The 217298-nt window shown below is 46.9% G+C and overlaps 6 protein-coding genes and 3 long non-coding RNA genes across 11 annotated transcripts; 4 read left to right on the top strand and 5 right to left on the bottom strand.

The window, feature by feature from the left end:
• Positions 1-1667: 1667 nt before the first annotated feature.
• On the top strand, positions 1668-26039 carry LOC125640472 (uncharacterized). Its single transcript, XR_007357786.1, has 3 exons — positions 1668-1778; positions 5784-5945; positions 25984-26039. It is a non-coding gene; the product is annotated as an uncharacterized LOC125640472 (long non-coding RNA).
• LOC125640473 (uncharacterized) lies at positions 25948-35367 on the bottom strand. The gene is made up of 2 exons (XR_007357787.2): positions 35064-35367; positions 25948-26343 (listed from the first exon to the last, which is right to left on the bottom strand). It is a non-coding gene; the product is annotated as an uncharacterized LOC125640473 (long non-coding RNA).
• A 23023-nt stretch (positions 35368-58390) lies between these two features.
• Positions 58391-71824, bottom strand: RPN1 (ribophorin I). The gene is made up of 10 exons (XM_048858026.2): positions 71519-71824; positions 69058-69122; positions 66944-67250; positions 65315-65524; positions 62713-62905; positions 62270-62369; positions 61834-61972; positions 61266-61385; positions 60491-60736; positions 58391-59180 (listed from the first exon to the last, which is right to left on the bottom strand). The coding sequence occupies exons 1-10, from the start codon at positions 71744-71746 to the stop codon at positions 58998-59000; spliced, it is 1791 nt and encodes a 596-aa protein (XP_048713983.1). The 5' UTR covers positions 71747-71824; the 3' UTR covers positions 58391-58997.
• Positions 71825-84654: 12830 nt separating this feature from the next.
• Positions 84655-95541, top strand: LOC142072868 (uncharacterized). Its single transcript, XR_012669472.1, has 4 exons — positions 84655-84767; positions 87374-87494; positions 89595-89700; positions 95260-95541. It is a non-coding gene; the product is annotated as an uncharacterized LOC142072868 (long non-coding RNA).
• Positions 95542-96959: 1418 nt separating this feature from the next.
• RAB7A (RAB7A, member RAS oncogene family) lies at positions 96960-128673 on the top strand. Of its 2 annotated transcripts, XM_048858206.2 has the most exons (7): positions 96967-97115; positions 108325-108404; positions 120489-120549; positions 122622-122748; positions 125669-125887; positions 127238-127366; positions 127735-128673. In XM_048858206.2, the coding sequence occupies exons 3-7, from the start codon at positions 120497-120499 to the stop codon at positions 127828-127830; spliced, it is 624 nt and encodes a 207-aa protein (XP_048714163.1). In that variant the 5' UTR covers positions 96967-97115; positions 108325-108404; positions 120489-120496; the 3' UTR covers positions 127831-128673. The 2 variants fall into 2 exon arrangements, with proteins under 2 accessions (XP_048714162.1, XP_048714163.1); XM_048858205.1 differs by lacking the exon at positions 108325-108404 and having other exon boundaries at positions 96960-97115.
• A 14372-nt stretch (positions 128674-143045) lies between these two features.
• Positions 143046-144775, top strand: H1-10 (H1.10 linker histone). Its single transcript, XM_048858452.2, has one exon. It carries the CDS (start codon positions 143267-143269, stop codon positions 143918-143920), a length of 654 nt encoding a protein of 217 aa, XP_048714409.1. The 5' UTR covers positions 143046-143266; the 3' UTR covers positions 143921-144775.
• Positions 144776-153220: 8445 nt separating this feature from the next.
• Positions 153221-156430, bottom strand: LOC125639657 (histone H2A type 2-B). Its single transcript, XM_048857217.2, has 2 exons — positions 156299-156430; positions 153221-156022 (listed from the first exon to the last, which is right to left on the bottom strand). Exon 2 carries the CDS (start codon positions 155934-155936, stop codon positions 155556-155558), a length of 381 nt encoding a protein of 126 aa, XP_048713174.1. The 5' UTR covers positions 155937-156022; positions 156299-156430; the 3' UTR covers positions 153221-155555.
• A 3338-nt stretch (positions 156431-159768) lies between these two features.
• On the bottom strand, positions 159769-170328 carry HMCES (5-hydroxymethylcytosine binding, ES cell specific). Its single transcript, XM_048856735.2, has 7 exons — positions 170220-170328; positions 168454-168650; positions 166322-166465; positions 165030-165149; positions 163935-164095; positions 163098-163290; positions 159769-161638 (listed from the first exon to the last, which is right to left on the bottom strand). The coding sequence occupies exons 2-7, from the start codon at positions 168634-168636 to the stop codon at positions 161435-161437; spliced, it is 1005 nt and encodes a 334-aa protein (XP_048712692.2). The 5' UTR covers positions 168637-168650; positions 170220-170328; the 3' UTR covers positions 159769-161434.
• A 1255-nt stretch (positions 170329-171583) lies between these two features.
• Positions 171584-205346, bottom strand: COPG1 (coat protein complex I subunit gamma 1). 2 transcript variants are annotated; one of them, XM_048856734.2, is made up of 24 exons: positions 205304-205346; positions 197466-197518; positions 196499-196579; positions 195117-195188; positions 193570-193649; positions 192490-192565; positions 192189-192281; positions 191112-191198; positions 190802-190959; positions 189981-190114; positions 188975-189042; positions 187867-188055; positions 187286-187381; positions 185440-185683; positions 183913-183988; positions 183363-183466; positions 182664-182789; positions 182114-182182; positions 181041-181183; positions 178974-179145; positions 177423-177520; positions 175317-175455; positions 173573-173671; positions 171584-172805 (listed from the first exon to the last, which is right to left on the bottom strand). In XM_048856734.2, exons 1-24 carry the CDS (start codon positions 205329-205331, stop codon positions 172675-172677), a joined length of 2616 nt encoding a protein of 871 aa, XP_048712691.1. In that variant the 5' UTR covers positions 205332-205346; the 3' UTR covers positions 171584-172674. The 2 variants fall into 2 exon arrangements, with proteins under 2 accessions (XP_048712691.1, XP_048712690.1); XM_048856733.2 differs by lacking the exon at positions 205304-205346 and adding an exon at positions 201612-201766.
• Positions 205347-217298: the final 11952 nt, after the last annotated feature.

Below are 217298 nucleotides of genomic sequence, written 5' to 3' on the forward strand. Positions count from 1 at the left end.
GGCTGGGGCTTTAAGAAAAACACCAAATATCAGAAGACTTGAGATAAAGTTGTAAGATTTGGCGACACTGACTGAGGTGCTTGTTTTGTCTGAATGACTGGAGCGGGGAGCATGAAAGGATAATTCCATGCTGGAGAAAGGTGCTGCACTGACAGCCTTGGAGAGTGAAATGCTCTCCCAACAGGACACACGCAACATGGGCAGTAGCAGTGCAAACATCTCCCTCCCTTCCCACCAGTCTGTCTCACCCAGCCCTACAGGCTCCCCAGCTCTGGCATCGGAGAGGACTTCAGTCTGTATGACCCATTCAATCCTGGGCCCCTCTGCTGAGCTGATCAGCAGGGGGGCCAATTGTGGGGAGACTTGGACACCTGCCCACTTGGAATTGGACTTGAGACCCACCCAACTCATTTCACAGACGCCAGTACCATTGTACAGCCATCAGATGGGAATGGCTGTGAATCGCTACCACTTGGGCTGGATTTGAACGGGTGATTAACCAGTCTATGTCCATACCAAAATATCCACTGTACAATGTATCCTCCCCCTGATGCTGTCTGTGCTAGGGAGTGGGTCTTAAGTATAGTGCAGCCCCAATGAAAGGATCATGTCTCTAGTAGCAAAGCAATGCAACGCAACCTCCAAGACAATATAGTACCTTATTCTGGAGTGGACTGCTCTGTGCTTGTTTCCACGCTAAGTAGCTTTTTTCCTGTACTGCATACTTGAACCTGGCCTACACTGCCTACCTATCCCTACTAGAGTATGCATCTTCTTCTCAAGGAGCTCAATCTAGGAGGACCTCCATGGGGAACAAATATTTGATAAGGCTCTTCACTCTAGCAGAGAAAGGTATAACGTGGTCTGATGGCTGGAAGCTGAAGCTAGACAAATTCAGACTGGAAATCAAGTGTAAATGTTTAGCTGTGTTGCAAACCTTTGTAACAATTTGCCAAGGGGTGTGGTGGATTCTCCAGCACTGGCAATTTTAAAATCAAGATTGGCTGTTTTTCTACAAGATCTGCTCTACTAATTGTTTTGGGGAAGTTCCCCGGCCTGTGCTATACAGAAGGTCTGACGAGATGATCACAGTGGTCCCTTCTGGCCATGGAATCTGAGTCTATGAATTTGCAGCATGACCAGGACTCTAATAGCCGGCAGGACTTTAAATCAGAGCCGGAGCGCACTGGCAGAGCTATGATGGGAGTCTAGCACTGAAACAGGGAGGGATGTTTGGGGTCAGGATTGAGGGGCATTGACAAGAGCTGCTGTGGGGAGATCAGGACTAAAATAGCAGGGGGTGCTGCAGGTCAAGTCTAATGTGCATTAGCAGAGCTGTGTGGGGAGAGGCCAGGACTAGAAGAGCAGGGGGTGATGCAGGTCATGCATAAGGTGCATTGGCAGAGCTATGTGTGGAAACCTCACATAGAACCTGTGTGTACTTCGCTCATCTCTAGCCAGGACTGTCAGCCCCTCACTTTCACATGCACTCTAAATATCCTTTTTGTTGACACATAGCTGCTGCCTGTGACAAGATATTAAGTGTGTTTCATGGGCAGTGGAAAGCTTTCTTCACATGCTGGGCCTGCCCTGTTTGTTGTTTTTCAAAGGCAGGCCTTGGAAAAAGAGACTGAACTTTCTGGATTCCCTCTCAGGCCCTCAGGAGAGGAACATTGCTGAAATTCAGACTTTCCATGAGCAGCATTTGGGTGTGTGCAGCTGTCCACTCATGAGGCTAGCAATGGAATATCCAGCTAAATATGCCACCAGGAAACAAGGTGAGTGGAGAAGCCCATGCAATCACCACAGGAGGGCATTCCCACTGCATGTTAGGGTTCAGGTTACTGTGTTGGGGGGTTTCAGGACCCCCGCACAGTTGTTCCACCCACTTCATTCTCCTCCCACTAATGCCCCGTGCTAATCCTCCCTTGGACTAAAGACAGCACCTTTCAGGGCCACTCCAAGTACCAAGCAGTGCAGTGAGGTGCTCCCTCCCTTCTAGCTCTCTGCCCAGCCCTCCTGAGTTTCTCTTGTTCCCTGGGGCCAGATCCCTCATGCACTGGCATGTTGTTGTTCCACTAGAGTAGCAGTGTGGTGCTGTAGCACAGCAGTTCTCAACCAGGGATCTGCCAAAATAAACCAGACTTCAGCCCCAGGTGACAGGGTGGGGGCTTGGGGTCGGGCTTGGGCTTCAGCCCTGGGCGGTGGGGCTTGTGAAGGGAGTGCCACCTCCACTCCCTGACTCACCTCAGCCAGCCAACCAGCCCGTGGGTCAGCACCAGCAACAATATTCACACGTGAGTAAGTAAAACAAAAATAATATGCATTTTAAAATTTTTTTACCATATTTGCCTTTTCTGTTATATGTGTGTGGGTGTTTAATGGTATAACTATCGCTTTAATACCACCTTTAATCTACGGGAGATGCTGAAAAGGAGTAGTTGTGCCATGGAGTTTTTAATAGCCGGGGGGGCTCAGAAGGAAGAAGGTTGAGAAGCCCTGCTGTAGCAGATGCTGAGAGGGAAATAATTACCAGAATGAGCAGCGGAGGAGGAGGAATGCTTGGCTCACTTAGCTTGTTCGTATGGGGACCTGGAGGAGCTAACCCAGGGCAGTGAGGGGCACCTTCCACTCGGATACGTTCATACTTAGCACTTTACCTTTTCAACTCTCTCATCTCTCAACCCCTCACTGAGGTGGGTAAGCATCCCCCCCTTCATGTGACAGTGGGGGAAACTGAACCAAGGCCCAGATAAAGCTGTGGTGTCAGAAACCTCAGCTTCCACTGCCCAGGGGTGACTGTGGCCTGCAGGAAGTTTAAGTGACTCTCTGGAGCCCACACAGGGAGTCAGCACCAGAGTTGGGGGTTAATGCTCAGGATTTCCTTACTCCCAGTGCTTTGAGCATGAGGTCAGGCTGCCTCTCTCCTGGGAAAGTCAATGAGCTGTTTCCCAGGATCCCTGATCAAACATGGAGTTGTAAACATCAGAGCAAGATGTTTCTCGGCCTCTGCCCAGCCACTCTGAGGAGAGATTATTACCCACCAGACAGTTGGTGTGAAGTGACCTTGAGGCACTTAGTTGTTGCCTGGCTCCAGAACAATGGGAAGGAGCTGGGCAAAAGGAAACTCTCTAAGTACCAGACGGTAATCGCCTGGTCAGAGGGAGGAGACAGGAAACCCCTACATGCCCAGAGGTCAGAAGTAGAATCATGACAGATCTTCATCATTAACACAAATTGGGGGTGGGAAGGAATCCCTCACCTTCATTTTATCCCTCTGGGGATTAGCTCTGGCAAAATGATCGGTGAGAGCATTTAGCTGGTGAAATCTTTGGCTGAACCCTGCCATGGTCTCATTGTGGAAGAGATGCTGTGCGAGATGGTTTGGGAGCATTCAGGATGGAACCCCTGGCCATTCGCCTGCAGTGATTCCCGGTGTTTTATCCCCCATGTTGGAATCCAGTTGTCAGAACCACAGATTCCTCTGCCAGCAGAAGAGTTTCCAGGACTTGCACTTGAATTTCTGAAGCTATTTGTTTCAGAGTGGTAGCCGTGTTAGTCTGTATGAGCAAAAACAATGAGTCCTTGTGTTACCTTAGAGACTAACAAATTTATTTGGGCATAAGTTTTTGTGGGCTAAAACCCACTTCATCAGATACATGGAGTGAAAAATACAGTAAGCAGACTATATATTATAGCACATGAAAAGATGGGAGTTGCCTTACCAAGTGGGGGGTCAGTGCTAACAAGCCGATTCAGTTAAGGTGGAAGTGGCCTATTCTCAACAGTTGACAAGAAGGGGTGAATACCAAGGAAGGAAAAATTACTTTTGTAGTGCTAGTGAGGCCAGTGCAATCAAGGTGGCCCATTTCCAACAGTTGACAAGAAGGTGTGAGTATCAGCAGAGGGAAAATTACTTTTCTTAGTGACCCATCCACTCCCAGTCTTTATTTAGGCCTAATTTGATAGTGTCCAGTTTGCAAATTAATTCCAGTTCTGCAGTTTCTCATTGGAGTCTGTTTTTGAAGTTTTTTTGTTGAAGAACTGCCACTTTTAAGTCTGTTATTGAGTGTCCAGGGAGATTGAAGTGTTCTCCTACTGGTTTTTGAATGTTACAATTCTTGATGTCTGATTTGTGTCCATTTATTCTTTTGTGAAGAGGCTGTCCGGTTTGGCCAATGTACATGGTAGAGGGGCATTGCTGGCACATGATGGCATATATCACATTGGTAGATGTGCAGGTGAACGATCCCCTGATGGTGTGGCTGATGTGGTTAGGTCCTATGACGCTGTCCCTTGAATAGATATGCAGACAGAGTTGGCAACGGGGTTTATTGCAGTGATTGGTTCCTGGGTTAGTGTTTTTGTTGTGTGGTGTGTAGTTGCTGGTGGTGCTATTTGATCAATTGCAAGGGCTGACCAGAGTGTAGCCCTGAAAATCCACCCGGCAGCTGATCAAAGAGGCATCTCAGTCTGATGAAATGGTAACTCTGGGTGATTTCATCTACCCACATATAAACCAGCCAAATATGACAGTCAGGTGAGGGTTAGAGAAGCAATGTCTTGACACGTTAAGTGACTGCTTTTTGGGGATAAAGTGGCAAAACAGATGAGTCTATGATACAGTTGGGAGATCTGGTAATAGAGAAATAGCCTTGAAAAGACCCTATTTATTTTTAAATGAATGTTGATGAATAATTATGAATTTTTATGTTTTTTCCCTGGTTTTTATCTACTTTATTTCCTGCATTTCCAGGATAATAAACAACAAGCTCATCTGTTAATTTTGATTTGGAATGCAATGACTGCAGCAGTTGATCTTTATAACAAATTCAGTATAAAGTGACAATGTTTTACCATGTTAATTTCTTGTGTGTTGATAGACAGAAATGATGGCAAAAGAAAGAGCCCCAGCTGGCTGAATGCAGCATCACCCCTGCATGTAGTTTCCCTTGGCTGTAAATTCCGATGATTAATAAACGGGTTTGGTTTGGTTTGGGTTTTGGGTGGAGGAAGAAATAGAGTCCTTCAAAGCCGATGGATAATGGTGCCCAAGTAAGCACCAAAAGCTGGTTAGCCCTGGCTACACGTGTCCATGGGACAAACCATGAAAACTGCCAAAAATGCTGACTCCCTGCAGGAGCACTGGGTTATTCTATAGACAAGGCCGACCCACTGTAGATCTGTATCACAGCCAGAAGGAAGTTCTCACCAGCAAAGTGTTGCAGGGCTCACCCTCATTCTCAAACACCCTCAGGTTCTCCCATGCCCATGCTCGGTTATGAACTAGCAATGGATGAATCTCAAAAAGGTTCCTAGTTTTCTCTCCTTTGTGCTAGGGTGCTGGTGGCTCAGGTACTCAGGAATGTTACTTGGTGCTTAAAGTAAGTTTGTTTCTTCATGTACCGAACACACAGTCCCGTGGGCACTTTCTGAGGGTGGAGAATCATTAGAGATGGTTCAACCTGTCCCTTCGTGTTAAGCTAAGAAAGAAGGGAGCATGGTATGGCGGTTAGAGCATGGAACCAGGTCATATAGGTTCTCGTCCTGTCTCTGACTAGCTAGTCTCTTCAGAGCTCTGTGCCTCCCTTCACCCATGCGTGAAGCTTAATTCACTGCTTGTGACACACACTGGTAGCCTCCTCTGATGGAAGCTATAGAAGTGTAAAGTGTTATTAAGAAACCCCACAAATCTCCATCCAGAACTCAAACTAGGCCTCTTTTGAAGTTTGGCAACTGTCTGTTAATGTTTTGATTTAATTCTTTTTCACTTTTGGTTCCAGTTTGAGGTGGAAGGGCTGACGCATTGTAAAGAAAGTCAGTTCTTGTGGTAGTTCTAGCCTGACAAAGAGCAAGAAGCATGCATCATAAATCTCCTGAGAAGACTGCCAGGGAGAGATTTCCACTCCACTTCTGGAGAAGCAAGACGTTTGGCTCAAGTTCAGGTAAGCATTATTATTATTTAATATTTATACTGCAGTAGTGCCCAGAGGGCCAGATCAGGTTTGGGAAGCCCATTGTGCTGGGTGCTCTAGAGACACAATTAAAAATAGTCCCTGCCCCAAATAGTTTACACTACAGTCTAAGACAACAAGGACATAAGAAGTATGAGGGGAGAGGGATACAATAGAATGTGTGCAATGTTCATAGGCATGCATATATATATATATATATATATATATATATATATATATATATACGTGTGCATTTTTCTGATATTATAAATAGATGAAGAAAGTCTCAGGTATCCCCATCTGCCTCTCTGCTTAGCCGGCTAGCCATTATGAATTGGCCAAGAATAGTCTTTGTGGCGGGATTTTAAGGAGAGGGCAATGGTCATAGACATTACAATTTTAAAGTGTAGAGAAGGTAGATCAGGAGCTTGTGTTCTCCATGTCTCCTAACACAAGAACAAGGGGATATTCAGTGAAATGGAAAAGTGGCACATTCAAAACTGATCAAAGGAAATAGGTTTTCACACAGCACATAATGCGACTGTGGAATGCATTGCCACTGCATGTCTTTGAGGTTAAGAATTTACCAAGATTATCAAGGAATTGGAAAACTATGTGAATAACAAGAATATTAGGAATTAATAGTCCACACTAAAAAAAATATTTGGATATAAAACCTAAAGTTTCAGGATTTAAGCCAATCTCTAGCCATTAGAGATAAGGATGTGGCCTTTCCTAGGGGGCAGACTATCTCATACCTGCTTCCTCTGGTGTTTCTTGCATCTTCCCTGGAAGCATTTGGTTCTGGCCACTGTTACAGAGAGGGTACTGGACTACATGCACCATGGATCTGGTCTGGTCTGGCAGTCCCATTATAAAGTGCCCCTCCATATCTTGTGAGAGTGGTATCACCAATTACCGGGTGCATCAACTCTGGTCACCCAAGGGTTGCTGGATGCTAACTAAAGCATCTTACTGAGAGGAGGGGTTGGATTCTGTGTTGTGTGAGGCTTTGCCTGCGTGCAGCTCTGAGGCCAGGAAACCATTGTTCAGAAGGGGGCCTGCCTGGGCAATTCCAGGTGCTCAGCACTTCATAGGACTGGACCATTCTGCTCTGCTAGGGTATTTGGTCCAGATATTTAGAGGACTGATGAATGATTTAGGGCAGCAGCAGTTTTGCACTCCACACAGCTTCCTCATGAGAAAGGGAGGGGCCTGGCACATAGTGGAAAGTAACACCGGAGATTGGAGCCATTAAACTGAGCAGAACACCAGGTCTCTAACCGCCCACTCCACCCTCTCGCTGTCCCTCCCCTAACCTCCCTCGGAGCTTTTTCTGATCTGTGGAAAAAAACAGCTCCCCAGGTAGAGAAGGAAGTTGGCAGCGACAATGCACTGAGGATGTCATAGTGAAATCAGCAAGGCTATTTATAGGCAGTTAATTGATTAGAGCGGCCACAGCAAAAGGAAATGACTTTCAGGATGGACAGAAAACTGAGAGGCCAGCCAGCTTTGGAGAGACCTTTAGGATACAACAAAACACCCTGAACAATCAAAACCCGTCTCATTGCTTTGAAGAGCAGAGAGCTATGGAAAGAGAAATGGTGTGAGCAAAGGGCTGCCAATGAATATTAATGATGGTAGGGAGCACGTTGGGGCCTGACTTCAGAACACAAGAGGATGTTTGAAAGCATGTACATGTGGGTGAGTAGGGACTGCAGCAGGGGGCACTAGTGAGGTATTTATGATAGCAACATCTGTTTCCGGGTTTAAGGCAATCCCTAGCTACTAGGGACTGGGATGAGAGCTAACGTGGGGGGCAAATTAACCCACATCTAGCCACAGTAGGGTTCTTACACATTCCTCTGAAGCACTTGGTACTGGCCACTGTAGGAGTCAAGACATTGGACTAGAAGGGCAATTGGATCTGATTCAGTGGGGCAAGTCCTGTGTTCCTATCCACAGGTTAAGGGTGTCACTCGCCTCTTGAGTGATCAAATGCCCAAGTTGTGTGCTCAACGATTGTAAAAGCACGTACACATTAGGCAGGCTGAGGCATGCCCATCCTTGTGATGATGAAGCCCTTTGCTGTGCCTTATCAAGGGGAACGACTCAGATACTGACAAGGGAGTGGCCAGTTGTTTTGCTTAAGACTCACAAGATTTTTTTTTTTTTTTTTACTTTTTGTGTGACTTTAGCACTGGGGGAAGGTACTAGCTGACAGTGCTAGCCACAGAACAGGAACAGCATGAGCTGTGCAAACTTCCCTGCCTTGAAAGATGAGAGGGGAGCTCAGGCTCTGGTGTCCCTTCCTTTAGCAGCTCTGCATTTTCCCTCTGTGACATTGTTGACCCCACCCAGACCAGTAAAGGGTCCTGTCACCGCCTGCTCTGTAACTCTGGGAGATCTTTTTGCTGTGCAGCTATGGTTCAATTCCCTGACACCAGTAGCATACCCATGAGCACAAGGGCTCCCCCTGGCTCCCAACAGCCCAGTTACTCTTTGCAGAAGCCCCTCCAGTCTCGAGCCTCCCCAACTCCATCCTTCCCGAGTTCCAAAGTACCAGCCACTTGACCGTTCCTGTCTGGTTTGCCACACCTGAAGGCCTGGAACCAGCGCCCCAGATAACAGCTGACTTTGGTGCACACACTCCACACAGTTTGCACACCAGAGGCTGGCTGGGGAGAAAAACAAACAAAAAGTTTATTGCCTTGAAAAAAACACAGATTCAAAGATGAAATAGTGAGAGCAAACATATACCAGCTACACAGAAACCTCAGGTTTTACACGTCCATATTAGATAAAATCCCTTTTCTCATACAAATTACCCATTGCCTTCAAACAGTTTGCCAGAACACACCCTAGGATAGGGGGAACCAGCTTTCACATACAGCCTCTTGTCTTGAGTCCATCCCTCAAGTTCTGGATAAAAATGTCTTAGTCCCAAGCCTGTTTCTAAAAGGCTTTTTCCTTTTTTTTTTCTGCCCTCCTCTTTGTCCGCAGTTACTCATGGTTTATTCAGAGTGGGAAAATTCCCTCTTGACTTGATAGCTGGGATGTTGTAGTGTCTTCCCGTGAACTTTAATGATCTAGCATTGTCTTTTCCTGGGTTGGATAATGGATGGTTCATCACCACAGTCTGTATACATATCGCATCATGACCATCAAGTTCAGAACATTATAAGCTTTCATATAAAAGCCCTTACTCAATACATACTGTATTATTGTACTAAAAAAATGTAATCAGTTGGTTCAACTGCTCTTTGGGGGGTTTTAAACCTTCTGTTCTCCCCTTCGGGTGTCAGGACCCAGATTATCACATCCTCCTCTTAAAATGGGCACGGCTTCTGTCTTCAAGGAGCTCAGAGGGAGAAGATGAAAACCAGAGGACCAATATATAGACACTGAACTTTCCTTTGACAGGGGCTAGATTAAATATTATTGAAAATGGAAACTGGACTGGAATGCAGCTGGAAGGAGGCTCCAGGCTTCTCTTGTGCACATTGTATCTGAATAGCTGGCAAACTCACCTGCCATGATTGGGACCAGAACAGATCTCCTGTTGACCAGGGAAGCTGAACGTTTGGCTGGAAGTTTTGGAGGCAGTGATCTCCTCTGGGAGCACAAGACTGAGAGCCAAGATCCCTGAGTTATTTTCCTGGCTCTGTGAATGACTTGCTGTGTAACACGTGTCTTTCTCTCTCTGTGCTCCAGTTTGTCCTTCTGTGAAAAGAGGATAATGGTACTTACCCACTGCATAGAAGGGGCAGTGAGAATTGATTAATTAAAGCTTGCAAGATGCTTTGAGATTCTGGGATGGAAGGTGCTAAAATAGCCATATAAATGCTAAATTGTATTAAATAGAAATAACCTGAAGCTTGGAAACATCTGGGCAGAGAAGAACCATGAATCAGTCATCTGAACCACAAAGCCTCATGTCCCATCAGGGATATTACTCCTCAACTATTGCAGTTAACTAGATCCATATCCATCCTAGATTTAAATTCACTGATGTTAATGACCTCCATAAGCCAATGGATCCTTTGAGTCATTGTGGCCTTTCTGCTTGATCATCAAGACTTAACATGATGGGTTCTGTTCTCATCTGAAGAGTAAAAATGATCAATGAACATGTCACAGGCAAGGGAAATCCCCTTTTCCTGAAGAACCTCAAAAACGGGGGTAAATAAATCCCAGAGCAGTGTTGGCTGCAAGAAAGACAGGTCCTGCTTATGCCCTCGCCTGACCAGGCAAGAAGGTTTGAGTTGGTGCGGGCAGCAGTAATCCACTGTCTCAGAGTTTGGTCGTTTGGAAACGGTGCTCTTTTCAACGGTTCTGTTATCAGATGGAGCATTTCCTTCATCAGTGTTAATATCCATGTAGTGAAACAATGAAAGGGCTTCCTATCAGTTCCAAATAGGACATGAAAAGCTCTCAGCGTTAAGAGTAGAGGATGCTGGAATAGGGCAATGGGAAACGCCTGAGTCACTGAAATGCCTCTTTGATTCCAGTAGCCTGATACATTCAAAAGAAAAAAAAAAAAAGAGCGAGAGAGTGCAGCTAGTTAATGATCTGAGGGACACAGGAGAGGAAAGGCCGATGCCTGCAAAACAGACTCTGCAAAGAGAGAAAGGAAGAAAGGGATCTGCAGGCTGGAGCCTTGAAAAGCAAAGAGAATAACTGGGAATCAACAAAAACAAATTGCAACATAATGCATCTCGTTTTTATAGGGTTAAGTGGTGCTACCTGGGGGGGAAACATTCCAGGGAAAGGCCACATTACACCAACACTGGACCAAATTCAACCCTGTTGGAGAAAGATGCAAGCTCCACTGAAGTCAATTGGAACTGAGCCTGCCTACATCAGGGCTGAATTTAACCCATTGACTTCTGTGGAGTTGCAATGGGGCAGCAGAAAATGAAGTTTAGTTAGCAACCGGGATGTCAATTGTTTGCTGACAGAAATCTGTTACCCAGATTAACTAATTCATCTGCACAGTTCCCCTGTGAGGCAGTTACAATAGTCCAATGTTAAGGCAGCTATTAGTGACAGGCTGGCCAGTAGTGGAGTGTGGTACAGTGCCTTACAGTCCAGCACAAAGCAATACAATAGAGTACAATGTACTGCCATACAATAAAGTGCAATACAATCCTGCAATGCGATGTAATTCAATGCAGTACAATGCAATATCAGATAATGCCGTGCAATGCTGGGAATTGAGTACAATACAATCCAGTACCATGATTCGATACTGTAAAATGCAGTAGTTCCATACTATATCACACAATTAGCCAAATCCTGCTTCCATTTAAGTCTGGGAGCTTTGCCATTGATGTCCACATTAGCAGAATTGGACTTAATATTGCATCAGGATTATTTATAGAGGGGCTAACACTGCTGGTCACTTTACAGAGCATAGAAAAGGCATGAGCCCTGCCCAAAAGCTCTTGTTTTACCGTAAAGAAGCCCCAGTGCCTTTTACGGAGACCTACATCGTTGACAACTACATAGTGAACAGGGATGTCAATAAGTGAAGTGTCCCCAGGATCCCTACTTTAATCATTGTCTGTGGCACAAAGACTGCCATACGGTTGGGACAGTCCTATATGGAACCATCAAGGTGAATGGGCCACAGTCATTCCTGGGTAGTTCCCCCAAGTCAGTTGAGTTACCCGGAGGATGAATCTGACCCAGTTGCTTCAGGTCTCCAAATATGGGCCTGTCACTTCTCAACATTTTCCTTTGCTTACATTTTGTTGCACCACGTGTGACCCAACTTGGTGGAGACATTGGCCATAGATGCTGCCACATCAGAGGAGAACACTGGTCCCTCTATTTTGGCACCGCTCATCCAGCCCAGCCCCTGCAGGTTCAGAAGAGAAACTTCCCATAATGCACTTTTGGAGTGCCAGGCATAAGCAGAGCATGATGGTCTCTCTAGGTCAGTCTAGTGGCACTTTGGCAGGGGGACAGTCTGTGTGGCGAAGCTTGCCTGGCTGTTGGGCCTGCTTCTAGATAAATAGGGGCCTTCAGAGCTGTCGGTCCAGCCCCTTCTATCAGTGTTGTTTGTTTTAAAATAAACCTTTGTAATAATAATGATTTAAAAGCCCAGAGAGCTCAGCAAACCTCCCTCTCTGAGAGGCACAGATACAACTATGCTAGGGAAAAAAATGTTCTTTATAAAGCATCCAAGGTCACAAGACCACAGAGTGGAGGACTGACCCTTTTTATTGTCTATTGTCTTGGCTGGTGGCAGGAAGCACTTTCTGGGCACTGAATCCAATAGCTCTGGAGTATTACTTAATGCCAGGAGAGAGCGAATCACCACCGTTAGCCGGCACCTGCTGTCCTCACACACAATGAACTGGAGTCTCAAAGCCGTGAGAAATCCCCTTCTTGGATCAGGGTTGAGGGACTAGCAGTGTCTCAGCTGCTGGCTGCCCCTACAATGCTCTGAAGAGACTCCTGCCACAGGATTTATAGGTCTCCGTCTTGACTCCTGGAACTTGTGTACTAGCTGCAGTTCCCGAGGCTGATGTACAAATCCTCCAGCCATTGTCCATGTTCCCGGACACGGGCTGGGAAGGGATTTTTTACCCAAGTTGTAAATTGGCTGGAAGAAAAATACAGCAAAACTCTTCACAAATATATTGCACGTAGCTCCTTTTATCTCCTATACACACATGCATCATTGTGCCCCTTCCCTCCCTCGACTGAAATCAGACACCAGTACTCCCCTCCCTTAGTCGGAATAGTAATGGGCTCATTCACTTTTCCTCCTGGTGAATCCACTTGGTGATTAGGGGGTTCTCATTTCACTTAGCAGAGACTAAAAAAAGCATGTAGAGGAGAATCCAGAATTCTCCATTTGCACTGATGAGAGCATGACACCCGCTTTGCAGAGTTGTAAATGACCTCATAAGGAGTAAGGTAATGGAGAATCTGAGCTTCAGTGAGAAGTGATTTGCCCTGAGTCCCATAGCAAGTGAATGTCAGAGCTAGGATTGAACCCAATGAGTACCCTGAACTTAGACCTGTTCTCAGACCACCATAGCATGCCTGCTCCTGAGGGAGTGTGACACTGGCTTTCTCTTTGTGCTGGCAGGGGAGCATACCTCTTAACTTTTAGACAGCAGAGGGGTCAGTGGCTAAGGCATTGGTTCAGGATATGTAGGTTCCATTCCCGGCTCTGCTACTGACCTGCAAGTCAGCAGTACAGCCAGTTGCTTTTTTGTTTCCCCTCCCATGCTGTGTCTGTCTTTGAAACTCTTTATGGCAGGGACTGTATCCTACTATGTGTCTGTACAGCGCTAGCACCAGTTTTTCTATGATACATGTAATGAGCAATGATAATATCAACCGGAACAACTTCATAGGAGAGAATCACCTACAGATGAGACGGTTGTGATGGGCACTTTAATTGTACAGGGAGGATACCGTTCTATCACGTGTTAACAGTGTATTTGTGCTCCCTTTCCTCTGTGTTCTCTCTTCTTTCTTTCCTTCTTTCTCTTCTTCTTGCTCTTCCTCTTCCTTTTTTCCCTTCATTGTATAATTTAGCCTGGCTTATATTTTTGCTGGCTACACTGACTCTTGGGCACTGTTTGGACATCAGGCTGGTTTGTGGTTTTATTTTGTGGCATCCCATGTGCAATTTCCAAGAACAAAACAAAACTAACAACCCCCCACACTTGTAAAGATAATTGCTATTATCCTTGAATTCATTTTTAAAAAATGACGTTAATCAATCTGCTCTTGAGGTTACTAAACAATCCTTGTTAAATCAGCCTCTGGAAGGACTGGGAGCATGTTAAAGTATGATTTCTCTTCATCTGGCTTTCTTGCAACTATAGACATTAGGCCTTGTCAGGTTCCTATTTAGACTGTCCCTTGAACCAACATAGGAACATTCCCTCTGGTATATTCTCCAGTGGGATTTCCTGTCCTCCATCCCACACCTGTTTCTGTAATTGCCAGGAATGGCTGAATACTTTGGGACTCATGGCCAACAAGCTTTACTTGAACCTTTCCAGCAGAGATGATCCCAGCTTAGCTCTTGACCTAGCTGAGAGCTTTCTTTAGGCTCCCCAAGTGGATCTGCTCTCAGAAGCTCCTGTGAGACCCCTCGTTTGAGTATGAGCCATGGTAATATTCACACACAGTCTGTTTGTGCCATGTGCTGTGGTGGCATGCAGCCCAAAATGTCTGATTCGCTCCCATTCTAGTGAAGTCCTCTCTATTGCCTGGCCACTGGTGTCTGTCTGGCCTAACTATGTGGCGTTTATAAGGTGCCTATCACTGCACTATGACCAGTCTGGTACCAGTCCCCTGCCTAGCAGAATGATTCCTGTGCTCTCAGGAGGAGGCACAGATATAGGGGCATCTTAGGGCATATGAGCCTGTTTCTCCACTCTGTTACATTGGCTTTACCCTGCCTCAGTTCCATGGACCCGAGCACATGCTGCCTGGGTTGTGGAGTGGAGAGCCGGGGCCTGAGGCCATTCTCACCAGGTGTGCAAGGGAGACCCTCACGTCCCACACGTTCTCATTGGCCTTCACGTGATGCAGTTGCTGCTGGAGGGAGGGGAGTGTGACAGCAGGGGAGGGAAAGGGGAAAACAGCAGCGCCAGGACTGGTTTTGATTTTGTTTGACAGCCCTGGAGACTGGCATCCTGGCTGTTCCCGAAGGACAAGGACGGTTACCACGTGGCCCTCATTCTGCAGACTTCCCAGCTGACCCAGTGCTGGCTTGGGGGCAACCCCGGCAGGGCTGAGGGAGAATTGAACTTTGCTGGTCCAACCACTCCTAAGTTTCACTGCTGAGGCTGCCAATGAGGCGGCGGGAGGGGGGAGGATTAGTGCCAATTGCAAGGGGAGCTGCTGTGATGAGATTCACCTGCCAGGGCCACTGAACAGCCAGCAGAAGGGAGGTGATGAGTCACTACCATCCAGGCCGGATTTGAATTGCTGCTCTAGAAGTGAAGGGCACGGTCGCCTGTCCTCCTGGTTCTTTGTGCTGAACCACGGCCCTTCTCATTTGTGCTCCTGGCCCCTCATGCTGCTGCAGGGCCTGGGAGAATGGGAGAGCAACCTTCAACCTAGCCCGGCTGTTCTCCTGCAGCTGCCTCCCAGTGTTAATGCCCCACAAGCAGGTTTGTGCAAAGCAAGAGTTTTCTCTGAGGGTGGAGAGTTGGTGCGAAGTTAAAGCAGAGCGTGCCAGGCTCCTGCTGGTGCTATCAGCAGGATCCCCCTGGCTGCGGCCAGCTTGGCTGTGTTATCCGCCGAGCCCTAGATCCAGGTATGTCTCTAATTCCCATGAGTGACAGGGATGCCCTTTGTGGAAGGCGAGATTAGAGCAGGCGTGCGGCTGCACCGCCTCAGCCCAGGTGACAGGAGAAGCGAGCCCTGTGCTCTGTTGAAAAACAAGATGGAGCAGAGAGAGAAAAAAGTGACAGCACTGGAGGGAGTCCAGAGGGGGGAGGAAAGAGCTTCTACACAAAGGGCCAGCCTGTCTTCACACCTGCTCGGACATACGGGGAGCATGGAGGCCCGGGGGAGGGGGCAAGGGGGGGCCACTGACAGATAGAAGCAGGGGGAAATAATTCTCACTGAAAGAAGCATGTCAGGGGAAGATAGCTCAGTGAGACACTTCAAATAAAGGGAAGCAGCCGTGGTGACAGGATACATTCTTTGCCTCAAACACACTGTAGGCCACGAGTGCCAGAGGCATCGGGCAGGAAGAAAGGCTACTTGAGTCGCATCAAAGACAACCACCACCGAAGCACAATTGAAGCCTGCAATTGTAGCCGGCCTGAAAGCAGGTTTTGCACAGGCTGCTTTGTTCTCTGATCGTCCCCGTCGCTTTGGTATCTCCCACCATCGGCCAGGCACGGCACAGCTTCTCGTCTCTGAGGGAACCAAGTTGCAGGTGACATGGGTTTGGGGGGGGGTTCTCTGCTCAGCCCCTCCTCAGCCCGTGACACACAGGTGTAGCCATCAGTTCGGCATTTGTCCACACACATGTATTGGCCAAGCCATTGCTCTTAACCTGCAGCATCACCACCATTCCCCAAGGGTGAGCTGCCATTTCACACACAACAGGCCCAGCTCACCTCTGATGTAGATGGGAGTCACTCAGATGAGGTCAGCGGAGATGCCCTCACATACCCCAGCATCTTCATTAGAACAGTCAGCTGTCAGTTTGATACAAAGATCTAGGAGGGGCTTGATGTAAGGATCAGGAAAGAACAGCCTCTTCCCTCCTACCCAAGAACTAGTAACCTCTGCCATGTGCCAGGGCTCTCAAGGATATAGAGTAACCGTGAGTCTGAGGCCCACCATGTCTCACTATGATACCCCTGGCTATTTTTGCTACTTATCCAAGACAGTTGTGTTTGAACAAGGCTCCTATGCTGTCCTAAAACCCTCAGGTGCTCTCTCTCCATCCCTTCTCCCTGGCCTGCCAATGTTCCTGTTTTAAACCCAGCATCACAGACGGTCCATGTCCATCTGTCCTGCTCTGATGGGGCTTTGAAGCTAGGGAGTTGGAGTTCTCAGGTGGAACATGCATGGGCGCCATTATCTTTTCTCCTCCAGCCAGCTGTACAGCCATGCTGAGGGGATTAGTGGTGCCTCTCAGATATCGGGCAGGATTCGTGCCTGATCTGGGGGTCTTGTGGGGTTTCTCGTGCTTGGTGTGTGAGAAAAGGAGAAGGGTCTTCGTATTGAATTTTGTAGCTTTCTTTTAGCCCTCAGCTTGACTCCCTCAAAATGTTTTAAAGAGCATCCATACCTAAAGCCAGAAGAGCCACGTGTCAAGGGAACGAAGACTGCTCCAGGTTGCATTGGATGTGGGAAACCAGCAGCGTCTATATGGAGAATTAGGGAACATCTGCCCGACATGGGATCCCTAGGGAGCCTTTCCAGCATCTCCTGGGTGATCCTACAGTCTTCCCCCACCTTGTTCATGGTCGATGTTGCTTTTGGGACCTCATTTGCAGGCAACATTGTGCTGTGGCCCAGGTTATCCTTCATGTGAGCACCACTCCTGTTCTCAATGTTCAGCTTGTCTTGCATTGAGTGTTGTGTTATTTCATTGGTAAGGTCATAGGGGAGAGCAGACAGCATATGAGCCTCACTGTCTCATTAGCAACAGGCTCCCACTTGAACCTCACATCTGCGGAGCTGGCTGCCCATCTGAATTTTATGGCTTGGCCTCTCATCCAGCGTGACACCATTTCTCCTGAATGATGACTTTTGGTGATTAGTTGCAAGGAGAGTTTAGTCTGGGAAGCCAACAGGAGCTGCTCAGTCTTCAGTGCTTTTGAAAAATCAGGCCACTTATGTAGGCACCTTAAGATGGACTTGGTAACCTAAACTTAAATGCCCATTTTGGAACATCTTGGCCATGCTATCTTTTTTTTTTTTCCCCAGAGAATAAGCAGCCTCTGAGCTAGGAGGTGATGTCACGTGTGATAGAGCCTGCCTTACCATGGGGGAAAGTGATAAACCTTATAGGAAATATATAAAACATACATGGCAAAACCAAGTTTACTATTTAAATTGCCCTCTTAAAATGGGGCAACCCCTGCACAGACACACACAAGTAAAAATGCCCCGCTGCCAATATAAATATGTCGGGAACCTTTTCTGACCAGGCAAACACCCAGCTTGTTCTTGGTTCTAACACTGGTTACTTTATATGGCTATTGAGTGATTGGTCATTCTGTGTTTGTACAGCACCTAGCACAATTGGGGTCTATTGAGTGGGGTCCATGACTGAGGTACTAGAATAATACAAATAATAAATAATAATAGTGCACCTTCTGCGTGGGGCTAATGGCCAGCCAGGTATTTGCTGCCTTCCCTCTGTGCAGACAGAGCAAACGCTGTCTGCATATGAGTTTAGTGAACAACGTGAAAGAATAACAGCTGTAATAGAAAGAAAAGGAGTACTTATGGCACCTTAGAGACTAACAAATTTATGCAGCTGATGAAGTGAGCTCACGAAAGCTTATGTTCAATAAATTTGTTAGTCTCTAAGGTGCCACAAGTCCTCCTTTTCTTTCTGAGAATACAGACTAACACGGCTGCTACTCTGAAAGCTGTCATAAATTAGCCAATTGTGCCTCCTTGTGGTACAGAGTGGTGCATGTGCTAGTGAGCTGAACAACTCTGTCCTTCAAAGACCCACTTCCGACAGTGCATCATCTATTCATTTGTATATAAACACTTGATTGTTGTTCCCTTTCCCCTAATCTCTATCTATTTGTCTGTCTTTAGACTGTGAGGTTCTTGGGGCAGGGACTGCCCCTTCTTCAGTGTGAGCAAAGCCTCTACTACATTCATCTTGGATGCTGCTATAAATGTTTAATAATAATTAAAAATAATTAATAAAATAATTAATTAATAACTACTAATGCTCTGGCATCTCTCCCAAAGAATCCTCGTCCTTGGATCCAATGCTACAGCGACCCTGCTGTGTGTCTGCAGACAGGCATTTGGATGTTGGCTTTAATGTATGCCCCACCAAACAGAAAGGCCTGGTGAGATCCTGCTCTTTGCTGCCACGTGGGGTGGGTTATGCATCCCTAAAGCCAATGCAAGTGTTCAAAAATCACAAGTCAAGTAGCATGAGATTGCCTTAAAAATCATGAGATTTTTTTTTCAAAATAATATTGACTTCTTTATATTTGTCTTGTTTTTTTAACCTTCAGGAGGTCACATTTTCAGGCTTTTCTCAGCACTATGAGGGCTAGAAACTTGTGATTTTTTTTTACATGAAAGCTGAGATTTTCATGTATTCACATGACTCCAGGAACTGGAGCTTTAAGAGACACACCAAATATCATGAGACTAGCAATACAATTGTGAGAGTTGGCAACATGTCTCTCACTGCTCTCCACATGTTCCTGAATCTACAGCAGTGGCTATACCGTGACCACTGGTGCTTGGTTACTCAGGCCCAGTGAGAGAGAGACAGCAATCTGCTATATTTTTTTGAGGGGAGGGTATCTCTCTCACCTCAGTCAGTCCTAAGGATCCCTCCTTTTCCCTATCTTCCTACCCCCAAAAGTCCCATATCACAACCACTTGATTGGATGGCAGTCTTTTTCCAGACCGTTATGCTGCTCCTTAATTGACCAGAGGATTGTCTGTGGAGCAACAAAAAAGTACTTCCCTGGGGCTGTGCATGCTGTTTCTGCAACATTGCCAGCCTTCATTAGCTTGCGAAGGAAGAGGATGATTAAGCATAGGCCCCGTAGGCCTTTGTCTAGGGCCCCAGCTCCTGGAGTCAAGGGATTACAGCAGAATCTCAGGGGGTTGTTTGCTTGTTTTTGTTAAAGTTTGTAGCCCTCATAGTTGCAAAGAAATGTGTGGAAATGTGAATGAAGTGTAACCAGTGCTGGGGCATACCTCTGCCTGTGTCTGCAGAGAGCCTTAAACAATAACTGAGAGGGGTGAACTACCCTGTTCATATCGACAGAATGTTACTCTGAGACCTACTGCTCTGGGGGCCTTGCAACTCCCAGTATAATGGGGGGACACTGGGTGTGGCAGGAGGAGAGAAGGGCAGTGAGCCTGGCCCACCCACATGGATACACTCCCTCTGCTGGGGTAAGTATTGTTCCCCCTGATGCTACTTGGGGGGAGAGACAAGGGCCTCTGTGTGTGGGGGGGGGCAGGCAATCTCCATTTCGAGAGGGGAATGGAGCCACAGGACAGACAGGACCACAAAGTGGCAGTGGACCCACAAGGGCTCTGTGTTGTAGTGTGCACATGGCCTCAGATTGCCTTAATCTGACTTTCTTTCCCCACTCCACTGCCCCCACAGCACTTTCATTTCTGCTAGCCTATCAAGCTCCTTCCCCAGGGAGGTGGCTTTCTCTCTGCATAGCCCTCCCAGGCCCAGAAACCCAGGGGGAGTGCTGGCCACTAGGCCACAGAGGTAGGGTTACCAACTTTCTAGTCTCACAAAACCGAACACCCTTGCCCCGCCCCTTCCCCAAGGCCCTGCCCCTTTCCCAAGGCCCCGCCCCCACTCACTGCATTCCCCCTTCCTCAGTGGCTTGTTCTCCCCTACCCTCACTCACTTTCACTGGGCTGGGGCAGGGGGTTGGGGTGCGGAACAGGGTGAGTGCTTTAACTGGGGGTGCAGGCTCCAGAGTGGGGCCAGAAACGAGGGGTTCAGAGTGCGGGAGGCAGCTCCGGGCTGGGGCAGGGAGTTGGGGGGAGTGGGGAGGGCTCCACCTGAGGGTGCGGGCTCTGGGGCGGGGCTGGGGATGAGGAGTGCAGGAGGGGGCTGTGGGTTGAGGGAGGGGGTTGGGGGTGTGGAAGGGAATGAGGGCTCTGGGCTGGGGGTGCTGGCTCTGGAGTGGGGCCAGAGATGAAGGGTTTGGGGTGCAGGAGGGGGCTCCAGGCTGGGGGATGGGGCTGAGGGATTCAGAGCGAGGAAGGGGGCTGTGGGTTGAGGCAGGGGGTTGGGGTGCAGGAGGGGGTGAGGGCTCTGGGGTGGGGCCAGGGATGAGGGGTTTAGGGTGCGGGAGGGGGCTCTGGGCTGGGGAAGGGGTGGGGTGCAGGAGCGGGCTCCGGGTTTAGGGGCAGGCTCAGGGCTGGGGCAGGGGTTGGGGCTCAGGGTTGGGGTGTGGGCTTACCTCAGGCAGCTCCCAGTCAGCGGGGTGGGGGTGGGGGCTAAGGCAGGCTGCCTGCCTGTACTGGCACCACACTGCACAGGCCCCGGAAGCAGCCAGCAGGTCCGGGTCCTAGGTGGGGGGGAGGGGCAGGAGGCTCCACGTGCCGCTCTCGCCTGCAGGCATTGCCCCCCCAGCTCCCATTGGCCAGGAACCGGAGCTCCCAGTGGCCCCGCCTAGGATCCAGACATGCTGGCCGCTTCCGGGGCGCAGAGCAGTGCCAGCCAGGACAGGTAGGGACCAGCCTGCCTTAGCTCCACAGCACTGCCAACCAGACCTTTAACGGCCCAGTTGGTGGTGCTGACTGGAGCCACCAGGGTCCCTTGTCAACCGGGTGTTCCTGTCGAAAACTGGACACCGGGTCACCCTACACAGAGGAAAGGAGTACTTGTGGCACCTTAGAGACTAACCAATTTATTTGAGCATGAGCTTTCGTGAGCTACAGCTCACTTCATCGGATGTAGCTCACGAAAGCTCATGCTCAAATAAATTAGTTAGTCTCTAAGGTGCCACAAGTACTCCTTTTCTTTTTGCGAATACAGACTAACACGGCTGTTACTCTGAAACCTACACAGAGGGTATGTCTATACAGCATTAAAAACCCGCCGCTGGCCCATGCCAGCTAACTCTGGCTTGAGGGGCTCAGGCTAAGGGGCTGTTTAATTGTGGTGCAGATGCTCGGGTTCAGGCTCAAGCCTGGGCTCCAGGACCCTGCGAGGTGGGATGGGGTATAATATGGGACTTCGCAGAGGGGCCAGGAAAACAAAGGGATTTTATCACCTTTGTGCAGCCATCCAGGTGTTTGCAATAGGGTAGATCAAGGCCTGGGAGCTCAGTGATGCTCCGTGCCCATAACCGGACCCCCTATGTCCCTGTGCAGGCTGCCAGCATGTCCTCACTGAGGACCTTTTTGAAACAAAGCTTGTCTCTTTCCTCTCCCCGCTGGGAAGGGCTGGGTCCTGGTCGAGTTTCCTGTTTGTGTTACAGCCTACAGACTATCCAGCAGGCTTTTTCTTTTGGGGTGGGGGAAGGGGGAGAGCAGTAGTCTACCTGGAGCTGAAGGGTCAATAACTCCTTCCCCTAGCTCAGGGTAGCATTATTGAAGCCCCCAGTCCTCACTCCCTCTCTGCATCTGTCACACCTGCATGTTAAGACCTGGGGGCATTTGCTGCTGTGTGATGCTCTCTGCACTGGAGGTGCCAGGTGGAGTCAAACTCCGATCTCTCTGATCCACCTGCTTCTCTCTTCTGGACCCTGAGTTCCGCTCCCCTCTCTGCTCCAGGGCGGCCTGCTCTTGGATCCACCGAGGCTTTGGCTTGGATGAAGCAGTAGAAAAGAGAAGGGAAGAAAAATTAATGGGGAACAGGTGTCGTCCTGTATGGTGCCCTCTTGGGGGGCAGCATCCTCCTGCTGCGATGGCACTGAGGTACACAAGCAGATGTCACGCCAGGACAATGTCTCCCTTCCACTTACATGCAAGGACATCCCTTCACGCAATGTTTCACATGGAGTCAAGTGGCTGCCAGCAATGTGGAAAGTATTTCCAGTCTTGGTGCTGAAGAAGAGACACTCTAGTTATATGGGCCCGGACAGCACTGGGAAGAGCTGAAAATCTCACTACAAAGCCCAATCTTGGCAGATTTTCAGCCCAAATAGATCAGGAGAAGAGTCTAAACATTTGGATCCAAGCTGCCAAGCTTCAGATTCCTATGGGTCTGTGTTGCTCTTGGGAGCCACTAGCACCTCTTTAACAATGAGCTGTGTCTGCTTCTTATGTGGTGGATTGGCTGTTTTGCCCATTGGATTGCTAATGGAATAAGGTACTTGTCACCTCCAACCCAGGGATCTGATGCTGCAGGCAAAAGCAGGCCCAGCTGATAGTGACCAAAAGTCATTCCCAACTGATGGCCATTTGGTGGCATCATCATCTCTGGGCATAACAGCAACAATTCAAAGAAACATCCCATCGCTAAATAACAGCCTGGCACAGGTCAGCAAAAGATCTCTCCACCTCCCCCTGTGGGAGAGGAAGTCTGGTCCAGTAGCTAAGGCATGCCCCCAGGACTTGGGAGACTTGGGATGGATTCCCAGGTCCACTGTGGATTTCCTGGGTGATCTTGGGCGTCATTTAGTCGCTCTGTGGTTCAGGTCTCCACCTATACATTGGAATGATGGGTGATGTGAGGATAAATACATTCAAGGTGTGAGGCAGTCACAGAATATGGTTGTGGGGACTGGATAAGTATAAGGGGAGTAGATGGTCACAGCAGCAGTTTGCCCACCCTCAAACAGAAGTATGTGAGCCTTACACCATGGTCTGAAATTCATGGAACTTGGGTTGTGTCAGACCAGTGGGGGAAGTGAATCCAGAGCCAAGGGCCTCTACCCACTGAGGATGCCCTGCAGGTCCCCAGTCCCAAGGCTACTTGTGCAGGTGCCCTAGCTGTCCTCCCCTTGTGAGAGTGCCTATCCCTGTGGCTGCCAAGACTTTCAGATCAAGCCCAGCACTGATGACACAAGCTGACAGGCCTCAACCATTCACCAGCTCTTTGTGGCGAATCAGGTATCACCCCAGCCAGCATTAATGCTCCCTCAGTGGGAGCCTGAGCAGAGGCGCCAAGGGCTGCATGAGCCATGGAGACTGAACTCCCCTCTCACCCCAGGGAAGGGCTGAGGCATGCTGCCATGGAGTAAGTCTGCCCCGCCCCGTGCATGCTGTACCTGCTGTGGGTGTGCATGGTGCAGCCCCACAAGGGTCCCAGATGGCACAAGTGCTGCTTTCGTGTTGGGAGCGTCGTCCCCTGGCCTCCCAACTCTGAAGAGGTGCTGGAGGAGGGAGGCTCTCTGACAACTCTGAAAGAGGGGTTCAAGCAAGGCACCAGGTTCGCATGGTGCTCCAGCCGCCGCTGCTCTGCTGCCTCATGGCTGGGCTCGAGTCCAGCTGGCGTGATTTCTGCCTGCAGGCGGGGCTGTACATTAGGCTGCTGGGCTGGGTGCTGCCTTCACTCGTGAGGACAATAGAGGAAGCACTGAGGTCTTTCCACTCAAGATATAAATCTCCTATTCGAGAGCGGAAAGGGAGACCCAGATTAGAGACTATATGCAGGCGGGCGTCTGATTGCACTGGAAAGAGATGCAGACAGTGAGAGCAAACCAGAGACGGTTGGGAGAGACAGGGGTTCATTCACCCCTGTGTGGGCAGTAGGGCCGGCACAGGGATGGAAGAGAGATGCTTGTGCCTCCCTGATTCCGGGATTGCTGGGTCAGTTGGGCTCTTGGTTCCTCTTGCAGCCACGGAATAGCCAGGGTGCAGGGTCATGCTCTTCCCATCCCTGGCTTCTGTACAGGGAAGGCAAATGCTGGATACAGGGTATTGCCTGGCTTGGGGTTGCTTCTGGACCCTCTATGTTGGCGCAGCCTGTACAAAGGGACTGCAATGCAGGGTAAATTCCTCTGAGAGAGAGAAGACATGCCAAATTCTGTGGCCGGGTGATTTTCTATAGTGCTTAGTGCTAAAATAATGGCAATCAGACCTCAGGCATGCACTTATCACAGCAGGTGGCTGGTAGGAAATCTCTTCTCATGTAGGGGATTGCATTTGGGACTCAGTGAATCCCCCACCGCAGAAGTGCACCCGGAACCTGGCAGCGCTGCCTAGGGAGTGACATGCTCCATCTCCAAACTGCAGGGAAGTACACAGTGCCGGGGTTACAATAGTGCCAGTGACTCCATGGAGCTGGGCCCATGCTCAGAAGGGGCCCAGGCCTGCTCTGCTTGCAGTGTGCCCTGAGACCCCGCTGGCTCCCCCTGACTACCACTTGCTCCTCTCGGCCTGCCCGCCAGCCAGCCAAGGGCTCCTCTCCTCCCCTCCCCCTTGACTCACCCCCCTGCTCCTCTCTCCCCCCGGCTAGACCCCAGTGCACCTCTGGCTCCGGACAGTCTCTGCTTCCCAACACCTGTGGGGCTTTGTCTGTCTCCCCGGAGCCGAGCCGCTTGGGACTGGTACAGAAGCCTGGCCAGTCGCAGCCAGTTGAGGGTGGGGAGACAGTGTGGGGGGCTTGGCTGGGCCACTCCAGTAAAGTGGGTCCTGAGGGAGCCCGCTTGGTGATCGTGCCACTCCCGAGGGGCCAGAGCGATTCCCGGCTCCGGGACCAGCCCTGGCTACTCTGCCAGCTCAGCCCGGCAGACACAGTCATCTCCCAGCAGTGCTGATGAGTGCGGCCAGGAGGCAGGGAGTGGGTCTCTGGGAGGCCTGGTGTGTGCTGGGCTGTGAGGGGATGGGGAAGATGTGTGTGTTGGGGCAATAGGGAGTGGGGGTTTTGTGGAGGGTGCTGGGCAGTTGTGGTGGGGCTGTGGGCAGGGGTGGTGGTATGCAGGGCGCTATGCATTTGTGAGAGGTCTGGGGGGGCTCTGGCCATAGGAGTCGGGGGGGGTGTTGGGCGGGGAGGGATGTGTGGCGTGGCATGGGCCAGCCCCCGACAGGAAGGGGCATGCTGGCAGCACAGGGCTGGGCATGCCACAGTGCGTCTGACAACTGCCGGTTTGTAAACAGTGCTCTCGCACTGGGCTGGGCGGAGTGGGGCCACCCCTGCCATACTATGCCCCTGGCCGGCCCCTCGCTCTGGGGACTGACCTTCCTGCTCCATTGTCCCCGTGGGGGCCCACAAAAGGTTAATCTAGCCCTGGAAGTAAAGCTCTGTAATGTCCTGGGGATGTCCCCTCCATGTTCCTGACCTGAATGCTGGAACTACAACCCAGAAAATCAGCCCAGGTTTTACACCCAGCCCCGGTGGGCTGAGCTGGGACTTTGGAGGTTTATTCAGTGCCCACAGATTCCTGTGCCATCCAGACGTAATCAGTGGAGCTCAGCTATAAACCCATCAGAGTCTGGATCTAAGGAGTTCCCAGTAACTGGGTGGCACAGCAGGATCTGGACTCTGACATTCGGGTATCTCTTTCTGCTGGGCTCCGGCCTTCGTGTGGGCCTTTCCTCTCACACTCAGTTTGTTGCTGCTGCAGAGGTGGAGGCCAGACACTAGCCCAGGCACTGGTGGACTCGTCTAGGGAGCAGGGTGGAAAGGGAGTCCGCTGGTGTGCGGCGGCGGGGTCCAGAAGGCTATGCATCACCGTGGACCTGGAGGAGTCCTTTGTATGCACAGGGAGGGTGGTGACAGACCACTCCAGATGCTCGCTGAGGTTGTCAGGACCTGACAGTGAGGATGACGGCTCCCTCCCTTCCCCCATGGATGAGCTGAGACAGGGATGATATCAAAGCAGGGGCCACTCCTCCCAAACCAGGGGGATTAGGTGATTAAGGGCTTTTATTGTTGTTTTTCCAGGTTCCAGGGAAGGACGATACTTGGCAGGATTAGGCTGATGAAGACCTCACTCCCCCAATCACAGAGAGATAACAGTACCTCAAAGAGAAGAAGCTGCCCAGACGACAGACAGAACGTGTCCCAGGAGCAGAACCATCTCTCAGCGACCTCTGCTGTCTCCTCCACCTCCTGATACTGCTGCGCACGCTGGGACCTCTGGATCCCTCTCAGCAGGTATTATTGCTTGGCAACGCAGCCTGCAGCCCATCAATCGCTGCCACGGCCACAAGGGAAGTCCAAGTCTGTGCATCGTTTTATAAGCTGGTCTGTCCGGGCAACTCCGTGTCAGGGCCTGGGTGCAGCCAGTAGCCGTGTCTGCTGCTAAAGGAAGAGCAAATATGTAAACATGTCCTTTTCTTACTCAACACGTGGTGTTGGCCTTGTGCGTTGCACTGAGGAAGGGAGGAAGGATGGGCTTGTGGTTAAGGCGGAGAGCTGGGTTCAATTCCTGGCTCTGCCATAGGTTTCCTGCGTGTCCTTGGGCCAGTCTCATATTCCATAGGTGCCTCTGATCCCCATGGTTAAAGTAGATATAATATTCCCTTCCTCCCACCCCTTGTCTATTTGGACCATAACCAGGAGAACCTCTTACTATGTGTGTGAGCCGTGCCCCGGGCAATGGAGCCTTATCCTCACTGGGGTCTCTGGGCACTGCCATAAGACATGTAATAATCGGCTGACTTTACTGCTTGCTGCAAACAAGCTCCTATGCCCGTTAGCCCTGCTGGACCAGCTGCAGCTGCAGGAAAGTGAGCTGGGGCCCATTCAGCTTCCCTGAGCAAATGGCCTGCTTGGTTCCAGCTGCAGAATCTTTCTTAGCAGCCCTGGTGGCGGAGGCAGAAAGGACTCAGCAGGAGTTGTGGATCCTGAGGGAGGTTGGAGGGTTGTTTGCAGCATCAACAGAAAAACTGTCTTTTGGCCAGTAAACTGAGCCCATTAGGTCTGGTAAGATCATATGAGCAGATACTGCACTTATTTATCCACCCCGCCACCACTACCTCATTGCCTCTGCTGGGATGAGGGGGCTGGCCCAGTGGAAGAGAGTGGCAGGGAGTTCACACTCCCCTTTTCACAGAAGTGCCTTACAGAGCGTAACTGTGCTGTAACAGAATGGAAATCCCTGCCTGGTGGGCGCACGGGGGATATGCAGGAACAACCGTAGGGTGTGAGCAGCTAGATGAGAGGCACCCAAGACCCTCTGCCATGATTTCACAGTAGTGTCCTTCCATGATTCAAATTCAGCAGCTTGGTTCCCCCCCCCCCCCTCCCTCCCTCCCTCTGCTGTACTAGGACAGACCAAGGAGCCAGTGCTGCTATGCTCTTGAAACACTCAGCTCTTCAGTGTTGCCCTGGCTGTGCCTGGTGCTCAGAGACAATTTCCAGCAGCTTTGGCCATCCATGGGACAGTGGTACTGCATGCGTTATTTCAGCGCTCTCTCATGGCAAGGATGCATAGGGCAGCAGACCCCCTCTGGGACCATGCCCGGGCCATGTGGCAGTGTGTTCTACCTTACTGTGCTGTGGTGTTTTCTCTGCAGACATTTCCTCTCGCACGTCGCATCTTATGAATCTGCTGCTGGCCCTACAGCATTGCAGTCACTGTGCAGGAATCATCTGGCTTATCATATTCTGGATTGCAAGTGATCACCAGATCTCCAAAAGGATTCAGTGGGATACATATTGGTAACCAGCCACTGGATGGCACTCTCATCCCACACAAAATGCCACCCAAATGCCATTTATCTGGCCTGTAGATGAAGCAGTGCCCCTAAATACAAAGGGTAGGTTGTTCCAGCATGGTGATACAGCCAGTTGTAACAGGGCTACAGTACCCAGTGTGGAGAAACTATACCAAACACAGTGAAAGAGCCAACAATTCTATGGCTACTGTACCAGGTATGGCGAGGATATGAACACGCAGTCAGTCAGGGCACCAGAGGGGGAACCATTTCACAAGCTGGATAAATTCACTTCCCTGTTTACAAAGCCACCTGTTAGAAAGCAGTACACAGCTAATAGCACGTGCCCCCTAACTGGCAGGCTGCAGCCGAGGGCTTATCTACATGCACAAGTTGGACTGGTTTAACTTCAATCAGTGTAGTGAAACTTGTGCAGCTTTTGTTCATGGACTCTCTCATATCCGTTTAAAACTAATTATATTGGTTTAGTTTGCACCAGCACATTTACTGAACCACCAAACTGCTATAAGCCAGGTTTAAACCACTAGAAGAATGTCCACAAACAAAGCTGCACCAGTCTCATTAAACTGGTGCAAAATAACACCTGTAGTTAGATGAGCACAGATTTGGACTGACTTTTACCAGGTTACATATAGCCCATCATCAAACTGAGATCCAAAGTGCTGCAACCCACCCTGAGAACTGGGGAAATTCAGTACAGCACACACTTTCTGGCAGTTCGGCCCCAGGTACTGCTGGCCTGGAAAGGCCTGGCTAGGATTGTGTCAGCATAGTCCCTGTGCTGGCCCAGTTTGACAAGGCGGGGGACATGTTTGTTTGAATCCACTCTGGTAGTTACTGCCTCTTAGCATCCGTTAAGTGCCAGTGCCCAGACCCCAGCCCTCCCCACACTGTAGTGATGCGTTTGTGAAACACACGGTGCTTGCGGTTGACCAGAGCTCTGAAATAAGTGAGGCCGGAATTCATGCACTGTTCTGTATCCTGATGTGGTAAGGAGCTCAGGCCTGCCTGAGGGAGGGCGGGGGGGATAACGGAGGCTGCTGGTGCCAGCAGAGGCTGTGAGGCCACTGCCAAGAGCCTGTGCAGGGGACCTGCAATGTCACTGCCAAGAGCCTGTGCAGGGGACCTGCGAGGCTCCAGCCGGCTCAACCTGGCACTAACGGAACTGTGATAAAAATGAACTTGTCCAGGACACCAGACTGAGGGAGATTAATGTCTGAATTGTCAACAAGCGAGTGAACAAATGTCACGGGAGGAAACGAAGGGCTGACGAGAATCAAACAGATCTTAGGGGTGAGATGCTGCTTCCCCCACCGCGTGCTGAGCTGTATGGTCCTGCTGCTCCTTTGCCCCTGCAGCATTGCTTAGCCATCAGAGGAGTGGGAGGGGAGCCCGCGCTCTGCCCCGGGGTAGCCTTGTTGTACACATTTCAACCTGCCTCCTGATGTTTAGCTGGCAGATCGTAAAGGCACCTCCAGGATCCCCAGGATTGGGGAGTGGCCTGGCTTGTCCATAACTCTGTCCAAGTGCTAATGTTAGAAACATTGATTACCTGGCTTGGTGGTGTGATCACCCTGTGCGGGAATCCCTGCTGACACTTCACAAATACAAAGTAGCCAGGTGTTCCCCTGGTCAGTCACCCAGCTGCATCCCACTCCAGAGATGGCTGCATTTCAGTGGTGGGTGGAATGTTTTCCTCTTGAAAGCAGTGGGAGTTCCAGCCATGTATCCGAGGGTCCTGGTGTGTAATAAAGCACTTCACACTTTCAGGATGTGAAAGGTGCTATAGAAATGGGAAGTTATTACTATCAGTCCCTCCTGCATCTTCCCTACCAGCAGACACCTGGATCAATGTGTCATCTTCCTGTTCTCCCTTTATCTCGTTGTCCAGTCGGCTTCCAGAAATGCTATTTTAAAAGCATCCACTAAAATTTTCCCTGTTTCTTTGTCCGTTGCCTCTAGGGTTCTGGAATGGACCCCATAGCAACTGCTCATTCTTCAGTTCTCATTTCTTGACTGCATAAAGAAAAGGAGTACTTGTAGCACCTTAGAGACTAACCAATTTATTTGAGCATGAGCTTTCGTGAGCTACAGCTCACTTCATCAGATGCATACCGTGGAAACTGCAGCAGACTTTATATAAACACAGAGAATATGAAACAATACCTCCTCCCACCCCACTGTCCTGCTGGTAATAGCTTATCTAAAGTGATCATCAGGTGGGCCATTTCCAGCACAAATCCAGGTTTTCTCACCCTCCACCCCCCCACACAAATTCACTCTCCTGCTGGTGCTAGCCCATCCAAAGTGACAACTCTTTACATAATCAAGTCGGGCTATTTCCTGCATAAATCCAGGTTTTCTCACATCCCTCCCACCCCCATACACACACAAACTCACTCTCCTGCTGGTAATAGCTCATCTAAACTGACCACTCTCCAAGTTTAAATCCAAGTTAAACCAGAACATCTGGGGGGGGGGGGTAGGAAAAAACAAGAGGAAACAGGCTACCTTGCATAATGACTTAGCCACTCCCAGTCTCTATTTAAGCCTAAATTAATAGTATCCAATTTGCAAATGAATTCCAATTCACCAGTTTCTCGCTGGAGTCTGGATTTGAAGTTTTTTTGTTTTAAGATAGCGACCTTTTTTCCTCCAGAGTTTTCCCCTTCCTTCCTTTTCAGTGAACTTCAGTCCAGTTGCAGGAGCAGCTCTCTCTCTCTCTCTCTCCCCTTCCCTCCTTATCCTTGTCTACATTTGGGAGTAGGCCTGATTCAGTTGTTAGTGGCCAGCAAGTGGAGCAGCTGACCATTTTCCTGATGCTGACCCCTATGTGTAGACAAAAGCAAGCAGGGGTTTTCACTACCAGAGCTAGTTGGGATTTAGGGTTGAACCTTGATTAACTCAATCACTGCAAGCCCCAGCTTGCCCCTGTCTACTGAGTCTCAGAGCCCAGATCAATTGACTTGGGCTGCAAAGCTAAAGATAACAGTGTAGACATTTGGGTTTGCACTGGAACCTGGGTTCTCAAACCCTCAGAGGGTCTCAGACCCCACGCTTCAGTCCAAGCCTGAACATCTATGCTGCTATTTTTAGCCCCACTGCCTGAACCTGCGAGTCTGAGTCAATCGACCCAGGCACTGAGACTCAGTGCCATGGGTTTTCTTTGCAGTGTAGACATACTTTTAGGGGTTAGCACTGAAGCTAACCAGCCAGCAGCTATATCGATTGCTGTATCGGGGGGGCTATTCCCAAGCAGAGACAAGGCCTTTATAAACAATGAGGCAAGCAGTTTAGTTAGGTTACTCTGGGGCCGGTGTGCAGTCCTTGCAGTTCATAAATTCTCCCTTGCCATCTGTGTGACTCCAGTGTATGTATGCGCAAAAAGAAAAGGAGTACTTGTGGCACCTTAGAGACTAACCAATTTATTTGAGCATGAGCTTTCGTGAGCTACAGCTCACTTCAAGTGAGCTGTAGCTCACGAAAGCTCATGCTCAAATAAATTGGTTAGTCTCTAAGGTGCCACAAGTACTCCTTTTCTTTTTGCGAATACAGACTAACACGGCTGTTCCTCTGAAACCTGAGTGTATGTATGGTAACCTGCCATATCTTCTCTATGTCAATCTCCTTCCCCATTCTCCACCTTAGTCAGGGATCTTTTCCACTCTTTCTGTTTCTCCCTTCAGTATATAGGACTCCTTTGTACCCCCTTATCTGTCACACATTGGCCCGGTCTTATTCATGGCATCTCAGTTTAAGAATGCTAGTCCTTGAGCACCTGCTTACTGAACTGTCTGCTTCCACCTTGTGACATCTATTCATTTCACCCTGGGCTTCCTCCCCTTTATTATGCATTTGGGGCATTTTCAATCCCCCCCCCCTTACTGGCCTCACTTTAGGCCTAGATTAGGACTCCTTCACACCTCTTCCCCTTCCAGCCATCCGTGCCCTCTCTGAGTTGCTTGCAACCTCATCAAGAACTGCTCCTTGTCTACTCCCTCCTGAAGGGAGGGGATTCAAGGATCTCCCTCCCTCCCCCACATACTGGGAGATGAAGTGAGCCTGCATCTTGCTCACAACCCCAGGGTTTAGTTTATCCCATCAGGTTGCTGAAGTGCCTTCCCAGCTTATGCACAGGGTTTAGTCATCTCACAATCCTGTTCACTTTTCAGGCTCATCTCTCTGTAAAATGGTGGCATCCTACCCCCTGTTCCTCACACATCACACACTGGGTCTGCTCCCAGTTAAAGCCCTGCCTTGTTAACTAAAACAACAGAACCTAAACCTCAGTCTGTTTCCTCCTCCGCTCTGCTATTGGTAGGTTCCTCCTTGCAGGACTCCCTTTGCCCCTGCACCTAGTGCACCTGTGACCTAGCAGAGCAAGCACTGGACTGGGACCCAGGAAACCTAGGTTTAACTGGCCCTGCTGGGTGACCTTGGGCAAGTCATGTCTCGGCTCTGTGCCTCAGTTTCCCCATCTGTAAAATGGGGATAATGTAGTTGACCACCTTTGTAAAGGGCGGTGAAATCTATGGATAAAAAGTGTGCTATATAGCAGCTAGGAATTATCATTACTTCCCTCTGGCTACACTCAACCCTTTTTACACTTTTTTAAACCCTCTCTCTCTGTGCTTCTGCCTCGTGTCTCGTTTTCTGTCTGGCTCCATGCACGAGAGGCAGATTGTGGCAGTAGTACCGACCAGACTAAGGGTGAGCAAAGGCAGCAATGATACCATGAAATGAAAATAACAAATAATAATGTTGGGGAGAAAAGGTAACCAGGTTTGTCTGGCTCCGGCCAGGGTCAGTTCTCTGACAGGCACCTCCCTGGGCCGGCTCAGTCACCCCTAGTGTATCTAGTGCTTCTGTGAATCAGGAACAACTCAGTCACGAGCCTTCCTTTACCCGGTAAACTCCGCGGGGGGGAGGTGGGAACTTGGCTCATCAGCTCCAGTCTATTCTTAACTCCAAAGACTGCCTTAGGGGGGCATCTAGTGGTTGCTGTGTCTCACTGCGTTTATTAGGGTGCAAACGAAGGTGAAATTGCACAGCTGGAGCAAGATGTCATCACTGTGGTGACCGTGAAGGGGGAATAAGTCCATCCATTGTTCAGAGGGCAGGGGAAGGTATGCCCCTCATTTGGAATGAGTCTTTCAGTTTGGGGGAGATCAAAGAATCAGCTTGCTGCCCTCCCTAAAACCCAAAGGCTAACCTTTCCTATGGTCTCTTGCACCTGCATGCTATTATTATTGATTTGTATTCCAATAACCCCCAGAGCTGAGATCTGGGCCCCATAGTGCGGGATACTGTACACACACACACACACAGACAGCCCCTTCCCCAAAGTGCTAACAACCTAAATAGACGAGACGAATGGCAAGAGAAAGGAAATATTTTAACCTGCTCTTTACACTTGGGAAACTGAGGCACAGAGAGATTAAATGACCTGCCTAATGTCACATAGGAAGTCAGTGGCAGAGCAGGGTACTGACCAGACAGCTCCTGAGTCCCAGTTCTGTGCTTTGTTCACAAGACCACCATCCTCTCTCCTGGTAAAGGTGAGGGGACTGCCATAGGCTCCTTTTAATTTTGGTGCCATCCTTGAGCTCCTAGCAAGTTCCTGGCATTGGCTCCAGTTGGGTGCCCCAAGACCTTTGGGATCACAGCTGTCTGTCTAGAAGAAAAGGCTTCCGATGCCATTCACATAATAAAGCTAGTGATTGCTGTCTGACCAGCCTGCTTACAAGTAACCCTCCATATCTACTGATAGACAGCCCAAGACGCTATGACTGATCACTTTTATTCCTGTACAGTGCACTGTATTGCTGATCTTCATGTCTGTTGAAAAGTTTCATGGACTCGATTCTGGCTATGCCAAATGTACTGCAAAGGGGACCTGTGAGATTTTGTACAGGCAGCATCCATAGATGTGGCAGGGAAAAGGGGTGAAGGAGATGATTACACATACCAACTGGCACCTGGACACTACAGCCAGTTGGTGGAGTAGCCTGTCTGCTTGTAATATGGCATGCGAGACTCAAACCAGGACCCTCGTGAGATCTTCGAACTACAGACACTGGAGATGGAAAAGACTTGAGGCCCCCTTGAGTTCTTCTCCCATGGCCAGTGCAGGAATGTTCCCTACCAAATGCTTTAAAGGGCAGTTGTGTTTAGGAATCGCCAAGCACCTGCTTAGATTCCATAACAGAACACTTATGTGTTATGGAGAGACAGTGTGTCCTAGTGGATAACACTCTGGACTGGGACTCAGATGACTGGAGTCTAGTTCTAGTTTTGCCACTGACCTGCTGGGTAACCGTGGTCAAGTCACTTCACCACTCTGTGCCTCGGTTTCCCCATCTGTAAAATGAGGATAATGATGCCTCTTTTGTAAAGCACTGTGAGATCTACTGACGAAAAGTACAATGATCTATTATTATAATTCTACATCTATAATTAGAGCAGTTTGGAAAAATTTTGACTTTTTTTTTATGAAACACATCTGTGAAAATGGTCAAAAAATATTTTCCTGCTTTCCACTCCGTCCTTACAGCTGGTCAAATCTTGTGTAAAAAAATTTTTGGCCAGCTCTTTTGTGGAGAGATAATCAGTGTTGTGCATTTAAGCCTGAGGAGATACACAAATGTAAGGAGTGTGGTTGCTACAGACAAACCAGGCCCTGGGGGGGCTGAGTGTTGTAATTCAGGCTCTTAGGCGTTTGCTTGTTTTCTTCTCAAGAGCTGTGAGGAGAGGTGGGTGAACACTGGAGGAAACGATGGGCAAATATTTTCAGGAATTCTGAATTACTTTTCAGTTCAGCTGCCTTCATTCCCCTCTTTGTTTGCTAGTCCCACAGATCCATCCCAATCTGTGTTTGTTCAAACAAATGCTGGGGAATGGCGGCTCTTTCCGTGAATACCTGGATTCACATGCAGACAAGGGTATTCCTTACCTGTGAAGGAACAGCTTGCCACCTGTTTGTAAAGTAGGGTCATCCAATCAGGGAGCAGAAACAGGACTGGTCACAGCTCAGAGTGAATAATCAAGACAGTCAAACGGCAATGTGCTGAACAACACATAGGTTGAAATCCCTTTCTGACTATCTGAATTCTTACATGGTGCATCTGTTTGTCTATTTGTTGAGCAATTAGGAATTAAAAAAATCAAAGTCCATTTGCAAATAATTTGCAAACAGAAAGCAAAGCTATATTCATTGGCTAAATTGTTTGTTACTAATAGTTTCCCATGCCTAGCTATGAGCAGTAGGTCTGCTACAGCCCATTCTCCCTTGATTCGCGCCTGATTTGAGCTGAAATTTGTTCCATATCCATGAAGCCTTACCTTCAAGGTATCTAAAAGATGGACTGAAGCTCCACATTGAGGACCATGGTCCATAACTTCTCTCCTCTGGCACAATGGAACTTTCCACAATAAGAGTAAAGTTCATCTGTAAAGGAGACAGAGCTTTCTTGGGGACCAGTCCAAGACTGTGTAATGAAGTCCCCCAGGAACTAAGGATCAGCACTAGCCCCACCTTCTGCTCAAATTCAAGGCATATTCCTTTGTTCTTGCTTCTCTAAACTAGCCACCGCTTGAGACGAGGACTTTGTTTCTATGGTGATGCACTTAGTCTGTTAGGGAGGAGGCGAGTATGTCCTGAGATACACTAAGGTGTTTTTTTATTACCCTGCACGCTGAAGGTTTTTGTAAGCCACTGTGTACATATCTGAGGGGATCTACTCTGTTCACAGAGTGCACGCATTTTGTTAGCGCTAACATGTGTGTAGCACTTTCCATTGGGTTCTTCTGTGGTGGAGGAGAAGTGGTGATAGTGACAATATGGGTCATGAGGAGGAGATGCAGTGAAATTTCTCTGCTCTGTGCTGCAATTTACCTGTTTAAGCATCCATCTGGTCAGTGATTAGTCCTTTGGTTCTGCTCATCTGTGTCCTTTCAGCTCCTTTTAAAATGAACCTAGATTTTCCAGTCTAGAGCTAAATGTCCCCAGCAGTGGAGTTTCCTCCATTGTAGAGCCTCTTCCACAGGATGATGGGCTTTGTCAGGGTGCTTTCCCTGACGCTCAGCCTTAATTTCCCCTTCCTTAGCTTCCTCCTCTGACACCCTTCTAAATAAATCCCCTCCTTCCTTGGTCTGCCCTCTCCAGTTATGCTTGGGCTGTTATCATGCCCCCTACCTCAAGCTATGTAGAGTTAGCGCTTTCCATCTTTTCTCATAAATTATGTTCTCCCACCCTCCAATTTGTTAGTCTCTCTCCAGTCTGATGCTGCACTGAACACAGTATGCCAGAGCGAGGATCTCCATTCCGTGCTCCACAGATGGCAGCTCTACCAGATAAGGAGCATGGGAATCTCTCCACTGCTCAAGCCATGAGCTCCACTCAGCTGAAAGCCCTTTGTTGATCTCACTTAGGGTGCAGAGGCCAACAGTTGAGGGACAGGGGATTGATCAAATTGGACACAGTGAAATTTGGAAAAGAGGATGTTGGTGTTCACCAAATGGAATATGGGGTCACACATGAACTCCCCAGCCTTAGACTCTGCAGTGTACCAAGTTCTGTTTAGCAAAGCACTGTCATTCTCAACTGCCCGGCAGGGTTAGAGCCCCGGTTGGGCAGGTGCATGCTGGGAAATGTAGTCCTGGGGGGGAAATGCACTCTAGGGACTGGTTAAAGGTGAGGAAGGTGTAATGATCCTAATTTCCCACTGCCCTTGAAGAGAAAGAAGAGAGCTTTTTTGCTCAGGGCAACAGCTCTCCCCCTAGAGGGTATGAATCCCCAAGAGGGGCTGGCTCTGCCTTCTGCAATGAAGTTTATCCTCCTGAACTCTCACTGATTCCCGTCATTCCATGGCCTAAACCGGTCCATTATTACAGGGATCTCAGTCACTCCCTAGACAGTGAACCAGACCGGAGTCCTCCTGGCCCCTCATGCTGCAGGGCATCAGCAGCTGATTGCTGGCTTGGGAGGTAAATGGAAGGGGTCTCATTTTCCGCTTGTGGAATAGGAATGTACATTTAGGGACTTGATGTGTGTGAGACGACGGGGGAGGGGGATCATATCTTTCTCTGAAGCACCTGGCATCAGCCCTTCTCAGAGATTCAATATGATCACTCACCTCTTCCAGTACTGTGATGCCATGGCTCCATTCTCTGTATGGAAACACAGCCACAGGCTGATCCTGACTCCAAAAACCTGCCACTGCATTTCCTCCTGATCCCAGTGGATTACCACCCCACCCTCGCCAACTGGTAAATTCTTCCACTCCGAGGGAAATGTTCCCCTCTGCGCTGTGCTGTGTTTGAGGTGGTGACAGCTCTGTCCCCATGTATCAATCGGGTCACTGTTGCAGGGGAACTGAGCTCAAGACTTTCCCCATGAAACAACATTCTCCAATCCAGGAGGAGTGGAGGTGGATCAGGAAGACGGGTCATTATACAGATTCAGGTCCCAGCTCCTGCCCAACATTAACACTACAGGGCACCACTGTGGGGTGCTGCATGGATAAAGGTGATGCCCTCTAGGTGAGACATTAAAGAGGGATGTCTTCAGCCAGCCACCCCAAGGAATAGAGAACAGGCAGGGAATAGCCCAGATTTTGTGGCCAGCAACCCCTCTCTCAGTGGAGTGGCTGTGATGTCCCAGGCTGGGTGAGAGCTAATATAGAGTGCAGAATGACTCCTGGAATGGCCACCATGGGCACTGCTCTTCTGCCACCTTCTTCATTACTTTGGAAAGCCCTGGGGTTCGCTGCAGTTGAAATGTGTTACAAGAAAGCAAATGCTATTCATGGGTTATTCTTTTGTCTGTTGTTTCTTCATCCTCCCACTGCTGCATGGACGACGCAGCCGCAGCCCCACCAGGGGCTGCAATGGGAGTAATGCAGCACCATCTGACAGAGCTCCGCTGCGTGGGTGATTCAGTGCCCTCATTCAGTGCTCTGACGCCAGGGTGGTACAGAACTCTTGCAGAGCTTCACTGCACATTACGTGCAGCTACCTCCCATTGACTAGAGCTTTGCTGTATTGGTCAATGAGCTGGGGGAGCAGTGCGGCCAGATGGTCTCTTGGGGAAATGGCATTTTCTAATTAGATCTGTTTCCTCAAAGGTCCCTTTAAGGTGTCCATTCTCCATGGGCTCTAACAGCTCTGCAGCTGGCCTGACCTGTGATTCTAGGCAAGGCCTGGAATATCACAACGCATGGGTGACAGTTCACCCAAACTCAAAGGCCTCTTTGTACAGGCCGATTCCTATGCCCTCAGGGGAAGGGACATTTAGGTTTCAAAGCATCGCAAGTGCCTTTGAGTGACTGCAATGTCTTCTGCTGCTGAGGGCCTAATCTGAGGGCCTAATACAAAATGGCACCCATGCTGTGAAGAATGTCACTGCCTGAAAGGCCCAGAGCCATATGGGCTACTGATGCCCCAGGCAGGGGGGCTGTGTGCCTGCCTCTCTCTACAGTGACAGTGGCTGGAGCCCAGGGAACTCTCAGAGCCTCCAGGAAGTTTCCTGTCTGACGTCCTAGCAGAAGCATTGGGTCCCCAACCGCTGCCAGTCCTAGGCTTCCGGCAGGGGCTCCAGCCTGGAGCCCCCCTCTGCTATCAGCTCACCAGATGCTTTTTCAGGATACTGTGGTAAAACTGTGCAGGGCACAAGCTGCAATTTGGGGTTTTCTCTGGTGTCAGCCTTGAAGACAAATTGGATGGGAAAAAAATGATGCCCCTGTCAATGCCCATTAGTCACTCTTGTTTTCCTCCTGTGCGTGCAGAGAAGAAGCAATGGGTCCCCCAAGCGGCCGAAAGTGGGTGGACAGTGGGGGGGTTGAATGTCTGGAGGAGCTTGGCCAACGGATGCCCTGGCCGGAAAGGGGTAAGATGTTCCCAACCTGTTGTAGTCATTAGCTTCTTGAGTCAGATCAATTGTGTTGCCCCCTAGTGGTATAACAGGCTGTATTGCGCCATCTGACTCCCCGCTCGGATGCATTTCAAGCATTTGGGAGAAAGAGGAGGTGTGAGCCCACCCTTTAGCACAGTAGGCCACGGTATTCATCACAGAGTGACTCCAAGCTTTACCAGGAGGTACACACTACATCCCCCTGGCCCCAGGTGAGAAAGTATCCCTGATCCAGTCCCTGGGGCATGCCAGGATCCACCGTAACAGAGTGTAGACGAGTAGGGTCCAGGCAGGAATTCAATGTTCATTCTGTCTTAATGGCCACTTGCTGCAAAGAGTTCCAGTGTTACTGTGAAGGCAATGTTAGCCTGTAATACTGCATGTTTCTGTAGCATCTTCCATTAGGAAGCATCTTACAAAACACAGGCTATGGCCACACGAGGAGCTCAGGATGTGATTCCCAGTTCGCATAGACATACTCGCGTTAGCACAGACAGTGATGAGCGGAGGCTTGGGCTAGCCACTCTGGGTACAAACCCACCCACACCCCATGGGTATGTAACTGGGGTACCAAGCCTGTACCACCACTGCTTCTGCTACCACAGATACACTACTGTTTTTAGTGCGCTAGCTCTCATTGGGTGTGTCTATGGGAGCTGGGAATTACCCCCCCACCTCCACGCGTAGACGTAGCCTAAACTATGTGGGTCATGTGACCCCACCCCACAATGCAACCCTTCTGTGGTGGAATGAGTAGTGTGGGAAAAGCAAGGAAGAACCCAGTATCCATTTGAAACTGGAGGGGCAAGTTAGGGCGGTGGAACAGGATTGCCCTGCTAGGAATGTCTGATTGCTCTGGAATGGTGCACTCTCAGAACCACCATCCCACCTCAGCCAACGAGTTAGACTGAACATCCTGGGGCTGCAAAGCCGTTCGGGTTCATTCCCATTCCTTGCACCTGGGCCGGACCTGGAAGGGTCTATTGTCCTGCCCATATGCTGAGTCCCATTCGCATCAGTGGGTGCTCTGTGCCTACTCCTGTGGCTGGGGCTAGTGCCCTACAAGTGCTGAGTCCTCTATCCACTGAGCAGCCAGAGGGATCTGCTAACAAGTAGAGGCCTTCACACTATGTCAGTGCATGCTGGGTTAGCCTGAAGCCCCAGGAACACAACTGATTTATTGGGGTTCTCCGCAAGCTCACAGCCCACTGGCTGGCTTGTTTCTTCTCTGGGTGGAATCAGATTGGGAGGCAATCCATGGCCAATTCTTCCTCTCCCCCACAACTTCAGCAGCTGGGGCCCTACACATCGCAAGGCTGGCCCTTAGGTCATGGAAGCTGCAGAATGGCAGTATGGGTAGAAAAGCTCCTTCTATCTCGGGATCAGCGAGGAAGGGAGTGGGGTGGGGAGCAGAGAGAGCTAGGGGCCTACCCCAGACCCCAACACCCAACAAACAGTGTCCAAAATACAACCAGCACTAAGCCTGAATGGCAGGAGAACCTGTCAGAGCTGAGGGCCTCTGCCTAGAGGCTGAGTTTAGGGACAGAGAGTTTGCTCCGTTTTGGGGCTTTCTGCAGACTGGGAGCTAGTTTGTATTTGCTATTGAACTCCTTTTTACTCGGGGTGGGGGCTCTATCAGGGGAGTTCCTGGTTACCTTTGAAAGAGGAGAGGAACTGACTTGGTGAGGAAGAGACCTAAATCTGCTGTAAATGCAATGGGGCAAAAGTAGCTGAACAATGCCCTGTGCCTTCATCGGAATCACCTGGCTGAACTGGGGAAGGTCTCTGGGTTACCTCTGGATCATCTGCATGTAAATGAAGGATGAGCGAACCCAGCCTGCAGCCTGCCCCAGGGGTCTGGTGCGCACACCCTGTCCTGTGTCCCTGGACAAGGGCATCTCCTTCAGCAGATGCATCTCTTAAATCCAGTTGGTTGGAGGAAGGTCAGAGTGATGGCACTGGCAGGACTTTCTAAAATACTCCCTGAAACTTCCCCCACCCTCTCCCTTCCCAGCCATTCCGCCTTGTATTGGGAACCTGTCAGATCTGACAAGCTGAGCTGGGTAGGTCTGGAGAGACCGCCAGGGAACCCTTACGGCAGGTGCTGCAGTAAGTGATCCTGAGGTTTCAGGAGGTGGGGGTCTGAGTCACTAGCAGTGCACTGGGGGGGGAGGGGGCGGGGTTGCCATCTTTCAGAGTTATTACTGAGGCCCTACCCATTTGTGGTCATTAAAGATCCCATGGCACATTTCCTAAGAATGGCAATAGTAATCCTGCTACCCTGGCCAAACTCCAGCTTCAGTAATTCCTGCCCGTGCTGACCAACCTGGCTTCCCTGGCAATTTCTAGTGGGAAAGAGTGTTTTTTATTTCCTCTTCAGAACTGTAGTCCGAATGTTCCTGTGTGGTGGTAAACAGCTGCTGTGTTTGACCCTAGAGGTGGCTGCATGGGTTGGGTGAGTGATCCCTGTGCATAGAGTGTGCGTCAAGTGAAGTTTGGGATGAAATGGCTCTACAAGTGTGAAATATTATATGACAAAAGTTAGACTGTCTCCCCAGCTCTGTAAAGGGAGTCCTGGGGAATATTGCTCCCCTATCTTCTAACAGCTAGCACTGTTATGCCATGTACCAGCTTCGCTTCTGAAAGTCATCGGCTCTGTGAAGTTGGAAAATGGAGCTGCTCTCCATGTCGCTGCTATGGATACATTTGCTTGCTTTGTGTTAAGAGCAGCACTAATTAACGTTACTAAAATTTCTCTCACTGTATTCCCATTACATACAAGGATCCCGTTAGTCCTGGAGCAGGAACCTAAGGAATGATGCACCACCCAACGCATTTACAAAGCAGTCATTTTCTGGCCACTAGATGGTGCCATACAACTGTTCTTTACAATTCATGACTGGAAAGGGACCTCAGTGGCTAGTCTCAAACCACAAAGGCACTAGGGTCCTGCACAGCCATCAGGAACATCTTACAGGAGAGGGAGAGAGAAGGTTATGCTGGTATCAGGGCTGACCAGATCTGGAATGCTGCCGATGATCTCGGGGCAGACAATCTTTCCAACACCTGCTCCTAAATATTCTGTACCAGAGGTGGCTGCATTATAGGGATAAGGGATGTGATCCTTATATCTATATAGATATTTCCCAAAAAAGGCATTAGAAGAACATTATTAAAGTTGCAGAATTTGGGTGCCTAATTTGTGACTTGATTTTTCAGAGAACTTAGTATTAGATAGCCCTTTATATGTTCAAAGCACAGCTCCCATTGGCTGCTCAGCACTTCTGCAGATCTGAACACAGGATATCAAGTCAGGCACTCTGAAAATGAGGCACACCTAAATCAGTGGCCACCTGTGAAAAGTTTGGTTTAAGTGACTTGCTCAGTATCACAGAGGAACTCTGTGGCAGAGGCAAGGATAGAATTCAGTTTTCCAGGATGGCATTCAACTGCCTTAGCCACAAGACTCTTCCATCTCTTCCTGCTATACCCTGCCTTGTTCACTGCACACCTTCCAACTTTTGCAACAAATAAGGCAGGGGTCCTACAGACAACAGCCTCCTTCACTCATCTCCAGAGCATGGTCCATCCTGTGGACTGAATGAGGCAGCGATCCTGTGGGAAAGATAGTAGGTGATCATGCTATTCAAGGTGGTCTCAGAATGTATCCTCCCCCAGGAGTGAGGAACGTGTCATAATCCCCACTTCACAGGTGGGGATACAGTCACAGAGAGAGGAAGCAACTTGCCCAAGTCACCCAATGACTGAACTGGGAATCAAATGCAGTCTCCTGCTCTAGCCACTAACCTGCACTTCCTCCCAGAGCTAGAAACAGAACCTGAGCCTCCAGACCCCGAGCCCATGCTCCCAGTCAGTCTCAGATGAAAGGCACCAGAGAAGTGTTAGAACCTCCCAGACTATGCCCGGAAGTGTTAACGTGACAAATTCACCTGCTCTCTGGTGAGGTGCATGTGGAGTGAGAGATCTGCCCAGAAAGAAGGTTTATGCTCCTCCTGGCTCAGGCTTAGTGAGAAGGAGGAGGCCATGAAGAGCTGCTGGGGGTGGCAGCAGCTTGCCTGGCTGCTCTGACTCAGGATGGGCCTCACCTTCCCTCACTTGCTGATAAGAGGCCGCTTCCAGATTAAAGGCTGTAGCAGCTCTTACAGTAAGTCACTGTTAAAACAAAACATGAGAGCGCCACTCAGGGGCATCTCTCCAATGAATGAACTCGTGCTTGGGCCCATTTCTTGTGGGCGTGTGGGGAGCCTGAGCAAACACAAAAGCTGCCCCAAGACAGGTTCAGCAAGACTAGGGCTTTGTCATCTTGCTGGGAGGCCAAGGCTCTGACTTGTTCATCCCTTGTTCTGACCAGTGCACTTGGCAGCACAGCTGGGGCTGTCCCCACCCCCCTATGACGTGGCCAGTATGCACAGCAGTTTGGTGACCGTGTTTGAGTTATTATTTCTTTGACTGAGTGAGATCTCCAGGGCCCACTGGGTTGGGTGCTGCTCAGATACGTAGTGAAAAGAGAGTTCCTGTCCCCAAAGAGTTTGCAGTCTTTTGATACCAGACTGGTTTCAGAGCTGGATGAAGATGGCTCCTGATGTCAGCCTCCCAGCCCTGAGCCTGCCGGACACCAGCCATTGCTGGAGATGCTCTTGGCCCAAGGATGATGGGGACATAAAACCATCGCAATGTTGGGTGGGAAGGGACCTCAAGAGGTCACCTAGTCCATCCCCCCACACTGTGGCATGACCTAGGCATGGAGGTGACCACATTCAGCTTGGGGCCAGCAGCTGAGTTCAGTGGGGGGAAGGAGGTTGCTTTGGGCATGTAGGATAAAGGGCAAGTTTGGGCATGTGCGCAGAAGCCACAAGCATCACCGTGGTAGGCATGGGAATGGCAGCTGCGCTCTGCAAGGAATGGGAGCAGCAGCTGGCATGGGGGTATCCCTCATATGCACTAGACAGAAGCAGCGGCTGGCACAGAAGCAGCAGCCCATTCACTTCACAGGACAGAAGCAGCCGCTGACATGGGAAAGGCGGCTTTGCTCCACGTGGGATGGAGTGGGAGTGATGGCTGCAGGGCCGGTGGGATGGAAGCCTTGCTCCTGGTGGCGTGGGTGCCTGTGCTGAGGTTGGGGCCAGAGTTCACTGAGAGATCACAGCTCCTCGCACTCAGGCCATGGCTCTTGCGTTTGGATGCCTTCTGTTTTTCTTTACCACTGAGGCAAATTACAGCCCTTTCAAGTCAAGCCCTTCTGGTAGCAAAGTCTGCACGAGAGAAGCACTAATCATAGCAGCCCATTGGGGCTTGGCTCTAATTGCCTGTGAGATGCTAATCTGCTGGAGGGTCTCAAGTGCTCCTTTATCTAAGCCCTTCCTATCCCTCCCCCTTTCCTTCTGCCACTCTGCAATTCCCCTGGTGGATGCCTCCCAACTCCTCTCAGCGTCTTCATGCAATTTCTTTGAGCAGCCTGTAAGTGGAATTCCCAGCCCACAACAGTTTGTGCACAGACAAGCAGAGACAGAAGGAGCCCTGTTGCAGCTCCCACCCCAGTCTTGCAGGTTGTGTGTTTCTGGAGGCAGCAGCAGAAGTAGCAGAATGGAAATCTCTTTCCCCTCTAGCAAGTGCAAACAGCTGGTCTTCCTCTTGCTGCTGTTTCTAGAGCCAGGCAGACTGAGCTCAGGCAGCCCCGAGTGCAGCCAAAGGAAAGAACACCCCTCATTCTTGCAATCTCTGGTGGCCATCCTCCTTCTTCCCCAGAAGTGATGGACTGGGGAGCTGTAGGCTCTACTAGCTTGTGCTTGATGAGCAGCCAGCCCCGGAAGAAGTACAGGATGTCCCAGGGGAGCAGGAGATGGAATTCAGACAGGTCCAGAAGCAAACCAAGCTTGTCCAGGGCTAGGAACCCGATGGACTGGCTTAACTTGGTGGAAGCCAGCATGGTGTCCATGGCCTCAAGGCTGCAGGAGGAGAGCAGGCTCAACCTGAGCTGCCTGGAGGAGAGACTTGATTCCTTGGTGGTCCTGCTACTGGGGATTCTGTCTAGCTGCAAGCTGTCCTACAGCGATTCTGTCCCAAAGATGTCTATCCAAGGTGAGTGCATTTGGGCTCTCCACTTCCCCATTAGCTAGCTGCTCTTGTGCAAATAACAACTAGTGTATGACTGAGCTTCTGTTCCATTCAGCCAGTGCTGGGAGAGCAAAGATACGGGCACTTTTGGGTCTGATTCTACAAAGCACCATTGGTTTTGTTTGGGTAAAGCCAGTATTAGTCTCTGAACAACAGGAGTACAATCAGAGCAGAAGCTATTGGGACTTCAGACTCCTTCAGCATCCAAAGGCAGTCTGATCAGGAGGCACTGGGACAGGCAGACCTACTGACCCTCTCCTATTATCTGTGTTCACTTTCGGCCTGTCTTTCTTTCTCCATCTTAATTTTTCCCTTCACTCCCCCTTCCCACTCTTTTTTAATTTTTTTTTTTGCATGACATTTTGCACTCCTCTTGCCTTTGATGTCCTGACATCCCATCACTTCATGTCCCTGGAAGAATTCCAGGTGGTCAGACGCCTTCATGAAGACAAATGTCTGAGAGTTTCACTACTGACATTTATAGCTATCAAGTTTTCTGATTATGTAAAGGGAATAATTCTCTCTCTCTCTAAGCCCCTAGCACAATCTCCCCACTGTTCTGCATTTTCTCAGCTCAGTCCTCCACACACTGCCCTTCTCTGCAGACATCCTCACTTTTTATTAACCCAGAGCAAAGAAGAGACAGAGAGAGAGAGGGACAGAGGGGGGGAGGATAAAGGCAAGATGGTGCTATGAGCAATGAACTAGCTGCCCAGGAGGAACTAGACTTTTACTTCAGGAATTATTCTGAGCAAATGCTGGTAAACCCAGAAGAAAGCATTTAGAATAGAAGTAGTCTCTTGTCAGCCAGGTATCTGGAAATGCATGGCACCTACTGCCAGTGCTGGTCACAAATACATTTTCAAGAAGCTCAAATGTGTCAGAGAGGAGTTTTAAGGGGTTCCAGGAAGGATTCTGGGGCTGGACAGGGTCACTTGTGAGGAAAGATTAAATGAGCTGAGTATGACTGGTTGGCTAAGTGACAACCAGGGCAGGGAGTGGAACATAACTGACAGCTGGTATTTGAAGGCTTGAAACTCGAGGATGAAGAGGAATTGTTTACGATGGGCCACAAAGTTATACCTAGCAGGAAATGGGCTGCAACTCAGCAAAGGAAAATTTCGGTTGAATATGGGGGAAATGACCTACTGGCAAAATCTACTAGGTTGTAGAATGGTCTTGCAAGGGAAGTGGTGGAAGCTCCTTCCCTGGAGACATTTCAAACTAGACTACTTGTGAGCCTGAAAAATGTACCACAGAGGATTCTGCATTGGCCCCTGGGACCTACTAGGGCTTTTTCATCATGAGTCATTTCTCAGATTCTTTGTGGAGGCAGATGTGTCTGTATCTCTCTAGACACAGATTTGCAATCACTCTCTATGTATATTACACAGACACCTCTTCACTCCGCATGTAAATGATGACTGTAAGTCATCAGACTGGTTTGGTGCTGGGGATAGCTTTTCCTGTGACACATGCTTAAAATGCACAAATCAAAAATACGAACCACTAAAAGATGCCAGGTTCTTCATACAACGAACGCTGTCCATTTCCTTCAGCTCCAGCTGGAACACAGCATGCTGGGATGTATGTCATCTCTGCAGCCTGCACCTTTTCACTAAAGATGAGTAGTTGCCATTTGCCCGTATTAAGCTAGTTAAATGTGACCAGCTCTTGTGTATAGTTTGGTTACATCTGCTCTCGGGTATGGAAAATGAACCTCTTACTAGGTACTTATACCATGCCAAGTTCTCAGAAGATTTCCACTAACGGCTGGTTTTAAATGGCAAGCACAACACACGTGTAGCCAGATTTTTAGAAGTGTTCATCACCCCATCCCCATTGAGCACAATGGAGGTTTCCCCCAACCGCCACCTCCCACTTCATCTGCCCCCTTGCAAATAATGGGAGCAGATGGATGCTGAGCACTTCTGAAAATCTGGTCACTTCATTAGGTGCCTAAATGGGAGTGGAGTTCTTGAAAAACTGGCCCTTAATGCTTCATGTGAAGCGAGTTGGGTGTGTGTGTTGCAGTCCAGTAATGGGCAGGAGTCCATACCCCCCAAACCACCATCCCAGTTGGCATTCATTGGCAGCCCCAGGGGAGGCCAAGGGGGGCATGGATCATGGTCAGAGGGTGAACTCTAGCTCCACATTGCAGAGGCCCATCCAGCTGAGGGTACCCAGCTGGAAAGCGTACAGCTGCTGCTGCTTCCCCTGCGTACTTCTGCAGGAGCCCCCAGCAGCTGCCCCCGCAGGCCCCTGTGCTGGCACACCATTTGCTTTAATAGGGAAAAACTGTCACAAACCAACTTTGCCGATGGTTGGTCAAAGCCCAGCCGGGCGCTGAGCTGCACTTGGACACATTCCCTCAGCCCGTGCAGCTCCGCTGGAGCTTCGGTTGCTGATGTTGAGGGATTTCTCCCTCCTCGGCCCTCACTCAGTAGCTCTTGGTTTCAGCAAGCGGACACCGCAAGACACTGGAGACAAAGGAACAGCCACAGTTGGCACTGAAAGGGATGGGGCAGGTGGGAGCCCAAGGTAAGGAGATGATGTGCAAAGTAAGCCCCACGGAGACTCTGGGAACTACACTGCCTACCTAAACTACCCCCCATAATACCAGTTAGCTATGACATCCTCTGCTTCCTGCCCTAAACCACTGTGCAGTGTTCCTGTGTGCTGTTTATCAGCTGTCTCAGTACACTCCAGAGGTGGCTGCATTTTAGTGGTGGATTAAATTATTCCTGTGTGTGTACAGTCCTTTGGGATAAAGTGTATCATATTAATTAGCGTTACTGAAACCTTTCTTTCCTGGGCAAGGTGGAGAGATACAGCCAGAGACGTTGCTATGTAAACCTTCCCTTTTATCCCCCAGAAGATATTTCAACTCCCCATTGCAAAACCAATGGGCCTAGCAGTTCATGGAGACTTTAGTCTGGGCATAGAAGACAATCTCCTTCCCTGGATACTCCATGCACCCAGTCCAGTCAGGGTGAGAGGAGAATCAATGGGTGTAGTGACACCAGGGCAAATACTAATTCAGGCTATAAATTAAACTGAGTTTGGAGAGGCTTGTCCTAGTCCCCACTTGTCCACAGTAGAAAACCTGTGTGACCCAACTCTTAGTGTCTCTGAAGGAGCAGGCCATGAGCTGGAAGAGCTGGGGATACTGTGGACTGGAATCAAGGTGCATTGGCAGAGCTGTGGGGGGTCCCAGGACCAGAATAGCGAAGAGGGCTGCCGTTCAGGACTTAGGTGCATCAACAGAGCTGGGCTTGCTCCTAGGACTGGAATAGCTCAGTCACTGAAGTGGCCAGGAGGGAACTTAGGAGCTTTCACAAGCCAGGAGAGAGGGGAGGGGAGAAAGAACCAAGGGGTATGAACAGTGGGGTTTTACAGTAAAGTAGATGAGTCCAATGGCTGCTGCTTTTGCAGATTTAGGAAGAGAACACAAGGCTGAGGAGCCACCAACACCTCTGGGTAAATATAGGGCCAGCCGCTTTGTCCCTCCACCTTGTGTTGAGTGGAGTGAGTGACCTCCTCACAGCACATGTCAGATCTGGGAGCACTTAAACCCAGAAACTACCCCTATGGCTTCAGTCTGAATTGAGCAGAGCAGAGGCCAGGTCTGGTGATCTGAGCGCAAAACTGAAACCAGGAACTTGTGGGTTCCACTCTCAGCTTTGACACTGCCTCCCTTCGCAACCTTAGGCAAGTCACTTCCCCTCTCCGGGCCAGTTTCCCATTTATAAAGTGGGGGTGATAATATTTTTGTGCATCTCAGGGTGTGTGAGGGTAAATTAGTTAACTTTTGCAGAGCCCTGTGGGCCTCATCACCATTTACTGCAGAACTCGCTAAGGGGGAGGGGCTGTAGGGAGGAAATCTCCCTAAGGTTCCTCTTGTGGTGTTACTCCCACATCATTCACTCATGTGTGGCTGCCCCCAGCGCCTGCAGAGCGGCTCCAACTGTGCCTCCCTGCTGGCTCTGGGGGCTCTGTGTCCCTTTCTGCTCCCTGGCACCATGGCTGAACAGAGACCTGATAGAGCCATGTTTCCAGACCTCCCCCACCCCCAGTTCCTCACAGGATCCCCATAGAAACACGAAAGGGCTTTGCCAAAAATGTAACGCATCAGACACTGTACCCTTTTCACTGCAAGGCCTTGTGAGTTATTGGTCTCTGTGTTGGCTGCTCCTACTGGACTCCTCTAAGAAGTCAGAGCAGACATTCCCTCAGGACTGTGCTGAGACCCACAAGCAAAGGACCCAGGGCAGTGGGATCTGCACCATCCAGCCCATCCCACTCCAGCATCCTTTCGAGGTAAGAGCACCAGCTGCTGGGCTGGGCTGGGTCTCACTGGATTATTGCGATAGTGCCACGCACCCAGGCCGTGCCAGGTGCCCAAAAGCACCAGGCTCACAGGGCACAGGATGGATCCTGTGCACAGGGATGCTCCATACTCTCAGCCCTCCCCACCTCTTCTTGCGGGAGCATTTGGTCGTTTGTCCTGAGCTGGAATCCTGCAGCCTCTGCTCTGTCTTTGTGGCATCTCACACTTCGTGTTCAATCGCATTTCATTACACGAGGCCTACACCGGGACACCTGGCAGCTTTGCCCTCCAGAGTGCCGAGCTTCCCAGACTGGGAGCAGCACTGAGGCAGCCGTGAGGTCTGTTCCTGAGGGAGGGAGTTTGGGGATGCAGCCTGCTCTGTGGAGAGAGTGAACCCAGGTTAGGAGCAGTACTCAGGGAAGTGAGCTGCCTTCTGCCAGCCTTAGCGTGAAGGGGATCTCACTGTGTCCTGGGGCCTCTGTGGAGGGATAGCGATCCCAGAGGAAGTGCTTCCCTTCCTGACTGTGATAGGAAGGTGTTAGGCTCCTGCTGCTGCTGCGTAACCTGCCATCCCCTCCCACTGCAGGCGTACTGTGACATGGTGACCGATGGAGATGGCTGGACTGTGTTCCAGTGCCAGCAGGATGGCTCCCTGGACTTTACCCGCACCTGGCAAGAGTACAGGCTGGGATTTGGTAGCTGGCAGGGTGAGTCCTGGCTGGGCAACAAGCAACGGCACAGCCTGACCCTGCTGGGTCAGCATGCCCTGTGTATGGAGCTGGAGGACTGGTTTGGCATCCAGTGCCATACCACCTACCACAAGTTCAGGGGGGCCAGCAAGGCCAACAAGTACCAGCTGATGGTCTGGGAATGCCAAAGCAAGGCCAGCAACACCCTGAGCTACAGTCGCAGCTACAACCATGACCACAAGTGTTTCATCACCTGGGACAGCAACAACGACAACTACCCGCATAGGCAACTGCAGTGCATACTGTGGGGCCAGCTGGTGGTTCGACTCCTGTCTAGCAGCCAACCTCAATGGGAAGTACCACCGGGGATGGTACAGTGGGGTGACCAGCGGCATCTCCTGGGGCACATAGTGTATTCTGACCAATAAGAAGACCAATCAGAAGAACTTGTTCAAGAAGGCAAAGACGAAAACAAGGCCAGTCAGCTTTAAATGGCACTTACAGTGGGGCATGTGAACTCCTAGGGGGAAAGGAATTGCTGAGTTGGGAATTAGGAGAATGGGATCAAACTGGTCAAAGGGAAATGTCAGAGCTATCAGGGAAAAGTTCCTACTGCTGAGACCTGCTGGACTCCGTGGCTAAGGGAAATGGTGGAAACTCTGTTGCTTAAATTATTTCAAGGAGGAGATGCCTTGGAGAATACAGTTCTGGGAACTTTCCCACACTGAGGCCAGGGCTTTTCCAGCTCTGAGAGATAGTGATGTACACAGTCCTTCTGCAAACCCAGCTTCCTTGGCACCTACCCGTCCTTACTACCCTTCTCCCAGGCCAGGGCTGTCTTCTTATACAATTCCCTCCCCACCCTGGCATTCCTTTCTGTGGCTGGACCTTTAAATTTGGCAGTGACAGACAGCTGCAACCCTAAAGGAGCCATTTTGCAACTGGAGGCTGTTTGCTGCATCTCTGTCTTCCAGCTGGTGAGGATCCTGAACTCTGGGTAGGTTTGTTTTCCTCTCCTCATTTTTGGCCAATTCTTACAAATAGATTTGGTGGGAGCCAAAAGCTGTACTGGACTCTGGTTTGTAAGGAGTCTCTGATGTATTGTGAAGTCTTTATAGCCATGGACTATTGTCAAAGGTCTAAGGAGCCCAGCCACTGCTTTTCTTTGGGGCTTAGCAGGCAGGGGATTGAGCCTTGAGGATCATTCAAGACTCCTGCCTCTTGCTTGTGATAGCCTCCCTGAACTTTGAGAGTCACAGGCCTAGTGTATGGCTCTGTCTACCTTGAGCCTGGATATAAAGCCAAAGGGTCACTCCTCTGGATGAGACCCACTCTGTGAGGATATGGATCAATATGTGTCTATGGTCTATTTTATACCTGAACTTAAAACCTATCTTATATCAATAGCAGTACTTGCATTAGCAGTGAGTCAGTCTGATACCTCCCCAGAGCTGGGGCCAGGAGCACCAGATGGAGCTATAAAGTTTCCTTTTTGCTCTATATGGGCATCAGATGTCCCAAGAGCACTTTTCTTAAGAGTTGAGATTTCCGTGACCTGCCTAGCCAAAGATTTCCCCTCTCCCCACTAATGTGCTGTGCTCCACTCTGCAGGTGGCTGCATTTTGGGTGGGTGATGTGACTTGGTTTATAAAGTGCACTGGCATTTGCTTACATCCTGACTAGGGAGTGATTTGGGTGGTAGGAAGGGAAAAAGGGTCCTGCTGTAGTCGCTTTAATCACCAGCCTATGGAAATGGGTTGGCTCCCCCCAGGAGACTGTTAGTTACCGCCACCACCCTGCAATCAGCTTGATACTCTGCAGCCACCGCCATGCCTGGCTTCCTGCAGTTCTGCTCCTATTTATAGCTGCCTGTTTGCAGCCAAGGCCTCCATTAATGAGCAGAGTCTGAACGCTGCTCAGCAGCCTCAAGTGCTGAACAGTAACCCCTTGGGCTGGAGAGGGAAAGACACAGCATGCACTGTCCCTTCTGCGCGGCTTTGATCTCTTGGACACTGAGAGCTCCACTCTACAGAAACAGTTCCCTCCTGAGAAGGATCTAAGATAGCTGGGGGGAAAAGCCCAGCGCAAAGTCAGGGAGCCATGGAGTCTCTTTAGGGGTAGCCAGTCAGGCTAGTCGGTGCAGAGGCAGCATGAAGCGGATCTGCCAGAAGCCCACGCGACAGGGCAACATCTCCAGGGGGCAGCATTACAAACCCTGTGCCTGAGGGGGGCAGCTTTCTCCATCTCAGGACCTGCCCCCCTTGTATTACAGGGGAGAGTTCAGATCCCGCATAGTGGCATTGGATGCCCCTCTAATCCAGTCCCTTTCACTCTGCTACCCAGTGCCACTCAAAATCTGATAACCAATGTGTCCTGAACCTTGGCACAGAATATGCCCTATCACTCTGCTTTCCTTCAAAGCCTGCTTGCCTGGGAGTGTTGGTTACAGAATTCTGTACTTTTACTATCTGTAACAGTCCAGTGTGGAATTTTTCAATAGAGGCTCCTAATAATAGCATCTAAACTTGACTCACTGAGGCCAAGAGCTTATATGGGAGCAGGGAGTAGAGCGGGAGGGCAGGTATAGGAAGGAAGTCAGTCCTTATGAGATAATGTGAACTCAAGGTTTTTGTACTGGCCTGGGAGCCAGGCATCTCCTGGGTTACAAACCCAGCTCCCCCACCCTGTGTCTGTCCCCTCTCTGCAAGAGGAGGAGGAGAACTACCTGCCTTCCAGGGTCTGTGAAGAATTTTTGTAAAGATCCAGGTATTATTATGTCATTTTTTGCACAGACAAAACAGTAAGGGGCCATCACACTCTATTTATGGGGTATCCAGCTTGTATTATGATGGAAACAGGCGCTTGTTTGAGTCTGAAATATTGTTTTCCTTCCCCTGGGGGATTCTGCATTCTCAGGTCCTGGCTGGAACATAAGGGCTCTCCTATTTCTCAGACAGAGCCCAGCAAACAGTGTGGGTAAGGGCAGGGGCTTCTCATGGGCACCTTTCTTTTTGACACCAAGCTCCATGTTAGCTGGCCTGATTCCCCCTCCTAGGGGCCAGAAATACATTTCCCCACCACCACCACCACACTCTCTCTCTCTCTCTCTATGTTGCAGATGGGCAGCATGGCAGGAGGTCCAACTCAGAGCAGGCTGCTGTATTTCACACCCTTGCCTGGAGGTTGAACTGACTGGGAGGGGAGGTGGCACTGCAGATCCTTCTGATAGAGGGGCCTGGAATGTGGCCTAAGCTAGCAGCCCGTCCTCCCCTTCCCGCACTCCAGGACTCTGGCTATGAGGGGGGACTGAGCTGTGAGTCTGTTTCCCCCTCCCTTTACCTGTCTGGGAGAGGCAGTGCTTTGCACTCCACTCTGCTTGCCATGCAGCCTGAAGAGCACTCCTTGGCACTGGGTAAGGATCAAAATCAAGGAATCTGAGAACAGGGGCTGTTGTGTTGGGTCCCAGGACTGGAATAGCTGGTGTGGGGCTGTAGGTCAGGACTGAGGTTTGTTAATGTGTGTGGAGTCCTAGGGCTGGAACAGCAGATGGCTTGGCCCATCAGTGTTAACATGCCCTGATGGTGAGTGCCACAGAAAACCCCCAGAGAGGATGCTCATAAACCAGCCTGCCTGCGAGAGGAAAAGAGAGAACTGTGGAGAAAGCTAGGGACAGGCTCTCCAGGGGTTATAAACAACAGAGACTGGAGAAACGATGCAAAAGTGATTCAGGTCCCTTGCCAATGCCCTGTTTATACTGAGCCAAGGAAGCCTCAGATAGCACAGGGACTGCAGCTCCCCTCTGTGCAGGTTAGGGTCAAACTCCAGAGACAAGATCTGACAATCCATGAGCTGGCTGCTGTGCAGTCTGTTTGTCCAGGGTTTTTGGATACAGTCCCAGTTTGGGATACCCACAGGCTACGGCAACACAAGGCAGGGTTATTTGTGAGATTAGGCTCCATGAGATGTGAATATACTGTAATTACAGAGATGATGAACAAGGACTTCAAAGTGAGGTGCAATGGGGCTGGGTGTGGGCTCTGCATAGAAGGTAGTGCTGCAGGGCTGGCCTCCTCCATGCTGCCCTACAGCCCCCCTCTGCCCATCGATGAGGGCAATAGCTATATGTTGTCTAATTAGCACCGTGAGAAGCCAGCTGGCTGAAGTAAATTATAACCCTTCAGGCATTGATAGGGTGGAGGAGCTATCAGAAGTAGCAAAAGAACAAGGAGTCCTTGTGGCACCTTAGAGACTAACAAATTTATATGAGCATAAGCTTTCGTGGGCTAAAACCCACTTTATCGGATGCATGCAGTGGAAAATACAGTAGGAAGAGATATACACGCACACATACAGAGAACATGAAAAAAAATGGGTGTTGCCATACCCACTGTAACGAAAGTGATCAGTTAAGGTGAGCTGCTATTAGCAGGAGAAAAAAACCCTTTTGTCGTGATAATCAGGATTATCACTAAAACTGGGTTCTTTTCTCCGCCTGATAGCAGCTCACCTTAACTAATCACTCTCGCTATAGTGAGTATGACAACACCCATTTTTTTTCATGTTCTCTGTGTGTGTGTGTGTGTGTGTGTGTATCTCTTCTTACTGTATTTTCCACTGCATGCATCCGATGAAGTGGGTTTTAGCCCACGAAAGCTTAGGCTCAAATTTTTTTAGTCTCTAAGGTGCCACAAGGACTCCTCGTTCTTTTTGCTGATACAGACTTAACACGGCTACCACTCTGAAACCCATCAGAACTAGGAAGCCCTAGCACCACACCTGCTGTTCCTGGTGCAGTTAGGAGAAATCCCTGAGGGAGAACAAAGAGGGCAAAAAGACAGAGGAGAGCATAGCCTCAGGAGGCCTACAGAGGAGAGAGAGAAAAGGACACAGAGTTTCCTCCTCTCATTCTAAATCCAGAAGCTCTTGCCCAGTTTCAAAGCAGCAGCCCGCTCTCCTTCTGAATGCTCTCTCTGTCCCTTCCACCTGCAGGAGGCTGGGATATGTTAGGGCACATTTCAGAGAAAAGTGTGTGTCAGAGAATGTCTCCCCTCCTCAGCAGAAAGCTCCTGGCCTGAGGCAGCCTTCCCTTGGTCCACAGTTGCAATATCACCTGCTTCCAAGACAGCAGAAGGGGAGGGATTTTAGAGAAGGTAGAGGGGTGAATAATACACTTTCTATGCAAGTACTAACCCTCTGCCCTTCTCAGACCCTTCTGAGGATCTCAAAGTATTTTATTAAAAAAAAAAAAAATTAAGCCTCACCATATGTCTGTAAAGTAGATAAGGGATGTGTAGGGTTTGCTACAGCCACCTCTAGGCAGGAACACCGCAGCTATTTAACAGCTCTCTACAACATTTTAGGACCAGAAGTGCAGAAAAATCTCTCAACTACCGCTGCCAAGGAATTCTAGGTAGGCTGAATGGACTAGGTCACTGGGGCACTTACTGTAATGCCACAGCATCTTTATTGACTCGAACCTTAATTTTTTCTGTCCCACCTTTCTTCTTTCCAAGTCGGTACTGAATGCCAGCTGAGTCAAGACCATCCTTACCCACAGGGTTTTCTTTAGAACGCTCCCATCCATGTACTGACTGACCCACCCTTCACCTACTTAGCTTGGGAGTAGACAGAATTGCAGCACACAGCTGGAGACCACACCAGAACTCCTGTAAGGATATAATGTACTCTGGGCTTCAGGGGCAGACACCTTGAAGATCCATCAGCAGTTGATTGCTCCCTTGCATTTGATAGGGGGAAAAGGTCACAGATCATCACAGTGGTCCCTTCTGGCCTTATAATCTATTAATCAAAAAATTCAAACTGGACATAGCTCTTTTACCCAAGCTGCTGTCACTCCTTCCCTCCCTAACAGGGACCTGTTTAAAAGCTAATTTCAGTATGATCTAGGATTAAATCTTCAAATACCTTTAAGTATTTATCACTTTTAAACTTGGATTTGGATTCCCTCTTGGTCACCTCAGGAGAACAGGGAGCAGTGTGGAGGGCAAAGAGCCAGCTTTTGCAACAGCAGGTGCTGACTCTGGAGGGACAGAGGTTTTCCCTTTACACAGTGCTGTCTAGCTCTCCACATGGGAGATCTACAGAGGAACAGTGAAAGACTCCAGGGGGAACTGCACTGAGCCCCCATACAGGAAAGAGGGCCTAGAGGAACAATTCAGAATATAAGACCTGAGAGGATTATTGCAGCATCCTTAATTTTCAGCAAGGGAGATTTAGGTTAGACATTAGGAAAAACTTCCTAACTGTAAGGGGTAGTTAAGCAGTGGAACAAATTACCTGGGGAGGTTGTGAAATCTCTGTCACTGGAGGTTTTTAAGAACAGGCTAGACAAACACCTATCAGGGAAGGTCTACATATAGTCATGCCTCAGTGCAGGGGACTAGACTAAATGACCTATCAAGGTCCCTTCCAGTCCTACAGTTCTGTGATTTCTATGATGGATCATAACTGATTTGCAATGGCCAGTGATGGGTTGGCCTAGAGAGGAAAGGGGCATTTGTCAGTCCTGTTGCTTTATAAACATGTAGCAAGGTTTCTATTCCCCTGACTGTAATAAGTGAACAAATGACTGCACAGAAACACATATCCAATCACTCAGTATTGTAAATGAATAGAAAACTCTTTGCCTTCTGGGGCTTTCAGGATGTGTGTGCAGACAGTGTGGCACCAGCCTTGAGAACTTTGGTGTGGTACTGGCAGGCAAACTGTCTGCAGCCCACACTTGCATGACTTCCACTGTTGGCCTGTTGTCTGGAACAAAGAAAAATGTGCACACAATAGGGTCTCAGGGTGCAACTTATGAGCAATGCCTGCAGAAGGGAGAGACCTAGAAAGTGGGACAGGAGCTGGGGTATGTGTAAGGTGCACAGAACATGTTTTCTATCTACAGAAGCAGGCCAGTGTGGGGAGAGAGAATATGTTTAAGGCAATTCTCTCTCGCTCTCACCCCCCCCCCCCCATTCCTTTCTTAAGGGAAAGTAAGTGACTGGTGAGGGAATCTAAAGGCTGACAGGAACCAACATGCTTTTATCGGATCTGTCTTTGCAAAGACAGTCTGGGTGCTGGTGCTAGGTGAGGCAGTCAACATGGAAAGGAACAACCTGGAGGGAGGCTCTGGAGGGCAGGAACCTGTCTTTGTGTGCTAGTATTAACGGGCCAGGCAGCTAGCCTCCCTGGGCTCATTGTTCCGACTGAAAAAGGCCCAATGTTGATTCTGGGCAGGTTGGAGAGCCCGGATTGAGCTGTGGGTAGGCCTGAGCCTCCTGCATGACCCCCCTGCAGTCTGGCTTGGGGGCCTAGGCAAGCTGAGTTAGTGTTTGAACCAAAACAATGGCACCATAAGAGTAGAACTGAACCAGGGTGCGTGGGGCTGCCCTATCTGTTCTCACCCCAACCTCCCATGGGCACTCAGCCCCCTGCAACCCAGAGCCCTGCGCTGTGGGCCTGAGGTGTTGTAACAGCAGTGCCCTCTGGTGGGCAAACTCTGAGTCATGCCTACTCAGCCTAACCCAGAAATGGGGGTGGTGACAGTAAAACCAAGGAACCCAGAACCTTGACACTCCATGCAGGTTAGTTGAGGCTCAAACTGTTCCCCTGTGAAGAGAAGCTGCTGCAGAGCAGTTCTAGGTGAGGAAGGCAGGACGGCCCATAGCTGCCCCTTGCAGTGGTGAGCCAAGCCTGACGGGGTGGCAGGGGAAGCAGAACAGTTTAAGAGGGCCAGGATAGGAGCTGGAACATGGCTAGGGCTGAGTTTAGTCCCCTATTGGCCATTGGGGGAAAGAAGAGGGGCTGCCCCAGGGGCACCTTCTTTCCCCCAGAGCAGAACTAGATTTACTCCCAGCTCTTGCCCTGCCAGTCGCCACTGTTAAGAATTTAAGAACAGCCATACTGGGTCAGACCTAAGGTCCATCTAGCCCAATCTCCTGTCTTCCGACAGTAGCCAATGCCAGGTGCCCTAGAGGGAATGAACAGAATGGGCATTCGCCAAGTGATCCATCCCCTGCTGCCCACTCCCAGCCTCTGACAAACAGAGGCTAGGGACATCATCCCTGCCCATCCTGGCTAATAGCTATTGATGGACCTATCCTCCATGAACTTATCTAGCTCTTTTTTGAATCTTGGCCTTCACAACATCCTCTGGCAAAGAGGCTGACTGTGTGTTCATTTGGTGACCCCTAGTTCTTGTGTTATGAGAAGGAGTAAAACAACACTTCCTTACTTATTTTCTCCACACCTGTCATGATTTTATAGACCTCAATCATATCCCCCTTAGTCATTTATTTTCCAGGTTTGAAAGTCCCAGTCTTATTGATCTCTCCTGCCCCTGTTAACCTCTCCTCCAGACAACGGCTTTTCCTCGAGCCTGCCTCAGAGTCACCCTAATGCTCTGAGACATGGGGCACAAGAAAAGGGTATATGAGAAAAAACCTCCAATCTGTATATTAGCTGGGCATTCCCATAAGTTACTGCAGGAGCCAGCAAGGTCCTTCAGAAATAGAGAAAGCGCTAAATATCCATCCTCCCTTGCTTATTTCAATTGGGTATTGTCTACATAGTTAAAAAAATACCAGGAACAAACACAGGCTTTCAGGAGATGAAACCCTCTCAGCTGCACTGGCTTTATTTTAAACAGACTCAGGACATTGCCAGCTCAAAAACCTCACTTTTTGTGACAAAAAACAGTACAAATCTCCTTTGCTCGGGTTCCTTATCCCCCAAAATATAAAAGTATAAATTCAAGGGGGAGTGGATTTATTTTAAAGCCTTCAGAAGAACAAAGATGCCTTTATTCTCACTGGCCCCAATGTTCAGATCTGCCATGAGCACGTCTCCACCCAGGCTGTCTGTCTAGTTGTTCAGGGACAGTAAGGGCCCTCTTACACAGCAAAATACAGAATGGAGACTGCTTTATAACCTGGTCTTGCCTTGTCTGTGTGGAAGGAACCCTGTTATAACCAAATCCAAATCTTGTTATACCATGGTCCCTCCACAGCAGATTCTGATTGGCAAACAAGCCCTAAAAAAGAGTAAGCCAAAAAAAATTATTTGCAGGCATTTTCCATTTCAAATTTTCTCCCTTCCCCAATTTTACTGACCAAAGAGCATCACTGGTTTGGCTCCGAGCATGTCCACTCAACAGCCTTTAATCTCAACTCACGTTTCTCCCCCCTCCCACCACTTTAACTCTGAAGTTATAGTGCATCGAGGATGTTGTCAATTTTGGTGACCAGCTCCTGGCGCTTGTTGGAATGCAGCTTCTCATTCTCAATGTACGTGTCCTTCTTAAGCTTGCCGGCCACCAACCGCTCTGCCTCAACAGACGATTTCAGAACCAGCTCCTTGACTTGGCTGTCGAGCTTCTGAATCTCGCTCACCTTGTGGGAGTTCAGAATAAAGGAATATTAAAGAGGACTGAACACAAACAGCCCTATGACATGGCTAAGCAGAAAAGCTGGGACCAAGGAAGACACAGCACAGGATATAGAACAGCCTCTCCCACGGGCATGGCTATAAGTGAACATGGCATTTGGAGGGTTCCTCTCGGGGAGGGGGCAGAGGCTAAATGGACAGAGGAGGTTTAAACGGAACCTCAGAAGCCAGATACTAGCATTGAGAAAGGTGTAATTCTTACTTTCAGTAATGTTTAATGATAAGTTAGAGACTTTCAAATCTAGGTCACCAGTACAAATCCAACTCAGGACCATGGTGGCCAAAAGTAGCTGTTTTCTGATGATTATTGTGGTTGTCAGGGTGAAGTAAGTTTGGCGGATCTCAGTGAAGTTCACAGTGGGATCAGTACCCAGAGCACAAAAACTGAACTCCCCACACCTCACGGTGGGTGGCTGCTTCTGGTCAGAGTTGAGGCATAAAGGTTGGGAATGGTAGTGTGCGCGCCTGGGGTGTGCTGTGCTGCCATGTTGTTGCAGAAAAAGGAATTCAGTCTACTGGACTGTGAAGGCAGCATCTTCCACCAGTGTGAAATTCACACTTGCACAAAAATAAAAGATTAACAAGTAAATGTGTTCAACTCTTGTGGTTTCGTTTTACCATGATACAAGTTAAGCAATGTGATGAGGCACCTTCTATGCAAAAATAAGAGTCCCAGACATGGTCAGCCAAGACAAAACTGGAGTAGCTGAACACCTGTAGGTGCTGTTCTCCCAAAGAAGCCATGTAATATGAAGCAAAAGCTTCCCAGGTGGATTCTGGCAACAAACCCAGAAATAGCCCAGGACCCCCAAAATAACTTGTGTTACTGGCTTGGATAGTTTAATAATATACAATCTGTTGCTATGTTTCAACTTAAAAGATCCAAGTTTTCATTCCATTTGACATTACTAGGAGCGTAATGATAAGATAATGCAGTTGTAACATATAATCCTACTTCCAATGCAGCTGGTCTAGGGGATCTTTTGGAGACAGTGAATGCTAGTGGCAAGCAATTTTTCATCTCCACACATTTTATAGAGCAATAAAAGCAAGAGTAAAACTACAGCAGAGGGGGGAAAAAACAAACAATACCATCCCCTACATCTTTCTGACAAGAAGCAAGTAATTTTGGAGCGCATGAAAGAGAGAACAGGAGGCAGCAGCTAAGCTAAGCATCAGAAGACATCTAGAATGGAAGCAGAGTAGCTTATAAGGCCAGCAACAAAGCACAGCTAAGACAGGAGAGAGCTCTTACCTTATCACACATGTCAGAGCCTTCTGTCTTCAGCTTGGACTGCAGAGAGGCTACTTCATTGGTCAGGGCCTTATGCTCTGTCTCCAAGGTCTTCTTGCCACTGTTTAGAGTGGAGATGTCCCGTGACTGCTTGTACTTATTCACCGCTTCATCAAAGTGGCGGTACAGGCCCAGTCTCTTGTTCACCAAGGTGAGAACTTGCTCTGTTATGCAGGCCACCTTCATCCTAGCTTCAGCAGCTGGATCCTATAAAGGGCGATAAGGTACATAGACAAGCACATACAAAAAACTTAAACTGAGCCAATGCCTGTCTAGCCACATGTGCTATGCAAAAGCACCTCAGATCTTACAATTTACAATTTAACACCAACAGCTGTCAAAAGAATGCCGAAGTTAGCTTGGTCCGAGCATAGAGGCCTCTGGCTGCCTCTAATCAGCCAGCCTAGCTCTGGGTTAATAAAAACCAAGGGAAAATAGGGAGGAAGGGACTCCCACAGGACAGTCACAAACCAGTTAGATTCAGATGGGCTTGCTGTCCCAGGGCTGGAATATTTTACATGAAAGCTAAAGATGGAGTATCCATCACATACCAAGACAAAACCAATAGGTCTTTAGGTGCTCAGATGCTATGGTGATAAGACACCAAGTACCTAAATAGGAATATTCCAATGGAAAGAACATTTAGTGAGGGGAACTATTTCTACAGGCAATTTCCAACCATTAGGGGAATAAAACTTTCCCCTCAGTCACAAGGCTGCAACTTGCCATATAGTACCTTGGTGATGGAGAAGTCGAGCCTCACATAGAAGATCACTGTGAAGAACAAGATGTAAAAGGCTCCAACCACCAACAGCGGCTCCTGCAGCATCAGGATCTTGTTGAAGGTGTAGTGCACCTGCAAAATAGGATTCAGAGAATGGGATCAATGACTTGCCATTAGTCAAGGGAGAAACTTCAAGCTCCTAAATGTTCCTAAAAACCAAGGAAGAATAGTTATGGCACACAGAATGGATCCAGCTCAGATAATGCAAACTGTGTAGTCAAGAACCTAGTCACACTGCTCGTTTTCTATATCTCTTGAGCAACAAGTTTCCCCAACTGGGCTGTGCATTGGCTATACTGACTTTCCTTAAGGGCTGCAACCCAGCATCTGCATTACAGATTCTCACATCTTCCAGCAGAGAGAACTTCACATAGTAACAGACAAGCAAAGCCACACAATTTGCATTTCATTTTTCAGGAACTCCTCAGCCCCAGACCAGATATTGTTATGATTACAAAGGTCGGTGAGGAGGAGGCATGGCTGCTCATTTAAGTTATTCAAACAAAGGGGTCAAGCCTACCACAATGTCCTGGATGTGCTGCTCTACTAGGTTGTTCTTGTGTGCCACAATAACCGGGCGTCCAAACGTGTCCAAGTAGGTGTAGTGGAGCTCGTCAGTGGCTCGGTTGATTTCATATGGGCTGTCCACATGAATATTCCTGCAGGAATAAACAGACACTCCCACATGATTCTAACATGTCTGAGATGGGATGGCTTTTTGATTGGCCTGTTGTGGCCCAATGCACACTACTCAATTGCACATTGAAAACAAGTTCACTGCAGTTTAAAAAGCAATTTATAATGTATGACAGATTGCGTTCCAAGGTGTCCTCTATGCTCATGTCAGCCGTTATGTTTTCATGGTGCTCCATCCACAAGAGCAGACAGGAGACTTGGCCATCAATGCACAGGTGAAGCATTTTCAGCAGTAACAGCACAAGAGCAGTGTCACTTACTTGGCACCTTCTGGCAGGATTATCTTTACAGTCAGAGAGTCTGCAACTTGCTCATCAAACACATGGTCAATGAACCTCATCCTCAGGGCATATTGGTCACCTGAGAGAAGGCAGAAAGGACAGAAAAAATTCCAAGTAGTTTAACAAAACAGGCTTCCATGGAAAGGTTTTCCCAGTGTCTGTGAATCTCAGCATGCTGAAGGACAGGGGCTGTATGCACTCCTCAGCAGAGGATCATTTGGCTCCCCTGAAAATGGCAGTTTTTAACAAAAGGTCTAAGGATACAGGAAGAGGCACATGCAAGCAGGAGACTGGCTTGTAAGTTACAGAAGTAACAGCTAGCAATAAACGCTAAAAAGTTACAAGGGCCCCATACTGTACAAATGTCAGATTTTCAACACAGTAAGTCTGGCCTTTTACTACCCCAATCCTGTGACACCCACCAAGGTTATAGAGGTATTCATAGCTAGGCAGGTTGTAGCCAATGATGTAATGGGTCTTCCAACCCCCAAAGAGCGGGAAGCGGGGGCGGATCTCCATCTCCACAGAGTCATCCAGGATGAGAAGGTGGCTGGTAGAGATATTTCCAATTTCATCTCGGTAATATACATCCTGAGCCGCAGCAGGAAGAATGGTCTGCATGAGGGAGAGAAGCAGCACTCAGTGCATTTGCTAGAGAAAGAAAATTTCCACTAGAATAGGCAAAGCAGCTACTGATGACACTTGGTTCAGCTTCAGTCAGGAATAGCACCACTTCTCACAAGCAGCAACAAAATGACTGCTTGGCAGCAGCATGTGGCAAAATGGCATTAATGTAAGTGATTAGCCACAATGTGCTCAGCAAAAGCTATTGCCCATATTCAGAGAAGTTATAGATGACGAAGCCCTATTGGATCATCCAGTCTATGGCCTTGAAGTCAATGTAACATTGTTCCCTACAGAACAGTCAGTGGTACTTTATCCAGTCCAGTTTCCTAAGAAATGAGGGACATGCCTACCACAATGTCCTGGATGTGCTGCTCTACCACTTCCTTCAGGATTTTATTTCACATCCTATCTGATCAGCCTAAAATTCCCATTTCGTTCCATCCCATTGCTCCTAGGGGGCTGAGCTTGTGAATTCATACACTCAACTCAATAACATTTCTCTGTCTGTCTTGATGTCACTTGACACTTTTTGAACACTGCATGCAATCAATTCCAAAATTTCAGGGAATATTCTAGGCATCAATGGGCAGAAGCCCACAGATTCTGGTGAAATATCAGAAAACCGGAAGGGGAAATGGGGGCAGAGCTCCTAGCATCTGATCAGCAGAGCAAGCAGCTTCAACCAGCTCTGTAATTGTCTACAAATCAAAGAACTTGTTGATGGCAGCCATTAACACCTTCCAGCATAACAATGGGGATAATAGTACGGGAGGAGGAGGATGGTGGAGTCCCTGCCATAGGGAAGAAGGAGAGGAGTGGGAGGGTGCCACAGAGAGCCCCTTTTATGAGGGAGGTTACAGGGAGTCCCTGAAATAGAAGGAGGTGGGAGGGTGGTGTGATGATTTGGGGAATCTGTCTGTACAATTTGAGTTCTGGTTGATGATGATATGAAGTTGTTACTATAAAAATTGCTCTACCACTGATTGCCTCTATGTAAATGTATCAGGGGGTAGCCGTGTTAATCTGTATCCACAAAAACAACAAGGAGTCCAGTGACACCTTAAAGACTAACAGATTTATTTGAGCATAAGCTTTCGTGGGTAAAAACCTCACTTCTTCAGATGCATGGAGTGAAAGTTACAGATGCAGACATAAATACATATATTTATGCATCTGAAGAAGTGAGGCTTTTACCCACGAAAGCTTATGCTCAAATAAATCTGTTAGTCTTTAAGGTGCTACCAGACTCCTTGTTGTTTCTATGTAAATGTGGAATCTGCCATTACCGACAGGGCTGAAAACACATCTCCAGACAATGGCTGGTCACTTCAGTTGCTGCCTATTCAGGTGGAAACATATGAAGGACAATGGGTTGGCTAAGTTTAGGAAAACTAGTTTTCTCTAACCCTCAACAAGGTGTTTGGAGAGTGGAAAATTCCTATACAACACAAAGAGAGAGCAGAGGTGACAAAGCAGGAGTTTAGAAGGACTCAAAGTGAAGGAGGGATGGGCCGGTTTAGCAGTCAGAGAAAGCAAGCTGACCTGCCCTGGAAAGGGGCTCCATGTTTCAGAAATCATACCATAAGCTGCAGCAGAGGATCCTGGACACCCCTACAAGACCCTGAGCCCAGCCCAAAGAATGCTCCAGAGTGGTGAGGAAACTGAGGCAAGGAAGTGTATGTAATGTTTATTATTTTTGTATACATCTGTGTATTTCTTGTGCTATCAAGTAAAGAGCAATGGTATTTTACAATTCTGTGCAGTCTGTGTGTGTGTTATGTGACACACCTATCGTGTGTCCCTGAAAAGTTAATCCAGAACATGGCTGGAGTTCTGGGAGAGGGTATGTTTAAGCTACAAGGGAGTCTGGGGCAGGGGGGCCAGCACTAGTCCCAGGGGCTGGGTAGTTGGACCGCAGGGTTACAGCTCTCAGGAGGGGTACTAGACAGAGGATTGGCACCCCAAAAGTGTGCCTAGAGACCCCAAGCTAGAGGCAGTGAATGGACTGTTCAGACTTTGGAGGCTTAAAGCACACAGGGATTCAGAATTTGGATCCCTTCACAGCAGTCTGGTGTGTGCCCAAGAAGGGGCATTCAACTGATCTCTGACAGGTAGCACAAAGGCAGCTTGTGGGGACAGTGTAGGATACATGGAGCACTTGGTTTATGCGGTAAGCCTACAGAAGCAACAAAGTGTGTGACACCTCCCCCACCCCTCCAGTTATACCTTCCTGTACTACCTTGAGTAATTCCTCTTTGGTAATGACATCTTGTAAATATCTGAAAGCTTTTTATGTTTCCCCCTTATCCCTTGTGCGCTGTTGCCAAATAAGAGACAAAAGAAAGGGCAAAAGGATTTTCTATAGGAAGGTGGTAAAGGAGGGCACAAAATGCAAACCTTAAAAGATTTGACAGAAGATATTCCACTGTCTGGCTGCCTTTGGTAGTCATATCTGGAGAAAGGCCCTTTGAGCACAGCTCCTGTGTGCTTTAAGTCAACAGTCTCTTCTACAGCAATATTTCCCCAGTGAGACACTTCAATGACCCGTATCATACTGGTGATGGTCAGGAATGGGTTGTTATTTTCATAGTGTACCTTAAGGATGTCCTGAGAAGGAAAGAAAACAAGATACAAATCCCAGACAAGGAAGTAACAAACCCAGAGGGAGGAGGGGAAAAGGATTCCCCCTCCATCAAATCCCAGAGTGAATCATTCCATTATAGTGACAGCCATTAGCAATGGCCATCCCTGGACCCCCCCTTTTTTTGATTTATAACAGCTGGTCACACAATACAGGATGAAAAATGCACACAGCTCAAAACTAACACACCTAACCTGAAGCTCAGCTATGACACTTTGAAGATATCAATTAAAGCACTTTAGCAAAATTTCAGCATCCATTCTGGCTGTTTTAACTGATCAAGTGGAAGCAGCTTAATGGATATGCTAGGTTTCACAAGTGACTGCTCACAACAAGGGAAGTTAGCATGGGCAGATAGGAAGCCCCTAGATACTGAGATGTCCCCTGCCATTAATACAACTGACTGCAGGTAGCAGGATTCACTGAGCTAACTGATGAATGCTTTGGACTGGAGGGAATCGGGATCCCAGAGCAAAGGTGTTATCTCATACAGACCACTGACAATAAGACAACTTGGATGGGGCATATCTCCTGCTATCAGCACCCCAAGATAAACAAAACCATCTGACCCTTAAGTTCCAAGGTGCCATTCCTTTGAGCCCACACCTGTACCATCATGAGAGTAACCAAGTTCCTGACATAAATCCCACTTGAACAACTGGTGATGTATGGGTGAAACTTGACAGGAAAAACAGCCAGATGTTCAGGTGCTTGGCTTAACACTTAAGTGCTAAATCAAACTCTGAATCTTGCAGCGAGAATGCTGATACTGCATATTAAGGACAATATGTACAAAGTAACTAGGTTATATTTCAACAGAGTCTCTTCTCCATACTATCCCATGAGCTTCCTTAAATAATATACACTCAGAGTAGCAGGTGTTTACCCCTCAGCATGTTACTACAACTATTTCCTTTTAACTTTTTTTGGAGTGAATTTAGTGTTGCTGAATTGACCCCCTCAAGTCCTCTCTGTGTACTCGAGCAGGTATAGCAAAGGCAGCTACAGTTCAAGCTCTCCCCCACTACCCCAAGACATCCGTGCCCTAGAGAGAGACCCCTCTCTCCAAGGGTTTCTCATTGGCAGTCTCAGTAGAGAGGCGAAGTTCAGAGGCAATTAATGCCAACTGTGGTGGTTTTGTGATACTGACACTTGCCCATTAGGAACTGAACTGAGAAATACCAACTCAATTCACATACAACACCAGTTTTCAGACACTTGCCACCATCCTAATATGTGACCGAGAGGCAAATGTCTCTACATCCCATTCAACGTCTTGAGCCATAATTGACCTATTTATGTGGTGCACTTTGCAGGACAACAACAAGCTACAATTTATTTTCAAGAGCCTTTCAGCCAGGGTTTTGCTAGCCACAAGAATTTACCTGGCTATATGGTGGGATGTCCTTGAAAGGCCCATATTCAATCATGTCCTCTGACCGGGTAGGATTGCCCAGCTTGGTGTAGTTCTCTACGTTCCTGGAGGCCAGTTTCACACGTGTAGTTTGGCTCTTTGTTGGGTATGGAGAGTAGAAATAATGATTCCCTTCAAAGACCACAAACTGTTTCTCTGCCTGTGTGATGTGCGTGGGGTACGGCTGCAGGACATGTGTGAAAACTGTTTCGATGGATAAACGGATCTTGGCACCTGGCGCCAGAGGAGATGGCAACTTCACGGTGAAGAATTTGCCGCTGAAAGGGAGAACAGCAGGAAAACTATAAACACCAAGATCTCCACTGGCCTGACATGCACTCTTAAGCCCCTGCAACACACACTGGTGCAGAGGGGAACCTGGAAGTTTTCTATTTGCTCTTAAAGGACTCCCTCCTTCAACACTGGGAGTGCTGTAAAAGGGCCTTGCAGGATAAGGCCCAAAGTAGATTTCTGCCAGGAGCCTGGTGCTTGTTCCTCAGGAGGAGATTTCTGTTCCACAGTATGGGTACATTTACATATAAATGGTGATGGGGCAGTCTATAATTGGATATCATTTGGCACAGGCCTGAATGGATATTCAAAGGGAATCAAGCTAACATACCACCTGTGTGATGTTTTTGGGGTAGAGATACTGGTGCGTTCCTTTCACCATTTCTCTATAGCTGCACTTCACTGTGGATTTTCCATTATTCTCTAGGTGGAGAGAATAATCTAAAATGGAGCATGGGCAATGATCTGACACGAAAACAAACATACTAAGTTCCTGCTCCTAAGAGTCTGTTACCTCTCAAGTCAGCACTACTTGTTCTCCCATTGGGCTGAAGCTGAATAAGGATGTCTATAGCCAGGGATCCAGCAGGGGTATCCTGCAGACAGTGAAGTCTGGAGGTGTGGGACTAGAGAAAACTTTTCACCTAATCCACAGCAGAGTTCTCTTGCAGCCTTCAAAGAAACAGATACCTCCACAGCAGGTTCACACCACCTAGCAAGAACTGCTGCCCAGACAGTGGAAGGAGAGTAGATAACAGCCCCAATGGATGGACCTTGGCAGTTGCAGGAAGGGAGCAGTCTCTAACTCACTGGTGATGCAGCCCTCCACCTGGATTAGTTGGGGCACCTTCAGCCAGTCATAGCTACGAAGTGGGCACTGTTCTGCCTTGATAATTCAGTGTTTCACTCCATAGCTACGAACCTCTTGAGATCACCAGCAACTAGTGCCGAACCAGTTTAAAAAGCTCACCTTATTTAATAGCTAACATGCACAGCCTCTGAAAGAGCCTTGCACTACAAATTTCTGCTCCCTCAAGCATGCTGCAAATATGGGATACTCCCCAAGTGTGGTAGATGTGGAGCCTCTGGCTAGAAAGAGGGCTCTCTCTCTGGGTTAGGGGCTACAAGCTCATTTTAAGCTGCAGAATCTAACATCCTGCAGCAAAAATATGGTTCAGTATTGCAGCGTAAACAGAGCCAAACCAAATTTGTAACTGTATGTGATGGGCAGTACAGACCCTTAAGAGGCCCATGTGGTTCTAATGCATCTCCATCCCAGTTCCCCTAATACAGGGAGGTGGCAACAGATGTTCTGACAGGAGGGTTTCATAAGATGCTAGGACACAGGGGGAGTTCCCTACATGGCACAGGGGAGCTGAGGAAGACACCTGTACTGCATCCCTAATAGAGGGACTTATAAAGAGAGAGCAGTCTCTCTGGGGAGAGGCTGCCAGACAGACTTCTCCATTTCCCCAGAAAACTGAGGGCATCTACTTTTGCTGACCTGGGAATCAGGTCCTACACTGTTACCTGTATTCTCAAATTGTGCTACAGGCTGTGGTGTGAAACGTAAGATGGGCCTCTGAAAGAATAAAGGACACCCAACCACCAGCAAGATTGTTGTAGGGGCTGCGTGATGAAATATTTAAAGTCCTGGACTTGCTCCTTAGACTAACATCTCTCTTGATTCTGCTATTACTCAACTGGGGAGGTCCAATTTGAATGGGTAAGTTACAAATACTGGTCCCTAACAGAACTGCTCCCTGTTATTTGGCATTACAGGGTAAGACTCACCTTTTACCTTTCCCCTTAGTCTCCCGCACCTCCAGGGTGTTCTCCTCCTCTTCCTCACCTTTCACCTGTTCCAAAACAAAACATTACAGCCTGATCACCATGTCACCATTTAGGCTTCCCAGGTGAAGCAGCTGAATTTATCAGGTCAAATACTACACAATTCCTATTCATTTCTTATTGGAGTGCACACAACGCATACTAGTTGACAAAAAAATTGTTTATTAAAAACCCTTCACAGTCATTAATACTAGCCAACTCAACAAATTGTGGTCTGTATCCAAGAATAGAAACTGGAGGCTCCTGTTAAATTTTTTGAAGCTTCTGCCAGTGTCCTAGGCCAATTCCCAAGCTGTCAAAGGCATGGAATGGAGTCTGTCAATGGCCGACCCTACTCCTCCAGCAGGTCCTTTTACAGAGCTTCTCTCACTGGAGCTCCTAGGGGAGCGGCCACCAAGTGAAAAAGCAAAGACTGGCACAACAGTCTCATTCTACTGTCATCAGAAAGCAGCACCTGCACAGCTACTCTCTCAAACCTCTTGAGGAAAAGAGTGCTGGATTGATAGCCCTGGAATTGGAGACTCAAGTCTCCTGAGCATCCATAGGACAAACACAGCCTGCAAGACAAAAGCTTCCCCCGTGCATCTCTGGGTCCTGCTCCAACATGTATCCAGACTGCTCTGGAAAGATCACATTTAGATGTGGTAAATGAGACACACAGATTAGCATCACTCTCCATGTCTCATTCCCTTTTGAGACACCCTAAGCAAGGTTACCCAGCCTCCTTGTTTCACAGTCATAACAACAGCCTTTTAGTAGCCTAATTATTTGTAGAGCACCAGCAGCATGCTAGGAACTTTACAAACATCTGATGGTGACAACCCTCAGTCATTACCAAACTGAGCTGGCTTTGAACAGGGGACCTAGAAGTGAAAGTCTCTGTATCCTACCACCAAGCCACTTGAGTGCTATTAAAAGCAGCACACAGAATATGCATGCAAAAGCCTTTGTTTCAGTACCACATTAACACAGTGTGGACCAAAGTCTGCTCTGTTACACCAGTGTAAGCCTGGAGTAACCCTTCTGAAGTTGATCCAGATATATGCTGGCAAAGGATAATGATTTATTCTTTGTACTACAGTGGTGCCTAAAGTGTGTTAAGCTCTACTCACAGAAGCAGTCTCTGTCCAAGTGTGTACAACTCAAGAACCTGAAAGCAAAATTTAGATCAAAGTAGAACCTGATCCTTTTTGAGTTTCAGTGGAGTTCTACTGATAATCTCTACTATTATTAAATCCCAACTGTATTTTTAAAGCATTAGGCTATTATTCTAATGCTTTGCCCTTTTATGGTATACACCAGGAAATTTCAAAGGCTTAACACTTACATTACAAGCTCTGAGGTAGGGCATTATTATTTATCCTTTATGGTAGGGGAAAATGAGGCAGAGTGGTGAAGTGACTTTGCAGAAGGTGATACAGTAAGTCAGTCGCAGAGCTGGAATCAAAGCCCAAAAATCCTAGCTCCCAGCTCCTTGAACTAACAGCTGCTTTTCAGAATCACTCACCACTAAATACTGTAAGTGGTTCAAGTGCTTGAAGAAGATTATAAGTGGATGAAGGGCTAGGCAGCCATCTGACAGTTGCCCATTCAGACTCAGGGCCCAGCTTGTATTTATATCTTTCACTCTCCCATTTATATGGGATCTCCTTCTAAACTTAAAGCCACACCAAGCTGAACCAAAGAACTGCAAGGAAATGAATGTTAACTGTCAAATCACTCACCAACCTACCCAGGGCATAACAAAACCACCCTCTGCCAAAAATAAAAACTTGAATCTACACTATAAGAGCAGGCGGGGTCCCTACTACTAAAGGCATCCAGAAAGGGCAGAGAAATAATAAGGTTTCAGAAGCTGGATGGATCTCATGCAGGTGGCCTGCAATAGCTAGCATTATGCCTTAGGGAACACCCATGTAGAGGTTCCTACTAAGACACCCCTCGGATTTCTCCCTCTCCCCCACGGTGTGGTTAGTGGTTGCATTGCAACGCCTCCGGCACTGTTGCTTACGTGTCAGTATCTGCCAGGCAGGGAAGTGGCTGTCACGGCACCATCAGCTCAGAGTCAAAAGCAGGAGAAAAATCCACGGCCACCCGAGGGGAAAGAAAGAAGCGCGGGGCTGGGGCTGGCCGGGCGCTGCCCTAGCTTGGCAGGACGGCCCGCAAGGCCGCTTGCCCGCCCCGGAGGTTTCCATGCCTGCAATGAGTGACCCAGCCCCGAACCGCTCACACACGAGGGGGGCCCATGCAGGGGCGGGGGCCCCGCCGCGCGCAAGGGGGAGCCAGGGGGCTCCCGCCACGCAGAGGCCGCGCCGCGGAACGGGCCAGGCCGAGGGTCGCCGGGGGGATGGGGACGGGGTCCCTGCGGAGGAGCGGGCGAAGCGTAGCCGGGGCGCGCACTCACCTGCACCCCGAGGTAGGCCAGGTGGCTCTCCAGGCCGGGGTCCAGCGCCAGCAGGAAGGAGCTGGCGCCCCCGGAGCCCCCCGCCGGGTTAGCCAGGCTCAGCTCGGCCGTCACCTTGGCCAGGTGGGTGCTGAGATCCACCGTCCGCTTCACCTCCTCATTGAGCAGCTCGGGGGCCGCTAGGGCACAGCCCAGGCAGAGAAGCAGGCGGCAGGCGAGGCCCTCCATGGCCGGCCAGGCAGCGGATGAAACCGGATGGACTCTCACAGACAGCGGTGGGGGCGCCCATCCATCGGGGAGGGCACAAGATGGCGGCGCCCAGGCCGAGGGAGGGACAAGATGGCGGCGCCCAATCATGGACCAGGGCACAAGATGGCGGCGCGCACGACAGGAAGGACCCCGTCAGGCTCCGCAACCAAGGGGGCTACGCCGATGCCTAACTAAAAATGCTGTGACCAAAGGCAGCGCTGAGCATGACAGTATTCCTGTACGATCAGAATCCTAAGTTAGTGAGAGCTCAGACCTCATTGCAGAGAGCAGAGATTGTCCATATATTGTGCAGGGGGTGGATACTGAGTCTGTTCTTCACAGCTCCGAGCTTCCTCTGGGAACCTGGATAGATCTGGGCAGAGCCTGGCCATGACGCTTACAGTGATGCCAACCCTCAGAAACCACAGACCAGGCTCCAGTATCATGAGAGTTCATTCAAACAATACATGTGGGTATTTCCCCATTTACCATCTAGTTTCTGAGCCATCTTTAGGGTACACTGGGGTCAAGCTTTTCAACCATGAGGGCTAGAGACTTTTTTTTAAATTGAAAGATGAGCCTCTCATCATCATGACTCCAAGAGCTGGGGCTTTAAGAAAACCACCAAATATCATAAGAGGTATGATAAAATCATAAGAACGGGCAACACTGCTGTCAATATCACTAACCCTTAGCTGCAAATTAATTAGTTGGGCCCAAAAATAAGATTGGCTTTAAAATAATGAGGTTTTTAAAATATCTTTTTGTTTTCCAGTTTCTGAGCTATTTTGGATGCCACTGGGTCATGTTTTCAAGCTCTTTTCTCTATAATCATGGGAGCTAGAAACTTGGAAGGACAAGAAAAAGACAGCTGAGATTCTCATGTAATGACAGGATTCCAGGAGCTGGGGCTTTACGAAAAGCACCAAATAATGCAGGCCTTGTAACAATATTGTGAAAGTTGACAAAAAGCTAAAATAGAATAGCTAAAATAGACTGATGAGCCCAGCTGGAGAGCTGAGACAACTCAACGGCCTTTGCCAGATTTTGGCTGGAAACCGTCCCCAGAGATTTGACCCTAAATCAGCCATGAAGCTGTAAGCATTGTGTTTTAGGGCTGAAGCAGGGGAATGGGCTGTTATGTTTTCCAGGAGTCAGGGAAGTTGTGTTTTGGGGCTGGTGCAGGAAATCGGGTGTTTGTTCTGTGGCTATCAGGGAGGGCAAGGAATGGAAAGTAGTGTTGAAGGTGTTTTTTGAGGGCTCTGAGCACTGTTCCCTCTAAGCTGTGTGCACGCACACAGATCCTAAACCCCGCACGCACAGCGAAACACAGCGTGCACAAAAATTTGCACAGAAGCACAATTTGCCCAGAAGAAATTTTTTGTGCACACGGCCTGTCAAAAATTAGAGGGAACGTTGGCTCTGAGTAGGGGTTTTAGTTGTCGGGTGTGGATATGATTATGATGCTCTTTACATGGGGGTCTGGTGATTGTTTCATTGTGTTTCCATTCTGAATTTATGAGCTGTACCTGTTGAGAATTGCCTTGTTTTTTTGGCATGTGACATTTTGTTTATCCAGGAGAAAGAGAATACCAAAGGAAAGTTTAAATTGAATCAAAATATGATGTTCTTTAAAGGGAGCAAAATCGCCTAGTGCTAGTGCTTAAAAAAGAAGCCAATAACTTAACCAATGGTGAAATAAAGCTGAAGTTTGAAAGATCCAAGACAGTCAAAGACATAGTAACCACAGCTGTCTTAACCCAGGCAAAGAGAAGTTCTAACAGTAAATTTTTTACTGCTTTAACAGTGCACTGGGGTGACTGGCACCTTATATAATAAGCACCTAAAATAGGTAATGGCAAGAGACTAGCATTTTTTACTGTGATTGCAGGATTGGGGCCTTAGACTGCAATTTCTATGGAGCAACAATCATCTTTTTGTTCTGTTGGTACAGCACTAACAGAGTGGGGCCCCTACGTGCTACCATAATACAAATAATAAATCCTAATTTATCTGAGCTGAGACTGCAAAATATGAGAAGGGTGTTAGCTAAAGATAGTCCTAAACTGCAACGTTTAGATCTGGAGGCAACTCTCCCAAAGTTTGGGGGAGATTAGATCAGATCCAGGATTCCAGGTGAGGCCCTTTCTAGTACAGAATAGGAGGGTGAGCCATTTTTAATTCTCCGCCACCTCCATGCTTTTGATCCCTAAACAATGTTTTTTCTTACCAAACATGCTACCTCAATATTTTTACTTTACTTTGATATTAGTGCTGTTGAAACTTGTAAGATTGATAGCCTTGGATACTGAATACATTGAACACCAGAACAAGTATAGGATTGGCCAGCTTCCCTCACCCAGCCCAGCCAATGTGCCTCAGACATGCAGCCTGGACAGACCACACCTTTGTCACTGTGTCTCGTGACATTTCTGGACAATACCAGCAACAAAAACGTGACATAATTTGGGTTGGTCTCATATGCAGTCTCAGGCTCCCCTCTTGTGCTCTGGGGAGCAGGCCAGATAAGGAAATACACAAGGTTCCCTAAACAATTCAGATGAGTTTTGCTTACCATGCCCCTGTTCTCCAGAGCCATCCGAGAGCAGTAATTTTGTAAATGGGATCATCCTTCCTGCTTTGGGAAAGCGAGAACAGAGCAGGAGGATCATGGGGTGCAGAAATGTGATGTATGGGATCCAAAACAAAGTTGCTGTTGGGTCTAATTTAAGGCCTGTCAGCCTGGCTGATGTTCTTGGGAGTTGCGGATGATTTATGGTGATATTATATGCATGCAGTTTATTTTCCTCTGAAAGTTAATCTGCTCAAGATTCTCATTTCACCTTTCTGGCCCTCAGCCCAAATCTCTGTTTTTTGCTTCCGTTTCAACTGAAATAAATCCGCTCTTAACTGTGGATTCAGTGACTCCAGCTCCAGTCACTATCCACCTGGCTTCCGAGGAACAATTCATCCTTCCAACATAGGACCTTCACTGCTACAAAAGCAAATTAACATTTCTATGTATATTAGAGATGGATGGGCCCAAACAAAACCCCATCTTTAATCTTTGGATCCAGAGCCAAAGTTCTCTCTCTTGAATGGGCACAATCCAAACCCCAGATCTACCCTACTGAATTTGGAGATTCAAATTCTGAATCCAAATTTGAACTATCCCAAAGTCTGACGTGTTCAGAATCAGATGTTACGTACTATAGCTTCAAGGTGCTACTCAGCTCGGACTCCATTGTTCGGATCCTGGCCTTTGGCCCATCTCTAATTTAAATCACTAAGTCACACTTTAATATTAGTATTAATGCTGCCTCTGATGCAAATTAAAAAGATTAAATCCTGCCGATATGGACCTAATTCATTCTTAGTGTGACCGTGTTGTTTTCAGAGATCTTGCATCAAGGATCAGTTTGGCCCTGTCGGCCCAATTCACTATTGCTCTGCACTTTGTGTAGTCATTTACACCTGTGCAGCATTGACTTAAAATGACACCCTTCTGGCATTGGAACCTCTTGCACATATGTAAATTAATACACAAAATGCAGGGCATCAGAGAATGGGGTTTACTCACTGTGTCTGTGAGTAATTTACATACTGCACTTGCACAGGAAGGGAGAGGCTGTTTTTTTTAAATAAAAAACATTATACGTCACTTGCCAAATAGTGCATCAGATAAGTTTTCCTTGCTAGAGCATGTTTGCATAGTTGCAGATTTCTCAGCCTTACTATCCCTGACCAGACACTGCCCTGCTTCCCCCTCTTTCTTTCTTGTACTATGGGAGTCACCTTAAAATCATCTGTTTTGGATTAAAATTTATGAAATAAAGTCAAGGAGCAAAGAAAAGAGTCCCAGCAGATGTGCTGATAATATGCACTGAGTGGGAGGTTAGTTGCTTGTTAAAAGTGCTTTGAAAATCAGATGGCTGGTGACAAAGCATTACAGAAAGGCCAGGCGCAGACATGCATCGTCAGTGCTGTCCTCTCTCTGAGTGATGTTAGATTAATAAGGGGGTTTTGGCTGTACTTCTGAGTGACCCTAGGACCCAAGTCTCCCCCCAAGGGACTTGAATGGAAGCAGGATTAATCCCTAAGAATAAATCTCCTCCATGTTACCATAGCAAAAATTCCAATTTTATTCATGGACTAGAGACAGCAGCTGTACCCTGCTGTCACGAGGGAGCCTTTCAGAAGCCTGTGTACTACAAGTGGCCTGTGGCCAGAATTATAAATCCTGCATGCAGCCAGAAGAGTGCCGGAGTTTAGCAAACGACTTCAGAGTCCACACATCAGAATCAGGACAAGACACTATCTCGTTGTGGATGTCACATCCTAATCCCCTTTGAGCCCCTGACTGGCCTTTCTTTGGCCAGAGAAATGCCCAGTGGCAAGGCATCACTACACTTTAAATGCTGAATATTGAGCACTCTGTCCCTCTCATCCCCAGGTGTGTGCGTAGCCTGGATCACTCTGGATTTCCCACCTGTCCTGGAATTATGTCAGTTCATTGTTTTTAAAGTTTTGTTTCATTCAAAATAGGAGCTGGATTTTGTAAAAACAATGCAACGCATAAGAAGTGTCTTGTCCAAAAACCCCAACGCTGATGACAATGTAGCGATGATGCTAATACTCTGCCCTTCTCTGACACCTTTTAGCCAAGGCTCTCAAACTGCTCTGTAGTAACTATACTTGACTACACCACAGAAGATCCAATAGGTCCACATGCTATTGAAATAAAGGCAACCCTAGGGTAGAATAAGGCACTTGTTTAACAGTCACACAAGAGTGCTACAAAGGTATTGGACAGGAAGTGAAGAAGAATCCTGTATCCCGATGAAACTGCAGGGGGAATTTTGATCAGCCCATAGTAATTACCTGAGATGGAGTATGATTAGGATGTATAATAATACAACTACTCCTTAGCACTTCTAGATCAGTAACATTTTACAGCTGCATAAACGAATTCTCACAATGCTTTTCTGCAGTAGGTAGGATCCCTTATTTTACAGAATCTGTTTTGAAGAGATGCAGCGACTTGCCCAAGATCACGCAGGAAGTGAGTGACAGCCAGGATTAGACCCTTGGATATCCAGCGTTATAACAGTTAATGCTAACAAAGTAGCAGCAGGCAGATAAAACCTCCTCTTTCAGGATTTCACTCAGACTATTAGGGATTAGGATGAGACCTTGTGGTGGTCAGAAACCCCTCATCTGCCTATGGTGGGATTTCTTGCAACTTGCTCTGAAGATTGATTCTGCCCACTGTCAGAGACAGGTTACTGGATTAAATGGGCCATGGGTGTGATTGGGCATGGCAGTTCCTATATTCATGTAGCTTCTCTATAGTTAACACCCATATTTTGGTGCAAAATGACATGAGAGCTTAGTGACCATCACAAGACTTGACATTTTTAAGCTTCAAAAGTCAGTACAAGCATTAGCTCATTGATCCTCCCAAAGCCCCTGAGAGAGAGAGAGAGTTTAGAGAATAAGTGGCCTGGCTTCTCTTTCATATCATATTTGCATAGATGATGACCAATCTAGCAATACAGTGGTCCCTCACACCAGGCTGGGGCATCAGTTTCTTGCAGAGATGGAAGAGCACCACCAGGTGTGTTACCCATATTACTTCAAAGTGCTCCTGGGCTATCCTTGGAAATCTCCCATCTAAGTGATAAAATTTCTTAGATTGTGGCATGTGATCAATAATCCTGGGTGGTGGGGCGCAGGTGCTGTGATATACTGAGAAAAAATGAATTGATGGACTTAGCATTATCATGGGCCTCATTTTATTCCCATTGGCGACAAATAATCCTGCTGGTGATGAAATTGGACTAAGTACTACCCCATCCAGAATATTAAAGAACCAAAATCGTACTGTACCCCCAGTGTAACTGTGCCCTTTACCCTTTTAGGAGAGATGACTCAAAAACTGGAGGACTGTGTTGAAGTCCACAAATATTAAACATACAGGACCAAATTTGTCCCTTGTGTAAGCCCACTGACTGCAGTGAAGTTACACCAGAAATACCCGTGGCTCGTTGCATAATGTTTTGTTCTTTCAACAGTCTAGGTAAGGAGGACACACTAAATAGTAGCACAGTATACTGGATCAGTGGTGATAAACATTTTAAAACTGGGCCCAATCCTACACCTAAGAAGTCATTGGGAGTGTTGCTATTGGTTTGCTACTTGTGAATGGCACTTTGAAATATTTTTTACTCCGTGATGTTGGCAATACCAGTAATTGTATTGCTCTCTGAGCTAATAATATAGTCTGCTTTAGACTTTAATAGTTTACTGTATGTACAGTGTTATACTGCAAAGCAGCCTTTGGGATCTGTCAGTAGCAGTTAGCAATAAACATCTCCTTGCTTCTAGCCCATATTAAGGCCTTCTGAGGTTTTGAAATATCCACCAATGAGAATGTAGGTAAGACTTGGTCAACCAATGGCAAAGTTTGTTTGGTAACTCACTGAAAATCAACAGGAAGACAAGACCTTTGAAAAGCTGCTGAAAACCCCAGTCTCTGAGTTTCAATATTTTCACAGCCCTAGTTTTCAGCCAGTCAGCAAATCCAGTTGTCGAGTCTTAGCCAATCAAAACATCATGTAGGTTTTTGGTTTGGCTTAGTCACTGATTTTCATGAGAAATGCACAGGAGTGGCAGGCATGGAGTGTGATTGTTGAGGATTTCATATACAGTGCTTTCTTCTGTATCCTGAAAATTCATGCTGAAATCACACAAGGATATTGTTAAAGGGACATCATCAACTTGAGCTCTAGTCAGTTTCAAAACAAAACAAAAAAGGTAAAGTTGATTCAGGTACCTATCCCTGAGTCTCCCTGACAATTTTTGTAGTTTTAAAAGCACATTTTCCTGGAGTATTTAAAAATGTTTTTCCCTCCCCGTTGCTATGTGAAAGATCCAAACTGAAGGGGGGGGGGGGATTATTTTTCTGTAATCTTTTTCTGTCGCAGTACTAGGCACAAACAATATTTTACAGGGACTATAACAATGGTAGGTAAAAACTTACAGCAAGAAGTGTGGGGTTTATGTTGACAGTATCCTTTTAACTCACTGAATAGACTAGAGCTCAGGGAACTGCCATTTATGCAGTGGAAAGAGCTCTAGAGAGACATTGCCTGGGATGTTGCTGTTGGAAGCATGAGGAGGGTGGTGAAGCACTGGAATGGGTTACCTAGGGAGGTGGTGGAATCTCCATCTTTAGAGGTTTTTAAGACCTGGCTTGACAAAACCCTGGCTGGGATGATTTAGTTGGTGTTGGTCCTGCTTTGAGCAGGGGATTGGACTAAATGACCTCCTGAGGTCTCTTCCAACCCTAATATTCTATGATTATATATATAATACAGTTAAAACACTGGCACCAATCCTGCAATTTGATCTGCATAGCATTGTGCATGCAAGGAGCCCCACTTCAGTTAAAGCTAGGAGGAATCCAATTGTAGAATCAGGCCAAAGTTTATTTTTTCTGGGTAGAGGGGCCCGAATAGAGTTCTGATTGTGTCATGGGATTACAACAGGCTGCAGCACTGAGGGGTGAGGAAGGGAGCATAGTGGGACCACTTTTTGGCTGGGCCAAACCAGAGTAGTGTGGCAACACTGTGCACTAGATTGCAACACCACTCACTCAAATTTGGAGGGGAAAGGTGTAGGGGCTCATGGGCTCTGTATGTGTGTGTGTCAGACTGCTACTATGTGTATGTTGAGGGGTGCCTGAGAGGGGAAGAGGAGTGTCAGGTGTGTGGGGGTCAAATCTTTGGTCACCTCATTCTTTTGTAGCGTGAATAGCGTAGCTGCAGGAAGGAGGCTGTGATTATTACTGGCACTTTGACACCTGAAAATACTCTGCAAACAATCACTGTCACATCACACATTCCATTTTACAGAAGGGGGAACTGAAACAGAGAGAGATGCAGAGCAGGGGCATAGCCACCTATATCCTAGCCAGAGGGTATGTCAGAGAGATACTCCTGCTAGCTCACTAAAAATAGAATGTGGCCCTGGCAGTGCCTGTGGCTAGCCACACTGAATGCATGCCCAGCAAGGACACTAGGTACATACTCAGGGCGGTACACTAGGTATATGCTGCCGTGGCTACAATTCTGATTTTAGGCACCAGCTTAAGCAGAACTAGCATGGGTATGTCTACACAAGCTGGGGATCACACCCTTGCAGCTCAAATGCAAACATACCCAAGGGCATGTCTACACTGCACCTGGGAGTGTGCTTCCCAAGCTTAGGGAGACAGACACATCCCTGAGCTAGCCTGCCTGAGAGTAGCATGGGCAGCAGTTCGGGCTAGCCACCTGAGTACCTACCAGGGGGTCTGAGTGGGTTTGTACTCAGGAGGAGGTTGCCCAAGCTGCCATCTGGGCTACTCCAGGCTATACTGCACGGCTGTTTTTATAGCACTAGCTGGAGCAGAGCTAGCGTGTCTGTTTATTCCCATAGGGAAGCAGAATCACACTTCCAGCTACAGTGTAGACATACCCCAGGGCTCTGGTCCCGTCCTAGTGCCAGACTCCCGCCGTGGCAGATGTCCCTGCCCTGCTCTGCAGTATGGCTGGAGGGGAAGATGTGGAGCAAAGACAGGAAGGAGCGTCTGTCCGACTTCTGGGACTGAACGGATCCTACGACTAGCTCCTGAGTGAGTCCTGTCCATGAGTTTGGGGGTGGGAGAAAAGGGCAACATCCGCTTAACCACAACGTGCAGGGTGCAGCCTGGCCAGGGTGTCAGTCTGCACGTCCCCAGACTTGCCCCAGGGACACAGCAGGGATTTACTCCGGGACAGACACTTCCCAGCCATTTCCAGAAACAGTAATGCCACCCAGAACATGTCCCTTCCCCATGTCCACCCCATTCCCCTCCCCTCCCCACTTCCCACCAAGATGCACCACCTCATGCAGGACTTGTTCGGTCTCCCCCACATCTACAGATAGGTCATTGCCCTTTCACCATACTTTGGGGCCCACCCACATTTCCACCCCTCTCTGGCCCTGCTGCAGAGCCTTGCCCAAAATGCACAGGACTCGGGTTGGAGCAGGAGCATGCCTGGCTCCCGAGTGCTCAGCCTGCCCAGCACAGACCCATGTCCCCTGCCCATGGGGCCCACATGTGTCACCCACAGATCTCTCTGCCAGGAGCCTCTGCCCCCTGGGCTGTGGGGCTGCCAGTTGCCGAGCGCCACCACCAGTGGCAGCAGGGCTCCCTTGCAGCCCGGCCGGCAGTTGCTGCCTGGCTCAGCCCCTAGCCCAGGAGGGCAGAGAGAAGCTGTGATGCCAGATAATGGACCCTGGCATACACCAGCCTCTTGGGCCCCCTCCCTGCCAGGAATTCAGTGGCCCCAGGCTGGTTCCCCTGCCCTAGGCAAGGACACTTGGGCTGCCCCTGGTGCATCTCAAACCCCCCACATCCCTGCCAGCTATGCTAAGCAGTGACTCACCCCTGCTCCTGTGGAATAACAAGCCCTGAGGGCCAGGGCACCAGCCCTATCTCCGCTGGAGGCCAGGCTCCAATTTGGCAGGGGACCAAACTCAAACTCTGGGTCCAAGTTGGCCTGGCAAACTCATCTCTGTAACGAGCCCAGCCCAAGAACCTCTGCACTCCAGGCTGGGGCTGGCTTTAGAGCCAGTTCCTGTGATCTGAGTTCAGAGCCGAGTTTCGGTTTGGGCTCCTCGGAAGCTTGAATCCTCACTCAAGCTGTAAGTGAAAATGTGTCGGAGATGCATTGCTAAATCACTGCATGGGTTGCCCTGGACTGGGCTAGCTGAAGGGCTGCAGGTCAGGGTTGAGGGGCATCCACAGAACTGAATGAGGGTTCCAAGACTGGCATAGCAGGGAGTGCTGCAGGTCTGGCCTCAGGTGCATTGGCTAAGCTGGGGTCTAGGAGTGGAATAATCAGAGGTGATGCACATCAGGATTGTGCTGAAAGCTTGCTCAGTACCAATCCAGTCCACTGCTATTTAGTCCTTCGCTTTTATAAATTAATGCAAAAAAGAGAAATTATTAATCATGGTTCACTTCTAATATCTGGCTTCAATTTCATCCTCTTTTTGTCAGATCTATAAATATAAGATGCTGAAGATGGACAAGGGGGGTGAGGTAATATCTTCATAGAATCTTAGGACTGGAAGGGACTTGAGATGTCATCTAGTCCAGTCCCTTGCACATGTGGCAGGACTAAGTATTAGACCATCCCTGGCAGGTGTTTGTCTAACCAACTCTTAAAAATCTCCAGTGATGGAGATTCCAAAACCTCCCTAGTCAATTTATTCCAGTGATTAACTACCTTAACAGTTAGGAAGATTTTCCTAATGTCCAACTTAAACCACCCTTGCTGCAATTTAAGCCCATTGCTTCTTGTCCTATTAAGAACAATTTTTCTCCCTCCTCCTTGTAACAACCTTTTATGTATTTGAAAACTGTTATGTCCCCCCTTAATCTTCTCTTCTCCAGACTAAAGAAACCCATTTTTTTCAATTTTCCCTCATAGGTCATGTTTTCTAGACCTTAACTCATTTTTGTTGCTCTTCTCTTTGTTGCTCTTTCTCCAGTTTTGCACATCTTTCCTGAAATGTGGTGCCCAGAACTGGATACAATATTCCAGTTGAAGCCTAATCAGCGCAGAGTAGAGCGGAAGAATTACTTCTCATGTCTTGCTTACTACACTCTTGCTAATACATCCCAGAATGATGTTCAGTTTTTTTGCAACAGTGTTACACTGTTGACTCATATTTAGCTTCTGATCCACTGTGACCCCCAGAATCCCTTTCCACAGTACTCCTTCCTATGTGTGTATGTGTGCAGCTAATTGTTCCTTCCTAAGTGGAGTACTTTTCATTTGTCCTTATTGAATTTCATCCTATTTACTTCTGACCATTTCTCCAGTTTGTCCAGATCGTTTTGAATTTTAATCCTATACTCCAAACCACTTGTAACCCCTCCTAGCTTGGTATCATCTGCAAACTTTATAAGTGTACTCTTTATGCCATTATCTAAATCATTGATGCAGATATTGAACAGAACCAGATCCAGAACTGACCCCTGTGGGACCCCACTCATTATGCCCTTCCAGCATGACTGTGAACCACTGATAACTACTCTCTGGGAACATCTCTGGGAACGGTTTTCCAGTTATGCACCCATCTTATAGTAGCTCCATCTAGGTTGCATTTCCCTAGTTTGTTTATGAGAAGATCATGTGAGACAGTATCAGAAGCCTTACTAAAGTCAAGATATACCACTTCTACTGCTTCCCCCCATCCACAAGGCTTGTTATCGTATCAAAGAAAGCTATTAAGTTGGTTTGATGTGATTTGTTCTTGACAAATCCATGGTGACTGTTACTTATCACCTTGTTATCTTCTAGATGTTTGCAAATTGATTGGTTAATTATTTGCTCCATTATCTTTTCAGGTACTGAAGTTAAGATGACTGGTCTGTAATTCCCTGGGTTGTCCTTATTTCCCTTTTTAGAGATTGGCACTATATTTCCCCTTTTCCAGTCCTCTGAATCTCTCCTGTCTTCTATGACTTTTTGAAAATAATCGCTAATGGATCAGATATCTCCTCAGTCTGCTCCTTGAGTATTTTAGGATGTATTTCATCAGGCCCTGGTGACAAAGACATCTAACTTGACTAAGTAATTTTAACTAGTTTTTTCCCTATTTTAGCCTCTGATTCTACCTCATTTCCACTGACATTCACTATGTTAGACGTCCAATTGCTACTAAACTTTTTGGTGAAAAACTAAACAAAAAAATCATGTAGTACTTCTGACATTTCCACATTTGTTTCCCCGCCTCATTGAGTAATGGGCCTACCCTGTCCCTGATTTTCCTCTTGCTTCTAATGTAGTTGTAGAATGTTTTCTTGTTACCCTTTATGTCTCTGGCTAGTTTAATCTGGTTTTGTGTCTTGGCTTTTCTAATTTTGTCCCTACATGCCGTGTTATTTGTTTATATTCATCCTTTATAATTTGACCTAGTTTGCACTTTTTGTAGGACTCTTTTTTGAGTTTCAGATAATTGAAGATCTCCTGGTTAAGCCAGGCCATACTTCCCATCTTTCCTACGCAGTGGGATAGTTTGCTCTTGTGCCCTTAATAATGTCTCTTTGAAAAACCGACAATTCTCTTGAACTGTTTTTCCCTTTAGACTTGCTTCCCATGGGATCTTACCTACCAACTCTCTGAGTTTGCTAAAGTCTGCCTTCTTGAGATCCATTATCTTTATTGTGCTGTTTTCCCTTCTACTATTCCTTAGAATTATGAATTCTAATATTTCATGATCACTTTCACCTAAAGCTGCCTTGCACTTTCAAATTCTCAACAAGTTACTCCCTATTTGTCAAAATCAAATCTAGAAAAGCCTCTCCCCTAGTCGCTTTCTCCACCTTCTGACATAAAAAATGGTCTCCAATACATTTCAAGAACTTGTTGTCATAGGCGCTGATTCCATGAGTGCTCTGAGGCTGGAGCACCCATGGAAAAAAATAGTGGATGTTCAGAACCTACCCCCCACAACTGTTTGGCAGCACTCCTGGTCAGCTAATCGGGGACACTGCCAAACAGCCCTTCCGCAACACTGCCAAACAGCTGATCGGTGGCTTGGGAGGGAGTTTGAGGGAGGGCAGAGGGCAGTGAGCAGGCAGGGGCCTCGGGGAGTGGGTGGAGCGGGAGTGGGAAGAGGTGGAGTGAGGGTGGGACTTCGGGGATGGAGCAGGCGCAGGAATTGGTGGAGCAAGTACAGGGCCTTGGGGGGAGGGGGTGGATCACCCCCTGGGAAAACGAAAAGTTGGCACATAGGCTTGTTGGACCATCTGTGCCCTGATGTATTATTTTCCCAACAGATGTCTGGGTACTTGAGGTCCCCCATCACCACCAAGTCCTTTTATTGGACCAACTTCTCTTGGTGAAAGAAACAAGCTTTTGAGTTACACAGAGCTCTTCTTCAGGTCTGGTGCTGAAGGGTAAGCTGTTCTAAGCCTTCTGTAATTAGAAATGAAAACTAAAGTCTTTTAAAGCCAACAAAAGTCACACTTAAACCGCTACAGTCACACAGTTGCACTGCTGCAGCACTGTAGTGTTTCAATGTAGACACTACCTGTGCCGATGGGAGGGGTGCTCCCACTGACGTAAGTAATCCACCTTCCCAAGAGTCAGTAGCTAGGCTGACGGAATAATTTTTCCGTCGAGCTAGCACTGTCTACACCAGGGGGATGTAAGTTTCCAGTGTAGACCAGCCCTTAGACTGATAAGGTTGATTCCCCGCCTTTCGCTCCTCCCATCCTTATGGTTTACAAATCTCAATACAATCTAACCCTCAATTGCCCACTTCATTTTTAAGTGGTTTCCTACAGCACGTTTGAACCCTTTATGCTTAACAATGTGTCCCAGTTTGTCATTAGCTTGGACACTCTGGCTCATAGTTACCTACCCTCCCCAGACCTGAAGAAGAGCTCTGTGGCGCTTGAAAGCTTGTCCTTTCCCCCAACCAAAGTTGGTCCAAAAAAATAGTGTTAGCTCACCTACTTTGTCTTTCTCATATCCTGTGGCCAACTGGCTACCGCAACACTGCAAACACTAATTACTATTGTGCTTTTGAAAAGTTGAGGTGAACTGCAGGTATTTTGTTCTAAACAAGTGGTATGTGAATTACCAGTTTTCAGTGCATTCACTCATAAATTATAATATGTATATACACATAGTCAATCTGGCTCTAAACATACGCAACTTCCCACTACACATGCAAAACAGAAGCAGGAAATTGGGCTGGGCAGGGGAACTATTGACTTCCTAAATACACACCCCTTGCTCATTAAATGGTTCAAATTTTGGGTCCAAGTACACCGTTCTGAATTTTGCAGAGCAGTACTGATTTCACAGGTCTTCGGAACAGCCAGACTTTCAGGATGTTTGGAGAGCCCAATGTGACTTCAGGTTAGATTCAACATCATTGTGTTACAACATTGCAAGGGAAAGATTTTGGCTCAGATCCTCAGAGATATTAGGCTCCTAACTTCCACTGAAATCAATCAAGTTAGATGGCCAAATATATTTTGAAGATTTGGGCCCTTGTTCCTTAGAGAAAGGGCAGAGCAAAAATGCCTCTATCAAGAGGAGAAGTAATGAGGGTTGCCACTTTTCCCTGCTTGACAAGACAAACTCCTGTATAACAACATGACAACTTAATGTAAGAATGTGGTGCGCCAAACATTGCTGTGTTTATTTTGCTTGATGGCTCAAATTGGTTATTTTCTGATCCTTTAACATCCTGCAAATTAGGATGCCAGATCACAGTTCACAGCTAATGCAGTCCCAGAAATGCAACCCTTCCTTGTTAGTAAAGCCTGTGGAACAATTGCTACACTATTCTGTTTTTCTGTGGAATATGTGAGTTTCCATTTTCTAATGGAATCTTTTTCATTGAGAGAACAACTCTCATCTGTCATAGTTTTATATTTGTTGAAGGACAAGAGGTTGCTGTTGTATTTACCTTGGAACACAGCATATGCATATAAAGCAGTGGTTTTCAAAGTTTTGTACTGGTGACCCCTTTCACACAGCAAGCCTCTGAGTGCAACTCCCCCTTATAAATTAAAAACACTTTTTTATATATTTAACACTATTGTAAATACTGGAGGCAAAGCAAGATTTGGAGTGGAGGCTGACAGCTCATGACCCCCCATGTAATAACCTCGCGACCGCCTGTGGGGTCCTGATCCCCAGTTTGATAACCCCTGATATAAAGAGGGTGGCAAACCTGTGCTGTTAATGCATTACAGTAGGCTATAGTTGTTGGCAAGGACTGTGCCTAACCAGAATGTTGTAAGGGATGCTCAAGCTTGCAAAACCTACTCTGGACTGCATGGAAAGTTGTGGGTTTCTTTACAGCAGGAAAGAGAGGGTGTAGTTAACTCACTTACAGTTATTGACTTGCTTTGGGTCTCATTAAGGAAAATTGTGGCTGTACTGTTTTAAGTCTGACTGAGATAATGTGAAATTCATGCCAGATTATTAAGTAGTGTGTTGTTCGTTATTTGGAAGCAACAAACAGTGGATTTATTAGATAGTACCATTCAAATTATTTATTTTTCGCTAGGAAAGGGAGACCTAGTTCCTATGAAGGTATACAATTAAAACCTCTGGACTGAGCCTGGCTATTTGCCAAGAAGACCTCTTCATGGTCCTATCAATATGTTTGTCCTTCGTGATCTGCAATAACCCTTCTCCTGGGGGAGACTTGGCTGAGTCATGTCAAATGTCTGATAAGGATTCCATAGAGACTATCAAACAGGAGAGCAAAAAGAAAAGGAGTACTTGTGGCACCTTAGAGACTAACCAATTTATTTGAGCATAAGCTTTCGTGAGCTACAGCTCACTTCATCGGATGCATACTGTGGAAAGTTACTCTGAAACAGGAGAGTGTTAACTCTCTGTGTACACAAGCCACCTTTCAGTGTTGTCTGGCACTGGCAGAGTGTCGTATACCATTTCCTGATTACAGAAACTGTTGATGGGCTGTGAAAATCAAAACTGAGTGCCAGAAAAAGGTCTTCTTTTTTTGTCTTTGCAGATGTGGAGATCATCATGGACAACTCACCTATACCACTGCCACATTGATAACAGATGTATTTCGTGAAGTTTGTGTTGTCCTTTTCTGAAGCATTTGGTATTGGTCAATGGACTGATCCAAGGTAACAGAAGGGCTGTTAGGATAACCCCATTGTTTGCAACAATGAGACAGTAGGCAGGACTCCACAGAAGATGCTCCCATGTGGCATGTTCCCCATATTCTGCATTCTTTGGGCTGTCCTTTGGGCGATGTGGGCTGGATGTGGCACTTTTCAGAGCCTAATTGCTCTTGGATTGACAGCAGGAAAGGAAAGGAAAACAAGGAAAAAATCCCAGGGGATATCTTTCCACCCAAACAAACAGGGAGAACAAAGAAGTATAATTTTCAATGTATTTTATTGATTTTGTCAGCAATTTGGAACCATAAACTACAGTTTTGACATGTAGTAACTGAAGCCTTACAGATCACCTTTAACAGATATTTTTAATAAGTCAGCAGCTTTTCAAAGAGCATCACTTCAACTTGGTAGATCAGTGTTTCTGAAGCAGTGGGTCATGACCTCAAAGAGGGATAGAAAAGGCAATCAGGGAGCAATAAGGCACTGAAAAATGTATTACAAACTAAAGCAAAGAAAATCTCACCCACACCCCCACAGTCCCCGTACACTCTTGAGTTACCTTCAATACTGAGTTACCTTCAAGACCAAGTAATCTCTTTCAACCGTTCGAAACACACACACAAATAAATGACACAAGCGTATCATTATTACCACCGACACCTTATTTGCTCTTACTTTTATAGCAAATGTAAGGGGGTTGTGAACATTTTTGACTTCGTATAAGTAGTCAACAACCTGAAAAGGTTGAGAAACACTGCAGTGTAACAATGGCAGATAGGTATTGGACACGTATGCATGGCCAATGGCATGTAATTGCAGCCTCTCTCTCCTTGCTGAACCTGTCAGGAAGGTATTTTGAGTATGGGAGGTTAAATTGTGCCTTCAGATTTGCTAGCAATTCCCACTGACTTCAACAGGACTTGCATGTGTGTATCTAAGGACAGAGTTTGTTCCATATAGTGCACCTCTGGGAATCTCCAAGGTACTTTTTTTCAGCTCATAGTCTCTGAAAGGATGCCTTTCAGCACTGAGACTGTGATCTCACATGACAAAATCAATACTGTTATTAAGGAATAGCAACATGACAAAGTCCACCTGTCCCATGAAAGATTCAATTTACAGTGGTCACATAGCACAATGCACCTGTCACATGAAGCATTCTGGGTATAACAGCACCATGACACAATCCACCTGGTTCAGGAAACATTCCAATTAAGAGTGGTGATGCGACTATTCCACCTGCCACACAAAACATTTTGGGTGCAATAGCAACATGACACAATCCACCCATCACACAAAGCATTCCAGTTACAATGGCCACATGCTTTTCTTATTTTCCAGTATGTACTATCTAACCATATTACCTTGGGCTGTCTTGTACCCATTTGAGCTGTTGGACTGTAAGTTATTTGGGGCAAGGACTTGGTACATTATCTCTGTGTTATCTGTCTACTTATCTGGCCCCCGTCATGTAGAATTTGAACAAATATGTACACCCCTACCTTGTAAATATCATGTCTGCTTACAGTGCTATATAACAATAACAGGCAGAATCTACTACATAGGTTACCTGCGGCAATAGCAAACACTTTACTGAAAAAGAATGCCCTTTACTATGTTTATAAAAGCATCACCTACTTACATGTTTATTGCATACACATTTGGTAATAATGTCTACAAATACACCATATCAAATACCTCCCTGTGTACTTATCTGGATGACTTCCTGTATTCATATACAAGTTTTTCAAAGTGTCTATATTTAGACAGATGTGGCCTAGGAACTCCAAGGTTCTAATTCTGACTTTGCTACTGACTCACTGTGTGACCTCAGGCAAGTTACTTCACCTCTCTGTGACTCTGTTTCCCCATTTGTAAAGTAGCTCCTAGGCACTTGTAAAGATTAATTATCTAATATTCAGCATGGGGTGTAAAGGAAGGGTGTAATTCTTTCACCCTAATTTGCTGTATTACTAAAACCTCTGGCACACAAGAGAGTGTAAGACAGGAAACCATCACAATGTGTTGCACTGGGAAATCTAAACCTAATAATTTCACTATATGCTGATGATAGACTCTTATATGTTAAATGCTCTCTTTTAGATACTACACATACTCCTAAAAATCATTTACTCCAGTCAGTGGTGACTCTTCTATGTAAATGTGTCTCAAAAACCTTTGGAGAGACTTCCACTGAGATGAATGTCAGGTAAGTATAAATGTTTGGGTATTTGGTTTGCTCAGAGAAATTTAGAGTTGACAGGCAAGATCTTCAAAAGGAGGAGCCTAAATTTAGGTTTCTAAGTCCATATTTAGGGCCCTGAATAAGTAACCTGATTTTGATACACTGAGCAGCCAGCAGCTCCCCTTAGGAAAGTATGTTCTTTCCCCTTTCTATCAGCTAATAATTGCTTCCTCACCCTATCACACTTCCACTACATTAACAGAAACATGAATAAAAGATCTGACATGAGATAAGGTGATTAGAACTGCTGTCAGTATTTGGTGTCAAGTGCTCAAGCACTATATATTATTAATAATATAATACAATTTTCTCAAATTTTCCAGGGAAATTTTTTTAGACAGTGGAAAGATTTTAGGATTCAAACTTTGTCAATGTAATGTTATTGGAGAACAATTTAATATCCCCAAAACTCACTTCTTTAAGTTCTTTCTGTTAGGACATTTCCTAGAAGAAGAAACTAAATTGAGAATGTCTGATGTGCCAAATTTTCAATCTTTTGGAGTAGATACTCTCCAGAGTAACCATCACCCAGCAGTAATTCATTTCTGATAGGGAAACATTAAGGGTTAGGATGAAAAAATATTAAGTGAGTGAGGGATTTAAGAACAGTATATACTTATTACAAGTGGTCAGATACCTGTGAACAAGTCCAGAGATCTTCCATGAATAAAGGATACGTGTATTAACAGAACATATGACACAAACAATAAAGACCGCAATGAGAAATGTAACAAGCATCAAGCTGAGACCAGAAGGGAGGATATTCTGTTATTATTAGTATCCGTACAGCAGGATAGATGGTCATGACTTTTACAGACAAATCGAGAAGACAGGAACTGAGGTGTACAGGTTGTAAGGAGCCCCTGTGAGGTACTCAGAACTCTCACTGCTATAGAAGTCAATTGGAATTGAGGGCATTGTACACCTTGCAATAAGTACTCAAAACCACACTAGCCCAGATCCTAAAACCTTATGTCCACAGGCATTTCACTTAAATCTGCCATTGTTGTTGTAGCCCAGTGTAGATCCATTGATGGTAGCCACACTGAAAGCACTAGTGCTGACTACTAGCTCTGCATTCATACGGCAAGCAGGGATTAGACAATATGGTGGTGAAAAGGAAGGTGACGAACCTACAGTAGGTTCCACCAGTGGAATTGCATAAGTGGTAATGCAACATTGGAAGATTTTTAAGAACTATGCTAGTGAGGTCACAGCTTCGATTAGCCAAAATGAATCAAAGGATGACAAATAAAGGATTGTGTTGGGAGAAAACTAGACGACTCCAGAGTTACAAAAGTAAGAGATCTTGTGTTCATATCTTGTTGGTTCCTCTTTTTTTTTTTTTTTTAGAAAGTTAAAATATTATAATGTTAGTTTGAGGAAGTCAGTCAGAGGGTAGAGGTGGTGGAATTGAGATTAGCATTGGAAAGCTAGTCAAGAGAAGTGAGTCGTGAGGAGGGATTTGGAGGAGGGGAGTGAGGTTTCATTGAGAAAGGTTAAATCTTTTTTTAGCTGGTGCTGAATATTCCCAATAGTCACAATCCACAAGTCTGTCTCTTCCTTCTCGGTGGGTCAGGCTAAACATCCAGGGAAGTTCTTGAGAAGCTATTCAGTGATGTACTGAAGCAAAGGATTGCAGCCATCTGAAGGAAGGCGGATTAGTGTGTTCTGGAGAAAAAAAAATGAAAATGAGCAGAATTAGTCCAGTCTTTTGATAAAATATGTAGCATGTGCCCAGACATGGGCTAACTGTAGGCCAGCATCTTTGTAATGCTCAGAATTTTGTACATTCAGACTGTGTTATAGAACTAGGGTCCAGAATTGGACTCTTAATCTGCACTCCCTGTTTAAGGCCAGATCTTAACTGTGGAATGCCCCTAAACTGTAGCTTCATGCTATCTAGCATTGCCTGAGTATCTAGTTGTAGTTTTTTGTAGAGATCTATTTTAAAGTTAATAAACAATTTATACAAACAATAATTATTTAGTATTTGTAAAGTGAATATTATGATGAAAAGTGCATTATAAATATTAGGGGGCTTATTCCTTCACCCACTTACTTCCCTGGTCCTTCTCGCATGAACAGAGAGCAACAATACCCAAAGTCCAAAGGTGCAAACAATTCGATGTTTATTGGGGTGAACTTCCAGCAAGCATGATTCCAGTTTCCTTCCTTCGTGTCCCCCTTCCCAGCTCTGACACCACAGAGCCTTACACCTGTGTCCTGTTCCCATTCCTGCCCTTAGCCAAACATGATTCTAATTTCCTTACTCCCATTCCCTGTTCCCATCGCCCCACCCCACCCCCACCCACTTCCTGATTGACTGCAGACTATATAGTAAAACTTGAGTTCCGCTTAGCTATACCTTAACCAATCATTTTCCTGAAATTTAACTAACCAATCCTAACATATTGTAACATGATTATGTAACCAATTATATCTCACCACCTTAATTAGTTTACACCCAGCAAAATTAATTATACAGCAGACAGAAACAATCACAGAACCAGACAGAGATTATACAGACAAACAATAGCAAAGTGACAAAACAATACAGAAGTGAGGATTTCACATCCCAGCTATTGATAACTGCGTTCTTGCCAGACAGGATGCTATCAAACTAAGTTTCCTTTTACATTTTCTAGGCACTTCCCTTTCTCTGGAGGTGAAAGGCACTATCAGGACAGTATTGTATTCCTAACAGCCCAATAGCACCTTATTTCAATGTGACTAGTTTGGAATGTGAGGATGTGACTGGTCGCTTCCCAGTTTATGGCTGCCTCAGTTGCTTAGCCAAAGGCCTTAGCCTAAGAACAGGGCCGCAGACTGTCACAGTAAGAGAAGGCCCTTACACCGGCAGACAGTGATTTTGATTCTTTCTTTTATATCTCTATAACTAGCCAAGTGATAAGAATACATCTAAATTCTTAGAGTACAGGCCTTTACAGACAGGCCTGAATATCTATATCCTAACACTAAATGCAGGCACCACTGAGAATTTAACAGATTTACAGCCAAAAGCACCAACTGAATGTCTAATACCATGTCATGAATTGGAATTCAAGATACAACAGGGACTGGTCCATTATATTGAGATAAGATTAGATTTAGATGGACTTTTCTTCTGATTCTTCTATTAAAACATTGAATATGTTCTAATATGCTATGACATTCCAGGGTGCAATCCAGACCAGTGGGGGGGGGGGGGGGCGTCACCATCTGCCCTGTAACCTGTGGTGCCTCACAACGCTTTACTGCAGTAGATCCCACCTGGGTAGCTCATAAACAGCCTGCCAGCATGCAGGTAATACTCTGAGTGTCTATCTATAGTTGCAGCCTGTCCAGTACATGCCCATCACACTCTGGCTTTCACCAGTCTTGATTACCACCTGCAGGATGACCCCAACACACTCCCAGTCCTGGATTTTCCCCAAAAAAACATATGTTCTGCACTGTCCAGACCTGTGGTGGACAGAGCATATATATTCTGTCTCTTGCTCCTCTACAAGGATCAAGATACAACTTGCTCTTTTAAATGGACTTACCTACACAGTTCACAACACTGGAATTGTTTTGATTAAAGAATAAAATAAGTTTATTTAACAAAAGAAGATAAGATTTTAAGTGAGTACAAGTAATGAGGCTTTGAGGTCAGAAATGGTTACAAGAAAAATACAGATAAGATACTTCCTATTACTAAACTTAACAAACTAGACTTGGGTCAGGGTGGCATTCTTACCACAAGTTTTTCAGTAGCATTGATGACCAAATTTTACATCTGGATCTACTCCCAAGGCCCAATGGCTGTTTCTTTTGTCTTCTTAGTTGCAAAAAGAGAAATGGACAGGGAGAAATAACTCAAGGTGTTTTTGCCCCTCACTTTTATAGTTCAGTCACCCTTTGAAATGCATTTTCCTGAGAGTGACCCCTAGATAAAATTCTTTTCAGCTGAGAGCAAGGAGATATGGAGTCTGGTGGGAGAAGAGATGTTATGCAGTTGCTGTTCACCTCTGTTTGCTAAGCTGCAGATCTGTTTGTCTCTTGCCTTACCCCCCTTAAATGCCAAAGAATGGCCACTTGATAGGTGACGGCCCATAAGCTTTGATGACATCCGACTAGACAAACTTGTCCTTTGTCTTTGAGAAACAGGTGAACCTACTTCCCAGACTTGTCTGGTAAACTCACTTCAGTCGTGATTTCATCTTATGTTCATAACTTTACATGTAATGTTGTTACATACATTTTGCCATATTATTGACCAACAAGTTATTCAGTTTTCAAAGTATACTTTACAAGGCATATTTTGTACAAAGATTAGTGTGCAGGGTGTGAATACATGGTGCATTCCATCACATATGCATTCCTCCAAGAAAAAATAGCACATTGTCTACATTGTCTGGTTTACATAAATTGGATTGTATTGATACATTTACTCTTATTTGCATTGCTAAAATGGAGAGAATGAACTATCTTGTATAGCATGAAAAAGGAGGAGCCATATTGAAACAAAAGGCATGGAAGGAGGCATTATAAGGGATCTCACATACTATTATATTTAGTTGGAGTAGGAAGTTGGATTGTTTGTCACATGAGGAACAGGACAATGGTGGAGGAATTCTTATTTCCTAATGTGGAGGGATTAGTGTATGGAGTATGTTGATGTGTGAAATTGACAACCAGATGTCAGACAATTATTAAAAGGGACACAAATCCACTAACCCCTGTGAGACCACTGATTTCCCCAATAACATTTTTACCTGGAAATAACTGACATTTGGTTTCAAAATGATCCACTTTTTAAGGTTTTGATTTTGTTTATTCTCAAACAAACTGGTCTGTCAAGAAACACTGACTTCCTAATAGGCTATGAAAACTATTTGTGCTGACCAGTCACCTTATCAGGATTTCCACTGCATTGCACTTTTTATTTTAACCTACACTTGTTTTCATTTTCATTGACAGGTGTGTCAATATGATGCACATAGAATAATCATGAGGCTTCAATCCATACCTGCACCTGACTTTATAGTTGCATCTTTCTTCTTTGATTTTTCTATCTTTCAATGTAACTGTGATGTTGGCAACAAGCTGTGGCCCTTACATATACAGCTCCATATCCTGCTCAATGACAAAATTCCCATTCACTTTAATGAGAGCAGGATTGGGCCATGTTAGTCTGATGAGGGAAAGCATTACCTGCAGGGATTAGCAAAACATGATAAGAGAATATTGCATGGCAGAGCTGCTGATCATACAAAGGAAGAAATAAAGCAACATCCCAGCCTTGTGTTAGGTTTTCTCTAACGATGCATAAGAAAAATATCCCATTTAAAATAAATGTGTTGCACTTTTGCCAGAACTCTTGTGCTCCACAGAAGGCAGAATTTTCAAACACTGAATCTAGCTCCTCTGAGTACTGTGTAGAAAAAAAGGAACCTTTAGAACTGGGCGAGCAGCACCTTATAGCCTGTCAGTAATGTCTGTTCTTTGCACACCCAGCATTTTATGGTCTTTTTTCAGGAAACATACAGGTGGAGATGTTGAATGCTGTGCCCCAGTTTAATGCTGTAGCCACTGCATGTCTGGACTCTGTGGTAATTCGGCTGCACAGAGAGGATGGCACCAGTACCACAGCCAAAGCAGTGATGCACCTTCATGAGTTCTGTCCTTGAGCTTTTCCCTAAGTCTTTCTTCTTTTGTTCTATGAAGCATCATCATAATAAACAACACATTGTCCAGCACTTTCCATCCAATAATTTCAATGCAGTTTATAAGCATGAATAAATTAAACAATGCAATCCCCCTGTGTGAAGGGTCAGTATAATTAATACCATTCAATAGATGGAGAAATTGAGGCACAGAGGAGGTGAAGATCTTGCACAATCTCACACGTCAGGGATAGAACCTAGTGTCCTGACTCCCCATCCTCTGCTCTAAAAAGCTGATCCAGCTCCTGTTGCAGTCAACATTAAGACTTGCATAAACTGCAGTGGGCTAGATCAGGCTGTGAGATCCCATTCTCACATAAACCTAGATCTGAGCCTATATAGAGAACTGCATACAAATGATGAGAGATGGGATGTAATGAAAAGCAAGTGATCACAGTGACATTTTGCACATATCTTGTTAGTTGTATGATTTTTGTTTGGATGAGATTTTGAAGGGGATAATTCCCAACTTACCCAACTTGTTCACACTTCCCTGAAAAAAGTGAGATTTGAGGAGACTGAATGTGGTTGCATGCAGGCTTGGAGGAGTTTCAGTAGTTGGGGGCCCCTGTGGAGGAAAGCCTAGAGCTGATGAGGGTGGGAGACAAGCATAATGATGAGAGATGGTCATGTGGCTTGGGTGGAGTGAAAAGGGTAAAAAGGGAACAAAAAGAGCAAGTGATAGAATGAGGGGCATGCAATGTATTATTGCAGAATATAATTGTATTGCTGATGCATACATGAGACTTTCAAAGGACTGTATAAACATCAGCTAATTAACAGTGTGGATGTATCTATTTTATCCATCATATCTGTCCTTATCCATCTTTTCTATCCCACTAATCAGCCTGGTCACTCATCTATCCATGGTAGGATGACCAGATAGCAAGTGTAGAAAATCGGGACGGGGGTGGGGAGTAATAGGAGCCTAAACCATGGTATTTCTAGTGTGCCCTTAACCCCAATGACTAAGGCTTGGTGACATAGGGAAATTCACCAGCATGCTGGTACTGCCCTAGTTATGCAGTGTAACTACCCCTGGGCGGACACATTTCGGGGTGCATCCACGTGGGCAGAGACACCCCTATAGCTATGGTGGTGCAACTGCACCCCTGTAGCTGGGCCCTCAACTTCCCCCAGGCCCTTGCAAAAGTTGCAGTGGTTGCTCTTCCCGGAGGGCCAAACCCCCCCACCGCCCGAGAAGGGACGAGGAACCCCGTGCCGGGCAGGCCTGCCACAGCGGGCTGAGCCGTGCGGGGCACTGGGCCGGGGCACTGGGCCGGGACCATGCCCTCGGGCGGCGGCTCCAGGGCATCGCGGGAACCCACGTGCCTCCCGCCGCGGGCCCAGGCCCCAGGATGTGCACGTGACACGGAGAAGGCGGGGCTGACTCCGACGCTCCACTCAAGGGCCTGGAATCCAAGATGGCCACCCAGGTGACGCCAAGACGACCGTGCTTGGACATGTGACGCGGGTCCAGCGGGCGACTGCCCCACGCCCTATCCCGTGCGTGCTGACGTCGCAGCGCTGGATGGTCCCGTGACCGGAAGCTGGCCAGGGAGAGGCGGAAGTGAAAGCGGAGAGGCTGTTGGCCCCATTAAAGCGGAGCCGAAGGGAGCGGAGGAGGAAGCGAGGCTTGGAGCAGGTGTCGCGGGGCTATTGAGTGCGGTGAGTGGCCGAGTTGGCAGGGCTGTGGGGCTCTCTTCCCTCCGGGGCAGGGAGGTGGGCCTAGGACCGTGGCCTACGGGCTGCTTCCCCCCTCGCTCGCACTGGGGCTTTGTGCGGGGGGACGACGGAGGCTGGAGGGGGTCCTCTTGGGAGGGGCTGGCGGGGAGGCTGTGACTGGGCAGAGGCAGCGGGCTCTCGCCGGGGTTTGTGTTGGGGGCAGTGTGTTGCTGGCGCCGGGAGCGTCGGCCCGGCGCTGCGAGTGAAGGAGGTAGCGGAGCTCGCTCCCCGAATCGGAGCGGGCGGGCGGGCGGGGGGGGGGGGGGGGGCAGCTGCTCTCTCCCCCCCTCCCCCCCCCCCCCACGTCTTCTCAGCCTCCGGGAAGGCAGCCGGCTCCACCCTACTCTCTCTGAGGACGGAGAGGCAGAAGGTCCCGGTATCTAGCTCTAAAGCGAGAGGAGGGGCTCTGGGAGGCGGTGGCAGCGGGGCTCCTCCCTTGTTGGAGTAGGAGGGGGAGCGGGCCTGTGAGGGGGGCTTTCTCTTCCCAGCTGCGGGGACTAATGGGTGGGAGTTGATGGACCCGGAAGCTTATTCCTTTGTGTCTCATGCTGTGCCAGAGGAAGGGGCTCTTCCCTGATACTGGGATTTGCGTGATTGAGAACTCACTGAGCTCGGCGTTGTGGGGCTGACAGAAGTGGCGTGTATGAGGACTGAGACAGGCTTAAGAATTTCTTTCTTTCTCTCAGCCCTCCTGTGTAACAATGAAGCTTTCTTAATGCTTCAGAATCACTAATAAGAAAACTGATGTTTAGGATATAAACCTTTCCTGATCAATATGGATGCTGTAGCTAAGTTTAGTTCTTTTTTGTGGAAGAGGCTATCCCTTCAGCCTTTCTAGCTGTCTGTATTGTTCATGTGTATTGTGGTCTCCATGAAAATCAGTAAGAGCTCAATTAGGATTCAGGACGAAATTTATGATAGGAAAGGTGTGTTCGTTTGTTTTTTTTTTCCCCTCTTTGGTCACACATAGCTACCATATTTTGTCATCCGATTCCTGCAAAGACTCTGGAGAGAAGAGGGGGACAGCTAGAGGCTAAGAATAGGTGATCTTCTTCATAAAGAAATACTATAATTTGCTTGAAATATTACTCAGTGGACATAATTATCTTACTAGCAGACTGCCCTTAGTATAATTAATAACAGGACAACACAGTCAGCTGAATAGGCTGGCAGTTATTGTGCAAGTAACTTCTTTGCATGTGTAAAGACTGATCCAATGATGGAAAGAATTAAACTAGATGCTAAAGTGCTGTAGACTGCAATAGTATCTTATGGGGGTAAATTAAGCATGATGCAATGCTAAACTTTTTAAAATATATAGAAGTTTAATGAGGGACTTAAATATGAATGAATACCTAACTACTAGCATAATGTATTGGTTTAGCTGTATCTTAAAACAAAGTCTGATCATACTGACTTGTTACTAGCTTTTTAGCTCAAGGCTAGTTAGTTGGAGTGTGTGTGTATACACACACACACACGTCTAAAACTCTTTAAGACAAAGTGCCTTGGTAAGACATAAAAACTTGAGTCAAACAAAGGCCAGCATGTTTAACTGTCTCCCTTGCATAACTTTTTGAAAACTTTTCCTGGTGGAACAAAGCTGCTATAACATAAGGGACTGTGTGCAAACATGTCAACTGAAAACAAGGTGTCACAAATTCCTCCCGAACAAGAAGGAAGCTTTTTGTATGAGAATTATAAGGGTTAAAGACTTAAATAAGACTGAAATATCCGTTTTTATGTCACTAACAACTCTATTGCAGTAACGTGGCTATAGTGAACTGCTACCAAACACTAACAACTCTTCTGTGCTATGCAAATTGCAACTCAATCTCTTACTTGATAAAGAAACGTAGATGGGGGTAATAAAAAGTACATAACCCAACCCGCTCTACTAGAGTATCTGAATTCATTTGTCAGGTTATGGCTTTAAGTAATTTTAGAACTAGGAGTCTTTAAGGTGCCACCAGACTCCTTGGTGTTTTTGTGGATACAGACTAACACGGCTACCCCTGATTCTTAATATAGAATTCTTGTTTACAGCCAAGACAGCTAGTATTTGATTTAAATGCTTTACATCTCAGCTTGGCCTGTGCACTTTAAGCATGGCTGTCTGGAGTGTACTAACTCTTGTTTATAATCTGTTGGAGTGAAGTTTGGTTAAAGTAGGTAGGCTACTGTGTATTCACTGTTTAAATCAGTAGTTCTGCCATGCCCTCATAGGAAGAACGCATATTCTGTCTTTCCCTTGTGACTCCAGCAGCTGACTAAACACATGACTTGCTATCAACAAACTAATAATACTTTGTCTAGATTTGGTGGATACTTTGCATTCTGAACTTTTCCTAATAAAGTATAATGCTTAAGCACTTAAAATGTAATCCCAAACTTCTCTTCCACATGCACTGTTATAGTCTAATGCCATTCCAGGCTTCTAGTTCAGAAAGGTACAAGATTGGATTAAGTTGTAAAGCCATACAACAGTCTTTAGCTTTGTCAACAAGTAATCTACTGCAACTGCAGAATCTAATATATGAAGATCTTCAGAAATTGTAATCAATTAGGATGATCAAGAAACACTTCTCAGATTCTTAAAGTACAATATAACAGATTGTTATTTCTAGAGTACTAATCTACAAAGATGCTTAAGGCAGAACACTAGATATTGTGAAGCATGGCTTAAAAATATACTAATGTAACTGGTCACACTGGAACAGCTCTGAAATAAATCTAACTAGATTCTCCACAGCTGTTGGGGTTTTTTGGTGTGTGTTTCTTTGGTAAGTCAAAGTGGGTTCTGTAGCTCAATGCCTATTTGCTTTTGGACCATACTCAAATGTCCAAGGACAAGATTGCTTTTGGACTCTGAACTTCAGTAGCAATTTTTATTACATCGTCTTGTGTGGACATCTCATGTGACTACCTGTCAGGAACAAATTTATGGACAAAACTTCTTTGGGGAGAGCCCATTGTTGTGTGACACGATATAGATAGCTTCAGTTTCTAACTTGTATTAGACTCTCTCTCTCTCTCTCCTCCCGGGGTAGAGGAGAATGTCTCTTCCTAGAAAATTAAGTTGCAGAATATTTGCAAATGTCATGCTGTGAAACTTTACCAGTCCAAAGGTAAGACACTGTAAGATGCAATTAAGGGGGGTGTACACAAGACTGCCTACTTAACTGCTATTGGAAGCAGTTGTTCTGACAGACCCAAATTGTTTTGATGTAGGTGGCCTACAAAGCCTGGTCTAAAACTAAAGATTAAGGAATAAGGCAAAGGATGCCACCATACTACTAAGATGCAAGGAAAAAAAACTACTGATCCTCTAGAACGGTGGTGGATTACTGTGTAGCAGGATGCCAAGGAACTTTAGCCTATAGTCAAAGCCCAAACTATACAAAAGTGCATCAGTTTAATTAAACTATTTTGGAATCTGTTAAAAGGTGAAGTTTACACACAATGTTAAAGTCCAACATAGCTATGCTGGTTATATTTCCTCCTACCCAGTCATACCCCTGGCTGATAGAGCTATGCTGATCTAAACTCCAGGGTAGAGACAGATAAGAATGCCTCCACTAACCTAACTACTTTTGCTCAAGGATGGTGTTTTTACACCAACTGGAAAACCTCCCTTCAGTCAGCATAGATAGCTACGCTGCTGTAATATAGACAGTCTATACTGGCGTAGTTTCTGTAGTACAGACATACCTTTTAGTCTATAACCTACAGTATATAGACTCTGGTCTAGCTCAGGCTTTTTTGCCAAAACTTGGTGTTTATCACTGGGTCCCATTACCAGTGGTAGAATTCTTTCCTAGGTCAAAAAGCTCAGGGCTGTGACTTGCAGAAAGTAACACTCTTCCCACCTCTCCCTAAAAAGCTTGCTTTCATTATGCAGCCAAAGTAGGAAACATCAAGTGCAACTTAAATTCAGTAGCCTGTACCAAGGAAAGCATGGTGCAGACAAACACTGGAGCAGTTGCAGTTCAGGTACAAGACTCTGAATTGACATGACTGGCAGAAGCCATAGAGCATTAATGGCTGTGCACAATAGACAACCTAGCATGCATTTTGGTGGTGGTAGTGGTCTTCAGGCACTGGCTTTACAGTTAAAAACTGTGCCCTAATCTAGCTATCCAATGGCAAAGCTTCCTGAGGAACAGGCACTTAGCATATGAAGAATACACTACTTGTAAAAACATTGACTTCAAACACAACAATATATTGGTAATCACTACTGTCAACTATTGTTTAGTGCTTTCTTTCCATCTGTGGTCTTCTAAAACAATGATCTCTTAGCCACCTGCCTCTATTGTCAAGGCTAAACTTAATTTTTTCCTGTTTAGAGAATAGCCATTTTAAATTTAGCCTGGTCAACTTAAAGATTTTGTCTGTCTGGTCCTGTTAATTGCATAGTTAAAACTGACAGTTGATAAAATACTATGCAGCTAAATGCTGGAATAGGGAATCTTTAAACAGTTGGAAGCATGATTTATTGGAAGCTGAAACCTGTCATAGAGGAACAAGTACATTTCTAAACTCTGGCTAAGAAAACCTAGTCAAGACAACGTACAAGCACAGGAACCAGTACGTTTCTAAGAAATAGACAGCATGTTTTTGTCACATGTTAGATTTTCTTCCCTGATGTTCCCTAATTCAGACATCCTTGCTGATCTTGTGCTCTTTTTTGAGCAAGTAGCTCTTAAGGTTCACTTTGCTGCTACGTTTTCTGCTCGGCACAGATCTGCCTCAGTGATGTCATTGTTGCTGTTAGCCTAGTGTTCCTGTGAGACTGCTCTATCGCTTCTACAGCCAGGAATGAAAAGTTCTATGCATGAGGCAAGCTGTTTCTCACAGTGCTTTTGCTAATGCATACTTGCAGTGATGGTGAGGAAAGCAAGACTTTGTCAAGGCTACAGAAATGTCAGTTTATAGCTAATCTCATGACCTTGGGTTTTGTCACTGGGGAACCTTTCTTAGGGAGCACTAGCTATTCTCTCAGTATAATCTTCATAAATGCAGCTTTCGGTGAGACAAGATTAAAGTAAACCTTGTACAAAACTACAACATAAATCCCCCCTACAAACTATTTGGGGATGGTAAATGAGGTGGTTTTTTTTGTCTTTTGCCTGTACATTTTTATAAGGGATGTTTTTACATTGATTACCTCTTTATGGCAACAGTTTGCCTCAAAGACGATGTAGGGATCAAAGCAGTTGCGTTCCTGTCTCACTGCAGCAGTTTGAGTAGCTACAGTCCAAGTTTCAAGTAACAGGCCTCACCACAGATAATGGAGCCACAGGGCCAGAAGATGAAACTGGCACACTACTAGCACCGCACTTAGTGTGCGCACACTACCTGTCTTCAGCCTCTCGGACTCCCTGATGGAGTGCAGCCCTCCATGTAGCCTGATGGTGGCATCTGCCCATGCTGCTTGCAAATGTTTGAACCAGAGCTTAGTCAGCCCGGTGGTCTTGGAGCATCTGCAAGTCTCCATTGCAAAAGATCCTTTGGAGTGACTAATACAACATTTTATGTAGCTACACTTGTAGCTTTCTCTAGGGTTTGGGTTATATGACCCATAATTAATTAGCTATTAATACTAATAGCTGAAATATTCATCTGATTTGAGATGGGCATGCATGTTTTTTGTGAGGTGGTTTTTTTAACATTACTGACAAATGGTGGCCATGTTTTCCTAGGAAAGCATTACAAATTCCTTGTGGTACCAGATTTGAGTGAATAAACTTGAGGGAGCTGATTTGGGCCTGTAAATATAAGCAGTAAGAAACTGAACTGACAAACACCGAGGCTTAATTTGGCTAATTTAAAATAAGCATTCCTGGTAGTCTGTGTTATATAGCAGAAAGTTTTAATGAAGGTTCTGTTACAGAATATCTTACAATTTTTAAGCAGTACATTTTATACTTGTGTACTAGGCTTTAGACAGGTTGGTTTATTTGGCTTTGTAAGGGACCGGATAACAATAATTCCATTCTTATTAGTTTTTATTGTACAAGTTCTTAGATGCAGTTAATAAATATATCTTAGTACTGTTTGACTTGTAAGGAAAAAAATCAAATGAAGAAATGGGTAGCTGCTAGTTACCTAAGAACAAGATGCCTTCTGTTATGGCTGGGTCTCAATCATTCTCATTTAGCTAAATTGAATGCTTGCTTTTGGCTTTTTGCCAGAGTGTCTTGCATTGGAGCACACTTCTGCTGCACCTGAGCTAGTGGGGTGAGATTAGTAAAGCTGCATAGAATTAAACTGATTTACAAAGTAAATGACTCTGAAGCTAAAGATTTCTCTTCAGTAAGAAGTTACAGTAAGAAGTCCTTGTTCTGATATGTTAATCTTATGTCACTGGACCATTTCACATTAAGTTGTCAGGTTTGGAGCAAGCCAAGGCTACTTTCAGGAAAAATAAGTAGGACAAATAACCTTAACTGTCAGGGTAGTAACTCTTCTGGTGTAGCTGCAGGTTCAGTTTTGTATAGCTGGCCTCCAGATCCCTTGAAGGATACAAGATTACTCTTCTGAATAAATATAGTGTCCATGTCTTCCTCTGTGGCTTCATACTGCAGTAACTCCCCTGGTTCAAGTGACCCAGAGCAGGGCTTCTCTAGAATATACACAATGCAGCAAGGGTATACCATTTAATATCGGGGTGTGGTATCTTACTCCACAGACTGGTAGAATGAGAGGTAGACACCCAAGTAAAAAAAGCCACTGCTGCTTAATTATACACTTGTTTCCCAGACAAACTCCTTCCTCTTCTAATTAAGAAGGGTTAGAGGGAGGGGAGAAGAACAGTGAGTAACTTGAAGGTGATGTGAAGAGGAGTCAGTGACCTCACTTTTGTCTAGGTGTACCATGCTCATCACTGTGGATCTGAATACCTTATTTGCTTTGGAAACACTGTTCAGATCTTCTTGATGTCTCACTTCTACTTCCTACCATTAGAAACCTCAGTGTTTTGTAATGCTACCTTTGAGGCTTTCTTGAAATACTCATATGTATTTGCAGCTGTCTCTTCCCTTGAAGACTCATTGGATATGCCTTTGCTAACAATAGCTTGCTTAACTCAAAGGCCTGAGTCATAAATGGAAGGAATCACCTTTATTTCTCTCTCCAGTCAGGTTTCATTACTTAGTTGGATTCTAGTCTTTAAGATAGAGGTAGACAACCCATGCATGTCATTAGTAGGCAGGCCAGCACAGTTTTAAGACCCTCTAGGGCCTCCTTTGTAGCATAGAGGTTAAATAGAAATTTCTTCTGTCATACTTCCACTCTTAAGGTACTATGCAGTGTTGGAAATCTAGAGGCTAAACTGGAAAGAAATCCTATTGCAAAGGAATTGATAAACACCTGTTAAACATCTCAGCAACTTTAATTCTCTGTAGTGTCAGCCTTCAACTCATGAAACTTTCCCACTGATGCTACCAGTTAATTTCTTCTAGTGAAGAAACTAGTGTTGACATGGCAGGTGGTGGTGAACACTCTATTGTCTAACGCCACCTAAACACCAGGTTTTAACCCTCGTTGGCACTCCTGCAGCCTTGTCTAATCTAGAAAGGGATATCCTATTTTCCATGGTGGTAATACCAACTGGTATAGGCAAGACCCTAGTGATGCTCTGAGGACAACTCTAATCTAGCCTTAAGGATGGATAGGGGCTCGGGCTCAGTCTCAGTCATTTTAGTGTTTGGTCCTGATTCACTTGCCCAGATGGACAAGCCCTAAGGAAGGCCGATACTAGAATAAGCTAAGGTGTGAATTTAAACCAATATAGCTTTACCTGCATAATTCTCATGTAAGCACTTATTCCAGTATGACTTTTTTGTCTCTGGGGAAGGGGGTTTAAGCTGAACCAAAAAAGGCCACTCTTGTACTAGAATAAGTGCCCACATGGGAGTGATGCTGGTAAATCTTCCTGCATAGAGAACACCATTAGCAGTAAACTTGACTCACTGCTTGGTCTCAAGATCCAGAAATGCATTCAGGAAACACTTTTCTCCCACATCTTATAAGACTTGTGGGAAGTGGAGTCACCTCAGGTACTAAGGTGAGGGGTTTTGTAGAATACCCATTGAAGCAAAAAGCAGGTATTGGGTGCATCGTGAATGGAAGATTCCACTGGCACCTGATCTCTTTAAGCGTTCTGCAGGAGGAGGAGAAAAATGCCACCACCTGGTGGCATGGCAATGTACTGAGCAAGAACACTGCTGGTGAGGCTGACACTTAACCTAAAACTTCCTAGCAGTTTATTTTGGGAACAAGGATAGGGATGGGGACTTATTTAAAATTAGCTTCCCCACTAGTTCAAGGACCTGGAGAATGGGGAAGATAATCTCTTCTCACTAGAGGTAATCCAGGAGAAGGAGCTATCAAGGACTAGGAATAACATTGGAGGAGGGGGTGGAATCCTAGCACCTTTTCCTTCTAAGCAGCTGGGGCTAGGATTCTCATTGGGTGCCCCTCATAGGGGGAGGCAAGGGTGGGGATGGGGTATGGCAACCCTTATCTAATATCAGAGTTTGTGCATAGCCTTGCTAAAATTGCTCATTCTGTGTACCCATCCTAAAATTGCAAAGACTCTCCCTCACCCTTGTAAGATTCTTCTCCCATCAGGGAATGTCTACGCTGCAATTGGGGAAAAAAAAAAAGCACTGAGGCTTGGAGCCAAGATCAGCTGGCTTGGGCTAAGGCTGCAGGGCTAAAAATTGCAGTGTAAACATTTGGGCTTAGGCTGGATCCAGGCTTGAGACCCTTCTCTCTTCTCCCCCCCTCCCCCCTTGTGGGGTCTCAGAGTCTGGGCTCCAGACCAAGTCCAAACCTCCACGCTGCAATGTTTATCCCTGGAAGTCTGAGTCAGCTGACCTGGGCAATGGGTCTCTTACTGCAGTGTAGAAGTACTCTATCTTTTTGCCTTTGGCATATTCCATCTCATTGAGACCTTTGAAATCTTGTTTGAAAACCCCCTGTAAAAGTTGTGCTGATAGACATCCCTTGCTGAAGAAAATTTTATATGGTGGCTTTCTTCAAAAGGAGTAGCTTTTATTGGTATTAACAAACCTAAGGATAGCAGTTGTAAATTTTTTGGATATCAGGCAAGGCTGACTTACAGCATTTGCTTTCACAGCGAGGGGAGTTTCAGGTGATTAAACATGCTGAGCCCACACATGATGCTGTAATTTCAGGCTGTGCAACAGCCTGAGACAAGTACTGCTTCTATGGACACCAAAGGGAGGGAGCAATGGCAGTAGGGGAAAACACACGGCCAGGAGGAAATAAAAATGTAATTGGTAATCGGAGTCAACATGTACAGAAACCGATCTGACAAAAGGACACCAACTTACATTATCCTGTAAACCAGCAAATTTCCCTGTTTAACTCAGTTGTTTTTGTTTTTTTAATCTAATGTCTCAAGATTTAGTTTTTTGGGTTGGACAAGTCTGTCTAGTCAATTTCACTTCCAGGTTCAATGTTGAAATGTTTACAGTATCTCCAGTTTTTTTCCCCCTGTCCTTTTGGATTGCAAACACTCTTATTGGACTTGAGCCTTTAGGCTCAATTTTAGATTTAATGTCCCTAAAACTGCCAAATGCTTCATTCAGGCTTTCACTTTTACACTTGTCCATAATCCATAAGGTTATGATTTTGTCACTTTTTTAGTAAAAGTCACAGGCAATAACCAGAGGTTCACAGAAGCCCATGATCTGTCTGACTTTTACTAAAAATAATGAGAGGGGGCACAGCTGATTTTTTTTTTAGGGGGGAGGAATGACTAAAGCCCAAGCAGAAGGGGGGGGTGCAATTCCCAGCACCCACAGTGGCTGGGCACAGAAAATGTCATGGAGATCTCTGAAGACACAGTCCATGACCTCAGACATAATCTTATCCTTAATCCACAATTTTAACAAACATGCTCTATGGTGCAGTTTTATATTTGACTCTAAAATAACTCAGACTTTTGTGCACAGCTAATATTGACTCCCACCCACACTGTATTTGGAGGGCAGCAGAAAGTATAATTGAGCCATGATATAATTTTGTTTCTAAACTTTCACAACTTTGAGACTAATCACAGGTGCCACGTCCTCAAGAATTCTGTAAACTTCAAATCCTGGGTGTCAGTTACAGGGTTAACTGCACCTCTTCTCTTCTGGTTTCTTCAAGTACATCCCCCTGGGGCCTCACACTGAAGTCTCTCGATATGTAGTCACCTGATTTCCACACCAGGCTGCAGCTGCAGTCCCCTATGCATCAATGATTTTTATCTTGGCAGGTCTGACTTGTGTCTAGGACCTAGGATTCTAGTCCCCTGTGACAGTGGTGTGTAGTAATGAAACAGACTTCTTAAAGCATAGTATTTAGAAGCAAAGCATTTTGGAGAAAGTGGATCTTAAGTCAGCCTGTATGCAGGGCTACTTTATCTACTTACTGTCTACCACTCCTTGATGGTCACCTGATTGCCCACCTCTGCTTTAGGCTGTCGGCTTAACTTTTTGGGCTGAGGGCCACATCTGGGTGGGGAAATTGTATGCAGGGCCAGGGCAGGGGAGTGTGGGGTGTGGGAGGGGGTGCAGCAGGGGGCTCAGGAGGTTGGGGTGCAGACTGCAGGAGGGAGCTCAGGGCAGGGAATGTGCAGGAGGGGTTTAGGCTCCAGCCTGTCACCACTTACCTAAAGCAGCTCCAGGGTGGCAGCAGCAGCACCACTCTCAGAAGTGGCCGGCACCATGTCCCTGCGTGGCCCCTGGGGGAGGAAGGGGCACAGGGCTCCATGTGCTGCCCTTGCCATGCCTAAGTACCTCCCCCAAAGCTCCCATTGGCCATGGTTCCCCATTCCTGGCCAATAGGAGCTGCAGGGGTGGTGCCTGGAGGCAAGGGCAATGCACTAAGACCTCTGGTTCTCCCCCCCCCCCCCATGGTGCCAGCCACTTCTGAGAGCAGCAGGAGGCCTGTGGCACCATGGGGGGGCAATCCTGTGGGGCAGATCCAAAGCTCTGAGGGGCCAGATCTGGACTGCAGGCCATAGTTTGCCCACCCCAGTCTAAAGTCAGGTTTGTGTCTCTCTCCCCACAACCTATGCCATCTGTCTCCTCCTGAGATGGTGCTTTGACTGCTTTGTCCTCTTGATCTCTAGTCTCCTGGCCTGGCAAAGCAGCCTTGCAGCTTCTGACTGGAGCCTGGAAGTTAAGCCATTGTCCTGTAGCTCCCCCCAGTGTAAGTTGATTTTTCTATCACTATTGTGTTGTCATGCTTGCCTTTTCCTATCAGTCCCCTGTCCCACCTCCTTCCCCCCATTAAGCTAGTTTAATGTTTGTACGGGAAAGTCTAAATGTAATTTTATGAATACTATTTGTATATTTGGTATTAGATGGAACTGCTATGTATCTCTAACTTGTACACAAACATCAGTACTTGCTATTTGGTATATGGCAAATAACTATCAAAACAGAATAGTGAATCAAGTCTCTTCCTAGTAAAGCAGGAAATTAAAGTTAAATGTGTTGAGTACTAGATAAGACACCCTGCCTCAAGGAACTTACTAGATACTTGCAAGTAATTCTCTTGGGACCCTTGAAAAAGCTACACTTTAGCATGCCTTACCCATGATGTACAGACAAACTGACACAAGTAGTTGTCCAAAGTGGAAAAACCTAGTCCTGGCTCCCATCCTGGCCTCTAACTACTGGACTCCATGATCTCTTCAGGATATAATATACTGAGAAATAAATAACATCTTAAAGTAATGTTGTAGCCATGTTGAAAACTTGTCCCTTCCACTCACAGAAGTATCAGCTCACCCACATTGACTAAGATGACATTCCTTTACATGTCCACAAGAAACTGGCCACTGGATTGACTTAAGATAGTGTGGCTGAATCATAAGTTACAATGGCTTCATTGCTGCATCTTTTCTGAGTATTGGCTTCTGAAACCTGGTTGGTGGAACCCTGAAGGATGTTTTACCCTCTGTAAAACAAAGCACTCCAGCAGCATGTCTTGCTATCAGCATTTCAAAAGCTGATAGGAAACTGAGGCTCTAGACTAACTGAAAATTGCAGTAATTTTAACCTTTCTCCCAAAACAAGTCCACTGATCACTTGTTGACCCATGAGGAGCTGACTGGTCACATGGTGCTAGCTGCTCATTTTCAGCTGTATCTATGGGTGTCTAATCTGCAAAGAGGCTGGCTGCTCCTTGTTTCCAATTTCCTCTTTTTGGGACTGGAGCTGCCAGCCACCAATGGGCAGGGTGGGGGGAAGAGCACACTAAAGGGAACAAAACAGATGGGTAGTAATATTTGAGGGGAGGTAGTCTTTGAAACACTGAATTAAAATGTGGCCCATATCAAATCTTAAACCCAACTTGGTGAAGCTTCTCAAATTATCAGCTTTCTCAAAACATGCTTGATTCATATTTTTGTGCTCCTGCTCATCAAGAGGTCTATCTTTGAAGTCCTAACTGGCAAAAGGACACTCAATTCTACAGAAACACACAGTCCACTTAAAATGCCATTAACACTTCCTATAATTTGGGAGACTTAATTACTTTCATATACATCTGACAGGAAGCTGCCATCTGTTACTGCTACTATACAGATACATCTGAATGCATAGGCACCATCTGAGGTGCTGTACAAGCATAGTGAGTTCCTCAAGGATGCTACTAAATACTTAAGTGTTTGAAGAAAAGCTCAAAGTGAGGTAGTTTTGTGGTAACCATGACATAGTAAACACTTTGCTGCTTGCTTAAGTTTAAGGAGCACTTCTGCATCCAAACAGTAGTTGTTGTTAACTGACTTAAATGTAAACTCAAGAGCCTCCGAAAGAAAGCTCTATCTTTTGGCTTTAGTTAAATGTGTAATTGTAATGGCATAACTTGTTCCATAAGGGAAACTAAGTCTAACTGTTGTAAATGATGCCTGAAGGGTACTTTCAGATGAACAGAAGGCATTTCCTTAACATGCCTGCAAGAAGTGTTTTTTGCTCTGGACCTCTGGACAATGTTCTCAAGGTAGCTTATAATCCATTTAAAAGTACTCTGTATGCACAGTGACTCAATAGGGTCAAGGAATGTTTGCCTGGCCAGAGATCTCTAATGCCTGAGTCATAACAGAATAAGCAAGGCTGTACCTAATGCTTAACTATGACATGCTATTCTGGGCTGCCAATTAACTGCATCCCTTACTGCATCAAATCATGTCATGTGGATCTGCTCATTCAGTTAGATTTCTTGTATTGGGCTCTCCACTTAATGGCATCAAAACTGGATTGGTCATAATGGATACCACATCCTCCCCAAAACCTCTAAATGCATGGGTCAGACTAGCTGCTGTCTTTTTAACAAACAACCAGTTAATTAGTTCAATCACTAAATTTGCTTCATCTCTAAACCATGTCTGGTTTAAGTCACACTAACCACCTAACATGGCTAAATTCTGCTGCAACAATGTGTGGTGGTAAAGGTTTGTCCTTTAACTGAACAGCTACCATCAAGTCTAGTTCTGATATCTAGTGTCAAATGAGCATCTGAACTTCAGACGTAATTTTTATTCACCAAAAGGTCACAATTTGCATTGGTTGGTATATGTTGAACCCATGGTGGACTTTACTTCCGACAGCACATTTCAGAATAGAAAAAGGCACTTCAGTTAACCCACCAAGTAGAAGTATTAAATTCCTGAGAAATTGCTTTCTTAGCTACCCAGTTAGCAGCAAAGTTATGCTGTTCTCTTGAAGTATTATAAATAGACCTCTTTCATGGGGGGAGGTGACCAGGCCTCTGGATATCTTGCCACTTCTAGGATGGAGTAGTGGGAAGTTGTCACATTTCAAGCTGAAAGAATGCTTCAGGACCATGGGTGTCTACTTAGCTTAGATCTTTTATTCACAAAATCCATACGTACTCTTTCCACTTTAATTTCTCTTAAACTACTTTCCTTCATGCAGAATGTCATGACTGGTGAGTAATAGAAATCTCTTGAAGTGGATACCATCCTCTAAATGTTTAGCTCCACTTCTGAGAGGGAAAACACAGACATTTCCCTACACTAGCCCTGGAGTGGAAGAGTTTCAGTATAAGCCTTGACTGCAAACATTTGCTTGTGAGGTTTTATTGGATCACTTACTGAAATACTAACTTCAAATAACCTGGCATAATTCCCAATTACTCTGCTACCAGGACATCTGCTGGGTCAAAGATCCCATAGTATTCCTCTACAAGAGCAGAGGTGTTTTGCTGGGCTGTTCTGGCCACATCAGCCAGGATGAATACCTGTACCGCTGTGCTTCCTAGCTAACAGAGCACTAATTAAATAGAGACTACCTATTACACTAGTTTCCTCTTAACTCTGTCCATTTTATTCAGAGGTATCAAAGAGAACACTTGTACTGTTCCATCTGCCCCACACATTATGATGGTCCTTTTTTCCTCTGCTGTTTAACACTTGCTCACCCACTATTTTGTGCATCCTAGCCACACACCTAGAACTTAAAATTTACCAGAAGATTCATAGTCAGATGGCTTAAATGCTCTTTGCCACCACTGAAGATATAGTTGGGGAGCAACTACCTTCCCTCTTTCTGTTGGCTGGCAGGGGGGAGGTAAGGGTTCAAACTGCTCTGGTTCTAACCCTTGTATGATCATCTCTACTAGTAATGCCCAAGGCTATCTTTTCCACACTCTGCAGAAGGGACAAGCACTGTTCCACTTTCAACCTCAGAGCTTCCTAGCTATTGTCATGAATGTCCCTGCTACTCTGCCCTCCATTTTTGGGCTGTTCTTGGCAGTATTTTCAGTTTCTCCACACTTCTACTGCTTGGAGTGGAAAACTGACAAACTGGTAACTTTGCAGGTTGGCAACACTACAAGCAACAAAATCCCTGGGACTCTTTTCAGACCTTAAGACAACAGCAGTGCATTACTTACACAGGTCCCAATTGAAAGCTTAGACTTGGCTGGAGCTGATAGCTTTCCCAGGAGAGTGCTTATTCCTTGCCCTGAAGATGAACTTTTCAAGCCCCCTCATATTCTAGGGCTGAGGCTCTCAACCATTCCAGATTACTGGACCCCTTTCAGAAGTCTGTCTTACATACCCCAAGTTTCACCTCACTTAAACTAGTTGCTTATAAAAATATGAAAGTGTTACAGCACACTATTACTGAAAAATTGCTCTCATTTTTATCATAGAATCAACTTGAATATAAATATTGTGTGCAGCAGAATCAACAAAGTAATTGTCTGTATGAAATTTTAGTTTGCACTGACTTCACTAGTGCTTTTTAAGTAGCCTGTTCTAAAACTAGACAAATACCTAGATGAGTTGATATACCATCTGGAAGACTTCTGCTTACCCCTGAGTGTATACTACCTCTTGGTGAGAACCACTGTTCTGGGGGAAACTGCCTCCTCACAGTAGTACAAGGCAGACTCATCAAACATCAGTGTGCACTACACCTGTTAGACAGTAGACTACTGTAAAGGTAACTGATATGGATGTTTTGGGGCACTGCCATGTCTCAGCTTGTGCATCCATCCAGTTGATTATCAGTAACTTAAGAGTGTTAAGTGAAAGTTAGAGAGGTTGTGAGCATCTCTAGGGCATCTTTTTTAATTTGTAGAGATGCATGTTTAAACAGCTGGTCCTGTCCCTGAGGACTGGAAACAAAAGGGCATAGTCACAATGGTATCCTCTCATGCTGCCTCTTGACAATTGCAGAAGAATTTCTAATAAGTTGCACTTTAAATAAGCACTTATATTTCCTCTAATGACTATTACTACAGAATGGTATATACTGATTGGAGTTGGAAGAACACAACTTCCTAGGTAACTTCTGACTCTTCTTGGGAACTATCCAACAGTTTTAGCTATAAAGCTCATCTGGCTTTTCTGAAATCAGAACTGGTAAAGACACAGCTCTGCTCCTTGCCTGGCTAGTAGGTTTGAGCTATGGGGTTTTGTTTTTTGAGGAGGGAGCACTGGGAGACTGAGAATGTAGATGCCTGGATTATGCACATTTCAGTGTGGTTTTTAGATTTAGCCTCCAAGGCTGCTGGATCAACCTGTGCTCTTGGGAGGAGGGAGAACTTCCTAAGTCATGAATAAGGCAAAGGACTCTTGTTTAGAGAGTACCTAGTTTCCCTAGCAAAGATTAAGCCACCAGAAAGGAATGCTGCTGACTGGTTTAGTGACTGACAGGAGTTTTCAGATGGTCTCCAAGAATGGCTGGCTGGAGCCAGTAGTGCAAGAAATGTGAATATGCTCTCCTACAAGATAGTAACACTATTAGACTTTCTTCTGAGTCATTTAGCTCTAATTCCTCACTAGGAGGGTCTACACATTTGGTATAAAACAATTGGTATTCAACTTTTCACAACTATCAGGCTAGAAATGTTATCTAGACTGGATAAATAGTCCAATTGCCCAATATAAGAATCTCTCTTCTTTGGCCTGCATAGCTATTCTGAAACTAACTTGCTTATCCGGCCAGCAGTCATCTTATAGAACAAGACTTGCAGACAAAGTTTTCAGGAAGCTGCTTTAGAATAGCAATTGATAGTTCTTCCATTTCTACTATAAACATACAGCAGACTCTCTTGTATGCTCTAGTTCTCTAAAGGTAGTAGGTTCCAGGAACCTACTACCACTGACTTGTTTTACCAATCTTACATAGTGGTACACCTAATCTGAACTGGTTTAGGTTTAACAGGTTCCCTTTAGTAAAGGGACTAGTTCATACTATGCTTACCTTTGCTTTGACTAAACAAACACCAATTCATCTGATTTGGGTAACTGGCTGACCAACATAGAGCACAGGCTGAGAGGATCTTCTGGAGAGGAAGAGAATCCCTAAGGATTTGCCACTATAGCTGAATTGGCACTCTCTCCTTGCACAGATGCAGCTTATGCTGGCTTTTAGTGGTGTAGATTATACCAGTTCCCCAAACAACAAAAGCTTCTACCAGCAAGAGTGCTTATGCTAGTATAACTGAGTCTCCATCAGGGCTCTTCCCAACATAGTTATATCTGTGGGGTGGCTCTTCACTAGTAAGTGCACTCTCCTTCTCTTCCCCCTCCCCACACCACACCTGCTAGACCAGCAAAACTAAGCCTAGACAAGGCCTAAACTAGAGCAAGGCTGCAAAACTACTCTCCAAATGAACATGCTCTTGACAATACCCTCAACAACCTTCCTGCATTTTTGAATACAAAAAACCTACTTGTCTTTGAGGCTATTTCTACACTGGCAATTGAACAACCTCTCCTCTTCTTCCCCCACCCCAAAAGACAACATTTTGATAATGCACTGTTCACATTGGCACTTATCAGGAGCATGCTCCTACTGACAACACACACTGCTTGTTGTGGGTGGAAGTTGTGGGGGGGGGGTTGTTTGTCAGCTCTGGCAGGAGAGCTGGCAAACAGCAGCTACACTGCCTGACTTGTAGCAGCACAACCATGTCGCTAAAAGCTGTGTAGTGTAGACCTATCCAGTGGGAGAGACTGCACTGTTTTGGGTTTTGGTTGTCCTTGGGTGGAGGGGCACTTTGCTGCTTGAAGTGCTTTAACAAAAAAGCTTTGGTTCTGAGGCTCTCCATAGCTTTGAGTAGATTAATGATTGATGGTGAAAGTCTATTTGAATGCATGTTTCACTAAAGTGAAGGTAGTTTAAGAAGCTGCACCTTCACAATCATCTGCCACAGATTTAAAAGATAACACAAATATCCTAAAGCCTATGTTAATACTAAAGGCACAATATCAAATTTAGCTTGGAATAGCCTTTGTAAAATCTCTCAAATGTTTTGGAAGAATGAATGTCCCATAGAAGGCTTTCCATAATAGACACTACAGCACTGGTATGAGAACCTGCTTAAGCATGCAACTCCTTCCATATGAGGATGTCTTGCAATGGGACAAACTCAGTAAATTTGTGAAACCACAACTGGAGAAGAGAATTGAGGTTAATTGCCCAGTATTGTACAAGAAGTCTGTAGCAGAGCCAGTAAATAGAACTTGGTCCTATGCATTAATTCTACAACATTCCCTTGTAATAAAACAAACTAGCCCGTACTTACCCAACACCACAGGATACAAGGGAGCATCCCTCATAGACCAAGGGTCTCTACTGACCTACCCACAAACTGCTTAAGGCAGGGTGGCCAGCCTGAGAAGGAGCCAGGATTTACCAATGTACATTGCCAAAGAGCCACCGTAATAAATGAAGTGAAGTGAGCTGTAGCTCACGAAAGCTCATGCTCAAATAAATTGGTTAGTCTCTAAGGTGCCACAAGTACTCCTTTTCTTTTTGTGTAATAAATCAGCAGCCCTGCTGATCAGCACCTCCCTGCTCCCTCCCCACACTTCCCAATCAGCTGTTGCATAGTGTGCAGGAGGCTCTTGGGGGAGGAGGGAGGGAACACCAGGCTCATGGGAAGGAGGGTAGGGCATGTAGCCAAGCCAGAGGTTGAGCAGTGAGCACCCCTCAGCACAATGGAAAGTTGGTGCCTGTAGCTCCAGCCCCAGAGTTGGTGCCTAGACAAGGAGCTGCATATTGACTTCTGAACTATATGTGGATCTGGAGTCGCAGGTTAGCCACCTCTGGCTTAAGAGGCTTCACAAACTAGATTCAATCAGCCAGATGGCTTGTAAAAGGCAGCATGAGCTCAGTTTAACCTACTGAAAAAAGGCTCTTGTAATTAGCTTGGAAAGTAGGGATAGTAGTTCTGGATCAATGGACACCGGCCTGGAAACAAAGGTTGCTGATAAGAGATCAGGGCAGCAGAAAAAGTTGCTCCCTAGACAGCAGGCTGTCTAACCTGAGGGCCTTGCTTTCAAGAGATCTAAGCTAGTCACACTTTCTCTGGGCTAAGCCAGAAGTCCTCTTAAGTTTAAATTCAGATGTTTAAAGTGGAACTAAAACGAGGATTATTGTATTAACAGTCTCACAGGTATCCCCAAAGACCAGAGAACTTCCTCCTAAGGTGCAGAAGGGTGAAGTTTCTAGAAGCTATGCCTCTTCAGTCTTGGGCATAGACAGGTGCCTGTTCCAAGTGAATTGTATCCCCATTAGGCTGTGGCCCAAGCAAGGGGAGAAACAGACTGAGGAAGACAGCACAGTTGGGAGGGGCTGTCAAGATCATCTATACCAGTGTTTAAAATCTCCTTTCATACACCATGGCAGCTCCAATCATTCTATAGAAACTGCAAAGCAAATCTGGTGTAACCCAAATAAGGTAGAGCCACCTGTTACTGCCATGAACAATAAATGGAGCACAGGAATTTTGATGATCAAGGCAATAAAGCCACAGTTCTGTACCCTCTTCGTGCTCTCCTGGCCTGCTTGTAGCAATCAAACACCAAACCTGGTCAAAGGCTGAAATTCAGTGCACCAGGCACTGACTACATCGGAGTTCAGATGGGTTCTGTATGGCTTAGCTATAGCTTTCTAAAGCTGTCAGTTCATGTTTATGAATAAAGGACCCAGCTGCTCAGGCACAAGTAGCAATGATGAGTGCAGTCTTCAAAGAATGGATACTGGCTTAATGTCCTGATCAGAATATAGCAGGACTGTGTCCATGCACAGGGTACTCAGAACTGTCATTTTCTTAGAAAGATGAAGCACATCTTAATCTTTTTTTTCTCCCACCAAGCAAGAGGGATTTGTCAGCTGCAAAACTCAGTGCTACAGATCTCAACACTCACTGTTCCATATAGCTTGCTACCTTCCTGGGCACCAGAGCCATAATACTCAGCAGTTACTTCAGACTAGTGTAGATGAAGTTTGAATGGAAACATTCTAGAATATGCAACTAAACTTGATACCCTGTTGAGTCTAGCATTCTAGATGGTCAGTCCCTTAAAATGTCAATTTCAGTTTGGCAGTTGATATTAAAACACTTTGCATCAGAACTTCACATTGCCACTTTGAGCAATACAGCCTCCTGATCATTGAAATGCCAATCCTGACTAGTACTTAATTTCTGAAGGTGAGGTGTCAGCCTAGCAGTTCCTATGTTGTCCGAAGCAATTCATAACATCTTCAATAGCAGAACTGGAGGGCTCCTAATGGAGCAGTAAGTCAAGTCACTCTACAGCTAGAGTGTATACATAACTTTATAATCTAAGTTACTGGGAGCTCTACAAACTAATACATCTGAAGTGGCAAAAGCTGCCTCTAAATGCCAGGAAAAAGTGTATTGGCAGTGATGCTGAACTTTCCAGTAGGAGTGAAACTAACTGTATAAATTTGTTTACTTGTAGAATTTACTTTCAATTTTTTGAAAACTCTTTACTCTTTCCTAGAGAAGTGAGACTCAACAGTAACTGAGAGCACACCAGTAAGACTACTTTGTACATGAATCTTTACAGAGATTAAAGTGGCTTTAGAAACCAAAATTGGCTTTAGCCTAAACTGTGCCATACAGTTGGTTCTCTGCAAGCTGGTACTTCAGGGTACTGTCACCATTCTGAGGTGAAGAAAGTTGGGTGGACTATAAGGCTTGAAAAATCAAATTTAAAAATCCGTATCATGAGTGGTTTCGGAGTAACAGCTGTGTTAGTCTGTATTCGCAAAAAGAAAAGGAGTACTTGTGGCACCTTAGAGACTAACCTATTTATTTGAGCATGAGCTTTCGTGAGCTACAGATTTCACATGGCTGCCAACTGCTGCAGTTTTCCAATGAAGGGAGGTGGAAGCCAGCATCCCAGCTTCCACCTCCCTGATGTGGCTGTTTGGGGGGCACAGCAGCCAGCCCTATCCTTGGGGTGGAGCAATAATTCATCTCCAGGCTGATTTGTCTGACCTTGTTTGGGCAAGGGATCAAGTCCTAGCTCACTCAATGTTCAGCTCCAGCCCAGCAGCTGCTGTCAAGCCAGCAGGGGTTGGGGGGGGGGGTGGGTGGGCTGGGAATGGTGCCACATAGCACCCATGAGACCCAAAGACACCACAGGAGCTGAGCCTGAGCTCCATTGTTACTAGTCGGCACAATAGCAAGCACCACTGCTATTTGTAACATAAGTAGGTGTCATGGGGGATGGCTCCTGGTCTTAACTCCTTGCCAGCTGTTGTAGCAGTGTCTTCCTGGGTGTGACCAGGGGTAGGGGCAGCAACTCCTAACAGTCACACTGTCAGGGCTACTGGACAGTGCTGTATAGTGAGGTACCCCCTGGCCTGCGGCCCCTTTCTCCCCCAGGATTGGACCAACCAAATCCATGACTGGCCCCCGCCCCACAAGTAGCTGGGGCCTCATGGGGAGGTGGAAGCAGGGATGCCTGCTTGTCTCCTTGCTGGGCACAGAGGAAACGACAGTATTGGGCTAACATTTTCTTGCAGTCCATGAAATTGTTACTTACACAGGGCCTTGATTGTAAGGCACACAAGTCTGTTTGCATAGTGCTGCCGAGTGGTGTCAACAAGAGTAAACGTCTGTGTACCCCTCTCTTGCTAAGAGTATTAAGCAGTTGACTGCTGGTCAATGGCAAATGACATCAATGACTGCTCTTCAAACTCTTCTTCCAAATAAACTCTAAAAATCACTCCTGACACACTCCTGTCACTTGTGAGGGAGTCCAAATCTCAGGTCCATCCCACATTTGTCTCTAATGAATTATACCATGACCTGTTCCCTACATTGAGAACTGTGTGATTAAGACTGGATCAGAATCTGCTGTGACACTTACTAGAATGATTGATTCAATGCAAGCAGTTAACCCCAACAGAGCATCCTTGCCCTGAAAAGGGCATAATTGGATGAGGGGGAAAGGAGCTCTAAAACTGGATGAAACATGAAGATGAGTAACTTTAAAGTTTAGCTTAAAGTACTCCTTTTTTTTTTTCCTCTCTAGAAAACCTTTTGAGAAATGTATAGGCCTTGGCAGAATGCTGAAATGGTGAATTATGGGGTGCCCTCTGGCTTTGTGGGACCAATAAACATGTGATTGTTCTGCAGCAGTTAGACTTTCTATAAACACAAAGCAGTACTGAATCTGCTTAAACTGGTTTAACCCAGACTTCTTTATATTGTGCTAGGCCCTACTAAGCCTATAATCTAGATGAGAAAACAGGTGGATGTAGACAGATGGGGAGCACAAGGAACTGTGGTATACAGACAAGCTCAAAATGGCAACAGTGAGCATGCCCCCATCTGTGCTGTGCTGAGAGCAACATTAAAAATGCCATTAAGGCCCCTAAGCTAAATATATAGTACAATCCCATCGATACTGTGCAACCAAATGAACCAGTGCTGGCCAACCAATGAGAGCAGTGGAGCTAGAGCAGTATCTAAACTTGGGTCCTCAAACTTCTTCTAGCCTAGTGAAGAGGACCTCAGAAGCAGAAATTCTATCAACTGTTCAGCTCAACAGTCAGTTCTCCAAGTACACTATAGTGTATTAAAAACATGATGCCACAGCTGACTCTTCTAAGAAGCTTACAGTGTGGGGGGAGTCCCTTTCAGTAAATTGACCCTTAGCAACCATTTTTGCTAAAACTTTTTTAAACATATTTTAAATGAAATTGAAACATTCTTGCATGCTAGGATTTGGTTTTTAATTGCATTGGATTCTCATTGTGGGTGAGGGGATGGGTGTGTTTTGGTTTTTTGCAGAGCGGTTTGTAACCTCTTTTCCTAGCCTTAGCATAGGCTGCTCCTATTGAGTTCCATTGCTCAGTGCCCCACACATCCTAGTGATCTAGACTACTAGTACTATTTCTATCGGGATGTTCAACTGGAAAGTTCACCATCTCAGTTCTCTTGCTATTGCATGTGTCCTCTAACCTTACTCTAGAACACCTAATACTTCCCTCTTTGCATGACTTACCTAGAAATAGAACTCTAATCTGTACTGTCTGTGGTCTCTCAAGGAGACTTGACAGGGACAAGAAGCCCCCCTCTAACTGGTGCCATTAGGCTACACTAGCTAAGCTCAGCACTACCAGGTGAGTCAGTTTGGGCCAACATGTCCAAAAGAAGCCAGACTGGATAGTCTTATAAAACATAGTGGGGGCTGTAGCTCAGTCTACTAGCAGAGGTGGGCAGATGGTCTCTGCCTCACCATTTATACAAAGTTTATGGCAATCAAAGAGGCCTAAACCAATGAGCAACCACTAATTAGTAACTTGGTGGCCAAGTATTAATTGTACTCTAAAGCTCCAGAAGTCTCTGGTTGCATTTAAAACTTTCAGGGATATAGGATGTTTAAGCTTGGAGAGTTTCAATTCCAGGTTAACTACTTGACTTAGTTTGATAACAATGTGCAGTCATTTCCTCATCAGAATGATGAACTCTTCTCTTTCCTTTTAGTTTGAAAGATGACTTCTAGGAAGAAAGTGTTACTGAAAGTCATTATCCTTGGAGACTCTGGGTAAGTGGAGGAGCCTTTATTAACTTAATGTAAACAACTTGTGTCCAGCTGAAGTGTCCCATAATGTGGCTTGCAAATGCTTGTCCTTCCCTAGGTTGGACCAGTGAAGTATTAGAGTGAGATGGATATTTGAGTTGTGGAAAGCAGCTGACTACTAAACTGCCTTTATGGCTTTAAGGACAATTGACAGCCCCTTGTTCCCAATGTTTGTCCCCAATTCCGTATTTAGAAATACTGGCAATCTACCGTATTGCCAAAGCTTCTATGGTAACTCAACTTGGTAAAAATCTTCTAAATCTGCATTTAGAAATCTGAAGTCTTATTCCTGGGAGTCTCCTAAAGCTTTTACCATCTCATTGGACAATGAGGAATTGGGTCCTAAAACAATTAATACTAAATATACTGTGCTAGCCACTCGCTTGTTATCTGGGAGTAATGAACAATACACAAGCGATACCTTGAGCAAAGATGTTAACTTCAGCTTCCTGTTAATCAGTGAAGCAGACGCTTCTTTGTTCTTGGATTTACTGCACAAACAGTAATTCGACCCTGAGTCTCATCAGATAAACAAATCTGTCATGCCACCACATACAGCAAGTTGCTGAACAGAGAACACTTGGTAGCCTTGAGGGAGTGGTGGTAACCTCTAAGCTGGTATATCTGGCAGAATCTCCACTCCCAGGCTACTTCACTAAGCAAAGTATGTTAAGGTCTTATGTCTCCACTGGACATGATGAAGTTATTTGGCTACTGTAGCAATACCATTCAAACTGCTTTGTTCATCATGTTAGATTCCATTAGCTGTTTTCACTTCATAACCTGAAGGGACTTGAGATGTGAGAGCAGTATAGCTAATTTCTATTGAAAGCCAATCCCTGCCCCTTGTCTGAAGGCCTAAAATCATGTCTGGGGGGGTCCCTTTGTGCTGGGTACTATCTCAACATCCAGTGCACTCCTTTCTGAAGAATAGAATCTTCAAACTGGCACACCCTCCCAGGGCAGGGGAGAGGTAGAACAAGCCTATGGGGGGTGGCTGCAGCATGGGGCTGTCTGGGCCAGGGCAGCAGAATCCACAGGAGTCTCCAGTGGACACGGATGGGACAGCTGCCCTGCTCCAGTTGCAGTCTACTAGATTTCATACATACACTCCCTGCTGCTGCCTTCACTTGGACACCTGTGGCCACAGCTCTGAATATTTCCATTCTGCTGCATGGGACTAAAGAGCCCTGGTCTGCCCCAAGTGGTTCTTTGGGGATGGGCACCAGCCAAGTCCTGCTGCTGCTGCTCCAGGCATGAGCTACCACTCCCCAGTGTTTCTCTGTCCCTGGGAAAACTTTCCCTGTGAAGGGAGGGGATGATGCAGCAAAAGTTTAGCAGTGTCTGTCCTAAAGGAAAAAGAAAAGGAGTACTTGTGGCACCTTAGAGACTAACCAATTTATTTGAGCATGAGCTTTCATGAGCTACAGCTCACTTTATTGGATGCGTACCGTGGAAACTGCAGTAGACGTTATATACACACAGACCATGAAATAATACCAGCAGGACAGTGGGGTGGGAGGGGGTATTGTTTCATGGTCTCTGTGTGTATATAATGTCTACTGCAGTTTCCACAGTATGCATCTGATGAAGTGAGCTGTAGCTCACAAGCTCATGCTCAAATTGGTTAGTCTCTAAGGTGCCACAAGTACTCCTTTTCTTTTTGCAAAGACAGACTAACACAGCTGTTACTCTGAAACCTGTCCTAAAGGAACACTTCCAAAAGTGCTTGCAATTATTCCCTTTCCTCATCAGAACCAAATGGGCTGGTTGAGCTTACACAGCCTGAGAACATCTCTCTAGCTCAAGGAGCTTCATAGTCACTTCTCCCATCCACAATAATGCAAGTGTCTTCTAAATGTCCCGCTCACTGTGATCAGGCATTTGGTCAACATACTTCAGAGTGAAGGTCCTGGTGCCTTAATCCTGATATTAAATAAAGCAAAAACGCTTGGACTGAATCGCTTATGGGTATCAAAATGCTGTCTGCAGAAATTACTTCTTGATTAGTCTTGCCTCATTTTCTCTTCCTACAGGGTGGGGAAAACCTCACTCATGAACCAGTATGTGAACAAGAAATTCAGTAACCAATACAAAGCTACAATAGGAGCAGACTTCCTGACAAAGGAGGTGATGGTGGATGATAGATTAGTCACAATGCAGGTAAGGATAGCGACTGAGCTGCTAGCATCTCATCTCTTGTTTACTTGCCTATTTTAAGAGGCTTTCACAGCTCGGATGTAAAGTGCTCAGGAGTGGGCAGAAGTACACATTCATGCCAAATATAAGCAGCTGAGGTCCAGCATTTCTGTGCTCAACTTCACAGTAATTCCCTGCATGTTGGCTCAGGATTGAATTAACTGCAGGTGACCCTTAACCATAATCCTACAAATATCTATGCTGGCTCCTTGGATCTTTGCATTTCTTAGCTACTCTTCTCCCTTTGGCCATCAGTTTCTAACCACCTCAGATATTAAATGCAGCTCCTCAGTTGCATTTAAGGGACAGAGGGAGAAGCCTTTCTCTACATCTTGTCCCTTGAGAAAGTACAGACCAGGGGAAGGCCTCAAGCTGAGGCCTTCACATGGTGGGGAGTTCTGAAGGCTGGCTACAGCCAGCCAAAACAGAAGGCCTAGTGGCCAAGCAGAGTACAAGGGTGGCATAAAGAAGGCACTATCCTGGGCTAAGATCCAAGAACTTTAGTTCAAGATACAGTTAGCCCCCTTAAATGGGAGGTATCCTCAACTTATCCAGTTATCAACTGAATAAATCTTTTCCCTCATGGGAGGGAGGAGAAGGCAGAGTACTTGTAGAGCCAGGCATGAAAGGCCCTTTGAAGGAATTACTCCTTTCTCTAGCAGACTGCAGATTAGTCACAAGTCTAACCTTCTGATTGTAAGGCCCTGTCTTCAGTGGCCTAGAAAGTAAGTTGAGGAGACTTATTTACCAGCAGTTCAAGCCAAAATAGCTTCCCATCCTACATGGAGGAGCAGTGTAAGCAGGACTATCTATGCAGCCTAATAACACCAGTGCTTAGTTGCTTTGGGTGTTCAAACACTGCTTTATTTGTGTCTGGGACACTTATAGAGCTGTTGGGTAGTATTACCACCAGGTCCTGGGCTGGAACACTATCCACTTGGTTCCTTAAACACACTAATACAAGGATGCCCCAAGAGTAGGATAGCACGTCTAGCCTTCTAGTGTATGCAGACCCTTAATATTCTAGGCTAGAACACTACTGTGGTCAGAGTGACTGGCCATGACATGTTTGCTTTTTTCATACACACAACCTAGGCCAGTGGTGCACAAACTTTTCCAGTCTCTTCTCCCCCTCCCCCTGTACCACCACCAACATTAACAATCTCTGTACCCCTCCTCCACTACTGCACAGCCAAGGCTTCCTCAGCAGCAGAGCTTGGGCTGAAGGCAGAGCTGGGGATGGGGGAGGAGCAAGACTGGAGGTGAAGCATGACTAGAAGCCTGGCACTCCCTCCCCACTCCCTGTGAAGGTTGGCCCAGGCCCTGCTTCCTGTCTTCCAAATGTTCCTCTGCACCTCCCTAAGGAGGCCTACCCCCACAGTTTGAGGATTATTGACAGGGGGTGGGGGCTAAGAGGGAGTGTGCAGTAGATTTTGAACCAATTGGGGTGATGGGTGGACTATCTTCTAGAATAGAACACAACTGGCTTAACTATTCCCATACCCACTGATCAGGAATATTGATATCTGGTAACAGAATTGCTAGGTCACTAGTCCAGTCTCTAATACTGGTAACTAAACTGGATCTTCTGTAGGAAGATTCAGTAAATCCCCCCCAACCCTTTTGCTGAGGGGAAGCCCTTCCCTAGTGTCAGCTAGTGATTGGCTTACACTCTGAAGCATGAAGACTTGTACCCCTCAACTTCCTATTCTGATGATTTTATTGACTTTGGGTAAGCTTCTCCAATTCTAATCTCTTCTTCAGATCTAAAGAGCTATCAAAGGGAAATATCTACTGGAAACTCTAGTGTTCTGTTGAAATACTCCGGGGGTAGCCCTCTAGTATGGCTGCTCTGCTGTGGGCAACCTGGCCACCCAACTTCAAATGGGCTAAAGCACAGAACTGCCATCATGCTTGACTTTTCCCAACTTTGCTGCAGATTTTGCTCTGCTTCTTACACAAAAGGGAGTGGGGCAGGGAAGAGACTTCCCAGGACTCACTTTAACAAACTGCTGTTGAACTTCAGCTTGCAATTAAACTCAAACCAGCTGCAGACAGGAATTCTAAATGATCAGAACTTCCAGCTGTCTTGGGGAAACAAGAAATTGATTGAGTCTGACTGGAAATCACTCTGGGAGCAGGGGGGGAGGAATTGAATGGTAGGATATTAGTGCATAGAATTCCTGACCACATCACATTGGCTTGTAGGGAAACTACTAGCTTGTAGAGTTGTCTTGGCTTGTTTTTTGCTGGTTGCTTACCTATTGGTAGGGTTGAGGTACATGGTGAAACTTGTAAAAGATATACATGAACATATGAAAGCACTACTGCATTCTCAAACCTAACACATCTGTCTGAAAAGCCTCAGGGGAAACTTGCCTTCCAAATAGGATTCAATGTTGCTCAGATCTAGACTCACTGTGGCTGCCTACTCCTGTATCTCTTGTAACAGTGTGATACAGATGGCTTTTGAAAGCCAGGATATGTATAATCTCTTGACTATCCAATCCCAAAATGTCACTTATTTTAAACTTTCTTGATGCACTGGTCTAAATTTGAGACAGGATTCAGAAGTTTGATATAATTCTGAAACTGCAGTAGTCTTGCCTCCTACAAGGAGCTAAGGGCCTTTAGGAAGGGCCCGTTTTGCTCAGCTTATAGTGACTTCTTGCACATGCCATATGTGCAGGAGATGTAAGGGAAAGTCCCTAATTTCTCTCAACCAGCCTCATGGCAGTGTTGAGGACTGCAGAATTCCAAGGGGCATTGGATAAACAAATATGCTAGATCCCTCAATTTAAATGGCACTAGAGCTGCCCCCAAGACCCATGTCAAGTCCAGTAAGTAACTTCTGTACTAACTTGTCCCTCTGCTTTTTCTATAGATATGGGATACAGCAGGACAGGAACGGTTTCAGTCTCTGGGGGTGGCCTTCTACAGAGGAGCAGACTGCTGCGTGCTGGTATTCGATGTGACAGCTCCAAATACATTTAAAACCCTAGACAGCTGGAGGGACGAGTTTCTCATTCAGGCCAGTCCAAGAGATCCTGAGAACTTCCCTTTTGTTGTGTTGGGAAACAAGATTGACCTAGAAAACAGACAAGTAAGTCTCAGTAGCTTTCAAGAAAGGCCACTGTATCAGAGAGCTTGTCGGGATAATTCTAAGAGGCAGCTTAGTCTTGTCCAAAGCATCAGGGCAGCTTAGAGAGTCACCGCTAACACTGTTTAACCTGGGCCCTTGTGAAGAGGGCTACCCATCTGTCCTCTACAGAGCCATGCATACATTCCCTTGGAGAGAAGGGGCATAACATTAGAGGAAACATGAGGCAGTGGTTCAAGAAGTGCAGCACAGATGCTAGTTGAGTCTTATTTAGCTGCTCCAAGCCATCTCAAAGACTTACTCCATGCAGTTTCTGGCCACCTCTGGCTTGGTGAAAATGTTGCTGGTCTGTCTTGCGTGCTGTGTGGAGGAAAGGGGTGTCCATTGTGACTGTAGGGTTCCTAACATACCTAAAGCGGAGGCTTCCTATGAGGAATTGGGGGCAGGAGGGGATGGGCAAACATCCTTCAGAATACCTCAAGCAAAAGTTCAATCTCTGCACTAAAATCCCAGCCATTATCAAGCAACTCACTGGGTTTTGTAAAGCAGTTCTCTTGCATGTTGCCCATGCAGTGAAAGTTAGGACGTACATTGTAACATCCAGCATATACCTGACCCTTTGAGTCCCAAGGGTTGGGGGCAGTTGGACTATGCAGATGACTCCATAGTTCTTGGAGAACTGATACCAAAGTGCTAGACAGTGGAGTTAATCTAGCTGCATTCTAGACAAAATATCTGTCACTTGCTCCAGCTGTAGCAAAATCTTACTGCAGTTAGGATTCAAACTGTACCATGTTCGCCTTCCACCTAAGGCAGCAACTTTAGCTGATCAAACTGGATGCTAGCTTTCTGTCCATACATGTGGTAGGTGTTAATTTTCTTAATTTAAAAAAAAAAAAATTCTCCACTTGACGACCAACACTGGTAGAGTGCTCTTTGCATAGATCGGGGTGGCCAGCCTGAGAAGGAGCCAGAATTTACCAATGGACATTGCCAGAGACAGTAATATGTTAGCAGCACCCACATCAGCTCTTCCCCCCCCCCACCCTTCCCTCCCTGCACCTCCTGAGCATGTGTTTCGTGGTGTGCAGGAGGCTTGGGGGGGAGTAGCAAGGGCATGGCAGCCTCGGGGAAGGGGTGGAGTGGGGGCAGGGCCTTTGGCAGAGCCAAGGGTTGAGCAATGAGCACCCCTTGGCACATTGGAAAATTGGCACCTGTAGCTCCAGCCCCAGAGTCAGTGCCTATACAAAGAGCCACATATTAACTTCTGAAGAGCCGCGTGTGGCCTTGGAGCCACAGGTTGGCCACCCTGCCATAGATGAAGGTGGTGATTGTTCCCTGTTCCTCATACAGGTTACCACAAAACGAGCACAGGCCTGGTGCTACAGCAAAAATAACATCCCTTACTTTGAAACCAGTGCCAAGGAGGCCATTAATGTGGAACAAGCTTTCCAGACAATTGCACGAAATGCACTTAAACAGGTATGATATGAAGAAATATCTAGCACCCTCTAGTGGCTTTCCAGTCAACTCTGCAACCAGAATCTAAGCTGTTCATGTTGCATTTAAGCTAATGACACTTGCAGGAGATGTGCTGAATTTGACTTCTCTGCATCAGTATCTGCCCCTTCCCAAAGGAGTGTGCCAAGTCAGCACTTGCCATCTTTGGTGTCTTCCAGACTTGGTGTCCTTTCCCTACTCCTCCTTCGGGCAATCCTCTTCCCAGCAGAAAGCTTCCTTCCCCAATAGCAGTCTGTAACACTGCACACTACCCGCTTCCCTCAGTGGTGCAGACCTAGCTGAGAACAAGTAAAATCTATAACTAGTGACTCTCTTCTCTCTCTTTTTAGGAAACGGAGGTGGAGCTTTACAACGAATTCCCTGAACCCATCAAACTAGACAAGAATGACCGAGCAAAGGCCACTGCAGAGTCCTGCAGCTGCTGAGATGGAGATGGAGGGGTTGAGCACAGTCCTTCACAAACAGATCACACTTAGGCCTTCAAACACACAGCCCCTCTTCTGTGTAAAAACAAATGAAATAAACTCCCATCTCCAGCTGCCAAAATCCTCCCCATCTACCATGAGCAACTGTAAGCCCATTCCCTTACACAGAACTCATCCATGTCCCTACATCCTTCCACATCACTTCATGGTAACAGGCCTTTCTCTTAGTTTAAAATGGAAATTCTTATGTAAGTTTGGAACGTAAGCTAATTCAGGTGTCCAATGGAAAGACTGTTTACAGGTAATCTGTGTAACAATTGACATACATTTTTAACTGTCTTGTGTTCCCCTGTGAAGGCTGCAACTGGAAAGGCTGATTACCCATAGTTCATCGCAAGCTCAGCACTCAGTCTAATTAGGTTGAGTTTTGTATGTATCTCTGTTAATGCTTGTTACTTTTAACTAATCAGATCTTTTTACAGTATCCATGTATTATGTAATGCTTCTTTAGGAAAAATCTTATAGTACATGTTAATATATGCAACCAATTAAAAATGTATAAATTAGTGTAAAATTCTTGAATTACATGTTTAAGTACTGAAACACAGATTCACTAGAAAGTGAGGAGGACTCTGAAATGCAGTGTGCTAGCAACAAAGTCTAGATAGAGGCAGTATTCTGTACAGTAGAAGCAAGAATTATGTAAACCTTTTTATTGACTTTGAGAGCAGAAAAAAGCTTCATCTCCTGGAAAATCTGTCTGGCTTCCTTGTCTCTAAATTTTCAGAGGATGTGCATACTGGATTATTGGATGCAAAAAATTAAATACAGCTATCAAATGTTCATCTTGTTTGTTCACCTTCCCTGTCCACTAACTTTTTTGCATTCTTTGCAGAACATTAAAGTCTGAGGTGTTCCAGTAACTCCCACCTTTGTGGAAGGAACTCATCTTTCCCTTTCCTGGGTTGGGGTGGTGATCCCTTGACAAATGACCTGGAATATAAATCTTTCCTCCCCTTGTGCCAACCACTAATCTGGAATTTTTGGTATGGGGAAAAACTTGGTTGTCCCCTCCATTTCCTCCTCTTTTCCCTAGTCTTTGTTCTTGCATTTGTAGCTTGCTTCAATGGAACACTTCTTCTACCCGTTTTCCAGAGGTCTACATTCTAGTACGTAGGCTAAGCGGTTGTGACAAACATGATGCCAATAAACTTACCAAGAACAAAACTTGGTGGTGGTTTTCCTCCTGGTTTCTGATTATCTTCCCTATTAAACTGTCTCCCATGCTCTGTAATGGGAACTCATGGAACTAAATTAAAGTGAGCCCTTCCTAAATGAAGGGCCTTGTCTCCCACCCTTTATTTCCTCTATAGAGAAGAAAAATCAGCAGTGATCTCTGTAGCTTTAAACTCTTGAATAATGGAAATGAGCAGGCCTTTTAACTGCTTGATAAAACTCCTAGAAAAGGCTTGAGAGGAGCTGTCGTCTAGAGACTTCAGCAAATGATGGAACAGGTTACAGGGAAGCTCCAGCTCTAATTGTCCACTTGCTGTACAGCAGATGAAGCAGAGTTCACTTCATTGTACCCCTGGTGTCCAGTCCTCTTGGAGCCCTAGGCAGTTCCTGTAAGATCATGTTTGCATTAACATAACATGATTGGCTGATATGCAATCCCTGCATGATGGTGGTGCTCTGCAGAGCAAGTGGTGTCTAACTGCTACACCCAGGCACTTTTCTGTGTGCAGGAAGAAGTGTTGCACTACACTTCAGTGCTGTGGAATCTCCTTGACACTCCCCTCTCCTGCCATCTTTGCATGGACTGTTAACCACAGTACTAGCCTACTGTTAAAGACAGATGACCCAAGTCAAGGTCTTGGGGGGGGTGGGGGGGGGGAGAATAGGGAAGGGCAACCCAGATCTACTACCAGCTCCAACTGACTTTTCTCTGCTTCAGTATCTACAAGGTCTCAAATGCCACCATTAGCTTTTTACACTGACTAATAAGAGAACCCACACTAGGGTTAAAGTGAACGTTCTAAGCTTTGGCAGCTGGTCACAATTCTCAAGTTGCAGAGGGAGGACTATGGCTTAATATAGCAAGCAAATGTAGTGTGGTGGAAGAACTCTTTTTGTTGGGGAGAGGGAAGGCTATATCCCTTTTCCCCCTGCTTTACAGATAAAGTCTGGACCAAATAAAACTCTGTGTGGTGAGGAGAGAGGCCAGTGTCAAGGCACCCTTAGTTAATCCTAAACAGACCAGAGCACACCCCTGCCTCCTGTAGCTAGCAGCATTTAAAGCAAAGCTGCTGGCTGGAGCTCACTTCTGGTGTAGGAAGCCTCTTAACCCTACATCCAACTCATCTGCACAGTGAGACAGCATCCCCCCTCCACAACTTTGCCTGCTGGTGCACTATTTTTAACTTGGAGACTGAGGGACTCCTTCAGAACTCTAAGCATCTTCTCCTTTCTAGGATGGCTCCGTAGTGCTACAGGCCACTCCACAATTCCTCTTAATCCATTACAGTACTTAAATTCTCTGAGAGCCTGTGATGGTGCACGGCTCTCTCCTGCTGCTCTTTTCCATAGTGCTGAGTGCTGCAGTGGCAGCACCCGTGCCCACCTTACTTGGTAGAACAACAAGGATTCTGGTGGCACCTAAAAGACTAACATTTATTTGGGCATAAGCCTTTGGGTTTAAAAAACCCATTTCAGATGTGTGGTGAGAAAATGACAGATGCAGGTGTAAATATACTGGCACATGAAGAGAAGGGTACAGGCTAACATGCTACCTCTTTGATACTTTACTTGGTAGTGTAGACTGCACTGGCTACATACAAGGGCCATCTGTTCTATGTCCTCTACAGCAGGCACCTTATGTGCTAAAGAGCCTTCAGGTGGACCTAGACCAAGGTGTCCTGGGCTCAGGATGCAACTTGTTTCATAGAGTCAAAAGGCAGAAGAATGAAGCGAGTCTCTTCTCTCAGCACCTTATGGCCTGGCTGATGGCGGCAGCCCAGTGTTACAACAACAAATACGTTGCAAAGGCTTTAGGCTGGTCTGAGGGCTTTCAAAATACAGGCCCTTCATGGGCAAGAGCTACTGCTGTTAAGTCAAAGTAACTATTAAACAGTCCTGCTGACTGCCACGTGTTCCTTTCTAAAATCTTCCCTGGTCTCAGGCATGTTCTGCTAAGCCCAGCCTTCCTGCATCTCTCCAAATCCCACTTCAAACCATCTCTGTCTCAATGTCTTTCCTCTCAGTACTACCTTTGCTTTAATTTAGTCTCCAATATTTACATTGCTTTGCATAATCTAGACTCTGTGGGTGCTAGGTAAGTCAGCTTCTGGCTAGGCTAATTTCTCTGCCCTGAAAAAAGCAAGACTTTTTGCCCAATGAGTGGGAACGTAACCATGAGATGCGCTCAGTAGGTTATGCAGCCTAGCAAATGTTTTTGAATACTTGTGGGGCTTCTGACTGCCTGCAATACAGTGTTAGACACTTGCTTAGTCTATTGAAATGTAATTGCTGATCAGCAATGGGAAGGGCATGTGCAGCTGTTCATGCGCACAAATAGCAGAAGTGCTGTTGGGCCATGACCTCCAACCCTGGGCTGGGCCTGGAGAAAGGGGCTAAGGGATGCAAGTGATAAGGCTTGCTTGGAATGAGCAGCTGCATGTCCTTTCAGTTACTAATAGATGACACTGAAGTTAAAACTACCTCAATTGAGTTATTTTTCAAATAACTCAGGAGCCCTCTTATGTGGGTCTCTCCTTAGTCTCAAATTAGATTCTGCTGTCTCATTTGAATGCCAAGGGCATTTCAACCTCCCTGAACCACATTGTACACTGTGGTTGGTCATAGATTTAAGTCCAGAAGGCACCAAAGAGAGCTTTTCAATAATGCTTCACTGTTTGATTTATTACTTGTATTGTAATAGCATCTGCTAGCCTGTTTGTATCAGGGTTTCATTGTGCTAAGTGCTGTACAAATATAGGAAGACTTTGCTCCCATGCTGCTCGGGACAGGGATTAGCTCATTCAGCCCCTCTCAAGCACTTGAATAGTATTTGATACTGCTTCTAGTCTAAAGAAACAAGCCTCTTCTGTAGTTCTGCTAGTGTGGAGAAAAGGGCAGCAATTGGCACACCTAAACGGCTACCTTCCTCTATTCTAGTTCCTGATGCCTCAGTCCTTAATAAACCAAAGTTCAGATCTGCACTCAGGACACCTATTTTACCATGTACAGTTTAACATTTGATTTAGTGCCATGTTTGGATGGGGGAAGCACTCTTAAATGTTGGGTCATGGGTGGAGCTGATCAATAGCCAGACCTCCCAGGGCTGCTTCATTTGTGAGCAACCTGTGCAACAGTGACATACATTAGGTGGAGTGAATGATTTATAGATCTGGAGCAACAATCTCTACTTTATTTGCCCAGTGCTGCTGTGATTTGCTGGTGGCCTTGAATTAGAAACCAACACTGAGGAGAATCGGAACGTGTGGAAAGCTCCAACGTCCAACAAATATATGAGAGAATTTCTAGGGGTCATCACTCATGTGTGCCAGCCTAGAAGGAAGCAATGCTTCTGAGTTGTTGGGGGGGGGGGGGGGAGTTTGGTTTGAGGACAGGTACATGTAATTAGGTTTTCTGAAGAAGAGGATTGGTGAGGAGGAAAATGATTCTGATCTCAGCTGTAATATGGGAGACAAAGTTACTCTCCATTAAGCTGCCATCTACAGAACAGTTGTCTCTATGCTAGCCCCAAAGTTTTGTAAGAACAGCTGTTAGCAGCCATCTAGCACAGTTTCTGTAGTATAGCTGTGTTATGCTTTAAACACAATCCAGGACCATAAAGGTCAGTGAAGCTGTGTCTAAGAGATTTTCAGCTGTAGTGTGAATCCTAAAGTGCCAATCCACAAATGGCCCAGCAATAGTTTCAATCCAGTTTGGCTGGCTGAGGACAGGGCCTATAAGGGTATGTTTACACTGCAGCTGGAAGTGAGCCTCTTAGCCCACGTCAAGAGACTTGCACTGGTTTGGCTTGAGCTAGCACATTAATAATAGCAGTGTGTGGACACTGTAGCTCCAGCAGAGACTTGGGTTAGTCACCTGATCTTCGACCCACAGGGTCCGGCGGGCTAGCAAGCCTGAGCTGCTTCCTGAACCACAACATCCATGCTACTATTTCTAGTGTGATAACTTGAGCTGAGCTAGTCTGTGTACCCAGGCTGGGAGGCTCACTTCTCAGTGCAGTGTAGACATAGCCTGAGAGTTTGTGTATGCCAGACTTTGTACTATTCACTGCCCATGAGTATGCCAGCTGGAGAAGCTTTTGTGACCAGCTGATGGGTTGAATGGGCTGCATTTGGTCCCTAACTCTCTGAGCTTCCTTTGCTTATAAAAGAGCAACTCCGTAAATCTTACTGTGCTGGTGTTTGCTGCTAGGGCTGCCATTCTTGTGGTTTCACAAAAGTCTTGCAATAGAGTTTTTCTTAAAGCCTTAGGTCCGGAGTGATGCAGTTAATGTGAGAATCTCTTACATTGCAAGACCACGTTTCTAACCCTCATGGTTGTGAGGGCAAGCCTGGAAATGTGACTCAAGTGTATCCCAGTGGCTGGGTGATCTGGCGATGGACTATGGGGGTAGGCGTCCCTGCCCTTTAAGCACCTGTGGTGTGCAGGGTGCCAGTGTGTTGCCACACTGGTGTTAAAGGAGGTTTTTAGGAGAGTTAAGCTAGCTCAGTTGAGCTAACTCTATTGGAAAACAAAAACACACAATTGTTTCCCTAGGCCAGACAGGGCTGTAGAAGGTGGTCATTAGACTGAGCTGGGCAGTGGTGGCCCTTCCCTATCGTATCATGGTATCCCCCAAGGTGGCTGAACATGTCCTGTCGTGGCCCTCTAAAGATACAAACACTGAGTGAGTGGATTAGCCAAATGCAGCTAAAACCTGATGCTTCAAATATCAGAGGTGGCCCAGGTCCTGGTCCCACAACTGTGGCACAGGAAGTGGGGCTGACACTGCTTGGCTTGGCCTGTTGGCTAGGCTGAGAAGGCCTGGGCAAATAGCAGGCTGCTATGCCAAGTCACTTTTTCTAGTCATTTACCAGCTTCTGGCTGACATGAGCAGATAAAGGAAAAGGCTCAGTACTGGGAGGGGGCAGGCAAGACTCCATCATCCATCTGCTCTCATATGCACCATGGGGCCTGCACAGCGGACGGGGAGCCAGGAGACAGGGATGTTATTCCTAGCAGGGTAAGTCTCTGTGCTTCAGTGTCCTCCTCTGTGGCATGGCACTATTACCCCACAACAGGCTGTCCAGGTGAATTCATTGATGGCAGTGAAGTGCTTTGAAGATTACTATATTATGCTATCCAGTGCTCGGACTCCCCCCCTCATGACTCAAACACTGAGATCTGACTCCACCAGTAGGCTGGGATTCTGGGGATCTCAATCCAAACCAAACTCCAGGGCTCTATGCCAGCATCACCGCTGTGTGGACAGGCCCTTAGTGGCTTGCAGGCAATGGGAGGGGAAGTCTCAGGAAATCCAAAGGCCTGTCTCCCTGCCTGCCACGTACAGATGCTGCTAAAGGGCAAGGCATAGAAGCAGCAACAGCTTGGCTTGTGCAAGGAGGATTTGGAGAGGCTGTGAGGAAAGTGCAGGCCTAGCAGCAGGAAGCCCTGAGGGGGAGCAGGGGCAGGAAGGGGCTAGAGCAAAAGGAGAAGCCAAAGGGCCCTGGGAGAAAGGAAACCCGTGAGAGCCCCTGTCCCCCAGGCAGGTCAGTGCAGCTCTGGGGGAGGGAAGTGGAATTGCTGCTCCTGGGCCTGCGGATGGGGGCGCGCCAGGAATTGCAGCTTGACCCTTTAGCTATAAAACTACACACACGCCCCCGGGGCAGCTGAATTCGCTGCCCTAAGGGCATGAGAGAGCAGGGCTCCGGCCACGGGCGATGCTGCTCTGGAGATAGACGGGTGAGCCGATGCCGGATCGCAGCCCCGGCACAGCTTCCCACTGCTCCCTCCCTGAGGCAGCTGGGTCGCGGCGGGGTGGAGGCGCGCCGGCGCCACGGGGGTAGCGTTCCTGCCCTTTAAGCCCACTGTGGTGAGCTGACGCGTTCGCATCCCGCCTGCTGCCGCTGCTCCCCCCGGTCCTCTGCCTCGGGGCTTCCCAGCTCCCGCACCGCCTCATGCGTAGTCACGAGCCAGTGTTCCACCGCCATGGAGACGGTGACGTCACAATGCCTGGGGACCCAGGTGGCCAATGCACAACCTTCCAGCCTCCTCGGTGCTTTGAGTGTCAGCGGAGGGGCGCAGCCACAGGGCTGTTCCCCAGCTCAGCGCTGAGTGCCTGGCTCGGAGCAGCTCAGCAACTGGGTATCTGGAGAAGGGAGTTTTTAGCAGCTCCCAGGGCGGGAAGGGAGAATCCTGCCTGAGATGAATAGCTTTTGCCGGTTATGTTCATCTGTAGGGAGGGCACTAGATAATATTTCTACCAGCTTAAAGGGATTTTCAAACAGCTATTTATGTCTCTTGGCCTCCCGGGAGGTGGGTAGATATTATAGCCCCATTTTCCAAATGGGGAACTTGAGGCACAGAGAGGTTGAGTGACTTGCCCACGCAGAGTTAGTCAGCAACAGAACTATAACTGAGCAGTCCTGACTCCCAGGCCCCCGCTCTAACAACTAGACCATTGCCAGTTGATGATGGCTGCACCTCTTCCTCTGGGTGCTACCGTTTGATACTGTGGGTGGGTGAATCCCAAGAAGTTCACACTGAACTCAACTCTCAACCTGCATCACAACAGCCGTGGTGCAGGGATTGGAAGCTAGTGCTCCTGAACTCCATCACCTGAGTAGCAGTAACAGGAAGGGGTCAGCCACCTGGTGAAGTAGCCAGCTCAAAAGAGCCCTTTGCTGTGGGAACCCATTCCTAGAGTGCAGGGCGGAGAGAGACTCACATATTTCCATCCTGTGCACCAGGACTGCAGGCTTTTCTTGCAGGCAGCATCCTATTGCCATGTCTGTGGACTCAAACTCCATGTCTGGGTTCAGTCTGATGGAATCCAGTGTGACTAGCGCTTTCAGTCTGAGACTTTGATGTAAACATTTCAGCCAGCCCCTCCCAATTAGCTTTTCTCCTCTATCCTTTTCTTTGGCATGAAGCAGATACTTGAGCTGCCGCCAGATATTGTTTAGGGTACTGTCCTGCTAGCTAGCCAATTATTTGTATTGCAGTAGTGCCTAGATGCCCCAGCTGAGATCAGGGCCCTATTGTGTTAGGCACTGCACACATAGCTACAATCCCTGCCCGAAAGAGCTAACTATCTCAGCAGACAAGCTGGAAAAAGGAAGGATTATGATGGCGGAAACTGAAGTTTAGAGAAGGTCCAGATCTACAAAATGACATACTTAGGCATTGCAACACTAAGTGTTGCGATGCCTAACTTTTAGGCAACTAACAAATCACTGGTACAACAATGGGCTCCACAAACCCTGAGTTAGGCACCTGGGCTCCCTATACAATGAATGGGAAGAGTCAAGCAGCTTAGAAGGTGAGCCAGGCAACCAGCATGCTAGAGGGGGCTGCCTAAATTAGCCACTGGGAGATGTTGATGAGAGGGGTGTGTCCTAAACTCTGTCCCTCACAGGGTCTTCTCTTCTGCCCTTAAGTCAAGTCCAGGCTGCAGGGAGGTGCCTGTTTTTGCTTGTGAATCACAGCGTCAGAGGGCTTAGGTACCTTAGCCATTTGTTACGAAAATGAGTGAGGCTCCTCTCTCATTCATAGGTGCTGGAACTAGGGGGTGGTGCTGCACCCCCCTGGCTTGAAGTGGTTTCAATCATATATTGGTTTTACAGGTTAAAGTGGTTTCTATCATTCACAGGGTTTACAGTTTGGTTCAATGGCTCTCAGCACCCCCACTGTACAAATTGTTGCAGCACCCTTGCTCTCATGCCACACAAAGTGGCAGGGGGAGGAGGATCATCCTTATAATTTATCTCAGTGATTAGGGTATTCACATGCGATGTGGGAAACCCTCAGTTCAGATTCCCCTGCTGCCTGATGAGAATGGATCTCCCACCTGGACTACAGAGGGATTCTCACTCTTTCTCTGGCCCAATTAATATTTAATTATTCAGTTAGTTTATTTAATTAAAGTGGAACAACTTCAATTGTAGAGATAGAGGGAGACACATCAGACCATTCCATAGCCCAGGCGCTAGGGTACTCACCTGAAATCTGGCAGATCCCCATTCAAACCTCTTCTCACCTGGCAGAGTGGGACTTGAACTGGGGATCTCCCACAAACTGGGTTTGGGTGGGCCCAAACCACTGGTGTACAAGTTATAAGGGAGGTCATTGCCTTGTCTCCCCACAAACATGGCTGTTTTGCGTGGAGTTAGGTGGCCTCTGAGCATGCCTACTGGCTCAGGCCCCACAGACAAGCTAGGTGCTCCTCTAACAATCTTCCCCGATTTGTGGGCCTCAGGGAGGAGCGAGGCATCCAGATGCCTCAAGGGAGGCAGCAGTGCACATCCCCAGGTGCAGAAAGATATGTGCTGAGAGAACTTTTACAGTGGAAAGGTAAAAAGAAAAGGAGTACTAGTGGCACCTTAGAGACTAACCAATTTATTTGAGCATAAGCTTTCGTGAGCTACAGCTCAATTCATCGGAAAGGTAGGTGCCTATAGGCCTCCGTGTCGGCCATGTGGGGGTTTGTGGAGTGCAGTAGTGCCTAAAACAGGAACTTTGCCACCGACCTGCTGAATGCAAGTTAATCAGGCCCAGATCCACAAAGGGACAAAGGGGCCTGAGTCAGGAACTGAACCCAAAACTTAGTCCCAGTATAAAGCCTTAACTGCAAACCCATCATTCTTCTCTTTAGGCTTTTGATTACTTATTATTGTTGATGCAACATGGACAGAGTGAGCAAGGATCTGCTAATCATTTCAGTTCTGGCTCCCATCTCAGGTTACTATTGCCCATACAGAATGTCTGCTGAGCAAACCCTAGCAGTACTGGATTGTCCCCATTTTCTTCTCTGTCCCTCCTGCTACTGCCATGAACAGTGGGCAGTGTTAGCAGACCCCCAGCCTCTGGCATTTTTACTTCCATGTCCTCTAACTGGCACAGGGTACATCCAGATAACAGGATGATAAATGACAGGTTTCAGAGTAACAGCCATGTTAGTCTGTATTCGCAAAAAGAAAAGGAGTACTTGTGGCACCTTAGAGACTAACCAATTTATTTGAGCATGAGCTTTCGTGAGCTACAGCTCACTTCATCGGATGCATACCGTGGAAACTGCAGCAGACTTTATATACACACAGAGAATATGAAACAATACCTCCTCCCACCCCACTGTCCTGCTGGTAAGCTATTACCATTTATTAATAGCTGGTAAGCTATTACCATTTATTACTCCATAAATGCTGTTCAGCCAGGCCTTGTGGTCCACAGGTGCCTGGGACTGTCTCTTCACTTGGATAACTGCATAATTAAGGACAAATCTAAATCTAAATCGAGTTGCTAAGATTCCCCATAGTCAATTCCATTGTTATTGAGAGTCTGTGCTAACTGCTTTTGTTTGGGAGCACTGAAGTGGGAGCTGGGTTTACGGCCTGATAAGGCATTTATTTCCCACTTTCTAGCTGGGCTCAAAGGGCAATTGAGGGGACTTAGTAGAGAAATCTGGGTGTGTATATAGGATATAGCTGTGCTGCCTTCAGCTGATAATTGTGGGTTTTGGCACATGCCCATTTTTAAGTGGCTCCATCTCTGCTGGGCTGTGGTGGAGGAGAGCTTATTAAATACGCATTTTCACTGTACATGAAAGAAACGGATTGATAGCTCAGGAGGCTGAGTCAGAGGTAGCACTAGAATCTGGGAAGGGAAATTACAGAGTCTTGGTACGTCACGACCCATTTTCCTGGCCTCTCTGAAAAATCTTCACACATGCAAGGCATGGAGCCAGAGATGCTGGTCTCTGTAGATGCCTGGTTTCTGCCACAGTCACAGATAATGCACCCAATCCTGCAGGATGCAGAGCCCATTTACTTGAATGCACGCAGGACCGGGGGGGCAGTGGCTAATAAGAGCTGAGTGCATTCACACAGGATGAGGTTGAAAATAGCCATGTCAAATGTCAGAACAATCAGCTGTCACCGCCCCCCGGATTGTCAGGAGTTGAAGGTTGGGGCACAGATCATGGGAAATGTCATTTCTCCCAGATTTGCAGTGAGGTCGTTGGGGATTGGTCCTGCTTTGAGCAGGGGGTTGGCCTAGATGCCCTCCTGAGGTCCCTTCCAACCCTGATATTCTATGATTCTATAATTTGCTCTGTGATTGTAATGTAACACTATTCTGACAAGCTATGGTCGTAATCAGAGCTCAGTTATTAGTAATACTTTGCTGTTCTTTAGTGGCCCCCCCACTAGGAACTGTCAAAGTATGTCACGAACATGTAATAATAATATTTAACTCCTACATAGTAGTTTTCATGACTAGAGTGCCAAGTGCTTTACATCCTTATCCCCATTTTACAGATAGGGAAAGTAAGGCAAAAGGTGGTGAAATGGCTTGACCAAGGTCACCCAACAAACCAGTTGCAGAGGTGTTCTGAATCCCAGCTCCGTATGCTGTCCATGCTGCCTCCCTTGTGTGTATGACTTCAACCACCAATGAACTATTTTTAATCTGTAGTGTACAAACAGGGAAACTGAGGGATGGAGATTAAGGATCAGCTTTTCAGAGACTGTGAGCACCACAGCTCCAAATGGAGTCAATGGAAGCTGCAGCTTCTTAGATGCAAGTTGAGTACCTGGAAATCAAGGCACGCAAAATTAATGGCTGCTTTGAAGAGAGAGAGAGAGAGAGTGTGTGTGTGTGTGTTTTGACCCCATAATTTTTCAGAGGGATATGACAGCTAAATAAATGCTGTCAGGGTTGGACCTTGATATACAAGAGCTTTACTGATGTTCACCAGTTCCCAGGGATGCTACCAGGCTTAATTCATTAGTATTTGTAAAGGAAGTGATCCTGCACTGATTGGCTAGAGAATGTATTTAGCATTATTAGCCCAGCAACAGATATCTTAGGGACATTTCCCACCAGCTTACTTTTGCCTCTTCGGCCCCATATTTCTTCAGCCATGGCTGAAACAGGGCCTAAGAAGCTCTGGTGCTAAGGGCACAGGCTGTGAGGGGGGCCCTTCTCTAATGCCCCTGCCCTTAAAGCATACACATCTCCGACATACGGGAGAAAGGGACCTCAGCTCTCACACACAAACTCACAGGCTGTCCCCCACAAGCTCCGTCAGACTAAGCACAGATCCATTTATCCCTAACCTGTTGTGGGATGCAGGGCTCAACAAAGCTTCACTTTATCTGGAGACAAGTAAGGGGAGGGGGGTAGGGAGGCCAGCAGGGGCGGTGGCTGGGCCTGGCTGCTCTCCTGCTTCACTTTTGGACAGTACCAGTCTGTGTATGATGGGGCATCATCTGAGATCTGATGCCTCATACAGTAGTGTGCTGCATTCAATCACAGCAAGAACAAAGGTAGGAGGGCAGCAGGTACAGCAGACCAAGCCTGAGATAGCTGAGTCCATCAGAGAATTTGCTATGGAAAGAGAGAGGGTGAAAGTGCAATGGGAACTACAGGAAAGAAGGCTGGGTGTAAGGGAACAGATTTTTTTTTTTGGCCGGGGTCGGGGGGGTGTTTCTATGTGCAGAGGAGAGTGGAGCGGAGGTGAGGCAGGTGGTGGGTGGCTGTCCCCTGACAGCAGAGAAGGGAGCAGAGATCGGCGGTGGGGGAGGCAGGGGAGGTGTGTGGGCGGGGGGGGGGGAGGAGGGCACAGATGGGAAGGGAGTGGGGAAGGCGGTGGGGCAGATGGGAATGGTTGTGTGTGGGGGGCAAACATGACAGAGACATAAGGCAGTGGTGGAGGCAGTGTGAGGGGCTGACAGGAAGGGTGGGGTTAAAGGGAGAGGATGTGGGGGAGAGGGGATGGGGCAAGGGAGTGGAGGAGGTAGTGGGGAAGAGGGAAGGGAGGCAATGGGGGGCAGATGGGAAGTGGGGAGAGAGGAAGGGGGCAGACAGGAAGCGGGAGTGGAAGGGAGAGGGTGTTGGGGGCAGATGGGAATGGGAAAGGGAGATGGGGGAGATGGTGGGGCAGAAAGGCAGGGGCGGGGGTGGAAGGGAAGGGAGTGGGGCGATGGTGTGGGGGGTAGATAGGAAGGGAGTGGGGAGAGGCGGGGGGGGGAAAGAATTATCAGTATTTGTCCCGCTGCTGGAGTGAGTGGCGGGCTTTGGGGGACCGGACGCTCCTCCTCCCATGTACAGGGGCTTCTGGGGGGGGGTTGCAGCTGAGGAGCGAGGGACGCAGGTTTCCCTTGCCCCCCCCTTTCCAGACCAGAAGTGGGGTGACAAGACGGGCGTTCCGGCGGGACCTCCCCCAGTTTTGGCAGCAGCGGAGGGGAATCGCCGCTTTCCCCAGACAAGACTCTGAGCCCCTGTAACTCCGCACCGCCCTGCCCCGCGCACCGACTGACGCCCACCTGCAGGGGCGGCGGGCGGGGAACAGAGCTGCAGCCCCCGCCCCCCCACCACCACCACTGGTCCCCCCCTCGTGGCATGGGGGCATCGCTCAGCGGCCCGCTCCGGATTCCGGTCACCGCATCGTCCCCTGCCCAGGTGGCTCGGGGGCGGGCTTGGGCGGCGGATGCGGGCAGCCTGCAAAGAGCCGCCCGCCCCGCTGCACACACGCCCCTTCCTGCGGGGGAGGCGGTGGACAGTGCCAGTGATGTTCTGCCCTCCCGCGGCCCTAGCCCTCTACATCACCCCGGCCCTGCGCCCCCTCCTGACCCGGACAGAGGCGGAGATGCCCCAGGGCCTGATCCCCCCGGCGGGGGATTGGCTGCTGCTGGATACGCAGGGTCAGTGACCCGCTCCCCAGGACAGACGAGGGGGCGTCGCCCCCTCCCAAGGCGACCCAGGAGGCAGCGATCTGGCGGGGAGATTTGGACATTGCCCGCCCACCATCCCCTGCCCCACGCTGACACAAAGGGCTCAGCTCCGCCCGCCAGAGTTTGTTTCTTAAAATATTTTTTTTGGTGGGCGGAAGAAGGGGCATGAATTGTGATGAAATTTTGGGATGGGAATGGCGGGGGAAATCCAGCCGCCCCGCCACGGGGAGCCGCCGGGGACAGGAGGGGCGCGATCTTTTCCTGCGCTATCCCCCTTGCCACTGCAGCGCCATCGGGGAGCCCGCAGACACGCTCCGGGCTGCCGGGGGGCATGTATGTCGCCCCTTCCAGTGGGCATGGGGCAGCAGTATGCACAGACACCCGTGCGAGGGGCGCGATGTGTGTATGGGGGGTTAACCCCTCTTTCCAGAGCGAGACGCCTGAGAGCTCCCCCTCTTTCCGCAAGTCCCCAACGATAAAACCCTTCGCTGCACCCCCCCTCCCCGAGATTATCTGGGACGCAGCCCCCGGCCCTGCACACGCAGCCCGCCCTATAGCAATGATCGAGGGCTCCTGCCTCCCCGAACCCCTGTATTTTAATATAGGTCTAAGCAGCGCCTGCCGCGGGGGGGGGGAATCTAACCACCCCAGACACAAATTGGGTGACACCGCTCAACCGCCCGGTGGGGTCCCTCTAGCAGCGGGGTCCTGGCCGCGGAGATCCCTGGCGTCTCAGAACCTCGGCCCCTCCATATCGGGCGGGGACCCCCCTGGAAGCGTCTCGCTTGCTCCGTGTTGCTGCTGCCGACCACGTGAGGGCGTCCAGTGTGTTAGTTACAACAAATTATCCCCGGGACAGAAAAGCCGCCAGGGATCCCCGCCGCCCGCAGAGGGGACCCAGCCCAAGACCCCCCTCTTCGCTACCCGGCCTGTGGGATAATGCGGCTGGATAAGTCCTCCTGGGAGGCCCAGACCCCCCTATTCGGGGCGCCCCCCTCCTCTGTCTCTCCCCAGCATAGGGTGTGCTCCTTAAATCGCTTCTCGGGGACCTTTCTCGGGCCCAGGGAGCCCCGGCTGCAGGGCAGCGGGGTCAGGCACCGTCAGGAGCAGGGTTTTGTGGGGCCGCCTCAGCGCTGAGGTGTAGGGCCTGGGAGCTAGAGCCCCGCAAAGGGGCTGCAAGAAGCACAAGTTGGAGCTGGCCCTGGCCCAGGCTGTTGTTGTTCTCAACGTGGTCCGCTCATTGTGCATATAAAGGGCTGCCTCGGAGCCCGCCCAGGCAGCCAGGCGGATTGCAGCTCTGAGCTGGAGCGGAGCGAGCGGCCGGCCCCTGGTGCTTCCCCACTGACGCCTGCGCTAGCGAGCAACCAGCCCGCTCGGCCGGGGCGGTCCCAAGCAGCGGCCGCGAGTCCGTGCACTGATTAGCTGCGGCATCGATCGGCGTCTTCCCTGCAATCTGAGCAGTCCCAGCCAGCATGTCGGTGGAGCTGGAAGAAGCCGACCTGCCTCTGACTGAGGCGGAGGAAGCGCCCCTGGCCCCGGAGAAGAAAGGTGGCGCCAAAAAAGCGAAGGGCGGGGGCTCGTCACTGTCTCCCTCCAAAAAGAAGAAAAACAACAAGAAGAAGAACCAGCCGGGCAAGTACAGCCAGCTGGTGGTGGAGACGATCCGCAAGCTGGGCGAGCGCAACGGCTCCTCGCTAGCCAAGATCTACAATGAGGCCAAGAAGGTGTCCTGGTTCGACCAGCAGAACGGGCGGACCTACCTGAAATACTCCATCAAGGCGCTGGTGCAGAACGACACCCTGCTCCAGGTCAAGGGCACCGGCGCCAACGGCTCCTTCAAGCTCAACAGGAAGAAGCTGGAAGGGGGCAGCGAGGGGAGCGCTGGCAGCAGCGCCCCCAAGTCCCACAAGAAGGCTGCAGCCTCCACCTCCCGGAGGGCGGACAAGAAACCGGCCCCCAAGAGCAAGAAGCCCGAGAAGAAATCTCACAAGAAAGGAGCCAGCAGCGCAGCCGCCAGGAAAGACAAGGGCAAAGCCAAGAAGGCTGCCAAGAAAGCCGCCTCCCCGGGGGGCAAAAAGGTCAAGAAGTCTGCAAAGCCCAAGGCGCTGAAGAGCAGGAAGGCATAAGGGGGGGGGCAGGGCGCCCCCATCGCCCCACCACGCTGGGGCGGGGAGAGAGAACATTTCCCCACCCTTCACCCCACCCCCCCCTCCAGCTCCCCAGCCATCCAGGGCTTTGAGCCCCAAGACAGACTCTGATGTGAGGACAGACCCAGGTTATCCGCGTTGTATTTGTATTGCCGGCCTCGCTCTGTAGCCGTCGCCGCGGGCAGGGAAACGGGGGTTAGGGCTGCCCCAGCCTCGCAGCCCGTCACCCTTGTTTTCTTACTTGGCACCCCCCCCCCCAGCCGCGAAGGTTTCTGCTCGCCGCAGCCCCATATTTACAGGGCTAGGTGCCGCCCCCCCTCCCCAGTTTCCATAGTAGCTGTTTTTCATGAGCGTCCTCGCTTTTATGTTCCCTGCTCCACCCCCGGTAGGGGGCGATGCCACGTGGGTCCCCACGGGTCCCGGCACCGCTGCCCTGTTGCGGGGGGGGGGCCTTTTGGCCTACTTCAGAATTTTTCGAACAGTGACCACGCCCTCTATTGGTTCTCGCCCTGGCGCCATGGAAACGGCCAGTTAGGCGCCGGTTCGCTATAATGGCGCCTGGGTAGCTCCTAAAGGGCACCTCCCCCCCGTTCGGTGAGCCGCATCACGGCGTGCGGGCAGTGCCTGTGCGGAGCCGAGCGTCGCGAGGAGCTGCCCCAGCAGCGGGGCTGTCGCAGCCTTGGACCCATGTTGCGGGGTGACGCTGGTTGTGCGCGTGGCGGGGGGGGCGGCCTTGCCCATTGCGGCCCTCCGCCCCCACGCGGTGTACCACGTGTTCGGGATTCAGAGTCAATGGCCTTTTTTGTTGTTGGTCAATAAATTGTTCAAACCTTTGATTTGTTTTCTCCGTCTGTGCGGGGGGGAGGGGACGGGCGCGGTGAGCGGACCGCTGCTTAGCTGCGGGGGAATGGGAGCGGGGGGCCGTACTGAGGCTTAGCGGGGGCGGCGGGAAATGGGCTCGGGGAGTGGATCGGTGCTTAGCTGGGGGGGGAGTGGGCTCGGGGAGCGAACCGGCGCTTAGCGGGGGGGGGAGGGCTCGGGGAGCGAACCGGCGCTTAGCGGGGGCGGGCTCGGGGAGCGAACCGGCGCTTAGCGGGGGGGGGGGGGGGGGGGGAGGGCTCGGGGAGCGAACCGGCGCTTAGCTGCGGGGGCTCTGGGAAATTTGGCGGGAGCGGGTTGATGCACTTGGCGCGTCCCAGCGCTGCAGGGGAGACTGTCGGTGGGTGGGTGGGGGGAGAGAAGGCGGCTGCATGTGTGGGGCCAGCAGCCCCGCTCTGTACGCCGAGCATGGGGAAAACAGCCGGGGGAGGGGGGTGGGCCCTGCCCCTCCCTATGTTCTGTCCATGCGGGGAGCGGGGCTGTCTGTGTCCCGGTGCAGGTTCGAGCTCTCCTCCTCTGGTGCCCCCCTCTCCTGGGGTGCGGAGCTTGTCCCCCTACGGCTCCTGCTTGAGCGTCCTGTCCCAGCTAGCTCGAGGCTGGTGTGAACCGGTTTAAATCTCTGCCCTGCCTGCCGGAGCCAGCCGGACCATTTCTTCCCCTGGGTCGGGTCCCGTCCCCTTCTCTCCGACGCAGGAGCTCCCCCTACGATAGAAACGAGTGACCCTGCTCTGCCCCCTACCCTGTCCAGCTAGGCCTGGAGCAGCTGGCTGGTGCCAGGGGCTTTTGGGTCCTGGGTGGGCAGCTGCTGTCAGCTGTGAGCACCTTGCAGTGGCTGTGTCCTGGGCTGTGGGTTCAGCTCTCCACCCCTCCCACTGTCATTGGAGCTGTTTGCTCTCAGGGAGCGTAAGAGTAGGGCACTCGCCTACACTATGCTCCTCTCACTGGCCCGACAGGGGAGCAAGGGTAACAGCAGCAGGCCTGAGTTTCAGCCATAGGCTTAGCTGTTTGTTTGTTTTTAATGTTTATATTATTTCACAGGTATCTCCTACTTGATCGGAGAAGAAAAACAACACATACTTTTTCTCTCTCCCCCCCCCCCTACTTTTTCCCTAGGGGTGATGGTTGCCAACACTCCCATGGTCAGTGGGAGGCTCCCAGAATCAGGCTCCATCAGCCGGAGGCTACTGAAGCCAAAACTTTAGGCCACTAAAATTCCAGTGGCACAGCGGCTCCCTGCCTACCTGGCCGCCGTGGCACCGCTCCTGGAAGCGGCTAGTACAGCTCTGCAGCCCCTAGGGGTGGGGGAGATGAGTCAGGGCACTACCCCACCCTGAGCATCAACTCTGCAGCTCCCATTGGCTGGGAACTTTGGCCAATGGGAGTTGTGCCAACCACTTCTGGGAGTAGTGTAGGGCTAGGGCAGGCAGGCAGCCTGCCTTAGCTCCGCTGCATCTCTAAGAGGGGCCACCCACAGTAAGCACTGCCCAGCCAGTGCCTGCATCCCACTCCCCTACCCGACTGAAAGTGAGTGAGGGGGTGGGAGGGAGAGAGACAGGGCAAGGGTGTTTGCACACTCTTTAATTACACAAAAAGAAAAAAGGAGTACTTGTGGCACCTTGAGACTATAGCACTGTAGTGTCCAGGAAGTGGATCTCTTGTGTGGACTGTTCCAGGCTGAGGTTGATGGTGGGCTGGAAATCATGGTGGAATTCCTTAAGGGCTTCTTTTCCATGGATCCAGCTGATGAAGATGTCATCAGTGTAGCGCAAGTAGAGTAGGGGCACAAAGCATAAGGTGCCACAAGTACTCCTTTTCTTTTTGTGAATACAGACTAACACGGCTGCTACTCTGAAACCTGTAATTACACAAAGCCAACCCCTTCCCCCAAGGCTCCATCCCCATCCTTTTTCTTTCCGAGCACCCCCCATGCCTGCTCCTCCCCCTCCCTCCTAGCACTTCCTGCACACAGCTGAATAACTGTTCCAAGGCTGCAGGAGGTACTGGAAGGGAGGGGGAAGAGTTGAGCAGCAGGGCCAAAGGCCCCAGACATGACTCTCAGACCTCCTCTCAGACTCCAGTTTGAGAACTGCAGCGCTAAAGCCGCAAAAGGACAGCTGGGTCTGAGGCAAAGCTGCTCTTTGGCATAGGTGCCTGTACAGCACAGATCGTTAGGCCCTTACCTGCGCCACGTTTATCTCAACTACAAACAACTGAAAAGAGGGCCTAGGCCCAATGGTCAGAAAGCCCACGTGCTTCCAGCCCTTCACTCACTGTAAAGTAGGGCGACACCATTGCCTGAGAGGGGAGGAGGTCAAGTTTAGTGACACTTTAGAGTAGTTTTTGCAGCTCTGCTCCCAGGTGGGACAGGTAGGAAGAGAATATCCTCCCCCTGGTGCCAACCCCCACTCCCCCTGGGTACCTGCACAGAATCCCAAATCTCCAGCCCCTTATCTACACCAAAATGTGTGGCACAGCAGGGGCATAAATGCAGCATGGCTGGACCATGTAAAACAAAGGCTACTACACAGAAGGTTGTTCACATTCACCTTTAATTCAATTAAAGAGAGGCAAAGCCCAAGCTGACTTGACTGCTGGATAATGCAGCAGCCCCACTACCGCCATCTTCAGCTCAGGAAACGGTATGCCTTTATGTTCGAAGCACAGCTTTGTATACCTGGGAATAATCTTTAAAAAACTAGGGCTTAGATTCACACCCATGCTCCCTTCCCACAGCAGCATCATAGTCTGCCCCTAGGCTTAGCAGAGGTCACAGTAGCATAACTTCTTATCCTTGTAAAGAGTTCACCCAGCAGCCACACAGTAAAGTGGGGCCTGATGCCCTTTCCTCATTACTTTTAAGCAGGTTTCAGAGGAACAGCCGTGTTAGTCTCTATTCGCAAAAAGAAAAGGAGGACTTGTGGCACCTTAGAGACTAACCAATTTATTGGAGCATGAGCTTTCGTGAGCTACAGCTCATCTGATGAAGTGAGCTATAGCTCACGAAAGCTCATGCTCAAATAAATTGGTTAGTCTCTAAGGTGCCACAAGTCCTCCTTTTCTTTTTACTTTTAAGACTTTACAACTGTAACAGCCAATATGGCAGCATTTGGATTTGTCCTCTACACTACCATACATGTACAGTATTTGCCTACATGGTCCCCATCAAATTGAGTGGAATGGATTGTAGCTTGACTTCATTACCTCTATAGTTGTGTCTTCACAGGCTATGTTTTAAGACTTAGCCTATGCATCTTACTCAGTACTTTTGCACTTCACTGATTAATGGTTCGGTGTAACAGACTCATTATTCCTCATAAAACATCAAGGACATCCATGCAGAGTTTCTTAGTTTGGAGCCCAGGAACAACACAGAATGGTTTTTCTATGCATTTTTCTTTTGGTAAGGTACAGGCAGCTTGACATTTAGTCTACAGCTGGCCATTTACACCCAACACCAGTAAGGTTGTTTAAATGTGACATTTTCAGAGATATAAGCCAATTGCTTCAACCTCTCCCTTCACAAGCAGGGCCAGAGCACCTAAAGAGGGAAAGCTAGAGAGCATAAGTAGCAAGCTTTAAGCGTCTCCCTTCCTATACTATAACAAGGCAGAAGAATTGATGCACAGGAAGAACTGCACTCATCTCTTGCTATAGCACTGCTGCCTCCTCCTCCTCCTATCTACTTGGGTTTTTAATCATGGCACCCGGGAAGATTTCATTCTAGCCCTTTTATCCCAGATCCTTTCTGAGCAGCAGTCTACAGAAGCTGTAATAAAATGCAGAAAAATAAAAAGTGGGTGGGAGATATCCAGGAAACAAAAGATGAGTGCAGGACACCTACCCCAAATCTTATGTCCAACTCATAACATTTGGGGTTACAGGACCTCTACCACATCAAGAATATACTGCAACAAGCAACCACCTTGCATGCTGTAAGAGGGACAGCTGTGCACTATTATTGTAGAATATACACTTGTATACAAAAGTAGGTTCTAGTCAGGACAGACTGGTCTAGGAAAGGAGTGCGAGAAAGCAAAAATGAAAAGTAGTGTGGCTAGCAGAAGAAAAGTCTCTTACCCCTAGCACTTCAAATGGGTATCTATGGTCTCCTGTAAATAAGTGTCTTCCCTTGCTATAAGCTCCAGGCAAAAAGGGAGCCAGTAATCATTAAGTGAAGGGAAGCACAGTGTGTGTCAGTAGTTAGAACTTGTTTGAGTGTAACAAGCTTTCAGGATCTAAGGATCCTACTAGAATCTGGTTTAGGAAAGACTGTGGGATAAAAATCTTCAGAGGCCAGCTCCTGCAGCCAAGTGTTCCTGGAAATTAGTAGCACACCCTTCTTTTGATTATGAGTGATAAGGGCAGAAATTTTTCATTAGAAATTCATCTCCTTTCTAACCTGGAAAACTATAGTGACCAGAGGCCGAGCAACATTACAAGAGTCAAGAGAACAAGAGGGATTTTTAGGTAGACCACTGAAAGTTCTGTGATTTGAGTTTATTTTTATTTAGGCCTGTTTAACTCTTTTGATCAAAATTTTGGAGAAAACATATTAAGGATTCAGCAACCCTATTCCTGGTCAAGTAAGAGGTAGGGAGCTCACAATATCCACCCAAGATGTTTTTCCTCAAAACCAGGGGAACCAGATGAGATATTCCTGATATTTAAGGGCTAGTGTACAGGGGAAAGTTGCACCAGTTCAACTTTAAACATTTTTAACCAGTGTAGTTAAGCCAATACAAACCTCTACATGTTCACTTAGTCTTGTTTGAGAGTGGCTTATTGCACTTTAAACTTAACAGACTAACTAAAAATCAGAAGTCACTCTTACACCAAAATAAGCATGTCCACAGAGAGGTTTACACTGGTTTAAAATTCACATATTAGGTTATGCTGCTACAGCTTCCCCATGTACACCTAGAAAGCTACATGAGAAAGCAGCAATAATTTAAAGACAAGCCACTCCAACTCCCCTCCCAGCCCACCTGTCAGGTCATTCCTGTATAATATATAGAAGGGAAAAAGCCAAAGAGGCAATGCAAACCCAGTTTAAAAAACAAAAATAAAACCTTTGTGATTCATCTTTGTGAACTTAGTCATCACTCTTTTCTGCCAAAAAGCCCTAGCAGGCAAGTGTGCCATAAAAAGGACGGGATGGCTTCCTGACTAGGCACTCATTTCATCTCTACATCACTGCTTTAAATCTAGCCAAGGTTAGTAGTAGTTGTAGAAAAAAAGGTCATCTGATAACAGACCAATGAGCCCTTGGAAATAAGCTCAGAGTTAGTACTTTCAGTCCAGTTCATAGTTTTATTATTTGTGTTCCTGACTGGAACCCCACAGTTCTAGGCAATGTGTGTGCGACAGCCCTTGCTCCAAAGAACTTATAATCTAAAAAGACTTGAAGTTCTGGGCCGTCAACAGAAAAGCAGAGCTCGCTGGATGTACAGCATTAATTCCTTTCCAGTTTCTCCTTCACTTAACGACCCTGCCAGTTTCCCTAGTGTCATAATGACTAAGGGCCCCTAATTAAAGCCATATAGGAAATCAGTAGAAACACACCCACACACACCACCCCCGCTAGGCATCAGCAAGCATTGGGAAAAGGCCTAAGCGCTTACCTCACAGGAGCAATCCACAGCAGAGGCTGCACTCCCCCCCACCTGTAGCAGTGGTTCCTCTAGGCAAGGGCAGGCCCATTGACAGGACTGCACAGAGAAGACAGTTACTGCAGTTACACATGGAAACCCAAGTCATGGGCCAGAACTCCATTGTGCTAGGCCTTGTACCAACAGAACAAAGAGTTTACTGTATAAAGACAAGAGACAGCAGCTGGAGACAGACAGGGGAAGCACAAAGAAACTATACAAAACTTGCACCATCACTGGCCATGGTGTATACAATCTGTGGGCAGACAGAACTGCAGTCTGCTACACTATTGGAGCACAGAGGCCAAGAAAGTGACTAGGTGAAAATCACCCTTCCTAACTCAGTGTAGCTACTCCCCTTATGTCAGAGCCCTCTGATTTACAGTCACAACTCGTGCTCCTTGTGGAGCAACTACACAGAAGGGGTGTGTGTGTGTGAATTCTATTCTATCAACAAAGCTATCAGCTAAATTCTGATTACAGAATATTTGTAATTGACATGCAGAAGAACACAGCTTGATTTTCAAATCCCAGGTGGAGTTGCAGGGCTAGTGGATATAAACCTGCAGTCACGGAGAAGTTAACACACAAGAGATTTGCTAGGTTAAGTCAGTCTCTTCAGTCCAGTCTACTAATGCAGCTTTCACTTTTATTACCATCTGCCAAGGTTATTGTGGTGCTATAAAAGCACCACATTTAGAAGCAGGTCTGGGGTAGTTTCCTTAGTCACTAGGGCCCAAATCCTCAAAGGATTACAGTGGCAGTTGGGTGCCTGAACACAATGGGAACTAGGCACCTAAATACCTTTGAGGATCTCAACCAGGCAGTCAATGGTCCACCAATTATTTGACTATAGTCAAATATGGTCAAGTATTCCAGCAAGAATGCCCTGGTATAGGCACCAGACTACCTTTTAGACTGTTTTGCATTCTCCCCCCCCGAGTTAAAATAATTTGGGTTTATCCTTAAATAGTTATGCCTAGTAAGTTATCAGAGACCATGAAGTCTTACTGTTTTAATAAATTAGTGCTTTCAAATATTTGACTTGCCCAACCCTAATCTGGGCCCAGACGACAACACAACTTTTTGCAGAATTAAAAGGACATTATTAATTTGAAATCTAATCAGTTTAAGAGTTAGAAGCAGTTTCAGTTGCCAGACCTCTCCAATTCCCTTCCGATAATTTGTATTTTTCCTGTTAATAGAACTTTTCTTCTCCCATGTTGCTATGCAAAATAGCTTCCTGCATGTATTTGTGGGTAACTGTGCATAAAACGCTGCCAAATGCCCAAGGCAGACTAAAGGAAATTGAGGAAAACATTCTCTCCCCTCTTTGAGCAATAAAGAAGATCTCATGGCAGGCTACCAGTTGAAGTCACAATACTATACAAATCTGACAGTTAAAGAAAAATAGAAGTTTTTAAAGTAGGTTTGGATTCCAAACCTTGCACAGTATTGTTATTTGGACTAGTGTGGACTGGGATGGAGTTTAAATACCCACAAGTAAAGTGTACCTACCTATGCTAAAGCCAAACCCCAGCTAATAAAAAAACAAAATCACCTGCTTTTATCAACTATAATAAATATATCTGTTAAGAACACATCAGCCTGGCTTCCACTGGATGCAGGGCACAAGAGAAACTAAAACTCTTTCCTAAATTGAAATAGCCAAATAGATGGCTAGTCATGCACTTCTGACACTTACCTAGAATTTGACAGAAGATCCAGTAGTGGGTAATGTTTTCATTACTGCCTTTCTTCCTCCATTGCCAGGTTTCTAACCCCCATTCCTTCAATTGTTTGTTACACACGTGGCATCCTATCCTAAACTGTACGCTCTTTACAGCGGAGACAACCTTATTTGTGTTTGTATAGTGCTCAGAGCGAAGGGGCCCCAATCCTTACTGGTGCTAGTGGCATACAAATAATTAAGTTCCTCAATATCTTCTATTTACAGGCTCTTTAAAAGACAACCACTGTTTCCCCCCCCCCCAGCTTGCCTGCATCCTCTCCAGGGGTGCTGGAACTATTTGTACAGTGGGGGTGCTGAGAGCCATTGAACCAAACTGTAAACACTGCATAGGATGAAAACCACTTCAGGTGCTGCACCCCCTGGCTTATGGTCCTCTCCCCCTGCACCCTTCTCCACCCCACCCCCCCCTTTTTCAATTTCCTCCCCATCCATGGAAGAGAAAATCAGGAATAAAAGTCTTTGCAGAATCACATCCTAGATGTCTCCTGGCATATATATTGTGAGCTCTCCACCTAAGTACAAGTGGAAAAGGGTATATGAAACTTAAGTATACACTAGAAATTTAGCTCCTGTGCAGTGTCTCAAGCTTATCATCAGCCAGCTGAGTAAGTGTTCCAGTCCAGCTTTGCTTTTCCTTGCAGGTGACACCTTCTGAGGGAGATTCAAGTTTCTTTGCATTTGCCTCATTGGCTGGGTCATCAAGTGACTCTACATTACCAGCAGCGGGGAGAAAAATTTGGAGGATGACTATTATGTTTGTTCACACAGACAGGCGAGGGGATCAATCTGGAGTGAAAAAAGTAAACATAACGTCTATGGCAACGGACTGGGATTGCTGGACTAAATCAGATCTCTTTCCCCATCCCTCCCAGGAAGACAGAATCCAAATACAAAAAGTTACTGACATAAAAATATCAGCCTGTTTCCTCTGATATGACAATTCCAATAAAAGCAAAAGTTAGGTGATGTGGTGATAACAGACAGCAAATTTGACATACATTCAATACTGAACCAGTTTAATCAGATTTTGGGTTTGCATTGTTCTTTTTTTCAGTATCACAAGTTCTGCATTTTTTAAGAAATACAAAGCAATCTCCTTTGAGTCGTACAGAATGCTGGTCCTAGAGAAACAAAAGAACACAAGACACTAAGATAGAGACATTTTAGAATCTCCATTCTCTAAACAATGATTTGTATCAAAAGAAAAATACCTAATTCTCTCCCTCATCCACCCCAGTATGGCCTAACGCTCAGTTTACAGAAGGAAAAAATCCAAGTTGGTCCCATGCAACAGCAGTAAGATACAGCTGCCCAGAAACAAAACGGTTTCCCCCAGGCCTGAGGAGGGGTGAAACCACAGAATATCCCAGACAGCCAGTGTCATATCAAGTTTACGTCTCCATGATCACTAAATCAATACTCTAGTAACATACCTTTTCCACATTCTACAATGGAGTGAAAAACCTCTTCATAAAACCACTTACAGGCATCCAAATTCATCTATTCTAGGGAATAGAACTGAATCAGAGCAAGTTACTTCACCTACAAAATTAAGAGCTGATTTGATAGGTGGAACACATGCTACTTACAGCACAGACAGTTGTCCATTGCACTTTAAGAAGATTATGAAGTTCTACTGTCCAACAGCCTAGACACTGCTACATGCACATGATTCTATCAACCTTCCACATAAACAAGCTGCCCTCACAATAAGGAACAAGATTGCTCTTTATACCAATTTCTATAAGATCACAGCTACTATGTGTCACAGGGACTGCTAGGCTGACTTTCATGCTCATACATTATCCAAATAGCCATTTAATAACCATCACATTAACTATATATTTGCTTTATGTAAATTATAGGTTTTTAAAAAAAGAAACATTAATCCATTAAGGAGGACTACAGTTAACAGATGTATAACTAGCACTTCATTTTAAGAACCAGAAGTAGTGATGAACAAAAACACTGCATGTCATAAAGTGCAATTAGGGTACAAGTGCTAAGTTCTCAATAAAAATAAGAGGTTCTGCAACATAAAGCTATTAATCGGATCAAGAAAAAAAAAAAGGGGGGGGACCAATGGCAGCTTCCATTCCCTGCCAATGGTCAACTCATGACCTTGTAATGCTCTTTTAGAGTATTTTCAAGTGCACCCTTTCCCCCAAACCATACAGGACCACACTAATGAGAAATAACTAATCCTACTAGTCCACTGAGTGCATGAACTCAGCCAAACAGCTACAATAAGGTGACTTTGCAAGAAGGGATTCAAAACGTAACCGGAGACCCAAGTTAGGGCTCCTTTACAATTGACATTTTCGCTTATACCACTGGACAAAACAAGACTTGGTATCTGAATGACTAGTTCCTCCCAGAAACATACTTTTTTTCACATTTGGAAAGTCTCCTGGCCTCACCACCCTCCTTGTACTTACTAAGTCCATTTCTGATCACATTTATGGGGATGTGCAGCAACAGCAGGTAAAATTATCACCCTCCTCAACTTCCCTACCTCCTGCGTGGAGCAAGGTGAGAAAGTAAAGTAGATCATTCGTGCAAAAGTTAAGCAATAGGGAGAGATCACCCTCCATGACTCTCCCACCCCCAAACAATATCCAGGTAGAATACAAAGGAAACACATGGTATCTTCAGTTACATCCACAAACACAACATAAATAAAAAGAGCATTGACCAAGCCCAGTCTCTTCCTGCTCCAGGCTGGAGCTTTCACTGTGCAAAATATTTTCCCTTGCAGTTAGTTACACCTTCCCAAAGGGAAAAAGAAAAAAGAAGGGGGGGGGGGGAAGAGAGAGAGAGAATCAATTCTTCCTTCTCCCAAACATTTCTTCCCACGGAATGTGAGCAGATCCAGAACAGCAAGCCACCAACCCCACAGATGCTGCTCTGAGAACAGAGTTGTTGACCAGCAACCCTGGAAGGATAGCTTTGCAGCCGAACAGTCCAGAAAGCAACTTAGAAGTACCAGGCAGGGTGCTGGCACCTGGGCAAGAGCTTTTTTATTCTTATTATTACTATTTCAAATTCAAACTGCTTCCTTCCTTCGTTTCATACCTCCCTCCTTGCTGGGGGCTGGAGAGGAAGAGAAAGAATCACAGGCTCATTATCATTCTGTAATAAGAGCTACGACCTCCCCTGCTGCCGGACGGCAAAGCTAGCACATGGGGGGCAGGAGGGCAGTGCCCCCCGGCAGCAATGGGGGGGTCGGGGGGCGGGAGAGCGGGCACACGGAGAGGATACGAGGGGAACGCCAAGGTTGGCTGCACCGCATCGCGGATCGATTGACTTCCTGGGCATGCGGGTGGCTCAGGGCTCATTTCTTGGAGCTCTGGGTCTTCTTGGGCAGCAGCACGGCCTGGATGTTGGGCAAGACGCCGCCCTGGGCGATGGTCACCCCGCCCAGCAGCTTGTTGAGCTCCTCGTCGTTGCGGATGGCGAGCTGCAGGTGCCGGGGGATGATCCGGGTCTTCTTGTTGTCCCGGGCGGCGTTGCCGGCCAGCTCCAGGATTTCCGCCGACAGGTACTCGAGCACGGCGGCCAAGTAGACGGGTGCCCCGGCCCCGACCCGCTCCGCGTAGTTGCCCTTCCTCAGGAGCCGGTGCACGCGGCCCACCGGGAACTGCAGGCCGGCCCGGGAGGAGCGCGACTTGGCCTTGGCTCGCGCTTTGCCGCCGGATTTCCCTCGGCCGGACATGGCGGGGGGGACGCGGCGCACGGGGAGCAGGGGCCGATCCCGGCGGCTGCCGGCCGGGAGGAGACGCGCCGCGCCGGTCCCAGGGCCTGGGGAGAGGGGTGGGGGGGGGACACAACAGCGTTACAACGCGCAGGCCGCGGGGCACGACCCGCCCCGAGGGACCGCCCCGGGAGCCGCTCGCCAGGGCTACAACGTGCCCGGGCTGCAGCGCCGAGAGGCCCGGCGGGGCCGCCGACCTGCACCCAGCCCGTGACATGCCCCCGCCTGCAGCCCCCAGCGAACCGCCCGCGCAGCAGCCATGCGCACGCTAGTAAAATAAACCCTACGGAGGCTGAAACCCAAGGCAGAGCCCTGGCCCTCACCTCCACACTGAGCCCGATCCGCCCTGCCAGACGCCCGCAGCTGCAATGACAATAATGCTCGCAGCCGCGAGCGGATATAAATCCAAGCCCAGGCGGCCGGCCGCTTCCCATTGGCGGCCGTGGGAGTCGACCAGGCTCCCATTGGCGGATATTCCGATCCCTGATTTGCATAGGGCTCGCAACGCCCTATGCTCGGATTCGGATGAGGGTGGAGTGGCAGTCGAGACGCTGGCCGGGCCGTCCGCAAAGGGAGCTGGTGGTGAAGCATATTAATGTGCAGCAACAGCAGCTATAAGGAGACGGGATCTTTGACTGCCTCACAAAGCGATGCACCAGGGAAAGGATATTTCTTCCCCTGCTTCGGCTATAGTGCTTTAAGTAGTCACGTGTCGCTAGTCTTCTTTGGCCCCTGATCTGCTCCATATCAGGCTCCACGCTTGAATTCACCTTCCAGTCCCGCTGTAAACACTAGTACCTTGCACTGCACTGTGCCCCAGTAGCTCTGGGGCTCACGGCTGAGCCTCTCTCTTTTTATGTACAATATTCCCCTCTCTTCTTGCCCATGTCACTTGGGTATTGGATTGGGGCAGCAGGGGTGTCACAGGCAAGAAAAATATCTCCCCCCCTCATTGTTATGACAAACGTGGGCAGGTAGCTTTTGTGCCAGGGCAAATGACTACTGCTCCTGTCTTCCAGAACGGCACCCTAGCTGTGTAAGCATGGAACTAAGAAGGAGGAAGCCTCAAATTCTAATTGCAAATCTAATACTGCCTCACTCTAGCCTTTGGCGCCACTTTACCTCTCTGAGCATCAGCTTCCACAGCTTTAAGACTTTCCCCAGGGCTGCTATGAAGGGTATTTATGGACATAAGGCCCACATATACACGTGGACCACTTAACCGTGAATTAAATGTTTATAAAACATTTGGAAGGGCTGTATCAGTGTTAAATGCTCTACTAGGAATAAACATCAGACACAAACCTGGCTGTATGATCCAGACTCTGGCCCCCGTTCAACTGTGCTATTCTGACCCACCATCAATTTTGGGTTGCTCCAAACTCCAGGCTTATGCTCATGATCAATACAAGTGCTAACATGGGTTGAAGCACACCCAATGGAAGGGGAAGCAACCCGCCATCAGGTGCCTATATTACGGTAAAAAGAGGAATGTGTAGATTACCAGTTTTAACAGCTGTAAGTACCACCACTGGTACCTGTCCTGCTCCTGCTCAGGGATGAAGAGCTTCTGCCTACAAAGCAGCAGGACTCTGAAATTGAGTGTTTTTTTAAAGGTGTGCCAATATAGTGACACTGTAGACCACAAATAGAAGGGCAGCCAGTAGATCACTGTCTTCCTACTTGAGCAAGCTGAATTTCCCCTAGGGGAGTGCCACAGAGGAGCAAGCAGTCTCTTACCTTCTCAAATATTCTCAATAAAATCAAGGACAATCAGCAAAATACAGGGGATCCCAGTTCTCTTGTTGGAGATCCCAATATTGGTAGGGCAGATCTGCTATCCAAAAATCCTTAGGCTGTGTTTACATTAGCCCTTTTTCCTGCAAATAAATCCCACCATTTCTAATACTGGTGTAATTCCATCACTGGGAGCCCTAGTGTACAGCAGCTGCATCATCATATAAATCTGCATGACACGGTGGTTAAAACCCTAGTTGCCACTGCTTCTACCAACTTTTTCTATATTAGGGCTCCCATTTTGCTACCACCTGTGAGGGAGTGTGAAACTTTTCAGAGAAAGGGCTAGTGGAGACATGACCACATTGTCCGTCTTTGATCAAACTGATAATGCCACTAGCTGCCCTTCTAGAAAAAGGCCTATTGTCTCACCGTGCAAACACCTAAGGAAAATCTCATTTCATTTCAGTCTCCTGCTACCGTAACAGGATGGGCCTTTTCCTTTCCCAAAACTAATAAATTTCCCTGGCTATTGGCAATGGGTTTGCAAGCCCCTGGTTTTAGTGCTAGGTTTTATACTCGCATGTAAAAAGAAAAATTCCTCATTCCTGAGAGACCAGCACTAAGAAAAACGATACACTTGTTTTCTGAGGTTACTGACACAGCTGTTGGCATAACTGGGAGGGGGGGGGATTAGGGCCTGCAGAACTGGCATTTGGCTTTCAACAGAAGGGCTTCATTTGAAGCAAGTATATGAGCTTCAGGATGAGATTATGGTACCAAGTATGTTCATTAAAAAAATTTTTTTAACAGTTTCTGAATGGAGACACATTTGATTTGGAAATAGATATAAGTTTAAAGGTGTTATTTAGAGAGAACAGTATATAAATATAAAAAGATAGTTATTTAGTGATAACACTTCCAGTGCTTTCTACCTGCAAAATGCTCTACACATAATCAGCCCTTATGAGTGTTAGGGGGAAGGATTATTCCGCATTTCACAGATGGGAAAATTGAGGCAGAGAGGGATTATGAGTGGCCCAAGGCAATAAAAGAGTGAGTATTAGGAAGAGGATTAGAATTCAGGTATTCCTGATTGCCAGGTCTATATTCACCTCATGCCTCCCTCCATAGTAGCAACAGTGAGTTTTACAACAATTAAATGCATGCTTGTGACTTTTTGTAGAGTCTGTTCTGTAATGGTTGCTGTCTACAGGCAATACACTGAAGAGGGGCAGCAAAATCATTCTGCCGAGAGAAGAAATGACTTGGCAGGGGAAGAAATCTATTTCTCACTTTCTGCATGTTGCTTGCTGAAGCACATAGATGGTGCTGAGACAAGAGTTTCAGGGACCACAAATCCAGCCCTCTGATTCTTCCAGAGTCTGGAATGGGACTGAAATTAGATAATACATTATTTTGTCTTGAAAGATTAATGATGGCAGTAATAGAGAAATAGACTGCAAAACTGTTTCTGGCTAGTTTACATTAAGCATAGACAAGGGGAAACCCTAAATCCACCCAAACTACCGATCAGCTAGCAGGAGACATTCCCTAGCTCCTCCAAGGTGTCAGAAATGGGGCTCAATGGAGCATTTCCCAATGAATGTAATGTAACGGGTTACCATAAGGTTCTGATATATCTTGGGATACAGTTTGATATCTTTAAAAGAACTCATTTCCTTGCCGTACGGATTTGGTTCTCCCCCATTTAATGGTATCTTACCATACTCCAGTTCGACACTCCAAAGGCTGCTGCTCAACCGCCCATCCCTCAAAACTCTCCACAGCAGCTAAGAAGCATCTATGGAGCTCCCTTAGAACAAATCATTTCTGAGTGGAGCCATCAATCTGCCTTCTGAGAATATTTTAATTTGTAAATAAACTCTTACCTCTTCAGGAACTTTAGCCAGCCAAAAGTCTTACAGCTCACTGTACTCTATGAAGTCTCTTTTTGCAAGGGTGAGGAAGACACATTATTCACATTGCTTGTGGAGTGGATGATTATGGATTGATAACAAGTATAGAGAGACAGATACACACAAGGACACATCACAACAAGCCAACTGATTGCTTTTTATTTTCTACAAACTACTATTTCAAACACAAATAAGTGATGCTCTCCAGAGAGCACCCACATGCTAAGGTCTTTGCTCTAACATTTGACTCTCACTGTTTGTTCAAGTCCCAGACCAAAGACAAAAAAATACTTTTGTACTTTAGTGACAGTCCAGTGATCTACCTACTCAAAAGAGTGATTGTTCCCTCTCTGGATCAAGGATTCAGAAAATACTCTCTAAATCTTAAAATCCTATTAACAAAAAGATTGCACAAACACTATGGCCAAGACAAGTTTTCCCACACCACTCCCCACAAAAAATAATAAAGCTAAGAGTTATGGCTGCCACAGAAGACAGATTAAACCCAGTAATTCCCAGGAACCTGCTCTCTAAGGTCATGCCAACACATTAAAGCTTGTTTTTCAGTAGTACTGAGTACCTGCAGCTTCTATTGACTTCATTTGGAGCTGTGGGCGCTCAGCACTTCTGAATATCAGGACTTTCTCTTTAAATTTACCAGTGTTGCTACTGTCAGTGTGAGGTCTGGTGTAGACAATATGCTGCCATTTTTACCATTGTGTCATCTAACCCTGCTCTGAGCAGGGTTAGACAACACTGGTTAAAATACTGATTCATGCCTACATTATAACTACATTGTAACAGTGGGAAATTTGAGGGGATATTTCTAGTGGCTTCCATAATATTATAATACCACTGGGGAATGGTTTTCAAAGCAGCCCTTGACAATAGCACACAGACTCCTTAAAGGCAGGTCAGCCTGTCAGAAATGGGACAGACAATGAGCATGGAAAAGAATTTAAAGGTAAGGCCACTTTTTAGCTTTCATCAGCAAAATTGACTTAACAAGGCATTTCTCTCTTACTCACACCCCTCCCCATTTCCACAATAGAATGCTTCCTCAGTTTTAAAAGGCACCTGTACCCATGGCACTTGCTTTCAGGATCCTGAACATCCTCCTTTCCGCATATGACATCAGGATCCCACTGTTCTGGAACCCTTATGCAGAGGCCCATACATGTTGCTGTGCCGACACAAAGCAAGGCAGTGTTAGCCCAGAATTTCCTGGCCTTGGGAATGGGTCTCTGTCTCTGATTTAAATTCTAATTTAACATAGGTTCTTTTTTTCATTTTTCAGCTGCAGAAGTTCTCAAGCATCAAAAGTGTCCAAAATAATCTGTATAGAACAGACTATCTAGGAGAATTAACACACAGGAGAACCAGCTGAATACAATGACAGGAAAGAATTCCATGCAGTTTTTCTGTTCCTCACCCAATGGGAAGAGCATGGATTGCATTTAAGTGCCTCTCTCACATGTATTTGATCCATAGACATTCCCAAGGCAGGTCAGTGCCAACCACTGGGTTGCAGTGAAAAAGTTGGTGGGAGGTGAGCATTGCACATTAAATCTATGTCCCTGCTAGTGGAAGACAAGAAAGAAAGTTTTAAAAACCAAACACTGCTCTCCTGAATCAGTAAACCATCAGCACAAGAAGGGCAACAAGCTATAAAATCACATCAGTGCTAAAGAGATCACGTTAAAATGCTCAATGCAACAGGTCACAGGAGTCTCAGTACCAGTCTGCAGGATCTAACAAGCTAACACGCTGCATCTGCTTAGGAACTCAGAACTGAAAGTCAGTTCATTGAGTTTTGGGCTTCTTTGCACAAGGACCCCCCTCTTCCTTCTTCAGCCACTGGTGCATTAAGCCTGCACTGGTTCTCTTGGGTGCAGCAATTTGAATGAACTGGCTGGACCATCTGGGCAAATCACCTTCCTCTTTCTTGGGAGACTTGTTTTTCACCCAATCCAACATCATTTTGCTGCTAGTGCTGACTTTGGTTTCCTGTGAGGACAAATTACAATAAGAAAAATAAGAACCACAGAAATAGCTGGTCATATATGCAAGGCACATCAGAAAATGCCCACATGGGTACCAAGTCAATGAGCTGGGTCCAGTTTCAGAATGGGGAAGATGCAGCAGCAGCATCACTCCCTACAGTTACACCGCCTTGCAGAAAGTTCCCATGGAAGTCCCAGTCGGATTAATCCTAAATGCCATTCAGGAAAGAATATACCATATTAAGCAGAGTGATCCCGACACTATACATCATGGTTTATTTCTGGAAGAGCAGGAAAAGGAATGGGAATCCTTGAGGGGCCTTCACTGCAGTGACCCTCTCTCCAACTGAGGATGGATGGCTGCCTTTGGGAACATAAGAACAGCCATAGGGTCAGATCATAGATCCATCTAGCCCAGTATCCTGTCTTCTGACAGTGGCCAATGCCAGGTGCCACAGAGGGAATGAACAGAACGGGTGATCCGTCCCCTGTCACCCATTCCCAACTTCTAACAAACAGAGGCTAGGAACATCATCCCTGTCCATCCTGGCTAATAGCCATTGATGGACCTATCCTCCATGAACTTATCTGGGTTTTTTTTGAACCGTGTTATAGACTTGGCATTCACAACATCCTCTGGCAAGGAGTTCCACAGGTTGACTGTGTGTTGTGTGAAAAAATACTTCCTTTTATTTGTTCTAAACCTGCTGCCTATTAATTTCATTTGGTGACCCCTAGTTCTTGTGTTATGAGGAGTACATAACACGCCCTTATTTGGGAGTCTCTCAGAGCCATCCTGAATCAGTTAGAAGGGGTAGATCAAGAATCTTACATGGCATAATCTACCTCTCATCCTCAGGCACTGAGTGAGCTGCCAGCCCCTAATAAACAGCTAAACAAAACATGTGATTTATTCTCTTATATTCTGTGGCATGCCCCACCCCATTTGTTAAACTTTTGACTACCTTATTTTTTATTGCATTTGTAGCCCATTTCACAACTTTGATGCATGATTTGCATGCATGATTCGCATGCATGATTCATCCTGTCATATAAGATAATAAATTTGCATGCTAGGATCTGCAATCTGTATTTACATTTTACTTCAAACATTCTATTTTCCCTTTTGTCACTAACAACAAAAACAGCACCCCCGAGCCTGGTGCCCCCTAAGCCTGGCACCCCAGGGGGTCGCCTGAGTCACCTGCCCCTAAATCTGGCCCTGAGTCTACAGCCTCTATTTTCTCCTCTGTAAAAGGCCCTTCCAGGCTGAACAATCTATGCATCTATGAAAATGGGTATAAATTATCTACCTCGCGGGCAGGATTAATTCATTAATGTTTGTAAAGAGCAGCAAAACCCTCAGCTACAAAGTTAGACAGAGGACAAAGTACTATTCTATTTATTATTATTAAACAGTATTATGGAGGGAAGTGTGATTTGTGTCAACCACCAGATCTCACCGTCTTTGGTCCCAACCCAATGGGAGCGAGGCATTCTGGTGTACTGTTTCTGGAGTTGTTTACTATAGTGGAAACCGGGTGGAAAGCAATGTTCTCTGTGGAGTGGATGAGCCTAAGGGCTTCCTGTGTTGATACCTCTGTAAAGTCCAACCATTTCCTGACGGCCTCATCCCCATCCAGGATAGCTGGCATCCTAAACATGGGAGGAGATGCAGAAATCTTAAGTCCACATAGACACACACAACTTATCCGCCACGTGGCAGGACTGAGTGATTTGTGTGAAAGCCAAACTAAGATCCAGAATTAACATAATCCAGATTCCAGCTATCTGGGGATACACTGTGTTGGCAATAACTATTAGCACGTTAACAACTGGCTTGAAGGCACGCAGACCTAATTTCTGAAGACGTGAGGAAAGGACTAAGCAATACAATGTTTTTCTTTGAGGCAAACAGTGTACTAACTTCACCAAAGCAGCCTGCTTCCCCAGAGGAGGCAAAGGGTCTGTCAATCACTAGGCAGGCCTATGAGCAATTTAATTCTTATTGCTACCAGCAAGGAGCCAAACACAGTGATTTATGGCAAGGGCAAGATTCAGTGACCTGAAACAAGTCAGTAATGTTCTAATGTACTTCTCTAGGGGGATCAGGTAGAAAGAGCATGGAAGAATTTCTGGCCTGTATGTTCTTGGCCACCAAGGCTATGTATGTAGGGGAATACAGTCACACTACCTGCTCCACACAGCACAGAAGTAAAAGGAAGGTTTTCTGCCACACACTCGCCACTAATCTCTGCCCCCCTAAACTCTACAATCCACAGCCAGTCATTCTCACTTGCCTGTTATGGATATCACTTAAGCCTTTAGACGCATCTACTGTGATGATGGTGTAGGTGTATAATGCATCCCCTCCATCAGGGGGCTCCCAGCAATCGAAAATCCCAGCCATGGTGAGTAACCTCCAGCCTTTCCACTCTTCATCATCATCCTTCCCATCTGCCTGGAAAATAAAGATACAGAATGATCACAATCTTTCCTAATCTCCTTCCTATATTATGTAATTTCAATACAAAGATATTTAAAGGCTATCTGATGCCTCACAGAAAACACACAAAACCAGTGTAGTTCAGCTACCCATGCCTCATCTGCTATTTTAATTACTCTTCCCTATTTCTAGGGCTGTTTACACAAAAACTTTATTAGGAACTTCATCTTGCATTGATACTTTTCCCCCCTCTCAAAGTCATATTCTCCACCTGTGCATTGTACACTGTTACTTTGGAAATGATCGTGAGGTCACAGGAGATGAGAAAGGATAAGCAACAGTAGCAGATAAGATCTTCGATGTAACAGATTACATTTCCATGAAAAAATAAATAACGAAGGCACAACAGGCCGAAAAGAGTTTCTGAGATTATTCAGAACTCTGTTCTGTGAAATTTTACCAAGGGCCATTGACTTCAATGGGAGCTCTTTGTGCTCAGCACTTCTAAGGATCAAGCCTTCCGTCAGAAGAGTGATGGGAAGCACACTGTAGATCAAAAGGCCATGCACAGACTGCAGCTTTGGGTGTACCATCACATATTACAGCAACAGTTCCAAACATAAGAGAAGCTAATCTTTCTGCATTTCAGGGCTTTAATATACAGGGGATGACTACGTGACAGCGGGACATCTTCCATCACTGCCAAAGCCCTCTTTCCACCTGCCTGGAAGTTAGGCCTCACCACACATTTAAGCTGCACTGCTTCCAATATCCTATGCCTGAACCTCAATCACGAACACAGCTGGAGTGAGCAGGAATTTATAAAATAAACATGTTTTTCTTCAGGATAAGTGACAACTAATTAATATTTCTAAAGCCTTTTCAAATCAGAAAGTGCTATATCTCATTGCTGAGTATTAAAACAACATTGTTGCTGGGAATCCAGTACCATTTCTTGCTTGGGCTGTGGGAAGTAAATGAAATAGGGCTGCTTCTTTCCATTGTGCTGCTGCCATTCATAGAATCCATCTGCCAGCACTACACAGCGCCTGCCCTTTACCAGAGGTCCCTTTGGGAAGAGAAGATTTGACCACGTCACAAATCAAAGCAGATGGCAGCTTGGAAGGTATTAAAATAAAAGGGTTGTTGGGGTGGGAGAAGGAGGGGAGGATAAGGCCATGGTTGAAGTATAGGGAACACATTTCTTTATAACACTTTTTGTATTCTATAACTGATCCTCAAATGCATAGACATTAAAGCTGTAGGTCCACACTGGGGTTCTGTTCACATAAAACTATGCTCTGCTATCAGGGTTTATGCCACCATTAAAAGCTCTTGATGAAGTTAGAGCCTTATTATGTAGATAATTCCTGTATATGTGTTTTATACATAGTAATCTGATAGTGTCCCATAACCACCTAAGAATTAAAATACATTAATACATGGTGGTGGCAGCATGAGAACTCCACACTAGCACAAGATGGAAATCTAGTCATTCTATTCCACTCCATTCAGGAAGTCTGATTTAGTTTTAAATATGTCACTGTAGTAATTGGCACTCTGTCTACTCCCTTTCATTAATATCAATGGGAGATAGGCACCTAACTACCCACCACACACCAAAATTAAGTTGGAGGTGTTCTGCAAGTAATACTCAGGGTAATTCTGAGAGTCTCTAATTCACTGAAGGTTATGAGCAGTAAGACAAAATAATCCTTCATGTTCTCACCTTCCATAATTTAGAGCGTGACAGAACCCCCTCTTATAGACTCCCACCAAACAGTACACCCACCTACCGGCTGAGGGGGGCAGGATAAGTCTACCTATGGAGCTCCTTGTGCTGCTGCTCAATTGCCTTAACAGACAAGCTTTCTATTAATTTTAAGTAGTATTTTATTCCCAAAGCTTTCTTTCTATAGAACCAATGTCTTTGTTTTCTCCAGCCTGAACTGTACTTGAACCAAATAGCATGTTATCTTAAGGCCACCTGGTCAAATACAGCATGCGAAAAGCTATAGTTTGTTGGGTTCTTCTGTTTCAATGAAACTGAGATGCTAGGTTTTACATTGTGTCACTCAGAAGGATTTATTTTCTGTGCAACAGGGTGGTGGTGGTCAATTCTTGTTAGGAAGAGGCTTAGATCTCTGGTTTACAAGTCATTAGTAGCACTGCTAGGAGCTGATGATTATAAAATCTTCCCTCTCTCAAGACTCATTAAATGCAATAATATTGTAAACTTACCTTGTAGGAGGGTTTCTCCATCATGGTTTCGCTGCAACAGTTGGAGGTTTTATACTGCATTTTGGAAGGGTCAGCTTCTCTAAACCAGGCTGGGACCAGTCCCCAGCGCATAGCCGCAAGGACACGCTCAGAAGAGTCAGCATCCTTTCACATAAAATAGAAAAGCACCTCATGCCAGTACACAAGACAGGAGCAGACAGCAAATTACAAAGTAATCAGAGCATATTGTAGCTCTCTGCCTTCTCCATTATATAGTGGAGACTACAACAGATCACAGCAAACTCACTCACTACAACTAGTGGCAGAGAGCCTAACAAGAAAAGAGGAGCTTACAGATAACTTATTAAAGTAATATCTTACATTTTAAGAAGAAAGGTTACTTTCTGACAAGAAAGAAACTTTTAGTTGCTGTTCTGCTAGTTACTTTTCTTGGCAATTCTATCACTTCTGTTTTGTATGGGTGTGAGAATATACTCAGTGCTGATACGTGACTGCAACCGAAAAATGATTCAAAAGTAATCAGTAATTATTACTCCTATGAGAAAGTCATTGAAAATATGCAAGGGATTAATTTTCAGACCCAGCAATATGCAATATGGCTATTTTTCAAAAATAAATATAAACACCACTGGTTATAAGGAACATTCACTATATAATACAATATTTGCGTATAATAGTAAATTTGCAATTTTTACTTCACTAATACTATTCAGAGATCTTCCACTCTAAGCATATTATACATTCTGTCCTACCGAAAAAAGTCCCAGCAACATCATCATCTTAGGGCCTTCCCCAATGTAATGAATAATTATAAAAGGACATTGTTAGGTTCCTTAATCTTTTTTATTTAAAAAAAAAAAAATCTTACAAATGTTACAAACAATAACTTTGTTTTAATAATCTAATCATTTTTAAAGTCTAACTTACTTTCACTGTTCACATTTTTGCATTTTTTCTCAGTTTGGACAATGGAAACAGACTGTGGGTTTCACTTCTGCTTCTAGTCAAATTCACTTTCTGATTCTCAGGTGCCAGCCAAAAGCTGCAATGTTTGGGTGGCTAATACCACAGGAAAATGGTTTGTTAAAAAAAAGTTCCCAATGAACAAAACTACACAGAAACATTTCTATTGGCCTTGAGTTTTGTAAAACCTTTCAGGCCTACAAGCAGAATAGAAAGCAGCAAAGAAAAGCACAAATCCAATTGTTTCCGCTTCAACATTGTAAATAAAGTGTGTCACACTGTTCCCAAATAGTGAATAAGCATGGAAAGTAGTTTAATAAAGACAACTGTATGATCAGATGTTTGCTTGTGCTCATAGTTAGGCCTCTGGTACGCTTGAGACCACTACCTATCATACTGGCCAATACCATCTCATTGTTTCCTTGTACTCCTCCATCAGTCTGCCTACGCCCATCTGTTGTCTCTGGTCTTACACACTGATTGTAAGTTCCTTGGGACAGGGACCATCTTTTCTTGTTCTATGTTTGTATAGCACCTAGCATAATGGGGTCCTGGTCCATAAATGGGGCTCCTAAGCACTACAGTAATACAAATAATAAACAGATATGTTTCAAGCACCATCTTTTTCTGCTTTGTGATCTCATCAGCTATTGCAGGAGAATTGTGGAATTTTAAGTATAGTATTTAAGCAGAAAAGTAAATGAGGAAGTAGTTTTCAAATGCTGTGCAGGTGTATTGGGTTAGAATGATACAGTGTTAATATTTTTAATTTTCACCTTTAAACATTTCTGGTTCTACAAATCTAAGTAGTTGTAACAAATACCTAATTCCTGACATTTCAGCAGAACTTAAAATACCTTTTTACTGTAGAAGTAGGAACACATACGGCACAACTAATACAGCAATCATGTGTACTGAAAAACCTGAAGTGTCAGTATGAATTCCTGCAAAGCAGATACTAGCAGTAGGAGTCTGGAAATACAGAACTAGAATTAAACTACTAAGGCTTGGAGAGACCGAAAACTGTAATGCTCCAAAATATAAAGATATTTATATCAAACTGGTCAAGTACAGTTGTGAAATATACAGTTACCCCCCTTCAAACTACAAGTCATTGTATAGGATGCACCATAATGCGTGCTAAGTATTTTGTTTTGCTTGAAGGTTACCTTCTCGAAGTGTCGTCGGGAAACCAGAACAGGGCTGTTGGACTGGGGATTCTTGTTGTAGGAGGGGCTGTATTTATCAGCATCTCTCCATTCAGGTTGTCTTGTTCTACCATGGTTATCACGGTACACACAGGCCCGGCGGATGCGATCTGCTCCCAGAGCGCAGGCCGTGCGCCCACACATTCTTCACAAGTTTCCTAAAAGAAGAGGACATTATATGCTGTGGAACAATGGCCTCAAATCTGATTTCAGGTGACAAAGCATGAACACATTTCACCTTCACACTGGACACAAAAGGAGCTATTTACTACATGCACGTCTTCCCCTACCACTCAACCCCTTGTCCACTCTATGGCAAGTGTCAGGGCTTTATTATTTACAGAGCCCAAAAGTATGCTGGATATTGTAAAAAAGCCACTAAGACTTAAATAATCTAAGTAAGCATACAATGAACAGATGAGAGAACAAGAAGCGAGTGACTGAAGTGTCATATTTAATGCACACCACGTAGTTCGATGGGCATTCCCCCATACCTTTCCCCCCCATCTATGATGTTAACACTTCTTTCAGTGGGATAACTAAGGATTGCAGTTGAGTAATATTCAGTGGAGCAAGGGAGGCTGGGAAGACGCATGCTCAAAGTTATCTTTAATTATTACATGGTGCTTAGATAGAAGAAATAGGTGCCCTGGAAAAAAAAACAAGACAGATTGGTGTTGCTGCCCACTATATCCACTGAAACAGACCCCTGGACACAGGCTGGGGGAAGCCCTTTGTTCCCCTGTATTTACTTTAACCATACATCTAAATCTACAGGAACCAGTAAGTCAGGGGAGGCCCCAGGCAGCACAGCTCTGGGAAAGGGGGAGTGGGAATCTCTACTCTGGGTCACTGGTTGTTGGACTGGGGTCTCTCACTGTAAGAGTGATTTGAGGGCCTACCTGGTGGAACATGGAAAAGGGGGTCCCCTGCCCAGAGAGAGAGGGATTTGGGGACCGCTGCCCAGAGGGAGGTGGTCAGGGGACTGAGAGGGGTTGCTGGTGTGGGGAGGGGGAATTGTAAGGGGGTTCCTGGCTGGGAAGGGGGCTGCAGCGCTCCTTGCCTGGGAGCTGTGGGGCTTCCTGGTGGGGGGAAAAGGGGCTGGAAGAGCTCCCTTCCGGGGGAGGGAGGCTGCAGGGGTCTCCGGTGAGGGGTTGTTGGGGGCGGGGGTTCCTGCCCAGGGACTGAGGGGGTCTCCGGTGAGGGGCTGTCGGGGGGGGGGGTTCCCGCCCAGGGACTGAGGGGGTCTCCGGTGAGGGGCTGTCGGGGGGGGGGGGTTCCCGCTCAGGGAGTGAGGGGTTCTTCGGTGAGGGGCTGTCGGGAGGGGGGGCGGTTCCCGCTCAGGGACTGAGGGGGTCTCCGGTGAGGGGCTGTCGGGAGGGGAGGGGGTTCCCGCCCAGGGACTGAGGGGGTCTCCGGTGAGGGGCTGTGGGGGGGGGTTCCCGCTCAGGGACTGAGGGGGTCTCCGGTGAGGGGCTGTGGGGAGGGGGGGGTTCCCGCTCAGGGACTGAGGGGGTCTCCGGTGAGGGGCTGTCGGGGGGGGGGCGGTTCCCGCCCAGGGACTGAGGGGGTCTCTGGTGAGGGGCTGTCGGGAGGAGGGGTTTCCCGCCCAGGGACTGAGGGAGACTGCGGGGAGGGGGGCTGCTCAGGGGTATGCTGGCCCCATGGTGGGTTTCTATTGGGCCCGCTCCGTCGCCCAGCCCAGGGTGGGTCCCGCTCCCGCTCACCCGGCCGTTACCGACACCTCAGCCCGCCCGCTGCAGCCGCCAACAGCCCGGGCGGGGGCGGGTCCCAGCCGCCGTCTGTGAGTGGGCGGCGATGGGCACGTGACGGGGGTGCTGCCGGCCCCCGCCCGGCTCTGCCCCGGGCACGCGGCCTGCTCCACGGACTGGCGAGGGAGCGGGGCGCGCGCGCGCCTCTGGTCCCGGCTGGCTCCGCTCGCCAGGGGGTGAGCGCGGGCGCAGCCCCGCCGCAGCCAGGCTTCTCCCTGCGCCCGGGCCCAGGCCCAGCTCCAGCTCCCCGGGGCCGGGACCCGCCGCAGAGAGGGCTGGGGCTTTGCCGGGCCGGGTAGGGGGGAACTAGACGGCAAAGGTGAAAAATCGGGAGGAGGGGGGGGCTAATAGGAGCCTATATAAGAAAAATACCCAAATATTGGGACTGTCCCTATAAAATCGGGACATCTGGTCACCCTACGGCTGGAGGAAGGGCCGCGTTTGGGGGCTGTCCAGGGCGGGGAGGGAAAACAGGGGCACAGGCACCTCTACCTGTCTTCTCTCTCTCCAGCTCTAGGCCCCCAGCTCTGCTCCGCTGCGGGGCTCTGGGCACAGGCCGGATGCACTTGACAGTCACAAACCTGCCCCCAGTAGTGCTCTGCACAGGCACCCTGTGCAAAGGACCGTGTAACCCCCTCAGTCAGGCCGAGCTGGTGAGGCTATATCATCAACCGCCCGAGCTGGCGGAATGAGTGTTCCTGGCTCCCTGCTCTTCTGTCAGCTGCACATCTCTGGCAAAGACCCTTCCCAACCAAACCATGGCCTCCGCTCATGGCCAGGGTCTGTGTCCGCAGGACACGTGGTCAGCTGCCCACTCAGCCTTGTGTTTTGCTGCAATTCCCCTAGTGCTGCAAGACGGGAAATAGGACCACTCTAGTAAGAGGAGACACAGAGTTCATTCTCCTAGCTGACAGACTACTGCAGAAGCCTCAGGGCTAGCACTGGGGGTTGCACAGGTGCATGTGTTGCCCTGTAGTGGCCAAAGCCTCAGGACCAGGAGAGACAAAGGTTTGCTTAAAACAAAAACACAAAAGTGGGAGGCTCATGCAGAAGGTGATGAGTAAGGAGAACTCCTTGAGTATTAGCACGGGATATGGTGAGCCCCTCCAATAGGGCGGTGGGAGAAGTGAACAGAAGAGGCAATGACAAAAATAGGTGCTACCCTAGATAATTACTCTGTTAAAGCATGCAAGACCGGCATTGTCTATGACAATCTCCCTACCAGTCGCACATGCCTTGTCAGTCTTGCAGGAATGAGTTGGTGCAATGCCTTTGGCTACACCTTTAGGCCAATAATAAATTATGTAAATTCCATCAGGATCTTTTAATACTTTGTTTAATGTTACATTATATGGTGACACTTTGCATAAAAAAACACAGGCAGAGTAGAACAAAGATCAATTACACATGCTAGAAGCAGACATCTCTCCTGTTTTCCCCTTAACTCACAAGTTAACCAAAATGATGACTCCAGAGAGGAATGACAACAGCTCTGGTTGATATATTACACGCTGTTTGATGTTACACATCACCATATTGCTTCTTTCATATTCAAAAATCTAACTGGTCACATTTCCTCAGGATACTTACAGCACACCAAAAAAAATCACATAATCCTCTACCACTTATACAGTAGGCTTTCAGTGTTAGATCTAAGAACAACTGAAAAAACAGTTACTGATAACTACGGGAATGTGAACAGCCAAACCAGTTATACACAGACAGCGTGTTCAATTGATTTACACTTTATAGAGACTATTTCCTTCTGACAGGGTTATGCAAAACTAGAGCTAGGCACTTATTTCCCATTCTTTGACTGAATATAATTGCAAGCCAGCCAATCCCAACCCACTGTGTTGAGGGGTAAGTACCCTGGGAGAAGATCAACCTGTCATTTTCCATGAAGATGATAGCGGAAGGCAGCCAAGTTCTATAGCCTGCGGGAGAGGGAATAGTATTATTTTATTTATTTACCGTGTCCTGTTTTTAAGGGTCTTTTAAAGACAAATATACTAGCAAAATTAGTGATAATTAAAAGCACACTAATTTCAGATTCCAAGTGACTTAATGGGTTTGATACAGCATTACCATGATAGGAATGGTTAAAAAAGGCTTCATTGGAAACACAGGACCTCCAGACTGCAGAGTCCAGCAACTTGGTACTAAATGGGCTGATTCTTCAGAGGGGTTTATAGATTTAAGTGAAACTGAATGCTTCCTAAAACCTCCTATCAGGGCATAAAAACACCACAATTTTATTTAGAAAAACCCAAATAACTATCCTAGTTTTACTAATGATAAAAAGCTGCTGTAGTGAATGTGATTCCAATTCAGTGTCCAGAACAGAGGGGAACCAAGAAAACCAAGAGCATTCTCCCTTTATGTCAGAGTGCAGTCTCAGAAAGACAGTTTAGCCAACCGAGGCCATGATTACGTCCACAGGAAGCTCTTCTCCACTGCGGGCTGTGACCTGCATTGTTACAATGTCTGTTAGGACAAGACGAGAACGCACTAAGAGGTCATGGCCACCCCGAAACACACCTGGAAACAGAGAAGAGAAGAGGGAAGAGAATAAAGTGCTTGAATGCCACTCGCTCATCCATCAAATTCTAAGGATACTCATGTGGCTGGAGCAAGGTCCACTCTCCAAAGAGCATCAGCAGAACATAGTCCAAAAAATCCCCAATGCAGCTGGAGAGTTAAAAACCCCACAGTAGCACATTACAGTACCCGGATGAGTTAGTCACTAGTATAAATCTTTCAAAACCCGACGGAAACACAAATTACATTTATATTTTAGACTCAAATGGGGAGAAGATCAAGACATTTCTGATAGCACCATCAGTTTCTCACCCAGTATGCATTTTAGTTTAACATCTAGAATTACATTCAATTTATTGCCCTTGCATCTCCCATAGGATACCTCAGTTCACCTCATTCTGGAAATCCAGGGACTCCCACAAAGGTGGGGGTAACAGCTTCCTGAAGATCATGCAGGGCAGTTCTGAACTCAATTCAAACCATCCCAAGGGATTGGGCTTGTCCCCAATCCCTATCCCCAAGTAATTCTTCTGATCCCAACATTATCAGCTGCCTGAATTTGAAGGGATGAGGAGCACAACAGAACAGGTCAATGAGTGTTATATGAGGCTGTAGCAACTGGGCGATAGGCTGTGTACTAGCTGGGCTAACATCCTGAACACTACTGTTCAGTCTCAAAACAGACAAATCCCTGTGTATCCCCGGGGTCGCCAAGAGTGCCACATAAGGTGGGGCAGAGATCCCAAAGGAGAATCCCAACAGCTTACCTGCCAGGTACAATGTGTGAGAGTTCTTGTTGTCTGGCACTTTATCCGATCGCTCACACGGCTGCATCCCCAGGAACTTCACAATATTACTGACTGCCTCTGTTAAAAGAAACAACAGAGCGTCAGTTTCATGGGTTTATTTAACATCATTATTTTAACAGTGTCCAAAGGTATAGCAAGGCCCTACTCCCAATACAGAGAAGAGATGTGGTCTCTGCCCGAAGGGGCTTAGAAAGTAGCTCTTCACAGCAGAGAGAGCCTCCATATGCGTTAGTACAGGGCCCAGCTCAGTGGGGCCCTGATCTTGAGAGAGATCTTTGGATACTAATGCAATACAAATCATAAATAATAATTTTGTACATGACACAGCAAGGGTGCATGGGTAACAAAGGTGAGCAGGAAGGAGGATATGGACAGCATCAAGATGACTGCACAGTAACTCAGCAAGGACAGTGCACAGCAGTGGTAGAAATTATTTGAGGAGATAAAAGTGGATAAAATGAAGGAGGAGACAATGAGCTTCTTTCAGGCCTTGCAGAAGACATGGGTCTTCAGGAGGGATTTAAAAGAAGAGAGCGTTGTAGCTTTGAGTACCAGTTCAGGGAGGGTATTCCGTGCATGAGGTGACAGGGAAGACAGCACAGAAATAGCCAAAGAGACAATGGACAGCAAATTAAGGATTAATCCCCATCAGGCAGTGACGATTAAAGGGAGCAACACAAAACTGCATGATGAAGGCCCAATATAAAAGTACCCCCAGAAGCTGTCACCCCAACAGACTTCACTGGGCTTTGGAAGAGGCCCAGATAGAGTCTTTAAAATTAATAAACTGAGTGTGAGGATGAGAACAAGAGAGGTCATTTCAGGATCCCTCCTCCTCAGCTTCATATTACATCTATGGTTTACTCCTCCTTCCTACTTCTGGGCCCTAAGGTGCAGCCTAACCCCTCCTGTGCAAGGACGGCTAGAGTTAAGGCTGAACCATGTTCCAGCTTCTTGAAAAGGGTGTTGCTCAAGACCAGTGTGAGGTGCTCCCTTCCTTCCTCATACGCCATTCCCAGTCCCCAAAGGCTCAGGATACTCAGAATGTAGGATGTGTTTCCATCACAACAATGACCAAACCAACATGGTTTCTTTTGAAATTAAAAGCAGCTTTTTGTCATGAAAGGCCAATACTGTGCACAACAGGACACATCCAATTCTATGAACCTACACCAGAGATGAATTTGGCCCATCACAATCTTACTCAGAAAGAGGTCTGTATTGGACCTTAGACCTGAACTACGACTCCAATTTCAGGGTGTAGAACTAGACGCTCAAAGGAGCCTCCAGCAGACCAAAGGGAGCCACAGCTCTAAGGGTATATCTATATTGCAGCTGGGAGGTGTGATTTCTGCATAGGCAGCTTGACTTTGGCTAGCTCAGCTCAAGCTAGTGCGCAAAAAATAGCAGTATGGATGTTGCAGCAGTGGCCATGGCTTAGGCTAGCCTCTCAAGCTCAGACCCAGGGGGTAGGGGGGCCTGGACTTGGGCAGCTAGCCCAAGCCACCACCAGTGCTGCAACATCCACGCTGCTAGTTTTAGCATGCTAACTTGAGCTGAGCTAGTGCGGAGTCTATCTACCTGTGCTGGGAATCACATCTCCCTGCTGCAGTGCAGACATACTCTAAAAGGCCAGAGTTCAGACTGCCTCTTGCAAGCAGGGAAATGCTAGGAGTTCTGTGGGGCTCAGAGTCTTCCTTACCTTCCAATGTTTTAATGGTGGATAAAGTGAAGGTCTCTTCCTTTTCAAAGTCATCACCCACCTCGTCCCAGGCTGCTCCAAAGTTTGGCTTCAGAACCCTCTGGATGTGATCAGCTACCGTTACCTCAATGTCTTCAAGCTGATAGAGAAAGAAAGTTTGACAGAAATAAGATAGTTCTTGTTGGGGGAAAGCTATAGACTTGGCTCACTGCAATCAAGTAAAGACTGTGACATTTACTTTTGATCACAGATTTTCTCAGAAATTAGCTTCCTGTCTCCCTTCTGATTTATTTGAGCAATGATATTTTGGTACAATCTGTTTTGATTGGGTATTGGAGTTGGAAGAGCTTTCAGCTCTTCCATGCCCATGGTTTTATGATGGGACTTCCCATTCCGAGCAGAGCTCTCAACCTGCCAAAGATCAAAATGTTTGAGAAAGATCCAAAAGAAGGGACCACACACAGATAAAATTTAACCAAATAGAGGCAGGTGCTTGGACTAATGCAAGGTTTACATTTCTGGAATACTGAGAAACTTCTCTATATTTTGCAGCCCAGCTCATCATTTCTGAGATCAGTAACGCACAGTGAGAACCTCATGTCCAAGAAGAACTGACCTCAGAGTCCATAATGGAGAAGGGTACATGCCTGCATTTGAGACCTTCTCAGGAAGTATCATATCTGATACAATCCACCACTGAACGTTAGGTGAGCTGAGCTGTTGGTGTGGCCACGTTTATGGGAGGTGGAACTTGCCTCATCAGATAAGCCCATCTCTCCAGTGCATATACACCTGGAAACACTCCTCTGCAGGGGTATGATCAAGATCCCCTCATAATTCTAGTTTAATTAATGGATGGACTCTGGTTGCTATTTAAAATTGCTCAAGGGCCGTAGCAGAGAGGGATGAGTGTCTCGTATAACCTGGCACAGAGTAGGGTCTAGCTGAGCAGCGTCCTTTGGAAAATCCTCTCTGTTCCCTCTGCTTGGACAAAGCTCCACCAGCTCTTACTACAGCTCATGCTGACTTACTGCCCAGTAGTTGCTACAATCAGATACTCAACAGTGTCTGGTGAGGAAGGGGCAGGGAAATACAGGAGCCAACAGAACAGGTTAAGGTTCAGACACATCACATCTTCTACTCCAAAAGGCAAACAAAGTCACCCTGTGTGAAGCGACCAAATCTGTTGGCTAAGCTCAAGATAACTTTTAGCTCCCAATGAGCAACAGAGACCTCGGCACAAAGATTGGTTTTGTGCTCAAAAGCTGTCTGGATATAGCAGTGGGCTCAGACAGAAGCCCTTACACAGAACCCTAATACAGCCCTTGTCTCACTGCCAAAAGGAAGGAGCCAAGGTTCCCTTCCTGGCTCAAGAGCCAGCAATGGAATTTTCCTGGTACCAGAGTCAGACTCTGGCCTATGAAGTGCAACGCATTCAGTGCAAGAGCTGGCCAAACAGCCTCCATTCATTAAAGCAGCTACTGTGTTGGTGGAGCCCACTGTCCTGTTCTGAGCATTGACAGGTTATTTTTAAAGTCAAAAGCACTTGTTCAAGAACAGAAGGAGCTTTATTTACCCTCCAACAGAGAGTTCTAGTTCACAGGAGGGCTGCCCATGCTGCCCAAAGCATGAGTAGGAACCATGCCAGCTATTCCACACAGCTTTGACAACACCCTTCATTCCTGACGCGTGACACAGCATGCTAACCTAGGGCAACCCAACCTGAGGGAGACACCACAGCCTCTATAAAGACAGATGTCCAGTGTATCCATGTATGTGCATGAAGAGTACTCATAGGAAGGTACTCCAGGTTAGGTAGAGTAAACCACCTGTCCATGCTAAGATTTTACAGCTTATGAAACTCAGAGCTTCATAAATTTGTGTCTTGGTCCCAACAATTAGAAGAGCAGATGCAGAGACTGGGGAAACTCATGACAAGGAACTTCCATCTCTCCATGGGAGGAGCCCCACACCCCTCTTTACAGGAAGTGCCCAAAGCTTCTGTGGCCAGATTACATTTCAGAGGAACAGGCTATTGGTGCACAGAAAATTCAAGGGAAACAAAAGCCCCTGGACCTACTGAAGCTCCAGGTGTCAGATCCTTACCACGTACTCATCCTCATAGCCTTCATCGTCGGCTTCGCCAGTGTTTAGGTCACAATCCTTGACGGTGAATTTCATCATGCAGCTGAATGTACAGGCCACTGGGGAGCGGGGTGGCAAAGGAAAGGCTCACGTTACCATCTGACATGCATTTCTCTTCATGGGCGGGAGCGTGGTGCAGTGTTCAAAATAGGGGACCGGAAGAGTCCTGGGTTCTATCCTCAGTTCTGCCACTGAGTTGCTGTGTGAACTTGGTTGCTGTGTGAACCTGAGTTGCTGTGAAGAACTTCCCCTCTTTGTGCTTCAGTTTCCCAAATGTGAAATGTATACATTCTATCTATTTAGATGTAGTAAATGATTATAGATACAGTGGGCTGTGAGAATTGTTTGTAAAACACTGAGATCCTTAGATTCAGTTGTATTATTCTTCATGGGAGGATCTCAAATAACTTTAGGAATGCTCATTAAATAAGCCTCACTGCCCCTGTGAGATACTCAAGATATTATCTAGGAGTCACTTCACCTACCACTGAAATGCTGTCACCTCTGCATTGCAACACAACAGCTGATTAATACTTCTTTACAAATTAAGACAGGTAGTGATGAACCATCCCAGATGAAACAAACTACCCAGTGAACAAAAAAAAGAGGTATAGCAGTCATCAGTTGTGTTACTACAAAGAAAACCAAATGAGACTGAAGCGTGGAGAGAGGCCATTTCACTTTCTGATTGGTGAGGGCATAAGTGAGCTGGAGACTCAGCCGTACCCATTCTAGAAGGCATTCCAACTTCTATCTACCTACTGTAGGTACTTATGTGGCCCCCATTCCCATAGTGTCTGAGTGCACTACAAACATCTTATAACATCCCAGGGAGATAGAGCAGTATTATTATCCCAGTTTCACACACGGAGAACTAAAGCACAGAGACACTAAGTGATATCTGTGGCAGAGCAGGGAACTAAATCCCAGACTTCTGAGTCCCAGGCTAGTGCCCTCACCACCAGACCATCCTTCCTTTCTTTAGAAGTTGCCTGAGCAATCTCATCTTTCAGTCATAATATCCATTAAGGGTAGTGGTAAGGGCATTTCCAGTGCAACGGGTGTCCCAGGCCTATGCTGCAGGGGAAAGACAACTACTTTTAAGAAATTAGATTAGGCAAGGAAGGAATTTAGGCTCTGTTAGTGTGGGACCCTCCAAATGTAGCTCCCACAGACCTCGTCAGTAGCCAGCATCACATTAATTGTTACGTTCACGCCAAGCAGTCTTCCTAGTGTCTGAGAAGAAGGGAGACAAAGGGCTGTGCACAGCCTCACTCTGAAATGCTCTGAAGCAAGTTAACCTAGGAGAAGAAGTGGGAAGAATTCTTCCAGGAGGGGAGCCTTGAAAGGCTGTATCGCACAGAGTGGTGAAAAGAAACAGTACTCAGTGCTGTTGGATGGTGTGCTCACTTACCAGCTATAGTAAATGGCTTGTACATGGGGCAGAGGGTGTAGGGAACACAGTATGGGTTATTTAAGGGGAATGGCAATCTACAAGGACAAGCTGCTTACCTGCTGTGGGGTCCTCTTCAGGTAGTGCCACCAGCGTGTAGCAGATACCAGGCTGGTTATACAATAGGCTTTTGGCAGGTATGTAGCCAATGACCTCATACCCCTCTGTCGGCTCCATCTGTACCGTGACGTTCTCCAGGATCTGATCATTCAGTGTATTTGTACAATCAAACTACACAGGGAAAGAAAGGGAAGCAACAGCTTGAAGCCATTAATGATGGACATAATAGGAGATAGTGATTCAGGCAGAGGACTTGCTCAGTATGAATTTTAACACTGACCACCTTTTGCAATATCTGCTACCTAAATACAAACTCTGTTCTACTGGATGTTGACTTGTGAAGTCAAAGGACCTTCCTGTGAAGGTTTATTTAGACATGTACCACGTAGAGAAGCTGGCATTTCTACTTTTTCAGCTGAGAAGTTAAAAACCCCAATGGATGCAGAAACCTCTGTAAACATTTAATAGGAAAAGAAATTTAAAATAAAAACACACTGGCCTAGTGGCTCGATCTTAGCCGTCTGCCTGAGAGGAATCAGAGGGTAGTTCGTCTCTTTCAGTACAGTATTGTATCTTAGTGCTTTGTGCAGGGCAGTTTTAAATGTCTCCAGAAAGACAGCTTTCCATCACTTCCCCAGGGAAAGTATTCTAAGATCTTCACCATAAGGAAGGTTAGATTGACATATATATAGCCTACATTTTCCTTCCTCAAAATTTATTACAAGTGCAGTATTTCAGAGCTGAGCTGGAGGTGGCCCTTCTAATGGCTAGAGCAGAGGAGGGGGAAATCAGGACACCTGGCTTCCATTTAGGCTCTGCCACTGACTCATTATGTGACCTCAGGCAAGTCACTTCACCTCTCTGTGTGTTTACGTGGGTGTAAAATGGATGTAGATAATGCATGTGTCTCTGTAAAGAATTTCGAGAGCCTCTGTAAAAGGAGTTAGGTAAGCATAAAATATTCATACTCTTCATAAACTAACTAGCTGCAAAACTCCACATGCCCTGGGCCACTTGGAGTCTCAGATGCCCAGGTGAAAAGTTGCACATGCATCATAAAGAATGCCTCAGACATAGCAGGAACATGCCTAGGGCATAGCCAAGCAATACAGAGGGAGTATATATATATTATTCATGGCTTAAATGAGTATAAGTCCTCTCTCCTCTTGACCTGTCTTTCTGTTGTAACCTTTTCACACTGTCAAATTAAGGAAGCTCCACCCTTTCTTGATCCTGACTCTGAGGCCTCTGGTTGAGGAACATTTCCCTCCCACCCCATAAACAAAGTAGCCCTCCACAGTCCACATACACACTATGAATGAGAACAGCACCACCTAGTGACTGTGTACACGCTTTAGATCAGAGGTGGGCAAACTATGGCCCGCGGGCCACATCTAACCCGCGGGACCGTCCTGCCCAACTCCTGAACTCCCTGCCGGGGAGGCTTACCCCTCACCCCTCCCCTGCAGCCACGCCGCCGCGTGGGCAGCGGGGCTGTGTGCTCCTGCAGCGCAGAGCGGCAGCATTTCTAGCTCCAACTGGGCGGCGCAGCTGCCAGACATGCTGCTCTGAGCAGCATGGTAAAGGGGTGGGTAAGGGGCAGGGGATCCCAGGGAGCAGTCAGGGGACAGGGAGCGGTTGGATGGGGCAGAGGACAGGGAATGGGGGGAGGTTACATGAAGGGGGTCCCAGGCGGTGGTCCCGGAAGGGGGCGGTCAGGGGACAAGGAGCGAGGGGGGGAAGTGGGGGGCTGGATAGGGGGCAGGGGCCAGGCTGTTTGGGGAGGCACAGCCTTCCCTACCCTGCCCTCTATACAGTTTTGTACCCCAATGTGGCCCTTGGGCCAAAAAGTTTGCCCACCCCTGGTTTAGATATACAATATGCATACATGCTTAGGTTAAATTCAGATTACTTGGGCCCAGAGTATGGAAGAAGCGGTCTCAATACCATTTACCTCTGCTACATATTATGAACTAAATAAGACACACCACTGGGAAGAAACAGCCCAGTGGGTAATTAACAATTAGGAGATTATTTTCACAACCCTGTAGCAGCATCCTACACACCTGGAACACCATGTGGTTGACAAATGTATGCTTGGTGCAACGGATCACGTACTCAGTCTCAGATTCTGTAAGAGCCACAGGCTCTGGAGAGGACTTGAAGAGCGGGCCCAGCCCTTTGAACTCTGGGATAGCTGCCAGTTGCTCTAAAACAGAGTTAACAGAAAGAAACTTTTCTTTTTCCGAACTCCCAGGTGTCAGATAGCAGGTCTCATTCAGAGGCTCTAAGAAGCACCTGTTAAGTCACCTGAAAGTGTTTTAGCAAAGAGCTACCAGCAACTAAATATATTAATTAGGGCATTAAAATCTAGCACCAAATTATTTCTTTGGACATGCCACCAGACACGAGCATGCCCTGAAGGTAGAGCTGGATCCCAAATATCATATGAGTGAAAGTGCCCAGAACTTAGAGAGATTTCAAAGCTCAATTAACTCCTGCTCATCTCTGTAATAAAATCACTGATCCAATACTGTGCAAAGGGATAGATTCAGGGTGAATGTGACCACTCTGACAGGAGCAGTGAAGGGCCCCAAACCTGGTCCCAAGGTGTGCATGAGCAGGGGGAACATGAAAGAAAGCAAAACACCACACACATACAGGAATTAGGGGCTTAGATCAGCCAATCTCCCAGGCCTGGTATTGATCGGTTTTTGAGTGCACACATTCACCATTCCTGCTGCATTTATAACCTGCAAAATCAGAAGTATTCTTGGCCCTTCAAGTTTGGAATCCCCTCCAGATGAGGGGCATAGGAATTGCCATATTGGTTAAGTGTAGTGGCGCATCTAGTCCCATATCCTATCAGTGGCTAGTATCAGAAACGTCAGCAGATATGCAAGAAAAACTGCTGTGGGCACTTGTGAGATAACCTGCCCTCAGGAGAAGATCCCCTAACCATAACACCACTCGTTAGAAGTTGGCTTGAAGTACAACGGTCTATTTCCCTTTCATGAGAGTCAACTCAGATGGTGAAAGACTACCGGATTTAGGCAGGCTCAACAAATCACATGACCGCTACGTCCGCATCTCTTCCCCCTACACAAGATTAATGAGAGATGTCCCACATTCTGCTTACCTTGGAATATTTCTTGCCTTGTTGCTGCCACTTTCTCTGGCTGTTTGACCACAGTGATAGGAATACTTTCTGCAGGGACAGAAGCAAAACAGGATAGAGAAATGAATTGAGAAGATCACAAGCTCACATGCAGAAAACATCTTGATTGGGACTCCTATAGAATATGAAGGAAGCCCATTTTTTGTCTTGCTACAGACTCCACTACTCTCACCCCCAAGTAATGCATCCTATTGTACTCAAAGTCCTAACCTTCACTTCCAAAATAGCTTTGGAACAACAGTAGCTTCAGTGAGGATTATGAGCAATTACTATTATTAGCAGGAGGATTACAACAGAATCCTAATCTGGGAGCAACTGAATTTACAGCATGGACTTTACAGAAAATAAACACCCCAAAATTCAAACAAGATGGATCTTAACAATTCATAGCATCACACAAGCTGGAGAGAAAGACGCCCATGAGGTCCCATCCAGTCCATCTCCTGAGGGGATGTTGGAAGCAATCAGCTTTAATACTGGAGAGGACCGCCCCCTGTTATTCCGTGGGTACCTGTTCTTTGTTCTGTGATGAGAGCAGTTGCCAAAGGAACAGATTTCAGGTCAAAGGGTTTCTCAGAGGGTTCCAGGGTATACTGCTGCAGTGCCCTCTCCAGGCCAGGAATAGATACTGTCAAGCCTGAGGAAAGAAGGGAGATCACTGAAGTTAAAGCAAACACCAACTCTGTGAGCCATTGAGTCAGAGTCCAACTAAAATCTCTATCTCTGCTCTTCTTAATTGGCTAGTGCTGTAGAAAGCATACGTACCCAGTGTTCATGCACTGGGCACACTGAATCCAGTATTTCTGAAAATACTATGAGGACATTTATGCAAATGATTATCATCCCCAGAGAAAACCTGTACACTACAAACATCTGGAATGCTTTTGGCAATTCTATTGTAACCACATTCCTCAGGGCCTGAATCTGGGTCTCTGATGCACAGCCATCACTGCACTACAGCCTGAGAAGTCAGCCACCCTACGGCATTCATACGAGCAGATTTGGAAAGGATAGCTGAAATGCATGTGTCCTTCACATCAAGAGGTAACCTACCAAATGTCTTTACCTGCCCTTACCATTCATGCAATTACTGGACAATTGACAGATTTATGACAGTCTGAAGGATGTTCAAGCTCCCTGGAACCAGTCTGTTCCCTAGGGACCTTGGGTAAAAAACATGCAGCTTTATTCTGAAAAGCCTCCACATTACCATTCAGGATGTAGCCAGCATTGAGAGCTTTCTGCTTCTGCTCCAGGACATTTAGGTAGAACGTGGCTCTGTCTCTCACTTCATTATCATCATCCATCACGCACCTGAAGGCAAGCCAAAACCCAGCTGTGAGCACTGTGAATGTATGCAGAGGACTGATCTACCTTGGTGGTGGCCTAAAGAAACTGAAAATATGCACTGTAGAATAGAGTTAGTTGTGGCACTGGTGATCATACTAATACGGCAATAAATAAATAAATAGTTCACCTCCTTCCGACAGTCATTCTGGGCTTCTCAGATTAATTTTGTGGCACTGAATGCAACAGCAATATTAGAACCTGCCATGGGAGGCAGTGTTCTATATACCCGATAGTGGCTCTAGGACTCTGCACCCAAAATACTGTGCCAGTCCACAAGTCTGATTATGTTCTCTCAAGTGGGTCAGGAGCTCCAATATGTCAAGAAAATCCCAGGTTTGTCCAAACATTTAAATTCTTTGGCAGAATCTCTGAAATGTCTGCTGGGACAGAGCGCAGACTATGTAGCTCACCTTTTCAATAACACTAAGATGCTGGGTAACACATCCTCGTTCTGGGCTCCAAATTTAGCCAGCGCACTTACTGCACCTGTAGCAACAGCAAGGAAAACAGGATCAGCTGGCAAAGTTAGCAACCGGAAGTTCCCTCTGTTTTGTGATCTCACTTTAATGCAACAGTTTTACAGACAAAAGACAAAACGAACAGCAAATTTTTTTTTAAGTTAATCAGAAGCAGGAAGCCTTCCAAAACAATCAGACGATACAAATTACTCAAGATAGTTAAGTCCAAAGCAGACTGTGAAGAGTTACAAAGGGATCTCACAAAACTGGGTGAGGGCAACAAAATGGCAAATGAAATGCAATGGTGATAAATGCAAAGTAATGCACATTGGAAATCATAATACCAACTATACATACAAAATTATGGGATCTAAATTCGCTGTTATCACTCAGGAAAGATCTCGGAGTCATCATGGATAGTTCTCTGAAAACATCTGCTCAGTGTGCAGCAGCAATAAAAAAAAGCTAATGTTATTATCTATCCCTTTCCTAATGGCTCATAAGAGAGAAAATACCATAATGCCACTATATAAATCCATGCTATACCCACACCTTGAATACTGCATGCAGTTCTGGTCTATCCATCTCAAAAAAGATGCATTAGAATTAGAAAAAGTATAGAGAAGGGCAACAAAAATGACTCTGTGAGGAGAGATTAAAAAGACTAAGACTGTTCAGCTTGCAAAAGAGTTGACTGAGGAGGGACATGATAGAGGTCTATAAAATCATGAATGATGTGGAGAAAGTGAATGGGGAAGTGTTATTTACCCCTTCATGTAACAAGAACTGGTGGTCACCCAATGAAAGTAATATGCAGCAGTTTTAACAAACATAAGGAAGTAGTTTTTCACACAGTGCACAAACAACCTGTTGCCAGGAAATGTTGTATAAGCCAAAAGTATAACAGGGTTAAAAAAAGAATGAGATAAGTTCATGGAGGATAGGTCTATCAATGGTTACTAACCAAGATGTTCAGGGATGCAACCCCATGCTTTGGGTGTCCCTAAGCCCCTAACTACTAGAAGCTGGGACTGGGATGGATCACTCGATAAACTGCCCTGTTCTATTCACTCCCACTGAAGCATCTGGCACCAGCCACTGTTGTAACACAGGATACTGGGCTAGATAGACCATTGCTCTGACACACTGTGGCCATTCTTATGTAGAACACAGAGCCAGGCATAGTGCAGCAAAGTGCTGGCAAATCTTCCTCCACCCATCTCAACCAAATCATCAAAACGTGCCCACTGTGTATTCTTCTACATGGAGACCAGCACTCCTGCTAAGGGATGTTGGAGTTTTCTTACTATGGACAAAGGGTTGTTAGGGACTAAGCCAAGCGCCAAACTGTATTTGAACTCATTCCACAGAAGGTAAAAAGCAAGTGGATTAGCCCACTGAGACCCCTTTACTTGAAGTTCAGTCACAGAAATTTACTCAACCTTGAAGGACATGTATCTTTCTACGCCTGCACCTTACCTGCACGGACCTCCTCATGCTCCAAGACGACCCTGTTGTAGATGAAGCGAATGTATTTTGAAGGGTTATTGGTCTTGGGCCCTTCCTGCCCCAGCAGGTGGAGGATACGGGTGGCCAGGACAGTGAACTCGCAGTCCTCAATGAACTCGCACAGGTGAGACAGGCCAGTCTCTTTGCTCTCAGAGTTTTCCTCAATGATGCTAATGATGCAGTCCACAATGGCTCGCTTGTACTCAAAACCGCCCTATGCAGCAAAGGCCAGTGAGAAAATTCAAAGGAGGCCAGAAGTTCTAACTGGGAATGTTAACCAGCCAGGGAGGGATTTAGTTAGACAGAGACATCCGCGACTGCTGTGTTTGAAAGGAACTGGGTAGCAACACTGCCCCACTCTGTTAGGTCTGCTCAGTGCACTGGGCCACTTCCAGCTACTTCCACATGTGTACTGCACCTCAAAAAAATTGCACTGCCAGAACCATACTGGGTCCAGCTCTTATAAACATGATGAGAATTGGAAGCACATCACAGCCCTTAGTTTTTCAATGGGACTTTGGAGTTACTTCTGTGCTTACTTAGGAGCTGCTAATATTCAAGGTCTCTGTGCAGCTCACTCCAATTAGAAAACAATTACAAACACTCCAATTAAAAAAGCAAGCCTTAAAGAAGGGGCTGCAGCTGAAGGATTTACATCCCTTTTAAGAAAGGCCCCATTTTGAGCCACTCTGCTGCTAGAATCATTACATAAAACAACCATATGGGGGGAAAAATAATCCCTCTTCCCACACCAGACAACCAAGTATGAATCACAAAGGCAATACATTAGGTATCAAATCAACCACTGCAGGGCCAATCAAATACAATACATTAGGGGGGGGGAAGATGAAAGATCAGTATCTCCCCTGGCATACCCTGCAACTAGCTACTAAATACACATAAGATTACCTTTAGATGTTACTTACTCATGTTCATTCTGAACAACGGGGGATTAAACAGAGTGATGTCCTCTTATAATTTACATGCATAATTGTGGGTGCTCTGAATATATTAGGAGCTACATTGGATGAAAGAGCCATAAAATTGAGTGGTCTGAACTCTGAAACCATATTTCAAAATTATACCAGCCACCCAGGCACAATCTGCACAAATGGAATATCCTATTTTCAAAGTACAAGATAAGAGGTCTTGGTATGATCCAAAATGGGAAGTTTTAATAGGCAGAACATGATCATCATAACTGACAGTGTTAATGCCAGCTGGGTAGTAGGCATATGTGGAGTCCTGAGTGCTATAGGAGATTATTTAGAAAGGGTTTCAGAAAATCTCTAACAGTGCCTTTATGAAATTCTGTATCTGAAGGCACACAGAGAATGGCTTCAGGTATGATCCCTCATTGCAACAGCAGGGGGAGCAGAACTAAAATAGTTTTAGGTCATCTGATAATGGATTTTTGACACAAGACAAGGCTTCTTAGAATGTAATGTCAAAATACAATGGGCAACAACAGAAGCTGGTTCAATGTTATGCAGACATGTAATGCCAGTGGATCTCCTGTTACATACATTTGCTCTGAAAGTTGTTAAAGCCCAGCAGCAGAATCCCACTCATGCTTCAAATCAGATCATGGAAACATTGATAAATAGTTTTTGATGTCACTTTGCAGACAATTGTCACATATCAAGCTGGCCATTTCTACTAACCATGCTTACATTGGGATTGCAAGCTTTTCACCTGCTACATAGCACTTGCCATATGGCACTGAATACGACAGGGCCTCGTTCTGAAGGGGGCCTCTAGGTGCTACTGCAATACAAATAAATAATAACACAAAGGAGCTGGCCAGTAGCCTTACCTCTTCCCGGAGCATAGTGAAGAGGAAATTCATGAGGACTGCATGCTTACGTGGGTACTTCTGACACAAGGCACTGATAGCCTGCACCACCACAACCTAAACAGGTTTAGAAACAGTGCATTTAACAAGGAGAATTCTGTCTTATTTCAATTTGTTTTTTTCTCCCCTCCACATGAATTTTAAGCTGGACTGAGAAGCCCAGGAGACCATAGCTCTCTCTTCATCTACAAGATGGGTAGCATGCACTGGAGAAGCAGCCACAGGGATGAGAGGGTACTCCTCTCTCCATGCACTAGTTAGTCCCTGGAGAAGGCTAGTAAGAGGGCCCATTGGAATAGGGATTTAATTACTATGGGTAGTCTCCAGAACAGAGGCTACTAATGGCAGCAAGTTAGAGACTGTGGGATACTTTGGGGATAGGTCAATACCATCATCCCCTTGCACTCAAGTCTCCAGCAGATCTGAAGTCCAGTCTCTGGAAGTGAAAGAGTGGTATAACCTGACCCAGATTTCAGAAGGCAAGCGTACACAGAGAAAGACAAAGGCCCAGTACAGTTCTCACTGTGGGACACCTTCCATACCTTGAACTCATCTGAGATTTCTGACATGAAGGAGGAGATCTGCTTCATGAGCCGGTCAATGCTGCTCTCACTGCCTGTTTTCAGCAGCGTGGTGATAGCCAGCGTAGCGATGCTGCGGTTGGAATCGGTCACGAGATTCTCCAGGTCCAGGTTACAGGCAGTCACAGCAGATGGGTGCTTCATGGCAACCTAGTGAGGAGAAACAATGGAATTAACTGACTACATGGAAAGGGCCCAGCTGACAGAACCAAATGCTATACAGACCCTATACAGCACTCAAGCCTGTCTACCAAACCAAATATAACAGGTTCTAAGAAGACATCCCAGGTAAGTAACTCACCTGAGGGCAAAGTTATCAGCTCTGTTCTCCCAAAGAAATATGCCACCCTGCTGAAAGACAGACATTGGTAGCATGGCCTTTAAATGCTGTGTGTCCATTTTCCTGCTCTCCATTTATTAAGGCTCAAGCCCTATCCATTGCCACACAGGAAGCCAGAAGTCCCTGCAGGGGCTCTGAACTTCAGTTCTCCAGGGACCTCAGCTCTGTACAGTCTTTGGAGCCAGGCTCAGACCAGCCACTACACAGACTCTGTAGCTCTTCCCTTTGGAATTGAAGGGAGCAAAGTAAAGGCTATGAAAGACTGCTCCAGCCCTTGCACTAGAACAAAAGTTGCTATGAGGACAGGGTGAGGAGGAGTGTAAGGATTTGGTCCCAGTCGCTTAACAAGGAGCTGCTTCATCCTAAGGAAAGACTTGGAGGCGTTGAGGGAAACGCAGTACTGCACAACACCTGAGATTCACTGTCACTAGAGACCACTAGTCAGTGTGATTTGTTTTTCTTGTCTGATGTGTTCCTGGATGTTTTTATTTTGCACAGAAAGCAACGAAATAGAAACTCTGGTTTCCTGATTCCTAAATACTTGGGAACTGTGAGTGGGACAGGAAGGGAGGAGAGTAAGAATGATAGAAATCCAATCTTTACATAGCCTGGCCCCCTTTTTCTTCTTTGGACCCTGGACCTGGGGGGGGGGGGGGGGGGGGAGGGGTCTGGACCTCACCATCCAGGGGAGGTGAAAGATATTCAAACTCCTAGAACACTGAATCTTACCTTGTTGAGGGTGCGGACAGCTGCATATCTAAGAGCTGCTTTCGGGGAGCTGCAGAACAACTGTAACACTGAAACAGCATCAAATGTAGACATTGAGAAATCGATGAACCAGGAGTGCCCCACACCCCGCACAAAAAGATTCTGATTCACTGTTAGAGCAACAGTGAGCAGGAAATAATTGGAAGCTCCCTGGATTTACTCTCTCAGAAACATAGGGACCCATGGAAGGTTAGCTAGTCCAGTGGTTTTCAACGTGTGGGCCGCAGACACCTGGGGGCCCACAGACAACACCTAAGGGGTCTGCGAAAGGTTGTCGTTACCATAGAACAGTGGTTTTCTACATGTGATCCACTGACTATGTCTAAGATTTCCAAAGGGGATCATGTTTCCATTTGAAATTGAAAATCACTGAGCTAGTCCGTCTCCCTCCATTCCTTAACATCACTAAAAGGTGTTCATCAAGCCATGATTCGGAAATTTCTATCTCCATTCCCTAGTCGATCTTCCCATTGAACCTTTATTTCAACTGCTACTTAAACCCATTTTTTCTTGTTACAATTTAAATCCCATTCTATTCCATGTGTTGTTGGCCAACAAAGAACACGGTTATTGCAGATGCAGATCTCCTACACACACCTTCCCCAGAGCCCAAATGCACCATCTCAGTGAGCATCTGAACTCCATGGGGCTGGGAAGCTAGAGCTCCCAGGTTGCTTCAGAATCCAGGTCTCTCACAGAGCTGCTGGCATGTCACAAGGTAAAAGGATTTTTGTTGTTGTTGCTAATTACAATGAGCCTGCATTGTAGAGACACAGACCCTAGAACAATCCACACTGAATGCAGCAGGCAAACACTTTCTAACATCAGCAAAGATATATATAGGCAATAATGACATCTCAACAAGCTTGAGTACTGATAAAGGCCTTACATCGCAGGGTAGCCAGCAAATGCAATTGTCATAGGCCCACAATCCCCCAGTTACACCCTTAAATAGCACTAGAATTACCAGACACGGCAGGTGCCAGCTCCTTGGCATTGCAGCTAGGCAAGTTAACAATGGCAGAAGCAGCTTCATAGACCACCATCTCGTGTTTGTTTCTTAAGCAGTTCTCAATGAAATCAAACAAGGGGCTGTCATGGCTAGGAGACAAAGTCAAGAAATTAAAAAGAGCCTTAAGCACTGGGAGGACAGAATGGGCTGGCAGAGAAGGAATGGCTCTCGGAGCTACTAGAAGTTGCATTTTATGAAAAAGAAATATGACTGTAATCAGTCTGTGTTCAGCTAAGACTCTGTAGTTGTCACTATGCTGCACTAATTTGCATTGCAAGGATAGAACTGAGACCCTCCTACTCCAAAAGCATAGACCCCTCCCTGATGAACTAAAGGGGAATTTCCATTAGCTGTTAGACATATAGGGCTCATGACAATCAATAGTGCAGTTCTGGTGCTATCCAGCAGAGGGCAATGATACATACACACTAGCCACTTAATTACAATATGATATGGAAAATCAAATGAAAGATTTCAATGAAGTGTGAGAACCATACACAAGGGGATAGCATAAACATGGAAGCAAAGTGTCAGATCACCAAACACCTGGATTAGACACAGATTGTCCAGTTACAAAATAAAAGTGACAGGGAATCACCTCCCACTCCCTTTTCTGTACTATGTTTTAACTATTAATAAAAGGAAAGGGATTGCATCATGTTACATGTTATTTCTTAAAGGTTTAAACAAAACCAGATAACAGGACAAGTCTGTAAGAGGAGATTCCTCAGATCCCATTTTTTAAGTCTTCCAATATGGCAACACAACTTCCTCACCTTCCAGCCTCTTCCTCCAGCAATTTGCTGGCCACTCGGATCATCATACAGTAGGCAAAGGGCGACTTCAGGCCATGACGCATGAACTTGCTGAGCATCTTGTTGACTGCCAGACGGTCATTCTTACGCACGTGGTAGAGTAAGCCGAGGGCATGATACTGCGCATATTAGCAAAGGAGAAAAGAAAGGGATTCACAAACCACATGCTATGTTATTTATGCATTTACTCATCTATGGCCCAGAGATGTACAACTGAGCTTGGAGAATACCAAAACCCCTGATCTGCTGCATGCACCCTAGGGTTTCTTACCTGCACCATGATATTGTCACTGGAAGCTGCTTCCTGAGCTTCATTCACCCAACGTTTTACCACGTCGAAGCTGGTCTTCAGCAGATGCTGTGGGCACAGAATAACGCACAAGAAAAGAGTCCATCAAGGTCCAGGATAAACTAATATGAATCAGCAAATCACAAAAACAGCAACAACCCCCATCTTCGCCAGCTTGGGTTCTGGAGAGACAATGATACAGTCCTACCTTGAAGGGGTGTTGTGAGCACTATTCATCGACATTAGCACACGGAGGACAAAGGGAGAATCTTGATAATGATGTATTTATATTCCAGTAATTCCCTGAGGCCCCAATCAGGATTGAAGCCCCACTGTGCTGGGTGACCAACACGCCCCTCACATAAAGCCTCAGTCCCTGCCCAGAAGAGTTTGCCACCTAATTCCAATATTGTCTCAGTTAAGCAATTTCAAATCTACTTTACAGAAACACAAACCACCAGGGATTTCTGCTTTCCCCTGGCTCCAGTCTCAGAGCTCTCATTAATGAGAGGAAGAAATATACACACCACAATGGAGGAGAGGTGCTGTGTCTGATGTCATGACACCTCCACAAAGCACCATGTAAGCTTCCTGCCAGAGGGACCACAAATGGGAGATTTCCTGGCTGCCAGGCTGTTCCTGCACAAATGCTATGTCTCATCGGGTTCTGATCCAAGTCCAGTTTTAAATCTGAGACCAAATTCTGCAGACTGACATTCAGGGTAAATGCTATCCATGGGAGATGTGAGCATTACAAAGGAACACGGGTCAAAAAGCTAGTGCAGCATGAGTAGGCCCTGTAAGCTTCCTCCTCCTATTATGCCTATTTCCCAAATGGACCAATGCAGGCCCACAGGGGCTATGACTCAGTGTTGTCAAGTGTGTCCTAATCAATCGTACTTCATATTTAAAGAAAAAATCTCTATACTGAAAAGATGGCTCATATTTTAACATGTGAAAATACTAGACACTGGAGAACGTGCTGCTCAGCTCCCAACACAGAAATTTGTTTCCTGGTTTAAATGGCCCTCACACAAATCCCTGTAGGTGCATACGTACCAATGACGACACCAGGGCAGAGCTGGACACACTGGGCACCTTGTCCACAATCGCCTGCTTCATGTAGCGCTCAATGGCCTGCAGCATGGTACTCTGCAGAGAGGGAAAATAAGAACCAACTCCTTTGAGGAGTTACAAGGAAAGCTGACAAGACTGCAAGGGGGACAGAGAGAGGGGAAGAAAAAGGAAAAGCAAGGCCAGATATAGGATGCAAGGGCAGAGTTAGGAGGGACAGGCATTCAGGACCAAGAAGATAAGGGCCCAGCAACACGCAATCGCCTGAGTGGCAGCTGGCACTTACATCAGTGATTTGGCAGAGTGCTCTCACAGCAGGGCCTCGGTAATTGTCGTCCTTCCCAGTCATATCTTTGGTTAAACTGTATAAACGTGAAGGAAGTTTTTTAGTATTGCGTAATTTACCCACTAGTGCTATAAAAAGCACACATGCAGCGTTGCACATACCAACACATGGGCACTGGATTTCACAGCCAAAATCCACAATAGGAGGGTAAGAGGATACCACAATGCTGCCTTCAGCCTAGTCCTGCTCTGGTAGGGAAAGTTTGGTCACAAGAGGAATGACAGGAGCCCTTATGCCATTCAGATCACCTCAAGAGACCAAAACACCAATGCAGCTACTTAGAGTTAAAGGCTAGAGTAATGAAGCATCTGGACTCCTTTCCTGAACATCCTGCCCTTGCCCAAGGCAACAGGCTGTGTTTGGTGCAAAACTACATGTGGGGGAGGGGACTGACAGTCCCTATACGTGCGGGCTGATTTCTAAATGCTGCATGGGGGATGTACCTTTGCAATTCCCATCAACTCTGTCATTACTGTCTCCCACTGCAGCAGCCTCCTTTTAGGTCAGGACTTCCCATTGGGAAATCAGTGGTCCAGAGATGATGTGTCAGACAAGGCTTGGGCCCAAGTCATGGGGTACGTTAAGCAGCGCCCAATGAGGTTAGAACAATAGAAGTCATATGGCCAAATCCCTACCTACCTATTTGGCAACGTATCCCCCAGAGAACACTTCAAGACCCTGAGAAACGTCGAAGGGCTCAGACAGAAAAGCAAGAGTTAAAAAATAGCCCTTTACAAAAGAAGGTGGTCAGATACCACGGTGTGGGCACAGCATGGGAACCCAGAGAGACAAACCAAATACACAAGGGCCTGGCATATGGCATTTGCTGCACTGTCAGTTCACATATATTGTTAGGATTTCAGTGCCTATATTTCAATGGCCCCCTTTAAACAAGAGCATTTCCTCAGCTTCATACCTCCCTTCAGGGATCATAGCTATCTCTGGATGGCTAGAGAAGACTTGTTGGAAGGAACATGCAAATAGCGGTGAAAGGAAGGGGGCACCTCAGCGAGGACTCACCTACTGGTCACAATGATGACATCCTCAGAGATGGAGGACATCTCTTTGATGGTCAGGTAACACATCCTGCGAAGAGTCGGCTGGCAGGTAAAACAGGCAACACGAGCATTAGCTGGCAGCACGCCAACCCTGGCAGGGTGGAGAGAGTTGCCAACTCTCATGATTTTATTGAAAATCTGATGATATTTGTCATTTCCCTTTAAATCCCAGCTCCTGGAGCCAAGCGATTGTGAGAATCTCAGCTTTCATTTAAAAAATAAAAATAAAAGGAAGGGTGAAATCCTGCCCCCGTTGACATCAATGGAAATTTTGTGCTTTGTGGTGCTCGTGGTTACAGAGAAAAGCTTGAAAGTGTGACCTGAGGGAACTCTCAAGGCTCAGAAACAGGAAGGCCAATAACAAGAACCAGACTTTTCTTTAAAAAAATCATCAGATTTTTAAGCCAATTTCAGGATTTTGAGGCCCAACTCATGATTTTTGAACACATGTGACTGGAAACACTGGGTACTCTGCTGCTCATTATACCCTGTAGGGAGTCACCAACAGCGTGTTTGCTGCAGGACTGTTCAGAACTGCAGCACCCTTTCTAGTAAGCTACTGGTGTGGTGCTAGTTCTTTGCCTCCTTCAGGTACTGCTATGGGCTGAGCTACCTCAACAGGGAGGAAGGTCACTTTATCATGGGGCACACAGCAAGGCAGACCATCATCTATTACATATTAGTACAATGCTTAGTACAAGGGGACCCAAACTGGACATAACTTTCAGGGACTCCCACAGTATAAACGTTAAATAATAAAGGCAGTTAAAATGGAAGAGCCCAGATGGATGGTGAAGCCTGATGAGAGTCTCTCATTCAGATGGTTTGGTTACGCAGAAAGCACACATTTGGAAGAGCTGGGAATGAAGGGATGGTCAAGAAAGCCATTTGCACTTGGTGACTCTCTGAATACTTTATGTGATAGCATTAGCCATTAAAAAGTTCATTTGCCTTTTATTTTTGAATGGGAAGGTTCCCAGCCAGGAAACTGAGTCACCTTTTCCCTTCAATATATTTGTCTGTAGGTTGTATTAGCATTAGCTGAAGTGCTATCTACCTTGATATTCAGCTTCAGAACCTTTGTTCAGGTTCTCGCCCCCTGTAGGAATCTCCCAAAGAAGCAATTCTCTACACACAGACTTTACGGAAGTCAAAGCACGCTATGGAACTTTTAATGTGCAGCAGCAGGATCCACAGGGCAGTACGTGGCAAGCTAAGGTGCTCTAGATTCACACCCCATCTTGCCGCGCACAAAGTCTTCATGTAGACAAGCACTAAGTCACCAACGAGCAACAGGGAAAAATGAGGCACTACTAAGATGTCAGTAACTAGAAACAGATGCACTTCATAATAATCATGTGCATGTGGGGGGCATGGATCAAGTGGTTCTACCCAGGGGAGAGCAGCATGTCACAAAAAGAGATAGCTCAGGGATGAATGTGAGGCTCTCACCAGCATCATATCCTGCTAGACAAATGTACACACAAAATGTGTAAGTATAGGACTTACATCATTGGACTGGAACAGCTTGGTCATGGCAAAGAAGGATTCCGTAGCTTCCATCACACCCAGGTGTTCCCCCTAGAATGGGCAAAATAGGGACAGAAATTCTTATTTACAAAAAAAGCAGTTTTTGTACAGGTTAAAGGTTCCAGGACAACAGACTATTTATCCACAGAACAGGTACAGCTTGGGTCATGACAAGGTGAATTCCCCCCCAGTGTGCCTCAACACAGGCAGGGAGGAACCACCTTCAATGCCCATCAATAGGGCCCTATCAAATTCACGGCTGTGAAAAATGCGTCATGGACCACGAAATCTAGTCTCCTCCATGAAATCTGTATCGTATAGGGTAAAAGCATACAAAAGACCAGATTTCATGGGGGAGACCAGCATTTCTCAAACTGGGGTCCAGGCCGAAAAAAGGATTGGGGGGGGGAGGTCGTTGCACAGTTATTGTGGGGGGTCGGAGTGTTGCCACCCTTCCTACTGCACTGCCTTCAGAGCTGGGTGGCCAGAGAACGGTGGCTGCTGGCCAGGTGCTCAGCTCTGAAGGCGGCACCCCACCAGTAGCCAGACAGCAATACCATACCATGCCACCCTTATGCGCTGCTGCCTTCAGAGTTGGGTTAGGACCCCCCCCCCCCCCCAGTTACAACAGCGTGAAATGTCAGATTTAAATATCTGAAATTATGAAATTTACGATTTAAAAAATCCTATGACCCTGAAATTAGCCAAAATGGACCATGAATTTGGTAGGGCCCTACCCATCGACGCTAGAAATTGGCCTGCGTGGCCCCCTGATGTGGCGCTGAAAGTGGTTTAATTGCTGGTGTAGGTGGAAGAAAACCTTACTCAGCACTGTGACAGAAGCATGACAACAACTGTCAGCAACAAGCCAATGTCCCGAAGGATGAGAGGGGAGTTCAGACTACATAGCCCATTCAATACTCCATCTCAGCTGAGATGGCTAATAAGGGGCCAGTTAGGTCCAGATTTTTTAAAGTAGTCAGGTACCTAAAGATGCAGATTAGACACTGAATGTGATTTACAAAATCCCACTAGGCTACTACCTGCTTCTTTAGGTGCCTAAATACCAACCACTGCTATGTGGATACCTGACCACTAGGAATTGGATTTAGAACCAAGTTGGTCATCAAACAGCTATAAGACAATAACTTCCAGTTGCTACCAATCTGTGCATTTGGTTTTTCAAATTGCCCATTCGATCACTCCAGAACTCTTTGGGCCTTGAGAAAGTGATAACTTACTGGAACAGCTGTTTAAGTAACATTTCATAAGGCACTAGTTAAAATTAGCAGGCAAGACTAGTTTATAAAAGAAAAATGTTTAAAATCTAAAGAACTCCTAGCTCACGTTCTCTCCATTACCTGGTTTATGAGGTACAGAATCTTGGTGAGGATGTGAGCACATTTCCGAGGGTTTATGGGCGTCTCATTAAACACCCGAGCCTAGAAACAAACAAAAGCATGAATAAGAGCCCAGAAGAGAGTCTCTGTGGTTTATCTAACACAGTGTGTGAACTGAGCCACTGATGCAAGTTGCAGACTGGATATTTTATTATTCTTTCAATGACTTCCGATCAGACTTTCTCAGTTTGGGACAAAAGAGATGCCCCCACCTTCCTAACAACCATCCCTACTGACTCACCATGGGATCTGAAAGCCACACTGTGATGATAAAGGTTCTATGGGCCAAATTTCAATCTCAGCTACACTCATGCAACCCCATTTTAAGAGGAACAATTCTGGTGCCGATGCACAAACCAGAATAGAATCCAGCTCCCTCTCTCAGAGCGGAGCTGTTTCTGCAGGGCTAACAAGAGCAAACAGTACTAAAAATGTTATTTCTATCACTGAAGTGAATAGATATAACTCTGAATTGCAAGGAGCAGGTCTGCGGACAAAAAAAGAGGCCTTTAACAACAACAAAAAAAAGGTCATTTGTCAGAGCAGAACCACCCTTTAAAGGCAAAGACTGTCCAATAACCAACCACATCCTGTTTTTTAATTTCGCTATCCTATTAGAATTTTAGGGCACCCAAGGCAGATTCCCCCTTAGTAAGAAGGATTGGGAAAATCTATTCTTCCTACGGACAAAAATACATCCATTTACAGTTTACTAACTCTTTTCATTGTTATACAAACAGGATCCAATTGTGTCCCCTCCAAAAAAAAAAAAAAATCAATGGGAACTTCTGCTTTACTATTTATTTCAATGCCAGCAGGATTGGGACAAAAGTGTAGTTAATTTCTAAAGAGCTCTAACTTCCTACCCCAGAGAGGAGACTATACTACTGAGGATGTTCATAGAAGACATAGGATTTTTAGAATTTACCTCTTGCAACACTGCACTTTTCTCCAGGTGCTGGAATGGGTTGGAACCTCCACCTGTAAAATAAGATAATTAACAAGAGTGATCCCAGGAATTGTGCTATGTGAAAAGACACTAGAAAGCCTCCCTTCTGATCATACCTTTCTTTTACGCCTACAGCTTAAAATAGCTTAAACATGAACTCACTTTTCAGAGAATTTTCCTAAAACATGAAGTGATTGTTGTTGTTCTTCTTGGCATTACAAACTGGTCAACCTTATCCCCTCCTCAATTGGGGCTTCCTATAAGTTCTCCCCACCTTGCAGCAATTATCCATCAGTTAAGGAAAACTGTATGAGACTTTCTTCAGAGCTAATCAATGTTACTCCTAAATGGGCCAGAGGAGGTTGTTGAATATAAAGAGCTCCCACTTTCAGTCCCCAGGTCTCAGAGGACTGCCACCTATGGGAGCAAATGATCAGGCCCAGAAATTAAACCCAGTGTAGCAACTGCCATAGAAAACACTAAAACACCAGACTGTGCGAATCTGGAATACTTTATCCTTTGCATTATAAAACAAATCAGAGAATTCATCAGTAAACTATATTTTTGGCTATACAGCTAATTAAAAAAAACCCAAGGCAGTGAACTGGAGAGCTTGGAAAAAGTGTATTTAATCATTCTGTTTCGTAGACTGCATGCTACTTTCTAATGAAAAACAGCAAAAAATGGGTCTGGAATGATCAGAAGGCAAGAACTACAATTATGATTAGTATCTAGTCCTCATTAAGTGTTTATTAGTGAACTGCAGCCTTTCATAAGCTGATAGCTATTGATAAGCAAATTTAATTAGTGCCTAACCTCAGTGTGGCCCACAGGCTGTATACAGCCCATGAAAACTCCACACTGCAGCCTATGGCCAGGTCATGTTTAATACAGAGATGCTGCCTGGAAAGAGTAGAGGTCCTGGCATGCAATGATCTGGACTTGAAACATCACATGCTGGGCTCAGTAGTCTTTGTAAGAATCATCCCTAAAGACAAGGTTCCTGCGGTGTTTGCGTGCAGCAATGGCTCCAAAATGCTCAAAGTAACATAAAATGCATTATTATAGGGATGATTCTTACAAAGACTACTGGTCCGAGTTTGTGAGTTTCAAGTTCAGATCATAATAGAGCATTGCATTCTGCTAATTCTTATGTAAATAAGATGCAGCAATTAGGCTCAGAATAAGTTAGAAAGACAGTACCCTGTACCAAAGCTTGGACACTTACATGTTGGAGTGGGAAAAGAAGAATGAGGAGTGAGAAGGTTAGCAAAAAATTCCAGTGTGTACATGTGCACATGTTCCAAAGAGGGATTTGAAAAAGCACTCCTGGTAATTTTACTGGCAACTACATACAACTAATTCTGCATCCTGACAGCCACTCTGACCTCCTCTATTTGTGATTCTAAAATCTGCCATTAACAACATCACCATAGATTACTTCACCCTTCTCTAGCACCTTTCATCTAAGCATCTCAAAGCACTTTACATATTTTGATCTAAACAATTATCCCTATTTTAGAGATGGTGAAAACTGAGGCACAGAGAAGTTAAGGGCTACACTTCCAAACATGGCCTCTGTTTTTGCGTGACCAACTTGATATGCTCAGAAATATTACAGGTCTAAAGTTGGGCACCCAAAATTAGAGTCCACTTTTGAAAATATGTCCTTAAGTCACTTGACCAAGACTACATAAGAAGTCTGTAGAACACATTGGGATAGAACCCAAACACCCTGACTCCCAGCCCCAGGCGTGAATCACAAGAACATCTTTTTTGTGATTTCAGGATTCTACATAAAATATTAATCTACCGGGTCAGTAAATCAAGGGATGAGCTACTGCACTTCAGATTGTTCTATCCTGTACTCTTGCCATTTTCAATGTGCTCAGTGGAGCATCACAACGATTAGCTTTTGGACTGTCACCTTGTGCAAGTGTAGGTAACCTGGATGGAGGAAGAAGTGTGCAGGGATGCTAGAAATCTTCATTTAACACAGAAAAAGGGAAGGGGAAATGACCACAAAGAAGAACAACAGAATAATTTAGAAGGCCTTCGAAATTGTCCAAGTAGTAAAGATGGTTGGGTAAACAAGGGCTTCTATTAATCAGTGGGAAGCAAAATGAGGTGGTAGAGCCAAGGCGAGGAAATAAAGGACCACATCTTCGACTGACCTCAGCTGCGTTTGCAAAGTTTGCATGGGCAACCAGATGCACTTACAAATGTTGTGGATGCAGTTAAGGAGACCTCCCTGAAAAGGTGGCCAAAAACAGATTCCCTCCTAAATGATCATACCTTATCAAGTACTGAGATGAAGAAAAGATGCAAAGGAAGCCTGGGATAAAGCCGAAACCTGAGCAAAGGGTTTGACATACATTAAAATAAAAAAGTAAAGACATTCCTGGAAGCCACACATATGCAGAGATACATCCCTGAGACCAATCACTCAGATTATTTTAGAATTAAATTACTAAAATTACAAAAGGAGCAAGTTATATTACATGAATGGCCCAGAAGAAAAAGAGTTTCACGTGAACTTGAAGAAGATACCATGAGGTACAAGCGAAAACTCAAACACCTATCTGGACAGGCCTTCTGTCCAGCACTGTCATATCCAGCACTGATTCTATGTGGATCATGCAGCAAATATGATACAGCCTTCTCCTTTTATCCAGACACTGCTCCTCTGTTAAAGAGCAGCAGATGGAGAAGCAAGCAATGAATGATTTGGCAGAGCTGCTCCAAAATACCTAGAAGCTGCACCTGTGCTACTCAGTACAATGTTATGAAAGGTCCTGCAACATAATTTTGAAGACAATATTTTAAAGTCACTTTGAGCATTTCAGAGTCACTGCTGCAGCAGTCATCTTGCTAAAAAGAGACAACATGCGTGACACAAACACTACTGAAGAGACTATAAGCCAGTTTCTAGGCTGCTTTAACGCTTGGTTTGACAATTAGGAGAATTTTTCTCATATACATGTTTCTGACTGTGAGTAATGTATTAATGTGCAGAACAGCTCAGGTTGCTGTGTCAAGTGAAGGTGGTGTAGCTCCCTGGACTACTTCATCATCCTGCGCTGGCATGGACCAATGAGAACCTAATAGAGATTTTCCATTTCCAGATGCTATGGTCCAGTCTCCTATGCTGTGTGACACTCAAATACTATGTAAATGATATAGATCAAGTTTGCCCAATAATCATTTCCACAATGCTTACCCAACCCCACCTTTCTGTTTATATTGTGCTCATCTCCATGCCATCTGAGTTCCAACCCCAACTTTTGTATCAGTTCATCAATATTTTACTCTACGGCAATTATCAGGAGATCAATATTTTACACTATGGCAAACACGGTCTCCTGAAAAAAAATCACTGGCTTTACATTTACATAAAACATCTTGAACAGCAATCTACACACAAATAAAGCAAATGTGACTCTAGGCAAAGATGCTGCCACTAAAAGGACACAGAGGTTGCTTTATAAACTTGCAATTGGTACATCAGAATATCAACCATACATTTTTAAAAGCTACCAACACAGAAGCCAGGCGGGCCAGTGACTGCTTTGGGCGACAAAGAGCCAGGAGACAGGCAAAGGAGAGAAGAGGAGGCAGAGCATGAGGGGACGGGGTAGTTAGGGTTTCTCTAGATGTCATTTCAGGGGCATCCTCCTTAATCACCTGCCCCTCACTGTGCAGCTGGCTTTGGGACATCACCGCAGAGCAATGGGTAAATCAGGACTCCTATAAATCCGTGGGGCGCAAGGTGAGGTGAGCAGGCCAGAAAATAAAGGCCCCCACAACTTCATCTGGCGTCCTTAACTGGGTGGGCAAAGTTCGCATGGGCAGCCAGAGCCCCGGGGGGGCGTTGCGGGCAGAGTTAAGGAGAACGCCTGGAAAGGTCACTAGCCGGGGACACCTCACAAGCCGAGACCCGGGGCAAAGGGCTGGGCGGACGCTGAAAAGCAGCGCCCACCCGTGGGGCCGCGAGGCCGGGCACGGAGACCAGCTCGGGACGCCAGCCGGCGGGGAGCTGGCCCCGGGCAGCGCGGTCGGGTCAGGGGGCAGACAGAGGGTCCCACGTCGGCACAGCCCCCCGGGACGGGCCCGTCACACGCTCACCGGCCTCCTCATCCTTCTTGTCAAACTTCTTCAGCATCCTGCCCGGGGCTGGGGGCGCGCGGGGGTCTCCAGCCCAGCACCTCCACTTCCGGCCGCGGCGCCGCTTCCTGCCAGCCTGTCACTGGGACAGCTCCGCCGGGCAGCGCCGCGCACGCGCATGCCGGGCTGGAGGCTGCTCCGGGTGACGTGGCTGGTGGTGCTGGGCGATCGCGCTGGGCGCGGGGGGGCGGGGCAGTGACTGCGGGATCCAATGAGCCTGCGGGGCGGGGCGGTGGCTGAGGGGGGCCCAGAGCCTGGGGGCAGTGACGGGGGGGGCGGGGCGGTGGCTGAGGGGGGCCCAGAGCCTGGGGGCAATGACGGGGCGGTGGCTGAGGGGGGCCCAGAGCCTGGGGGCAGTGACGGGGGGGGCGGGACGGTGGCTGAGGGGGGCCCAGAGCTTGGGGGCAATGACGGCGGGGCGGTGACTGAGGGGGGCCCAGAGCCTGGGGCGGTGGCTGAGGGGGGCCCAGAGCCTCGGAGCGGGGCAGTGGTTGAGGGGGGCCCAGAGCCTGGGGGCGGTGACGGGGGGCGGGGCGGCGGCTGAGGGGGGCCCAGAGCCTGGGGGCAGTGACGGGGGGGCAGGGCAGTGGCTGAGGGGGGCCTAGAGCCTGGGGGGGGTGGCTGAGAGGGGCCCAGAGCCTGGGGGCAGTGACGGGGGGGGTGGGGCGGTGGCTGAGGGGGGCCCAGAGCCTGGGGGCAGTGACGGCGGTGGCTGAGGGGGGCCCAGAGCCTGGGGGCGGTGACGGGGGGACGGGGCGGTGGCTGAGGGGGGCCCAGAGCCTGGGGGCGGTGACGGGGGGGGCGGGGCGGTGGCTGAGGGGGGCCCAGAGCCTGGGGGCGGTGACGGGGGGGCGGAGCGGTGGCTGAGGGGGCCCAGAGCCTGGGGGCGGTGACGGGGGGGCGGAGCGGTGGCTGAGGGGGGCCCAGAGCCTGGGGGCAGTGACGGGGGGGGGGTGGGGCGGTGGCTGAGGGGGGCCCAGAGCCTGGGGGCAGTGACGGGGGGGGTGGAGCGGTGGCTGAGGGGGGCCCAGAGCCTGGGGGCAGTGACGGGGGGGGTGGGGCGGTGGCTGAGGGGGGCCCAGAGCCTGGGGGCAGTGACGGGGGGGGGGTGGGGCGGTGGCTGAGGGGGGCCCAGAGCCTGGGGGCGGTGACGGGGGGACGGGGCAGTGGCTGAGGGGGGCCCAGAGCCTGGGGGCGGTGACGGGGGGGGCGGGGCGGTGGCTGAGGGGGGCCCAGAGCCTGGGGGCGGTGACGGGGGGGCGGAGCGGTGGCTGAGGGGGCCCAGAGCCTGGGGCGGTGGCTGGGGGAGCCCCAGAGCCTGGGGGCGGTGACGGGGGGGCGGGGCGGTGGCTGAGAGGGGCCCAGAGCCTGGGGGCAGTGATGGGGGATGGCGGGGCAGTGGCTGAGGGGGGCCCAGAGCCTGTGGGGAGTAGACTGAGGGGATCACAGAACCTATGGGGCAATGACCTGGGTAGTTAAAAGTTTCTCTGGACCTAGGTTATTTCACATGCTGTATTTGTTAATCTCCTGCCCCTCTGTGCAGCGGGTTTGGGACACAGGAATACTATTTCCTGGGGAAGCTCAGTGCTATTAGAGGGAGAATAACTCCTGCCAACTGGAGGGACCTGACAACATATAATTGATAGGGTTGTGCCAAGTCATCTCCTTTACCTACTGCATAGTGGTCCTGCCCCACCAGTTTCCTGGGGCCTTTCATTGGCAACCGGGCTCAAAAGTAGGTGACATTTCCAGCCTATAGTGAAGGATGTGAGAGACCTTTAAGGTGTATATTGAACCTAAGGCTTTTGTGAAATGTTAAACCAAATCCTTTCTGCCCATATCTAGAGGGGTCTGTTGGAGGAGAGTATTAAAGATCACAGGATGTTCTTTGAGAATCTGATGGGGTTATTGAAGGGGTCTTGGCTCACGTTCCCTTCTGCAGTAATACACCTGCTGCCACATATGAGCTATCACTGAGGACAGAGTGGCTGCTGGAGTCATTTCTGCAGTCCCATTGTGGCCATTTCCTATTTTCTTTCTGTATAGGCCATTGGGACAGCCTGAGTTTTCTTTACAATCATACACGGTTCTGTTATTCTAGGCTTAAAAGCCAGCTGCTGATTTCACATGGTTATTTTTAAAGGCTTCATTTCAGGGGGTGCAGTTCCCCTCTGAGTAAAGCTTGCATTCCCATTCAAAGCTTAAAGGAGGAAATATGAATGTTTCACACTGTTGATGTATTTTTTTTAAAATGAATCCTTTCCCTCATGTTGAAAGTTGTAATCCAGTGCATGAGCCACACCAAAGCAGTAAAGCGTTCCTGTCTCACAGAGCTCACCATAACTGTCTGAGTATAATATAGAAAAATAGAATACTCAACTAAGACAGGTGGTGGTGCTCATAGTTGGAATATTTTAGCTAGACACTCCAAACTGGAAATAAAACGCAAATTTTTAAAGTGAGTTATTAACTATTGGAAGAATGTATCAGGGGATGTGGTGGATTCTCCATCATTTGAAATCTTTTAATCAGAACTGGATGTCTTTCTAAAAACCAGGCTCTAGTTCAACCCCAAGAGCTTTTCCATTCCTGCCTTGCCCAAGAAATACCACTACTGTTTCCTGGCATCATGAACCCATCTACGGCACACCCCCAAAATAGCAGTAATGCATCCCACAGATTACTTTGCTCCTCTTATCGACCTCTTGAATAGCTCTAACAGTCTTCTGGATTGTGTCAGGATTGTTGCAGGCAAGCAAGGACTAACTAGTAATACCTCACAGTTTGTTTATATTGCTCCTTTCCCCCAAAAGCAGTTTACTGGGTTATGTACTGGGATTATCTCATCCACCACTAGGGTGCAACATGACAGCTGTTGAAGAGAGCACAGTAATACTAAACAATGTAGGAATATGAAAAAGCATACTATATCCTATGTAAACTACAGGGGAAATTAAGGAAAGCAGAATGGAATTAATCAAGTCGAATTTGGCCAAGACACTGGGGTTAGCAGACTGGCTCTTGTAAAAAACCACCATGGGATTGTTAATGACCAAACGAAATCATGACTTAATTTGTACATCTCATTCTAACAGATGGCACCAGCCATACAGCACAGCACCTCCTATCATCATATTGGCACATTTGTTCAGTGCTGACTCAGAGAGAAGGGCATTACTTACCGAACCACTGAAACTTTACACTACCTTTGCAGGTGAGTCATCAAGGACTAGTTCTGATCCAGCCAAGCCCTTCTTAACTTGTGAGATTCAAGATTTGACTGGGTCACGGCCCCAGCTGATATGGCTGTAAGTCAGACAGTGCTGGGTGGGATCATTTAGTCCTTTAAACAAATGGGGTGGTCAGCCACCCTGAGCTGTGGATTGCTTCATCATCTTCTGCAGTTATCCCAACTTAGATTCAAAGTGCTTTCAAAAAGAAGCCTGGTATGTTATGAATCTACCTACAGATCTTATTGTCAAAGTTAGTGGTGTTTTACCTGAAGTTGCCTCCCAATGGCATACTGTTTTGTTCACCTCCCTGATCCCCTAAATCAAGAAGTGCATAGGAAGTCTGTTCAAGGGCATGTAGCCTGACACCGTAGCTCTGCTTTAATGCCTGCTGAGAAAATATGTAATAAGAAATGTACTTACTGTAGAGTAAGTAGTCCTCAGAGAACATGGCAATGTCTGGGATAAACTCCAGCTAGTTTGAGTACAGTTTCTCTTTCTGGTCTGTCCTTTACTTGTTCTGTGTAAATGGCCTGTGTACTTTGTACCAGTGTGTCAGCCCCAGCTCTGTGCTGTTATCTCAAAACCTCACTGAAGAAGTTGGAGTCAGGGTCCAACAGGGAAACCGGACACTTCACAGTTACACACAGTTGCATTCATCACTTGTAAAAGCCAGCAATTCTGCTAGATCTCTTGCTGGTGTGGGGACCCAGACAAGACACCAGAGGCAGGGAGTCCGATCCATTGCTGATGTAAACTGGTGTAACTTCATTTCTTTCAATGGACCAGTGTTGAGTTGTCTCATTTTTTGAGATGATCCCTCTCTGTGAATTACCCTGCCTTTCATTTTTATTTCTGGTTTCAGAGTAACAGCCGTGTTAGTCTGTATTCGCAAAAAGAAAAGGAGTACTTGTGGCACCTTAGAGACTAACCAATTTATTTGAGCATGAGCTTTCGTGAGCTACAGCTCACTTCATCGGATGCATACCGTGGAAACTGCAGCAGACTTTATATACACACAGTACACTCTGTGTGTATATAAAGTCTGCTGCAGTTTCCACGGTATGCATCCGATGAAGTGAGCTGTAGCTCACGAAAGCTCATGCTCAAATAAATTGGTTAGTCTCTAAGGTGCCACAAGTACTCCTTTTATTTTTATTTCTGTACACTGACCCCTGAATTTGGTCAAGGAAGGCTGGGCACAGCTGCTTCTAAAGCTCATCAGTGCTGTACCTGGGTCAGCCAGGGAGCAGTGGTTCAAGGGCTTAGCACATTTTATCCATGTGGAACTAAAACAAACTCCATGGGGTACTGCAGTAACCTTAGGAACTCCTACCCCTCTTCCTCTCTCATCTCACCCCGGTCCATCAGTAAAACACCAAGGCCCATTTCCCTCTCCAGATGGTTGACTTCAGGGGTGACCTTGGGACAACTTCATTTTCTTAGGGTTCTATACATGGTAAGGTGTTCTGTGTTTGTAAGATTTGACTTGCTTGTACTGAGTGACTATAGAAATGCATGACCCCTTAGGGTGTAAGGGTCTTCCGGCCTATTAAAGTTGTAGCGAGATGTAGAGTGACAGGATAGTCCAAAGTGTTGTAAAGAAATCAGATCGGATTTGAAAATGCCACTTTTTACTGTACATATCACACGTCTGTCTGTACATTCTCTGCAGAATTGTTCAGGGTGGTAAATAAAGCTTTATTTAAAGAAAAAAATGGTCTTTAACACAGACACAAATGGAGAGGGAAATATATTCAAGAAGTTTCATTTCAAATTTCTTGAAGATGTTATCTTTAAAACTTATCAGCAGTTTGCTGTATTGTCTAGAAAAAGCTCAGCTGTAGTTGAGTCACATGAAACTACGCTACACCTGCAGCTTAAGGGTTCACTGTAAAGAGAAAAAAGCAATGGGCCTGTTTCTGATAGAACGCTGATGTAAATCAGGAGTGACTCCTCTGAAGTTAATGGCGATACCCCGATATAATAACAAGAGAAAAATCAGACCCCCTGTATTTAAAAACAAACACTTTTCCCTCCATGGTCCTAACAACACCAAAGATTATTAAAACAAATAATTCCATTGTTTCTGTTTACTAACTTTTAGCCTTTCACTCAGATTGGCACAGTAAAACTCTCCCAGGCGGTTTCACTTTCTGATTCTTCACACTCCTGCACTAGTGTGGACGGCTTGAGTTTGTGTTTCCAAAACTACAGGGGAGAATGTTTAAATATAAAAATAACTTGTTCTCATTGAAATGAAGAGATCAGGAAATTTCTCTGTATACTAAGTTGTGTGAAATTCATAATATTTTTGGTAGGGGGACTAAACTACCTGCTAGTGATCTTTTTACACATGAAACTATGGTTATGTTGACTATAAGGAACAGAGGGGTACTGTTTATTTAATGTTACCTCTTTGCCTGTTCTGCATTGTCTAGTAACACTGATGCATCCCACATGTGTCATGTTCTGACAGAAGCCAAGATAATCACACAGAAGAAATACCTGCAGGAGCCGTTGAAATGCTTTGTAAAACACTAACAACTACTCCAGAGACCCAGTTCCTCACTTTTTTATTTCTAGCTTTTTCTTGGGGCTCCATCATTGTAGCATCTGAACATATGACATATGAGGATAATAATGTTATCCTCACAACACCCTGTGAGGTAGGGAAATATTATTATTGAAATTGACACACAAAGAAAGGGACTAAGGGTCTTTTCCAAGGTTGCTATGGAGGGAGTCTGTAGAACAGCTGGGAATAGACAGGAGGTCTCCTGAATTCTAGTGCAGAGCCTCAATAACAAGACCATTCTTCCTCTGGATACACCTAACTTAGATGCCAACTCGCTCAGTTCAACAAAATGCCATCACTAAATTAATAACAAGTCAAATTCTGAGACCCTTACACAGTTTTTACTGGGTTTTCCTGAACAAGGACTGAATAAAAGCCTCAGTATTTTGCACATTAATAATACACAATTACAAACTGGGTTTCATCCGTATATCAGCGCAGCATTTATAAAAGTGGGTCAGCATCTTTATCCCCGTATTACAGATGTGGAACTGAGGCAGAGAAGGGACATGACTTGACCAATGTCACACAGTGAGTTAATGGCAATTGCTTGCATGGACAAGTAAAATTAGGAAAGTATTTATGTATGTTTAAGAGTCCTGCTTGTGGCTTCAGTTCTTGAAAGTGACTCCCATTTCCTTGCATCTTCCTCTTCCTCCTCCTCTATAGTAGTGGCTGCTAGTAGACGTAACTAAGCTGTGCAACAAAGAGCCTGGGCATCTGTAGAAGCGGCTGAACAAAAAGAGGTGATGCTGGCTCCATGTGAATAGCCAGCTTTCTGTGAACCACAGACCACAATGGGAGAATCCTTGCGCTAGACCACATCTGTGCTACAGAGATTTCCAAATTCAGCTGAATCTGACTGCTGTAGCTTTTCTGAATTGGAACGAGATTTATTTTCTGCGTCCAATTTGTGCCATGAGCTCTGCGTTGGCTGCTGCTTTGGCCCGCATCTGCTTAGCTTTGGCTAGGTCTATCAGGATTTTCAGGATATGGGTGGGGACATCAAGTGATAGGGAGAACTTGGTCCCAGGGCTGCTCTTTTTGACGATCATGGCTTTCTTGTGGCTGAGTGAAGGCAGCAAGGAAAGCGTCCTCTTGGCTGACTCCTCCAGTAATGCCCAACGTGTTTCCTTGTGGCTAGACCCAGCCTCGTCACCACTACTATGGCGACTTCCATTTGCTACTGAGAGGCCCTTAGCACCAAGCAGGTTCAGGATCTTGCTGTTTTCCATGGTTTCTCTGCTCACCGGGTTGTCTCTCTTCTCAGGGCCAGTTTGGTGAAAGTTTGCTTCAGCATCATAGATATTCTGAAGCATCTCACGCCCCATTTTCTTAGAGGCTCTTGCTGGAGCCCAGGACAGAATCAGGAAGCTCAGTAACACTAAGATTCTGTGGCAGGGCATCATCTGGGAAATCTGCAAATGAACATGCATTGCACTTTCAGTAATGAGCAGGGGCCATTCCATGGAAAATCAACAGGCTGTGTACAGAAAGAAAGTGTCTTTACACATGTTATAGCTGCAAATCCTTGTCCCGTATCAGCCATGTAACATTCTGCAAAAGGGGGATTTTCTTTTAACTGACATTAACTTGTTTTGCTGCCAGCTGCACCCAAAATGTTTAGCAGCAGAGCAGTCACATTCTATCTGCATGCAGCTGGCAGGTGCATACTGCCTGGTTGTGCCTCAACAGATGCCTACTTGTTAGTGGTGAGTGAAGTGATTTGTGTGTGTTTTGTATATCGCTTTGTAAAGTGCATTGGGACCTCAGGAATAAAGGCAGTAGAGCAATGTAAAATACCATGCAGGTAAGAAAGATATAGAAAGCCAAGGATGTGGTTGAGACAAGGCCCCTGCTCCATCTCTACATGTGCGGATTCCTGTCTGTTATGGGGGAAATCTTGGGGGAAGGTGCTCTTCAAAGCAGCTCTGTGGCTATTTTGTGTTGCTTCACCAGTGCAAAGCAGCTGGAGCCAAGGATCTGGCCCGTTACCTACAACTTGCATTGCTTCTCGTATAATATGGAGAAAGGGGCGAAAAGCACCTTAGACAAATGGAGGGCCAAAAAAATCATGTTTTGAGAATGACAAAGCCCAACGTATTTAGGGCTGCAAATGAGTCCTTAGAGCTAGTGAGAAGTGCCGGGCACCCTGCGTCAATGGGTTGCAAATCCTCAGAGTTTGAGGGATACCTTTGGGTAAGTGGCTGGGGTTTTAAAAATATATTATTTCAAGTCTTTCTTCAAAATAAAGATTTGCCGTTTTTGTACCAAGATGTTTGATTGAGTTCATCTCTGCCGAAAGCTTGCCTAGCATTTCAAGGGAGTTTGAGGGACACTGATGGGGTGGAGGCAAATCCCTTTCAGTTTGCTGCTGTCTAGGAGGCAGGAATTAGCCTATCTGTTTAATGTATGGTCACTGGGAATGCTAGCAATGCCTAGGTCTGTCTGCATGGGAGTTGCTCACCACTGTTCTAGGTACATCCAGGCAAAATGCCCCTGCTTTGCTTCCAGACATGATAGGTGCATCCCAGATAGAACACACATACTGTCCTGCCCAGTGTACCAGGAACATCCAAGTAAAACACTTCTGTTGTGCTGGCAAACATACCAGGTATGCTCACATCTGGGATTTAGTCTGTTCATGGCCTAGGCCAAAAGTGACATAATCTGGGACTATCCCCTTAAACACAAATCTTATGGGGGACTAGTCCATCACCTCCCCCAGCTCCAAAGGGCAAACATTTTGCCCATTTAACACTTATTTTACAACTTTTATTTTCACCACAATCTTTTTAAAGGTTATTGGCTTGTTAATGGAGGAGACAGTTCCCTATTGTTTTTACGTATGTTGTTTAGGCAGTTAGTTCCTTTGCCCATTACTGATGCTTCCTCTTCTGACAAACCCCAGAATGCAGAGAACACCCCTCCCCCCGCCCCCAAACAGACCTTTGGAAAGTCTTTTTCCTAGGCAGCCTCCGAGAATTTGCCAAAGTTATCTGCAATGATTTATTTCTAGGGGGAAAGGCAGAGAAATCCCTCCTCACTTCCAAACTGCCACCTCATTGTAAATGCTCTGTACCCGCCCACACTTTCCCCCAGCCAGGGAACACCCTCCCCCTTCCCCCACAGTTGACATTTTAATTTGTAGTTAGTGTACAAGGTGCTATTTAGCCCAGTCTGCCTCCAGAGCTTTGTGGCCTCCTCCCATCAGCAATTTCACAGAGACCCTCCTGGGAATTTCTAGCCAAAGAGGGTTCGAAGCTTGATTTTTTGGCAGCATTAGAGAGGGGAGAATTGGAAGGTTCGCTGGTGAGGTGTATGCCACAACTTTACCTTTGGGCCCTAAATGCTGAGGAATGTAGTTAGGCTGGGCAGGACTTCTGGGATGAACGGGTTGGGGAGGTAATGGACAGTAAGGTAACATTTCAATGGATTGGGACATTCCAGTTACCATCCCTTTTCCTTGTGATGTTGTTAGCTGATCTTCATGGTACTTTTGCATTTTTTTTCCTGATTAAAATGTTAATTTCCTCTTGGTTTCATGCCCTTTATCTATTCCATTAGCCAAGGAAATAAGCTTGAAAAACCTTTTCAGATTGGATCATGTCAGTTTAGGGAATTTATCTCAGGCTGGCAAAATAACAAGCGGAAGGGGCTATTAGATATTTCCCATGACTAAAAACTTATGATCTTTCCTTTGAACATTAAATTGGAAATTAAAAATGCAAATCTAAAGATTTTTTTTAGGCTCCCTTACCCTCATGCAATCTATTCTTGATACCCATTTCCCTATGATGCAATCATCTATGTTTTCTGGGGCACAACCTAACAGACTGGTTAACTAAGGCAACAAGAGATTAAGTAATTTACGTAAAATCATACGAGTCAGTGGCGGGAACAGAACTCAAGTCCTGTCTTCTAGGCACCTGCTGTACCCACTGATCACAGTGTTTTGTATAGCCAAGTATAGAACCTGTCTCTTGATGTCCAGTCCCTTCTGTTCTAAACACCAGACCCCACTCCATACAAGTTAGTCACTTGTATCTCACAAGAAAGAGTTTAAATTGATCCTCCACAAACATAGCTACCCTCACCTTGAATTTCTCTAGTCATTGGCCCAGAACTACCCATGGCAGTTGCCACACATCCCCAAACTCATGTATCAGTCCCCCAAGTTTGAAAAAGAATTGAAGAGACCTTGTGCTATGGATGCAGCCATGGCCACACATATCATTGTATAAGTGATGGGATCAGGAAATATTCCAAAAAGGTGATTGCCTTATAAGCACCACATTGGGGAAAGATCACCTGTCAGACTGACCTTCCCATCAAGACCTTTCCCTAATATCCAGGTTGCATTTGTTCTTCTTTTAACTCTAGTTCTTTATTCTTCATTTTAGCACCAGGGGGTCAGTGGGGTTAAATCTCCCTTGTGCTAGATTGTAATCCTGCAGGCATTTTTGTATCTTTAATTCTGTCACATTTTGCATAATTGGTTTTGCAGATTGAGTTCCCTCAATGTATCCTGTTCAGTCAGACACTCAAATCCCAGCACTGTTTTACTGAAGCTAGATGACTTGCTCGACTGTTAAGAATTCCTAGATCCCCAGGACAGGTTCGAACAAGTGGTTAGATGTCAGATTTCCATTTTCTGTATGGTCTCACGGGTACATTTGCCCAAGAAACAGGAGAAGGAGCTAAAAATCACATTTGCTGATTGTGTGAAACCAATTTCTCATAATCTCTCTCTCAATTCAATCTTAAGCATTTTAAATACATGGCAGGAGCCAGGTGCCAGAGACACAAATTAAAAGCATATATTCTCTCCCAGAGGATTATAATCTATCACTTAAATTAGACCCTTAATTTATTGTAAAGTCTGAAATCTCACCTTTCCCAGTAGAACCTTCTCCTGCCAGCCGTCTCCCGTTCAAATACAACTTTGTACAATGTCAACAAACTAGTCACACTCCACTGAAGTTAGCAGAGAGAATGGCTGAGTTAGGAGCCTCTTGCAACTGCTGCCTCTGCATAAGGGCAGCACACTCTCTTCATTCAGCTCCAGACTCCTGGGCTCTTATTGTCACCCCAGTGCTGTCTCCTCCTCCTCCTCCTCCTCCTCCTGCCCTGAGGCTGGGTATGACATGGGGTGAAGACGGTGTTAATGAGAATTTTGCCTCAGTACAGATGAGATCATCTCAGAAGGGCAAGGGGGGCATGCTTGCCCCCTTCCCCGGCTCCCCAGCAGCACAATGAGAGTGTTTCAGGGTATTCTGGGAATGTGATGCAGCAGAGTATTAATTATTTCATGTTTGACTATCAAGATGATTTTTCCATTTAATTGAGCACTCCTGCTCCTATCATCCTTGTTTAATCATGTGAGGCGGGGGAAAAAACACACATGCCAAAGCCTCAGGGAAGTATCAGTGACGCTTCTGGATAAGTGACATTCTCAGACATCAAATATATCATGCTGTAAAAGGTTTTCTGATTTTTAAATGTGCTGCTTTGGAGCCAGCAGCCTGGAGCCTCCTGGCTGCAATGATGTTACTGTGATATGCTGGCAAGTGGTGCATATCACATCTCTGGGTGCTTATCCCTTGTAAGTAACAGTACTTTGCATGGCTATAGCATCTCAAAGCACTTTACAAACAATCCATTTACCCACACAACATGCCCCACCCCCCTTACATGGGTCTCATCTTCATTTGTTGATGGGGAAACTGAGGCCCAGAGAGGTGACAGGGCTTGCTGAGTGGGGCATGAGGACTCAGGAGTCATAGTCCCCAGTTCCCTGGTCTAATAATTATTAAGTCAAATTATTACTGCACTGGGCAGGAGATGGACTGGATAACCCAACAGGACTTTTCTAGCTCTTCTCTGGTTATTTGCACATTTCTAAGACACCTATCACTGTAATATGTAGGCACCATTATCTACGTTTAGAACAACAGGGCCTTCAAATTCCTATCCCCTCTCCACAGATTGCACTTACTGGCTCCTGAGCCGTTCAGCTGGCATAGTTAATTGCAGCAGCAGTGTTGCTGGGGCCCTTCCACAGCTTATTTGTCGGGCTGAGGTCTTCTGAAAGAGAGGAGTCTGTGAAGGTTGCAAGACTCATGCTTAGCTTGATTATTGGTGATGCAGAGTTTCACAGACAAGGGCCTCTACCAAAAACGCCAAGCTCTCATGAATTGAGACTTGCACTTGGTCAGCCACACATCATCCCCAGAGACCAATGCAATCACGGTTGGATATGTAGGGAGAGGTGTCTGTGAGTCAAGATACAGCCCAGAAAGACTTCAGAGAGAAGGGCTAGGAGCAGACACAAAATTGACTTGGAAGTCATCACAGAGCTTGGGTATGATGTGCCCTCATCTAGTCCTTATGCCTAGTAGGGAGGAGTCTGCGTGCTGAAGCCCTGGCATTCCTAGGCAGCCTTCTGGGTCAGCCCAAGTTCAAGGTGAGTTCGTTAGCCCCCTAAGCAATGCTCTGTTTATCACCTTTAGCGAGGAGGAAGGCTCAGATCAGCCTCTTTCACTGCTGAACTATGGATGGGGGAACGGACAACTGGGATCTTCCCTGCCAGTTACTGTATGAGCTTTAGGAGGGCACTTTACAAACAATACCACCACAGTCTGGCAATGATAGAAAGCAGCTGGATGCCAGCCCCTGGCTTCTTATGTGAAATGAGTTGGTGTGTCTTCAGCCTAGTGTCAATTGGTGTTGCAGAATCACCACCACCACCAAGTTGGCATTAACCGGCACCTCTGTTAGCAGGCTCAGCCACCATCTGACCCCCAAAGAGCCCGTGTGACTGAACTCCCCTCTCACCACTAGAGAGGGCCCTGTTGAGGTTCAGGCTGAGACACACACACAGTGGTGGGGATAGATGGGGGAAGTTTGCCTTGTTGCTGCCCAAGCAAGTAAGCTATTCTTTTGATATGTGGGAATGAGTCTCTATCGCCATCAAGCCAGCACCATCCACTCCACCAGCAGAAATTCACATCCCCCCCGGCCCCAACCTATTTCAGCCTGCAGCCCTGCCTCCACTGAGGTCAGCCGGTGAACACTGAGCACATCAGGAGCCCAGCAGAGGGTGAAGCCAGCTCCAGGGCATCAATTATGGGTAGGGCCCTACCAAATTCACAGTCCATTTTGGCCAAATTCAGGGTCATAGGACTTTAAAAATCGTAAATTTCATGATTTCAGATATTTAAATCTGAACGTTCACGCTGTTGTAACTGGGAGGGGTCCTGACCCAACTCTGAAGGCAGCAGCGCATAAGGGTGGCATGGTATGGTACTGCTGTCTGGCTACTGGTGGGGCGCCGCCTTCAGAGCTGAGCACCTGGCCAGCAGCCACTGCTCTCCGGCCACCCAGCTCTGAAGGCAGCGCAGTAGGAAGGGTGGCAATACCGTGACCCCCCACAATAACCGTGCCACCCCGCCCCACCAATCGTTTTTTTGGGTTGGGACCCTAGTTTGAGAAATGCTGGCCTCCCTCCTGAAATCAGTATCGTAGAGCGTAAAAGCACACACAAGACCAGATCTCATGGGGAGACCAGATTTCACTGTCCAGGACGCATTTTTCACGGCCATGAATTTGGTAGGGCCCTAATTATGGGATGAGGCTGCTGACAGCAGTCAGTCACAGTCACACTCATGCACAATGGGACAAAGCCAGTTGTGAATGAATGGATCTGCTTTGCCTGGCCAGTTACTCCTGCCACACGCACACGGGGGTCTTTGTTTGATGCTATTAATAACCGTGTTCTGCGGCTTAGGCCTGGCAGGCTTCGGGCTGTGTTAGGGACCACTGAACAGCGCCCAGGGCTCCCCACTCAGAGGCTGACTGGAAGTTGAGTTGATGTGATTGCAATGACGCATGCATTGGGATACCCCTTGCTGAGCCAGCTCTCGCCCAGGCCAGGCTGGAAGTGTGCCAGGCTCAGATATCCAGCAGCCAGAGTCACGCCCTAGGCCACACTGGGCAGAGATGGGTTATTTTTAGACATTTTCGGTTTAGTTTGGGTTTTGTTGAGTGGGGGCTGTGCCCAGCACGGGAGTGGAGTAGGGAGATGGTGGCTGCTAGAATGAGCCCAGTGCTGCTAGAATGAGTTGAGGTTGCATAGGACAGGCAGGTCCTTCGGTACAGTGGGTGCTAAAGCAGCAGGATCTGAGCCTCGGGTCCTGTGGAGTCTCCATTTACTGGTAAACAAGTGCAAAGCGCTCTGACAGGACACGGAGCAAGAGACTCCTGCGTTATACTGCCATCTCTGATATTGCCCCCTTCTGTGTCTCTGGGCAAGTTACTTTCCCTTTCTATGCCTCGGTTTCCTCTTCTATAACAAGGGACAGCAGATACCTGTGGATGCCTCATAGTCGGGTGTTAGGGGCAATTTGTTCATGTCCGTAAAGTGCTCTGAAGATTAAGTCTACTATAGACTCAACCATTTGGTTGCAGAGTAAGCACTGCACAGAGGCCACGGAGTGGCTGGACTGGGGGAATTGTAGGGTAAGAGACCAGAACCTCACTCTGCTCCCATATGGGTTAAAGACACTGCTGGAAGCACAGGGCAATGGGTGGATTCTTCCTTGGTGTGTCCAGGAACTGTTTGGGACCCTGTTTCATCCTTTGCTCAGAAGGAGCTGAGTGTACAGGCTGCTTTCCAGCTCTCCTCCCATTCTCAGTGCTGAGCCCAACACAGAAACCTGCCTCGTTGATGCCTCTCACCTCTGCAGGTAATAGAGAATCTTGTGTTGTCGCTTACAGGGTCTGTCATGGTCCTATGGCTTTCATTGTTGGCCTTTAGCGAGGGCTGGATTCATTTATGTACCAACAGCCTGTCCTGCTTTACTAGCTGAAGCCACAAAGAGGGCAGGAGAAAGAATGCAGGGAACAGAGGCCTTCCTTATCAAGTGAAATCTGCCTGCCAGCTCGTCAGAGCAGCTGAAATTAGACTGAAGGCATGGATTCATATAAAGCATCGGGAACGTTATGCAGAGCCACAATCGCAGTGACACAGCATGTGCTGGACACATTAGCATTGTAGCTCTCATGCCCTAGCCCTTGCTGATGACTAAGTTGCTGATGCGGGCAGAGTGTCACCCAGGAAGTCACATGCTTGGTCATGTGAGTGAGGTGCGCAGCACTGCTGAGTGGGGCCAGAGCGCAATACTAACCTTAGTGGGCTAGTTTCTGTAATTAGCTGGCTGCGACTGTAAAGACACGCCAAAGAGGCAGAAATGACCATCATCCACTCGACAGTTTGCTGGGTGAATGTCATTTGGCATGGCACCTGCTCTGGATTCCTCAGCAATAAACCCCACATGACAAGGGTCATGTCCTCACAGCCTTGGGGCCAAAGTGTGTGCACCAGGGAGGAGGTTACCAAGTGCAGCCTTCTCGGAGCTGCAGGGAAAGACCCTGCTTTTGCTCAGAAGATAAGACTGCACCAGTCTCACTACTGACTGCACCCTGGGCACCAGAAAATGAGTGGGGAGAGCTGGCACATTTTTCTGTTATTGTAGGGTTGCTCCCAGATGCTAGACTGCGTTTACTGGTCAGTTATTGAAGGGAAAATTGCAAAAGTTGGATCATCTTAGTAGAGTTGCATGTGAGCACCAGGCACTTATGTTGGTTTGCTATCATCAGGTCACTTATGAGTCATGGCTTTTTATATAACAAGGAAAAAACAAATTTAAGTTTGTTTTTTTCAAAGAAATAAAAACAGAGCAACAAAGATTTAGATGGACTTTGTAAACAGACTTAAGAACAAAGATTAGGCGTATTTTGGGCCAACAAAACTTCAGTGGTTACTCTTTCAAAAATAAT

This window comes from Caretta caretta, chromosome 7, assembly GCF_965140235.1.
Source record: "Caretta caretta isolate rCarCar2 chromosome 7, rCarCar1.hap1, whole genome shotgun sequence".
NCBI classification, from domain to species: domain Eukaryota; kingdom Metazoa; phylum Chordata; order Testudines; family Cheloniidae; genus Caretta; species Caretta caretta.

Bases quoted from the DNA above. Each gene is read 5' to 3' on its own strand.
- RPN1 (XM_048858026.2), bottom strand. From the start codon at position 71,746: ATGGAGGGCCTCGCCTGCCGCCTGCTTCTCTGCCTGGGCTGTGCCCTA. The intron at 62,370-62,712 runs GTGGGTGTCACA...GCCTTCTCTCAG, and splicing joins TGAATACCTCTATAACCTTG to GTGACCAATATGCCCTGAGG. The intron at 60,737-61,265 runs GTACTATATGGC...CGCCCTTTATAG, and splicing joins TCGACTTCTCCATCACCAAG to GATCCAGCTGCTGAAGCTAG.
- RAB7A (XM_048858205.1), top strand. From the start codon at position 120,497: ATGACTTCTAGGAAGAAAGTGTTACTGAAAGTCATTATCCTTGGAGAC. The intron at 120,550-122,621 runs GTAAGTGGAGGA...CTCTTCCTACAG, and splicing joins ATTATCCTTGGAGACTCTGG to GGTGGGGAAAACCTCACTCA. The intron at 125,888-127,237 runs GTAAGTCTCAGT...TTCCTCATACAG, and splicing joins TTGACCTAGAAAACAGACAA to GTTACCACAAAACGAGCACA.
- H1-10 (XM_048858452.2), top strand. From the start codon at position 143,267: ATGTCGGTGGAGCTGGAAGAAGCCGACCTGCCTCTGACTGAGGCGGAG.
- LOC125639657 (XM_048857217.2), bottom strand. From the start codon at position 155,936: ATGTCCGGCCGAGGGAAATCCGGCGGCAAAGCGCGAGCCAAGGCCAAG.
- HMCES (XM_048856735.2), bottom strand. From the start codon at position 168,636: ATGTGTGGGCGCACGGCCTGCGCTCTGGGAGCAGATCGCATCCGCCGG. The intron at 166,466-168,453 runs GTAACCTTCAAG...TTTATGTGAAAG, and splicing joins CCCGACGACACTTCGAGAAG to GATGCTGACTCTTCTGAGCG. The intron at 165,150-166,321 runs GTAAGTTTACAA...CTCTTCCCAAAG, and splicing joins TGGAGAAACCCTCCTACAAG to GGACCTCTGGTAAAGGGCAG.
- COPG1 (XM_048856733.2), bottom strand. From the start codon at position 201,648: ATGCTGAAGAAGTTTGACAAGAAGGATGAGGAGGCCG. The intron at 192,282-192,489 runs GTAAGTGCCAGC...CCCTCTCTGCAG, and splicing joins CACTCTGCCAAATCACTGAT to AGTACCATGCTGCAGGCCAT. The intron at 173,672-175,316 runs GTAAGGAAGACT...TTCTTTTAACAG, and splicing joins CACCATTAAAACATTGGAAG to AGGCAGTCAGTAATATTGTG.